Source organism: Centroberyx affinis, unplaced genomic scaffold, assembly GCF_046629955.1.
Source record: "Centroberyx affinis isolate AG114_WGS23_722 - 3 ecotype Tasmania unplaced genomic scaffold, CSIRO-AGI_Caff_v1 ptg001099l_1, whole genome shotgun sequence".
Classification (NCBI taxonomy): Eukaryota; Metazoa; Chordata; class Actinopteri; order Beryciformes; family Berycidae; genus Centroberyx; species Centroberyx affinis.
In genome coordinates this window covers 1-245,449 of record NW_027279643.1, presented here as the reverse complement: position 1 = coordinate 245,449, position 245,449 = coordinate 1, and the positions used below count along the sequence as shown (strand labels likewise).

Here is a 245,449-nt window from a genome sequence, read left to right as displayed (position 1 = left end):
TCGCCGCACAATCACCACTGTGAGCCACAGGGCCATAAGTAAATTTATTGTGGGTAGCGCTTCTCTTGCTGACCTCTGTGCCCCAATCTGCATGAATTTCACCTCTGGTGCATCACCATGGTGACGTTGCAGTAAACCGCTCAGGTTACAGCGCCAACCTCCCACAGTGGAGAACAGCGTAACTGTCGGTTGTAGTTCATTGTAAGCCCACCTCTGTGGCAAAATTGTGAGTGCAGTGCACTTCACCTAAACTGACTAATCAGACGATTAGGTACCATTAGCATACTATTGTGTGAGTGTCTTGGATCAGAGAGGCCTACTAACCAGGCCTGCACCCAAGCATTGTGGCTAAGCTAATCGCTTTAGCCTTTACCACAGAGTAAGGTGTGCTAGCACCCTCCTAGCCTAGCCTAGCCTAGCAACCTAGCCTAGCCTAGCATGTGCTCATTTCAGTTAAGCTAATAGCCTTAGCATAGCATAGGCCGTGCTCTCCTAAACAAATAGGGATTTCTAGCACCCTCCTAGCCTTTATGCATGCTCACATAAGCTAAGCTACTAGCCTTTAGCATAGCGCTAGTTCACTGAGCAATAGTGTCTCTAGCATCCTAATTAGCCTAGCCTAAGCTAACTAGCCTAATGCTAGCTGCATCTGCTTGAACAGACTGGCTTGCTAACCCACTCATTAGCAGAGCTCAAGGCCTGCTTGCCTTAGCAGTGGTATTATATTAGCCAGTGTTTGCTTGAATAAACTGTGCTCACTAACAGCCTTAGCCTTTAGCACAGATAGCTGTAATATGAATGCCCTCTTCCACTAATTGCACTCATTCAATTGGAACATCCAATTTAATTTTGAAATCTACTTTAAGTTGGGATCGACGACCTCCCATCTCAACCTTTCAGTGCAGCCTTGCAACTAGAGCACACTATTCTAACAGTTTGGCTTGCTGCATTCCTTAGCCATCTGTTTAACTGCATGCTTGTTGCCTGTCGGCGTGTGCACACATTCACTATTATTTCTAATTAGTGTTGTGATAAGCAATCTGAGCAATTGTGATCCACTTAGTATAGAGTTGAATCAACCAATAAGTGAAGTACACAATGGCACCAAAATTTCCTATCATGGAACAACTTGTGAGTGTTCCACCTGACACACTCAACCATACGAACATGGAGAAAATTAAAGATGATACTGACCTGAAGTCAGAGCTATTAGAGAAGCAGAATAAAGCTCTAATGAAGGCCACCATGGCCATGACTGACCTCCTAGCCCAGGTTGAGATGAAAGACAAACAAATAGCAGAGCTAAGCACCCACCATAGCGACGAAATCGCAATGCTCAAAGACCAGGTCACTCAACTCACTCGATATCTTGACCAGTTTCACCAGCGAACCTGGGAAACCGAGACAGAACTGAGAGATGTGGAGTGCAAATATACTGCGGAGAAAGATTCATGCAATAAATACATGAATGAGCTTCAACAACAAAAGGAAGCCTTGCAAGAAGCACAAGGTAAGTATGAAGACCTCCTAAAGGAGCATGAGGCAACTCAACTGGAGTGTGCCACCACAAAAGGTAAGTATGAAGACCTCCTGAAGAAGCATGATGCAGCTCAACTGGAGCTTGCCGTCACTAAAAAGGAGAATGAGTTCATCTTATCTGAGAAGACGAAGCGGCAGGAGATCTTGAAAGATACCCTCCCTGCTACCATCTTGATGAATGAAGGTCATGAGAACGGAGCGCCTCCCCATGGCTTGAGTACAGTTGCAACGACGGCGGACCGAGTCACTTCCATCCCAGTGGTGGAAGGAGCCTTCTCTCCTCCTCAAACTCCCCGAGCAGATCTTGAAGATGCATATCAATGTCATCAGCCTCCAGCCCCACTGGGCATGTATACAAGAGACCTAGACAAAATTGCTAGGAATATCTTGAAATTTAACCCTGTCCTGGGTGGCTCAAACGACACAGCGACGTACCTCAGACAGTTGGAGTACTACCTTCGGAGACATTCAGAAGCACAATTGGATGACAAGGTGTACCTCTTGAAAGTCACCTCCAGTCGAGAGGTCAACAGCTTCATTGAACGTCAAGCCCCTGAAGTCCAAGCTAACAACGACTTGTTGGCTCAGGCCCTGACGCGGGAATTTTCAAATGTCAGTGACAATGAACCTGACTTAATAACCGCCATGACTGTTAAACAGTCCAAGAATGAATCACCTCATGCCTATTACCACCGCTTGCGAAAGGCATTCTTCGGTAATATGAATGAACCAGGAATGGAAGAAGAAAAGTCATTTAAGCAACTCTTCATTCGCAATCTGCATCCAGCGACCAGCCTCCACCTAGGCGTCGCTGCAGACGAAAGCATAATGACTAGTCTCCAATTGCGCAAACTTGCCACTAGGGCGTTCAATAAATTGAAAGTGCCTCAGAGTAAATCTGCTGAGCACCATGTTGTTAACAATGACAACTCAAAGGCCGCAGGCCTACAACTTGAAGATGTGCCAACCTCGCACACTCCGCCCATGGCCATTAAGTCATTGCGCTCATCATACAATAAAGATTCTAGGTTTCGCTCCAAGCAAACTGACTTCCAGTCAGGCAAGTCTAGAGCTGGAAACCATCCAACTGGCCAACACGAACGCCAGCCCGTACGTAACTGCCCGTCAATGCGAGACTACGGTAACCATAGGAATTATAAGAGACCAGATGATCACCATCATTGCTATGGATCCCAGAATGATAGATGGCACCAAAGGTCATTCCACCGCCACCATCGTTACCGATCCCAAAATGATGCACCGCATAGAGAAAGCCAAGATCATGGCAAGTCATTCAACATGTCAGCTGATGAATTGAGATCCATGTGTAAAGAATTCACCTGCAGAGCTTTTGAGAAAATGCTCAGAGGAAAGAAAGGTAAGCAGTTATGACTAACGGCGGTGGACTATGATCCACCAAAGAATGAGCATAAACGCTCCAAGACCGGCTTGCCTACGACAACTGAAACCAAACAGAACACATGTGTAACTCAGACAGTGATTCCTAACATTGGCAACAGCCAAACCCTGGATCCTGGAGAAACATGTGATGATTTGTATTTGAGGCCAGACAATGTGCCAATGCCTGCCAAAGCTGAAGTTGCAACACTGAAGAGAAGACCGCCTTTCCGCCGGTTCTTGTGCAACCTCACCAGAAAGGGTAGAAAGCGAAAGCCCTTTCTTTCAACCAAGCTTGAAAACTCCCTATTCTGTGATGCCCTTGTGGACACAGGAGCTGACTTGACAGTCATGTCAAGTTCCGTGTATGACCAGCTGCAAACAGCCTCGTTTTCAAATGGCAGATACCCCGACATAGACCATTGTGATTTCAGTATCAGAGGTTTCACGGAAAACCAAACCCACATCGATCGAGTGATGCTTGTTGAGCTGAAAATTGGACCCATGGTCCTCATGCATCCCGTCTACGTGTCAGAGATGGACACTTTTCCTCTGATCCTTGGTATGGACCTCCTTGATCGGTTTGAAGCCTTGATCGACCTCAAACGCTTGAAAATCTACGCTCAGGTCAGAGAGCCACTGCCCATTCCCAACAAGTGGTTCCACGAAGACCAGTACAATGCTCTGTGCATGGATATTCCAGCTCAGAAAAACATCCTTGACGATGCCCTTCTTGACTCAGCTCCAGATGAAACCAGCCAGGCTCGAGAGCCATGGCCACCTGCTGAGTTCTTCCACAACCAAGACACACTCTTGTGCTCTTTGGGCCCTTCACAGTCTGAAGGACAATGCCCCCTTGTGGTGAATGGCTTTGACTTGCAAAGCGCTCATGTTGAACATGTGACATTGAGTCTCGGGACAGAAAAGTCTTCCATCAGTCTTGAACGCCAAGTGGGGGACAAGGTCTGCGACACCTTCAGGCAACCAGTGGGGGTCTCCAAGACATTCCTGCCCCATTGGTCAGACCCACAGAAGATCACAGACAAACTCTTCCCAGTGACCAACCAAAGCAAGATCAGTAGGGGTCAGAAGGACCTCACCTTTGAAGTGGTTCAAAGAAACCAGAATGAACTGTTCAAAAACCCCATGGGACGCGTAGGGGATTCTCCTGTTGTCAAATAAACAACACATAGGATTTCTTTTAAAGCACCCTGTGTGCTCATTCCCTCTTCTAACTCTTTAATTTATTGTTGCATTAAATAGTTGTGACTATTAGTGCGTGATACATTTAACTGTCCAGTTCACTCGTGATCATTTTAGTAAGAATATTCTTCCCTGTCAGATATAACTGAGAGTAAATTGGTACTCTGTGTGCCAGAGCACACCTGCTTCATTGGTGGCGATAGACGCCACAGCATAGTCTAATTGCAGCCCTCAATAGTAACTGCTGTGATCTACAGTCTACTATCTTCAACTGCACTAATTCCAATTGATCAAAGCCTTGTTGTGTGCTGTGCTGTTTAACTACTGTGCCTCTTCTAACCATCGTGCATGCCCTCTGTGTCATCCTCACGATGAAGATTTTCTGGGTGCTCGTGTTCCTATTCAGCGCTTATGTTGCTGATCAGAGCCGGACCAAAGATCAGTTTAGTGATGCTGAGATTGACATAACTCACAGGTTACACCAGTTTGAGAAGTTCAAGTTCACACAAGCTAAGCTGCATGGCTCACAGCGCTCCAAACATTTTCTGGGTGTAGTTGTAACTGCCTCCGCTGGTGACTCCCTGTTTTCCACTGGGACCTCCACAGTGAACGCAGTCAGATTGTCCACTGTTAAACAACAGGTTCATGATTTACAGGTAGAACTGCCCGAAATCCATCAACAGACAACCGATCAACTTGCACAACCCAAACAATTGGTAGAAAATTCCAAGGCACTGTTGTAGTTCTCAACACTCACAGCACTGTTTTCAGCTAAACTTTTCACACTGTAAGTCACTTAATAGAAGTGATGCAGTATGATTTGGCCCATACTCAAAAGGTTAACATGCTAATGACAAACATGCTCAGAGAAGTCAGTTCCTCCATCGACAGCCTGACCATGAGACGCATCCTTTCACATTTGATGACTTTTAGCCTGGTGAATGACATCCTTTCAAGAACCATAGCTGGTAATGTCATTCCCTTGCAAATGCACCTAGTCTCCAACTTAGGTAATGCTCCTCATCTATGCATGAGCACAGAGGCTCAAGAAGTGGCCTTGCTGCTCAGCCTCCCAAGTGTAGACCATAAGAATATCTACAGGTTGAAGGATATGATGAATGTTGGCATGTGGAAAAGTGACATCCAGGTGAAAATGAACACTTCTTCTGTTATGGCAAACCATGACAGTAATTGCAAATTGTACGTAATACCTAACCTAATAATGTGCACATTAATGAAAGACAATCAATTTTTGTGTCCAAGCAGAACCTTTGTGAGGAATGACACCGACCAATCGTGGGGAATTCACCCATCGAGCAACAGCTCGCATTGCAGAGCCGAGGTTACCTCCCGCTCTGTCACAGACACCAAAGAAATGGTTGGGAAATGTTTGCTAATTACTTCCCTTGCGTCCATTGCCACTCTCAAGCATGGAAGACATGACACGGCTAACAGAATTACTCTACCCAACCACACTATGTGGATCCAATGTCCTAGCCTGCATCCTCTGCCGAAACAAGCCTATAACAGTGATAATTTTGATGGCCTTGGCACTGGCTCTGGAAAGCTCCTGAGCCTGCATGCCGTCCACTCCAGCACTGCCCCAGCTTGTCAATGATTCATGAAGTATGCCTTCAATGATGACCTTAATTTAGCAATGATATATATGCTCATTTAGCTACCACAACTTATGGTTAGGATATGAATGTAACTATTAGTTTACACTTAGACTTAGCGTGCATGTTGTTTGTCAAGTTTATTAGTGATTATTATAGGAGAGACCCTTAGAGTGCCCTATCACACTGAAGCCACTTCAGACAAACACACTTCTGTTAATTCCACTGTTACATATACACACCTCACTGCCCATGTGTCTGACAATGATCATACTGTGTGCCAGTGATGCTTGTTTGTGTCCTGCAATGATGCTCCAGTTCTTTCCAGGAGACGCACCATTACCGGACAAGTGGGGGAATGTAGTAACTGCACCCACACCGTCATTGTCATCACACATCTGGAAGGGCCTTACATCCTGTGTGTGAGCCTCTGCCCTGATAACGGATCAGGAAAGTGGATGGAAAGTGGTTGGATCGTAAAGGAGGCCACTGACCTCTTGGTAAATCACTCCATTTTCACCCTAAGAGCTGACATCAAGGACCAGACCTGGTAAATAACCATAAAACACCAACACTCAGCCCTGTCTTTGGTAATCCCCAAAGAGACAGAGAGTCTGAGATGACACCCATTGGAATGTTGCCAAAATCAAGAGAAATCTTTGATACAGACTCATGAAACTTTGGGTATCACATTGTGGTGGACTCTAATGTATATGACTAATTTTATGTGTAACTGTGATGTTTTATATAATAGTTATTTACGTTATTCAATTTCGTTATCTTTACATAGGGCTTCGATAGCCATGTGTGATATTAAAGTGTTCAGGAATTTGTGCTGAGTTTAATAATGTTAATGTTACGACGGTCAATTATAGTGTATAGATCTGGGAACCAAAATTAGGGTTTCATGCATATGTAATGAGCCGTAAAACTAGACATGCCAGCCCACGCACACACCCCTCAACTGATCACAACAAAACCAAACACTCACATTTCCAATGCGGATTTCATGCACTTTACGTGGTCGCGACACGTGTGCTAACGGAGTCTGACAACAACTTTGTTCCAAAGTTTGTCTCCAAAGACGGACTCAACTGCATCATCATCATCAAGCCAAGTAGAAGCCTGTTTCATCCGAAACAGTGAAGATTGCCTTGCTGCCTGCCTATCTGCCTGACAAATACACACACACACCAGCACGTGTGTCTGTGTGTCCTGCCTGCTACAACCTCACTATCAGCTATCCTGCTGAGTTTAACTCTGAAGAATCATCGAAACCTCCAGAGTGGGTCGGCGTTAGCCTTGAGAGACCCACAGCCCTGTCCAGCAGCCTGCGTGCACCAGCCTGCGTGCTTCACTCTGCTGCGGCCTGCTGAGATCAACTGAACAGACGTCGGAGCTTCATCCTCCAGCACCTCGTCGAGCCGAGACTCCTCACAGCCTCCCGGCCTCAGCGTGCTTTATCTCCCTCCGGACCTTCGCTGGTGTCGTATGTACTGATCATTGTCCACTGGGCATCATATCATACATCACACATAGCTATTCCATTACATTCACACTTCACACACATATCACACACCTTATTACGGCTCCCTATAGTTATAGTGACCATTCAGTTATTCAAAGATTCATTTGAGTTTTCCAGATAGTTATACTGTCGCCCTTTATTCCTATCTTGCCGACTCATGTCTTCCACTGCTCATCTTCCATGATTGTGTCTGCTGAAATGTTGGTTTAATTATCAGTATTGCATATTTACATGATCATCTATTCCTATTGCCATTGATTCATCAATTCATAGGTATACCTCTTGTATATACTGTACTATATTCACTTGTATATACCTGATTATTGAGTGTGCTTAGTTTAGTAATAAATATATTATTCTGCATAAAGTCACCTCCTGTGTTCAGTGTGTGGGTTTAAATTCAAACATGCCGAGAAGTCACTCCTTCAGATGAGACCTGTTGATGCTGTCTGTTATCTGGTGCCCCGTTCTTAATTCTCATTGAAGCTAACTCTAAATTATATTGATATCAGACACCATTAATAGCTATCACCACTACAAATGTCTGTGTGCCATATTTCAACACATCTGCATGAGTTTAGTTTACAAAACATTCTGGGTTAAATCTTTTTAAAGATAGCAAGTGAAACCTTTGTAAAACAAGAAGTCAGCAAATAAATAAGGGACATAGTCTGATTAAACAGCACAATAATAATAATAATAATATGACACACATTCTTTTAAAAACAACCTCTAAAATATAGAAGAATTTAAAACAGACAATTTCTGATCATGCCAGAACAGCATGCTCTATAAGCCATAATCAAGTGAAGAATAAACAGCAGTTACATCAGTTATGCAGTTAAAAAGTTACCTATGAAAAATATGAAAATCTTCATCTCCTGCAGCTCCATGGTCCATCACAGAGTTTGGTCTTGTCAGGTATTCAGGCTGCTGGAGATCGACAAAGAGGAAGTGTTGTAGTTACAGCAGATAACAGGAAGCTCTCGTCTCATCACTGATACCAGGCTCCATGTAGAGAGGAAGTCCTCCAGTGTGTTTTACCCTCAGTTCTGACTCTTATGAAGAAGAAAAGTCCTCATTTTATCCTCACAATGAATTCCAGCAAGATCAGAAAAAGTTCCTCTCATGTACAGTTTTGGGAAATAGTGCAGAGTTGAAAAACTGGGAAAGTTTTCATTCATAGAATCATTTTAAGTAGAGATGTTTCTGAATCAGAACAGCATGCATCATTCTGCCTTCTCAATCTGTATCTTTCCCCACTGGAATATTTTGATATGTTGGTGTTGCAGCGAACCAGATAAGGGAGGAGACTGAAGAATCCATTATTAGTAATCATAATATTACTGATAATAATAATAATAATAATAATAATGATAATAATAATGATAATAATAATGATAATAATAATAATAATAATAAGTATAGACGGTCAAAAGATGGGTGCCCAAGCAAATAGCGCTGCCTATTGATCAAATGCTGTTACATTCTGCATGGTACATGCTGACAGATCTTGTTGGACCATTCTGCAAAGATGATGTGGGCAAACAGACAAATGTTGATCCCTTGTGCAGTTTCTCTGTTTGGCTGTTTGTCATGCTATATGCTTCCTGTCCCACTTTAGCATAATCGGACAGATTGCTATTCTAGCCATCTCTCCGACCACAACACGAGTCAAAGCTTAGAGACTGCATCCACCCCCTAAAACCACTTTGTTCACTTGTGTTTCTATGGAAACAGATACCTGGACCACAGAGAAGGGTTTGACCTCATGTTCACACACATCCTGCATCAGAAAGTTGTCAAAATAGTTTTAACATACTTTAGTTTAGTAATAGTTTTAACAATAGCATATCGTTGTTTAACTTTGCAACAATAATGACCATTTTGGAATAAAAAACCTGCTGAAGTCTGAGTATTTGTCAACATTCACAGTAAAGAAGAAAGTTGTCATGAGGTCAATATTTGCCTAAATCTGTGTTGCTGAAAAACTACAGGGAACAGTTACAATGTTCTGAATGTATCTACTAAAAATAACTGCTATGAAGTATGAATCATGATAAATTAATATCAACCATTGATATTAATTTCTTCAGTTGAAAGTGATCCTACTATCAAAACAAGTGCAGACTTGAGCTGTTGTGAGTGCACAGGTAGACATGTTTGGACAGGTTTGGAGTGTTGAAGCAGATTGATGAGAGCTTTGTTAACTGATTCATCTATAGTAGACTTCAGCAGCCTCTGCTTCTGATAACTGACACTTGCATGTACAAGTTCCTTTGAAGAGGAAGATACAAAACAAGCAAGAAGTCCATGAAAAGTATATCTTTGAGTCAGCCAAATGTAGGAAGCAACCAGAGCCAGTATAGGTGGAGCATGACACCATTCAGAAAAACCTTTACAGACCAATAACTGGCCTAAAGCTTGACTGTTGCTTGCTGAAGTGTCTTTGAGCAAGACACTAAAGTTCTACCTGCTCCAGTGGAGCTCCACTTGGCTGCCTGTGCACTCTGACCCCTCTGGTGAAAGATTCAATTATAAATGCCACAGACTGGCACTATTTCTGTATTTATTTATTCTCACATAGTTGAGGAAGGACATCAAAGAAAGATGAATCTGTGCCACAAAGAAGCAAACATCTTTTTTTCTCCTCTTCTGTAAAAGCTGCCTATCATGGCTCTGACTGAATAAAGGTGTAATCCATAAAAGAGGACACAAGGGGGAGCTGCTGCCAACTGACTTACAGATCAATAAGGTGTTGGGGAGCCACCAGCCATCAAAACAGCTTCAGTGTAGAAGCTGAAAACAAACCACCACCTTAACTAGGGCAGGAGTAACACTGAAAACAAGCTCCGACTCCTCATTTCTTTATTCTGCTGGTTCCTTTCAATTCTTTTTTGTATTCTGACCATCATTCTTTTCATAGGAGCCATACTGACATGTTTCTGCCTCATTTTGGTGGCCTTCCTCAGAACTTGTCCTCAAGAACAATGTTTTGTGGAACACAAGCAGTGACACACACTACCTTCTGTGTAGGAGGTGTCAGTACAGTAAAGCCTCTAGAGGGCAGTAAAGTTGACCAGAATCACATGCAGGGTAATAGCTAATATATGCAGGGTGATGTTTTTATAACTTGTACTTAACTGATTCAATTTAATGACACAATCACAAACAATAATGAAATGTTTCATTTCATAGGGTTGAGGTTTGACTTCAAAAACAGAGAACTAGGAAAATGTTAAAATGTTGCAAATGTTTTTTCTATTGAACTGTTGAAATCGATATCTTCATTATTATTCATTTTTGACTATGACTTTGTTAAAAGTTACAGTAATGGGGGTCTCACTCAATCAAAATCAAATCAAATTTTATTTTGTAACATTTCATACAACAATGTAACCAAAAGTGCTTTACCAACATGATTACAAACAGTTCAGGGCCATGAAAAAGAAAGACAGTGACAGAAAGAGGATACAGAACCTCATAAATATAATTTAAAAAAAAGTATAATGTATACATTAAAAAAAGTATTTAAAGTTTCTCACTGGACAGCGAGGATATTTTTAAGTAACTTTTTATTTTATGACAGACAAAATGTCCTCAGCTCTCCAGCCTTCATCAGTGTCTGTGGATAAGAAGTCCACTTCTGTCTTACAGCTGTATGCTCAGTTCAGTCAATTCATATTCATATCAGTACATGTTGACAGTGTAGCAGATCCCAGGCCAGTATACAGTATGCTGTAAACAACTAAACCTCTGATCAGAAAACAAAGCTTCCTTATGCAGACACATTTTGGACCATAAGGTTTTTATTTCAGGTTGTTATCAACGATTCATTAAAACATTGTGTTAGCACTGTGTTATTTTCATGTGATGATAAATACCTGTCTTACAACTGTCTGTCGCTCTCTCTCTTTCTCTCAAAATATATTCCAGTGATGAAAATGATACTTAGAAACACAACCATGGGAAATAGGAATAGCCAGGATTCACTGTTATTCTCACCTGTCAGAAAGATTTACAATGATCAGCAAAATACAAAACATTATGTGCCATAAGCCTTTGGAAACATAAGAGTTTAGTTAAAAACAGTGATGTGATTTGCCTTACTTGTCTCATCTGTATTGTTTTCCTCACTGCAGAATGTCTTAATGTTGACTGGAAGTGTCTCTTCATCATCAGCAGGGTTGGCAGCCACACATCTATAAGAGGAGTTGAAGTCTTGCTTGTCTACAGTGAGAGGCAGAGAGGGACCAGTGCTGGTCTGGTTCAGTATCTCCTCTCCTTTGATCCAGTACAGTGTGGTCTCATGAGCCTTCTCCACAAAACACACCAAGGTGCAGCTGTCAGCGCTCACTCTGGATCTGTTCACACCAGGCCTTGGTGCAGCTTCTGGGAGGAATTTGATGCAGATTCAAAAGAAAGAATTAGAGAGAACCATTAGCAAATATACATTATATCATAAAACATACATATACAAACATATACAAACATATACAAATTGTCAGCTCATACTTAACAGAAGACGTTCATTCATGAGTGTCTAAATTTTATAATGCAATACTAAAATTGTTTTATAATATGATCTCTATTCTTTGTGTGTGTGTGTGTGTGTGTGTGTGTGTGTGTGTGTGTGTGCGTATGTATGTATATGTGTATCTATATGTATCTGTATGAATGTATGTACTTAACTGTGTGTATATTTGTGTGTATGTATGTATCATATATTTATTCTCTGTAGTATCTTTTCATGTGTATTTATTTTTAGTCTGTGTCTCATAACTTGAAGTGAGTGGTCCTCAACCTTTTTTTATTGTGGTAATGTGTTTGTTGCTCTGTTTGATCTGTACGTTGAGGAGTGACGCATAAATAAAATTATATCTACGGTATCTATCTATCTATCTATCTATCTATCTATCTATCTATCTATCTATCTATCTATCTATCTATCTATCTATTTATCTAGATATCTCTCTACATACATAGAATCACTGCTTATATGACAATGAGATTTTGTTGTCTTATGATAATAAAAATATTAAATTATATATCACTGTATGACAGCAGTCCATGTTCTCTCGTCATGTGACATCATCAACACTCATTTGTATATGAAAAAGATTATGGTATGATAAAATTTGCAGGAAACGTGTGAAGATGCAGAGTCTCAATAAAGTTCAATTTTCACAATATTACTTTTACTTTTCATAGTGTAGTATAGAGGAATGAAATGTCTTTCTCTTTTTTGATGTTGAAAATCATGGTACAGTTACCACAGAATAAATATTTAGAAACAAATGTGACTTACTGTACACTGTGAATAAAATATTTAGAAATGAACGTGACTTACCATACACAGAGAGTTGATATGATGTAGGAACTAGTTCTAGTTATTCATTAGATATTGCTCAATAAAAAACAGAGTTGATCTGATAAAATGACAAAGTTCCATAGCATAGAGGCAAGAAATGTCTTTCTTTTATTTGCTCTGGCTCTTGGCTTGTGAAGACCAAGGTGCCATTGCCACAGAAAACAAAATCTTCCAAAAAATGTAGGAACTTGTATTATAAGTTATTACCAGCAGAAGCAAATGTAACTTACCATACACAGAGAGTTGATATGATGTAACAACACCTTCTTTAGGATCAATTGTATAAATCCCTGAGTCATCTCTCTGTAGTCCTGTGATTGTAAAGAGCCCAGTGTTGTTGTCCCAGAGAACTCTGTCTCTGAAACTTTCCTTCCATATCTGGCTTCTCCTGTCAGTCACAAAAGCAATAAACTTTCCTCCATATAAAAGAAATCCAGACTCCACAACAGGGTCAGGTAGAGTGATGGATCCTCCCTCAGTGCATGTCAGGTTCCTCTTTACGTCCTCAGTAGCAGCTGAGCTCATTACTGTAAAATAATGAGTGATACAACAGTCAATACAAGGTCAAAACCATTGATGAGAACATGTGAAATCCAGAAGAGATCAGCATGACACCATTTAAGACAGATACTCCTCAATTTGATCATTTTCATGATATTCCTCTGCATTAGAGCAGTTCAGCCAAAGCCAGAAGCCACATAACCAAGAAAGACTACTGTGATGTTATTGAGATGTACAACCTGGAGCTGGTCCATTGACAATGAATGGTAAACAACAGACTCTCATAGAAAGAAGAAAATATACCCATATCTGCAGAAAATCCCCTGTGGTGTGTTAACTGTCTTGTTTTCTTGCTTCTTCACTATATTTTCAGTTGAGTTGTGCAGTTATTCATTGTTGGTGCTTCACAGTTTTGGGGGCGTGGCTAAATCTTCTCACTCATTTCTATAGGAACCAGCAGTGACTGTTCACTAATGGCAGCTATTGGCAGCTATTGGATATTGATTATCAGCACAAACTATCAGCTATCTGCATCTTTAATCCAAGAATATTGGTATCAGTATCAGCCTTAAAAAATACATATTGTCTGAACCCTATTAGATCAAGATTTAAGTCTTAATGTCAAGTTTGTTCTAATTAATATTAGATTGTTAGGCATTAAGTGTTGAATATATATACTGTACTGTATGTATATGTATATTGTTGGATGGGACTGTAAACTTTAGAGGCAGCTGGAGCTGGTTCCAGGGGGCTGAAATGGCTGAACAAATTTTTTGGGACATTTTTGAATCTGCTCTTATTTATGAGAATGAGGTTCAAAGGTTTCTTCAGTCTTGTCTTTATCAGTGGAGAAATCTTTGACATTTTCTGCCAGCAGGTACATAAAACAACATTGTGTTTATACACAGCTATACTTATACACATATCAATGACAAATATGGTAACATTTTTCAATACACAGGATATGATATCAATATCCCCTTCCATTCATACAGAGGCCCAATTAACAGGAGGATATTCTACCACAGTGATTCTCAACCTTTTTCATATCAAGGACCCTATAGTCCACATTAGGGCCACAGACCCCCATTTGATGAGATTTTGTCTCTTGAATCCAAATCTGAGAATATATTTATTGTTAGATATGATTTTGTCCAGAATTCCATGACTATCTGTATTGTAGGTAGAGAGATAACAGTGAAACTATGATCAAAACAGTCATTCCTCTACATTCTCTAATTGTGTTCACTTCTTGTAAATGAAATAATGTTTAACAATTCATCAATTTGCTGGGGACCTCTGGAACCCCCTCAAGGACCCCTGGTGGTCCCCGGACACCACATTGAGAACCACTGTACTACCATGAAAAATGAGTACCATAGAAAGCAGGCTATACCGTCATGAATCTTCATCACCATCAGACAGGATGTTTTTTTTTTCTATTTTTTTTCCCTGCTGAATTGTAGAGCTTTTGCTGCTGTGACGACCTCATTTTCCCACAGGGATCAATCAAGTTTCATCTCATCTTAAAACTCTCCTCAGTCTCTTGTCTTCACTTGGTCAGACTTCTCTGTTGACTTTAATAAAGATGTTAAGTCTGCTTTGAATGGTTCATGCCACTAAATTTCAGAGCTTCAGTAAGTTTGTTGTTCAAAGACACTTTGATCTATACTGAACCTTCTCTGCTGTTCTCTACAGTCAGAAATTAGACAGAAGAGTTTGTCCCACTTGTAAATCTGTGATGTCAGACAGCGTACAAACCACTGAGAAAGAGTTTGGTAAAAAAAAAAAGAAAAAAAAAGGTGAGTATGAGAACAGCAATAGTGCTCTGTTGTTCCACTCATATTTAAATATGACAGTCCCAGTCTTTATCTACCTGCCACAGCAGTTCCTTGAAATTCATATTATATGTAGATGAAACATTTTCCTTATTAATCCTTTAGAGAACAAGGGCTCTCTTCGAAACATATGAAAATGTGCATTAATGCCCAATATATGAAACATTGATTGTTATAAGTTCTATTAAAATATCTGATTATTACTTACTACTTGCAATTTCAGCATGAGATGGTTTTGTGCTTTGTTTTTTCAGTCAGTTCTATCAAAATTAATTTTCTTACCTTTACTACCACAAGTTTTTGTGCCTTTTTTCCTCTTTTGTAATCTTTCAAACTTTTTGTTAGTCAGTCAAATTTAATAATAAGCTGAAATAACCCTAACTATACATGCAGATGTGTTTAAAAATGGCATCTGATATTATGTGAAATTATCAGTACAATGACTGTGTGCCATATTTCAACACATCTGTATGAGTTTAGTTTACAAAACATTCTGGGTTAAATCGTTTTAAAGATAGCAAGTGAAACCTTTGTAAGACAAGAAGTCAGCAAATAAATAAGGGACATAGTATAATTAAACAGCACAATAATACAACACATTCATTGAAAAACAGCCTCTAAAATATAGAATAATTTAAAACAGACAATTTCTGATCATGCCAGAACAGCATGCTCTATAAGCCACAATCAAGTGAAGAATAAACAGCAGTTACATCAGTTATGCAGTTAAAAAGTTACCTATGAAAAAGATGAAAATCTTCATCTCCTGCAGCTCCATGGTCCATCACAGAGTTTGGTCTTGTCAGGTATTCAGGCTGCTGGAGATCGACAAAGAGGAAGTGTTGTAGTTACAGCAGATAACAGGAAGCTCTCGTCTCATCACTGATACCAGGCTCCATGCAGAGAGGAAGTCCTCCAGTGTGTTTTACCCTCAGTTCTGACTCCTATGAAGAAGAAAAGTCCTCATTTTATCCTCACAATGAATTCCATCAAGATCAGAAAAAGTTCCTCTCATGTACAGTTTTGGGAAATAGTGCAGAGTTGAGAAAATTGAGAATTCTTCATTGTTTTGAGTAGAGATGTTTCTGAATCAGAACAGCATGCATCATTCTGCCTTCTCAATCTGTATCGTTCCCCACTGGAATATTTTGATATCTTGGTGTTGCAACGAACCAGATAAGGAAGGAGATTGAAGAATCCATTATTAGTAATCATAATATTAATGATAATAATAATAATAGACAGGCAATAGACAGGGTTCAAGCGAATAGCGCTGCCTATTGATCAAATGCCGTTACATTCTGCATGGTACATGCTGACAGATCTTGTTGGACCATTCTGCAAAGATGATGTGGGCAAACAGACAAATGTTGATCCCTTGTGCAGTTTCTCTGTTTGGCTGCTTGTCATGCTATATGCTTCCTGTCCCACTTTAGCATAATCGGACAGATTGCTATTCTAGCCATCTCTCCGACCACAACACGAGTCAAAGCTTAGAGACTGCATCCACCCCCTAAAACCACTCTTTGCTCACTTGCGTTTCTATGGAAACAGATAACTGGACCACAGAGAAGGGTTTGACTTCAGTTTTACACACATCCTGCATCAGAAAGTTGTCAAAATAGTTTTAACATACTTTAGTGTAGTAATAGTTTGCATATCAATGTTTAACTTTGCAACGATAATGACCATTTTGGAATAAAAAACCTGCTAAAGTCTGAATATTCGTCAACATTCACATTAAAGAAGAAAGTTGTCATGAGGTCAATATTTGCCTAAATCTGTGTTGCTGAAAAACTACAGGGAACAGTTACAATGTTCTGTATGTATCTACTAAAAATAACTGCTATGAAGTATGAATCATGATAAATTAATATCAACCATTGATATGAATTTCTTCAGTTGAAAGTTAACCTACTATCAAAACAAGTGCAGACTTGAGCTGTTGTGAGTGCACAGGTAGACATGTTTGGACAGGTTTGGAGTGTTGAAGCAGATTGATGAGAGCTTTGTTAACTGATTCATCTATAGTAGACTTAAGCAGCTTCTACTTCTGATAACTGACACTTGCATGAACAAATTCTTTTGAAGAAGAAGGTACAAAACAAGCAAGAAGTCCATGAAAAGTATATCTTTGAGTCAGCCAAATGTAGGAAGCAACCAGAGCCAGTATAGGTGGAGCATGACACCATTCAGAAAAACCTTTACAGACCAATAACAGGCCTAAAGCTTGACTGTTGCTTGCTGAAGTGTCTTTGAGCAAGACACTAAAGTTCTACCTGCTCCAGTGGAGTTCCACTTGGCTGCCTGTGCACTCTGACCCCTCTGGTGAAAGATTCAATTATAAATGCCACAGACTGGCAGTATTTCTGTATTTATTTATTCTCACATAGTTGAGGAAGGACATCAGAGAAAGATGAATCTGTGCCACAAAGAAGCAAAAATCTTTTTTCTCCTCTTGTGTAAAAGCTGCCTATCATGGCTCTGACTGAATAAAGGTGTGATCCATGAAAGAGGACACAAGGGGGAGCTGCTGCCAACTGACTTACAGATCAATAAGGTGTTGGGGAGCCACCAGCCATCAAAACAGCTTCAGTGTAGAAGCTGAAAACAAACCACCACCTTAACTAGGGCAGAAGTAACAATGAAAACAAGCTCTGACTCCTCATTTCTTTATTCTGCTGGTTCCTTTCAATTATTTTTTGTACTGACCATCATTCTTTTCATAGGAGCCATACTGACATGTTTCTACCTCATACACACACTACCTCCTGTGTAGGAGGTGTCAGTACAGTAAAGCCTCTAGAGGGCAGTAAAATTGACCAGAATCACATGCAGGGTAATATCTAATATATGCAGGGTGATGTTTTTATAACTTGTACTTAACTGATTAAATTTAATGACACAATCACAAACAATAATGAAATGTTTCATTTCATAGGGTTGAGGGTTTACTTCAAAAACAGAGAACTAGGAAAATGTTAAAATGTTGCAAATGTTTTTTCTATTGAACTGTTGAAATCGATATCTTCATTATTATTCATTTTTGACTATGACTTTGTGAAAAGTGACAGTAATGGGGGTCTCACTCAATCAAAATCAAATCAAATTTTATTTTGTAACATTTCATACAACAATGGAACCAAAAGTGCTTTACCAACATGATTACAAACAGTTCAGGGCCATGAAAAAGAAAGACAGTGACAGAAAGAGGATACAGAACCTCATAAATATAATTTAAAAAAAGTATAATGTATACATTAAAAAAAAGTATTTAAAGTTTCTCACTGGACAGCGAGGATATTTTTAAGTAACTTTTTATTTTATGACAGACAAAATGTCCTCAGCTCTCCAGCCTTCATCAGTGTCTGTGGATAAGAAGTCCACTTCTGTCTTACAGCTGTATGCTCAGTTCAGTCAATTCATATTCATATCAGTACATGTTGACAGTGTAGCAGATCCCAGGCCAGTATACAGTATGCTGTCAGAAGTAGCTGTAAACAACTAAACCTCTGATCAGAAAACAAAGCTTCCTTATGCAGACACATTTTGGACCATAAGGTTTTTATTTCAGGTTGTTATCAACGATTCATTAAAACATTTTTTTGTGTAAACAGGATATGTATAAAAGCTATGTGTGAAGTAAAGCACTGTGTTATATTCATGTGATAATAAATACCTGTCTTGCAACTGTCTGTCGCTCTTTCTCTTTCTCTCAAAATATATTCCAGTGATGAAAATGACACTTAGAAACACAACCATGGGAAATAGGAATAGCCAGGATTCACTGTTATTCTCACCTGTCAGAAAGATTTACAATGATCAGCAAAATACAAAACATTATGTGTCATAAGCCTTTGGAAACATAAGAGTTTAGTTAAAAACAATGATGTGATTTGCCTTACTTGTCTTGTCTGTATTGTTTTCCTCACTGCAGAATGTCTTAACGTTGACTGGAAGTGTCTTTTCATCAGCAGCAGGGTTGGCAGCCACACATCTATAAGAGGAGTTGAAGTCTTGCTTGTCTACAGTGAGAGGCAGAGAGGGACCAGTGCTGGTCTGGTTCAGTATCTCCTCTCCTTTGATCCAGTACAGTGTGGTCTCATGAGCCTTCTCCACAAAACACACCAAGGTGCAGCTGTCAGCGCTCACTCTGGATCTGTTCACACCAGGTGTTGGTACAGGTTCTGGGAGGAATTTGGTGCAGATTCAAAAGAAAGAATAGACAGAGAGAACCATTAGCAAACATACATCATATCAAAAAACATACATATACAAACATATACAAACAGAAGACGTTCATTCATGAGTGTCTACATTTTATAATGCAATGCTAAGATTGTTTTATAATATGACCACTATTCTTTGTGTGTGTGTGTGTGTGTGTGTGTGTGTGTGTGTGTGTGTGTGTTACATAACAAGTAGGCACACGAGGAGGCACAGTAGGAGTCTTGTTATGTTTTCCGCCTGGCCACACACATTGCAGAAAACATCTTGCCAGAAACCCAATGCGGATTCCGGAAGGACCGTAGTACCACAGACATGATCTTTGTCGCCAGACAAATTCAGGAGAAGTCCAGAGAGCACAAGCAAGACCTGTACATGGCTTTCATTGATCTGTCAAAGGCATTCAACACAGTCGAAAGCTACTCTGGGACGTACTCAGTCGATTTGGGGTCCCATCCAAATTCCTCTCCATTCTCCAGCAATTTCATGATGGCATGCAAGCCCGGATTCAAATAAGTGGACAACAGTCTGACCCCTTCAACGTCAAAGTAGGAGTGAAACAAGGATGTGTCTTAGCCCCTATTATCTTCAACATCTTCCTCACAGCAGTCACCCTCATCTCCCACAAACACCTACAAAGCACAGATGGAGTCAGCATTAAATTCCGTCTGGATGGAAACCTGTTCAACATCCGCCGCCTCCAGGCATCCACCAAGACTACTGCCCTCCAAATCTGTGAGCTTCAGTATGCCGATGACTGCCCACTCCCCTGAGTCCCTCCAGCGTGCCCTCAGCGTGATAGCTGCCACTGACAGAGCTGTCGGCCTACAGGTCAACATAAAAAAGACACAAATAATCAACCAACAAAGCTCTTCCCAGATCACCACACCTGTCTTCTACATCGACAACATCCCCCTGGAAGCTGCAACATTGATGAAGACATCCAAACCCGCATCAGCCATGCCTCTGCCGCGTTTGGTCGCCTAAGGTCAAGGGTTTTTATCAACAAAAACCTGAAAGCAACAACCAAGGCAGCAGTGTACCAGGCAGTATGTGTGTCCACACTGCTGTATGGCTCTGAAGCCTGGACACCATACAGACGGCAAATTAGATCCCTGGAGGCATTTCACATCCGCTGTCTGCGAAGGATTCTGGGCATCACATGGGAGCACCGCATCCCCTATGCTGAGATATATGAACGCACCAACTTATCCAGCATAGAGGTGATTCTGGCATGCAGACAGGTCATGTGATCCGCATTGCCTGCAGCTCGTCTGCCACGGCAGAACCTCTACAGCCAACTACAATCTGGCCAGAGGTCTGCCGGTGGTCAGCAAAAGCGCTACAAGGACCACATGAAGGAGCTCCTGAAGCAGTGCAACATATCACCTTCAGACCTGGAAAGGACAGCAGCAGACCGAACTACCTGGGTAGTATCTCTCACCTGGAGGAGAATACATCCCTGAGACGTGCAGAGAAGCGCAGACAACGACATGCACGCACCACAAGGACTGTCCAGCCAGATCCGACACACACCTGCCCCACATGTGGAAAAGTGTGTGGATCGCGACTAGGTCTACACAGCCACACGAAGTGGCATGAGCGCACCAAGCACTGAAAACCCCTGGGAGCTATGAAGTCATCATCGATAACAATGGACTGCCATAAGCAAGCAAGCAAGTAAATGTGTGTGTGCGTGTGTGTGTGTGTGTGTGTGTGTGTGTTTATGTATATATATGTGTATCTACATGTATCTGTATGAATGTATGTACTTAAGTGTGTGTATATTTATGTGTATGTATGTATCGTATATTTATTCTCTAGTATTTTTTTATGTGTATTTATTTTTAGTCTGTGTCTCATAACTCGAAGTGAGTGGTCCTCAACCTCTTTTTTATTGTGGTAATGTGTTGCTCTGTTTCATCTGTACGTTGAGGAGTGACACATAAATAAAATTATATCTATCTATCTATCTCTCTATCTATCTATCTATCTATCTATCTACATACATAGAAGCACTGCTTATATGACAATGTGATATTGTTGTCTTATGATAATAAAAATATTAAATTATATATCACTGTATGACAGCATTCCATGTTCTTTCGTCATGAGACATCATCAACACTCATTTGCATATGAAAATAATAATGGTATGATAAAATATGTGAAGATGCAGAGTCTCAATAAGGTTCAATTTTCACAATATTACTTTTACTTTTCTAATTAATTAGGCATCGTCCAATATAAAAGCAGACTTGATCTGTGCAAAATCATTTTTGCCAAACCGTGACAAAGTTTCATAGTGTAGTATAGAGGAATGAAATGTCTTTCTCTTTTTTTGCTGTTGAAAATCATGGTACAGTTTCCACAGAATAAATACTTTGAAACAAATGAAAAATATTTAGAAATGAACGTGACTTACCATACAGAGAGAGTTGATATGATGTAGGAACTAGTTCTAGTTATTCATTAGATATTGCTCAATAAAAAACAGAGTTGATCTGATAAAATGACAAAGTTCCATAGCATAGAGGCAAGAAATGTTTTTCTTTTGTTTGCTCTGGCTCTTGGCTTGTGAAGACCAAGGTGCCATTGCCACAGAAAACAAAATCCGCCAAAAAATGTAGGAACTTGTATTATAAGTTATTACCAGTAGAAGCAAATGTAACTTACCATACACAGAGAGTCGATACGATGTAACAACACCTTCTTTAGGATCAATTGTATAAATCCCTGAGTCATCTCTCTGTAGTCCTGTGATTGTAAAGAGTCCAGTGTCGTTGTCCCAGAGAACTCTGTCTCTGAAACTTTCCTTCCATATCTGGCTTCTCCTGTCAGTCACAAAAGCAATATTCTTTCCTCCATATAAAAGAAATCCAGACTCCACAACAGGGTCAGGTAGAGTGATGGATCCTCCCTCAGTGCATGTCAGGTTCTTCTTTACGTCCTCAGTAGCAGCTGAGCTCATTACTGTAAAATAATGAGTGATACAACAGTCAGTACAAGGTCAAAACCACTGATGAGAACATGTGAAATCCAGAAGAGATCAGCATGACACCATTTAAGACAGATAGTCCTCAATATGATCATTTTCATGATATTCCTCTGCATTAGAGCAGTTCAGCCAAAGCTAGAAGCCACATAACCAAGAAAGACTACTGTGATGTTATTGAGATGCACAACCTGGAGCTGATCCATTGACAATGAATGGTAAACAACAGACTCTCATAGAAAGAAGAAAATATACCCATATCTGCAGAAAATCCCCTGTGGTGTGTTAACTGTCTTGTTTTCTTGCTTCTTCACTATATTTTCAGTTGAGTTGTGCAGTTATTCATTGGTGGTGCATCACAGATTTGGGGGTGTGGCTAAACCTTCTCACTCATTTCTATAGGAACCAGCAGTGACTGTTCATTAATGGAAGCTATTGGGTATTGATTATCAGCACAAAATATTAGCTATCAGCAGCTTTAATCCAAAAATATTGTCATTGTATTGCCTTCAAAAATATATATTGGCTGAACCCTAATTTAGATCAAGATTTAACTCAATGTCAAGTTTGTTCTTCTTAATATTGTTAGACAGTAAATATTATATATGTATTGATTTCACTTATTTTAGTTGATTTAGTTTCATTAAGGTCACAGACACATAATGTACCAACAACGCTGAAAATGGAGGACTGACTCAATCCCACAATTGAGATTTATTTATCAGCACAACATTGTGTTTATACATAGCTATATTTAATCACATATAAATGACAAATATGTTTAGACATGCCTATATTAATATATACTTATTCTTGCTGCAAAAATTGATATCTATTTGCTGCTCTGCTTTTCTCCTGGACATACTTCTGCATATTTCTGCACATTCTCCCTCTACATCAGTTTTGAAATTGATTAGTATACATTTACAGTACCCCTAAATTGTTTATAGTCTGTTGTATCACTTTTTGCTTGAATTGTTATTATATTTACTGTTTGTATTATTTCTAGTTCTTTATTACCTACTTTATATTCTTTTGCATGCTTATATTTTAGTTTTATTTTTCCCTTAACCCTAACTCTATGTACAGATGGGTTTAAAAATGACGTAAACATGTGATAATATCAATACAGTGCATGTTGTGTCATTTATAGTTAGGAACAAAACATTCTGGGTAACATCCTTTTCAAGGGAGTGAAACCTTTGTAAGACAAGAAGTCAGCAAAAAAACTAAGGCACATACTATTATTTAACAGCACAATAATGTGACACACATTCATTTAAAAACAGCCTTTAAAATATAGACAAATTTAAAATGGGCCAATTTCTGATCAGAACAGCACCCACTATAAATCACAATCAAGTGAAGAATAAACAGCAGTTACATCAGTTATGCAGTTAAAAAGTTACCTATGAAAAAGATGAAAATCTTCATCTCCTGCAGCTCCATGGTCCATCACAGAGTTTGGTCTTGTCAGGTATTCAGGCTGCTGGAGATCGACAAAGAGGAAGTGTTGTAGTTACAGCAGATAACAGGAAGCTCTCGTCTCATCACTGATACCAGGCTCCATGTAGAGAGGAACTCCTCCAGTGTGTTTTACCCTCAGTTCTGACTCCTATGAAGAAGAAAAGTCCTCATTTTATCCTCACAATGAATTCCAGCAAGATCAGAAAAAGTTCCTCTCATGTACAGTTTTGGGAAATAGTGCAGAGTTGAAAAACTGGGAAAGTTTCCATCATTTTAAGTAGAGATGTTTCTGAATCCGAACAGCATGCATCATTCTGCCTTCTCAATCTGTATCGTTCCCCACTGGAATATTTTTGATATCTTGGTGTTGCAGTGAAGCAGATAAGGGAGGAGACTGGAGAATCCATTATTATCTGCATGGTACATGCTGACAGATCTTGTTGGACCATTCTGCAAAGATGATGTGGGCAAACAGACAAATGTTGATCTCTTGTGCAGTTTCTCTGTTTGACTGTTTGTCATGCTACATGCTTCCTGTCCCACTTTAGCATAATCGGACAGATTGCTATTCTAGCCATCTCTCCGACCACAACACGAGTCAAAGCTTAGAGACTGCATCCACCCCCTAAAACCACTTTGTTCACTTGTGTTTCTATGGAAACAGATACCTGGACCACAGAGAAGGGTTTGACCTCATGTTCACACACATCCTGTATCAGAAAGTTGTCAAAATAGTTTTAACATAATTTAGTGTAGTAATAGTTTGCATATCAATGTTTAACTTTGCAACAATAATGACCATTTTGGAATAAAAAACCTGCTAAAGTCTGAATATTCGTCAACATTCACAGTAAAGAAGAAAGTTGTCATGAGGTCAATATTTGCCTAAATCTGTGTTGCTGAAAAACTACAGGGAACAGTTACAATGTTCTGTATGTATCTACTAAAAATAACTGCTATGAAATATGAATCATGATAAATTAATATCAACCATTGATATTAATTTCTTCAGTTGAAAGTGATCCTACTATCAAAACAAGTGCAGACTTGAGCTGTTGTGAGTGCACAGGTAGACATGTTTGGACAGGTTTGGAGTGTTGAAGCAGATTGATGAGAGCTTTGCTAACTGATTCATCTATAGAAGACTTAAGCAGCTTCTACTTCTGATAACTGACACTTGCATGAACAAATTCTTTTGAAGAAGAAGGTACAAAACAAGCAAGAAGTCCATGAAAAATATGTCTTTGAGTCAGCCAAATGTAGGAAGCAACCAGAGCCAGTATAGGTGGAGCATGACACCATTCAGAAAAACCTTTACAGACCAATAACTGGCCTAAAGCTTGACTGTTGCTTGCTGAAGTGTCTTTGAGCAAGACACTAAAGCCCTACCTGCTCCAGTGGAGTTCCACTTGGCTGCCTGTGCACTCTGACCCCTCTGGTGAAAGATTCAATTATAAATGCCACAGACTGGCACTATTTCTGTATTTATTTATTCTCACATAGTTGAGGAAGGACATCAGAGAAAGATGAATCTGTGCCACAAAGAAGCAAAAATATTTTTTCTCCTCTTGTGTAAAAGCTGCCTATCATGGCTCTGACTGAATAAAGGTGTAATCCATAAAAGAGGACACAAGGGGGAGCTGCTGCCAACTGACTTACAGATCAATAAGGTGTTGGGGAGCCACCAGCCATCAAAACAGCTTCAGTGTAGAAGCTGAAAACAAACCACCACCTTAACTAGGGCAGGAGTAACACTGAAAACAAGCTCCGACTCCTCATTTCTTTATTCTGCTGGTTCCTTTCAATTATTTTTTGTACTGACCATCATTCTTTTCATAGGAGCCATACTGACATGTTTCTGCCTCATTTTGGTGGCCTTCCTCAGAACTTGTCCCCAAGAACAATGTTTTGTGGAACATAAACAGTGACACACACTACCTTCTGTGTAGGAGGTGTCAGTACAGTAAAGCCTCTAGAGGGCAGTAAAATTGACCAGAATCACATGCAGGGTAATATCACCTGGCAGTATAAATACACATCACAATAGATTCACTATAATTAGGCCCACAATCCTTCATTACAACTAACAACATTAACTGACAGTTGGTGAAGGTTGTACCTTTATTTAGATCTACAGTCACATGATGTTTTTATAACTTGTACTTAACTGATTAAATTTAATGACATTATAATCACAAACAATAATGAAATGTTTCATTTCATAGGGTTGAGGTTTGACTTCAAAAACAGAGAACTAGGAAAATGTTAAAATGTTGCAAATGTTTTTTCTATTGAACTGTTGAAATCGATATCTTCATTATTATTCATTTTTGACTATGACTTTGTGAAAAGTGACAGTAATGGGGGTCTCACTCCAATCAAAATCAAATCAAATTTTATTTTGTAACATTTCATACAACAATGTAACCAAAAGTGCTTTACCAACATGATTACAAACAGTTCAGGGCCATGAAAAAGAAAGACAGCGACAGAAAGAGGATACAGAACCTCATAAATATAATCAAAAAAAAGTATAATGTACACATTAAAAAAAAGTATTTAAAGTTTCTCACTGGACAGCGAGGATATTTTTAAGTAACTTTTTATTTTATGACAGACAAAATGTCCTCAGCTCTCCAGCCTTCATCAGTGTCTGTGGATAAGAAGTCCACTTCTGTCTTACAGCTGTATGCTCAGTTCAGTCAATTCATATTCATATCAGTACATGTTGACAGTGTGGCAGATCCCAGGCCAGTATACAGTATGCTGTCAGAAGTAGCTGTAAACAACTAAACCTCTGATCAGAAAACAAAGCTTCCTTATGCAGACACATTTTGTACCATAAGGTTTTTATTTCAGGTTGTTATCAACGATTCATTCAAACATTTTTTGGTGTTAACAGGATATGTATAAAAGCTATGTGTGAAGTAAAGTACTGTGTTATATTCATGTGATGATAAATACCTGCCTTGCAACTGTCTGTCGCTCTTTCTCTTTCTCTCAAAATATATTCCAGTGATGAAAATGACACTTAGAAACACAACCATGGGAAATAGGAATAGCCAGGATTCACTGTTATTCTCACCTGTCAGAAAGATTTACAATGATCAGCAAAATACAAAACATTATGTGCCATAAGCCTTTGGAAACATAAGAGTTTAGTTAAAAACAGTGATGTGATTTGCCTTACTTGTCTCGTCTGTATTGTTTTCCTCACTGCAGAATGTCTTAACGTTGACTGGAAGTGTCTCTTCATCAGCAGGGTTGGCAGCCACACATCTATAAGAGGAGTTGAAGTCTTGCTTGTCTACAGTGAGAGGCAGAGAGGGACCAGTGCTGGTCTGGTTCAGTACCTCCTCTCCTTTGATCCAGTACAGTGTGGTCTCATGAGCCTTCTCCACAAAACACACCAAGGTGCAGCTGTCAGCGCTCACTCTGGATCTGTTCACACCAGGCCTTGGTGCAGCTTCTGGGAGGAATTTGGTGCAGATTCAAAAGAAAGAATAGACAGAGAGAACCGTTAGCAAACATACATTATATCATAAAACAAACATATACAAACATATACAAACATATACAAACTGCCAGCTCATCCTTAACAAAAGACGTCCATTCATGAGTGTCTAAATTTTATAATGCAATACTAAGATTGTTTTATAATATGATCTCTATTCTTTGAGTGTGTGTGTGTGTGTGTGTGTGTGTGTGTGTGTGTGTGTGTGTGCGCGTATGTATGTATATGTGTATCTATATGTATCTGTATGAATGTATGTACTTAAGTGTGTGTATATTTGTGTGTATGTATGTATCGTATATTTATTCTCTGTAGTATCTTTTTATTTGTGTATTTATTTTTAGTCTGTGTCTCATAACTTGAAGTGAGTGGTCCTCAACCTTTTTTTATTGTGGTAATGTGTTTGTTGCTCTGTTTCATCTGTACGTTGAGGAGTGATGCATAAATAAAATTATATCTATCTATCTATCTATCTATCTATCTATCTATCTATCTATCTATCTATCTATCTATCTATCTATCTCTCTACATACATAGAATCACTGCTAATATGACAATTACAATTTTGTTGTCTTATGATAATAAAAAGATTAAATTATATATCACTGTATGACAGCAGTCCATGTTCTCTTGTCATATGACATCATCAACGCTCATTTGCATATGAAAATAATTATGGTATGATCAAATTTGCAGCTAACGTGTGAAGATGCAGAGTCTCAATAAAGTTCAGATTTCACAATATTACTTTTACTTTTTTAATTAATTAGTGATTGTTCAATATAAAAACAGACTTGATCTGTGCAAAATCATTTTTGCCAAACCGTGACAAAGTTTCATAGTGTAGTATAGAGGAATGAAATGTCTTTCTCTTTTTTGCTGTTGAAAATCATGGTACAGTTTCCACAGAATAAATACTTAGAAACAAATGTGACTTACAGTACGCTATGAAAAAAATATTTAGAAATGAATGTGACTTACCATACAGAGAGAGTTGATGTGATGTAGGAACTAGTTCTAGTTATTCATTAGATATTGATCAATAAAAAACAGAGTTGATCTGATAAAATAACAAAGTTCCATAGCATAGAGGCAAGAAATGTCTTTCTTTTATTTGCTCTGGCTCTTGGCTTGCGAAGACCAAGGTGCCATTGCCACAGAAAACAAAATCCGCCAAAAAATGTAGGAACTTGTATTATAAGTTATTACCAGCAGAAGCAAATGTGACTTACCATACACAGAGAGTTGGTATGATGTAACACCTCCTTTATGATTAATTGTATAAATCCCTGAGTCACCTGTTTGCAGTCTGGTGAATCTAAAGTGTCCAGTGTTGTTGTCCCAGAGAAGTCTGTCTCTGAAACTATCCTTCAATATCTGGCTTCTCCTGTCAGCCACCGAAGCAATAATCTCTCTTCCATATAAAAGAAATCCAGACTCCACAACAGGGTCAGGTAGAGTGATGGATCCTCCCTCAGTGCATGTCAGGTTCTTCTTTATTTCCTCAGTAGCAGCTGAGGTCATTACTGTAAAAATAATGAGTGATACAACAGTCAGTACAAGGTCAAAACCATTGATGAGAACATGTGAAATCCAGAAGAGATCAGCATGACACCATTTAAGACAGATACTCCTCAATTTGATCATTTTCATGATATTCCTCTGCATTAGAGCAGTTCAGCCAAAGCCAGAAGCCACATAACCAAGAAAGACTACTGTGATGTTATTGAGATGCACAACCTGGAGCTGGTCCATTGACAATGAATGGTAAACAACAGAATCTCATAGAAAGAAGAAAATATACCCATATCTGCAGAAAATCCCCTGTGGTGTGTTAACTGTCTTGTTTTCTTGCTTCTTCACTATATTTTCAGTTGAGTTGTGCAGTTATTCATTGGTGGTGCATCACAGATTTGGGGGCGTGGCTAAATCTTCTCACTCATTTCTATAGGAACCAGCAGTGACTGTTCATTAATGGAAGCTATTGGGTATTGATTATCAGCACAAACTATCAGCTATCTGCAGCTTTAATCCAACAAACTTGGTATCAGTATCAGCCTTAAAAAATACATATTGTCTGAACCCTATTAGATCAAGAGAAAAATATATATTTATAAGTATGTTAGAGGCAGCTGGAGCTGGTTCCATGGGGGTTGAACTGGCTGAACAAAATTTGAGAGTCATTTTTGAATCTGCTCTGAATTATGAGAATTAGGTTCAAAGGTTTCTTCAGTCTTGACTTTACAAGTTGAGAAATCTTTGAGATTTTTTGCCAGCGGGCACATAAAACAGCATTGTGTTTATACACAGCTATACTTATACACATATAAATAACAAATATGGTAAGATTTTTCAATACGCAGGATATGATGTCAATATCCCTTCCCATCATAAATCTTCATCCCCATTAGACAGGATGTTTTTTTTTAATGTTTTTTTTCCTGCTGAATTGTAGAGCTTTTGCTGCTGTGACAACCTCATTTCCCCACAGGGATCAATGAAGTTTCATCTCATCTTAAAACTCTCCTCAGTCTCTTGTCTTCACTTGGTCAGACTTCTCTGTTGACTTTTATAAAGATGTTAAGTCTGCTTTGAATGGTTAATGCCACTAAATTTCAGAGCTTCAGTAAGTTTGTTGTTCAAAGACACTTTGATCTATACTGAACCTTCTCTGCTGTTCTCTATAGTCAGAAATTAGACAGAAGAGTTTGTCCCACTTGTAAATGTGTAATGTCTGGCAGCATACAAGACATTTGGTAAAGGTGGAAAAGGTAAGTATGAGAACAGCAATAATGCTCTGTTGTTCCACTCATATTTAAATATGACAGTCCCAGTCTTTATCTACCTGCCACAGCAGTTCCTTGAAATTCATATTATATGTAGATGAAACATTTTCCTTATTAATCCTTTAGAGAACAAGGGCTCTCTTCGAAACATATGAAAATGTGCATTAATGCCCAATATATGAAACATTGATTGTTATAAGTTCTATTAAAATATCTGATTATTACTTACTACTTGCAATTTCAGCATGAGATGGTTTTGTGCTTTGTTTTTTCAGTCAGTTCTATCAAAATTTATTTTCTTACCTTTACTACCAAAAGTTTTTGTGCCTTTTTTCCTCCTTTGTAATCTTTCAAACTTTTTGTTAGTCAGTCAAATTTAATAATAAGCTGAAATGACCCTAACTATACATGCAGATGTGATTAAAAATGACATCTGAAATGATGTGATATTATCAGTACAGTGTCTGTGTGCCATATTTCAACACATCTGTATGAGTTTAGTTTACAAAAGATTCTGGGTTAAATCTTTTTAAAGAGAGCAAGTGAAACCTTTGTAAGACAAGAAGTGAGCAAATAAATAAGGGACATAATTAATAATTAAACAGCACAATAACACAACACATTCATTTAAAAACAGCCTCTAAAATATAGAAGAATTTAAAACAGACAATTTCTGATCACGCCAGAACAGCATGCTCTATAAGCCACAATCAAGTGAAGAATAAACAGCAGTTACATCAGTTATGCAGTTAAAAAGTTACCTATGAAAAAGATGAAAATCTTCATCTCCTGCAGCTCCATGGTCCATCACAGAGTTTGGTCTTGTCAGGTATTCAGGCTGCTGGAGATCGACAAAGAGGAAGTGTTGTAGTTACAGCAAATAACAGGAAGCTCTCGTCTCATCACTGATACCAGGCCCCATGTAGAGAGGAAGTCCTCCAGTGTGTTTTACCCTCAGTTCTGACTCCTATGAAGAAGAAAAGTCTTCATTTTATCCTCACAATGAATTCCATCAAGATCAGAAAAAGTTCCTCTCATGTACAGTTTTGAGAAATAGTGCAGAGTTGAGAAACTAGTGAATTCTTCATTGTTTTAAGTAGAGATGTTTCTGAATCCAAACAGCATGCATCATTCTGCCTTCTCAATCTGTATCGTTCCCCACTGGAATATTTTGATATCTTGGTGTTGCAACGAACCAGATAAGGGAGGAGACTGGAGAATCCATTATTAGTAATCATAATATTAATGATAATAATAATAATAGACGGGCAATAGACAGGGTTCAAGCGAATAGCGCTGCCTATTGATCAAATGCCGTTACATTCTGCATGGTACATGCTGACAGATCTTGTTGGACCATTCTGCAAAGATGATGTGGGCAAACAGACAAATGTTGATCTCTTGTGCAGTTTCTCTGTTTGACTGTTTGTCATGCTATATGCTTCCTGTCCCACTTTAGCATAATCGGACAGATTGCTATTCTAGCCATCTCTCCGACCACAACACGAGTCAAAGCTTAGAGACTGCATCCACCCCCTAAAACCACTTTGTTCACTTGTGTTTCTATGGAAACAGATACCTGGACCACAGAGAAGGGTTTGACCTCAGTTTCACACACATCCTGCATCAGAAAGTTGTCGAAATAGTTTTATCATACTTCAGTTTAGTAATAGTTTTAACAATAGCATATCAATGTTTAACTTTGCAATGATAATGACCATTTTGGAATAAAAAACCTGCTAAAGTCTGAATATTCGTCAACATTCACAGTAAAGAAGAAAGTTGTCATGAGGTCAATATTTGCCTAAATCTGTGTTGCTGAAAAACTACAGGGAACAGTTACAATGTTCTGTATGTATCTACTAAAAATAACTGCTATGAAGTATGAATCATGATAAATTAATATCAACCATTGATATTAATTTCTTCAGTTGAAAGTTAACCTACTATCAAAACAAGTGCAGACTTGAGCTGTTGTGAGTGCACAGGTAGACATGTTTGGACAGGTTTGGAGTGTTGAAGCAGATTGATGAGAGCTTTGTTAACTGATTCATCTATAGTAGACTTAAGCAGCTTCTACTTCTGATAACTGACACTTGCATGAACAAATTCTTTTGAAGAAGAAGGTACAAAACAAGCAAGAAGTCCATGAAAAGTATGTCTTTGAGTCAGCCAAATGTAGGAAGCAACCAGAGCCAGTATAGGTGGAGCATGACACCATTCAGAAAAACCTTTACAGACCAATAACTGGCCTAAAGCTTGACTGTTGCTTGCTGAAGTGTCTTTGAGCAAGACACTAAAGTTCTACCTGCTCCAGTGGAGTTCCACTTGGCTGCCTGTGCACTCTGACCCCTCTGGTGAAAGATTCAATTATAAATGCCACAGACTGGCAGTATTTCTGTATTTATTTATTCTCACATAGTTGAGGAAGGACATCAGAGAAAGATGAATCTGTGCCACAAAGAAGCAAAAATCTTTTTTCTCCTCTTGTGTAAAAGCTGCCTATCATGGCTCTGACTGAATAAAGGTGTAATCCATAAAAGAGGACACAAGGGGGAGCTGCTGCCAACTGACTTACAGATCAATAAGGTGTTGGGGAGCCACCAGCCATCAAAACAGCTTCAGTGTAGAAGCTGAAAACAAACCACCACCTTAACTAGGGCAGGAGTAACACTGAAAACAAGCTCCGACTCCTCATTTCTTTATTCTGCTGGTTCCTTTCAATTATTTTTTGTATTCTGACCATAGTTTTTTTCATAGGAGCCATACTGACATGTTTCTGCCTCATTTTGGTGGCCTTCCTCAGAACTTGTCCTCAAGAACAATGTTTTGTGGAACACAAGCAGTGACACACACTACCTTCTGTGTAGGAGGTGTCAGTACAGTAAAGCCTCTAGAGGGCAGTAAAGTTGACCAGAATCACATGCAGGGTAATATATAATATATGCAGGGTGATGTTTTTATAACTTGTACTTAACTGATTAAAGTTAATGACACAATCACAAACAATAATGAAATGTTTCATTTCATAGGGTTGAGGGTTGACTTCAAAAACAGAGAACTAGGAAAATATTAAAATGTTGCAAATGTTTTTTCTATTGAACTGTTGAAATCGATATCTTCATTATTATTCATTTTTGACTATGCCTTTGTTAAAAGTTACAGTAATGGGGGTCTCACTCAATCAAAATCAAATCAAATTTTATTTTGTAACATTTCATACAACAATGTAACCAAAAGTGCTTTACCAACATGATTACAAACAGTTCAGGGCCATGAAAAAGAAAGACAGTGACAGAAAGAGGATACAGAACCTCATAAATATAATAAAAAAAAAGTATAATGTATACATTAAAAAAAGTATTTAAAGTTTCTCACTGGACAGCGAGGATATTTTTAAGTAACTTTTTATTTTATGACAGACAAAATGTCCTCAGCTCTCCAGCCTTCATCAGTGTCTGTGGATAAGAAGTCCACTTCTGTCTTACAGCTGTATGCTCAGTTCAGTCAATTCATATTCATATCAGTACATGTTGACAGTGTAGCAGATCCCAGGCCAGTATACAGTATGCTGTCAGAAGTAGCTGTAAACAACTAAACCTCTGATCAGAAAACAAAGCTTCCTTATGCAGACACATTTCGTACCATAAGGTTTTTATTTCAGGTTGTTATCAACGATTCATTAAAACATTTTTTTTTGTAAACAGGATATGTATAAAAGCTATGTGTGAAGTAAAGTACTGTGTTATATTCATGTGATGATAAATACCTGCCTTGCAACTGTCTGTCGCTCTTTCTCTTTCTCTCAAAATATATTCCAGTGATGAAAATGATACTTAGAAACACAACCATGGGAAATAGGAATAGCCAGGATTCACTGTTATTCTCACCTGTCAGAAAGATTTACAATGATCAGCAAAATACAAAACATTATGTGTCATAAGCCTTTGGAAACATAAGAGTTTAGTTAAAAACAGTGATGTGATTTGCCTTACTTGTCTCGTCTGTATTGTTTTCCTCACTGCAGAATGTCTTAATGTTGACTGGAAGTGTCTTTTCATCAGCAGCAGGGTTGGCAGCCACACATCTATAAGAGGAGTTGAAGTCTTGCTTGTCTACAGTGAGAGGCAGAGAGGGACCAGTGCTGGTCTGGTTCAGTATCTCCTCTCCTTTGATCCAGTACAGTGTGGTCTCATGAGCCTTCTCCACAGAACACACCAAGGTGCAGCTGTCAGCGCTCACTCTGGATCTGTTCACACCAGGTGTTGGTGCAGCTTCTGGGAGGAATTTGATGCAGATTCAAAAGAAAGAATTAGAGAGAACCATTAGCAAATACACATTATATCATAAAACATACATATACAAACATATACAAACATATACAAATTGCCAGCTCATCCTTAACAGAAGACGTTCATTCATGAGTGTCTAAATTTTATAATGCAATACTAAGATTGTTTTATAATATGACCTCTATTCTTTGTGTGTGTGTGTGTGTGTGTGTGTGTGTGTGCGTATGTATGTATATGTGTATCTATATGTATCTGTATGAATGTTTGTACTTAAGTGTTTGTATATTTGTGTGTATGTATGTATCGTATATTTATTCTCTGTAGTATCTTTTCATGTGTATTTATTTTTAGTCTGTGTCTCATAACTCGAAGTGAGTGGTCCTCAACCTTTTTTTATTGTGGTAATGTGTTTGTTGCTCTGTTTGATCTGTACGCTGAGGAGTGACGCATAAATAAAATTATATCTCTCTATCTATCTATCTATCTATCTATCTATCTCTCTACATACATAGAAGCACTGCTTATATGACAATGAGATTTTGTTCATTTGCATATGAAAATAATTATGGTATGATCAAATTTGCAGCTAACGTGTGAAGATGCAGAGTCTCAATAAGGTTCAATTTTCACAATATTACTTTTACTTTTCATAGTGTAATATAGAGGAATGAAGTGTCTTTCTCTTTTTTGATGTTGAAAATCATGGTACAGTTACCACAGAATAAATATTTAGAAACAAATGTGACTTACTGTACGCTATGAAAAAAATATTTAGAAATGAATGTGACTTACCATACACAGAGAGTCGATATGATGTAGGAACACTTCCTCCTTTAGGATCAATTATATAAATCCCTGAGTCATCTCTCTGTAGCCCTGTGATTGTAAAGAGTCCAGCGTTGTTGTTCCAGAGAAGTCTGTCTCTGAAACTTTCCTCCCATATCTGGCTTTCTCTTTTATTCACCATAGCAATAACTACTGCTCCATGTGAAAGAAATCCAGACTCTACAACAGGGTCAGGTAGAGTGATGGATCCTCCCTCAGTGCATGTCAGGTTCTTCTTTACTTTCTGTGTAGCAGCTGAGCTCATTACTGTAAAATAATGAGTGATACAACAGTCAGTACAAGGTCAAAACCATTGATGAGAACATGTGAAATCCAGAAGAGATCAGCATGACACCATTTAAGACAGATACTCCTCAATTTGATCATTTTCATGATATTCCTCTGCATTAGAGCAGTTCAGCCAAAGTCAGAAGCCACATAACCAAGAAAGACTACTGTGATGTTATTGAGATGTACAACCTGGAGCTGATCCATTGACAATGAATGGTAAACAACAAACTCTCATAGAAAGAAGAAAATATACCCATATCTGCAGAAAATCCCCTGTGGTGTGTTAACTGTCTTGTTTTCTTGCTTCTTCACTATATTTTCAGTTGAGTTGTGCAGTTATTCATTGGTGGTGCATCACAGATTTGGGGGTGTGGCTAAATCTTCTCACTCATTTCTATAGGAACCAGCAGTGACTGTTCATTAATGGAAGCTATTGGGTATTGATTATCAGCACAAACTATCAGCTATCTGCAGCTTTAATCCAACAAAATTGGTATCAGTATCAGCCTTAAAAAATAAATATTGTCTGAACCCTATTAGATCAAGAGAAAAATATATATTTATAAGTATGTTAGAGGCAGCTGGAGCTGGTTCCATGGGGGTTGAACTGGCTGAACAAAATTTGAGAGTCATTTTTGAATCTGCTCTGAATTATGAGAATTAGGTTCAAAGGTTTCTTCAGTCTTGTCTTTACCGGTTGAGAAATCTTTGAGATTTTTTGCCAGCAGGCACATAAAACAGCATTGTGTTTATACACAGCTATACTTATACACATATAAATGACAAATATGGTAAACTTTTTCAATACACAGGATATGATATCAATATCCCCTTCCATTCATATAGAGGCCCAATTAACAGAATGATATTCTACCACAGTGATTCTCAACCTTTTTCATATCAAGGACCCTATAGTCCACATTAGGGCCACAGACCCCCATTTGATGAGATTTTGTCTCTTGAATCCAAATCTGAGAATATATTTATTGTTAGATATGATTTTGTCCAGAATTCCATGACTATCTGTATTGTAGGTAGAGAGATAACAGTGAAACTATGATCAAAACAGTCATTCCTCTACATTCTCTAATTGTGTTCACTTCTTGTAAATGAAATAATGTTTAACAATTCATCAATTTGCTGGGGACCTCTGGAACCCCCTCAAGGACCCCTGGTGGTCCCCGGACACCACATTGAGAACCACTGTACTACCATGAAAAATGAGTACCATAGAAAGCAGGCTATACCGTCATGAATCTTCATCACCATCAGACAGGATGTTTTTTTTTTCTATTTTTTTTCCTGCTGAATTGTAGAGCTTTTGCTGCTGTGACGACCTAATTTTCCCACAGGGATCAATGAAGTTTCATCTCATCTTAAAACTCTCCTCAGTCTCTTGTCTTCACTTGGTCAGACTTCTCTGTTGACTTTAATAAAGATGTTAAGTCTGCTTTGAATGGTTCATGCCACTAAATTTCAGAGCTTCAGTAAGTTTGTTGTTCAAAGACACTTTGATCTATACTGAACCTTCTCTGCTCTTCTCTACAGTCAGAAATTAGACAGAAGAGTTTGTCCCACTTGTAAATCTGTGATGTCAGACAGCGTACAAACCACTGAGAAAGAGTTTGGTAAAAAAAAAAAAGAAAAAAGGTGAGTATGAGAACAGCAATAGTGCTCTGTTGTTCCACTCATATTTAAATATGACAGTCCCAGTCTTTATCTACCTGCCACAGCAGTTCATTCAAATTCATATTATATGTAGATGAAACATTTTCCTTATTAATCCTTTAGAGAACAAGGGCTCTCTTCGAAACATATGAAAATGTGCATTAATGCCCAATATATGAAACATTGATTGTTATAAGTTCTATTAAAATATCTGATTATTACTTACTACTTGCAATTTCAGCATGAGATGGTTTTGTGCTTTGTTTTTTCAGTCAGTTCTATCAAAATTAATTTTCTTACCTTTACTACCACAAGTTTTTGTGCCTTTTTTCCTCTTTTGTAATCTTTCAAACTTTTTGTTAGTCAGTCAAATTTAATAATAAGCTGAAATAACCCTAACTATACATGCAGATGTGTTTAAAAATGACATCTGATATTATGTGATATTATCAGTACAATGTCTGTGTGCCATTTTTCAACACATCTGTATGAGTTTAGTTTACAAAACAATCTGGGTTAAATATTTTTAAAGAGAGCAAGTGAAACCTTTGTAAGACAAGAAGTCAGCAAATAAATAAGGGACATAGTATGATTAAACAGCACAATAATACAACACATTCATTTAAAAACAGCCTCTAAAATATATAAGAATTTAAAACAGACTATTTCTGATCATGCCAGAACAGCATGCTCTATAAGCCACAATCAAGTGAAGAATAAACAGCAGTTACATCAGTTATGCAGTTAAAAAAGTTACCTATGAAAAAGATGAAAATCTTCATCTCCTGCAGCTCCATGGTCCATCACAGAGTTTGGTCTTGTCAGGTATTCAGGCTGCTGGAGATCGACAAAGAGGAAGTGTTGTAGTTACAGCAAATAACAGGAAGCTCTCGTCTCATCACTGATACCAGGCTCTATGTAGAGAGGAAGTCCTCCAGTGTGTTTTACCCTCAGTTCTGACTCCTATGAAGAAGAAAAGTCCTCATTTTATCCTCACAATGAATTCCGAAAAGATCAGAAAAAGTTCGTCTCATGTACAGTTTGGGAAATAGTGCAGAGTTGAGAAAATTGAGAATTCTTCATTGTTTAAGTAGAGATGTTTCTAAATCAGAACAGCATGCATCATTCTGCCTTCTCAATCTGTATCGTTCCCCACTGGAATATTTTGATATGTTGGTGTTGCAACGAACTAGATAAGGGAGGAGACTGGAGAATCCATTATTAGCAATCATAATATTAATGATAATAATAATAATAATAATAATAAGTATAGACGGTCAAAAGATGGGTGCCCAAGCAAATAGCGCTGCCTATTGATCAAATGCCGTTACATTCTGCATGGTACATGCTGCCAGATCTTGTTGGACCATTCTGCAAAGATGATGTGGGCAAACAGACAAATGTTGATCTCTTGTGCAGTTTCTCTGTTTGACTGTTTATCATGCTATATGCTTCCTGTCCCACTTTAGCATAATCGGACAGATTGCTATTCTAGCCATCTCTCCGACCACAACATGCGTCAAAGCTTAGAGACTGCATCCACCCCCTAAAACCACTTTGTTCACTTGTGTTTCTATGGAAACAGATACCTGGACCACAGAGAAGGGTTTGACTTCAGTTTTACACACATCCTGCATCAGAAAGTTGTCAAAATAGTTTTAACACACTTTAGTGTATTAATAGTTTTAACAATAGCATATCAATGTTTAACTTTGCAATGATAATGACCATTTTGGAATAAAAAACCTTCTAAAGTCTGAATATTCGTCAACATTCACAATACAGAAGAAAGTTGTCATGAGGTCAATATTTGCCTAAATCTGTGTTGCTGAAAAACTACAGGGAACAGTTACAATGTTCTGAATGTATCTACTAAAAATAACTGCTATGAAGTATGAATCATGATAAATTAATATCAACCATTGATATTAATTTCTTCAGTTGAAAGTTGACCTACTAGTGCAAACTTGAGCTGTTGTGAGTGCACAGGTAGACATGTTTGGACAGGTTTGGAGTGTTGAAGCAGATTGATGAGAGCTTTGTTAACTGATTCATCTATAGTAGACTTAAGCAGCTTCTACTTCTGATAACTGACACTTGCATGAACAAATTCTTTTGAAGAAGAAGGTACAAAACAAGCAAGAAGTCCATGAAAAGTATGTCTTTGAGTCAGCCAAATGTAGGAAGCAACCAGAGCCAGTATAGGTGGAGCATGACACCATTCAGAAAAACCTTTACAGACCAATAACTGGCCTAAAGCTTGACTGTTGCGTGCTGAAGTGTCTTTGAGCAAGACACTAAAGTTCTACCTGCTCCAGTGGAGTTCCACTTGGCTGCCTGTGCACTCTGACCCCTCTGGTGAAAGATTCAATTATAAATGCCACAGACTGGCACTATTTCTGTATTTATTTATTCTCACATAGTTGAGGAAGGACATCAGAGAAAGATGAATCTGTGCCACAAAGAAGCAAAAATCTTTTTTCTCCTCTTGTGTAAAAGCTGCCTGTCATGGCTCTGACTGAATAAAGGTGTGATCCATAAAAGAGGACACAAGGGGGAGCTGCTGCCAACTGACTTACAGATCAATAAGGTGTTGGGGAGCCACCAGCCATCAAAACAGCTTCAGTGTAGAAGCTGAAAACAAACCACCACCTTAACTAGGGCAGGAGTAACACTGAAAACAAGCTCCGACTCCTCATTTCTTTATTCTGCTGATTCCTTTCAATTATTTTTTGTATTCTGACCATAATTTTTTTCATAGGAGCCATACTGACATGTTTCTGCCTCATTTTGGTGGCCTTCCTCAGAACTTGTCCTCAAGAACAATGTTTTGTGGAACACAAGCAGTGACACACACTACCTTCTGTGTAGGAGGTGTCAGTACAGTAAAGCCTCTAGAGGGCAGTAAAATTGACCAGAATCACATGCAGGGTAATATCTAATATATGCAGGGTGATGTTTTTATAACTTGTACTTAACTGATTAAATTTAATGACACAATCACAAACAATAATGAAATGTTTCATTTCATAGGGTTGAGGGTTGACTTCAAAAACAGAGAACTAGGAAAATGTTAAAATGTTGCAAATGTTTTTTCTATTGAACTGTTGAAATCGATATCTTCATTATTATTCATTTTTGACTATGACTTTGTGAAAAGTGACAGTAATGGGGGTCTCACTCAATCAAAATCAAATCAAATTTTATTTTGTAACATTTCATACAACAATGTAACCAAAAGTGCTTTACCAACATGATTACAAACAGTTCAGGGCCATGAAAAAGAAAGACAGCGACAGAAAGAGGATACAGAACCTCATAAATATAATTTAAAAAAAGTATAATGTATACATAAAAAAAAGTATTTAAAGTTTCTCACTGGACAGCGAGGATATTTTTAAGTAACTTTTTATTTTATGACAGACAAAATGTCCTCAGCTCTCCAGCCTTCATCAGTGTCTGTGGATAAGAAGTCCACTTCTGTCTTACAGCTGTATGCTCAGTTCAGTCAATTCATATTCATATCAGTACATGTTGACAGTGTAGCAGATCCCAGGCCAGTATACAGTATGCTGTCAGAAGTAGCTGTAAACAACTAAACCTCTGATCAGAAAACAAAGCTTCCTTATGCAGACACATTTCGTACCATAAGGTTTTTATTTCAGGTTGTTATCAACGATTCATTAAAACATTTTTTTGTGTAAACAGGATATGTATAAAAGCTATGTGTGAAGTAAAGCACTGTGTTATATTCATGTGATGATAAATACCTGCCTTGCAACTGTCTGTCGCTCTTTCTCTTTCTCTCAAAATATATTCCAGTGATGAAAATGACACTTAGAAACACAACCATGGGAAATAGGAATAGCCAGGATTCACTGTTATTCTCACCTGTCAGAAAGATTTACAATGATCAGCAAAATACAAAACATTATGTGTCATAAGCCTTTGGAAACATAAGAGTTTAGTTAAAAACAGTGATGTGATTTGCCTTACTTGTCTCGTCTGTATTGTTTTCCTCACTGCAGAATGTCTTAACGTTGACTGGAAGTGTCTTTTCATCAGCAGCAGGGTTGGCAGCCACACATCTATAAGAGGAGTTGAAGTCTTGCTTGTCTACAGTGAGAGGCAGAGAGGGACCAGTGCTGGTCTGGTTCAGTATCTCCTCTCCTTTGATCCAGTACAGTGTGGTCTCATGAGCCTTCTCCACAGAACACACCAAGGTGCAGCTGTCAGCGCTCACTCTGGATCTGTTCACACCAGGCCTTGGTGCAGCTTCTGGGAGGAATTTGATGCAGATTCAAAAGAAAGAATAGACAGGGAGAACCATTAGCAAATATACATTATATCATAAAACATACATATACAAACATATACAAACATATACAAATTGCCAGCTCATCCTTAACAGAAGACGTTCATTCATGAGTGTCTAAATTTTATAATGCAATACTAAGATTGTTTTATAATATGACCACTATTCGTTGTGTGTGTGTGTGTGTGTGTGTGTGTGTGTGTGTGTGTGTGTGTGTGCATATGTATGTATATGTGTATCTATATGTATCTGTATGAATGTATGTACTTAACTGTGTGTATATTTGTGTGTATGTATGTATCGTATATTTATTCTCTGTAGTATCTTTTTATGTGTATTTATTTTTAGTCTGTGTCTCATAACTCGAAGTGAGTGGTCCTCAACCTTTTTTTATTGTGGTAACGTGTTTGTTGCTCTGTTTGATCTGTACGCTGAGGAGTGACACATAAATAAAAGTATATCTACGGTATCTATCTATCTATCTATCTATCTATCTATCTATCTATCTATTTATCTAGATATCTCTCTACATACATAGAATCACTGCTTATATGACAATGAGATTTTGTTGTCTTACGATAAGAAAAAGATTAAATTATATATCACTGTATGACAGCAGTCCATGTTCTCTCGTCATGTGACATCATCAACACTCATTTGTATATGAAAAAGATTATGGTATGATAAAATTTGCAGGAAACGTGTGAAGATGCAGAGTCTCAATAAAGTTCAATTTTCACAATATTACTTTTACTTTTCATAGTGTAGTATAGAGGAATGAAATGTCTTTCTCTTTTTTGATGTTGAAAATCATGGTACAGTTACCACAGAATAAATATTTAGAAACAAATGTGACTTACTGTACACTGTGAATAAAATATTTAGAAATGAACGTGACTTACCATACACAGAGAGTTGATATGATGTAGGAACTAGTTCTAGTTATTCATTAGATATCGCTCAATAAAAAACAGAGTTGATCTGATAAAATGACAAAGTTCCATAGCATAGAGGCAAGAAATGTCTTTCTTTTATTTGCTCTGGCTCTTGGCTTGTGAAGACCAAGGTGCCATTGCCACAGAAAACAAAATCCTCCAAAAAATGTAGGAACTTGTATTATAAGTTATTACCAGCAGAAGCAAATGTAACTTACCATACACAGAGAGTTGATATGATGTAACAACACCTTCTTTAGGATCAATTGTATAAATCCCTGAGTCATCTCTCTGTAGTCCTGTGATTGTAAAGAGCCCAGTGTTGTTGTCCCAGAGAACTCTGTCTCTGAAACTTTCCTTCCATATCTGGCTTCTCCTGTCAGTCACAAAAGCAATAAACTTTCCTCCATATAAAAGAAATCCAAACTCCACAACAGGGTCAGGTAGAGTGATGGATCCTCCCTCAGTGCATGTCAGGTTCTTCTTTACGTCCTCAGTAGCAGCTGAGCTCATTACTGTAAAACAATGAGTGATACAACAGTCAATACAAGGTCAAAACCATTGATGAGAACATGTGAAATCCAGAAGAGATCAGCATGACACCATTTAAGACAGATACTCCTCAATTTGATCATTTTCATGATATTCCTCTGCATTAGAGCAGTTCAGCCAAAGCCAGAAGCCACATAACCAAGAAAGACTACTGTGATGTTATTGAGATGTACAAGCTGGAGCTGGTCCATTGACAATGAATGGTAAACAACAGACTCTCATAGAAAGAAGAAAATATACCCATATCTGCAGAAAATCCCCTGTGGTGTGTTAACTGTCTTGTTTTCTTGCTTCTTCACTATATTTTCAGTTGAGTTGTGCAGTTATTCATTGGTGGTGCATCACAGTTTTGGGGGCGTGGCTAAACCTTCTCACTCATTTCTATAGGAACCAGCAGTGACTGTTCACTAATGGCAGCTATTGGCAGCTATTGGATATTGATTATCAGCACAAACTATCAGCTATCTGCATCTTTAATCCAAGGATATTGGTATCAGTATCAGCCTTAAAAAATACATATTGTCTGAACCCTATTAGATCAAGATTTAAGTCTTAATGTCAAGTTTGTTCTAATTAATATTAGATTGTTAGACATTAAGTGTTGAATATATATACTGTACTGTATGTATATGTATATTGTTGGATGGGACTGTAAACTTTAGAGGCAGCTGGAGCTGGTTCCAGGGGGTTGAAATGGCTGAACAAATTTTTTGGGACATTTTTGAATCTGCTCTTATTTATGAGAATGAGGTTCAAAGGTTTCTTCAGTCTTGTCTTTATCAGTGGAGAAATCTTTGACATTTTCTGCCAGCAGGTACATAAAACAACATTGTGTTTATACACAGCTATACTTATACACATATCAATGACAAATATGGTAACATTTTTCAATACACAGGATATGATATCAATATCCCCTTCCATTCATATAGAGGCCCAATTAACAGGAGGATATTCTACCACAGTGATTCTCAACCTTTTTCATATCAAGGACCCTATAGCCTATAGTCCACATTAGGGCCACAGACCCCCATTTGATGAGATTTTGTCTCTTGAATCCAAATCTGAGAATATATTTATTGTTAGATATAATTTTGTCCAGAATTCCATGACTATCTGTATTGTAGGTAGAGAGATAACAGTGAAACTATGATCAAAACAGTCATTCCTCTACATTCTCTAATTGTGTTCACTTCTTGTAAATGAAATAATGTTTAACAATTCATCAATTTGCTGGGGACCTCTGGAACCCCCTCAAGGACCCCTGGTGGTCCCCGGACACCACATTGAGAACCACTGTACTACCATGAAAAATGAGTACCATAGAAAGCAGGCTATACCGTCATGAATCTTCATCACCATCAGACAGGATGTTTTTTTTTCTATTTTTTTTTCCTGCTGAATTGTAGAGCTTTTGCTGCTGTGACGACCTCATTTTCCCACAGGGATCAATCAAGTTTCATCTCATCTTAAAACTCTCCTCAGTCTCTTGTCTTCACTTGGTCAGACTTCTCTGTTGACTTTAATAAAGATGTTAAGTCTGCTTTGAATGGTTGATGCCACTAAATTTCAGAGCTTCAGTAAGTTTGTTGTTCAAAGACACTTTGATCTATACTGAACCTTCTCTGCTGTTCTCTACAGTCAGAAATTAGACAGAAGAGTTTGTCTCACTTGTAAATGTGTAATGTCTGGCAGCGTACAACACATTTGGTAAAGGTGGAAAAGGTAAGTATGAGAACAACAATAATGCTCTGTTGTTCCACTCATATTTAAATATGACAGTCCCAGTCTTTATCTACCTGCCACAGCAGTTCCTTGAAATTCATATTATATGTAGATGAAACATTTTCCTTATTAATCCTTTAGAGAACAAGGGCTCTCTTCGAAACATATGAAAATGTGCATTAATGCCCAATATATGAAACATTGATTGTTATAAGTTCTATTAAAATATCTGATTATTACTTACTACTTGCAATTTCAGCATGAGATGGTTTTGTGCTTTGTTTTTTCAGTCAGTTCTATCAAAATTATTTTCTTACCTTTACTACCAAAGTTTTTGTGCCTTTTTTCCTCTTTTGTAATCTTTCAAACTTTTTGTTAGTCAGTCAAATTAATAATAAGCTGAAATAACCCTAACTATACATGCAGATGTGTTTAAAAATGGCATCTGATATTATGTGAAATTATCAGTACAATGACTGTGTGCCATATTTCAACACATCTGTATGAGTTTAGTTTACAAAAGATTCTGGGTTAAATCTTTTTAAAGAGAGCAAGTGAAACCTTTGTAAGACAAGAAGTGAGCAAATAATAAGGGACATAATTAATAATTAAACAGCACAATAACACAACACATTCATTTAAAAACAGCCTCTAAAATATAGAAGAATTTTAAAACAGACAATTTCTGATCACGCCAGACAGCATGCGCTATAAGCCACAATCAAGTGAAGAAATAAACAGCAGTTACATCCGTTATGCAGTTAAAAAGTTACCTATGAAAAAGATGAAAATCTTCATCTCCTGCAGCTCCATGGTCCATCACAGAGTTTGGTCTTGTCAGGTATTCAGGCTGCTGGAGATCGACAAAGAGGAAGTGTTGTAGTTACAGCAAATAACAGGAAGCTCTCGTCTCATCACTGATACCAGGCTCCATGCAGAGAGGAAGTCCTCCAGTGTGTTTTACCCTCAGTTCTGACTCCTATGAAGAAGAAAAGTCTTCATTTTATCCTCACAATGAATTCCATCAAGATCAGAAAAAGTTCTCTCATGTACAGTTTTGAGAAATAGTGCAGAGTTGAGAAACTAGTGAATTCTTCATTGTTTTGAGTAGAGATGTTTCTGAATCAAACAGCATGCATCATTCTGCCGTCTCAATCTGTATCATTCCCCACTGGAATATTTTGATATCTTGGTGTTGCAACGAACCAGATAAGGGAGGAGACTGGAGAATCCATTATTAGTAATCATAATATTAATGATAATAATAATCATAGACGGGCAATAGACAGGGTTCAAGCGAATAGCGCTGCCTATTTATCAAATGCCGTTACATTCTGCATGGTACATGCTGACAGATCTTGTTGGACCATTCTGCAAAGATGATGTGGGCAAACAGACAAATGTTGATCTCTTGTGCAGTTTCTCTGTTTGGCTGTTTGTCATGCTATATGCTTCCTGTCCCACTTTAGCATAATCGGACAGATTGCTATTCTAGCCATCTCTCCGACCACAACACGAGTCAAAGCTTAGAGACTGCATCCACCCCTAAAACCACTTTGTTCACTTGTGTTTCTATGGAAACAGATACCTGGACCACAGAGAAGGGTTTGACCTCATGTTCACACACATCCTGCATCAGAAAGTTGTCAAAATAGTTTTAACATACTTTAGTTTAGTAATAGTTTTAACAATAGCATATCGTTGTTTAACTTTGCAACAATAATGACCATTTTGGAATAAAAAACCTGCTAAAGTCTGAGTATTTGTCAACATTCACAGTAAAAAAGAAAGTTGTCATGAGGTCAATATTTGCCTAAATTTATGTTGCTGAAAAACTACAGGGAACAGTTACAATGTTCTGTATGTATCTACTAAAAATAACTGCGATCAACCAATGATATTAATTTCTTCAGTTGAAAGTTGACCTACTATCAAAACAAGTGCAGACTTGAGCTGTTGTGAGTGCACAGGTAGACATGTTTGGACAGGTTTGGAGTGTTGAAGCAGATTGATGAGAGCTTTGTTAACTGATTCATCTATAGTAGACTTAAGCAGCTTCTACTTCTGATAACTGACACTTGCATGAACAAGTTCCTTTGAAGAGGAAGGTACAAAACAAGCAAGAAGTCCATGAAAAGTATGTCTTTGAGTCAGCCAAATGTAGGAAGCAACCAGAGCCAGTATAGGTGGAGCATGACACCATTCAGAAAAACCTTTACAGACCAATAACCGAATCTTCCCACATCTTAGAATATGAGATCCTGACATATACACACTAATACTTTTAACACTTCAATATTCTCAACAATATTCTCCACTGAGAACATCAGTGACTTGAAATCTTTCAACGGTATTCTATCAGAGTAAGTATTTGTATTCTTTTCCCACTATCAGATCCTTAACATATGTGTTCTCAGTAATGAGTGTTAGCAGCAGCACTTCAGTGATGCTTACGGACCGTCCTGACCGCATCACTGTCGTGCCAATAATGACGGTAAAGCACACCCTCTCGTGTAATATTGCTTAACTCTGATAGAATACTGTTGAAAGTATACGATTTCAAGTCAATGTTGTTCTCAGTTGAGAATATTGTTGAGAATAATGAAGTATTAAAAGTATATGTCAGGATCTCATATTTCAGGACGTGGGAGGATTCAGTCATTGGTCTCTAAAGGTTTTTCTGAACGGTGTCATGCTCCACTGGCTCTGGTTGCTTCCTACATTTGGCCAAGTGCCAGGTATGAGCTTCATGACTTATAATCATGAGTTCCCATCTTGTGACTTAAAATTACGAGTTGAAACAACCCCTTATAAAGCATATAGCTATACTTTATTAGGAAACACTGTTAGCTTATCAGCAGACTTCCCAGTATGCATTGCATTTGGTTTAACTCTCCAGAAACTCTTCTTCTTCTGATTTGAATGAAGTTAGAGGAGGAGACTTGGTATGTGAATCATAGTCGTAGTCTTTCTTGGTTATGTGGCTTCTGGCTTTGGCTGAACTGCTCTAATGCAGAGGAATATCATGAAAATGATCAAATTGAGGAGTATCTGTCTTAAATGGTGTCATGCTGATCTCTTCTGGATTTCACATGTTCTCATCAATGGTTTTGACCTTGTACTGACTGTGTATCACTTATTATTTTACAGTAATGAGCTCAGCTGCTACTGAGGACGTAAAGAAGAACCTGACATGCACTGAGGGAGGATCCATCACTCTACCTGACCCTGGTGTGGAGTCTGGATTTCTTTTACATGGAGTATTGAATATTGCTATGGTGAATAAAAGAGAAAGCCAGATATGGGAGGAAAGTTTCAGAGACAGACTTCTTTGGGACAACGACACTGGACTCTTTACCATCACAGGACTACAGAGAGATGACTGGGATTTATACAATTGATCGTAAAGGAGGAGGTGTTGCTACATCATATCAACTGGAAATCAATACGGACGAGACAGGTAAGGCAAATGACATCACTGTTTTTAACTAAACTCTTATGTTTCCAAAGGCTTATGACACATAATGTTTTGTATTTTGCTGATGTTTGTTGTAAATCTTTTTGACAGGTGAGAATAACAGTGAATCCTGGCTTCCCATGGTTGTGTTTCTAAGTGTCATTTTCATCACTGGAATATATTTTGAGAGAAAGAGAAAGAGCGACAGACAGTTGCAAGGCAGGTATTTATTATCACATGAAATAAAAACCTTATGGTACAAAATGTGTCTGCATAAGGAAGCTTTTTTTTCTGATCAGAGGTTTAGTTGTTTACAGCTACTTCTGACAGCATACTGAATACTGGCCTGGGATCTGCTACACTGTTAACATGTAGCCTACTGATATCGATAGGATTTGACTGAACTGAGCATACAGCTGTAAGACAGCAGTGGACTTCTTATCCACAGACACTGAAGGCTAGAGAGCTAAGGACATTTTGTCATAAAATAAGTGAGAAAGTTTGAATAAATGTTTTTGTATATACATTATACTTTTTTGTTTATTTTTTAGAATTTTCATACTTTTAAAACAGTACTTCTATTCTTGTGTCCCTTTATGAGGTTGTTTATCGTCTTTATGTCACCATCTTTCTTTTTCATGGCCCTGAACTGTTTGTAACCATGTTTGAAAAGCACTTTTGGTTACATTGTTGTATGAAATGTTAAACAAGACTAGGTCAAAACCTAGTATATGGCTGGACCGTGTATGACTGTACCACGTGCCACGGCCGACCAATGGTGTAACTAACTCCGCTGTAGACTGGTAATACAGAATAATGCCGCTTTTCCACCACATAATAGTCCATACATCCATACTGATCTCTGTTCCAGCGCGTCCCGTCTCCTCTCTCCGCCGCTGTCGTCTCCACCGCGGCAACGGCCCGCATCGATCTTCCCGCTCCAAGCGCCAGGCGTTCTAGTACCCATCTGCGCCGAAAACGTTGTTTTCGGGTCCCGATGGGTCCGTCGGGACCCCCGCCGAAATCTCGGCCGGATCACCGGGAACAAATCGGCGCCCAGCTATCGGCACCGGCCGGAACCGTGGCCCCGGGAAACTTTGGGAAGGTCGGAAATATGCCCTCGGCCTGATGAAACCTCGTGCATATGCATCGAAATAGATGGTGATATGATATAATTGTATAGATTCTACTTTAGATTCAGCTTACATGCATGATATTGGTCAGCCTGCTTACTGTGTGGGAGAAACGGGCTCCTGATCTCAGCGGAGATACAATAATAATGAAGATGTCGATTTCAGCATAAAAACATAGCACCAATTTTTGTGTGTGCATTACATTTCCAACATTTTCCTAGTTCGCTGTTTTTCAAACATTTCATTATTTTTTGTGATATATAATTATAATATAATAAATTTAATCAGTTAAATACAGGATTTAAAAATACCATGTGACTGTAGATTTAAATGGGGGGGGGGGTTGGGGGGGTGTCCCCCTTGTGTCCTCTTTCATGGATTACACCTTTATTCAGTCAGAGCCATGATAGGCTGCATTTACACAAGAGCAGAAAAAAATAAAAAGATTTTTGTTTTTTTGTGGCACAGATTCATCTTTCTCTGATGTCCTTCCTCAACTATGTGAGAATATAAAAATAAAGAAATAGTGCCAGTCTGTGGCATTTATAATTGAATCTTTCACCAGAGGGGTCAGACTGCTCAGGCAGCCAAGTGGAACTCCACTGGAGCAGGTAGAGCTTTAGTGTCTTGCTCAGAGACACTTCAGCAGGCAACAGTCAAACCTGTCACACTCCAGATACAGGACAGTCTCTCAGCTTTAGGACACCAAGCTGCCTTCAGCATGTTTGCTCAAACAAAGCTTGAAGCCCGGAGCCCAGTTAAGCCACCAGGACTCTATTAATGTTAATGAGAAACGGTGTTGCCAATTTCAGAGATACTAATACAGACTGCTTGCATTCATTTGGCACTGAGTCATTTTTGGTGAAGCTAATTCTATTCATAATAACACTGCTGCTAATACTCATTCCTGAGAGCACAGGTATTAATGATCTGACAGAAGGGAAATAACACAAATGCTTACTGTGATAGAATACTGTTGAAAGTATAAGATTTAAAGTCAATGATGTTCTCAGTTGAGAATATTGTTAAGAATACTGAAGTATTAAAAGTATATGTCAGGATATCATATTTCAGGATGTGGGAGGATTCAGTCATTGGTCTCTAAAGGTTTTTCTTAATGGTGTCATGCTCCACCTACTGGCTCTGGTTGCTTCCTACATTTGACTGACTCAAAGGCATTTCTTTTTATGAGCTTTATGACTTACAATCATGAGTTCATGTTTTGTGACTTAAAATTACGAGTTGAAACAACACCTTATAATGCATTCACTAAACTGATCATTATATAGTTTATTAAGAAACACTGTTAGCTTATCAGCAGACTTCCCAGTATACATTGCACTTGGTTTGACTCTCCAGAAACTCTTCTTCTTCTGGTTTGAATGAAGTTACAGGATGGAAACTTGTTATGTATGTATCTTAGGTGAATCGTAGGTCAATTTCTGATTAAGAAAAGCAGACATTCTCTATTACACATTGCAAGTACTATCCACTTCAAGCACGTTATCAGCATGACTAGACATTTGTTGATTGAACTTATTGTTTTTATTTCACTCAGTTTTCCTACATTAGAACTAATGATCTTTGACCTAACCATTCAGTACTATTACAGTCAACAATTTTGATGCAGCAAGGAAACTTATGTTTTTTAGTTGAAGTGCCTTAATATTTTTTTGCAGTGTACAAGGTACAAAACAAGGAAAAAGTTCATGAAAATGATGCCTTTTAGTCAGTCAAATGTAGGAAGCAACCAGAGCCAGTATAGGTGGAGCATGACACCATTAAGAAAAACCTTTAGAGATCAATGACTGAATCCTCCCACGTCCTGAAATATGAGATCTTGACATATACACACTAATACTTTTAATACTGCAGTATTCTAAACAATATTGTCAACTGAGAACAACACTGACTTGAAATCTTATACTTTCAACAGTATTCTATCAGATTCTATCTATCTTTCTGGAGAGTTAAACCAAGTGCAACGCATAAGGCTGCTGATAAGCTAACAGTGTTTCCTAATAAACTATATATAATGATCAGTTTAGTGAATTCTTTATAAGGTGTTGTTTCAAATCGTAATTTTAAGTCACAAGATGGGAACTCATGATTATAAGTCATGAAGCTCATACCTGGCACTTGGCCAAATGTAGGAAGCAACCAGAGCCAGTGGAGCATGACACCGTTCAGAAAAACCTTTAGAGATCAACTAGGATGCTGTCGGGGGCCGACAGCAAGGGTATATCCCCGAAATTCCCCGATCCTCGAAGGCCCCATTAAGTCAAATGTAATAAAAAGCCATTCAATAATCAAACAATAAGACTCTAGGGTTAATCTTCCCACTTAAATTGGTTGTATGTCCCAACTATTTTTATTTCGCCAAATAATTTTTTTTTTCCTTTTGGGCTAATCTAAAGTTAATTATATTATTATTACTCATAAACACTTCAAAATGAATGCATATAATGCTCTAGAGATAATAAAGGGTATGTACCTTAACTATTTTTTTTAACACTTAATAATAAATTGAACTAATTAAATATAGGCTAGCTGCTAGCGGCGATGGCTGGGTTCATGCCAGTATACCAGCCAGAGCTGAAACATGGAAGTTACTGTCATATTAGGCTGCCAAGCTATCAAGATCTGAGTGATACTGAACAATTTATTAGCAAGTTAAAAGGTGGCAATATCCAACTTCGTATTCTAGCTGTACACTCAAAATGCTGCTGTTGGGCAAAATCTGGTTGAAATCAAATGTCAAATTAAAGGCCCTATATGTAACAATGACACCCAGCGTTTAAAATGGGTACTGCAGTCCAAAATCAAAACATTGGAGAGAGTTGTCTCCCCCCCGCCCCCTCCTCCCCAGACTCGAAGCTCACGCGGGTTGCCAGGTGAAAACAGAAAGAAAACAGACGCAGTTTCCATTTTCATAGATTGAAGAGCGTGAAGCTAATCAGTATGGTAGATAGTGGTAACATGGAAGACAGGACTCTGACTGCTGAAACTTCTGCACCAAAACAAAACAAGAAGCCTATAACAGATGAGGCTAAAAGAGCTAAGCGGGAGAGGGAGGGGAGCGTGACACTCGGAGCTCCCAGGAGCCCCGCGGATCGTTCGGCTTGAAGTTCCCGTTTCCCGGCCCCCTGCAACACGGCAGACCGGAGACTCCGGTCAGGCTCCGGTACAGCTACTGGTATGTAACCTAGCCTAGCAAATTAGCTTCACTTTGTCGGTGCATAGCCAGCCACCGACAGACAGGTGGTACAGAAGGGAATGAAAGTACGGTATCATAGCGACTTACATTTGTCAGCAGACCATGGTGTTCCTCATATCCAGTGTGTGTGCAGGTTGCAATCGTGTCGTTTAGTCCGCATTTGGCATCTGGTGGACCGGACTGGGTCCATGTGTCCTGCCTTCTGCCAGCTTGATCGGCCGTAATCGCCACGTTTAATACAACTCCATACTCCGAATATGTTACTTGATTTGTGTTTAGTCAAGTTTGTTAGCGGTAGCATTTTCCATTAGCTGCAGCTCGTAGCATCAGAATAGTAAATGTTGGATAAGATATGTTCACAGTCTCCATCTTTCAAATGCATCTCCGATATTTACCCGTATTTTACCACAGCTCTGGTCATGGAGCTTTTTCGAAAGAGGACGAGGTTTTTTCGGTCGGGTAGAATCCATCTCACTTGATCCAGTTAGTTTGCTTGCTTCCATGGCTGCAGTACGCTGTGTTTGCATACCAATTTGTTTCATATCTGGCAACCCGGGGTGTCGAAATGGGCAGTAGGGGGAGTCACACAGACCAAAACAAAAACAGACGTTCCGCTCCGGAATGGAAATTTCAAAGGAGAACATACTGGCCTTAGCATTGTTGTCGGAGAAGCCAGTATTCAACTTAGCATGTTTCCTTAATATCTGATGACATATCATGGTCATTTTATGATTTAGTACAGTAAATATATTACATATTGGTCCTTTAAAATAACTATCTCTATTGCTACTACTATTCAGCTTTGTAGTGTAGTATTTTTGGCTGGTGCACAGTCTTGAAAATTTGGGTGAAATTCTGTTTGAGTTATAAGCCAAAATGTCATAGGCCACGCCCGCTTTCACTAATGACAACCAAACTTCAGATTTTGACTAGGACATGGTCCTAGAGCATGTGTAGCAAATTTTGTGTTATTTAACCAACTAGTGCAGTGCCCGTTCAAAACATGCCTGTTCGGAACGGGCCGATTGCTTGGCCTTCGGTATTGCTGCTTGCAGCTTTCTCGAGATCCGCTCATCCAAGAAACTTCACACTCGACACTGCACTTCCAGTCACTTGCTTTGAGCCCCGTTGCTGCACAGAGCACTGTTCACTTGTTTATTCAAAGTTTATTAATATTGAACGTATCACCTGTCCAATCCAACACTGCATGTCCTTGGGTCCCCACCAATACACCCGCCAAGTGTGAAGTAGATCGGATGAACGGTTCTCGAGATATGCAAAGGACACACATACAGACAGAGATTCTTTGCTTTATAGTATGCTGATTAGATTAGGAGATACAGTTTTCTGGCCTTTGTGGCGCCCCACAAAGGCCAGGTCAATATTTGAATGGCTTTGCACACATTCATTATATGTGAACCTCTGTCCAAGTTTCATGATGATTGGACCATCTATCACAAACTTATCACAATTTAGCTTATAGGCCATGCCGCCACAACTTTAAGAGTTAATATCTTCAAAACTACAGTAGATATCAACAATCTATGACCAAAATCTAAAGAGCGTAGGACCATAGATGCTACTGACCGATTTTGGTGGTAATCAGTCAAATGATGTAGGAGGAGATGTTTTTTTTTTTTATAATTCAAAATATGTCAAATATGTAGGTGGACACATGGACAATGTAAATCGGATATTTTTTACCTTTAATTGTAGCGCCACCATCAGGCTGATGGGGGTCATATTTCTTGTGTGTCTAATTGAAGCCATGCTAGACCATGGTGCAAAGTTTTATGGCTCTAGCATGTATCATCTAACGGGAAATTGAGCCCAAAGAGAAAAACAATAATAATTTTTTAATAAAGTACCAGTTCAAAAATTAATTAATCAACTTATTAATAATAATCACAGAAAGTGCAAATTTCCATTGGACCTAGTTCCCAGGCCTGACGGGGCATCATTAAGGAGTGCCCCTCTGGGACTTTACTGGGTTTTTGTCCACCGTCCCCTTGCCATCGCACCACTGCCACAGGTGTAAAGCGCACCACACAGTAGCCTGGGAACTAGGGATCCCATTGTAGTGGGGTCTTGGAGTTGACTGCTTTTACATACCCCACTCTGGCCAGGTTTGCCTGTTGCAGACACCTCCCTAATTGGTGGGGACTGCCGGGGCCCCTCACCAGGGTTATATAGCCTGCTTGGTTAGCCATGTGCAATAAATCAGGTAGCTTCGCTGCCATCTAAGCTATTTAGGTCTTATCTGAGATATATGAACAGAGCCAAATTTATCAGTTTCAACTGTTCTATCCCCCATTATAGCATTCACTATGGCCTCCCCTTCAACCTTGGTTTTCACAGGTCCCTCCTTGCTGCGGGTCTTCCTCCTTTGAACCCAGACCAGATCCCCGACCTGAAAAGGGTTAGGAGAAGACACGTCAGCAGAGGCCCTATGTGCCCTAGCGGGGTTTCGGTTAAGGTCGTGGTGCATCCTCACCAACGTACCTGATTTGTCCCATCCTTTATCTGGTTGGTTTTTAAGGATCCAATCTTTGACTGCTCTGACCGCCCTTTCAGCCATACCTTGAATACCCCCCTCCATGAGCAACCTGGACAGTGGCATTCTTAAAATGCGTACCATTGTCCATCCGTAAGGATTTCATGTCAGGGTGTGATAACAGGAAGCTACCCAGACAGTTAGCGACTGCTTTCCCTGTAGCACGCCCTAATGGATATACAACTATTTCAAAGTTTCCATTATCCACTACTACTAGAAAATATTTACTCCCCCTGGAACTCCTATGATCTAGAGGTCCAGCAATATCTGCGCTAAAGTCCACACCCACCTTATCACTCTTGATTCTCCCTGGGGTGTATTCTGTCTTTTTAAATCCTCCTGCCCTAGCACAATCAGCACAGGATTTCCTGACTTTGGACGCAATTTCGCTTGCCTTGCCTATGTGAATGTTATTGCTCCGTAGCCAAAAACACAGGGGTCTAACCCCCACGTGGCCCAGCCCTTCATGCACCCGGAGCACCACCTTGTCCGCTTCATCTTGGGGTACAATGGTGATGCCATCTTTAAGCTATGAAGCTGGTGTCATGGTTCTGCCATGGCCTGCCCTTGTGTTTTCCTTGTGTTTCTCTGTGTTCCCTGCCTCCCTTGTGTCTCCGCCTCCTGGTCTGTCTGTCAGTGTGTAGTGTGGGCATGGCTCCCTCTCTCCCCCAGCTCCTACTTCACCTACACACCTGAACCTCATCACCCATCACCACAGTATATTTACCCCAGTTCTTCATACACTCTTTGTCAGTTTGTCTGTTTTGCTATCTGTTTTGCTACCTGTTCTGTTACCTGTTCAGTTCCTGCTCTGTTCCTGCTCTGTTCCCCTGTGCTACCTGTCCTTGTGTTCCCTGCCTCGTCACCAGTTTGGACTTCCTTCTGCCTAGTTACCGACCAGGTTTGGTTTTTGTTTTGTCTTTTGCCTATTGGCCTGTTTTGTTTTTTTCCCTTGTTGGATATTCTTGATTTGTACTCCGCCTCAGTTGTTTGTTTGTTTATTAAAACTCGGTAACATCAGTAAAGCCCTCTGCCTGCCTGTCTGTATTTGGGTCCTCACCACACCTCCCCCCTAACAGTACGAACTGACCAGTATGGACCCAGCAGACAGACCCCCTCCCCCCGCAACTGGGTTAGAGACCATTTCCCTTGCTTATTTTGCCCGTCAAGCGGCCTTGTCAGCTAGCTCCCAGCCTGCCTCCCAGTTTGGGGGTTTTGGGCCAGCTAGCCACCAGCCTAAGCCTAGGCCGCAGCAGCAGCCGAGGTACCAGCCCAAGCCTAGGCCGCAGCAGCAGCCGAGCTACCAGCCCAAGCCTAGGCCACAGCAGCAGCTTAGCTACCAACCCAAGCTCCAGCAGCAGCCTAGTTACCAGCCCAAGCCCCAGCAACAGCCTAGCTACCAACCCAAGCTCCAGCAGCAGCCTAGTTACCAGCCCAAGCCCCAGCAGCAGCCTAGCTACCAGCCCAAGCCCCAGCAGCAGCCGAGCTACCAGCCCAAGTCCCAGTCTGCTAGCTTTGGGCCTGCTAGCCACCAGCCTGACTCCCAGTTAGCTAGCCTCCAGCCTGCTAGCCACCAGCCTGCACTCCAGTCGGTTAGGCTTGGGTTTTTGAGCCTACGACCTGCCTGTCCTGGCCTGGCATTTCCGGAACCCCTGGTGTCTACCACGGATCATCTGGGGAGCCGCCCTGACGGCCAGTGGTCGCCCTTTGAGGGGACTCGCCTTGCCTTTTTCACGGGGAACCGTGGAGGCACCAAGAAGCGGCGAGGTCCCCTTGGCTCCCGACGCCATTGGCTCTCTCGGCTGCCCAGCGCCACAGAGCCTCCACTGCCCAGCGCCACTATTGAGGTCCAGTCTGTTCCTGATGAGCTGTACCTGCGCCGCGGCGGTCTCCTGTTCCTGCGCCACGGCGGTCTCCTGTTCCTGCTGGGCCGCAGCAATCTCCCGTTCCTGCTGGGCCGCAGCAATCTCCTGTTCCTGCACTGCGGCGGATTCCTGTTCCTGCGCCGCAAAAGCTCCCCATTCCTGCTAGGCCGCAGCAATCTCCTGTTCCTGCTGGGCCACAGCAATCTCCTGTTCCCGAGCTGCGGTGGTTTCCTGTTCTTGCCGGGCCGCGGCAATCTCCTGTTTCTGCCGGGCCGCGGCAATCTCCTGTTTCTGCCGGGCCGCAGCAATCTCCTGTTCCTGCCGGGCCGCGGCAATCTCCTGTTCCTGTGCCGCTGCGGTCTCTTGTTCGTGCTGGGCCACAGCAATCTCAGCTTCCTGCGCCAGGGAAGCTCCCTGTTGCCGAGCTGCGGCAGTCACCTGTTCCTGCGCCACGGAAGCTCCCTGTCGCCGAGCTGCGGCAGTCACCTGTTCCTGTGCTGCAAAAGCCTTCTGTTCTTGTGCTATTAAAGCCTTCTGTTCCTGGGCTGCAGCTGTCTTCTGTTCCTGTGCTGCAAAAGCCTTCTGTTCCTGGGCTGCAGCTGTCTTCTGTTCCTGAGCTGCAAAAGCCTTCTGTTCCTGGGCTGTTAAAGCCTTCTGTTCCTGGGCTGTTAAAGCCTTCTGTTCCTGGGCTGCAGCTGTCTCCTGTTCCCGTGTTGCAGCAATCCGCTGAGCTGAGTTGCAGCGAGCTTCAGTTCCTGTTCTGCTGCAGTCTCCTGTGGCTGTGTTTCAGCAACCCCCTGTTACCCTGGCTTCCCCGGCTCACCAGCCAGGCTTCCAGCTGACACAGTCTGCTCTGCAGCCAGATCCCCAGTTGTCGGCCGCGTCTGCTGATGCCCTGCCATTCCCCGTCGGCCGTCTCCGACAGCCGTTGCAGGACTCCGGTCCGGTATTCCAGTATCCGGTCAACTCCAGTGTTCCCAGTGACTCCTGTAACACCAGTGCCAGTCCTGCACTCCAGCTGCCGGACTCCGGTCCTGCACTCCAGCTGCCGGACTCCGGTCCTGCACTCCAGCCTCCTGCACTCCAGCCTCCAGTTTCCGGTCCCATGCTCCATGCTCCAGTCTCCAGCCTCCGATTCTTCAGAGCCGCTCCGCCACTCTGGTCGTCTGCTCTGGTTGTCCGTCTCAGGTGGTCTGCTTCTGCATTTCCCAGCTCCAGATAGCTCCCCCGGTGTGGGATTCTGCCTTTTCCGACCCGAGCGTCATCCCCATCTGGATTTCTTTTATTACCCTCCACAGATCTGCATGGCCTTTGGCATTTTCATAGCCTTTCTCAGCCCATACATCTAAGTCCTCCGTACCGGCTTTGTAACAGTAATCACTATCTGTTACTACGGTCAAAACCCTTTGTTTGTTCTTTTTGCACCACCTTAGCCCTTCCATTATGGCACAGACTTCAGCTGTTTGTGCTGAGCCTCCACACCAACCTGTATCCTGTTTGACTTGTCTCTCTCCTCTTTTTAGGACGTAGGCCCACTTTGCCTTTTTGTCTGCATTAGTCTTGCTACCATCAGTGAACAGATGCCATTCTGTATCTACTGTTTTGGGTTTAGCTATTCTGGGTTTAAGACTTTTTCCTTGGTTATGGACTATCCTCCAGCTAGGATCCATTAAGACTATGTTCCATTTATCTCATCTACAGGCCAATGATTTAGCATCTACTAGGCTTTGTGTTGATGCTGTCACCAGGCCTGCTAGTGGTTGTTGAACTATCACCTCCTTTCCTACGGCGGGGTCAATCAGAGGTGGATAGTATTTGTACAGCCCTGTCAGGATTTTTTGGCTTGGATTGTATTCAGTTCCGCTCCTTTAAGGATCATGGAAAGTAACGCTATCGCTATATATTTCTGCTCTGAACTCGTTCCCTGTCTCGTCTAGTTCCTCTTTCACAATGAGTCTTGAGTCACAACTTTGCTTTCCAGCTCAACTGCCTGTAGGCAAGCACTTTTCAGCTTTTCCAATTCGCTGAGTCAGTCACTGTCCAGACTTCTCCTTTTCTCATCCTCCCTTTCTTTGCATGTAGGGGTGCTGCTAGGAGAGAATAATCCTTTACATGCTGGGCTATGTAGCCTGTTATCCCCATTACTTGTTTCATTGTTTTACATTGGATGGGGTTGTCAGGTTTTTGATCTTTTGTCTGAAGTTCGGAGTCAATTCTCGCCTTTCTTCCAAAATTTCAAATCCCAGGTACTCCACTGACTCCTGTCCAATTTGGCATTTCTTTAGCCCAATTTTAACGTTTTCATTTGAAAGTCTCCGTATTACATCCTCTAATACCTTTAGGTCCTCATCGTCATGAGAAAAGTATATATCATCGATGTATACTACGACTGGGAGATCCTTAGCACTTGGAAGACATTTGGGCTGTTTTTGTATCCATTCACCAGATCAATACATGTCTTGTACTTTTTGTTGGGTAGTGTTTACACTGTTCTGGACACATTGATAAGGCTTCTGGCATCAGACATTGTTCTGTTGTTTAGCTCTATCAGATTATGAACCATTCTCCACGTCCCGTCAGGTTTCTTTACACCCTGAATAGGACTGTTGGTTGGTGTATTTTCGACCGGCACTGGGACCCCCAAGTCCAAGAGTTCCTGAATTGTTTTTTCCAATTCTTCCACACTCTCTGGTTTAAGTGGGTACTGTGGCTTTCTCTGAGGTATCGCCCCTTTTATTGAGTGAGCCAATTTTTTGTCCAATTTTCCAGTCATTTTTAAATTGAGATAATTTTGCTTGTGACAAAATTGTTTTAACACGATCTTTGTCTGTTAGGTCTGATTCGGCTATTTTTTGATCTATTAGTGCCTTGTCTATTTCTTTCATCCACCTCACTCTCTCACAGTGAGTCACAATAAACACACACCTACACCCAAAGGACCACAATAGAAATAAGCTCGTGGGCTTTATTGTGTTTTATCCTTTTGACAAATATTGTACAAAGATATGATGCTTCCTGGTGAGGCTGTGCTTATATTATTTGTCAATAAAAAATTTCAATTCAACATTCTATGGCGGGTTTGCCTTTCCAGGGGCCCTTTTTCATCAAAGCTGCTTGTCCATTTGCCAATGTTACAGGGGTTAGATTAGTTACATTATCCAATTTATTAACCACCAGCCCATCAGTGCCTGAATCAAATTCTTCGCCTTCTATTCTTGCCCACAATTTTTCTTCCTTTTCATATACGTTTGGTTGCGGACGAAAGGATCCAGCAAGAGGCGACTGTTGGCCGCACACGGCTACAAAAGGACATTCCAACAGTGTAGGGAAAGTTAGAAAAACTTAAAAGTGACTGCCAAGCTATCAGGGACCACAACGGCCGGAGTGGTTCGAACAGAAAAAGTTGGAAGTGGTTCGACCAGATGGACGCTATTTACGGCCATAGACCATCGAGCAATGGGAGGGAGGACGGCCTCGACTCGGCCATGGCTTTGTTGGAGTCTCTGATGGAGGATGGTAAGTTGTTTTTTTTTTTTTTTTTTTTTTTTTTTAGCATTAACTCTGTAATGTTACTTGAAAGCTTTGTTTTCTTTAGCTGTCTGGCTATTGGAAAGCTCTCTTCTAACATCAACATTTCGTCGACACCTGCTCTATTCCAACACAAAAGCAGCTAACATTAGCTAGTGCTATTGTTGTGCTATGTGCTATTGTTTACGTTCAATTTCCTAGAGATGCTGTTGCAATTTCGTATTGTGTTGCAGTAGTTCGTGTAATTAACAAGTCATTTGTATAATCTTTCTGTTCAAGATTCCTTTTCGAGAAGCGAGGAGGGTTCAGTGTCCCCCGATGACGCCCTGTGGGTACCAGCAGCTGCAGCGACACTGGCAGCAGCGTCGTCACAGGCACCAGCAGCACCGACACCGGCAACCTCCAGTGCCAACATGACACCGGAGCATGTATACACAGGTAGGCATGGCAAAACACCTGGAAGTGTACCTTTTTACTTTTACGATTATGTACATATACTTAGAGTTGTCTGTATTGATATCGACACATACATCATCATTTCTCAATGGTACATTGGTGGTTCTCAGACCAAACTCCAATGCAGTTAATATATCAGGAGAAAACGCTTCAACTCTTCTAGCCTGTAGTCTGTGAATCAAACCAAATTGAGGTATTTACCAAAAAAGAATTGATAAACATGCTTTGGTTAACCACCTCTGTTTTTTCCTCTTTATTGTCCAGGCAAGAGGAAACGGCATCGGGAACAGGAGCATCTGACTGTCCTGAAGGAGATGCAGGCGGCAGATGTGGAGCAGCAGGAGCTGAACAGCGTAAGTGGCATTTACAAATGGCCCTCGATGATGCAGTTGCAGCAAGGGAGCTGGAAGCGGCCTTGAGGAGGGAGGAGAATGCTGCAACTTCAATCAAGCCTTTCTTGGCACGCTGAGCCAGCTTGTGCAGGCCTTGAGTGGCTGGTGTGACTCAGTTCCTCCGCCCCTGGACTAGATCCATTTCCTCTGTCCCTGGACTAGACCCCTAATGCCTTATGTATATAGTTTGTACTTTGCACACATTTGTATTTGTGTTTTTTATATAACATTACATAGTTTGCTGTGTTGCACAGATTTTTTTGCATCTGAACATTTGCATTGTTCTATTTATGTATATAGTTTGCTTTTTTATTTGCACATTTGTTTGTTTAATAAACTGTTTTGTAACATCTTACACATGCATTTTCATCATGGTTTCCTATTTCAAGGGCTTTAGCATTTAATTTACCAAATAGTAAATCTTGATAACCTTTAAAAAAAAAAAACAGTTTGACAAAAACAAAGGGGGTACATTTGTACGTGGAAAGATAGAAAAAAAAGATTCATTTTTGTTCAATACAATTAACAATATGTGTTCAATACACATGACAGGAAAGACAAAATTAATATTTAGCTATTCAAGTAGCGCATCAGATTGAGGGGGTACTATCTGCAGTGGAAAACCAAGTGGTACTACCAGTGAGGTGAGGCGAGTTGAGCCGGTACCATGCGGTGGAAAAGCAGCATATCACCCCTGAAAAAGTGTCAGACTTACCTCTTATGGTCCCAGGCTCAGAGAAAAGGAAAAATGGAAAAAATAAAAAGAACAGTGCAGTCTTGGCTTTGTCTTTCTGAGTATTTATTAAAGCTAAGTCCACTACACAACAATCCCTTTCAGAGGGTTCAGCTGTCTAACAAAAAAGGAAGTAGAAGTGCTGTAGAAATGTGTTTTGCAGCAAGCAGGCTGGATATAGCAAGCGTCTGTGGGGTGTCTCCCCTCTAAACACGTTTTTATTATCATACATCAGCCACATAACTACAGTCATAGGCGGTTCTTCATTCCTTATTGTCACTTGTTCTTGAGTTATAGTAAGCTTTTTTAATCTCTGCCATATGGTTTTAATTCCAGGCGGTACATATCTTAATAATTTCTCCATACATTTTAGTTTCTGCAAGTGAAGCAAAAGGCATAATACAAAGCTTTATATTGTTATACATATATCACTTGTGTACAGAGCACAGCAACATACAACTCACAGACACTTTAATAGTTATATACATGTCCTCAGTTGAATATAATTCACAGGCCCTTCAGTGTACCAAGTTCACAAAACCTCTATGGTGGCATATATCATGAGATCCCTAGGTTACATACTGTTCATGAACTATTTTTTGACACTTCTTCTCGCATGTGACTTCCTGAACCCTACTAGCTGCCTCTCTCTGTCTCCTTTCCCTTATCTGTGTCTTGCTGACCCCTGGTCCTGCCCTTTCCAAGGCCCGTTGCGTCCTAGTGGATGGGCCTACAACCCCTCGCACCATTCCAGCAGCAGGCTTAACAAAAGACTATATGACAAATAAATATTCTGATCTATAATGACATTTGACATCTTTTTATTTCATTCTAGTATTGACAGAAATATAATGAAACATTACAGCAGATCTTCCACATTTCTGAAAGTTGATCATATCAGGAAACAGAAACATTTTTCTCAGTGTCTGAAAGTTTACTGATAAAAGTTCCTGGCTATTTAGATCTAAGGTATAGTACAGTCACATGATGTTTTTATAACCTGTATTTTGTCAAGTGCTGAATAAACCACGTTAAAACTAAGTGTAATATTACTTTGAAAACACAGCTCTGTGAACCTGTTAGGCAACTCTCGTGAGTTCCATGAATGATTTGACTACAGACAAATTAAAATTATGGAAAGTTTGAAATTTCAACAAGACCTGTGTACAAAATGTCATTTGCACAGTTGGAATATAACAGAGTGGAACATCCCCCTGCTTTCAGGGTCCAGTTGGTGACTGTTAGTATTAAAGAAAAGAGCGAGCATTAACTTCATGGCTAGCTTCAGTTACATACTCATGTAGCTCAATAATAAGGGGAACATAAGGGCAGTTATTTCCTTGGCTACAACTAATGGCGTCAATAAATCCTCCCAGCCTGACATGGAAAAACATTACAGTCATATGACACAGTGATAAATGATACAGTGAACTGTCTGCAAACAAACGCCTTGAGACAAACGAGCAAAGATTCAATCCAACAGCAAGGCCCAGTCCCCCAGAGCTTGGTACAGACAGTCATTTGACCTGAGGTTGGCCTTTCCTATCAGCAGGCCTTGGTAAAGGGAGACTGGGCTTGGCTGAGGCCATAGAGAGGAGGGGATTTCCTCTGGATCACTATTGTTCACTGTAACTCTGACACCCTCCACCTGTCTCTGATTCATTCATTCCACAAGCTAATATTCATCTACCCAACTTCCCTCTGGCATCCCTCACTGTCTCATTTCTCTAGCATTAGTCTACTTTTACATACTAGCCTGCTCTAAAATGACTACATTTCTCACACTAACATACTTGAATCTAATGGTGGCTTATAGTTACAATTCTCTTGACTAGCCACTACTGTACTTTCTACTGCCAAAGTATTCTCTTCTCTATCACTTACTATTTCAGCATGGACGCCCTCCTAAAACTGTGAATAAACATGTTTGATACTGCACCTGTGTTGACTTTGGGTAGGCTCAAAAGCATAATTCAAAACATCAAAAGGGACAATGGAGCCTGTACACCAGTCAAAAATAACACACTACAAAGCTGAATATTAGTAGCAGTAGTAGCATCGGTAGAATGAAAGATAATTTGACATTTGATACCAAAAGTGCTGGAAAAGTGCATCAGGCTCTCGCCATATTATCTCAGCTTCTATCTCCTACACTGATGTTTAAACTATTTCACTGATTACCAGTGGAGTATTTAATATAGCTGGTGTATATTCAAATTATTAGAATATATACAGTATTAGTGTCAATATTGCAAACACTGATTTCAAGCCTTTATTCAACCCCTCCTCACATGTTATCAGCAGTGTTGTGGTGGTATTTGTAGAAGTGGGGGAGGGATTGAAACTTAATTAAAAAAAAAAAAAAAGATAATAAATGAATCACAATTTATTGTTCATAATTTTACTGTAGTAATACTTACTTTCTCTTTAAGAAACTCACTGGTCAGTGTTCTGGTCCTCCTGGATTTGTTTACTTTTCGACTATAATGGTAATTTTGTGTTTTAACGTTATGTTTTGCTTATTAAATCTTTACTCCTGTATTGGATAGTAAGTACTGCCTTGTGGATTCACCTATGGGATTGTGGATAAATTGTTTTGTAGGCTACTTGGGAGTGTCCGTGGATGAATAACTGTAGGCTTTCCACACTGTAACGTAACATTAATGAGTGAGTATAAATACAGTATTTGTTTGATAAACATCAGAACAGATACATGCGGTATATGAATGCATGATTGGAGTGGAATCATAAGTAAGATTCATGTCCTATTCAGCCGAGCTGCATGGGATAATGAGTACAGTTGATAAGGAGAACTTTTTTTCCCAGTACAGTCAATAAAGTCAACTGAAAAGTGAGGAAGCCCCCCCCAACTGTCAACTGCCATTAACTGTGTAAACACAGCTAATCTGTCAGGCAGTGGATGGTGGGGGTGGGGTTTAACAAAATCAACACCAGTATCAAATTGTGGAGGCAGCTACTGCATGTAAAGTCCAATCTGGAAAATTAATGTATTGTTTTGTATTGTTTTGCATCTGGAATCCAAGTAGAATCCAGAGAAGTGGTGTCAAGTATCAAAATTATTATTTTGAAATGTGTACATTCACACATACACACACACACACACATACACACAGTTTCTGACATGCCCTCACATGTCAGTCGCTCATCCAGATGTTTTTGAGGGAACCACCCGACAGTTGAATCTGATTCATCTCCAACGAATCATTGGAGATGATGCAGAAACCCCCCCCCCCGAAGAATCACTACTAAAATTACAGAGTGAATGCTTTCTCAGCCATCTTTGTTCTCTGGGGAACATTAAGGGTAATTTATACTTCAGCATTGAAGTACTGCCGTTGCTATACTGTAGCATAGGAAGACTGCAAGAACTGTGATTGGCTGGCTTTGTATCTCCTCCCACCTGGCTTGTGGTTGATGTCCACTGACAGTGAAGACAATGGAGCAGATAGAATAGAGACGAGCTGAGGAGGTTCACAGATATAGGACACCTCATCTGTCACTGAATTTGTGGTGAGAAATCCCAGAAGGACCCCACACACTCACCTTTGCCACATCTTGGTCTGTTTTATGATCAGTTCTCGGAATTTTTTAAGCTCCCCTCCCCATGCAGTTTCTTATGCAAGCATAAACCACAAGACCCAGGCCTGACTCAGAATCTCACAGCACAGACCACGTGTGAAGATTAAATTCTCATCCTTGTCACGTCTGTTTCACCACAAATGATCTTGTGAAAATCTTGTGGGCCACAAAGCAGAAGGCATTGCTTCACTTCTGCTATTTTTCATCAACACATATAAAGTCAGTGCCATATCATTTTTTTATTTCATTCATTATTTACATATATATTTTTTTGTACTTGTAGCTTTTGGTAGATACATTAAGAATATTGCACTCTGTAGTTTTTCTGACTATTTTTTTTGGCTAATATTGAGCTTATGACAATGTTCTCACACCAATTGTGTCTAAATGCTGACAATCATTATGGCTTATTCTATTATTAATGACTTTATTCAAGACATTATTGTTGCAAAGTTAAACAATGGTTTACTCATGTGAAAAACATAGGCAACTTCCTTCTGCAGGATGTGGAAAAAAAACTGAGGTCAAACCGTTCTCTGTGGTCCAGTTAACTTCTTCTATAGAAGCACAAGTGAACAGCGAGTGGTTTTAGGGGATGGATGCAGTCTCTAACTAGCTTTGACTCATAGACGCAATGATGCGGTTGGACAGATGGCTAGAATAGCAGTGATGTTTTAGCTTCTCTCTCATCTAACGTATGCTAAAGCGGGACAGGAAGAGGGTTTCAACCTTTCCTATAGCATGACAAGAAACAGAGAACAGAGAAACTGTGGACAAGTAATGACCACACTCTGCAGCACTCTGCACATGACGCCCGGGCCGCACCGCCTACCTCTACCTGTGCATGACAGCTACCTCGCTGAACTGCTGCGGCTCGCAGGCCTGTGGTGTCCACAGCGCTGCCTTCCAGCCCTATCTTTCTACATTGAGTTTGCCTTTGATAATGGCCATAGAGAGAGAGAGAGAGCACACTGGAAAAATACTGCCCTTCACCTGATGTTCTTTTAACTTTTTAACATAATATAATTATAGCCTACGTGGGGTTTCTGCTGTGACTACCGTATTTCCACAATTACTCCACTAATTTAGCCGTGCAAGTCACTGAATTTTCTACAACACGGTCCTGCAAATATTTAACAATAGAAGCCTTGTGTTAACAAATGAAGGGATTCTGTCCACAGAAACGCCAGAGGGCTTTTAATTTGAAACGGAAACAGAAAGTGTTGAGTAAAAAAAAGAATTCTATTTTTTCATGTCTGTCACATATTAGGCAGTGTATACTACAATACTGAAAAGTAATACTGAAAAAAGAAAACAAAGTGTGTGTCTACTGTGTGTGTAGCCCATTTGATCCGCAACCGCCTGACCCGTTCTCAATATCATCTTCAGTTGACCCTAACCTGCCCCACCCACGGATAGACACGTGGGACCCACGGATTGACCCGCGCATCTCTAGTAGCAGGTGATTTCTATACATATCTGAAATGCAGTGGATATTTACCATCTACAGCTGCAACCTACCATCTCTTTGGCTCCATGGGAAGGTCAGCAACTGCCTAGTCCTTCAAATGATAATAAACATGCTGTATGTTTACAGCAAATACAACTATCACAATAATAATGTGGAGGAATCCAAATGCTGCAAGGTAAATATAAATGAGAATACATCCACCTCCTTTCACAACTGCACAGTTTAATCTACATGCAAGGGAGCTCACAGTCACCTTTAACATAGCAGATCCCAAACCTCACTACTCAACCCGACCCAGCTATCCCACACAGCTGTAAAGGAAAGTGGGAATAAGACCCACTCCATGATGACCAGAAACCTCCCACCCTCACATATTATTGCTTCGACTCTGGTAGGAAAAGAAAAGACCACTCAGGGAACTAAAATGATAACATTTACACAACATTACCGAGAGGTAATTACATAACATTACCTCTAGGCCGTGTCATTCGAAAGCACGATGTCATGTTTTCCTTCGTATGCTGATGACATAACACACACATGAACTAGACCTCTCTTTCGACGCAGATGATACACAACAGGTTAACACTCTCCACGACTGCTGCCTTGACATTAAAAACTGGACTACTGTAAATCTTCACCGATTACAGCTTATTCAAAATGCTGCTGCCAGACTCCTCACGAGGTCCAGAAAAAGAGAACATATCACGCCTATCTTATCCTCTCTCCATTGGCTTCCTATGCATTTCAGAATTGATTTAAAAATTTTACTGATTACCTTTAAGGCAATCAGGGGCTTGCACCTAGCTACATAAGTGACCTTTTAACACCTTATGAACCTGAACGCACTTTAAGATCCACAGATACGGCCTTTTGACCATCCCTCCGGCTAGACAAAAAATTAAGGGTGACACACTCCTGAAAAAACACCTTTTAAGACTTGCTTTTATTGATTTTATGTGTGACAGGTAGAGAGCACAGGTAGATGACACGCCCCTTTACATAAAGGGTAATCAGGGAAGTCAATGGGCTAAGTATCAGCCAATGGGTAGCATCAGACACACCTGAGTTTCATTCCTCCTTATCATAGGGAGTATATAAGGCTGGAGATGCGTGTGGAGCACGCTGGTCTGTGGTTGTGTTCTTGTGCTGTGTTCTCCTGTGCTTGTAGCCAAAAGTAAGCCTAGCATGCTAGATGAGTGATATTAATGATAGCAAATTAATCATAGCAGGTTCCAAACTATTTCACTGACTGCTTTACCTTATTATAGGTTTGATCAGCCTGGACCCTTATGGCTCCCCATTAGATTGGGACTGAATGGGGACTAAGGTAACATGTGTTCTCTTCTTTCTTCTTGGTTTTAATGGTTTTATGTTGGTTGACTAACGGCTATCCTCGAATAGGGATGATCCAGCAAAGCCAAGCCCCAACATAGCACTCCAGAGGAGTGTAGGAATTCCCCTGGCTCTGATTCTGACTCCTGTTACAAGGTGGTGTTTTGATGTGCCAGAGGTGTTTTCCTTTTTTTTTTGTGTAATGTTTTAATGGTCTGGATTTCAGACTACTATTATACTATTATATTTTGTTTCTTTTTGTAGGTTACCGCCCCTGCTGTTCTGCCTTAATTATATGGTTTTGTTTTTCCATTTGCCTTAAGCGCCTGACGTGGTCCGGCATTGCCACTTGTGTGGTGTGGAGCTACCTCCTGTCTGGTCAGGGAATACCTTTTGAATTTGTTGTTTTGTGTACTTTTTCATTTTGTTTAGATGACAAACGAGCTGTAGGTAACTGTCCTCTGTGGAGCCTGAGGAGAGTGTGGCGGTGATGAGTAAGCCTGGTCACGTGGGTTGGATTATTTGCCTTTATATTGTATTTCTTTTATACACATTTCATGGTTTTATTATCTTTGCTTCTTTTTTTCTTAATATCTGCATTCTGTCAGGAACGTTTTATTTTTGTAAAGCACTTTGTAACCATGTTTAAATAAGTGATATATATACAGTAAATGAATGAACATTTATCATATGCCTCAACCAAATTTCTTTTTTTTGTAAATAATCATAAAGTAATCAGGAAATAATCATTTAACAGGCTGGGAAAGAAAGCATCTCAAAGATCAATCAAACATCAGAATGATGGAGACAGAACAGTGATGTCACTACAAGTCATGAGCAGGTTAAGGCATAGTGAAGCTAGCTTCAGATATTTAGATGTAGATTTTTCAATCCCTTATTGTTTTTGTACACATTCTTTTTTTTCTTTCTTCAAATGTGAAAGAATTTGCATATCATGCCAAAACATAAAGGCTCATGAAAGGCTCAACAGATTTACTTATCTACACCAATATGTGATCTTCAAGGGCTTTTCTATCAATTCATTGTTCATGTTGTTTTTGGACCAATTTGACTTTGATATAGATCCCTCGAGCGGGAAAAAATAAGATACAGCGCTTATAACACTCAATACGTACACGTCGTGGTTTGACGCGTCATGACGCAGGGAGAGGGGATTGTGGAGGAGGGGACTTCAGGGACTTCCCAAGCGGTCCGTGCTGTTCGCTGCTGTGTCTGTTTGTTCTACAACTGAGGCAAAAAAGAAATCACTAAACTGTTTATTACACTGGGAAAAGGCTCTTCTATGACCAGAGCAACACGGTGACCAATTGCTGTCAGAGCGCACTGGATTTAAAGTGAAGATAAATAACCCGTAGAACTAACCGATTCCATCTGCGCCGCTGCCTCGCGCTTCTCAAGCCTTGAATTCACAAAAACACGCACGTCATCGAATAATGACCTTATATTTCTTAAAGTAATATTGGAGTTCTGATCTTGAGAGACTGAAGAGATTCATTTTGATGGGAAAAAAAATGAGGACTTCTCTTCTTCATAGGCGCCTGCCCTATCAGTGATGAGAACTTCCTGGTATTTGCTGTACGAACATTTCCCTCTTTGTCGATCTCACGCCGCACAAATACCTGCCAAGTGCCCAACCCTGGACCATGGAGATACAGGAGATGATGTTTGTTATCTTTTTCATAGGTAACATTTTCACTACATAGCTGATTTCATTGCTTCTTCACTTGATTGTGGCTTACAGAGGGTGCTGCTGTTGCATGCTTAGAAAGTGTTCCATTTTCAATTCTTCTATAGTTTTAGAGGCTGTTTTCAAACGAATGTGTGTTGTATTATTATAGTATTTAATAGCAATATGGCACTTACTTGTTGACTGACTTCTTGTCTTGGCTAGGTTTGCTTGCACTCTTAGAAAATATGTATTGAAATAACCCAGAATGTTTTGCCCCCAACTAAACACAGATGTGTTGAACAAATGCCATGTTTAGTTTATGAGATATCATTTTTAAAGCCATCTGTACAGTCAGGGTCATTTCAGCAAATCCTTTTTAAGGCTACACTCTCATTTTGACTAACTTGCTAAGAAAAGGTTTGATGGATTAAGAGAAGACAATGAAAACGTTTTAGACAGATTTCACGCTAATCTTGCAAGTATTATAATCCAATATTTTAATAGAACCCCTTAGAAGAAGAAATGTTTAATATATTGAGCATTCATTTTCAGATATTTCAAAAAAGAGCCTCTGTTCTTTACAAGGGAAATGTTTATCTATATGAATATTCAAAAACCTGCTGTAAAACGGCAGGTAGATAATGACTGGAACTGTGGTGCCTTTTTCTTATATTCAAATGAGTGGAACAACACAGCGCTATTGCTGTTCTCATAGTAACCTTATCCATCTTTGCCAAACTCTTTTAACAGGTTGGTCTGACATCACAGATTTACAAGGCAAAAGTAAACATGTAACAAGAAGTAACAATCAAATATGTCACCTTGTTTTGAGCTGTAATTATAGTTTCCCCTTTGGTATGCAGCGATGACATGCATTATTTCCACAAGTTTTGTCAAAATCTAATTTCTAAAAGTAAGTGGTCTGTGCAGAATATTAATATAACTGTGAGGATGTGAATTTACAGCAGTGTAGTTGATGTGCACATGTACAACATACACAGAAAGTGTTGTGGAGTGTCGAACAGTATGATGGCCGACACACTACAAGGGCCCAAAGCAATTGCATTAAAGGAGAAGGCCGGTGTTTTTTAATGCATTTCATACCGTCAACAAATCCTATGACAATAACAAAATCAGCAATGATTTTGTTTTGCCAACAAGTCTCGTCCATGTAGCCGCTGCCCAGTGCAGCCATGTCCCAGCAGCCATAGAACTCCATTGTATTAAAAAAAACGATTAAAAACCCGTCACAGAGCCATGCTGCTGCTCTGTAGCATATTTCATCATCACCATGCACCGGGCCGGCCGACTTTTTCCTCAAACAACTTAATAAGCCGGCCGTAAACACGTTTTCCATCTCAGGAAAGTAGTTCTGTAGCACCGAAAATAGTCCCCGATGTAATGAAGAATTTGTTCCTATTTGATTTGGTAATAACTACAACAGCCTGACTTTGCGTGGTAACAGTTAGCGAGTTTTTAAATTGAAATTACGTCTTTGTTAGCTGGATTTCAAGGTTTTTAGGTTACAATTGGAGCCAATGACATCTAAAAATGGAACGTGGGAAGTTGGGAAGTAATGGAAGTAGCGGAAACGCATTGTTGATTTTTTTTTATTTTCATAGGATTTGTTGACGATAAGAAATATATTTATAAACACCAGCCGTATCCTTAAAGCAAAACACACTGCAACTTCAGAAACGATGCAGATTAAAAAACACATACTAAAATCCAAAGCAAAGGAAGAAACATGCTGCAGAATCCCAGAGCAAACACATTACTGTAACATGACATGCGCTGCAGATCAGAAACGATGCAAATTCAAAAACATGAAAAACCACAAAAATAAATGCAACAGAAAAGCGGTGCTCCAGGCCTCCAGGGGAGTGCAAAGTAGAATAGGTTGATTTTCATCTAGATGTTGTTATGCTCTCAAGGGCTCCTGGTGCAGTCTTGGTCATCATGCCCATCATCCTGCCTCTCTGCCCATTATGAGTGATTGTGCAGCAGTATCAATATTTATAACAAATAGAGAGACAAAGGAGATGACTGGAAGCTTTCTACTTCCTGCTGCCAAACCAAACAGACTGTGTGTCTCTCTCTCTCTCTCTCTCGTGTCAAATATCAACCTATTCCACTTAGCACTTCCCTAGAGACCTGGAGCGTTTCCCTTGTATTGACTGAACACTTTTCTCTTGTATTTGTTTTTGTGTTTGTGTGTTTCCTGTTAATGTATTTGCTTTGACATTCTACAGTGCATTTGCTCTTTTGCAGCATGTTTTCGTTGTTGTATTTGCTTTGGATTTTCATATGCGTTTTTCAATTTGCATCATTTCTGAAGTTGCAGTGCGTTTCTCTTAATCCAGTTGGTTTGGGCCCATGTAGTACGTTTTCGTCCGTTGGCCACCGTATAATATAAAACTATATACCGTATTGAATATATTCCATAATGTACCATAGGGATCTGTGAATTACTAGCTGTTTCCTTTTTAAAAAGCTCCAGGATGAAGCCACCGAATATAAGGCTAACTAACTCAGGTCAACATAAACACACCCTAATGTCAAACCTTTTAAATGACATATAGGCCTACTCACTGTTTAGTTCATGCAGGCTGCTACTCTGCAGCTGTTGTCTGCTGTAATCGGCCTTGCTGCTTTTGTTCACCTTGCTTTTGTTCATACCACCTGCTTAGATCTGCTTTCATGTACTACTACTACTGCATGTGCAGAAAGATAGAAGAAAGATCTATCCTGCCAACAACAAACTTATCGCGATGTCATAACCATTGATAAACTTATTAATATCAATACGTGAGTTGTCCTGACTGACCTACAGAAAAATGGCAGTGTGCAAAACATGTGCGTTATTATCTGTTCACTATTACCTGAACATGCAACAGGGAAAGGCCTATTCAATGTTCAAGTAAGAGGGTGTGGCCTAAATTCAGAAAATGGTTTTGGCTTTGAGCTGTTACATAACACAGAAAAGTTGCTATAGTAAACTAAAAGTTACTTTTTGTTTTTGTGCAGGGTAAAGAAATAGAATGAATTTGGGGTTTTCACTACACCACTAGATGGTGCTATCCTGTGGACCAATTTGTTATGTATGAACCCCTCCTGCCAGTGTTGCCGACTCCATCACCATTTGCACAAAATAACTGGGTAAAACACCGGAGTCCCGTTTGGGATTATTTTGAGCAAAATGGTCTGAATTCAGACTGGTTAAGTCTGCTAGTGCATTTCATTCGTGCAGCATAAAACCGAGTGGGCTTTAATAATTGAGAAACAAGACTAGGTCAAAACCTAGTATGTGGCTGGACCGTGTATGAGTGTGCCACGTGCCACGGCCGATCAATGGTGTAACTAACTCCGCTGTTGACAGGGGTTAAAGGTGGTGGGGGGGTCAGAAAAAAATAGTCATTTAAAACAAATTTCCTGCATTTCTACACCACCTAACCTCTTGGATTAAGTCAAGAAACAGCAACCCTGTATAATGGTAAACAAAAATGTAAAATTATGTTATATTACTAGATTTCAGCATTGAGGTGCTTACATTCATGATCTTGCATAGGCATACTAACCTAAAAAAACCTATTATTGGGAATCATGAGAAAGTTTCAGAGCGACAGACACAGAGCGTCCCCGTAACCATAGCAACTCACTCTCACTCCTGCCTGCGTGCGCACGGTGCGAGAGGAGAGGGAGAGACGCAGAAGAGCTGCTGACTGAGATTACTCTGAGCAGCATGCATGGGAATAATTTACAATATAATAATTATATAATAATAATATAATATATATAATATAATTTGTGTATATTTCTCACTATTCAGATGGTCTGAATAACTCTGCTGCTCTGTGCTGCTCTGTCTCGTCTGTCCTGCTGTCAGTTTCCTTTTTTCACGCTGCGACGTTATCAGTTATGAATTTGTTTTTCACTGCGTGAGAAAATAGACTTGTGGCGTGAGAGCGTGTGATAAATGTAAATTGCGTGAGTCTCTCGGTCAATGCGTGAGAGTCGGCAGCCCTGTGAACTCGCTTGTCATTATTATGTATGAAACTGCCAATCAGATTTATTTACTTATTAATCGAAGGTGCCGGAACGCCGTTCCGGATCGTTCCGGATCGTTCCGGCCCACTTTAACCCCTGGCTGTAGACTGCTAATACAGAATAATAGTCCATACATCCATACTGATCGTTCCAGCGCGTCCCGTCTCTCTCTCCACCGCGCCCACGGCCCGCATCGATCCTGCCGATCCAAGCGCCAGGCGCTCTGTTACCCGTCGGTGCCGAAAACGCTGTTCGCCGGACACCGGGGGCGCATCGTCGTCGGGACCCCGGCCGAAATCTCGGCCGGATCATCAGGAACAAATCGGCGGCCAGCTAGCAGCACCGGCCGGAACCGTGGCCCTGGGAAACTTCGGGAAGGTCGGCAGTAAGCCCTCGGGCGTGATGAAACATCCATGCTTGTTTGTGTCTCTCTCTCCCCCGACAGAACAGAGGATTTCAGGTGGACTGAGCTCGCGCATATGCATCGACATAAACGGTGATATGATATAATTGTATAGATTCTACTTTAGCTTCAGCTTACATGCATGATATTGGTCAGCCTGCTTACTGTGTGGGAGAAACGGGCTCCTGATCTCAGCGGAGAAACTAGACGGTGGAGAAAACGAAACTTACATTTCTGGCTCTGTGATCCTATGATGTGCCACGGCCGACCAATGTTGTAACTTGATCACTCAGTCAGTCAGTCAGTCAGTCAGTGACAGACATTCGCGTTTGTAGGGCTGGCCCCGCTGTTGCGGTCCAGCCAAAAATTTCAGTAATTCATTAAATGTAAAAACATTTATGAGTTATTGTTTGTATTGCACAATACCTGCTGCAAACTTATACAAAGTACCTGTTCTGAACTTCAATCATTGTATTGTTATGATAAAATCCACCCCTACCAAAAATAATCAAAGTAGCACTAAATAAAAACTAAACTAAAACTATCAAACTCACGTTGGACACAAAAAACAAAACTGAAATTGAAATAGAAAAATGAAAAAACTACATATAAACGACTGAGAAATCCCAAACTATAATAGCCTTTCACAGGCAAGTGCATGTCTGTAAACAGGAAATGATCTGCGTTGAGGTCATCATAGCTGTCTACACCGCTGTGAAACAAATGGTGGTTTTCTGAGTAACATAGGAAACAGATGTACTGTGGCCTTGGTTTGTCACATGTCCTCCATAAAAAATTTAACAACTCAAAGGACATGAAAGACTGTAATACAAGGGCACACAGCAGTGGAAACTTGTGGAGTAAATGGGGAAGAAGCTAACTGTTTGAAATGAATTAACGATTAAAATAGAGCTCTTGTTGTGGTTGTCCTATAACAGAGTAGCAGCAGCAAGACTTTGAAAAAGGGGAAGATTTTTCCATCCAATTGTGTTGATGGAAATATTTCTGTTTATATTGAAAATACAAGAACTGCTTACAGTAAACAGTCTGTGCTAAGCAAACCGTCCAACACCCCTCCTCTGAATGACCAAATGGAGAAAGGCCAAAAACCTCCAAATATGCCCATGTGAACAGATAATAGGCTAAAGTGTTTACATTAAAAACTGTACTAGTATACAGTATACAGAAGATTAGACTCATCTTGTACCCCCTTCAAAATCCCTTACAAACTCCTAACCCCCCTTGAGCTTCTTGGACTTCACTTCATCTAGTGAAGATTCAGTAGATGGACCAGTACTGTATGTTTACTCTCTGTCTTGTGTAGCCAATCTAAAGCTCCAGATGAAAGCATGGGAAAGTGCACTCTGAGGACAAATGACCTTAGCCTTTAGATATAAATGATGCAGAGCTGGTGGGTTTTGGTTGATACAGCCCTGATCTAGTCACAATAACCCAAAAGTTGATTTGGTGAAAGTAATTTTTTTATTTACAAATTTTTATAAATTAATCAAAAATGCAAAGCTGAAATGATTTGCCTGATCATTAATCACTGATCATCATAAAGTCCCAGTGCTTGTCAGAGCAGAAACTCTACCGTGAAGTCCAAGGAACTATCTGTAGGATTCAGAGACAGAAGTGAGAGAGAGATCTGGGGAAGGGTATATAAGGGTAACAATTTCTGAAGTGTTTAGAGTTCACAAGAGCAGATGGGCTCCATGTTTAGCAAATGAACAAAATATGGAACTAGCCAGACTCTTCTTTGGTTGTCCAACCAAACTGAGCAACTGGGCAAGAAGGACCTTGGTCAGGGAGGAAACTGAGCAACTAAGTATCACTCTGAAAGAAATTTCTTGGCTGTGATGGGACATCTTGTTAGAAGGACAACAGTCAGTGCAGCACTTCACAAATCTCGGCTGTATGACAGAGTGACCAGAAGGAACTCATATCTGGCAAAAACAGGGCCTGGGGGACTTGTAAAGATGGAGAAAATAAATGAAGCCAAATACAGGCAAATTCCTACAGAGAACCTGCTGACCACCGTATAAGACCTTACTTCTTTATATCAGAGAGTGAGGCATCATTCTTGCAAACATACATACCTTTTGGTTGAATGTAGGCCTCAGACATTTCTGTAAATTGTACAGTAATATTGAATGTAATAATTCTTTGCCATTTTCCAATTCATTGTGTTTCATATTTACACTGTTTACTACCATTAATACGCTTCACCTCTGTTGCAGGAAAAAAAAGTGTTTTTTTATGTTATTTCACAAGACAGGTTTGCTAATGAAGAATGATAGCTAGCTGTGGGTCAAGGGATTATAAGCATGTAGTGTCATGTTAATTCAAAGATTTTTTTATTGTTACTTGAATCTTGAAACTCTGAAGCAATAGAGACAGGACAGATTGAACATTGAATGATAACAAAATTATTCAGGTGCCACATATTTTAATGAAACGTTTCTGCAAGCAAAATACAATATTCTTTTATATGACCATGCACAGGCTGCTGCTACAGTGCTTACTGTGCTTAATGCAAGGCTATGCAAGCCTTACAGCACATGTGAATCACTTCCATGAATCCCAACAATATTATTTTGATTATTAAGTTTGTTAGTCCATACAACAGTGAGCTTCCCAGCTGAAGTACATTGCAGCGTTCTCCAAAAGAACTGAGGTTGCTGTGGACCTGTCTTCAGACTTCGGTAGAAATACTGTTTTAAACCAATTACTTTGTATTTAATCGTCAAATTCAATAAGTGAGCACCAATATTGTTTGATGTCATAATAATAATGATGATGAAAAATGCCATAAAATGTGCCATTTTTAACTATAAATGCTGCATGTATTACACTGTGCAGAGTACATAAAGAACAGAGACTAAAGTGGAGATCAAACATTAATATGGGTGCTCACTTATTGAATTTGATGATTAAATACAAAGTAATTGGTAAGAATCAGCCCTTAATCTATCCCAGTACAGACTTTGCCTTGCTCGCATTATTGTCTTGTATTGTATTTTTGATGTACATGACTACTGATTGAAAAATTTATATCAAAGTGAAACAGAGGTGGCATGTTTTTGGACACCAAAATTGCACTGCGCCTCCCAACTGGTGAGCCACAAAATTACCAGGTGGGAAAAATTCGATTCACGCCCAAAGTAATTACCACTTGGCCTGAGCAAGTCACTGTGCTTGATCTGTGCCGGGCACAAAAATAGAGCCCCATGAGTTCAATCTTGCTGATAGCTGATACTTATGCAGCCAATCTATCCTTAAATTTGACCATTTTCATGGCAAAACTATCCAAAAAAACCACAAGTGTTTAGTGTTTTACTACATTAACTACTGACCCCCATAGCTACCATTAGTGAACAGCCACCACTAGTTTCTAGAAATAAGTGAGAAGAGTTAGCCACACCCTCAAACAAGACAGTAAAAGCACCACAGCCGATTTTCTGCGATATGGGTATATTTTCTCAAGCTCAAATAAACTTCCTATGAAGTTCTATCGTTTCTACCATTCATTGTCAATGGATCAGCTCCAGGTTGTACATCTCAATAACATCACAGTAGTCTTTCTTGGTTATGTGGCGTCTGGCTTTGGCTGAACTGCTCTAATGCAGAGGAATATCATGAAAATGATCAACCTGAGGAGTATCTGTCTTAAATGGTGTCATGCTGATCTCTTCTGGATTTCACATGTTCTCATCAATGGCTTTGACCTTGTATTGACTGTTGTATCACTCATTATTTTACAGTAATGAGCTCAGCTGCTACTGAGGACGTAAAGAAGAACCTGACATGCACTGAGGGAGGATCCATCACTCTACCTGACCCTGTTGTGGAGTCTGGATTTCTTTCATATGGAAGAACGGTTATTGCTACGGTGACTGACAGGATAAGCCGGATATGGGAGGAAAGTTTCAGAGACAGACTTCTCTGGAACAACAACACTGGACTCTTTACAATCACAGGGCTACAGAGAGATGACTCAGGGATTTATATAATTGATCCTAAAGGAGGAGGTGTTCCTACATCATATCAACTCTCTGTGTATGGTAAGTTACACTTGCTTCTGCTGGTAATAACTTATAATACAAGTTCCTACATTTTTTGGCGGATTTGTTTTTGCTGTGGCAATGGCTTCACAAGCCAAGAGCCAGAGCAAATAAAAGAAAGACATTTCTTGTCTCTATGCTATGGAACTTTGTCATTTTATCAGATCAACTCAGTTTTTTATTGATCAATATCTAATGAGTAACTAGAACTGGAAGAAAAAGCTTGAGCATAGAGTTGGTCAGCTTAATGTGCTGGCCAACTGCTGCTCTCCACAAAGAACTCACAATGTTCAAATATAAACTTAATGCTATAAAAAAAACAACAACAACAACATACAAGCACAGTACTTGGCACATCTACTCAAAAAACAATGAAAAACTATTATACCAGACATTAAAAACACTGAAGGGAATACCATGTAAAGGACATTCCATTCTTTTTCCAGTAACTTTTATAAATCAGACAGCATACCAGACCCTCTGCAAAAAGCACAAAATATAAGGCTGTGAAGGGCTAAATAGACACAGCCTTATATTTTGTGCTTTTTTAAATAGTGAGTAAGGTACCCAAATAATCTCTTTTATTTTTATCAATTTTTTTTTCAAATTTCCAAATCTCTGGGTCACAGCATTACACTATTCCCCTCTCTCTGCCTTCTAGGAGATCTCGCACCTGTCGACCTCCCCACAAAATGTCACAAACTCTGACCATAGCCACGAAAACAATACTACTTAACTGGAAATACAGACACAAAATCTCTGGCTTAACTTGTTGATTGATTATCTCTTGATGGAACAAATTACAATCTCAACAATCAATCAGAAGATTTTAATAATAACTAGGAACCAATACACTCAGTACTCAATTTGTCAGCCTGTCAATGAGTTAACCCTCCACCCATCCACTTATATACTCACAAAAAAAAAAAAAAAAACGCTCACACACACGCACACTCACACAGACACACGCCTTCCTATCTGCTTGTTTAATCTAATCCCACTTCCTCTCTATTTCTTTAATTAACTACTTAGTTTATATTTATTTCAATGTTTAGCACAACCATGCAGATGATGAAGGTGATGGTAATAATAATAATAATAATTAAGGTGTGTATATTCTACCTCAGGCTCAGGCTACGGTATCTACCCAACTCCATCCAGACTCTGTTTCTCTGAGATTTTTAACCATGTCAATCTTCAGAAGGTGCTCCCTGGATACAGACCACAGATCAATATAGAAGACTAGGGAAGGTAGAGCACTAAATCAATGTTACTGCAACATCCCTAATTCCCATCATACCATTGTATGCATGCCACTTAGTCACACTGGACCACAATTTAATCCTCCTGGTTCCCAAGTACAGACAGAGGCTGAAATTTGTCAAACCATGTGTGACAGCTATTAAAACATGGTCGCCCATATCTGCTGATCTGGATTGGATTCCACCATTTGGGATGTTTTTAAGGACTCTTGTTGCACTCTGGATGAACTGGCCGTCTCTGTAACAAGGAGTATAGGAAAGGAGAAAGGCAGCAGCCTTGAGGAGCACCAACGACAGTTTAGGTTCATAACTTAACGGTTCAAGAGGAGCATGCTCCCTGAAGCTGTTCAGGCTCTGAATAGTTGAATGGTCTGAATTTATAGGACCCTAGCTAGGGAACACCAATGTCTAGGCTCTTTTTAAGCTATTTATGTTTTTAGGCCCTTTTTATACTATTAATGTTTTTATGCTGTTTTTATTCTATTCATGTTTTTAGGCTCTTTCTATGCTATTTATTATGTTTCAAGTAATTCAGTTCAAGTATGTATGTGTGTGCTGTGAATGTGTGAAATGTTTTGCACAACTATGTCTATGTCTTTATGAGCTCACCAAGAAAAATTGACTTTGACTTTATTATTACTACAGTTTATTTTGAAATATAATTATAGTATTACATTCTTATATCTATGTGATTATTTACTCAAAAACTTTCAACAGACACCAGACCACACTGTCAGTAACTGTCATGTCTATCTGTCAGTCTGTGTCTTGTCTGTCCCTGTCCTCTGTCTTACTGTGTCTGCTGTACTCTGCCCAATCCTGCCCTACCTCTTTGTGGAGTTTTTTTTTGTTTGTTTTTTTGGTGCAGCTGAGGGCATCAGGAGCCAAATTCAGGTCAGGCAGTCAGTCATACATCTGTCACTTTGTGAGATGATGCACTTCATCAAATGGTCTCTAGAGGGCGTCTTTGACTGCAAGATGCAGTGTTTCCCATACAGAGGCACAAACTCAAAAGTTGATCAGTGTATAAAAATTGATCTAAATCGATGTGCCTGATGTGCACATCACGTCATGTTTGTCATGTGGAGAAGCACAGACAGCAGACCAGTAGCATGGAATGCAATCAAACAGTCTCCAGTTTGAAAACAAAAGTGAAACTTGACATTCCACAATCTGCTCCAAACTCGCCTGGGATTTATAGACTAACACGTCTTTTGCTGCCCTAAAAGGTAATGTTATTAGCTTGTGGTATTTAAGTAACGTTAGAGGAATTAGGTCATTTACAGTAACCATGCTGCAGTGTTTCAGTTGAACACACACGATGTGGACCAGGATCTGTGCTTGTTCTTTTTCTTTCTTCTGCCTTTTTTTTTGGTCTTTCTTTTCCTTCCTATTTATTTTGTTTCATTAATTTATTTACCGCTTCACAGAAAATGTAAATGCTTGGAAATGTAAATATAATACCAAAACATGTAGCCACGACATCCTGGGTTTTGAATTTAGCCTGGGACCTTTATCACGAAGAAGCGAAGACAGCTGATCAACTAGGGAGCCAGAGAGCTGAGATTCCAAAAATAAAGTGATAATGTATCAAGTCTACAAGTCGTCAGCACAATGCACCATGGGACACTACCTGATAAATGTAGGTATTGACTACCGAATTTGAGTGCAGTTTCGGTTAGTCTGAGTAGTGTGAACCAGAACCGGACTGGACCCGCCAACATTGGAAAATATTTTTGAGTACCACAGTCATGCAAACCTGGATTGCACCGCATGGCACATAGCAAGTATTTGGACAATGACATACTTGATATTTTGACTAAATACCAAGTTATTACAATAGTCTTGAAGATTAGATTTTTTTTTCTGGCATATCTGAAGTACAATTAACAGTATTCTTTTTCATATATAGTCAAAAATCCTTTCTGTTTGACTTAAAGCCTGCAACCCATGAACATCACTTGAATCATATCTTGTCAGGGATTCTTTCTAGTCTTGTAGCTTTTCAGTTTATTTTTGAGGATTCAGTTGTGATTCTGCTTGATTCTACGCGATTACACAGAAGACAATCTGTTGTGTTCATTCCAAATAACCTTACTCATCAGTGCCTCTACTTGCGGTGGCATTTGCTCTAACAACATTGGCTTCATAGCTAGCTGACTTAGCCTTTCTTAGCAGGGCATCAATAAAGACTTGCATGTGACAGACACTCTCCTTTGCAGCTATTGCTATCTTCCTTGTCACCAAGGCAACATGTCAGTGCTGCTTCTGTGCTGTGTCTTGTTTTTTGTAACCAGACTAAAAATTCTCTCACAGTCAGCACTGCTATGGAAAATCACCAAGATCCCCATCATGACAGCTGACAGGTTAGCAAAAACAGTCATGCCTCCCTTCTTCAGCAGGCCTATGTCTTTCCAGGCTTCATCAGCTCGCTTGCTGTGGATGCTGTCCTCAAAGCAGGTGGCTTGATACAATCAGAACGCATCCTCTACTTTATCCACAGTGACCTCTTGAGGTAGAATGACAGGAACGCGTCTGATAAAATACAGAAGAGAACTGAATTTGGCTGTTTCCCTCTTCCCTCTCCCTCAGTGGCATGAATAAGCAACTCATCCCCAAATTGAAATTTGGCAATCATGTAGTCTCCTGCAGAAGAGTAAAACTTGCTTCCATCCTGGTAGAACTGCCTGGTAGAACTGCTTCAGGTCTACAACACACTGGCTTTGGATGAATGTTTGGGTGTCGTGGCCAACTGAAAGCTCCTCCTCAGGCAGCTGACTTACCCTTGAGTTGTAAATTGATAGACTTGATGCTTCTTTGGACCTCGTTCATCATAGTGATCAGCTCAGGCTTACACAGAGAGTGATATTTTCTGTAGCTGCAGTCCAACGTTGGTAGGAGAATGTGTATACATGGCTCTTCCTTTAGGATAATTTTGTTACCAATGTCAAAAGTCAGTATAGCTTTATTTAAAAAGAGTGCATACACTCTTGATATGGAGTCACTGAGAAACTTCAGCACCTTTTCTGGTTTTGAGAGATCTTTTTTTTCTTTTTCAGTTCTTATCTTGGCAGCATGTTTTTCAATGTAATTTTGTTTGAAGAGGAATGCAGGCAAAAAGGAATGCAAGCCAAACTACTGCTTCAAAGTAGCCAGCACTGAAGGGGCAGATGGAGGCTTGGATAGTGCAGGGGAGGTGATGGCCTTGGTCTGCACCAGTGCTTAATTTGCATCGCGGTTTTGGATTACCTGCGTTCCGGTGCCTATTTGCATGGACCCGGCACCTCTGGTGGCATGAAACTTTTTTTTTTGTTTGTTTGTTTTGTCTGCCATGTAATAATCACAATAGTTGACTCTTTCCTTTCCCCTCCCTTCCAAAAACCTAATTGGCTCATTTCCATATGAAGACAGGTACCATATTTATTTACTCTAATTAGGTCTCTTCTGGGACAATAACATCTAAATTCATATTTGTATAGATGACTGTGAAACAGAAATTATTTGTAGTGCGGACCTGTAAGTCCCACAGTTAAATATGTGGGCAATTGCGCATGCTATGTTGAGTGTCCATAAATAATTGGCAATAACATGAAAATTGGTTGAGTGGAGGGCTGTAAGCCCCATATCAATGTGGGCATTTCAAAACCAGCGTGGTCCAGCTGAGTGTCGCATTTAGGCCGGCGTCTAGCTGCATGGCATGACCATGACACATTTTATTGCTGTCATTTCATTATTCGCTGACATTGTTTCCTACATTCAAAATCGATATCTTATGAAAGTGTTTTTTATTGAATATTGATGCGTAACTACTCGAGGCAGAATATGTCTGGTAAATGGATAAAAAGCCATTGCAGTTTCCTTGATGTGTTTATGTATGATTAGGATGTCTCATAGTAGCCTCTGTGGGCATTTTTATGTTGTGCACAGCACAGTTATATCTTTAGTCTACTACTTGAAGGGCAGGTTTATAAAAATTAGGATTATGTAGCCTATGCAATAATCAAACATTGTTATAGGTCCCCAGTAGTTGGAGCTCTAAGGTCATATAGTCAGTCATTTGGTAATGTTTAGGCTGTTAGGTCTACAGTAAGCTATATGGCTATACTGAGCACCACCGTGCATCCAATGCGCTTGTTGTCTTGATATGTTCCGTAACCTTTTCCCTTCACACCGACTTGCGGGAACGCCGACCACTTGGTGTTCCGGGACCTCATCGTTTACAAATTAAGCACTGGTCTGCACTTGAAGTAACCTATATCATTGGGCAGCTGAGAGGAGGAGGTGGTGGTGGTGTTGGGCCACTCTGTACAGTGTGGGGAACCTGAACCATTGGGCAGCTGAGAGGAGGAGGAGGTGGTGGTCTTGGGCTAAACTCTGCTCTGGGAGGAACCTGAAGCCTTGGACAGCTGAGAGGAGGAGATGGCGGTGGTGGTGGTCTTGGTCTGCAGAGGAACCAGAAGCCTTGGGTAGCTGAGAGGAAGAGGAGGTGGTTTTGTTCTGCATTTAAGATGTGGTAGAACTTGGGGGCACAGTACTCCTCTTCTTGACTGCATCCTCTTCCTTTGCAAAGGAAATAGTGAGAGGTTCCCACTGCATGGACACCCTTCCCCAATGCAAGCCATCTTGTAGAGGCTACTTTGAGGATCTTCCTGACGTCTACATCACGCATGATCTGTATGTCATGCAGAACTGTTTTCCGCTCACTGCTTTTATCCAGGTAGTAATAAATGATAAGGAAGTCTTCAATATTGACACTAAGCTGCCTAGATGCCTGCTCTGCAGCCAGATGGATAAGATGACAAGCACAACCAAGCAGGTAAACTTCAGCATGCTGTTTCTTTAAGAAAGCTGCCACACCTTTCCCCAAGCCTTGCATCACAGCTGCATTGTCAGCAGCAGAGCGGACACAGTTTGACCATGGTATTTCCCTCTTCTTCCATTGATCACTGGCCAACTCATAAATGGCTGTGCCAGTAGATTCTCTGGACCTAAAAATTTTGAGCAACAACACCACTATTCTCCCAACACTAGCATCAAAGATCCTAACCACAATACAGTTTTACATCGTCCATATCTATGCTACCATCTGTGGCAAGGCTGTAAGGATACCGCTTCATCAGATCTGTATTTGCCTGTGCATCATTTGTGGCTAGTGTTTTCAAGTGGGGACTCGAGTCACATGACTTGGACTCGAGTCACAGTTTTAATTGCTTGAGACTTGACTTGATGCATGAAGAGAAGACTTGAGACTTGACTTGACTTGGGTTCTGCTGACTTGGGACTTGACTTGGACTTCTGCGTTGATGACTTCAAAAGATTTCTAAACTCTTGACAAAAGATCTTGGCCGGGATCTACTAAATGTTTGCGCCAGTGCAAATCGCATTGCGGGTGCTAAAACCTTGTTCTCTGCACAGCACATTTTGCGCCTGAAATCATGGGTTGGTCTGGGTGCGCCTTTTTTTGCGGTTTGATATAATTGCATATGTATTAGTGGGTGTTCCAAGGATGAAGCGCAAAATTAAGGGAGGGTTTTATGGAAATTGGCAGAGGACGTGATTTATCAAGAGGCGGAGGCACGGAATTTAAGACCTAGGAAAAGCATGTCTTTATCAATTTGCGCACAGAATGGCTCCAACAAGACTGGCTCTGGAACCGGCTCTAAGATCAAGGTGACACAGTCGTCTACACATCATAACATGTAAACATTAGATCGCATCCCTATTATAATCAGGTTCAAACGGGTGTGCTGATTTGAAAATACACCATTTACACGTCATTGGCAGAGTAGCAGAATACACACTCAATATGCTGACTTTTTAGGCACAGGTAAAACATCTCTTCTTTGCAGCTCTTTGTGGTTTTCTCTGCCACCAACACTTCCAGCTCCACTGGAGAGAAATTTGTGCTTCTTTTGTCCATTATTACGTTGTCGCAAATAGGCTATTGTGCGCATTGTTTGGCCCTTATATTTGCACAGTCGCAATTATAATTAATTATCTGCGCCTCCGCTCATTTGCGTGCGCTACTTTAGTAAATACCATGCACTGGCGGTACAAATTACACCCACAATTGCTTTTGTGCTGCGCCTGGAATTACGACATGTTAGTAGATCCGGGCCCTTGTGGTTGTGTAAATTACTTAGATTGAAAGTGATGAGATTTGTTCTGTTCTGTTTTCTGAATTTGTATGGAATGACTGAATTTATTGAAGTTGAAACTGATTATAGAAATCAAACTTCTGACTTGACTTGCTGTTCTACATTTAGACTTGAGACTTGACTTGAGACTTGACAAATGACTTGGACTTGACTTGGTAATCTACATATAGACTTGAGACTTGACAAATGACTTCAAAACTTGAGACTGATTTGGGACTCGAGTAAAGTTGACTTGGTCACACCTCTGGTTTTCACTGTATTGGCTGTCTTGGTCTTGGCGCAGCCATACTGCTTCCTGATCTGACTGTTTGGAAACATCTTGCATTCATCCTTTGTTGCACATACTTAAATTTCAAATTAATGTCTAGATAGCTGGCTACAAGACTAGACACATAAAATGTTCTTACTTTGCATTTAATGTTTTAAAATGTAATTGTTCATTGTTAATGATGCTAATATTTGGGAGAAATTTTCTAGCCATTTGAAACATCAAGGATAGCAAAAAGTGAGATAAATAGGGGATAGCAAAATTATTGTTGCCATTTACATACATTTGAATTCAGTACTTAACTATGTAGATTTTCGTCCGTGCTTGTAAACGTAGTTTTGCAAGTTTGTAAATTCAGATCCGTGGTTGCAAGCTTAATTGCTGTACCTGTATATTTAGGTTTGTGGTTGTGAACTCGATGTACAAGTACAGCTTCACGACATATTTAATATTCTTAAAATACTTAACCAATAATGTGCTTGTGGTTTATGTAACATTAGCCTATTATCTGAAGCTCCTTGGTGGCTTATGTCGACATCATACTTGCACAATGTGCAAAAAGCATGATATGGTAATTTTGAAGTATGGAGACATGGCCATTTCTTTTGGTAACTCTTTGTGGCGCACGTACTCTTATTTTCTCTTTATCTTTATTACTCTTAATTATTCTCCCAATTTCCTTAACGGCACTGGCGGTCTGCTGACTGGCTGCAGTAATGAGAATGATTTTCAAAATGTTAGCTAGACACACACCCCACACCCTGCACAAGGACTTGGACCTGGACCCTAGCCCCTCAGAGCCCCCCCTCCCTTTCCCTCACTGGCACTAATAACTGCACTCCTCACCATTGATTATGTATACAGTATACAGTATATACACACATTTATTATTATTATCATTATTATTATTTGCATTTATTTGCATTTATTTTATTTTATTTTTTTATCTAAGTACGTCTTCTCTTTTATTATCTTCTTGTACTTGTTTTTCCTTGGTACTGGCCGCCAGTTGCTGCTGTGGCACCTGAATTTCCCCAAGGGGATTAATAAAGTGCTATCTTATCTTATCTTATCTCTCTGGATTAGACAAGCGAGCAAACCAGCACCAGTTTTACCAATTTATTGTCAAATGCTTTGGGATTCAACACATTAACACTGTTTCCCATGGTCAGAAAAATTTGCCAGATTTGTCGCTAGCATAAATGCCTTATTTTATTTTCATTAATTTATCAGGGTATCCACGCTATTGCAAAATCCATATCATGGCAGAACATCGGACCAGTGTTGAATACAACACTGGTATGACGGTATACATACCGCCCACCCCTAATTGGGGGGTGTGGAAGTGTGTTCAATTAGACAGATGAAAAGTTTCAGATCACATTTCGTACCTGCAGTCTTAATTGCTAAGTCTTAATTGCATAAATGGTACACAAAATGCATGCATGTTGGCAGGTCTGCGTAAGGCACAACACTTATGTTACGTAACATTATCACCATTAATTTGAAAAGACGGAGGTTAGGTGCTGTGAGACACCTAAGCCCGCATCTGTGTGTTTGTGCAAATCCGTGGCCAACTTTTTGAGATATCCTGCTGACAAATGGACAAACTTGGTATGAAGGTTGGTTATGGGCCAAGTCAGAACTGATTCACTTTTCATGTCGATTGGCCAAAAGGGGGCATGGTGGTGGGCGTGGCATATCACCAAAAGGTGCATAACTTTCTTGTGGGGTTGTCAGTGCACTACTGAGCACATTTTCTAGTTATTGATGTCACTGGGGTCAAGTGAACTGAACACACAGGTGACAGAAGCCACAATATTGGTCTGAAGTAAACGTGAGTATGATGTGAGTATGTTACAGACATTATTTACAGCCATCATGAGATCAGAGGAGTGGAATGACCGTTGTCCGTACATACAGAGCCTAGTCATTTTACTCCGGTCTGCTCCAATTTGTACCATACGTATGCGCTTTCACCCTCATTCAGTTCAGTTGTCCCTACCAAATCCTGGCAGTGTGTATTTAGCCAATCTGAAGGGTAAAGTAAGTGCCAGGAAGCAGCTCTGCTCTGTTGAAAGTGTACTTTAGCGCTGGTAAAGTCAATCCCTCTGTCTAATTCTTTGTTTTGAATCTGCACCAAATTCTTCCCCAGAACCTGTACCAACACCTAGTGTGAACACATCCAGAGTGAGCGCTGACAGCTGCACCGTGGTGTGTTTTGTGGAGAAGGCTCATGAGACGACACTGTACTGGATCAAAGGAGAGGAGATACTGAACCAGACCAGCACTGGTCCCTCTCTGCCTCTCACTGTAGACAAGCAAGACTTCAGCTCCTCTTATAGATGTGTGGCTGCCAACCCTGCTGCTGATGAAAAGACACTTCCAGTCAACATTAAGACATTCTGCAGTGAGGAAAACAATACAGATGAGAAAAGTAAGGCAAAGTCCACCATTGTTTTTTATAAAATTATAAAATTTCTAAAGGCTTTTCTCAAAGTTAATGTTTCAGTGTATTTTGCTGATCATTGTTAATCTTTCTGACAGGTGAGAATAAGAGACAGGTCGGGACAGTCCTAATTGCCATAGTTGTGTTTCTAATTGTCATTGCCATTATCATCATCATTGGAATATATTTTGAGAGACAAAGAAGAAAATGGGGCAGCCAATCGCAAGGCAGGTATTCATTATTTACTTGTATAATTTTTCTCATTTCACTGGTTGAGATGGTGGTAGAGATCTTCACCTCTAATATACAGTATTTAGAGTACAACATTTGTCTGTGTGTAATAGTATTGCTTTTCAAGGACCAATCCTTAATTTAAACTGATAGAAAAGGTAGTTACAGACAAGTGTTTTGATTGGCCATCAGTGCTGATCATTAACACTGAATTAAATACAGCTAGTAATACTTTATGAAAAAATAAATTGATGTCTTTCTTGCTATGACTTCTATTTTCATGTATGCATTCTACTTTGGAGAAAACTTCAGACAGTACAAATATGCTGGTAACTGTTATAGACACATGATGTCAAACAGCTTACAAAAAGCTGCTGTAAACACAGGCTTTCCTGTTTAGCAGGACAGAGGAAATGAGACACTTATGGTGGAAAGCACCGAACACATTTTTTCCCCCCCGATAGTTCTCTGTAGCAGTAATGACTGGGGGTCATTGTCATTTTGGTTTCACATTTGTCCATGTTTTCATCCCAATTTTGGATGCTGTGTACCTTGTGCACTCTGCACTACTCTGATCTGATACATTATGGTGAGAAAAGCACTAATTCTGACCATTAACCAAATATGTCATTGAGATATATTTGAATATTTGATAACTTTTTGGTAGCACTATAAGCATATGTGATTCTAAAGGGCAAGTGTTACTGATCTTTTTTTTTATTTCACAATTTCTCCAACAGTCTCCAAACTTGTTGAATAAAGTCATGGGTATAGAAAGAGAGACTTTACTTTTTTCAAAGTGACTTTTTTAGGGATTACAATTTCATTTCACAATAGCTTGTGAAAACTGAAATATGTGTGTGGCGTTCACTCTTTACAATAATAAGTTGTATTTGCACCTTTCAAGCATAGAGCACAAAGTGCTTTCCAGAAGAAAGAAGGATAAAATACAAAGACATAAACAGATATAAAAACAGAAATATATAATGCAAGAACAAAAATAAATGCAGAAACTTAATGAGAAAATTAAAAAAATGCACACAAAAAAAAAAAAACGGAATAAAATACAAAAACACAATGGTAAAAACATAAATATAAAATGCAAAACATAATGGTAAAAACAAATGGACTCAACTAACATGTAAAGAGCACTACTGTGATTAGGGAAAGCAATTTTATAAAAATGAGTTTGAAGGCGAGATTTAAAAGCAGAGACTGAATCAGTAGACCTAACCTTCCACACAGTATTAGGTCTTATGAGATAATGACGAAAGAGGAACAGCCTCTTTCACGTGAAAGAGGCTGTTCCTCTTTCATCATTATCTCATAATTCTACACTGGTGAATCAGTCAGTCATGTAGACATGCTGCATCAGACAGAAAACCACACAGAGCCTAAATAACAGGGTGACTAGTCAGGTCGTGAACACTCTAGTCTCTGATCTGCTTTCAGCTGCATTGAAAGCTGTAAAGGTCGGCTTTGAACTGTTTATGGTCTACATTGTCTCACACTTCAGTTATTTCCTTAATTAAAAGGAAGTTGCATTGTTGTGTTTGTATTGGCTGGAAAAAGCAGAAGGTATAAAACACACACTCACACACAAATGCAAATACATGCATATACTGTATACTGTACATGCATACATACATCTTATGCACCCAATCTCTCTTTCTCTCTCGCCTCTAAATATAAACGGCTAGGAGCTGACAAGTCACCTCATGTTTGTGTATGTTTGCTTCTCAGGTAAAACCCAGATTGTATCTAAGCAACACAAAGTTTTTATATGAGGTGATCTCAGCGTGACACTAAACTATGCTGGTAGACATGAGCTGTGCAGTCAACCTTAGTCGCGCTGGAAAGTGTGATCATTTAACCAGATCCAATTTCAGGCTTCTGTACCCCTTTGAAGGCCCAAACTCTTTGTTTGGAATATTATTACCAGTGGACCCTTTTCTTATCCAAGGAGCACATGAGCCCCCAAAATATTTAACATTAGAGGCTCAGAAGCATTCCAGCCTCCTATCTGTTTTCTGATTGCAGAAACTGTAAATTGAACTTCCATCATTTGGAGTTCATTATACATGTCTGTGTTAATCTATTTCTTCAGTTAACTATAAGACTGCACTGTAAAACTGCTGGTTAAAGGATTACATGAAAAGTTTGAATGTATGGCATGTAATTAGCATTGTGCTAACAGGAGTGGTGTGTGAGTGTAACTTGCTACACCAACATTTACTGCTTTTCATCTTCTATCTTTCTAGATTCAATCAAAAGAGAGGGAGAAGTTGTCTATACTGACGTACTTATTACTGATGAGAGAAACAGACAGGTTGGTATTCTGCACACAAACACACCTTAAGCAATAGTTAATTATTATGATGATGTTCGTCTCCCTAACCACAGCTGTCATTAACAATGTTTGCTGGGTTTATCCTATCTTAAAGTAAATAGATTACACCTACCAGCCTGTATGTTGCTGAGGCTTTACAGTTGCGTCAGAAGTCATTTAGCAAACATCTCTGGCTCCATCATGGAGGTTCACTGAAGAATTGGTTCCATGCAAACAATGTCTAACTTAATGCCTAACTATACAGCAACCGAGCTAGAAAAAGAGAGATACTTGAAGATTGTTGTGGTGTGGCTGTAGATCCATTCATTAATGTTAGAAATAAAAATGAATCGTGTGATAAGGCAGATGTGTTTCCAAATGTAAGTCACTGTGACACAGTAAACTGTCTTCTCTTTAGCCCTAGTCTCTACTCCAAAACTAGACAGCAGGCTCATTTAGCAAAGCAACTAATGTTAATTGGGAGCAAACCTGAGGAAGCAACTGGCGAAACGTGTTGTTCACTTCTCAAGCCTTCTAAAGAAAATAAAGATGTGAGTAAGTTAACAACGAAGTCTGACAATGTGCAGTTGGATAATTCCTCTATATGGACTTGTATTCTTGTATTCTTGTATTCCTGTGACCAACCTGCACCTGATCATAAGCGGCTGTGCACGGGCGTCTTGACAACTAATTTCAACTAATGTTAATATTAACTTGCAGCTACTAACGTTAGGCTTGTTAGCTAGCTAACAGGCTGACACTGTGAACGCAAAAGCAATCAAATTTATTTGGCAATATGAACAGTTTCTACCAAATTCAGTTGAGACGGCTAAGTTGTACATTTAGGAATGCAGTCAGCTGTTGACAGCTATTGTAGCCAAGAGCACTAGACCTCCACCATGGCCATAAGCTAGGGTTGCCAGATTTACATCTTGGTTAAAACCGGACTGTGACCGGATTGTGTGCGCTGTGTACATTCGTGCATGCACGTGCATGTGTGTGCTTCTCTTATGCGACTTGCGTCTCTTACCTTTTTATTGCCATCATGTAGGCCTGATGATAATGTAATCTATTCAAACTTGGACGCCATGTACTTACATAGCCCACACAGTAAAACACTCATCCATGTGGGGTGAAACGGTCACTCGTGACCCCTGCTGTAGTCATTAGCCTATCAAAACACTTTTAGCTTGTTAAAGCAACAGACGCCCACCAATGAATCAGAATTACCCAGACAATGCTTCTGAAAACCAGACCATCTGGCAGCCCTACCGGCAGTGGGTGTGTTACCTCACCTAAAAGACATCTCATATTCCCCCCCTCTGGCTGAGTCTCTCTTCTCTTCTCCTACCTATTATTGACTCATGCCTTTCCTCCCTCCCTGCTTCTATGTTTCCTCCAGGGAGGAAATTTATCAGACCCTTCTCCGGCTGTAGAAGGCTCCAATCTAACGACAGTCTATGACAAACTGGAGGTTCATCGCATGGCGCTGACTGATACAGACACTGTTGAGAATGTTTGAGAGCAAACATGGTAACCCTTTCAAATGACATTCTAAATGCATTTTGTATGCATGCATGTTGTATTTATTGGCATTTCTGCTTTATTGGACAATCACAGTTGTTTTGACCGCCTCCAATATCATAACAAAAACGGGAGAAACACACAGATACCAGCAAGGTGAAGCAGTGGAGTCAGTAGTGTAGTGAGTGAATGAATGAAATGTATGTTTGAGGGTATGGATAATGCAGAAAAGAACAGACGGTCAGAGAGTCTCCTCCGCTTCTGAGTTGGAGCAGGTGTTAAAAATGCAGGATATTGTTAACTGAGCTCGGCATATCTTCATTCACACCATCACTCGTGACCAGGCTATGTGCATTCCCATGCTCAAACTTAAACAGCACACAATTTAGTTTGAGTCATTGTTTGTTCAGCATTCATTTGCAGCCTTGTAAATACAAGCTCACCTGTACATATCCTGCACTGGGAAAATAAAATCCTCACTTTGTGCACTGATCTGTGGCTCGTCCCGGCTATTCTGCCTCCGCCTGCCATCCACAATAATATTGAATATCCCTTGAAATAGCCTAAATGTGGTCTAAAATGAACGTTTACTTGCAACATAGTATTACAAACTATTACATGATCGAAAACAAATTAATTTTAGCAAAACATTGTCTGTGTTTTGAATGTCTGGGGTCACTAGAGTTTTTTGAGTGAAATGTTACAGGATTTCATACCCTGCGCTGTACATATTTTATGGTTTCTCCTGTGCTTAAATTTCGCCATCTGCTGTGTAAGTGAATAACCCTGTTAATAGGGCTATTCACTTACAGGTGTAGCAGATGGCTTGACTGTAAAATAACAGGTTTTTATTTGCTAAAGGGAGGAGGAACTGACACACCAGGTGCATGTTGGCCTTTTGTTAACCCTTTCATGCATGAAATGGGATGGGAGAGACCGTTGTATCCATTCAAGTTCCATCAGCTCTCCTACCGGCACAGGAGTTTCCCATCTATCAACTGTTCATTGTTCTGCCAATACCTTATCTACGAGGCGCGTCCAATGGCATTCCGACATTTACAGGAGGCGGAAGTATTGTAGGCACCACATTTGAAGAATGGAGGAAAAGTAAATTATCTGTGTGTCGGAGCACGAACCTGGCCAAAAAATCACAGGCATGGCAGGCAATATCCCAAAGGATGGGGATATCGGGTTAGAAAAATGATATTGCGTTATTTACATTCCATACATTCCACATTCTGATTCAAAATAAGCCAGACAGCAGCATTTTTTAATTATTTAAGCTGTACAATGTTAAGACCTGAAACATTAATTTAGCACATTATTCATGTCATTAGTAATGTCATTTGACTTATTTTAGTTTTTATTTTTATCAACCAAGAATGTATTCCAATTAGAAGAGTCAGGTCCTGATCCAAACTGAAAATAATCCATGGTCATTTTGTATTTATTTCAGTTGGTCTTACCATGGTGCATTACACTTTTAGTTTAGTTTTTTTCAGTAACTTTATTTTTTATTTGTATTTCCGTTAACTATAGTAAGCTTGCTGTGAATTAGGTGTGAAGATTGCTGATTGTGTTCATCTGGTTTTAGATGATGAGTGTAAAAAACGATGGAAGAATTTGAGGGACAGACCCGTCAAGGAGAGAAAGTTAGAAAAGGAAAAGAAGAGTGGTTCAGCAGGAGGAGAGAGGAAGCGGTGGGAGATTTAGCTCCATCATGAGTTTCATTGAGCGCTGTGAGGGAAAGACCAACATCCAGCAACATGGCAGGTGATGAGGAATATGTTGTGCTGCAAATGGTACCTGTTCCTGAAACACATCTCACTCAATTACCAGAACCCTCAGAACCTGCCCTGACGAGATGGGAATCCCAGCCCCCCCCTGGTGGTTCAAGGGCATGCAGCTCCCCAGCCATCAGCCATTTTGGCTGGTACTCTGTTGTTTTTGTTGTTTGATGTTTCAAGGTTAAACATGATGTGTCGTTAAAAAGGTAGGCATTATAAGCTGTAGCTTCAGCCTACAGACGCTGAGGATGTTTGAGAGAAAACAATGACATTTCTTTCCATAGTCTAGACTGAAAAGTGAGGGGGATTGGGCCTTTGCCATTAGGGCTCCAAGACCTTGGAACAGGTCAGAGGAGGAGCTATCAGAGGAGCTCATTTTAGCTCCCTCATTAGCCTCTTTTATATCACTTCTTAAATTGTATTTTTTTAAACTGGTGATGAGGGAGGGTAGGGGGTGGTTTATGACCACATCCCTGTTTTATACTAAAATGTCAAAAAATGTATTACCAAAAAAAAAGTTGTCTTTAAGGCCACTTGATATAGTCTATCATTTCATTTCAAACTCATCATTGTCTTATGTAAGGCCATGGGGTGGCCATCGCTGGCCCTACGGAGGAAGAAGCATAGTATTTTAACCTATCAGCTTATTGGTATTGTACCTTTTGTTATATGTTTTATTTATATGTTCTTTCTGTCGTTCTTTTTGTTTGATTCCATTACGTTGCAGTTCTTTTATCTGTTAAGCAGCTTTGTAAACTTTGTTTTTGAAAAGCGCTATAAAAATAAAGGTTTTTATTATAGATCATTATTATAATATTGTCTTATACACACTATAACATTGTAAAATTAATTAATTTTGTACTTAAACCAGAAAAGATTATTTTTCTTTTTTCAGTGAAATGTTACAGGATTTTATACCCCGTGCTGTATGTATGTCTCCTGTGCTTACATTTTGTCATCTGCTGTGTAAGTGAATAGCTCTGTTATCAGCTGCTGTTAATGATCCGGTACCTGCAGACAGGTGCAGCAGCTGGCTTCACTGTAAATAAAGGCATCTGTCCACTAGTAAAACCACGGTAACACCATGGTTAAGAAAGGTTTCTGTGCACTGTGCACACAAGAGTGTTGTGAAAGGAACTCGTCACCCTTGTGAATATGGTGTGTAAAATGGAGCCAACCAGACGCCCATGAAATAAACAAGGAGACCAGAACTGGTCTGCTGCACTGTGTCCATTTCCAATAGTGCCTTATGCCACCTAGTGATACACCAGAGCTCTTGCTCTGATTTACAGTGAGGTTGCTTTGTATTTTATGCTGCCTTCAAGTCCTTCTCATAGGCTCCTGCTTCCATGTTTGGAAGTGGTAAATATGACTTGTAGCCTATTCAAGTGCTTTTTATATATATATTCATTAACATACCAAATCCTTAACATACATCTGCAATACCTAAAAGGTTCCTTTTAAGTTGCATTTTTTCCTAAACTACACAGTTTAACGAAATCGAGGGAACGAATTGTATCTCGTGCGCACGTTACAGTAAATTGTGGACTCAATATAACTTTTTTCCTCTCCCAATGGCCACTCCCGGGCTCCGTAGAAAGTAAAAACATAGAACAGTGCTAATTTTTTTGCATAGAATGCCAATCCAAACATGTACAGCAAAAACACATGAAGACAACTTAGAATGAGTCATTGTCTAGCTGGGATTAAACCTGGGACCGTCTCTATTCACATGTTTTTTTAAGCAAGCAATTATGAGTGCTAGTAACATCTGTAAGAAACTTAACCCATACATTTAAGTAATCCACACTCTTCCCTGTATCTCCCCCATTGTTTGTATTCTATTTTATTGCTTCACTGTTTTATTGTTTATTTCTACTGTTTTAAAGGCTTTTTTTTATATTCTGTTTTTGTGCTCAAATTGTATTTGTCTTTTTCTCTATGGTGCAGGGAAAGGGTCAAAATTAAGACTACTGAGAAGCCGGCGGAGGCTATATCCTTGCTGAAGCCAGCTACTGATCTCCCAAAGATAAGCCGGCGGTGGTAACTGAGAGGCTGGCAGTGGTAAATGAGAAGCCGACTACTGACTCGACGAAGGTGGTAACTCATGCATCTAACCCATAGACTGTAAAAAAGAAGGATGTAGTGAGTGTGACGTCAGCCATAGGTTTCTGAAGGGCCGTTTTGAAGCCAAAAGTTGGGGTTCACAAGCACCGCCATGTTCACATTTTTTGGAGCCGGAGCAGCCAGAGCGAAGCCGGGGGTTTCCCGCAGCGCCGCCGTGCCGCCTGCTATTGGTCCAAATCGGCGACCTTCGCGATCACTGGACAGGCGACATGTCAGTCACTCGGAAAACTACCCCATTTTATAACCGTTATATCCCGTTAATGATGCAATTATTGTGAAAATCACAATACGTATACATATTAGAAGAAGTGAAATTAGCTACTGAGACCATAATCTTTTGTCGAAAAAAAATTATTGACTTTATATTTTGAGTGAGAAGTTGAGCTGTGGTCCCATAGACATGAATGGAGTTGGGCGGGATTTAGAGTCTTTTTGGAGCCGACCCTAGTGGACATTAGAGAAACTGCAGCTTTCAGACACGTCCTTATTGGCTTCAAAATTCACCCGTGGTTTTGGTAGTTTGGTCTAACCTAGCAACCCACTGGATTAACTGGCTTGGCTGGTCATTCTGCGGCTCGTCACTTTCTTCTTCTATTTTATTGGCAGATAGCAGCCAAATGCGGAGCATTACAGCCACCAACTGAAAACAAATGGGATTGATCTAGTTTCTGGCAGCGTAGTCATCACCGACTTTACTTTGCTGACAATTTATGTGTGATACCGTACTGCTGCTCAGAACGTGCATGTGCACAAAAGTATATTGACTTTTCAAAATATGTCTAATTTTGTTCTTTACATTTCAGAGGGAAATTATAAATGCATACCATACAACTCCCAAGAAGATGTTATGTTTAAATAGTTAATAATAAAGACCATTAGCCATTACATTTAAACCTACCATTACAGCAATTACCCATTACATTTAAACCTACACCAGTTAGTGTACCCAGTCAAGCCAAACTGTCAAGATGCCTTTTTTTTTCCTTTTCTGTGGGTTATGAATATGAATGTGTCGTCCAACTGATTATGTCTGAGAAAGATCTGGTACAACAGGGTTCGCTTGGATGGATAGTGTAATAGATTCATCTAGACAGGCCATTAGATTAGTTTAGTTTATTGAGTTTATTTATATCAGGGACCACGTACAAAATACATTAATCTCAAACAAAGAGAGAAGATGCTTTGTACCAGATTTAGCTGCTGGCTAATTTCCATCTGTAGTCCCTGGGTAGGTGAACAGAAACAATAAAACACAGAGCAAAACCTATCATCTCCACTACAAATGGACCAACAACCTATTGACATCCACGCAGGCATATGCGCGCGCATACATATACACACACACACACACACACACACACAATAGCACATATAGGAAAATTGCATTGGACTATATGTAACCTGCAGTTTTGTATAGTTGCCAATAGATTTCACAAAAAACACAGTAAGTCTATCAAGCTGTTCAACAACCGGCACAGCTGCTGGGACATCTCAGACAAAACTGAACTTATGAAGACATTTGTTTCACTTATTTAATGCACACACATACTGTAATATGACAGGGGAGTTCAATGGGCTCAATTCTTGCATGCCATCTGCCTTTGTAACCTCATCCTATCAGTGTCATGCATCATGTCCAAACCAAATACCCTAAATTAAATTTTGGAATTATTTTAGAACTTTGATTTAAAATTTGTTTGATATTGTATGTCCAACTACGATGCAATCCAACATAACCATTTAACGTGATTTTCCATATAGCATATTTTTGATAATCTTAAAAATTCCCACGTTAAAATATTTTTCAGTTTTGCCAAGCTGTACCATACCACTAAGTGGCGATGGAGTAAAAGATGGATTGATATGACAGAGTGTGAAAAGGTCAAAGGCTCACTGTATTTTTTTTTTTTTTTACATAAATGCATGGAGGAATGCCAAGAACAAATAAAACAAGTTTTTATGGTTGCTTAAACCCCTAAAAATCACAATTTAAGGGAAACAAATCATTGAAACTGACTCAATTGCCATTTTGAATTGGAGCACAAAACCTAAAATACAAAGAACCAATCCTTTGTAAAAATAAATAAATGAATAAAAATGCAATATTTTTCATTTTGAAATGAAAATAGGTGCACCAAGACAGGCCAATATGAACAGCACGATCAGGGTCTAAGAGCATTAGCCAGTCTGAATACTTCCAGGTAGATGTCTGCCCCAAAACAGGAGCTTGCTGCCAAGGGGGCTAAATTGTCTCTCAACAGTCCATTGACAGAATGTGCTAGTGGGATTGGAAAAAAAATTCATTTTTTTAAAGTGAATGAAATTAAACAAAACATAGGTGCATTAAGAGGGGCCATGCAGGTATGGGTGCATCACACCACACGTTTGGACCGGTTCAATTGAATTCTGGTGCATTTCCTCCTTTAGTGTGGTTCATTTGAGCAGGTGAGAACAATGCCATTTGTGCTGGTGGCACCAACACCACCTGAAAATGCGGGTCTCAGTCAGCTTCCAAGGATAGATGTTGACATCTGGTAGTCAGCAGTTCCTCATGCTTGGAAAGCCTAGACATAATAAAATGAACTGGGGGCATACTGCAGTCTGGACTTATGCTCATATTCAACTTTTCATCAATGTGTCCTTGCCTGGTAGGCCAGAGAGACTAGAGAACAGATTTTCAGCACTCTACCCACCACCGCTTTCAAAGGGATGTCCCGGATTAACTGAGAAACAGCAATTCTTACATTTTACTGCTTCCTACTGGCTATGTATTTGTTATGCCATGTTTTTCCCATACCCATTGCTTCCAAGATGAAATTCTCCCACAAGTGCAAGTTCTCTGTGGAGCGTTTGTTGGAGCCAAGGGGGTAGAGTTCTGGTTGGAATACTTATTTTGTTTTCTGCAGTTATTGAGTTGTCATGATGACACATAACATCAAGGAAGGGCTCCTTGTTCTCCACCATGGCACGGTAAATTCCCAGTGTTTTGAGGCCATCTTTGAACCTTGTGTAAAAGACACAGAAACAAATGTACTTGAATGTGTTTCTTGCATCATTTGTTTTAACATACCAATTGTTCTGCCCTATAATAGTAACAATCTAATCAAGTGTTTCTAATCTGGGAGCTAAAAAAAAAAAACAGTGGCCACTGCTACTACTTCATGTAGTTTTAAAAGATATATGCTGGGACAACACTTCTACTACTTCTACTTTTACAAGTATAGCGTATATAAAGTTTGTCATGCTGATAATACTCACATTCATCACATTACAGAATTAAATACATTTTCTATCATATTACCAAAATAATTATTTTCTTTATTCTCTCCTTAGTCCTCTTATTCCTTCCTACCTACCTACCCCCCCCCCCCCACACACACACACACACATGGAGCAAGTCATAAATTCATACATTCCTTATATTATTGTGTTGCTTCTGTTTTCTAATGTCTTCAATGAGTTTCTAAATTCATGTGCATTATAAACCAAATTGGTTGATCATATATGCTTCAGTTGTTTTAATGAAGAGGCAGTTGCCTAAACTGAACTGCTGGGTGGTGCTCTTGTCTTATGTTTTTCTTTTGTTCTGTGCAGTACGCTGTGATTCTCAATTAAGTTCCTTGCAGGACACCGTAGTTCTCAAATCCGTTTTCTTTACTATCCTGCAAGGTAAGCAGTGTTAAATGGCAGAATAAAATATTAAATATCAGAACTAAAATAACCCACCCCCTTTATCTGTTCATACCATTTTGTTGTTGAATGTGTTTGGTTAGATATGGATGCCGGTACGAGCAGCAGATTGATTTATCAATGCCGGAAAAATAGTAATTGTTGTTGCCATCATTTTGGCTAGTGTGTAGCACTTGTCAATGTAAACGATGCAGGGTGCTGCAGTAGCTTAATTTCTACTTAGCTATTTCTTTGTGTATTATTATATCTAGAAGGCTATATGATTTTATTTTAATGGAAGAACTACTGAAAGAACCATCTGAGGAGATCGGGCTGGAAGACATGGCTTCGTTTCTCTGAATCCTCTGCAGTATGTTTATTTAAATTGTCTCAGCATGTGCATGAAACAGTTCTCTCTTTATACTAATTTTATGTTCAATGTCTTTCTTTCTGGGTAGAAAAATACAATACTTGCATAAGCCTATTAACACAAAACTATAAGGAAATAAAGATACATTCACATGTCAAATCATTTTCCATATCTCACATTTTCAACTATTTCATGTCTAAAGCTAAATAACAAAATCATTGCTGATTTTGTTATTTTCATAGGATTTGTTGACGGTAAGCAATGCATTAAAAAACACCGGCCTTATCCTTTAAACGGAGAGTGTAATTCAGTTGGCCACCAGAGGGAGAGCCACAGCAAAAATGAGCTCCTGAATTATTTCAACTTTTGATGGAAAAGACAGGACAGAATACAGCAATAATTTGAATACAAGTGACTGAAAAGACAAAGAAGGAAAAAATAAATAAGAAAGAAAAAAGAAAAGTATAAAGAAGTGAAGAAAACAAGTTGCATCGGTTATCAAGAAGTCATAGGCTGACTGGTTACCGTGAGACAGTTTGAATCAAATTAACTGAACTAAAACCAAAGGAGGGAACGGGAAGCTTTGGTAAGCTAAATCTCTACAAGGAGAAGATATTTACCCACTAAAGTAAATTTTTTGAAAAGAACAACATTTTAAGTCCAGATATTTGATTATTTGTTAGCAAAACAAGCTAGTAGCATCATTTGTCAGTTGAAGCTACCTGTGTTGCCATGGAGACCAAGCTCAGCCTAGAGTGCAGGCAGATAGAATGCCTTACTAACTGCTGAAGTGAAACAGCCAAAAAGAAACACAGAGACAAGGTAATGGCAACAAATCCTGAACAGCTTTATGTGGACTTTAAAACAGAGGAAGGCAGGAAGAAAATGTGTGACCTCATCTTCTACACCGCAGACGTAAAGGCATGGAGAGAAGCTGTCTGCTGACACTACAGCCATGTCTCAAAAGAAGGTATTGGGAAAGGGTGTCGGTTGAAAGTGTGTCATGATGAGAATTTAGACACCGATAACCCTGTTCTCACCATCAGTTACTACCCCAGCACAGGAAAGGTGATGGTCCAGGCTAATGAGGAAAACCTCACTTCTTTTGAGAGACTCTTCCCCCTTTTAAAAGCGGAGGTTGAGAGTGAAAGGGTTTCCAGGACCCCTGACACCCGTGCAGACTCTCAGGACTCAGAAGAAGAAGGAACTAAAGTCCCAGAGGCCCTAACAAAGCACAAGCCACCCTCCACCTCTCCATCATCACCCGACTATGTCCACCAACTGAGGGAGAGCCTGTCCCTACTAGAGGTGGACTTCATCGAGTTCAGAGAAACCACACAGGTCAAGCTCACAGAACTCAACTACATCCAGCAGCTAAGAGAAGAGCTTCAGCTGTTAAAGAGGGACAATCAGCAGGCCATCAGCAAGCTGACAGATACAATAACCAGCCTGAAAGAGGAGAACCACGCCCTCAAAGCCCAGATGGCCAAACTGAAGGAGACAGCAAGCAAAATTACGAATCTCACCAGCCAAACACAGCTGGAGAGAGAAGAGCTGCAGGACACAAGAGGAGTCTCTATAGCTCCACTCACCTGACTCTGACCTACTGTCTCAGCCTTCTACATCCTCCCAGACAACGAGCCCACCCAAACCAACCGACCCAACCAGTCTGGACACCGACCTCGCCCCTGTGACACAACCACCCAGCACACAGGCTACCCCAGACAGGCAGCCCCCCCTCCTCCAGTACGACTGCTCCAGATGCCCAGATAGTCCTACTAATGGACTCGAATGGAAAATACATCGATACCCAGCGTCTGTTTCCCACTCAGCGAGTCAGCTACAGGCGCTGTAGAAATACAAGCCACGCCATCAGTCAACTAAAGGAGGAGACACTCGGGAACCCAGAGTGCATCGTCATACACACGGGAACCAACGACCTCCATATGCTCCGCCGGGACACAGCAAAGGCCAAGGTAGCTGAAAAGTCCAGCAGGGAGTTTCCTGACTCAAGAGTGGTTATCTCTACCCTTCTCCCTCGGACCGACACCCCACCCCATGTCATCCATGACATAGCCTAAACATGGAGGTAACCAGAAACTGCTCTGCCCTGCTGAACGTTCACTTGGCCCATCATACAGCCATAGGTCCCTGGGATCTATATGATGGGCTGCACCTGGATAGGAATGGGGTCCGAACATTTGCAAAGATCCTTAAAGACGTGGCTCTCGGACGAAACCCCCCCCCCCCCGTGCCCACCCCCCTCCTCCTGCTCCACGCATCCAGAGGCTCCCATCCAGCGGACCCCTCCAACACCAGCAACAGCTCAGCTATGCAGCGGCCCTGACCAGAGATCTGCCCAGACCTCCACCACCACCTCCCACCTCAGAGCTGGGAGAGATCAAGCAGATGCTCTACACACCGTGCACCAAACTTCTACTTTAGAAGACAGCGGCCGAACACACACACACACACACGCACACACGCACATACTGTATACATATGCACACATACACACAGACACATCCCACACCATTTTTTTTGACACAAAGATATATTTTAAAACATTATCATTTTATTGTCGGACATAATAGGTCACCTGTGGAATTTTTGCTGTGTATCTGTTCTTGCTTTGTCCATCTTAAGTCAAGTTTCTTAATGAGTTCATTTCAGATCAGTTCTTGGAATATACAGGGTCTTTGCTCTTCTACATTCAGTGCGAAGAGTAAACACCCAGATCTTGTAAATAGTGTATTCAGGTCAGATATAATAATTTTAACAGAAACATGGTGCAGATCAGATGTGGCAACTCACTCTCCACCTAACTATAGAGAAATTATTTTACTGTTGGAGCCATTTTATTTAATGAGCCTATTTTTGGCTGTAGTTGACTGGCTGAGATTAATACCAGCCAATGACGTAATATACGTGCGGCAAGAGGTTAATTAACCAGGTGTGCGACAAGGGAAAGAGACGCCGCAGAGAAAGAGTTTTTCAACTTTTGTTCTGGCTTGAATGAATATATGTGCAAAGCCATTCAAATGTTGACCAATAGGGGGCGCCACAAAGGCCAGAAAACTGTATGTCCTAATCCAATTGGTCAAATTACACAAAATTCGGTACACATACCTATGACATTTTGGCATATAACTCAAACAGAATTTCACCAATCGCTAAACACAGTAAAGCTAATACGAAGTTGGATATTGACACATTTTAACATGCTGTTACATTCTTCAGTATCAGAACTTGATAGCCTTGGGCCTGATGGCTCAACAGCCTAATATGATAAACCTGACAGTAATCTTAATGCAAACTTCCACGTTTCAGCTCTGGCTGCTGTATTGGCATGAACCCAGCCATCGCCGCTAGCAGCAATATTTAATTAGTTAAATTTATTATTGATTGATTGAAATGTATTATTTAATATTTAAGGTACATACCATTTATTATTGGGGAGACAATCCCTAGAGGATTGTATCCATTCATTTTGGAGTGTTTAGGAGTAATAATAATATAATTAACTTTAGATTAGCCCAGAAGGAAAAATGTTATTATTTGGCGAAATAAAAATAGTTGGGACATACAACCAATATAATTGGGAAGATTAACCGTAGAGTCTCATTGTGTGATTATTGAATGGCTTTTTATTACATTTGACTTAATAGGCCTTCAAGGATTGGGGAATTTCGGGGATATGGCTGTCGGCCCCAACAGCATCCTAGTTACATGTTTAACTTCGCTACACCATAGTTTATTCAGAACTTGTGTTGTGATTTCCTGAGATGTGTGCCAAGGATTTCCATTATCTCCCAATAATGCACTGGCAACCTAAAATTTCCTCATCATTCTGTTTCATTTACGCTCTGTTGATACCTCACAGCAATCACAGTGACATAAATGAATTTGTAACCCACCTACAGAGGTGGTTTGAGCAATTACATTTCAATGTGTCTTGAGGTGCGTTTACACTTGGAATTTCAAGTCAAGTTTCAAGTCTCTGCAAATGGATTTTCAAACTGTAATCTACTGATAAGAAGTGAAGCTAATGGCTGCCTGAATGGTAAAAAAAAAAAAAAAGAAAAACTAACAAACTTAGTATTGGTAAATAGTTGGCAGCAATGTAAACAGTAAATGATTTGTAATAAATAAAACATGTAAAAACACCAGTATGGTCCTTAAAGTTGTATCTTACCTGAACTGGAGTAATTCAACAATTTGCTGCCTTCTGGTCCCACAAAAAGGGCACTACCATGTAGGTAGTCCAGGACAACAGTGAAAAACTCCCGCTTTGGCCCTCCTTGATCATCAACTCCTTCTGCTACTCCAATGTCATCCATAAACTTGACACTTATGCACCAGTAAGGACGAAAAAACGTCCGGCTATGCCCACTGCCCATGTGTGCCAAAGTGTCAACATTTTTATATCTCCGGAACGGAAGGTCGTAGCCGTTTGGGACCAAGACCAGCGTGTGCGGGGTACATGACCCCCCCCCCCCCCCCCCCCAAGGAGTTTCAAGTCGCTATCACTTACTGTTCAGGAGTTATACATTTTTACCTATTTTTTGAACAGATATGTAATTTTTTAACAGAGACACTTTCTCATAGCTCCCAGACCGTAAGTGGTACAGCCACCAGATTTGGTGTGTGTGATCGTCTCTTCCCACTGCCCATGTGTGCCAAGTTTGGCGCCCCTAGTGTCTTCCTTTGATATAGCTGCCATAGACTCCCATTCAAAAAAGTTTCGAAGATTGTAAAAAGTTACAATTTTTTTATATCTCGGGAACGGAAGGTGGTACAGCCACCAAATTTGGTGTGCCTGATCGTCTCTTCCCACTGCCCACGTGTGCCAAGTTTGGCGCCCCTAGTGTCTTCCTTTGATATAGCTGCCATAGACTCCCATTAAAAAAAAAGTTTCGAATATTTCACGAAGTTTCAACATTTTTTATATCTCGGGAAAGGAAGGTCATAGCGACACGGGACAATGACCAGCGTGTTCAGCGCATAGGAAAACCCCACCCTAGGAGTTGGTTTCAAGTCTGTATCACTTACTGTTCAGGAGTTATAAAATTAAGTCCCTGAGAAATGTCATGTAGGTTGGGAGGAGCCTAAAGCCCAAGCAGGACACTATAAAAAGCAAAGCACAGCTGCAGTTCATTTGAGCTCTGACTGTGGCCAGTGATCTCTCTGTCTCTCAAGTTGGAAATTGAAGTATATTGTTGAAGTTGTGAAGTATGAATTTTATATATATATATATATATATGTATACTGTATATATATAGTTATAATGAAGTTTGAGTATAGGCTTGAGTTACTTGATTTAGTTGTTTTCTTTGTCACATTGACTTAAACAGAGATGCTCTTGTTGAAGTTAATGGAGCTGTCTGTCCAAAACAGGGAGTGTCCATAAGTGTGAAGAAGAGGCCAAAAGATCCATGCTTTTGTATTTACCAGGCTTACAAGAGAATAGAGTGGGTTTTGTGTGTGTGTGTGTGTGTCCATCCATCTATCCCGTTCCTTTCCTTTCTTTTTTCTCTTTCTCCCTGAAGGATAGTAGTTTAGAAAGTAGAGCACACAGACCTCAGGGAGTATATCTGTGTGTGTTCATGTGTGTCTCGGTACATATGTGCTATTTAGACTCCTATTGACCTCCAGCTAGAAATCAGTCCGGGAGTCCATACAGCTGGGGGCTGTATGTGCGTGTGTGTGTTAAGCCTGGGCCTGGCCTTTCTGTCAGGTCTCATTGTCTGCCGAACTAAAGGTCCACAACACAGGAGGAAGATACCCAGAGGTCTTTAAAGGTCCTTAAAGTCATTTTGTTTTTGTCACCAGTCACTTAAGAAAAGTTTCTATCTTTGCTTTGTTTTTCAGCTCCCTTGACGTTGTCATTGTTAGCATGGTTAGCATTTCAAAATGAAAAAAATCCACCCTAAAACTCACAGCTATTGGCAATGTCCCTTGCATTTCTAGGGCCATTTTGTTGTTTGGTGGTGTATTTTTCTTATTTCCAAGGATACCTGGTCAAACGTAGACAACGTCACGTCCCGTCCAGATGTTTCCAGCACAGCTATAATGGAGTTTGATAGCAGAAAACTTTCTTATACATCAGCGGTAAACGTGCGGTTTTGGTGTCAGTCCCTCAGAATCAAAGAGCGAGGGCTTCTTTCTAGAGCCGCCATTTTGCACCAAGAGACGTTCAACAGTCATACAGGGATACTGGGCATTAAGATATAGGTAAGGTAATATTACATTTATTCACGTCCATGTGCAGGTGCGCGGAGATGCATGTAGCGCTCAAACCCAAGTAACCTATTTGGTTTCATCAGTATTCAGTTTTGTCAGCAGCCTATCATTTAGTAACAATATTATACTTTATATGCCTGTTAATTCATATATTCGATAGTGAATTCATTGATAACCTTTGGAAACAGTTGGCCAATACACTCATCCTTAGGCGGAATGCTTACAGTGAAAGTGAGCCAGTAAACCAACTAAATACAGTGAGAATAAAAAAAACAATACAGAAAAGAAGAAAAAAGTGTAATCAAATATGTGATTCTTCTCATGCTGATCTTACTGAGCTGTAAGTGTCTTCTACAAAGCTTTAATGCACAGCTGACATTTTTCTAAATGACTTATTGATTTGTGGAAAGGTAAAATATGTATATTCCCTCAAAACACTGCAGGTGCCTGATGTTACTATTAGGTGTGCATGTGACCCAAGCGCATATTTTGACCATATTTGATTACAGAGTTTAACGCAGATTATAATGAAACAATGTCAAACAATGCATTTTGAATAAGAACTGTCAATCGCCATCTTGATTAATTATTTGCTCATTTTTATTGAGGGGAGTGAGCTTATGCTTTCTCTAAGCGTGTTAAACATCATATTGCATCCTGGTTTCTGGAAGTAGGTTACTAAGCAAACAAAAACACAGACACAGAGACCCAAACTAATTGTTTAATATCCAACGTGTGGAGAAATCCCGGTGCAAATGAGAGAGGGAGGGAGGGGAGGACAGACAGACAGTCAGACGGACGCTTGCCTCTCTTACCTTTTTATCTCCATCATATAGGTCCGCTGATAACGTAGCCCATTCAAACCTTTGCGCTATGCGGCCCACACAATAAAACACCCACCCACGTGTGGTGATATGGTCACTTGTGATTGGTGGAATTACCGCTGCTCTAGTCATGAGCCTATCAAAGCGATTTTAGCTTGTTAAAGCAACAGACAGCCACCTGTGACAGGAAATATAGTCAGGGCTAGAATTATTATTTACAGAATGATTTTGACCGGACATTTAAATGTCCGGTCGAGCCTTCTGACCGGACCGGACAATGCATCTGAAAACCGGACACGGTGGAAAATCGGGCATCTGGCAACCCTAGGCATGAGTGACAATGTAATTCAGTTTCCATTCATTCAATTCCTGTGGTGTAACCAAGATACAGATCATTTCTTTTAGCCCTGGTATAGGACTGATATCCAGTACCAGCATGTGTCCGCCACCACTGTTGTCTCATTCACAGACCACTGATGGTGTCAATGCTGTTTGTTTTCTTACCAAAGCTGTGGGGCTTTTTGTTCACTTCAATTTATAGCCCGGGCTTTTATTTGCTTGAAACACTGAACTCAACCGGCCTATATTTGGGACAGGCGTCTATATGGGACAGGCCATTAATTCCTTTCGCACAAAACTCTTCCTCAGCAAAGATGGTGAAATACTATCAAATTGTTTATTTAAACCAGTATGAATATTACTTGTATAAAAATTAGGCTATCGAATAACATATCAATTACAAATCATTCATTTGATCTCGCTCCGAGAGACAGCGCATCTAGGCCAACCTCATGCACAGAGAGAGAGAGAGAGAGCGAGCGAGCGAGCGAGCCCCGTATCAAAATACCGGTAGCCTACCTTAGAAAGGATGAAAGCCTTACCGTCTTCCTCGGACAGACGTTGAAGTTCAACTTTATTTTTTTGCCATTCTCTCACTCTTTTGGGATCAACGGAGAAATCTCTTGCTGCTGCTTCTCCTGAGTTTTGTTAAGTAAATTTGACAACTGACAGCTTGAATTTCAGGTTGCACTTTTTTCTCTGTGCCACCATGGCAATCAACAAATGTGACTGACGTTTGAATGCATGTAAAAAAAAATTTAAATTGCTTCGCAGCATCAATGGCAACCAGCTTCTAATTAGGACTGGCCTTTATTTGTCAAAACGTGTAGCCACACCCGGCCAGTAAAAGGGACGTGGCGTTTAATTGGGACTCGGCTTTTGATTGAAGTTTTATGGTAATCAGTGAACTTAACAGTAGGAGTTGACAGACGTATCAAAGAGTGGTAAACTGGTGGAAAAGCGTCGCACAGCGGGGATCTGACAGATGGAAGGGGGGTGGAAGACACAGCAAACAAGTCAGACAAAACAGAGATGAGATCTGATCAGATCACCATGCTTTCATCTGGTGAGAGTGTGTGTGATGTGCCTGATGTTTCCTCTTTATTTATCTATGCATGTATGTATCATGTGGGGAGGGTGTGCGTGGTCGTACATGTCTGTGTCTGTGTGGAAGTGTTTTTTCTATATGTGAGTGTGTGTGTGTGGCGTGAGGTGAGTTTATGCTATGGGAATGAGTGTATGTGCGCATCTGGTCATACATGTATCGAAGCTGTAGTGTGTATGTGCATTTTCCACTTGGCTAGTCGGGCCAGTAGGTCAGAGCTCTACTTGCCCCTAGTCTGTTTTCACTGCCACAGTAGACAAACATGAAAATAACCACGTTTTTGTTGTAAGCGGTGAATTGTTTCATAACTTATTCATTCCTATAAAATGAACTAGGAGAAACTGAGGCAGTCTGCACTGTCTATACCAACTATCATGCACCACATCTGCTTTATATTGATACAGTACTGCTTGCATTGTTCATACGACTTAAGTATAAATGTACAAAATATGTTCTGATCATGAGCGTGTGTGAGCGTCCATACTTTTTGCACATTTTTATTCATACATTTCTACTTGTGGTCTGAGTGTTGAAATTGTCCATTGCATACGTATACATAGACCCCACTTGCTCTATTGTTCTTTATATCCTATTTTTCTTTGATGTATCCTATTACTACTTACTGCTGCAGGTCTAAAAATATGAATGATCTGTTTGATTTGAACTGAGATCCTTGCAAAACTGAAATGCATAGATTGGTGATCATTTGGCTTCTGATCATCGATTTATGCTTCTAAGTGTTGCTGCGTAGCTGTAGGCTGAAGCACTCAATTGATAAATCACCTAAAACTATGGTGTGTGTGTGTGTGTGTTGCACTCTATAAGTAAACCTAGCAGTGTAGAAGTTAATATATTCTCCTGTGAAAACATGTAATACTGACAACAGGACAACTCCGAATTTGTTTTTTGAATGAATGGGTTTATTTTTGAAGGGGAGAACTTTCATTCATTCATTTTCTTTTATATATATTTTCTTTTTATATATTTCTTTTATATTTATTCCGTCTCAGGGTTAAAGGTCTATACTGACTTTTTAGGAGTTTGGCCCATTGGTCACCTTAAGCTGGGGACGCATTAAAAGATGTTTCCAATCATAAATGACAATGAAAGGATTGAGCTGCGCACATTCAACAACTGAAATTTGCAGGTGTCCAGTCTCTGGTGATGCAAATCAAAAGACCATAGGCCGTATACAAAAGACTGAGAATAAGCGGCCGCGGCTCTTACACAAGAATTTTATTTTTCGTGGTACACCTGCACTGGTGAGAATGTATTTTCAGCCCAGTGACAGCAGAGGCTGTATGGATCGCACTGTCGGTCGCTCTGTTCACCACTTTATGGTCACGTGGATGAAAGTGTGCCGCAGTGAGTTACACTGCAGACTCTCAATCGGGAGACCCGAGTTCGATTCCCGACGGGAACGAGAATTCAACGTCGCTGGGCTGTAAACCAAACAAACATGCAGCCCATATGGCTCGCAGCAGTTATGGTTTGTGCTGCAATTTGCATGGAAAAAAGACTGAGAACACGTTCAGGTTTCTTTTTCTTTCCCAGCTCAGCCATCGTGCATGTGGGATCTTGTTTACACGTACATATTTTTTCCCTCTTGCTTTGTCTGTCGCAATCTCCATTTTAATTGGCTATTGAAAATTGCCGTTAACATGCGAGTCTTTGACGAGCGCAAACCACGTGATCATGCAAAGATGAGCCCCGATAAAATCAAACATGTTTGATCTAATTGCGACATTGCCGATTGGGATCATATAGGAGAGATTTGACACGACGATTACAGGTGCAACTAAACAACGCGTCTACCCTAGATGACCACTGACTCCGCCTGATCTCAAATTGTTGCCAAATCGGGCTTCAAAAGTGTGTAGTGTGTCCCAGCCTTTAACATGTGACAAGAGGGGGGTCCTGGAGGCTATTTTAGCATTCAGATCTATGGGCAATTTAGAGTTTCCAATCAACCTGACCTGCATGTCTTTGGACTGTGGGAGAAACCGGAGTACCTGGAGGAAACCCACGCAAACATGGGGAGAACATGCAAACTCCACACAGAGAGGAACTTGTGTCCTTGCTGTGCGGCGACAGTGCTAATCACTGAGCCTCCATGTTGCCCGCACAAACAACTATGAAGGTTTTTAGCAAAACTCCTGAGAACTTGCATGATGGATTTTACACTCAGAAAATCTGCAGCCACCTGTGTTCTTAATCTTAAGTCACAGAAAAGATATATTTTTTGTCCAGTTTTGAATCACAAATTTCCAATGAAGACCGCCGTCATTCATTGGAAATGTGGAATGTGCTTAATATGCAAGTTAGGCTTGTTGTCCATTTTTCTGCTGTCTGTGTGGCACCAGTGGTAAGTTCCCTTATTAGTCTTTAGCTCAGTTGATGTTTATTCTCCCAACATTAGCAGTTACAAATTCATCATGCAAGTTCTCAGGTGTGTAGCTAAAAAACCTTCAAAGCAAACCTCACTCAACATCTTTGTCCTTGGGCACAAAGCAGTGGCGAAGTGCCTTCATCATCCTAGAGAAGAAGCGGCGGATTCCCTTCTTCTTCATGGGCTCACTGACCTCTGAAAATCAAAAGAGCACAGTCAATGCCTCAACTGACTTTAATTCAGTTAACTTCAGTGTGGAAGGACTGGACAATTCAGACACAAGTTGAGATGAATGTCTCCTACCAGAGTACATGGATTCTTTGTTGTTCAGGTGGTCCATCTGGTTCAGAGCAGCAGCACTGCTCAGGGGAACTGATGTGGTGTCCACAGGGGCAGAGTCCACAGATGGAACAGCTGGAAATCCAACCTGAGAGGAAGTTGTTATTATTAACAATAATCACATTCATTATTGGTTGAGTCCATTTTTCTACAGTACAATATTGCTAATATATGAATCATGCTCAGCAAGTGGTAATTCCTACCTCTGTGGCGTTCAGTGAGGGAGTCTCCTCAGTTGTGGCAGCGGCCGTGGCAGGTTCACTGAGCGACTCCAACCTGAGAGACATGGCAGCAGCCATGGCAGGTTCACTGACAGACACGGCAGCAGCCATGTCAGTATCAGTGACAGACTCCAACTTGAGAGACATGGTGTTCACAATCGCCGCACAGCTGGAAGTCTTGTTCAGAACAGCCTGGGGGCTAAACACACACACACACAGTCACTGTTGGTCCATAGAAGTTTTAAAGAGCAGTACTTTACCAGAGTAGAGGGAAATTATCTCATCTTGTTAGGAGTAACTTGGTGTTAGTCGACATGCTTGCCCTGATAGTGGCGGACAAATTTTGTAAATTTGTATATTTGTCACAACACCTTATAACAATTGTGCAAATTTCCTACTCCTACATAAGTGCACATACTCCCTGCTCACTCATCTGCTCACATTAGGGTCTACCTTGACCATTTCCCTCCTCATCCACCCTAATCTGAGGGATGAGTGGAGTGATCAGAGGAAATAATATTACTTAATTTGGTGGTTATCACTCTGCTCTTCAGTAGCCCCATCCTCCTGCATGTTGGAAACACACTTACTGAGAGCTGTAGCTGGAGCCGTTGATGAGGTGGCCCATCGTGATGAAAGGATGGGCGAGGATTTGACTGGGGGTAATCCTCTTCCTGGCGTCAATTTGAAGCATTTCCTTCAGCAAATCAACAAACTCCCTTCTATCATCATCCGTGTTCTCTTCATCCAGGCTCTCCTAAATGTGGAAACAATAAGCAAATTCCAACCAAACATCAGACAAATCATCATCCTGACTGATGAAAAGGGAGTCAGTGAAAGTCATGAATTCAGCCAATGCTATGTCTTCACTTTTCAGCAGCTTTTCAGCACCTACTTGACCACCTACCTCCTTCAGTTCATCCAGAGAGTGGAATTTGTGGCACCTGGCGTCTTCAAACAGTATGCCAAACTCCTCTGGAGTCTGAAAGAACATAAAGTCTATTTGAGATACCTCTTAATCACTTTAGTGTATTTACTGTTTTATACTTCAAACAAATAATCTTAAACAGAGGAGAAAATGTTCAAGAGAAAATGATAGCCAAAGAAGGGGTGTTGTGGTACCAGGAGCCTCCAGTGTTGGCGCAGAACGTAGAAAGGAGTTTTTTGGAAAAACTTCTTTGTATACAGCCCAGCGTCCAGGAAATGGTCTGCAGGCTGACCCAGCGTGTCGACGAACAATTGCATCTGGAAACAAAACATAGCATCATCTTTCTAGACTATCAAGACTCCATACGCTTTTGGGGATTTGTCTGCTGTGATCATCATCTGCTGCTCTTATAATAGCTACTGTAATCAGTCATCCTTTACATAGTGAACTGAGCCGGGCCTTTCAGGAAGAGTATATGTGGATGCAGCAGTACTAGATGTATTAGGAATAGTGTCCATAGTAAGGTACTGACCATGCCATATTCACTCATCCCAGGGAAGAGTGGATTGGCGAGGTACAAGTCGAACATCACGCAGCCCAGCGACCATATATCAATGGCCTCAGAAATTGGCGGGCCCAAAATGACTTCTGGAGACCTGAGTGTGGAAGAACAGCAACACACAACATGAGAAACATTGTCATGTTCTGAGGAAAAAGAATACAACATGGGACATGGCAGAAATCCCTCACAAACAAGAATGCACAGCATCACTACAAGGTTGTCACAGCAGCTGAGGATTATGGAGCCCTGAATTCATCATTTGTCCTAACAAGTATAGAGAGGAAACACACTCTGCTACTTATTTATAGTAGAACTGAGAAACTGCAAGCACACTCCATGTTTCTATAGACCTCACCTCCAGAAATTGGTCTGAAGATGAAAGCCAGCCTTTGCTTCACTCTTCTGATTTGCCAAGCCAAAGTCAATCAGCTTGACCTTGAAGGGCTTCGTCAGATGATCCAAAAGCATGATGTTGTCTGGTTTCAGATCAGTGTGGATCACTCCGATGCTCTTCAGGGCGTCGAATGCTATGGCCAGCTGCAAGTACAAAGTTGGTCATAAAATATACAGCGTGTGCTACAACTGAACATCTGAATTTGGCTTTCTATTTGATAGTATCTGTACCTGTTGGACGATGGCTCTTATGTCGGTTAAAGGCAGAGGGAGAAATTCTCTGAGGATCAAGTAATCATACAGGCTGATGTCCATGATCTCGAACACCAGACTAGTGGCACAGTTCGTATGGAAGAACTTGTGAATCTCACGATGTGACACTTGTCTGGGTCCAAACCTCTGAGCTTCTGCAGCATTGCCACCTGGGAAAACGTGACAAGAAGTCTAACATGCTTATGTTATCAAAAGATTGTGCAAGTGTTACACAGAAAATAAATGGTTAAGGCAAAATCTGACCAGCTAAGCAAATGCAACAAAGTCTTTTGCAAGTGTAAACATTAAAATCAATAAAGTGGCCCACCTCTTTTAGGGCCCTGATTTGTCCGTCTGCGCATTCTATGGTCTTTACAGCCACAGTCTCGCTGGTGTCCTGTTTCAAACATCGGGCCACTCTTCCAAAGCCCCCCACTCCCAGCACGTTCAGTTCCAAATAGTTGCTGGACCTGCAGCAGCCGCTGGAGTCCCGGAGGGGAGGAGGGGCCAGGAGGTGACCCAGACTGACTGACAGTTATATGACATTACCGACACAAATTCTCACTCTCAACATTGTAATACAATGAGTAATTACCCTACTTCTTAACAAGTTACATTACTACATACATTTTAGTAAATGTATTTAGGCCTACTATAGGCCTACATGACAAGAGAACAAAAACATAACGCCATTGCATGAAATGTGTTGCATAAATTAGAAACCTTGAACAAAATCATATCAGCTGAAATCTTAACTGGACACACCAGGTAGGCTATTTCTGGACAGCCATCAAGTGCTGTTTACTGTCCATCCTGTCCTCCTAATTTTCCCCTGTTTACAACTCTGTCTTGCCGTGACATGCGTCCTTTCCCACTGTAGAAAGTGCAAAACAGCTCCTGCACATTGTAGGCTGCCCTTGCTGCTCTGTTGGCCCCAGTTTGTCTGATGGCCTGTAGCTCTTGCCCAGATTCCTCAGCTTCTCTCTGCAGGATCCTGGCATCTCGAGGGGTCAACAAGTAGTTCTGCAAGATAACCATTGCCAGTACCACACTGTCTACATGTTCTGGAAGCATGTTCAGTCTGGTGTAAAGTGCCCTCCACCTAGCAGCTAGCATACCAAATGCACATTCGACAACCATCCTTGCCCTTGACAGTCGATAGCTGAATATTTCCCTCTCCTTGGGCAGAGCTTTGCCTGGATAAGGCCTCATAAGGTAGGTTCTGAGTGGAAAGGCAGCGTCCCCCACCATGACATACGGCATCTCACCCAGTTCACCTGAGCCTGGCAGGGGGGTATTCCTTGGAACATCTAGCGTTCCAGCTTCCATTCCCTTTCCCAGCTTTGACTCTGCATATATCCCTGCATCACTGGATCTGCCATAGTCTCCAACTTGGACAACACGGAACCTGTAGTCCACATCGACTAGCCCTTGTAGAACGATGGAGAAGGTTTTTTTTATAATTAAAACAGGCTTCCTGATTTTCTAGGTGTCTATGAGGACATGTTTCCTGTCTATGGCTCCTAAGCAGTTTGGGAAGTTCCATTTGACCCGAAGCCTTCAGAGATGTGAAAGAAGGCCAGTGCTCTCCTGCGGTTATAGGCAGCTGCCAGAGATGGAAAGAAGAGAAATAGACTGTTTTCAATCATGTTGTTGTAATTTGTGCATTTCATTTTGGAGGACAATTGAGCATATTACAAAAAAACGAACACATCAGTGACTAAGTGAGTTAATTCAAGTTTGAGACAGATGAATGATTGTTGGAAAAAGTTTGGGATATGATTGGCATGTTTGGTGATTGATGACATAGCTATGTGGCTTCGATAGTAAATGTCCCGTATCACAAACAAACTGAATGAATGAAGACGTGCCGTATGAATTTGGCTGAGCGGCCGTATAGGATTTAGCAGACATTGATCTGACTGTATTTCCTATTGCAAATGAATGTAATGACTCACCTTACATTGACAAGAACACAAACTAAACTGAAGACCTAGATTCAGTCGAGGCTGTGAGACACGACAACCTCTTCCTCCATTCACAGTGATCTCTTCATTGTGTTTACGCACCCCCAGCGCATCCAAAGGGTTTATAAGGATTGTGCAATTGGGAAGGACAAGGGACTAAATACAAATATTGCAATTATTTCCTATGAGACATTGTTGGACAAGTTTTTCTCATAATTGCAGGTACAATATACAGACAAAAAGGCATCCGTGATAATATTTAATATTTATAAAAACAAAAAACATCTCTATAACGAAAACCAGAAATTGGCGAAATTTAATTTGCATTCTGGCGGCTGCGTGCTTAACATAAAGAAGAAATCAAAGTCATAGAAATAGGCCTAAATGTAAGCTACTCATTTTATTTAACTCTATTCATATAGCCTACATTTATTATTTTTATTTATTTTCTGAACTCAGCCACACAATTTCTCTAATTTCTCTTTCTCCTGCTGCCAGCTGAGGAGCCAGCTGGAGGGCTGCGGGTGTTTATACTTTAAGGCTGGTTAGACATCATGTTGGCCTATATGGAAACATTTACACCAAAGTGATTTATTATTTTTTTTCATTCGTTATCACCATCGTTAGGTTGGCTCATCAGTAGGCCCATCCAACCAGTTTGGCAGCCCAGCCAGTTATCAAGGTTAGGCTACTCCAAAACAAAAGCTAAAGGCAGTAAAGGGAGGCATTTAAAAACCTGTTTTTGAATAAGAAATTGCTCCAGAGTATCCAATTTAAATCTGATCAAGTCTTTGCTTTCAAGTCTCGAGTCCAAGTCTCAAGTCTACAGGTCTGGCATACATGACTAGTCAATCCTAGACTGGCTAGCTTTACAATATGCAGAAAGATAAACGTAAACAATATCAAGATTAAGATTAAGATGTACTTTATTGACTCTGGGGGAAATTCAGCTTATTCAATTTATGTAAATTACAAAGTTTATAAGAAAGTTATGAACAACCAGTAGTACTTATTAAATTACTTGGAAAATATCAAAAATACTACGCATCTCGATGAATATAGATGTTTAAATCGTAAGTGGTGTAAACATCAACAGTGCATCCCAACATTCCAAGTCCAAACCCAGCACTTGCAGTGAGGGCAGAAACCATGTGGCTTTTGAATTTGTCAGACGTTTTATGGACCGTTGGCAGGTACAGTGTGTTAGTGTGTGTTGGCTTTTGGATAGTTTGACAGCTCCCCATTGTCCTCAGCATCATGTAGGAAGCAAAGACATGGAGTGGGCCTCAAACCAAGCGGGGGGATGGATCATACAGCAGTGGAGAAGAACAGGATGTTTTCCAATTAGACATCTGATTCATCATCTACAAGACAAAGAAACAAGTTTACAAAGAAACAAGTTTACAAGATACAGTGACATGTTGCATGACACGTGGACTGTAGCAGAGAGGGATGGAGGCATGTTGATACGTTTCTTTGTCCCACACACTAAAGATATGCATGTGGAAATACTCTTGTCTCTGCCCTTGACCAAGATGATGGATTTACATCTGGAGGTAATTAGGTTTTGTTAAAGGCAGAGAACAAATTCTGGTTATTTGTAAAAGTGTACTTGGCCAATAAAGTGATTCTATTTGCATTGTTCTACTTATACTAGAGAACAGATTTTCAGTACTCTGCCCACCACTGCTTTCAAAGGGATGTCCCGGATTAACTGAGAAACAGCCATCGTACATTTTACTGCTTCCTACTGGCTATGTATTTGTTATGCCATGTTTTTCCCATACCCATTGCTTCCAAGATGAAATTCTCCCACAGACAGAGGAGCAAGTTCTCTGTGGAGCGTTTGTTGGAGCCAGGTAGGTGGAGTTCTGGTTGGAATACTTCCTTTATGTTTTCTGCAGTTATTGGGTTGTCATGATGACACATAACATCAAGGAAGGGCTCCTTGTTCTCCACCATGGCACAGTAAATTCCCAGTGTTTTGAGGCCATCTTTGAACCTTGTGTAAAAGACACAGAAAAAAATTTACTTAAATGTGTTTTTTGCATCATTTGTTTTAACATACCGTGTGGTTACATTGTAATCTTGGTTTTCTGAGTGAAGAGACTATCTCTCCACTCCGTTACATATTCCATATGTACGGGGAATGACCCCCCTGCTGTCAGGGTACGTGGATATTTCTTTAAGACACACCGGCTTGCCTGGTCACGCCCCACGGTTTACCTATAAAGCACCTGTGCTGGCATGGAATCACTGATAGTTTGATCGAAACGTGTCTCCAAGCGGCCTAAAAGCTGGCACATTCTCTATCATATCGAGACTATCTCTCCACTCCGATACATATTCCATATGTGCGGGGTATAACACCTTAAGATTAGGGGTGGGACAAAATATCGATACTGGAATATATCGTCATACTTCCTCTTGCGATACGTTATCGATACACTGGCGCCAAATATCGATATTTTTATTAAAACATGCAGGCGCTCTGAACGGATTCCCCCGCATTAAGCCTGTTACCATTTTGAATTACCAGAGTCACTACTTAATGACTCCTCGTGGTGGCACTTATCAAATGAATGAGGGTAAAGTGAACTGAAGTTAACTAACTTGCGGTGAAGAAGACGAATAACTCACTCAAGGGGAAAACGGCGGACAGCGGGGGAAAGCAAATCAGAGAGGCACACAGGGGGTTCCCCAAGCGCCGGCTGCCGGCTATTTAGCCGTCTACTCACCTCTGTCTGGCCGGCTACTTTTATAACTAAATGTCACTAAACGTACACACTATCAGAATTTGGTAGTGACAACCGAATTTATGAATGAGAGTGACTGCGCATATGTATGGTATGGCGCAGGGAAAAGGTCAAAATTAAGACTACTGAGAAGCCGGCGGAGGCTATATCCCTGCCGAAGCCAGCTACTGATCTGGCCAATGATAAGCCGGCGCTGGTAACTGAGAGGCCAGCGGTGGGAAATGAGAAGCCGACTACTCATTCGACCAAGGTGTAGCTCCATGCGTCTTACCTAGCAACCCACTGGATCGGCTACTGGCTTGGCTGGTCATTAGCTTCCGAGGCTGGTAACTAGCACGCCGGGGCTAGCAACCCACTGGATCGACTACTGGCTTGGCTGGTCATTAGCTTCCGAGGCTGGGAACTAGCACGCCGAGGCTAGCAACCCGCTGGATCGGCTACTGGCTTGGCTGGTCATTAGCTTCCGAGGCTGGTCATTAGCTTATCTAGGCGAACCCTGCTGTACCAGATCGTTCTCAGACATAATCAGTTGGACTATACATTCATATTCATAACCCACAGAAAAGGCAACTTGACAGCTGGGCTTCACTGGGTAAACTAACTAGTATAGGTTTAAATATAATGGGTGATTACTGTAATGGTAGGTTTAAATGTAATGGCCAATGGTCTTTATTAACTATTAAACATAACATTTTCTTGTCAGTTGTATGGTCTGAAATGTAGAGTAGCCTACAATTCAACATATTTTGAAGTCAAGATATTTTTGTGCACATGCACGTTCTAAGCAGCAATGCTGCACATTTATTTATTTATTTTTTTTTATTAGCAAAAGGATAATATACAAACATTCAGGTAAACAATCGCAGCACGTTATATCAAATTTAAGGACACAAATGTATATGAGGAACATAGAGGGAAAACTTTAAAACACAATTACATAAAAATAAGAAACAGGAGTACACATATACACAAATATATGCCGCACATAAACTGTCAGCAAAGGAAAGTCGGTGACTACGCTGCCGGAAACGGAGGAGAAAGAATACTTTTTTTAATTAACAAAAAACAGACCAATTGAAAGAATCTAGATAAATCCCATTTGTCTACAGTTGGTGGCGGTAACGCGCCGCATTTGGCTCCAATCCGCCAATAAAATACAAAAGAACAAAGTGACCGGCCAAATCTGTAGCTAATCTAGCTAGCCTCGGCATGCTAGTAGCCAGCCTCGGAAGCTAATGACCAGCCAAGCCAGTAGCTGATCCAGCCGGTTGCTAGCCTCGGAAGCTGATGACCAGCCAAGCCAGTAGCTGATCCAGCCGGTTGCTAGCCTCGGAAGCTAATGACCAGCCTCGGAAGCTAATGACCAGCCAAGCCAGTAGCCGATCCAGCGGGTTGCTAGCCTCGGCGTGCTAGTTCCCAGCCTCGGAAGCTAATGACCAGCCAAGCCAGTAGTCGATCCAGTGGGTTGCTAGCCCCGGCGTGCTAGTTACCAGCCTCGGAAGCTAATGACCAGCCAAGCCAGTAGCCGATCCAGTGGGTTGCTAGGTAAGACGCATGGAGCTACACCTTGGTCGAATGAGTAGTCGGCTTCTCATTTCCCACCGCTGGCCTCTCAGTTACCAGCGCCGGCTTATCATTGGCCAGATCAGTAGCTGGCTTCGGCAGGGATATAGCCTCCGCCGGCTTCTCAGTAGTCTTAATTTTGACCTTTTCCCTGCGCCATAGTATGGTACATACTGGAGCAGACTGAAGTAAAATGACTAGACTGTGTCTGTACGGGTAACAGGAGTCACTCCATTCCTCCGATCTCGTGATGGCTCTGGCTATGGAAATAATGTCTGTAACCATAGTAACGTTTACCACTGCCTGTATTTTAAGTTTGTTTGACACCAGTAACACCAGTAACCAGAGGCGTCAATTTATCCATAAGATCTTAATAAACCGCCACTGACAGCGGTGTCACTTTCTCTTTTTCCACCGCAAGAACTTGATACTTTTAACCGCAACATCTGGGCCGAGACCGCAGAACTGGTAGGAGCAACTGCAATGTTGAGGAATATAAAATTTGAGAATGTCCCACAACACTTACCTCCGTCTCTTTCAAATTAAGGATGATAATGTTACGTAACATAACGAGTGTCGTGCCACATAACAACCAGTTGTCCAGTCCCGTTCTGGTTCACACTACTAACCGCAACCGCTGTCAAATTGGGTAGTCAGTACCTGATTTTTTCAGGAAGTGAGTTTGGTTATAGAATGCGGTTGTCACTCTCCTTAATAACCGAACTGCGTGTGAAATTGCAAGGAGAGTTGTGAGTTTCATAGAGGTTTCAAAATAATAGCGATTGCTGCTGAACCTCTGATCGCGCAGCGAACGGTTGCCATGGTAACGACGGACTCAACTGAAGCGTTACAGCTGAAACTACTGTATAATGCTAAATACAAGGCATTAGCTGAGGAGATCATTTTAGGGGCTTCATGTAACGCTCCTAAAGAAATTCCTGGCCTTTGATGTTACCACCCAAGTTTAACCAAGTCCCACTGACTCCATTTTGCCAATGTTCAAAATATAAATGGGAGAAGTAAAGGGAGGAAAAGGGAAAGATTAGAGGGACTTCTGTTTTAGGAGGTTTGTTAAAGCCAGTATGCAGGTGTTATGACCATGTAAAATTGGGGGCATTTTGCCACTGCAAACATCCCTTAGCCGGCTACTTTTCCCATCTGGCTGGCTACTCAAAAAATTGGGGAACCCCCTGGGCACCACAGTTCCTGCTTTTTGCCTTTTTAGGGGTATTTTTTCTTCTTCAGTTACACAGATATCGTGATGTATCGTAGATGAATTGTCTTGCAATATATCGAGTATCGCAGAATCGCTGTATCGTGATACCATCGTTATCGTGGGCAACGTATCGTGATAGTATCGTATCGTGAGTTACTCTGTGATTCCCACCGCTACTTAAGATACCCCATGAGGAGACGGTGCAGCCCACAAGCCCAATACACAAATATGTAATAAACAAACTATTTACACTATTAAATGTACACTATTTACATACCAATCAGGTCAAGGCCCCGCAAGACGCAAAGGCCAAGCCTGAGAGGCAGAAGGGCTGCTTAGGTCAGTCCGCAAGACACAAGACTGACCCTAGGAAAACAGATAAAGGCCCTGCAAGACGCAAAGGCCAAACTTGTGAACAGAGTGGCCACTCAGATCAGCCTGCAAGTCGCTAAGCTGACCAAGGGACACGACAAATGGTGGAAAATAGGCATGGCCTAGTCGTCTACCGATGAGTCACACCCAGCACCCGCTCCCCGAAGGAGGAGCTGACTGCCACATTTAGACGGTAGAATCTTGAAAATGTGGACTGAGATGACCATGTGGCTGCTGTCCATATGGTAGCGAGAGAGGCTCGCCGCCACAAGGCCCATGAGGTAGCCACACCACGAGTTGAGTGCGCCTGACCCTGGATGGGACAGGCACACCCGAGAACACATACGCCTGAATTTTGTCCACAACCCAGTGGGACAGCCTAGACTTCGACAAGGGCCTGCCCAAATGGCTGGAGTTGAGGCAGATGAAGAGCTGATCAGTCTTCCTGACAGCCTGTGTGCTTCGGATGTACTCTGCCAAGGCCCTGACAGGGCACAGCATGGACTCCTGGTCTCCTTCAGAAGAGGAGAGTGACTGCAGCTCGACTGACTGGGACAGGTAGAACTCAGATAGAACCTTAGGCAGGAATGCCGGGTTGGGGTGGAGGACTACACTCGACCCATCCGGCAAGAACCTGCAACAGTCACTGTGAACTGACAGTGCTTGGAGCTCACTTATCCTCCTGGCAGAGGTTATAGCTAGCAGAAACGCAGTTTTAAGGGAAAGCCATTTCAAATCAGCAAGGGGCTCGAAGGGGGGATGCTGAAGTGCACCAAGGACTAAATCCAAGTCCCATGGAGGGACTGACGGTCTAGTCCTGCGAACTGTAAGCCTCTGGGCACCTCTAAGGAACTGGGAAATCAAGGAGCAGCCATCCTCATTCAGTGCGTATTCACCGACATGAACTGCTTTGATTGCCACCACCATCCCTAGCAGGGTAACGGCAGACTTCCCTGCCTCCAACTGGGACTGCAAGAACAACAGGATGTCCTGCCCTCGTGGATGGTGCCCGGGCCTCCTGTATAGTCCTCAGAAATTACTGCCATAGCCCGTGCAAAACAAAACAAAAGCAGCAAAAATCGAGGTGAGTGCAAAATTCAAGCCTCCGTCAACCCGGAAGTCACTGGCTCCAATTGTAAGCTAAAAACCTTGAAATACAGCTCACAAAGACATAGTTTCAGTTTTAAAAATCGCTAACTGTTACCATGAAAGGTTGTAGGCTGTTGTAGTTATTACCAAATCAAATTCAAATGGGAACAAATTCTTCATTACGCCGGGGACTATTTTCGGTGCTACAGAACTACTTTCCTGAGATCGCAAAGTGTTTACAGCCGGCTTATTAAGTTGAGGAAAATGTCAGCTGGCCCGGTGCATCGCGATGATGAAATATGCTGCCCAGAGCAACAGCATGGCTCTTTGACATGTTTTTAATCGTTTTTTTAATACAATGGAGTTCTATGGCTGCTGGGAAATGGCTTCAATGGGCACCGGCTACATGGACGAGATTTGCTGGAAAAACAAAATCATTGCTGATTTTGTTATTTTCATAGGATTTGTTGACGGTAAGAAATGCATTAAAAAACACCGGCCTTATCCTTTAAACGGATAGTGGGAGAGAATAGGGGGAGGCTGTGTCTGTGTGTGTGTGTGTCTGTGTGTGAGTGAGTGAGTGAGTGTGAGAGAGAGAGAGAAAAAAAACACATTGCAATTTTTCCCAATTCCCGCAAGTTTACTAGAAAAAGAGCACATAAAACCTTGCAAATTGTATCAAACATCTCCTCCTACACTGTTTGACCGATTACCACCCAAATCGGCCAGTAGCATCTATGGTCCTACACTCTTTAAATTTTGTTCATAGATTGATGATATCTACTGTAGTTCTGAAGATATTAACTCTTAAAGTTGTTAAGTATGTGTGGCCTATAAGCTAAATTGTTAATAATAATAACTTTGTGATAGATGTTCCAATCACCATGAAACTTCATGTTCACATATAATGAATGAATATCTGTGCAAAGCCATTCAAATATTGACCAATAGGGGGTGCCACCAATTGGTGAAATTTCACAAAATTCAGTACACATGCTTTAGGACCATGTCCTAGTCAAAATCTTAATTTAGTTTAGTCGTCATTGCTTAGTTTAGAGTCATGGCTTATAACTCAAACAGAATTTCACCAATCACTAAACACAGTAAAGCCAATACGAAGTTGGATATTGACACATTTTAACTTGCTATTACATTCTTCAGTATCAGAACTTGATAGCCTTGGGCCTGATGGCTCAACAGCCTAATATGATAAAACTGACAGTAATCTTAATGCAAACGTCCACGTTTTAGCTCTGGCTGCTGTGCTGGCATGAATCCAGCCATCGACGCTAGCAGCTATATTTAATTAGTTAAAATTATGTGTGTTAAAAAAAATAGTTAAGGTACATACCCTTTATTATTGGGGAGACAATCCCTAGAGGATTGTATCCATTCATTTTGGAGTGTTTAGGAGTAATAATATAATTAACTTTAGATTAGCCCAGAAGGAAAAAAAATATTATTTGTTGAAATAAAAATAGTTGGGACATACAACCAATATAATTGGGAAGATTAACCCTGGAGTCTAATTGTGTGATTATTGAATGGCTTTTTATTACATTTGACTTAATGGGGCCTTCGAGGATTGGGGAGGCACACCTGTGCAGTAATCATGCTCTTTAATCAGCATCTTGATATGCCACACCTGTCAGGTGGATGGATTACCCTGGCAAAGGAGAAGTGCTCACTAACACGGATTTAAACAAATTTGTGAACAAAATTTGAGAGAAATAAGCCTTTTGTGTGCATAGAAAAAGTCTTAGATCTTTTATTTCAACTCATGAAAAATGGGAGCAAAAACAAAAGTGTTGCGTTTATATTTTTGTTCAGTGTAGTTCTTGAAGTTGAAAATCTTGCCGTTCCATTTTATGTAGGGTAATAGGCTACCATAGGCAGAAAAGTCTTATTTTACACCTTATACTATGATGAATTGTTGCTTGTGCGCATGTAATAACATATGGGATGCGTATAATAATGGCTCTGGTCTGTCCTATGCTGAATGGTTTTGATTGACCATTATCAAACGTGTTTGTCATGTGTGTGACCAAATAGGTCACAATTTATCACAAATTTTGGGTTTGTTTAACTTGTCTATATGCATAATTGAATCTTACAATTCCACCACGATTTGATTCAATTTGATGTGATTAAATTAATCAGTTTCAAAAATGTGATTGGTATACAAAGGCAGCAAATTCAGGTGAAGGTATATATTCTGTCAGAAAAAAACACATAAGATGCCTACTAATGTAGTGTATGCAGAGATGCCAACCGCTACGCTTTCTGTGGAGTTTGTATGATTTTCATGATCAGCTACACTACTATGATACACATTAGGACTATTAAACACACTAAACACTAACAAAAATTCCACTGATATTAAAGTGATTGACATGTGCCTATTTACAGTCTATGGGAGAGGGTCATGATGGGCTACGTTTCTGTTATGTAGCTTGACCAATCAGTGGCAGATGTGACAAGTGGGGAGCGCCATAGTAGGGGAGAGCAGGGCATGTTGTCACACTTTTTACTCATTGGTGTATTTCTCAGTAGTGTCTTGAGATACGATGTATACTTTTCTAGCTAGATTAAGGTCTTCTCTAAAAAATGGCATTTTTACATTTTGAATAATTTACTGGAAGGAAAGGTTATTACTGATGAAATACCACTTGACAAATTGTGACAACTTACCCCATGTCAAGGCATGTTGTCATACATGATGGGGCATGTTGTCACATAGACAAGTGTGTTGTATTTGTGCGCACAATTCCTTTTCCTCTGAAGTATATATACTATAACAACATGAAAAACGTGCTCTTGTATTGAAAACAAGGGGGGATGGGCTTCCGGTAATGGAGTAGTTGGACGTGTCGGCTGCTGGCTCCTGCGACATATTTTTCAGTTTTACTTGCTAATCCCTACTTCGCAATTTAACATTTAGGTCTTCGGACTTCTAATAAGTGTAGCGACAGTTTAGTGTTTGAAACATGTCTAGAGCAAAAAAACAGACCGTAAAAGACTCTGCAGCCGAAAGTTGCGCTAGTGCTAGCTTAGCTGTTGATACTAGCATCAGTCTCAACCCGGCACTTATTGCTTTGCTTGAAGAGCACAGAGCGGCTATAGCTGCTGACTTTAAGGCCTCGTCAGATGTGATTAACGGCAAACTAGACAAGATTCAAGCTGAGGTTGTGAACCAGGAACAACGCATCGGTGACCTTGAATGCAACGCGGAGGATGTTAGCCAGCGTTTGGCGGCCCTCGAAGCTACGTGCGAAGCATTACAAGGGGAGAATAAACTTTTGAAAACTAACGTCACTGTGTCCTGAGTCGGACACCCTCCGCTGCTATTGTCCTAAGTCGGACACATCCGGATTGACGCACTCTGACGCATTTTCCGGTCTTTTCGCGGGGATTTGAAGACACCGATCGCCACCTAGTGTAAGTGGAGTGAATTTACACATATCTAAGAATCTATATGTCAAATTTCATATGAATACATGGACATTTAAATGTCCAATTACTTTAGGAAAGTGATTTTGATGAGAGAAAGCCGAGAAAGCCGTAAGAACGCGCTTGGGCGACGATTTTTACTCCTACAAGTAGTGTCTGTTTTTTCACTGTAATGGCTAAACCCTGCACTCATATGAATGAATTTGGTAGCTAGCTTTACACTGCTTTGTCTAACCAATGAAAATGTAGGACATTGAATGACATAATCTGTAGTCCAGTTGGAGGGGGGCAGAAAAGTGGGCTGTCTAGAAAAAAAAGTTGTCGCCGCGGGAAAGATTTCAACAAAGAACAAAGAATCACATCTCAAATGCAGTTATTTATCTGATATCTACAACATGACAGTAGACATGAGAGATATTTTAACAGAGGATTTTAAAAAGTTGTTTTAGTTGTTCTAAAGTTTGTCTAGATCACGTATATTTTATGCACCATGATTTAAAATGAATAACGTGTGTGTGTGTGTGTGTGCGGGAGAGTGTGTGTGTGTATGTGTTGAAGCCAGCCAGCTCTTGTGATCAGAAAGGTTGATTATATAGATAAACCTTCAATGTAATGTTAATTAATAATAATAATACAAATAAATAATTTATATATATATATATGAGTTGACCACATGTAAAACCAAAATTGAATAGATTTGACATACTTTGTGCTCTTGTGTGGGTTAGGGTTAGGCAAAAGAAGACAGAGCAGAAAGAAAGAAAGGCAAGAGGACAGAGAAGAGAGAAAGAAAGAAAGGCAAAAGGACAGAAGAAAGAAAGGCAAGAGGACAGGAGACAGAAAGAAACAAAGAAAGAAAGGCAAGAGGACAGAAAAGAAAGAAAGAAAGAAAGGCAAGAGGACAGAAAAGAAAGAAAGAAAGAAAGGCAAGAGGACAGAAAAGAAAGAAAGAAAGAAAGGCAAGAGGACAGAAAAGAAAGAAAGAAAGGCAAGAGGACAGGAGACAGAAAGAAACAAAGAAAGAAAGGCAAGAGGACAGAGAAGAAAGAAAGGCAAGAGGACAGGAGACAGAAAGAAACAAAGAAAGAAAGGCAAGAGGACAGAGAAGAAAGAAAGGCAAGAGGACAGGAGACAGAAAGAAACAAAGAAAGAAAGGCAAGAGGACAGAGAAGAAAGAAAGAAAGAAAGGCAAGAAAGAAAGAAAGGCAAGAGGACAGAAAAGAAAGAAAGAAAGGCAAGAGGACAGAAAAGAAAGAAAGAAAGAAAGGCAAGAGGACAGAGAAGAAAGAAAGGCAAGAGGACAGGAGACAGAAAGAAACAAAGAAAGAAAGGCAAGAGGACAGAAAAGAAAGAAAGAAAGGCAAGAGGACAGAAAAGAAAGAAAGAAAGGCAAGAGGACAGAAAAGAAAGAAAGAAAGAAAGGCAAGAGGACAGAAAAGAAAGAAAGAAAGGCAAGAGGACAGGAGACAGAAAGAAACAAAGAAAGAAAGGCAAGAGGACAGAGAAGAAAGAAAGGCAAGAGGACAGGAGACAGAAAGAAACAAAGAAAGAAAGGCAAGAGGACAGAAAAGAAAGAAAGAAAGAAAGGCAAGAGGACAGAAAAGAAAGAAAGAAAGGCAAGAGGACAGAAAAGAAAGAAAGAAAGAAAGGCAAGAGGACAGAAAAGAAAGAAAGAAAGGCAAGAGGACAGGAGAAAGAAAGAAAGGCAAGAGGACAGGAGACAGAAAGAAACAAAGAAAGAAAGGCAAGAGGACAGGAGAAAGAAAGAAAGAGAAGAAGACAAGGAGCAAAAGGAAGGAGAAAAGAGACTAACAGTGAGGACCACAGAAAGAGAAAGTAAGTTAGATAAGGTGTGTGTGTGTGTGTGTGTGTGTGTGTGAGTGAGAGAGAGAGAGAGGGATTTTTTTTTACAGGAGCATCAAGATGTTAAAAGTAAAGGTGGATATAGAAATTTAAATGCTGTTTAAGGTAAATATACATGTCTATGAATGGTGATATGGCAATTTATAGAATTTATAAAATTTTTCAACCTTATTCAAGGCATGCAATGTGCCTGTAGACGTAATTTTGAGTTTATTTCTGACATGGCATCTGAAAAATTTATATCAATTTACAGATGCCAAACATCCGGCAAATTAAGAAGAGGGAGAGGAAGACGAGGAAGTGGACCCCGGAGGCCATGGAACAGGCCAAGCAGGAGGTGGAAGCAGGCAGGCTCACTTGCAGGCAGGCAGCCAAGCGGTTTGGGGTCCCGAAGTCCAGCCTGAGCGACCGAGTCAGTGGAAGGGTGGCCTCTGGCTGTGTCCATGGTCAGAGGCCACTTCTCGCCCCTGAAGATGAGAATTCCCTGGTGGAGTACTGTTTGTATTCTGCCAGTCATGGGTTTCCACTGACGAAGCCTCAGATCCTGGCCCACGCTCTGGCCATTCACAACTACCGCCACCCAAACAACAGGAAGACTGCGGTTGGCCAGACGTGGTGGATCAACTTCCGTGAACGGCACCACCATCGCCTCACTGCCCGGACCCCAGACATAATTGACCGTGGGAGGGCATCCTGTGCCAAGAGGGGGCCCATAAATGAATATTTCAGGCTCCTCACTGCCACCCTGGAGGAGCACGGGTTGAGGGAGAAACCCCGTCAGATCTACAACTGCGACGAGACGGGGTTTCGGCTGGACTCAATGAGGAGAAAGGTCATCGAGCCCCGAGGGACGAAACATGCATACAGACAGGCCCAGGGAACCAGGGACCACATCACCGTCCTGGCCTGTTTCAATGCGGCTGGGGAGGATGTCCCCCCTTTTGTCATCTACAAGGGGGGATATCCAGGGGGCCCCTATAACAAGGAAGGGGTCCCTGATGCCCTCTACGGGAAGTCGCAGGCAGGGTACATGGACAGTGAGCTGTTTAGGAAGTGGTTTGTCGGGCACTTCCTGAAGTTCGCCGCCCAGGAGCGCCCGCTGCTGCTGATCATGGACGGACACCAGTCCCACCTGGATCCAGAGCTGGTCCGGGCGGCACAGAGGGAGGGGGTCATTCTCCTGTGCCTGCCGCCACACACATCTCACATCCTGCAGCCACTGGATGTGAGTTTCTTTGGACCCTTGAAGGCAGATTTCTCTGGTCTTACAGGAGATCTGTCGGCTGTGAGCCACTCTTTCTTGGTTTCCAAGAAAGAGTTTTCAAGGGTCCTTAGGGACTCATACCAGAGGCTGAAGGATCGGAGAGTGGTGGTGGCTGGGTTCAGGAGGTGTGGCCTCTACCCTCTGGACCCGACGGCCATTGACTGGTCTCGGGTCATGCCGTCCGGGCCGCGGCGTGGGACCTCCTCACCACCTCCGCCAACCCCATCGGCATCTTCCTGGGCCACGCCTGATGCTACCCACCCCATCCAACCTCCCCTATCCCCAGTTGCCCCACCCCCAAGCCCACCTGCCACAACAACCCCGGCCCAGACTCATCCTACCCCTGCCCCCCATCCCCTGAGCCCACCCCCTGTCCCCAATACCCAGAATCCACCTCCCCCTCCACCTGCCAATCCTTACCTCACCCATCCCCTGGTAGCATCAGGCCAGATAACAGCAGACCTGGCCCACCTCCTGGCCGAAATCAACTACGCCCGCAACACCGGCAAGGTCAGGAGGAACACCACCAAGGCCAGGATCCTAACGGCTCAGGAGATGTCCGACGCCATCGAGGAGGCGGAGGACCGCGCTGCAAGGCGGGAGGCCCAAGCTCTGGCCAGACGAGACCGAGAGCAGCAGCGGGCCGAAGACACCAGCCCGGCAGCCACTTCCTCTACCCTGCCTGGCGGCTCCCGCCCCAGCCGCAGAACGTCCCTCGGGGCTGCTCCAGCCACCAGCTCCGGCCTTCCCATCGCCGGTCCCTCAACCCCCTTGGCCCCCTCTTGTGCCTCCCACGGTCCCCGGCTGCCTGCCCCCAGCGGCACACCATCCCCAACGAGCCTGCCTGCTCAGGAACATCAACACCATCCCCCATCTCCTGCTGGACAAGCGGACGGTAAATCATATCTATTTTACATTTGACTGTGCATTTAATTGAATTTAAATATCGAAATGTAAGAACTACTGTGATGCACAGACGTTATTGGGAGTATGTATTTTCATGTTTTAATATAAAATATTATTATTCTTTTAGAGCCTTCAGCATCAGGATGTGGCCTCCGGGGGTCCCAAATTTCTTCCTCTCCCTCCCAAAGTAAATCCTTTATATAATTTGTAAAAACAAACAACATTTAAACATGTTGGTGACAGTAGCCTTGATGAAGAATAAACAAGACATGTCTAAGCTTTGTCTCTTATTTTTACAGCCTCCAACCAGGCTTTGGTGTCCTTGTCGTCCAGCTCCTCCTCGTCTGCTGGACCCACGACATCCACCGGTAGTGTACTTCATGTTGACTGTCTTTGCATGCCAACACATGATAATCAGGCAATTTTCTTACAATTTTTTTGTGTGTGAATAGGTCACACCGCTGGGAAAACAAGGCAGGAGCCGACTGTTTGGCGGTGTGGCCGGTGCAGGAAACCTGACCCTCCGCAGAATTCGGAGGGATTGGTGTCGTGGGTCCAGTGTGACAACTGTCACAAATGGTTCCATGCCATTTGTGTAGGCTGGGAGGAGGAGCTGGACGACGACGACGAGGACTTTTGGTGTTTTTGGTGTCTTGACGTTTGATTTTGTTTGTCTTATTTATTTATTTATTTTTATTTGAATTTTTTGTCCTGTCTATTTTATGTTTATCAATAAATGTTTTATGTTTATCAAAAAATTGCTTTAATCTTTTCCATCATTTGTTATAGTCATTTGTCTTTGATTCAGACATTACCATTTTAGTCATTAACACTTATGTTTATAGTCCTGCCATAAATACTCTTGTGTGTGTTACTGGCAATTGTTATACTGTATGTACATATGTATGAGTGTATAATTGCTCAATGTAATGCATCAGCTGGTATTTTGTAAGTGATCAAACTTAGAAGAGAGTTTAACAAAACATCCAGCAGGTGGCGGCAACGCAGCAAAATCGAAATTAAGGAGCCTTAACTGTATTATTTTGAGTTGTTGAAGCATGTTATCTTATTGTGAAGGACGGAAGTACGGTGCCGGATGTTTTTTCATAATTGATGTAGACTTGGTTGACTCAGGAACAACCTAAAGGCCGTGCAAAATCAGCAGCGCATAGTGTTTACAGCGTGAAGAGAGGGGTGTCCGACTCAGGACAAGCCTAGCGCGCAGCTAAATGACCGGCGATAGCGTCCTTTTTCCGACTCTGGTAAAGACAAATCTAAAGTAAATGATTAAAACGATATATGGTTAGAAAGGTAATAGGTTATACTTGACTTTTACACCATTAAACTAGTTGGAAACATTACATGATCGTTTATAACAGTAGTTAAAGCAAAATTTTAATAGAATGTTAGCAAAAAAGTGTCCGACTCAGGACACACTTCCGTTAAAGTTTCTGACCTGGAAGGACGAAGCAGAAGGCAAAACGTTCGTCTGGTGGGTCTACCGGAATCGTTGGATGTGGGTCCACGGCCAACTGAGTTTTTCTCACAGCTGCTTGTTGAGGTTTTCGGGGCACAAACTTTACCGTCTCCCCCCGAGCTGGATAGAGCCCACCGTAGCCTGATGGCCAAACCGGGTCCAAACGAGAAGCCACGCTCGGTCATCATCCGCTTTCACCGTTTTCAGATCAAGGATTTGGTGATGAGAGAGTCGCGAAGGCGTCGTGGGACTTTGGAGTACCGCGGGTACAAGCTTCATTTTTATGAGGATTACAATGCCGATGTCCAGAAGCAGCGGGTCGAGTACAGAGATGTTATGGCCGAACTATACAGGAGAGGTTTCCGTCCTTCTCTTCTCTACCCCGCTAGGCTCCGGATTACTCTTCCAGATGGCAAAAACCGGTGGCTGTCGTCCGTCTCTTCGTTCAAGGCACGGAGGGTAACCAACGGTCTCCAGCTTAAAGCGGACGGTAATGCGGCTCACTATGGATCCGCCACAACTACGGGACTGATTATGCCAGATAGCACACTCGATCTTCGGTTACGGTAAAGCTGTGTCGTCCTATGTTCATTCTTTCCGCTGTTTAATATAAAGTTGTTGTTTTTTTTTGCTAGATTGTTGTTATTATGTTTATCTGTCGATCAATCTAGGGTATAATTTTAACATCTGCAGGATTGAAGCCAATAGATTGGGAGCACTGGATGGGTAACAGAGTAGAGCAGAAGATGCGGTTGCTGTTCCTTGCAACCTGTTGGGAGGATAATGTTTCAGATAACATCTTTGATCATTGTTCCATTTTGACTTGTGTTTTTGTTTGTTTGTTTTTTGTTTGTTTGTTTTTTAGCTTGGTTCTGTCGTCCCCCCCCCCCTTTTTTCCCCCCCCTCGTTGGGCTACACAGTATATGCATATTTTTGGATTTCATAAATGAATAGTAACCTCACCCTGGTTAGCTGGAATGTGAAGGGGCTGAACCATCCAATTAAACGCAAGAGAGTCTTGTCACGTCTAAAGCAATTTAAGCCTGGGGTAGTATTTTTGCAAGAAACTCATTTGAAGGAACCAGACCACTCACGATTGGCGAAATGTTGGTCAGGTCAATTCTTTCATTCCAAATTTAAAGCAAAGGCCCGGGGTACAGCCATTCTTATCGATAAAAATATTCCATTTACTCCTTCTACTGTTATATCAGACAAAAATGGTCGGTTTGTAATAGTGTCTGGTAAGCTTCACAATAAACTTGTTACCTTGGCGAATGTTTATGCGCCTAACTTTGATGATGTGCAATTCCTTCGGAATCTGTTTTCACAGCTGCCGGACTTAAATACTCATTCTTTAATTCTGGGAGGTGACTTTAATTTGTTTATGGATGCAGTACTAGATCGTTCATCCTCCAAATCTGCCACACTTAACAAATCTGCAAGGTATGTTAAGTCTTTCCTTGAGGATTATAGCCTCTCGGATCCTTGGCGGTTTCTACATCCTACTGGCAGAGATTATTCTTTCTTTTCACATGTACATCATACCTATACCAGAATAGATTATTTTTTTATTGACAATTTATTACTTAATAGTATAGTCTCTTGCAGCTATGAAAGTATTTCCATTTCTGACCACGCCCCCCTTGTGCTGAAAATGCTTTTCCAGGGCAGTGTCTCGGTGAGAAAGTATTGGAGACTGGACCCACTACTGCTCACAGATGAACAATTTGTTACTAACATTTCCTCCAAAATTAAAACCTTTTTGAATGAGAACAGAACGCCGGGTATGCCTGACAACACTGTATGGGAGGCTATGAAGGCAGTTCTTAGAGGTGAAATTATCTCATTTGCAGCCTTTAAAAGACGGTCCGCAACGCAGGGGCAGAGAGCTTTATCCGACGAAATTTTGAGCATTGATAGGCAGTACGCTCAATCACCATCACCGGCTCTGTACAAAGAACGTTTGAGCTTACAAACCAAACTCAATCTACTTTCGACTCGTCAAGTTGAGGGCTGTTTGATTAGGAATAAAAGCGAGTTCTATGAGCATGGTGAAAAGAGCAGTAAAATTGTGGCTAATCAGTTACGTGGTATTAGGGCTAAGCAAATAATAACTGGGATTAGGACAGACAACGGTGATGTGACATCAGATCAGAAGGTAATTAACAATTCATTTAGGTCATTCTACTCTAAATTATACACATCAGAATCTACAGTAAACGTAAAGGATTTGCAGGATTTCTTTGATTCCATTAATGTGCCAAGGCTTTCTTCAGAACTTAGACAAACTCTTGAAGTTCCCATCACAAAAGAGGAAATTCAGTCAGCAATATCATCCATGCAATCGGGAAAATCTCCAGGCCCGGATGGATTTTCCGTTGATTTTTTCAAAAAATTTTCTGATGACCTTGCCCCTTTTCTTTGTCAGGTTTTCAAAGAGTCTCTTGACTCTGGCGCACTCCCTCCGTCGTGTTACCAGGCATGCATCTCTGTGTTGCTTAAAAAGGATAAGGATCCCGCTGATTGCGCCTCTTACAGGCCAATATCGCTGTTGAATACTGATTTTAAAATCCTGGCTAAGCTACTGGCATGTAGGCTGGAAAAAATTCTTCCTTCCATAATATCACCTGACCAAACAGGCTTTATTAAGAATCGGCATTCTTTCTTTAACATAAGACGGCTTTTTAATATCATTTACACCCCTAACCACAATATACCGGAAGGTGTTATTGCCATGGACGCTGAAAAAGCATTCGATAGGGTCGAATGGGATTATATGTTTTTCACGTTAGATAGGTTCGGTTTCGGGCCTTTATTTTGTTCCTGGATAAAGCTTCTTTATGTCAGTCCGTTGGCCTCAGTTCTAACGAACTGTCAATATTCTGACTATTTTGAGCTCCACCGTGGAACAAGACAGGGCTGTCCTTTAAGCCCACTGCTTTTTGCCCTAGTGATCGAACCACTCGCAATTGCAGTCCGGGACAGTGGGGGCATACAAGGTATTTGGAGGGGGGGCATTGAGCATAGAGTCTCACTCTATGCTGATGACCTTTTGTTATTTCTTTCCAACTTGCCCACTTCTCTACATGCCGTACTTAACGTACTGGATGGTTTCAGCAAGATTTCTGGGTATAAAATTAATATGAAGAAGAGTGAATTGTTTGTGATTAATGATAGGGTCCCAGACAACGACCTTACAAATGTTCCTTTTAAGGTAGTCACTGATCACTTCAAATACCTTGGAATATGTGTCACTAAACACTTAAATCACTTATTTAAACACAATTTTACTCCTTTACTCGATCAGTGCAAGCAAATTCTGTCTAAATGGTCCCCGTTATCTCTGTCTTTGATTGGCAGAATTAATTCTGTGAAAATGACGCTGCTTCCAAAATTCCTATACTTGTTTCAGTGTATTCCCATTCTGATTCCTAAATCCTTTTTTAGCTCTTTGGACTCCTTAATTACTTCATTTATTTGGAATGGTAAGCATCCACGACTGAGCAAGGCTCTTCTTCAGAGACCAAAGATGATGGGAGGTATGGCTCTACCCAACTTTCAATATTACTATTGGGCTGCAAATATCAGGTGTATGTTGTATTGGAAACACTTTTATTTGGAATCAACATCGCCTGTCTGGGTCACCATGGAATCCCATGTGGACAATAAGACTTCCTTACCAGCACTTTTAGGTTCAGCACTTCCTCTTGCCTCATCTTCACCCGATATTAATAAAGTAGTTCGCCAATCTCTCAGAATTTGGTCCCAGTTTAGAAAAAGTTTTGGTCTCCAGTCTTTCTCACTTCAGAGTCCAGTTGCTGCAAATCATTTATTTGTTCCATCAACAACAGATAACGCATTTCATGTTTGGCACAGGAGGGGTTTAAAATGCTTTGCTGATTTATATATAGATGGACAATTTGCAAGTTATTCTCAACTGTCCAACAAATTTGGTTTTGCAGCGGCTCAATTTTTTCGGTTTCTACAGGTCAGACACTATATGCAGACTACGACGGCACAATTCCCTCATAAACCTCCAGATAATCCTGTGGATAATTTTCTAACGGTCAAACTAACCTCTAGGGGTGTAATCTCAGCTCTGTACAATCTTATTTCAGATCTTCGGTGCCCTTCTACAGCTGCCATTAAATCCAATTGGGAACAGGATCTTTTAACATTACAGATGAGCTGTGGGATTCTATCCTTGGCCAAGTGCATACCTCATCAATGTGTGCACGACACGCACTCATTCAATTCAAGATTGTCCATCGTGTGCACTTATCAAAGGTTAAGCTGGCACGTATATATCCAGATGTTGACCCAACTTGTGGTAGATGTGGAGGTGCACCTGGTACTTTGTCTCATATGTATTGGTCCTGTCCATCACTGCTAAACTTTTGGAATTCCATTTTTTATACAATCTCTGAAGTCCTACAGCATCAAATTAAACCAGATCCACTCTGTGCTATTTTTGGAGTAGCCCCAGACCTTAACTTACCAAACTCCAAGCTAAAAGTCTTGAAATTTTCATTTTTACTGGCCAGACGAGCTATTCTGCTGAAGTGGAGGGACTCCTCATCCCCTTCACATTCCCAATGGTTAAAAGATGTAATGTCATGTATGAACTTGGAAAAAATCAGGTATACAGTTCGAGGTTCAGAAAACAATTTTTACAAAGTGTGGCGTCCTTTTCTGGATTTCTTTGAGAGACCCTCAACTAATGCCGCTGAGTAGCCCCCCTACCCCCACCTTCCCCTCCCCCGTCCTTTTTTTTGTTTTGTTTTGTTTTGTTTTGTTTTTGTTGCTGTGTTTTTTGTTTTGTTTTTTTTTGTTTTTTTTTGTCTGCTTGTTTGTTTGTTTTTACTTATTTATTTGATTCATTACTGCTATTCTTGCTTCTTATGTTTCGGTTTTATTTTTGCATTTTGTATTATTATCATCAATATCATTTATTTATTATTTGTTGTCGTTGTTATTGGCAGCAGGCCACCTGATTAACGTTCATAGGGGATAAAATGGAAAAATTTGGAAATACCTTGCACAATTTGTATTGCACAGTGTTACTTTGATTAATAAAAAGACCTTGGAAAGAAAGAAAGAAAACAACATCTCAGAAATCAACACACACCAGGTAAAATAACCCCTCCCTCACCTATCCTGGGATGCTCAGACAAACCTAAATTCTCATACAATTTCTAACAGTATGATATATTAATGTACATGTAATATACACATTTAATTTGATGTTTTATAATGAAAATGGTTCTTACTACCCTCTGTGACTGTATGTGAGGCTTGACCAGCAGTGAGATCACTTGCTATACAAGCCAAAGGTTTGTGGCTGTACCAAGTACCAACATCTTATTTATTCAGAAAAGAATGAATGTAAAGATATTTCTAATCATAAAAAGGATTTGCATAGTTATGACAACATGCCCCGAAATCAATGTGACAACATGCCCCACCCGGGCATTCCTGACAAGGGTCCCTTCCCGGAGCACAGAGCTTCACTAAACCATTCAAATTGATGATCAGGTTATAGCTGACCCTTGCTTATATGTGTCACAATGTATAATTATTTGGATTACTTTATAAGAAAAAAATGAGAAGAAAAACACTAAGATTTTCATTATTTACTTTCAGGTATACAAATTGCTTGATTGAGTGTTTTGACTTAGACTGTTGTATTCAACATAGGTAACCTCTTATTAAGAAAGTAAAAAAAATTTGTAATTGGACTTTTGGCTCTAAAATATTTAGGAAATAAAGCTACTGAGACAACTTACCCACGTGACAACTTGCCCTACTCTCCCCTACTGTCTGGAATCTGTATTAGTGTCTCTGAAATTGGCAACATCCTTTCTCATCAACATTAATAGAGTCCTGATGGCTTAACTGGGGCTCTGGGCTTCAAGCTTTGTTTGAGCTTGGTGGCCTAAAGCTGAGAGACTGTCCTGTATCTGGAGTGTGACAGGTTTGACTGTTTACTACTATTTATTTATTTATTTATTCTCACATAGTTGAGAACGGACATCAGAGAAAGATAAATCTGTCCACAAAGAGGTAAAAATCAGATTTTTTCTGCTCTTGTGTAAATGCAGCCTATCATGGCTCTGACTGAATAAAGGTGTAATCCATAAAAGAGGACACAAGGGGGAGCTGCTGAACCGCCAACTGACTTCCACCATCAATAAGGTGTTGGGGAACCACCAGCCATCAAAACAGGTTCAGTGCACAAGCTGAAAACAAACCATCACCTTAACTAGGGCAAGAGCAACACTGAACAATCTGAAAACAAGCTCCAACACCTCAATGCTTTATTCTGCTGGTTCCTTTTAATTCTTTTCATGTATTCTGACCATCTTTCTTTTCATAGGAGCCATACTGAGCAATACGTCCTCCAGAACAATGTCAGTCTGTTTTATGCAACGCAAGCAGTGACAAATACCAACATTTGTTAGGAGGTGTCAGTGCAGTAACAGCCACTAGAGGGCAATAAAATTGACCAGCATCACATGCAGAGAAATATATAAAAGCTGTGTAACAAAATGGACTGAATGCAATTCAATTTCATGAATAATGAGTGCTAATTTTATTTTAAATGATTACACTTGACAGTTAATATAAAATTAGTAATAAATTACATTTATTCAATGAAATATTGAAATGCAGTTTGATGACTGAATTGTATATTGATGCAATAACAAAACAACATGACCATGATAGCTTGAGATTGTAAGATAGTGGCCTACAGATACTTACAAACTACACTCGTCAAAATACACTTGTCAAACAAAAGTCAACGGGGGTGAAACAGTCACCGTCTTTAAACCTCTAAACAGTCTTTGTCATCATTTTCCAGTTGATGGAGCATCTGTCTCAGACTCTGCCCCAGAATCAGACTTAATCACAGTCACATGATCTTTTTATAATCTGTATTTTGTCAAGTGCCGAATAAACCCCATGTTAAAACTAAGTGTAATATTGCTTTGAAAACACAGCTCTGTGAACCTGTTAGGCAACTCTCGTGAGTTCCATGAATGATTTGATAAAATAATGGAACGTTTGAAATTTCAACAAGACCTGTGTATAAAATGCCATTTGCACAGTTGGAATATAACAGAGTGGAACATCCCTCTGCTTTCAAGGTCCAGTTGGTGACTCTTTAACAAATATTAAAGAAAAGAGCGAGCATTAAACTTTATGGCTAGCTTCAGTTACATACTCATGTAGCTCAATAATAATGGGAACATAAGGGCAGTTATTTCCTTGGCTGCAATAAATGGCGTCAATAAATCCTCCCAGCCTGACATGGAAAAACATTACAGTCATATGACACAGTGATAAATGATGCAGTGAACTGTCTGCAAACAAAGAAGTTTAGCCCTCAGACTAGTGTTCATTGTTACAGACAATCAGGTACGAATAGACTTTATGTTAGTGAGTATTGTAGAACTGGTTTTGACCAGTCTGAAGCGTGCATAGCGTGAAGTGAAACTGACATTTCTACCCTTTGTCAGAGAATATCCTATGTATGTGCTTAAGGTTTTCTCTCCAGACATGTCTGAATAAAGAATCCATGGAAGACTCTTGAACCTTTGCTCATTCATTTGACCCACAAGGGTGAGACTCATTTTTCCCCTACAACATGCATCTTCAAAAAAGCCCCAGTCACGTTCATCAGACATATTAATATGCCATTATTTCAGACAGGTGATTCATTTGGTTTTACTTATGCACTCACAAAAGCTCAAGTTTGCTATATTTTTGACTAATACTGAGGTTATGAACTTTCTCACACACAAGTCGTGTTACTCTAAATGCTGACAAACATCCTTCTTTAGGCAACTTCCTTCTGCAGGATGTAGAAAAAAAACTGAGGTCAAACAGTTATCTGTGGTCCAGTTGACTGTTTCTATAGAAACACAAGTGAACAGCGAGTGGTTTTAGGGGGTGGATGCAGTCTCTAACTAGCTTTGACTCATACACGCGATGATGCGGTTGGACAGATGGCTAGAATAGCAGTGATGCTTTAGCTTCTCTCTCATCTAATGTATGCTAAAGTGGGACAGGAAGAGGGTTTCAACCTTTCCTATAGCACAGCATGACAAACAGCTAAACAAAGAAACTGGACAATAATTACCACACTCTGCAGCACCCATAATACTACAGTATAAAGAAAACAAAGAGCAGCAGGTTTGTCGGTTTTCATAGAGGATGGTACTTTAAATACTCTCATGGATATGAACAAATTTGGTACAACTTATTGAAAAACCATTATGAGACTCACAGTGAAGGGTTTTACTGTCTATATTGATATCAGGTGTATTTCCTGCCATGGTTTGGTGTGAGGGATCTGCATGCAGCCCCTCACTAAACAGGTGTACGGTTCCTATGCACACACATACATTTCCATACACTGTACATGCATACACTCAGACACTAAATTTTCATTCTTTTGTTCATTCTTTTGGTGGTGTGTTGATTTACTAAAGATGGTTCATATTTAGTTGATTAATGCATTAGCTGGATTATTTTCAAGAGATGTTTCTGTTTGTGCTTTGGGTTTGTTTCTGATCATCCACTCTCTCTCTGAGGTTTACTTCCTGCTTCAGCATTGTCGTGGAGGCGCGCCCATGAGAGCGTTGCTGACTTCAATCAGCATTATTGGGGGAAGACCAAGTGGACTGAGGAGAGGGGGGGGGGAGGTTGTAAGGGAGTGAAGTTGTGTGTCTGATTGTTTAGGAGTTAAATGTATAGTTGGGTAAAATGTAAATGTTTATATGGTGTTTTGGGAAAGATTGTGTAAAGATAATGTTAAGTACTTAACATATGTATATATTTTTGCAGCTTTTCTTGTAAATGTCACCCCTATTGTATTTGCAGTGGTTAGACTCAGGGCATTTATATACTGGGGGGGGGTATTCAGTTGTCGGGTTGGCTGGTTGTGGGTAGAGGGGAACCCCTGTCCCTCTGTATTGCGGTTTTGTTTTTGTAAATATGGCCATGTAAAAAGTGCAGTAAACGACAGAGTTTTGATGAACTTGACGTCTGAGTGGATGCTGTGCTTCTTCCTCCTCGTTGTACATCTCAGCAGCCGCTGCTATCCTGCAGTATGTAAGGGGTACTCCACCACCGAAACCTCACACTTGGTGGGTTCAGCTGTAGCAGGTGATTTCTATACATATCTGAAATGCAGTGGATATTTAACATGTACAGCTGCAACGTGCCATGGGAAGGTCAGCAACTGCCTAGTCCCTCAAATGATAATAAACATGCTCTATGTTTACAGCAAATGCAACTATCACAATAATAATTTAGAGAAATCCAAAATGCTGCAAGCCTCCACTGCAGCCTACGGTGGAAGGTAAATGTAAATGCGAATACATCCACCTCCTTTCACAACTGCACAGTTTAATCTACATGCAAGGGAGCTCACAGTCACCTTTAACATAGCAGATCCCAAACCTCACTATACTACTATGGTCCAAACCGGCCCAACTATCCCACACAGCTGTAAAGGAAAGGGAATAAGACCCACTCCATGATGGCCAAAAACCTCCCACCCTCACATTTTATTGCTTCGACTCTGGTAGGAAAAGAAAAGACCACTCAGGGAACTAAAATGATAACATTTACGCAACATGAAAAGGCTGAAAAGGATTACTGGCTACAGACAATCAGGTCCATCCGTGGAGGGGAGCCAGGAACATGCAAATGAGCTAAACCTGTTTTTCAATAGGTTTGACTCAGGAAGTCAGTCTCGCCCCCCAACCACCACCACCTCTGCCCCCATCCACACCGCTGCTGCTGCCCCCCCCCCCACCCTTCGTGCTCCCTTGACGACCCTGAGGATGACGCTAAAGACACTATGCCCCCCCCCCCACTCCCACAGACAAGAGCATGGTCACCCATCCCCACCTGATCCACACTGGATGACAGCTTAATGATTTGGGAAACTCTAAAATGAGTTCATTTTTGTCTCACTAAAAGTGGTTCATTTTTGTCTCATAAGAACCTTTAAGTATTTAGATATAGATTTTGTAATCCTTATTGTTTTTTTATTTACACATTCATTCTTTCTTTCTTTCTTTCTTTCTTTCTTTCTTTCTTTCTTTCTTTCTTTCTTTCTTTCCTGACAAAAACTGCCCTCCCATAATCTGCAGACCCTCAACTTTCAAAGTTCTATAGGGTTTTTACATTGTTTTAAAAATGAAGCCCACTGTGACAGTAACTGTCTTACAGTAAATTGTATTGCACACAGCCATTTTAACTGTCCAATATTTGACCAGTCTCAATGGAAAGAAATGACAAAACTGTTCTCACCACCAGGATGGTGTGCGCATTTTTTCAGAATTGGGGCTAGTAGGTAACTAACTGTTGTTCACTTGTGACAAGTGGTAACTTGCTCAAAAGGGTGGGAACTTGCCCCGTTTCTCAGCTCTGCACAATTTCCCCAAAGTGAACATGAGAGGAACTATTTCTGATGTTGAGAGATTGATGGGATTTATTTTGATGAAAAAGTGAGGTTCACTGCATCATTTATCACTGTGTCATATAGCAGCCAGCCTGCCCTGTCAGCGATAAGACAAGAGCTTCCTGATATTTGCTGTACGAACACTTCCTCTTTGTCGATCTCAAGCCGCACAAATACCTGACAAGTCCCAAACCCTGGACCATGGAGATACAGGAGATGAAGACTGTAATCTTTTTCATAGGTAACATTTTCACTACATAGCTGATGTCATTGCTTCTTCACTTGATTGTGGCTTACAGAGGGTGCTGCTGTTGCATGCTTAGAAAGTGTTACATTGTAAATTCTTCTATAGTTTTAGAGGCTGTTTTCAAACGAATGTGTGTTGAATTATTATAGTATTTAATAACAGTATGGCACTTAATTGTTGACTGACTTCTTGTCTTGGCTAGGTTTTGCTTGCACTCTTGCAAGCAAAACCTAATGCATTGAAATAACCCAGAATGTTTTGCCCCCAACTAAACACAGATGTGTTGAAAAATGCCATGTTTAGTTTATGAGATGTCATTTCTAAACCCATCTGTACAATTAGGGTCATTTCAGCAAATCCTTTTTTAGGACTACAATCTCATACTGACTAACTTGCTAAGAAAAGGTTTGATGGATTAAGAGAAGACAATGAAAACGTTTTAGACAGATTTCACGCTAATATTGCAAGTATTATAATCCAATATTTTAATAGAAGCTCTTAGAAGAAGAAGAAATGTTTAATATATTGAGCATTAATACTAATTTTTATATATTTCAAAAAAGAGCCTCTGTTCTTTACACGAGAAATGTTTTATCTAATATGAATATTATATGAATATAACAACTGCTGTGGCAGGTAGATAATGACTGGGACTGTGGTGCCTGGCGCTGGTCTGACATCACAGATTTACAAGGGAAACAGTAAACATGTTGTTCCCTCTTGGGCCAATCAGTAACAAATATGGCACCTTGTTTTGAGCTGTAATTGCAGTTTCCCTTGGGTATGCAGTGATGCATGCATTTTTGTCAAAATCAGATTAGTCGTGTGTGCAGCATACATTAGCAAATATAAGCAGATACATATGTGTAAACATGCCTGCCGTCTATATGTGTATAAGTATAGGTATGTATAAACACAATGTTGTTAAATATATAAATATATCAATATGAATACAATATGTATTAGTGTAAGCCTTCTAAAAGTAAAATGTGTGCCAAACGTTGGGTGAGTAGTACGTGCATTATTAGATTTACCACTGTAAACCTGCCACTCGTAAAGTGCCCCCCCCCCCCCCCCCCCCCCCCCCCCCCCCCGTACTACTCACCCAACGTTTGGCACAGAGGACTGTAACATCTGCGTATTGGCAAATGACATGAATAACACGTGGAAATATATGATACTCTACCTACGTATCTTTTTTATTTCGTTGATTTTTATTTACACTCCCTTCTTTTATGGTTTTCTACCCCGCCCCCCCCCCCCCCCCCCACACACACACACACACACACACACACACACACACACACACACACACACGCACGCACACACACACACACACATGCACACAAAAAAAAGGAACAAAGAGGAAACGAAAGGAGCCAAAAGATCACAAGATCCAGTTCCCTTCAAAGACCCATAATTCCCATCGCTAGTGTCCATACAGAAAGTGTTGTGGAGTGTGAAATAGTATAGTATGGACGGGTGAAAACCCACTACAAGGGCCCAAAGCAGGTGCATTAAGCAAAACGCACTGCTCCAGGCCTCCAGGAGAGTGCAAAGTAGAATAGGTTGATTTTCATCTAGATGTTGTTATGCTCTCAGGGCTCCTGGTGCAGTCTTGGTCATCATGCCCATCATCATGCCTCTCTGCCCATTGTGAGTGATTGTGCAGCAGCATCAATATTTATAACAAATAGAGAGACAAAGGAGATGACGGGAAGCTTTCTGCTGCCAAACCAAACAGACTGTCTCTCTCTCTCTCTCTCTCTCTCTCTCTCTCTCTCTCTCTCTCTCTCTCTCTCTCTCTCCAAATATCAACCTATTCCACTTAGCGCTTCCCTAGAGACCTGGAGCGTTTCTGTTGTATTGACTCACTTTTCGGTATTTGCTTTGGCATTGTGCAGCGCATCTCTTCTTTTGTCAGCATGTTTTTGTTGTACAGTATATGCTTTGGACTTTCGTATGTGTTTTGAATTTGCATCGTTTCTGAAGTTGCAGTTCAAATTCAAATTCAAATAAGCTTTATTGGCATGAATGGTAATCAACCGTTATTGCCAAAGCAGAACAATACACAATTATATATATAGTATATACATACATATACGCATACATACACGTATATACATACATACATACATACACACACATACATAAAATATGTTACATTTGTAAAAGAGGGTACAATTAGGCAATTAGATTCAAAGCAATTAAATGTCTTGTATTAACCAGAGAGATATGATAATATAAAAAATACAATAAAATAAATAAATAAATAAAAAAATAAAATAAAATTACAAATTACAGAGTAAATAATCAGATTCTACTAACAATGGTCATAAATGTGAAATGTAACTACATAGTGTTACAATATTCAAGAAGTTCTAAATAACAGTCGTTTTTCTCTAATATCATGGCAGAGTGTTACATATTGTGCAGCTAAGTGTGTAAATTGTGGTTCTTCTCCTAAACAAAGTTTCATCAGTTCATCACATGTTTTTCCCTGATATGATGAGTCTGCTGCTTTAACCTTCTGCAGGAAGGTCTCTCTGACAGTCTGGTTCAGGGGGCAGAAGAGGAGAAAATGCAGCTCAGTTTCTATTTCCCCTGATGAACAGTGTTGACAGACTCTCAGTTCTCTGGGCTTCCATTCCTTCTTATGACGACCTTTTTCAATCTCTAGCTGATGGTCGCTGAGTCTGTACATTGTTAATGTGCGTCTCTGTTTGGGGTTTTTATGCTTACCAGGTATTGTGCTAGAGAATATTCTCTATTCAATAAACGATAGCATTCTAATTTGTTGATGGATTTTGTTTCATTTTTCCAATTGTCAATATAAATACATTTGTTTTCCTTGTCTATTGTTTTCAGATGAGTTTTGGGAGAGATGATGGAGGTCTTGGATTTGAGGTGGCAGGTTTCTCTAATGTTTCTCAGAGGGTCTGTCTCTGGGCAGAGGCTGTTACTTATAAAGGCTCTGTGATGATATGAATCAGGATCAGCTTGTGCCAAGTGAACCTGGAATCTAATTGATCTTTTTATCATGTGGAGAGAGAGAGGGAAGTTTCCCAGCTCTGCTCTACATGCATGGTTTGGACAGTTTCTGTGGACCTTGAGGATTTCCTTAGAGAATTGGAGCTGAAATTTTTCTGTGGGTGTTGTGTCCCATGAGGTGTGCCTCTGGTTTATTAGAGGGCCCCACACTTCACTTCCATACATAAGAATGGGCTGAATTACACTGCTGAATAATTTTAGCCAAATTTTAATAGGAGGATTGAATTTATTTAGTGAACTTCTAATGCTATAGTAGGCTCTGCGTGCCTTATCTGTCAGGGAATTTATTGCTTTGTCAAAGCTGCCAGATGCACTGATGATTATGCCCAGATAATTGTATTCCATGGTATGCTGAAGTGTGGTCCCTCTCACAGTGAAACTGTGTTTGGATTCCTGTGATCTGGCCTTTTTTTGAAATACCATGATCTTAGTTTTGTCGAGGTTGATGTCCAACGCCCAGTTTTGACAGAAGGTCTCCAGCAGTGAGAGGTTCTGCTGTAAGCCATGTTCTGTTGGGGATAGTATAACCAGGTCATCTGCATACATGAGGAACTTGATTTCTTTGCCTTGTAGATCTAATCCAGGGCTTGGGGACTGTTCAAGAATTGTGGCCAATTTATTGATGTAAATGTTGAATAGAGTAGGAGATAGGTTGCACCCCTGATGCACCCCTCTTCCTTGTTTGAAGAACTCTGTTCTTTTGTTTCCAATTTTTACACAGCACTGGTTGTCCGAATATTTGGATTTGATTAGGTCATATATTTTACCACCAATTCCGCATTGCATGAGTTGGAAAAATAATCCATTATGCCAAATTGTATCAAAAGCCTTTTTTAGATCTACAAAACATGCAAATATCTTCCCTTTGTGTTTTTTGTGAACATGGTTTTGGATAAGTGTGTGTAGAGTGTAGATGTGGTCTGATGTTTGATGGTTGGGTAAGAAGCCAATCTGGCTTTTAGACAGGACATTGTGATCGGTTAGATATGTTATTAATCTGGAGTTTAGGATGCTACAGAAGAGTTTACTGAGGTTGCTGTTAACACAGATGCCTCTGTAGTTGCTGGGGTTGTACTTGTCTCCGTTTTTAAATATGGGAGAAATAAGACCTTTATTCCAAATAGTGGGGTAATATCCCGTTGTCAGCACCAGGTTAAAGTGCTTTAGCATGGCAAACTGAAGTTTGAGATTACTGTGTTTCAGCATCTCTGAGCTAATGCTGTCTATACCGCAGGCTTTGCCATTTTTAAGGGTTTTGAGTTTTTGCTGTAGTTCTTTAATAGTGATGGGGTAGTCAAGGGCACATTGATTATCTTTCACTGCCCTTTCTAGTTCTTTCAGTTTGTCTGTTGTTAAGACTTGACTGGGATTCAAACCATGACATTCTGGATTTTTATAAAGGTCATCAAAGTAATTTTTCCAGATATTGCCGTTTTGAATTGGGTTGGTTTCTGCACGTGGGTTTCTGTTAATGCTTTTCCATAAATTCCAAAAGGTATTATCATTGATAGCTTTTTCAATTTTGTTGAGTTCTCCTTCCATATAATGTAATTTTTTCATATGGAGGAGCTTTTTGTATTGTTTTAGGGCCTGGAGATATTCAAGCCGCACCACTGGGTCATTTGGGTTCCTGTGTTTTTCGTTTGACAGTTTTCTCAGGTTTTGTCTGGATAAAGCACATTCTCTGTCAAACCATCGGTCTTTTGGTTTTATGCTGGATTTTTTACTTTGCGATATTTTTAATTTAGATTCTTTTGCCAATTGGATAAATATATTGTTTAGGTGGTGTGTGGCCAAATTTATGTTTTCCCCGTCAGGCTGATACTGGGTGTTCAGAAAAGTATCCAGCATGTTGTGAGCTTGATCACAGTCTAGTGCAGCGGTATAGGCAGCAGTGCTCTCTTCTGTCCATTTATATTTCCTCGGCAGAGGAAACAGCCTTGGCTCTGGGTTTGGATTGACAGTGGGTGACAATGACTTTTTCAGAAATAAGGTTATTTGGCTATGGTCCGATAAGGGCAGTTGTGGTAATACTAGAAATGCATTTATATATTGTGGTTCAATATCAGTAATGGCATAATCTACAACACTACTACCTAGCACAGAGCAGTGTGTGAGTCTGCCCAGAGAGTCTCCTCTGATTCTGCCATTAACAATGTACAGACCCAGGCCTTTACACATTTGAAGTACCTGTTTGCCAGTTTTGTTTACCACACTGTCATAACTTTGTCTTTGTGTATTTATGTAAGTGTGGTACAAAGGGGAATGTCTGAATATATGTTTGTTTCCTTCAAAGTTAAGGAAGTCTGGCTCTCTACCAGTTCTTGCATTAAGATCACCACATATTAAGACTGATCCTAAACTTTGGAAAAAGGAAATTTCTTTTTGGAGTTCCTCAAAAACCTCTTCTGCATAGTAGGGGGAGTTTGAGGGTGGAATGTAGATTGCACATAGATAAACGTCTCTGTTGTTTTCCAGAATACTTGAATCAATTTTAATCCAAATGTGTTTTTTTCCTTTTTTAACTGGTGAAATGCGATCTTTATATTCTCCTTTGTACCATAGTAGTAGACCGCCTGAATCTCTGCCGTTCTTAATATGGTCGTGTTTTACAGAGGGTATAATAAGTTCTATATAATCGTTTGGGCAATTAGTTTGGATATGATTTTGATTCCAAGTTTCATTCAAAATTATTATATCAATATTTTTAATACTATTTACAAATTCGGGGTTTGCTGATTTCAAACCAAAAGTTGAAGAGGATAAGCCCTGAATGTTCCAGGTACTAATCGAGAAAGATTCTATTTTCTTTTCCTTAACAGAACAGTGTACCACTAGAAAATATCTGATTTACAAACCAAATAGACTAAATAAATAAATGCAACGCAATGAAAATTGTTGTTCAGTGATGATGAATAAGTGTCGGTTGTTCTACCTTCCATTAGCTCAGTAATTTAGTGCAAAGTAATGTGATAACATCTCTTATCTGGTTGGGGTTCAGTTCAGTAGGTGGAGATGTCCTGACTCTGGCGGCTACAGCAGCGTAGCTGTCTCTCTGGGCTGGAGACTGAGTCTGAGTCTGAGGTGGCTGCTGCTGCTGCTGCTGCCAACTGTATTGTTCCTGGAGAGCTTGGGGAGGTAAAACATGCAGTGAGGTGGGTCCGGGGCCCTGAGGAGGTGGAGCTGGGGTGTAGTGCAGTGAGGTGGGTCCGGGGCCCTGAGGAGGTGGAGCTGGGGTGTAGTGCAGTGAGGTGGGTCCGGGGCCCTGAGGAGGTGGAGCTGGGGTGTAGTGCAGTGAGGTGGGTCTGGGGCCCTGAGGAGGTGGAGCTGGGGTGTAGTGCAGTGAAGCTGGGGTGTAGTGCAGTGAGGTGGGTCTGGGGCCATGAGGAGGTGGAGCTGGGGTGTAGTGCAGTGAGGTGGGTCTGGGGCCCTGAGGAGGTGGAGCTGGGGTGTAGTGCAGTGAGGTGGGTCTGGGGCCCTGAGGAAAGCTCTGGCCGTTGTTAGTGGTTGCTCCAGTGTGCTGCGGGCTCCTGTGGAGGTTACGGTGGTTGGTTGTGCTCCTGTTCCTGGTGTGAGATGCTGATGTGTTGCGGTCTAAAGCTGTGTCTTTAATATTCTTGGCGAACAGTCGCACACCCTTCTGGTTGAGGTGTAGGCAGTCATACAGGTGCTGGTAGAGGATCTCTGCATGATGTGCCATGTGGACGTTTGGTATCTCTGTACAGGCTTTGGATATTTCAGCGTTGATGGTGTTTATCTCATGCTGAGGTACGTCTCTTCTGGGTAACAGGGTGGATATGGTTACCCTGGCTGTGGGGAAAGCTGAGGTTGCACTCTCTGCCGCCTGTCTCAGTGAGCGAGGTATGTCTTTGTTGTGTGAAGTCAGATCATTTGTCCCAGTGTGAATCAGGACGTGTTTAACACCCTGGAGGTTTGTATTGGTCAGCTTCTCTATGGCTTCGGAGGTGGTGGGGCTCCAAATCTTTTTGGATCTTTCGCCTGGGAAGAGACGTTTCATGTTGATGTGCTTTCCATTGGAATCACACAGAAATATAATATCTGTGTTGTTGTGTGTTGTAGTGGGTGGTGTGTGTGTGTTGAGTTTGGGTTTGTCAGTGCAGTTAAGGTCAGTGTGTGAGGGGATTTCAGTGGTATCTGTATGTGTTTGAGAGGGGTTTGGTTGGGCTGTGAGGTCAAGAGGGGAGGGGGTAAGGGTGGGGGGCGTGGGAGGGGTGGGGGGCGTAGAGGGGTGAGAGGGTGAAGAAGACGTCAGAGAAGCAGAGGGCTCTGGTTTCCTACTCTGGGTCTCCTGGTGTAGGGACTGTGTCGGGCTGGATTGGCTGGCCGATGCCAGGTCCTCTGTCAGTTTCCGAAGTGCTGCTCTCAGGGATCGGTTGTCTTCCTCAAGTTCTCGAATGGCCTGCTGGAGTTCGTTAATCTCGTATCTCTGTTGTCGTACCGTGGAGTATATCTCCTCCGCTGACTGTCTGCTGTCATCAGATCTCTGAAGGCTGCTCAGTGTTGTCTCTCTGAAATCTATGAACTCTCGCTCTAGGATGGAGAGTCCCTCCTTCAGCACCCTGAGGCTGCTGGAGAGTTTGGGTGTAGATTCAGTGGATGGTGTCGGTGGAGGTCTGCTGGGGACGGGCGACCTGGTCTGGAGCTCTTGCTGAGGAGGGGAGACTTTAATTTTTGATGTTGCCACAGTTTTCAGTGTTTGGAAGCCGTTCTCAAAGTTGTCCAAACTGTTCTCTGATCCCTGAATCATAACCGTTCCATTGTGGTATATATTTATGGTTAGAATGGGACAAGAGGAGTCTGCATCTTCATAAGCAGTAATCTGTCTGCCTTTACTTATCCCATTCTTCTTAATGTGAGTAAATGAGTCACATATTGTTGTGTGCCAGTCAGCAGGGTGGTGAGTGAAGAAGACCAGGTTGCATTTTACCTTACAGTTATTCTTCTTGGTGAAGTCTGCTACTAATGTCTCTGGGTTGTCCCTCAGGACTTTCATTTTGAAATCTTTCTTTTGTTTTGCTGACATGACTTCTTCAGGGTATTGAATTTCACAGCCATGAATGTGTCCTGGGAGTCGATGTGTTGCTGCAGTTGTTACATTTGTAGCTTCTGTCCTCAGGTGCTGCTGGTCAGCTGCTGCTCCACTGGGTTCTGTCATCATGCTGCTCACCAACTGACAGCTGGTGACAGTTGGTGACAGTTGGCTTACTGTTTGTAGTTGGTGAACAGTTATATTGATAGAAATACCTTTTTTCTTTAAGTCCTGGTCCTGATGATGTCCTTACAAAGTTGTTAGTCCAGTTGTGATTGGAAAATCTTTTCTTTCCGTAGTTTTACTTCAGTCCTTTGCTGTTGTTAGCCAACTGTCATTTGTAGCATTAGAATCCTCTTCTTTCTGTTAGCTAGCTTTGTATTTTGGTAAAAAACTATGTAGAAATGGTATGAAAGTCTCATTTTCTTGTCTTAAGTGGCTGGCTGCTCCTTCCAACCATCTAATGTTGTATATTTAAGTTGCAAATCAGATATCCTAGAGTGAAAACACTATAAAACACTAAAAAAGTTTAGGAGCTCATAATTTTTGCTGCCATTCTAGTTGGTATCCTAGCAACACTCTCAGTTAATGTCTCTTAATGCAATTGCATTAAGTTTAGTTCATTGGGCAGACTGCCACTCTGCTGCTGCTGTCTGCTGTCATGAGAGTCTTCCTACTTTTGTTCACCCTGTTTTTGTTCATACCACCTGCTTAGATCTGCTTTCATGTACTATATGGGGGGTTTGTACTCCCTGACTAAAGTCTATTGCATGTGCAGCAGCGACCTATAAAAGAAAATCTATCCTGTCAAAACTAAACTATGTCATAACCATTAATAAACCTACTAATATCAATACGCGAGGTGCCCTGACTGACATACAGAAAAATGGCAGTGTGCATAATTATCTGTTCACATTATCACTATATTAGCTGAACATATAACAGGAATAGGCCAATTCAATGTTCAGGTAAGAGGGTGTCGCCTAAATTCATTGGTAGAATGAAATATAATTCAAAATAGTTCAAAATCCACTGTGGGAACCTGAAAATGGTTTTGGCTTTGAGCTGTTGCCATAGTAAACTAAAACTTACTTTTTATATCTTTTTGTTTTTGTGCAGGGTAAAGAAAGAGAATACATTTGGGCGGAGTATTTTGGGCTTTTTTTTACCGAACACTACAACACTAGAGGCGCTATCCTGTGGACTAATTTGTTACGCATGAACCCCTCCTGCCAGTGTTGCCGACTCCATCACCATTTGCACAAAATAACTGGGGAAAACACCAGAGTCCCGTTTGGGATTATTCTGAGCAAAATGGTCTGAATTCAGACTGCTGTTGAGTCTGCTAGTGTATTTCATTTGTGCAGCATAAAACCAAGTGGGCTTTAATAATTGAGGATGTGTTGAAAAATTAGAAAAAAGTAATTAAAAGTAATTAAATAAATGTAAAAACAATTTATGATTTATTGTTTGTATTGCGCAATACATGCTGCAAACATTTACAGAATACCTGTTCTGAACTTCTATCATTGTATCGTTACGATAAAATCCACCCCTACCAAAAATAATAAAGCTAAAAACTGAACACCAAAACTGAATAAAAACTAATCTAAACTATCAAACTCACACTGAACACTAAAACAAAACTGAAATTGAAATAGAAAAATGAGAAAATTATATAAAAACGAATGAAAAATCCCAAACTATAATAGCCTTTCACAAGCAAGTGCATGTCTGTAACAGGAAATGATCTGCGTTGTGGTCACCATAGCTGTCTTCACGGCAAGTGAAGTCATTTTCTGAGTAATAGGAAACAGATGTACTGTGTGTGACCTTGGTTTGTCACATGTCCTCCAGAAATTTAACAACTCCAAGGACATGAAAGACTGTAATACAAGGGCACACAGCAGTGGAAACTTGTGAAGTAAATGGAGAAGAAGCTAACTATTTGAAATATTAATGAACAATTATAATAGACCTCTTGTTGTGGTTGTCCTATAACAGAGCAGCAGCAGCAACAGACTTTGAAAAAGGGAAGATTTTTCCATACAATTGTGTTGATGGAAATATTATTGTGTTATTACTGCAAATGCAATAACTGCTTACAATAAGTATTCTGTCCGAAGCAAACCGTCCAAACAAAACACTCCTCCTCTGAATGACCAAATTCAAAAGGCCATAAACTTTCAAATATACCCATTTGAACATCTACAAAGGGAAAAATGTGTCCATTAAAAACTGTACTGAGTATACAGAATATTAGACTCATCTTCTGAATCCTGACATTACCTTTACAAAATCCTAACCCTCTTTGACCTTTTGTTAACCTCCCCTTCATCTAGTGAAGCATATAGGTTTCAAATACATTCACCAGGCCAATTTAATGCAAGGGTATATTTTGTACATTTAATGTAAGTTTTAACTTTCAGACAACCTCAGGTGGCAGATTGTGAGAGGTAAGATCGGTGGTAGCAAATCCGTCTGTCATGAACTCCACTATTGGCCCTCTGAAATGCAACTTGCAACATGAATTCCTTCAGTTTTCATGAAGCCTGAAGGCCTATGAGTTCTGTTAAACTGGTACTGTATGTTTACTCTCTGTCTTGTCTAGCCAATCTAAAGCTCCAGATGAAAGCATGGGAAAGTGCACTCTAGGGACAAATGACCTTAGCCTTTAGATATAAATGATGCAGAGTTGGTGGGTTTTGGTTGGTACAGCCCTGATCTACACACATCTACACATAACCCAAAATTGATTTGATGAAAGTGATTTTTTAATTCAGAAATTTCTGGAAACATGTTTTCACATTGTCATTATGGGGTCTTTTTGTGCACATCGTCGACAACAAAATATCAATTTAGTCCATTTGGGATTGAGACTTGAGTTAAAAGCTCTACATTAAAAGCTGGGGTAAAGCCATATATTGCTTTAAATATAATCAGTAAAATCTTAAGATAAATTTGACTGGAACACCATGTAAGATAGTTCAAATATGATTTGTATGACCTTTATTAAAATAGTCAGTATGAGAAGAAATGAAGGGATGAAATAGTCAGACCAGGATGGAAATAATTTAATGTCTTAACTGGTGGAGACAAGACTGAGCAAATCTTCATTCTCATAATTCAGACCAGAATCAAAAACGGCTCTCAAATTTTTGGGAAGCCAGTTCATTATTAGTTGTAATGAAGATTTTCATAAATTTAAAAAAGCAAGGTATGAGGGTGTAGGACTGGACCATGGTGTGAACATCAGTTTGAGGTGGTGAACAGACAGTGAACAGCAGCTGTCAGTAAGTCAGGCAGAGATGCGTTAGTGGAGACGAGCCTGTGGATTCTAGCAGAAGTCAATCCATATCTCCTCCATCTTCAGTGTTGTTGGCACATTATATCTCTGTGACCATAATGAAACTAAATCAACTAAAATAAGTTAAATCACTACATATTCTGTCTAACAATCTAAGATTTTTTAAGATTTTTTAAAAGTTTTTAGGCTCTTACTACTACATTTACCACTGCCCCTATAGCTGCCATTAGTGAACAGTCTCTACTAGTTCCTATAGAAATGAGCGAGAAGACTTAGCCACACTCCCAAATCTGTGATGCACCACCAATGAATAACTGCACAACTCAACATGAGTTGCATGAAAACAAAACAGTAAAACCACCACAGGGGATTTTCTCAAGCTCAAACAAACTTTCTATGAGAGTCTGTTGTTTCTATCATTCATTGTCAATGGACCAGCTCCAGCTTGTACATCTCAATAACATCACAGTAGTCTTTCTTGGTTATGTGGCTTCTGGCTTTGGCTGAACTGCTCTAATGCAGAGGAATATCATGAAAATGATCAAATTGAGGAGTATCTGTCTTAAATGGTGTCATGCTGATCTCTTCTGGATTTCACATGTTCTCATCAATGGCTTTGACCTTGTATTGACTGTTGTATCACTCATTATTTTCCAGTAATGACCTCAGCTGCTACTGAGGACATAAAGGAGCTGACATGCACTGAGGGAGGATCCATCACTCTACCTGACCCTGTTGTGGAGTCTGGATTTCTTTTATATAAACGAATGAATATTGCTATGGTGAATAAAACAGAAAGCCAGATATTTGAGGAACGTTTCAGGTACAGACTTCACTGGGACAGCAACACTGGACTCTTTACATTCACCAGACTGCAAACAGGTGACTCAGGGATTTATACAATTGATTCTAAAGGAGGAGAAGGAGGTATTACATCATATCGACTCACAGTGTATGGTAGGTCACATTTATCTCTGCTGATTATGACAGACTACACAGTTTCTTTAAATATTTGTTTTTCTGTGGCAGCATCATAAGCTTCAACTCAGCCAGGGTGAATGGAAAATGGACATTTCACTCTTCTATACTTGGGCACTATGAAACTTTGCCATGGTTTGGTAAAAAATAATTTTGCATTGATCAACTGTTTTTTTATTGAGCAGTACCTAATTAATTAAAAAAGCAAAAATAATATTGTGACAAATTAACTAACTCAACACCTTTTTCAAGCTATACATCTTTACACCTTATCTGCATTTTTAATGTCCCACAATCCTTTTCATATGTAAATAAGTGTCAATGATGTCACACAACAAGAGAACTTAATTCTGACTGGGTTCCTCATCTGTTAGTTTACATGGACAGCTATCATACAGTAATGCATGGTGGTATAGCTAAATCTCTATTTTTGAACATGTACTCTAGCATTTTACAATAACTCATGTGGTATAAGCACTGCTTCTTTGTATGTATATTGTATGTTATAAGCTGTGTTTGCTAACGGTTCAGTTGCTGATAACAGCTAGTTAGTCAAGTAGTGTAATATTACTATATTCTTTAGAAAAGACAGCTGATCAATTATGGAGCCAAAGAACTGAGATCTCGTTCAAATAAACTCATAGTTTATCAGGTCTACTGCATATGTCGTCACCACAATGCACCATGGGACACAACCTGTACTTCTTCTAACAGTGTGAAGGGTAAAGAAAGTGCCACAAAGTAGGCTAACTCTGCTCTTTGTACTCCCCAGAAGCTGCACCAAGGGCTGGTGTGAACAGATCAAGAATGAGCGCTGACAGCTGCATCTTGGTGTGTTTTGTGGAGATTTACCTTGCCTTATTTACCTTATTTTGATTACCTTCCTGTACTTTGTTCTGCCATTGTACTGTACATGGGGTCAATAAAGTGCAATCTCAATCTTAAAGGGACTATTTTAGTCAAGTTCCTGGTTATCTTGCCTATTTCAAAACATAAATCAATCATAAATCATAAATTCATGACTGGCTTCATAGTCTATACAGTCATAAATTCATTAATGTATCCATGCATTTTGGAAGAAAAGAAAAAAGAGAAGAAAGAAAAACTAACATGTTTGTGACATGTTCCTGTAATATGCCACAGGAATGACAAAAGTAGCACAAGAATACCACAGAGTAGTACCACAGGGGAAAAAAATAATACCACAGGAATGTCCCACATAACCTGTTGGATGATGGTCTGCCAGCTTGTAGTTGGCCAAGCTGGTGCCAAGCTGGTCTGCCAACTTGATGTATCTGTCCCAGCTGATGACCATGTGATTAAGCTGGCTGACCAGTTTAGCACCAACTGAACCTCTTTTTGAACTTTCTTGGTTGCAACTATAGTACATTCATTTCATTCCCAATGACAATAGATAGTGAGGTTAAAAAGCATCAGCATAAGTCTGAGGCCCCATGGGCTGGGCCCCAGCAAAAACCATCTTAAGCTGGGCAACCAGCTAAACCATCAAAACACTTGCAAAAACATACCATAAGCTGGTCAAGTAAGTGACCATCATAAACTGGTCATCATAAACTGGTCACCATCTTGACCAGCTTATGATGGTAAACTGGTTTTTCAGGGACTTGCCAAGCTGTCCTAGCGGATGATACCGCAAGGACAGCTTACCGTTTCAGTTTAGCTCTTCGCCTACTACCATTGAGGCAGAAAAGAAATCACTGAACTGTTTCCTACACTGGGCAACGGCTCTCCTAGGACCAGATCAACATGGTAAACAATTGTTGTCAGAGCGCCGTCACCGTGGCCACGGATGGATTACTGAACGGGTCAACCCAAATCACTCTTCCTAGTATGACTCTTGGGAGTGCAAATCCCTACAGGATTTGGGGGCGGCTGTAGAATAGAGCCATACTTTTCAGCAAACCTCCGCCTACTTCCATGGCGTGGATCCGCCCATTCTCACCTGACCTCACTCACTCCTGATCAATGGCCTACTCTATATATCCCGCCCATTTCCTTTGCTCTGGCTGGCAGCAACATTAATCACATGTGAGGGCCCTCTGTCCCTGTGATTCAGATACACACCTATGGTTGTGTGTGATAAAGTGACTTTATTACTTTCTTCATATGCTGTTGTACTTTAATGGTTATTTGTAGATTGAATGTGATTGATTGCTTGACCAGTATATATTGGTAAATGCTATAATAGTCACCTTACCTGTTTGCCTTGAGACTACAGATATAATATTGTTTGTAAGTGCGCAGTGCACATGATTTATTAGTTGTAGCTCTTAATTAAGGAAATGCAAGAATCCTTATAACCTAATTTAGAATGTTGAATTTCTTATGTTGTGTAATTGTTAAATGAATGTTTCTCTGTTATGTAGTACTCTATCATTTCAGCAGTGGTAGGCCTACCCCTCACCCCCTTGGTTACAGTACTAATACTCATTGTTTGTTGGGTACCTAATTGTTAAGTGTGTGATGTTATACATTGGTTAACTGTATTGTAATTCTTGTGTGTTTTTCTGTTTATCATTCATAAAAAACCATAATTGTCACAAGACTCATCATCTCATATTGCTCTACATGTGTGCATGGTGGCAATAAATGGCTTAAACGGAAACATCAGTTGTCCCTCCTACATTCTTATCCATGTACCATGGTGATGCTCAATCTCCTGTGAACCAATCCTAGAGATAGATTCTACACCTTGTAATTCCTTTGTAATTGATTATTTAGTTTTCTCTCCCATAAGTGCAATAACAAGAAAGCTAATAGGCATAGTAATATTATACACGCAATGAGGGCATTCAGTTGTTAGAGGTGACTTAAACGGATTCCAAAATTATATTTAGATAGGTGTTTTTCTAACATGCTGTTGGCTTTGACTGTAAATTCTGAGCTGTAAATCCTGAGTTGAGATTCAGGTGATATTGTGCGATTGCCTCTGCATATACGTGCCTTTACTTGTTGCAATAATTTCCTGTTGTGGTAGCAGGGGTGGGAGGGGGGGGGCTTAGTAGGTAACTGTCCAGGGGCGGTCCGCTGTGCTGCTGCGTCGCCGCCTTGAAATTACAAAAGCACAGACGCCACATCATCAAATAACGAGAAGCAACCTCTAAAATAAGTTATGTGGATCAGACAGTAACCTACAACATATCATATGCTGCAAAAATATGCAGTATTTTGCTTGAGCAGAAGTCTAGATGGTTTGGAAAATTATTAGTCCAGTTGCTTTTTTCTTCCTCCTCTGTTGTTCACTTGTGACAAGTGGCAACTTGCTCAAAAGGGTGGATAATTCCCCAGTTTCTCAGCTCTGCACGATTTCCCCATAGTGAACACGAGAGGAAATATTTCTGATATTGAGAGATTGATGGGATTTATTTTGATGAAAACATGAGGTTCACTGCATCATTTATCATTGTGTCATAGCAGCCAGCCTGCCCTGTCAGCGATAAGACAAGAGCTTCCTGATATTTGCTGTACGAACATTTCCTCTTTGTCGATCTCAAGCTGCACAAATACCTGACAAGTCCCAAACTCTGGATCATGGAGATACAGGAGATGAAGACTGTAATCTTTTTCATAGGTAACATTTTCACTACATAGCTGATGTCATTGCTTCTTCACTTGATTGTGGCTTACAGAGGGTGCTGCTGTTGCATGCTTAGAAAGTGTTCCATTTTAAATTCTTCTATAGTTTTAGAGGCTGTTTTCAAACGAATGTGTGTTGTATTATTATAGTATTTAATAACAGTATGGCACTTACTTGTTGACTGACTTCTTGTCTTGGCTAGGTTTGCTTGTAGCCTACTATATTTAGTTTATGAGATGTAATTTTTAAAGCCATCTGTACAGTTAGGGTCATTTCACCAAATCCTTTTTAGGACTACAATCTCATTTTGACTAACTTGCTAAGAGGTTTGATAGATTAAGAGAAGACAATGAAAATGATTTAGACACATTTCACGTTGATATTGCAAGTATTATAATCTATTTCAATAGAAGCTCTTAGAAGAAGAAATTTTTAATATATTGAGCATTAATACTAATTTTCAGATATTTCAAAAAAAGAGCCTCTGTTATTTACAAGGAAAATATTTTATCTATAATATGAATATTCAAACAACTGCTGTGGCAGGTAGATAATGACTGGGACTGTGGTGCCTTATTTTCTTATATTTAAATGAGTGGAACAAAGCACTATTGCTGTTCTCATTCTCACTTTGTCCATCTTTACCAAACTCCTTCTCGGTGCTGTACGCTGGTCTGACATCACAGATTTACAAGGCAAAAGTAAACATGTAACAAACAACATGTAACAATCAAATATGTCACCTTGTTTTGAGCTGTAATTGTAGTTTCCCCTTTGGTATGCAGCGATGACATGCATTATTTCCCCAAGTTGTCAAAACCGTGTGAAACACTGAGTGAACAAATGATGTACAATGCAGCAAATATTAACTTTGTGCAGCATACTTAGGTAAATATAAGAAGATAGATAAGTATAAATATAGGTATGTCTTAACATTTCTGCCGTTTATATGTATATAAGTATAGGTATGTATAAACACAATGTTGTAAAATATGAAAATATCTATATGAATATAGTATGTAATAGCGTAAGGGGAAGATTTTTCCATCCAATTGTGTTGATGGAAATATTTCTATTTATATTGAAAATGCAAGAACTGCTTACAGTAAACAGTCTGTGCTAAGCAAACCGTCCAACACTCCTCCTCTGAATGACCAAATGGAGAAAGGCCAAAAACCTTCAAATATGCCCATTTGAACAGATAATAGGCTAAAGTGTTTACATGAAAAAATTCTGCTGAGTATATTAGACTCATCTTGTACCCCCTTCAAAATCCCTTACAAAATCCTAACCCTGTTTGAGCTTCTTTGACTTCACTTCATCTAGTGAAGACTCAGTAGATGGTAAAAAGTTAATGGGAAATCAAAAAGCAGCATAATTTTTCACATGCATTCACCTGGCCAGTTTAATGCATGGGTATATTTTGTACATTTAATGTAAGTTTTAACTTTCAGACAACCTCAAGTGGCAGATTGTGAGAGGTAAGATCTGTGGTGGCAAATCCGTCTGTCATGAACTCCACTATTGTCTCTCTGAAATGCAACTTAGTCTGCCATGAATTCCTTCAGTACCAAACTGTATGTTTACTCTCTGTCTTGTCTAGCCAATCTAAAGCTACAGGGGAAAGCATGGGAAAGTGCGCTCTGAGGACAAATGACCTTAGCCTTTACTTATAAATGATAGAGTTGGTGGGTTTTGGTTGATACAGCCCTGATCTACACACAATAACCCAAAAGTTGAAAGATTTTTTTTACTTAGAATTTTGCATAAATTAATCAAAAATTCAAAGCTGGAATGATTTGATTGATCATTAATCATTGATCATTAAGTATTCAATCCCTTCCTAGTCACACCCCAAGTCAACCTGTGGACACCTGGGTTGATTGGACATGATTTCCGAAGGAAACACATCTGTCTATATAAAGTCCCATAAATGCCAGTGCATGTCAGAGCAGAAACTCTACCATGAAGTCCAAGGAACTATCTGTAGGATTCAGAGACAGAAGTGTGGGGAAGCAGAGATCTGGAGAAGGTAAACAATTTCTAAAGTGTTTAGAGTTGACAAAAGCACAGTAGGCATCTTTAGGAAATGAACAAAATATGGAACTAGCCAGACTCTTCCTAGAGCTTGAATCATGGTCTGGAGGTAGGGAATGCTGTGCCCTTGGCTGCCTTGTAGGCTAACAACAGTGTTTTGAATTGGATGCGAGCAGCCACTGGGAGCCAGTGGAGTGAGGATAGGATTTTGGATGAGTTTTAATGGTCTAAGAGTGGATATAGGAGGCCAGCAAGGAGGGAGTTACAGGGGATGACAAGGCTCCCTGGTGAAAAAGGGTCTGATCGGACGGATGTTACAGAGTGCAAATCTGTAGGATCGAGTAGCGGCTGCAATGTGGCCTCGTGGGACAGTTGGTTGTCAAAGATAACACCAAGGCTTTTGGCAGATTGGGTCGGTGTTACTTGATGGAGAGATCTTGTAGAAGGCAGGATTTTGCAGGGAAAAAGAGCAGCTCTGTTTTGACCTTGAGGTGGTGGGATGATATCCACCTGGAGGTGGATGATGGAACTTGAGCAAATCTGCAATGAAGAATGAGAGAAAAACCCAAAATCCAGATGTGTCAAGCTGATTCAGACAGATGACCCAAAACTTAATAAGAAGAACAAACTTGACATGAAGACTAGGGTTCGGCCAATATGTATTTTTGAAGGCAACACAATACCAGTATTTTTGGATTAAAGCTGCTGATAGCTAATATTTTGTGCCAATGATCAGTATCTTTAAATTTAATAAGTTTCATTCCAATTTTTTTTTAAAGACAAGTTTTTAGTGTCTTACTACTACATTTACTACTGCCCCTATAGCTGCCATTAGTGAACAGTCTCTACTAGTTCCTATAGAAATGAACGAGAAGACTTAGCCACACTCCCAAATCTGTGATGCACCACCAATGAACAACTGCACAACTCAACATGAGTTGCATGAAAACAAAACAGTAAAACCACCACAGGGGATTTTCTCAAGCTCAAACAAACTTTCTATGAGAGTTTGTTGTGTACCATTCATTGTCAATGGATCAGCTCCAGGTTGTACATCTCAATAACATCACAGTAGTCATGCTGATCTCGTCTGGATTTCACATGTTCTCATCAATGGTTTTGACCTTGTATTGACTGTTGTATCACTTATTATTTTACAGTAATGACCTCAGCTGCTACTGAGGACGTAAAGAAGAACCTGACATGCACTGACGGAGGATCCATCACTCTACCTGACCCTGTTGTGGAGTCTGGATTTCTTTTACATGGAGTATTGAATATTGCTATGGTGAATAAAAGAGAAAGCCAGATATTGGAGGAACGTTTCAGGTACAGACTTCACTGGGACAGCAACACTGGACTCTTTACATTCACCAGACTGCAAACAGGTGACTCAGGGATTTATACAATTGATTCTAAAAGAAGAGGAGATAGTACATCATATCGACTCACAGTGTATGGTAGGTCACATTTAACTCTGCTGATTATGACAGACTACACAGTTTCTTTAAATATTTGTTTTTCTATGGCTGCATCATAAGCTTCAACTCAGCCAGGCTATGAAAAATGGACATTTCACTCTTCTATACTTGGGCACTATGAAACTTTGTCGTGGTTTGGTAAAAAATTATTTTGCATTGATCAACTGTTTTTTTATTGAGCAGTACCTAATTAATTAAAAAAGTTAAAGTAATATTGTGACAAATTAACCTCAACAATTTTTTCAAGCTATACATCTTTACACCTTATCTGCATTTTTAATGTCCTATGTAAATAAGTGTCAATGATGTCACACAACAAGAGAACTTACTTCTGACTGGGTTCCTCATCTATTAGTTTACATGGACAGCTATCATACAGTAATGCATGGTGGTATAGCTAAATCTCTATTTTTGAACATGTACTCTAGCATTTTACAATAACACATGTGGTATAAGCAGTGCTTCTTTGTATGTATATTGTATGCTATAAGCTGTGTTTGCTAACGGTTCAGTTGCTGATAACAGCTAGTTAGTCAAGTAGTGTAATAATATTCTTTAGAAAAGACATCAGCTGATCAATTATGGAGCCAAATTCAAATAAACTCATAGTTTATCAGGTCTACTGCATATGTCATCACCGCAATGCACCATGGGACACAATCTGTACTTCTTCCAAACAATGTTAAGGGTAAAGAAAGTGCCACAAAGTAGGCTAACTGCTCTTTGTACTCCCCAGAAGCTGCACCAAGGCCTGGTGTGAACAGATCAAGAGTGAGCGCTGACAGCTGCACCTTGGTGTGTTTTGTGGAGAAGGCTCATGAGACCACACTGTACTGGATCAAAGGAGAGGAGATACTGAACCAGACCAGCACTGGTCCCTCTCTGCCTCTCACTGTAGACAAGCAAGACTTCAGCTCCTCTTATAGATGTGTGGCTGCCAACCCTGCTGCTGATGAAAAGACACTTCCAGTCAACGCCAAGACATTCTGCAGTGAAGAAAACAATACAGACAAGCCAAGTAAGGCAAAGTCCACCATTGTTTTTTATAAAATTATTATATTTCTAAAGGCTTCTCTCAAAGTTAATGTTTCAGTGTATTTTGCTGATCATTGTTAATCTTTCTGACAGGTGAGAATAACAGACAGTTCGGGACACTCCTAATTGCCATAGTTGTGATTCTAATTGTCATTGCCATTATCATCATCATTGGAATATATTTTGAGAGACAGAAGAGAAAGCGGGACAGACGATCGCAAGGCAGGTTTTCATTATTTACTTGTATAATTGTTCTTATTTCACTGGTTTTTCATTTGTTTCTTAGGTGTGTAATGGTATTTCTCTCTGTAGTTTTCAAGGACCAATCCTTAATTTAAGTTGATAGAAAAGGTAGTTACAGATAAGTGTTTTGATTGGCCCTCTGATCATTAACATTGAATTAATACAGCTAGTCATACTTTATAATTGTGTATGATTTCATAGTGTTTGAACAGAATGAACTTGACACTGCTTGATTGGGCGAAAGATGGTACTTCCCACATTTTACTATGGTTTTGAATACCCAAATGCGCCCAAATACTCCCCTACCACTATCCTAATTTACTGGTAACTCAGAAATGTCAGCATGTACATGCACATGTTTTGGTTTCCATTTAAGTAATACCGATGCAAAGGGACTGACAGATAAGTTGGTTTCACATTGTTGAGGAAATCACTTAGAATCATTTTAGGGGTTTGCTGGAGTAGAGTGGTTTAATAGTATACTAGTATACGTTTAGCTTACAGACACAGTGTGGGTCTGAGATAGTAATCTACAGACAGAACAGTGGAACAGGGAAGTCATTTATACAGTGGATCAAATGGTTGTAGCCAACTGGTATGCAAACTAAATTGTAGTAACAAAAGAGAGTTCCAGACTACTCTGCAATCAAGCAACAGTTTACAATGACAAAGAGTGATAGACAGAGGTGATAGAATCAGAGGGTGGTAGGATGTTGCTCCCACACAGTGCTTAATAATCTGCAGTTTTGAACACACACACACGGATGACGTGGCTCACGGAAGGGCTGTTGTGATGGACTTTTGATTAAGATTTAGGACAGGACATATCGATGCAAAGGACAGTGTGCTTATTTCCAAGGTGTCTCTGAAGGTGCCCCATTGTTGCTTGCTTCTCTATAGGGCTCAATCAATTTTTCATCTTCAACAACATGATCTCAATCAGCTTACAAAAAGCTGCTATAAACACAGGCTTTCCTGTTTTGCAGGACAGAGGAAATGACACTTATCATGGTGGAAACCACCGAACACATTTCTTCCCCCTGATAGGTCTCTGTAGCAGTAATGACTGTGAGGGTCATTGTCATTTTGGTTTCACATCTGTCCATGTTTTCATCCCAGTTTTGGATGTTGTGTACCTTGTGCACACTGCACTACTCTGATCTGATACGTTATGAGAAAAGCACTAATTGTAAACATTACCTCATGATGTTTGAGATATATTTGATACCCTTTTGGTAACACTTGAAGTGGTGCCAATAAGGCATTGTGTGTTACAGACCTTTTATTATTTCTTATTCTCTCCATCTGTCTCCAACCTTGTTGAATAAAGTTATGGGTATTGAAATAAAGGGGATTTGAAAGGTATTATGTAATCCTATTGTGATCCTATTTTCAAAGTTACTTTTTTATGGATTACAATTACATTTCATGATTGCTTGTGAAGCATTGACAATTTTCATTAAGTAGAACTGTGGAGATAAAAGAATATAACTTGAAACAGCAGAATAACTGAAATACATGTGTGGCTTTCACTCTTTCATCGTTATCTCGTAATCCTACAGTGGTGAAGAATCAGTCAGTCATGTAGACATGCTGCATCGGACAGAAAGCCACACACAGACTAAATAACTAGTCAGGTCATGAACACACGTCTAGTTTCTGATCTGCTTTCAGCTGCATTTAAAGCTGTAAAGGTCAGCTTTAAACTTTTATTTGGTCTACATTGTCTCACACTCACTCACACACCGCACACACAAAAGCAAATACACGCACATATACATGCATACATACGCACACACTCTCTCGCTTTCTTTCTCACCTCTAAATATAAATGGCTAGAAGCTGACACGTCAACTCATGTTTGCTTCTCGGGTAATACTCAGGTTGTATCTAAGCAACTATCAGAAAGTGGTTATATGAGGTGATCACAGCTTGGGTTTCATGACGCTAAACTGTACTGGTAGACATGAGTTGTGCAGTCACCCTTAGTCGCTCTGGAAAGTGTGAACATTTAACCAGATCTAATTTCAGGCTTCTATCCTCTGAAGCCATGAGGTCCAAATTCTTTGTTTTCCATTTTATTAACAGTGGACCCTTTTTTATCCAAGGATTACCCAAATACCCAAATTACGTCAATAATTCTGTCTGTTTTCCGATGGATCAGTGTGGCCGCAGCTAGTGGAATTCGACACACTCGCTGTGGGCCTGTACAGGATCTGTACTTGTTTCAGTTAACTACACACAAGACTGCATTGTAAAACTCTGCTAGTTAAAGGATAACGTGAAAAGTTTCAGTTATGGCCTGTTATGTGTGTGTATAGTCCCATAAATGCCTATACAAACAACCCTCCTTGAGATATATTTTATTTTTTATAGTTTATTTGATAGGGACAATGCAATTTAACATAGTGCCACTTCAACTGGTTACAAACAGGTTGATGCAACTGATGTTCTGCGTACAGAGATTATAGCTATTGCTAGTTTCCAACTCCTGTTAGGCTTTTATTAAGGGAAAAAAGAAGAAAGTACCAAGGTTACATACAACTATAGAACATTATTTAAAGAAAGAAAAGAAAAAGAGGGGAAAAAATCAAGTCATAAGATAATTAAAAAAAATGCATACAGCTCTGATTTTGCTTCAGCCAGCCTTTAACATTTTTATTAAAAACCTTAATATCTTGGGCTAATCCCTTCATAGAAAAAGCTGACTGCCCAAAGGAAGTCTTACACCATGCGATTTTACAATTGCCACTTGCCCCCGGTGATCCTTCTATTATTTTGCCTGCTGATAAACTTGCATAGAATATCTGGTGCTTAGTTAGTTAGTTAGTAAATATTCAAAAACCAGTTGGAGGTATGAAAAACTGAGCAAATTATACCGCTTCAGTATGTGACAGTAATGCCATCTCGTGGCTTTTTTATCCATTATTTTTAAGGCTTGGTTATACAAAGATGCATATGGGGTCTAATTAGTTTGAAGCAATTTAGATTGTAAGTCTTTGAAATCTTTTTGACACGTTTGTCAAATTTTAGTTTGAGTTTTCTTCTTGTTACTCTAAGATTTACTGATTGTAGTGTTTTTTTGATGGAAAAGCACATGGAGTCTTTTTCAGGTTCAAGGTGAGCTTATTTTGGTAAAGCCACTTACATACTCCGACTCCGTTCATATATGATGAGTATATCTCAGCTGCGTATATGTCTGTATCGTCTGCATAGAGCTGACAACCAGCCCCTGGACATCTTTCAGGCAGATCATTAATATAAAGGCTGAAGATCAACGGGCCCAGGATTGAGCCTTGAGGAATGCCCATTAGAAGCCCACAAGAGCTAAAGACAAGACAGCTTACTGTGTCACAAATCTACAACAAATCTACATATAACATAACATTAGCCATGTGCTAACAGGAGTGGTGTGTGAATGTAACTTGGTCCACCAACATTTACATGCTTTTCATCTTGTATCTTTCTAGATTCAGTCGCAGGAAAGAGGGAAGTGGTCTATACTGACAGTATTGCTGATGAGAGAAACGGACAGGTTGGTATTCTGCACACAAACACACCTTAGGTAATAGTTAATTATTATGATTATGATAATTATGATTGTGATGATGATGTCTCCAATCACAGCTTTTTTTTAACAATGTTTGCTGGGTTTATCTACCTTGGTAGGCTAATAGATTATTCCTACTGGCCTGTACGATGTTGAGCCTTTGCAGTTGTGTCAGAAGTGTCTCAGCAAACATGTCTGGCTCCACCATGGAGGTTTCCTGGAGAATTTGCTACATGCAAATAATATGTAATTTAATGTCTAACTATACAACAACCAGGCTAGAAAAAGAGAGGTACTTGAATATTTTTGTAGAGTGGCTGCATATCCACTCAGTAATGTTATATGTAAAACTGAATAGCCTGATAATGTAGATTTGTCGTAGATTTGTGACACAGTAAACTGTCTTCTCTTTAGCCCGAGTGTCTACTCCAAAACAGACTGAGTTGTAGCTTGAGAAGAGTCAGCTCAGTTAATCTGAACAAACTGTTAGCTAGTTAATTAGCCATCAGGTTCACTGAGCAATTCAACTGATGTCAATATCTACAACTACTAACACTAGCCAAGTTGTACATTTAGGAACACAGTCAGCTGTTGACAGCTAATGTTGCCAAGAGCTCAGACCTCCACCATGGCTGCCAGACAGTGTGTTACGTCACCTAAAAGCCCTCTATCGTAGCAACCCGGTCTCATGGCAGTTCGTGAAATAGTCACGTAATTTAATCTATCAATTTGTGTTCATGGACACGATTTTTCCATTTTTTTTGTGTCACTCAGCATGACTTTCAAACTGATGTATTTCAACTGGAAGTATCTTTCGCGCCTGCACCACGTTTTTTTTCTGTCAGTCGGGACTCGGGAGCACCCATGAGCCTCAGCGGCCGTTACTATGGTGAAGCAAGACGCCAGCTAAAGCCGTAACAAAACCTATGATATCTTTAACATTTCTCAACACAAAAACACTAAAGTGTCCTTGATAACTCAACAATACGATAGGTTATTGTTATGGCCATCCGTTTTAATTATTTCACCTTCGATTCTGAGAAATCAAGTTTTTTGTCAGTTTTGGATGATAGCGGAAGCTACATTAGCCTACCCATGATCCTCAGCGACTGTTACGATGAAAAAGATATAAAATATATATCTACTGAATATATCAAATATGTAGTCGAACTAGTAATTACACTGCATCTAGATGATCTATGTTAAAAAAAAGTAAAGATGTTGATGTATTTCAGATGTTTTAGCCAAAACAGGAGTTGAACACACACACACGGATGACGTGGCTCACGGAAGGGCTGTTGTGGACGGACTTGGCGCGTTCGACTCCTGTTGAAATTAAAACTTTGTCGTAGAGCTAAACCAAATACATTGTTGGAAAGGTCTCGACCTGGAGAGTAACATATGTCAGTATGAAGATTCTACATGGCTCCTGCTTTGAAATACTGTCCTTTGAACCTTGACCTCGGTGTATGTTTGAAGGCTTATAATTCAGCAACAAAAGGGGTTACAGACATGGGACCAACTGTTATAGAGAGCTTTTGACCTCAGCTATCATGTGAGTATAGTCAGTAACTGGGGGCGCTGTCAAATATGGGTAAAATATGGTTAAAAATAAATTTTCACCCATTTAACAATTAGATATTTAAAATCTGATTACACAAATGTGTTTACCATCCCCTTAAACTCCTCAGTGGACTCTCAATTCAGTATTTACAACTTCCAATTCTAGGAAAAACACTAATAAACACTAAAAAAAACTACAATTCCCTAGAGCCGCGCCATGCAGCTTGATACAAATCGCCATCAAAGTTGTAGTTCTTCCGGTTTGCAAAGCAGGGTGGTAAGTAGGTTCGTAAAAAGATATATCTACTGAATATATCAAATATGTAGTATAGCCGAACTAGTAATTACACTGCATCTAGAGGATCCATGTTAAGAAAAAGTAAAGATGTTGGTTTATTTCAGATATTTTAGCCAAAACAGGAGTCGAACGCGCCAAGTCCACCCACAACAGCCCTTCCGTGAGCCACGTCATCCGTGTGTGTGTGTTCAACTCCTCTTTTGGCTAAAACATCTGAAATCTTTACTTTTTTTTTTAACATAGATCATCTAGATGCAGTGTAATTACTAGTTCAGCTGTACTACATATTTGATATATTCAGTAGATATATATTTTATATTTTTTTTCATCGTAACAGTCGCTGAGGATCATGGGTAGGCTAATGTATCTTCCGCTATCGTCCAAAACTCACAAAAAAACTTGATTTCTCAGAATTGAGAAATCAAATATTGTTGATATTGTTGAGTTATCAAGGACACTTTCGTGTTTTTGTGTTGAGAAATGTTAAAGATATCATAGGTTATGTTATGGCTTTAGCTGGCATCTTGCTTCACCATAGTAACGGCCGCTGAGACTCATGGGTGCTCCCGAGTCCCGACTGACAGAAACAAAACGTGGTGCAGGCACGAAAGATACTTCCAATTGAAATACATTAGTTTGAAAGTCGTGCTGAGTGACACGAAAAAATGGAAAAATCGTGTCCATGAACACGAATCAATAGATTAAATTACGTGACTATTTCACGAACTGCCGTGAGACCGGGTTGATCGTAGCTAGCTAACTAGTTTGAGTTCTTTTCATTGAGCCACAATAGCAGGCAGACATCTCATATTCACGCCTCTGGCTGAGTTTCCTGTAAGAATAACTCTCTTCTCTTTTTTTATATATTGACTCATGCCTTTCCTCCCTCCCCTTCCTGTTTTTATCTTTCCTTCAGGGAAGAAAGCTAACGACAGTCTATGACAAACTGGAGGTTCATTGAATGGCACTGACTGATACAGACGCTGATTGAGAAAAAACAATGACATTTCTGTCCATAGTCTAGGCTGAGAAGTGAGGGTGATCAGGCCTTTGCCATTAGGGCTCCAAGGCCTTGGAACAGCTCATTGAGGAGATCATTTTAGCCCCCTCATTAGCCTATTTTATATCACTTCTTAATTGTATTTTTTTAAACTGGTGATGAGAGAGGGTAGGGGGTGTCAAATTAATTTATGACCACATCCCTGTTTTATACCAAAATGTCAATAAAAAATGTATTACCAAAAAAAAGTTGTCTTTAAGGCCACTTGATATAGGCTATTATTTCATTTCAAACTCATCATTGTCTTATGTAAGGCCATGGTGTGGCCATCGCTGGCCCTATGGAGGAAGAAGCATAGTATTTTAACCTATCAGCCTATTGGTATTGTACCTTTTGTTATATGTTTTATTTATATGTTCTTTCTGTCGTTCTTTTTGTTTTATTTCATTACGTTGCAGTTCTTCTATCTGTTAAGCAGCTTTGTAAACTTTGTTTTTGAAAAGCGCTATAAAAATAAAGGTTTTTATTATAGATCATTATTACAATTTTGCCTTATACATACTGTGACATTGTAAAATTAATTAATTTTGTACTTAAACCAGAAAGGATTATTTTTCTTTTTTCAGTGAAATGTTACAGGATTTTATACCCCGTGCTGTATGTATGTCTCCTGTGCTTACATTTTGTCATCTGCTGTGTAAGTGAATAGCTCTGTTATCAGCTGCTGTTAATGATCCGGTACCTGCAGACAGGTGCAGCAGCTGGCTTCACTGTAAATAAAGGCATCTGCCCACTAGTAAAACCATGGTAACACCATGGTTAAGAAAGGTTTCTGTGCACTGTACACACAAGAGTGTTGTGAAAGGAACTCTTCACCCTTGTGAATATGGTGTGTAAAATGGAGCCAACCAGACGCCCATGAAATAAACAAGGAGACCAGAACTGCCAAACTGGTCTGCTGCACTGTGTCCATTTCAATAGTGCCTTATGCCACCTAGTGATACACCAGAGCTCTTGCTCTGATTTACAGTGAGGTTGCTTTGTATTTTATGCTGCCTTCAAGTCCTTCTCATAGGCTCCTACTTCCATGTTTGGAAGTGGTAAATATGACTTGTTGCCTGTTTACATGCTTTCCTTTGAAAATTAGAACACAATGTACCCTGTGACAAAAGCAGTTTTTTTGTGTTTTATTTTAGCTTTGGGATCAAATACACCTATTTATGGTGCACTCAAGATACAAGTATTTCATATGATTGCACAATTTTGAATGACTTTGAAAGCTGCAAGGCCGATGTTTTCATTCATTAGATATGCAATTTCTGTAAATATTTTTGTAAATAGACATAAGTATGTGACGTGGTGTCTCACTTGTTCCTGTTTTTCTTTTCTTTTTCTTATGTGTGGACTATAATGCGACAGATTGTACACATGTCACTGTCAATTATTGAGAGACACTCCCACAGGAGAATAATTGTCCCACACCTGTGCACACAGAATGGGCGGAGCATTATCTATTTAAGATCATTGTTGTAAGAATTATTTAAAATATTCTTGACAAAGGTCCAGAGGGACCGAAACGTTAGTATGATCAATAAATTGTGATGCTGAGCAAGAACAGTGTGTGGGATCTTCTTTTCTCAAGACTGAAGTGATACTTTCCAACGCACCTGCATCGGAGATAGTTGGATGTGCAAATATCTCCATGGAAAAAATTGTGTTTTATTTTAGAAATGAAGCAGAACAGAGCACTTTTGTGCTGTGCTGGCAGAATGAAGAGGATAACATGTGTGCCAGGCATGAAACTGAAAACAAATTTAAAACAAAAAATGCAACAATTAAAAGTTAAACAAAAAGGGAAAGTAAAAACATAGAACAAATCCAAATTTTTTGCATAGAAAGCCAAACACGTGACACGATTTCCATGCTCTCTGCCCCCTAATCGTCACATCTCGGCAATTCAGGTATCAAAGAAAATTCCCACTTTCCCCACTTTACCATTTTGTTGAATTGTTGATGTGCACTCAAACTCATAATTACAACATTTCTGACACTTTAAGGCACTTTAAGGCAGCATCATACCTGTGCTCGTTGTCCATGAGTATATTAAATTAGTTGGAATGGCTTATAGATGATTACAAAGGAAATTCTTTGTTTTCTAAAGAATTATCTTTATATTACTATTATTATGTACTAAGAGATATTGTAAATGCAGCAGGATTAAGGTAATTTATATCTTCTGTAATACTTGATAATTTTCTGTAAAATGATCGAATGACAGTAGATGTCATAAGGACATAATGGTATGGTGTCAAGGATCCCATAAGGTATAATTGTCTGTGGTCCTTAGCTGAGTTATTAGCCGTTCAACAGCCTTATTAGACGGATGTCCATGTCAGTGGAAGTTGTGGTTGATTGTATTAGTGTGAGTATAGCTGATAATTGAGTTTTCAATTTGGGGTTCAGTGTCTTGCCCAAGGACACTTCGACATGCGGACTGGAGGAGCCGGGGATCGAACCACCAACCTTCTGATTAGTGGACGACCCGCTCTACCTCCCGCCCCTATGCTAGTTCTAATTACCACTAGAATGTGATGATTTTTCAAGTTTGTATTTACAGAACATCTGATCAACGGTCTACTTGTCAAATACGTCATTGTAAACAGTGTAGTCATGTGTTTTGTTGTCATATGAACTATCCGGACTAGAAATATAATTCAAGGAGAAGAGCGATGCTGAAGGTGAGGAAGAAACCCAAAATGGGATTTGATACATAAATCACTGAAGTGCTCTAGACTAAATCCAAAAAACATCCTTACAACTGTGGCATGTGGAGAAATAATTACAGTTAATCAAATCTCAACTGCTGAGTTGCTGAGTGACATTTTTTTTTTTATTTCAACTGGCAGATCAAGGAAGAGTAAAATCCTCCTTACAAAGGGGAATTCACCTCTTGATGGGGAAGGATGAAACGGATCATACAGACAAAACAGTTCGCTTATGGAGAATACCAGACAGTGACTGAATGGACACTAAAAATAACAACAGGCAGCAAAAACACATGAAGAAAGACAGGCAATTTAGACTGAGTCATATAGCTGGGATTAAACCTGGGACCTTCTGGTTACACAACAGTCTCTATTCACATGTTTATACATATTTAAATACCATAGATTTCACATGTGCTCTTCTTTATTTAAGTAAGCAATTATGAGTGCTAGTGACATCTGTAAGTACCATAATCCATACATGTAAGTAATCCACACTCTTCCCTGTATCTCCCACCCATACAGTCTACTTGATGTGTTGAAATTGTCACCAGCATACATTTATATATCCCCACAATTGTTTGTATTCTATTTTATTGAATAACTGTTTTATTGTTTGTATTATTTCTACTGTTTTAAATGCTTTTTTTATATTCTATTTCTGTGCTTGTAGTTTATTTGCATTTTACCCAACTGAAACCTACTTTTGCTACTGCAATGACCCAATTTCCCCATTCATCATCATCATCATCATCATCATCATCATCATCATCATATACCCCATATGATCACAGTCTATTTGTAGGAGCCGCATTTAAGTTTTCTATTTATGAATTTACTGATTTTGTTTTTTACTATACTTATGTTTACTTATGTTTGCAAGTAAGGTGTGCGCCCTCCACAGGTGGTGAGGGCGCTCCTATAAGTTGGTGGGCATGACGCATGGCGGGGGAGAAAGCGGGTTACAGCAGATACCGTCTTTGACCTCAGCCTCAGCCTCAGCTCTGAACGCGTGTGCTGGTGAATGGCATCTGCAACGCTACAGTTAAAATGAAGGACACTGAAACATCTGCATCTTGTTTTTGTATTAAGTTTATTTCTGCAATAAATTCTAAGCAACAGTGAACAATGAACTCTCCCTGGATATCTTTTTGGAAACAAGGCTGCGAGTCTGACATACTGCACCCGCACTCTCTATGTGGTAAAACAATAGGAAAGTGGAATAGGGGTTAAAGGAAATACCCAACTCAAAGATGATGTTTGCCACTACACTATTATAAGGTATGTAAAATGTCCCTTCTCTGGAATATATATATTAAAAAAATCACATTTTAGCTTCACCTTCACATAGGCTACCCATTGAATGTAGTCATCGCAGAACTCGCTACTCCATGACTCAAAGTTCAACTCAAATATTCCAGCATGAAAACTGTTAAAAGCTGCACAATTCTGAGATCCCACTTAGAAATTAATAAACACACTAAAGATACGCATGTGGAAATACTCTTGTCTCTGCCCTTGGCCAAGACGATGGATTTACATCTGGAGATAATTAGGTTTTGTTAAAGGCAGAGAACAAATTCTGGTTATTTGTAAAAGTGTACTTGGACAATAAAGTGATTCTATTTGCACTGTTCTACTTATACTAGAGAACAGATTTTCAGTACTCTGCCCACCACTGCTTTCAAAGGGATGTCCCAGATTAACTGAGAAACAGCCATCGTACATTTTACTGCTTCCTACTGGCTATGTATTTGTTATGCCATGTTTTTCCCATACCCATTGCTTCCAAGATGAAATTCTCCCACAGACAGAGGAGCAAGTTCTCTGTGGAGCGTTTGTTGGAGCCAGGTGGGTGGAGTTCTGGTTGGAATACTTCCTTTATGTTTTCTGCAGTTATCGGGTTGTCATGATGACATATAACATAAAGGAAGGGCTCCTTGTTCTCCACCATGGCACAGTAAATTCCCAGTGTTTTGAACATCTTTGAACCTTGTGTAAAAGACACAGAAAAAAATGTACTTAAATGTGTTGCTTGCATCATTTGTTTTAACATACCGTGTGGTTACATTGTAATCTTGGTTCTCTGAGTGAAGAGACTATCTCTCCACTCCGTTACATATTCCATATGTACGGGGAATGACCCCCTGCTGTCAGGGTAAGTGGATATTTCTTTAAGACACACCGGCTTGCACGGTCACGCCCCACGGTTTACCTATAAAGCACCTGTGCTGGCATGGAATCACTGATAGTTTGATTGAAACGTGTCTCCGAGCGGCGTAAAAGCTGGCATGTTCTCTATCATATCGAGACTATCTCTCCACTCCGATACATATTCCATATGTACGGGGTAACTCTTTAAGACACCCCGTGAGGAGACGGTGCAGCCCACAAGCCCAATACACAAATATGTAATAAACAAACTATTTACAAATGTACACTATTTACATACCAATCAGGTCAAGGCCCCGCAAGACACAAAGGCCAAGCCTGAGAGGCAGAAGGGCTGCTTAGGTCAGTCCGCAAGACACAAGACTGACCCTAGGAAAACAGATAAAGGCCCCGCAAGACGCAAAGGCCAAACTTGTGAACAGAGTGGCCACTCAGATCAGCCTGCAAGTCGCTAAGCTGACCAAGGGAGACGACAAATGGTGGAAAATAGGCATGGCCTAGTCGTCTACCGATGAGTCACACCCAGCACCCGCTCCCCGAAGGAGGGACTGACTGCCACATTTAGACGGTAGAATCTTGAAAATGTGGACTGAGATGACCATGTGGCTGCTGCGCATATGGTAGCAAGAGAGGCTCCCCGCCACAAGGCGCATGAGGTAGCCACACCACGAGTCGAGTGCGCCCGAACCCTGGACGGGACAGGCACACCCGAGAACACATACGCCTGAATTTTGTCCACAACCCAGTGGGACAGCTTAGACTTTGACAAGGGCCTGCCCAAATGGCTGGAGTTGAGGCAGATGAAGAGCTGATCAGTCTTCCTGGACTCCTGGTCTCCTTCAGAAGAGGAGAGTGACCGCAGCTCGACTGACTGGGACAGGTGGAACTCAGATAGAACCTTAGGCAGGAATGCGGGGCGGAGGACTACACTCGACCCATCTGGCAAGAACCTGCAACAGTCACTGTGAACTGACAGTGCTTGGAGCTCACTTATCCTCCTGGCGGAGGTTATAGCTAGCAGAAACGCAGTTTTAAGGGAAAGCCATTTCAAATCAGCAACCCCAAGGGGCTTGAAGGGGGGATGCTGAAGTGCACCAAGGACTAAATCCAAGTCCCATGGAGGGACTGAAGGTCTAGTCCTGCGAACTGTAAGGTTCTGGGCACCTCTAAGGAACCGGGAAATCAAGGAGCAGCCATCCTCATTCAGTGCGTATTCACCGACATGAACTGCTTTGATTGCCACCACCATCCCTCGCAGGGTAACGGCAGACTTCCCTGCCTCCAACTGGGACTGCAAGAACAACAGGATGTCCTGGGCTGTGGCTGAGTAGGGATTCACCTGGTGAGCCCCACACCAAGTGGTAAATACCCCCCAACGGTACGAGTAGGCAGCCCTAGTGGATGGTGCCCGGGCCTCCTGCAAATTACTGCCATAGACCGTGCAAAACAAAACAAAAGCAGCAAGAATCGAGGTGAGTGCAAAATTCAAGCCTCCGTCAACCCGGAAGTCATTGGCTCCAATTGTAAGATAAAAACCTTGAAATACAGCTCACAAAGACATAGTTTCAGTTTTAAAAATCACTAACTGTTACCACGAAATGTCAGGCTGTTGTAGTTATTACCAAATCAAATTCAAATGGGAACAAATTCTTCATTACTATTTTCGGTGCTACAGAACTACTTTCCTGAGATCGCAAAGTGTTTACAGCCGGCTTATTAAGTTGAGGAAAATGTCAGCTGGCCCGGTGCATCGCAATGATGAAACATGCTGCCCAGAGCAACGGCATGGCTCTTTGACATGTTTTTAATCGTTTTTTTAATACAATGGAGTTCTATGGCTGCTGGGAAATGGCTTCAATGGACGAGATTTGCTGGAAAATTTTAGGATTTGTTGACGGTAAGCAATGCATTAAAAAACACCGGCCTTATCCTTTAAACGGAGAGTGGGAGAGAATAGGGGGAGGCTGTGTCTGTGTGTGTGTGTGTGTGTGTGTGTGTGTGTGCGTGTGTCTGTGTGTGAGTGAGTGAGTGAGTGTGAGAGAGAGAGAAAAAAACACATTGCAATTATTCCCAATTCCCGCAAGTTTACTACAAAAAGAGCACATAAAACCTTGCAAATTGTATCAAACATCTCCTCCTACACTGTTTGACCGATTACCACCCAAATCGGTCAGTAGTATCTATGGTCCTACCCTCTTTAAATTTTGTTCATAGATTGATGATATCTACTGTAGTTCTGAAGATATTAACTCTTAAAGTTGTGAAGTAGGCGTGGCCTATAAGCTAAATTGTTAATAATAATAACTTTGTGATAGATGTTCCAATCATCATGAAACTTCATGTTCACATATAATGAATGAATATCTGTGCAAAGCCATTCAAATATTGACCAATAGGGGGCGCCACCAATTGGTGAAATTTCACAAAATTCGGTACACATGCTTTAGGACCATGTCCTAGTCAAAATCTTAATTTAGTTTAGTCGTCATTAGTGAAAGTGGGCGTGGCCTATGACATTTTGCCATATAACTCAAACAGAATTTCACCAATCGCTAAACACAGTAAAGCCAATACGAAGTTGGATATTGACACATTTTAACTTGCTATTACATTCTTCAGTATCAGAACTTGAGAGCCTTGGGCCTGATGGCTCAACAGCCTAATATGATAAAACTGACAGTAATCTTAATGCAAACGTCCATGTTTTAGCTCTGGCTGCTGTGCTGGCATGAATCCAGCCATCGACGCTAGCAGCTATATTTAATTAGTTAAATTTATGTGTGTTAAAAAAATAGTTAAGGTACATACCCTTTATTATTGGGGAGACAATCCCTAGAGGATTGTATCCATTCATTCTGGAGTGTTTAGGAGTAATAATAATATAATTAACTTTAGATTAGCCCAGAAGGAAAAAAAATATTATTTGGTGAAATAAAAATAGTTGGGACATACAACCAATATAATTGGGAAGATTAACCCTGGAGTCTAATTGTGTGATTATTGAATGGCTTTTTATTACATTTGACTTAATGGGGCCTTCGAGGATTGGGGAAGGCACACCTGTGCAATAATCATGCTGTTTAAGTGCTCACTAACACGGATTTAAACAAATTTGTGAACAAAATTTGAGAGAAGTAAGCCTTTTGTGTGCATAGAAAAAGTTTTAGATCTTTTATTTCAACTCATGAAAAATGGGAGCAAAAACAAAAGTGTTGCGTTACACTAAACACAAACAAAAATTCCACTGATATGAAACTGATTGACATGTGCCTATTTACAGTCTATGGGAGAGGGTCATGATGGGCTATTGTTTCTGTCCTGTAGCTTGACCAATCAGTGGCAGATGTGACTTCACAAGTAGGGAGCACCATAGTAGGGGAGAGCAGGGCATGTTGTCACACTTTTTACTCATTGGTGTATTTCTCAGTAGTGCCTTGAGATATGATATATGCTTTTCTAGCTAGATTAAGGACTTCTCTAAAAATTGTCATTTTTACATTTTGAATAATTTACTGGAAGAAAAAGTTATTACTGATGAAATACCACTTGACAACTTGTCACAACTTACCCCATGTCAAGGCATGTTGTCATACATGATGGGGCATGTTGTCACATAGACAAGTGTGTTGTATTTGTGCGCACAATTCCTTTTCCTCTTAAGTATATATGCTATAATAACATGAAAAACATGCTCTTGTATTGAAAACAACATCTCAGAAATCAACACACACCAGGTAAAATAACCCCTCCCTCACCTATCCTGGGATGCTCAGACAAACATAAATTTTCATACAATTTCTAACAGTATGATATATTAATGTACATGTAATATACACATTTAATTTGATGTTTGATAATGAAAATGGTTTTTACTACCCTCTGTGACTGTATGTGAGGCTTGACCAGCAGTGAGATCACAAGCCAAAGGTTTGTGGGTGTACCAAGTACCAACATCTTTTTTATTCAGAAAAGAATGAATGTAAAGATATTTCTAATCATAAAAAGGATTTGCATAGTTATGACAACATGCCCTGAAATCAATGTGACAACATGCCCCACCCAGGCATTCCTGACAAAGGTCCCTTCCCGGAGCACAGAGCTTCACTAAACCATACAAATTGATGATCAGGTTATAGCTGACCCTTGCTTTTATGTGTCACAATGTATAATTATTTTGATTCCTTTATAAGAAAAAAATGAGAAGAAAAACACTAAGATTTTCATTATTCACTTTCAGTTATACAAATTGCTTGATTGAGTGTTTGAGTTGAGTGTTTTGACTTAGACTGTTGTATATAAAATAGGTAACCTCTTATTAAGAAAGTAAACTGGACTTTTGGCTCTAAAATATTTAGTTTCAGAAATAAAGCCACTGAGACAATTTACCCACGTGTCAACTCACCCCACTCTCCCCTACTTACCATGTGTAATAGAGAACGTCTGCTTTACCTTACTGAATTTATACAATCTGTAGATACCAAATTTTATCATGTTTTCTTTTTCTCTTTTTTTTTTATTAGAAATTGACCTATGATTCAGCTAATATACATACATAACAAGTCTCCATCCCGTAACTTCATTCAAACCAGAAGAAGAAGCAGAGTTTCTGGAGAGTTAAATGCAATGCATATTGGGAAGTCTGCTGATAAGCTAACAGTGTTTCTTAATCAACTATATATTGATCAGTTTAGTGAATGCTTTTAAAGGAACTTTATAAGGTATAAGGAACTCATGATTATAAGTCATCATGAAGCTCAACTTAAGAGTTGAAATTGGCAAACATATCTATAGGTACAAGGTACAAAACCAGCAAAAACTTCATGAAAATGATGCCTTTGAGTCAGTCAAATGTAGGAAGCAACCAGAGCCAGTAGGTGGAGCATGACACCATTCAGAAAAACCTTTAGAGATCAATGACTGAATCCTCCCACATCCTGAAATATGCTGACATATATACACTCATACTTTTAATACTTCAGTATTCTCAACAATATTTATATTATGTATGTTCGACTTATTTATGTTTATGTTATTTGTCAGATCATTAATATCTGTGTTCTCATGAATGAGTGTTAGCAGCAGCATTATTATGGATTATCATTATTGTTAGATTCACCAAAAATGACTCAATGCCCAATGAATGCAAGGAATGTGTATTAGTGTCTCTGAAATTGGCAACATCCTTTGTTGTTAACATTAATAGACTCCTGGTGGCTTAACTGGGCTCTGGGTTTCAAGCTTTGTTTGAGCAAACATGCTGAAGGCAGCTTGGTGGCCTAAAGCTGAGAGACTGTCCTGTATCTGGAGTGTGACAGGTTTGACTGTTGCCTGCTGAAGTGTCTTTGAGCAAGACACTAAAGCTCTACCTGCTCCAGTGGAGCTCCACTTGGCTGCCTGAGCAGTCTGACCCCTCTGGTGAAAGATTAAATTATAAATACCACAGACTGGCACTATGTCTTTATTTATTTATTCTCACATAGTTGAGAACGGACATCAGAGAAATATAAATCTGTGCACAAAGAGGTAAATATCAGATTGTTCTGCTCTTGTGTAAATGCAGCTATCATGGCTCTGACTGAATAAAGGTGTAATCCATGAAAGAGGACACAAGGGGGAGCTGCTGAACCGCCAACTGACTTACCAGTTTTATGCAACGCAAGCAGTGACAAATACCAACATTTGTTAGGAGGTGTCAGTGCAGTAACAGCCACTAGAGGGCAATAAAATTGACCAGAAGCACATGCAGAGAAATATATAAAAGCTGTGTAACAAAATGGACTGAATGCAATTCAGTTTCATGAATAATGAGTGCTAATTTTACATGATTACTCTTGACAGTGAATATAAAATTAGCATTAAATTACATTTATTCAATGAAATATTGAAATGTAGTTTGATGACTGAACTGTATATTGATGCAATAACAAAACAACATGACCATGATAGCTTGAGATTGTAAGATAGTGGCCTACAGATGCTTTACAAACTACACTCGTCAAAATACACTTGTCAAACAAAAGTCAACGGGGGTGAAACAGTCACCGTCTTTAAACCTCTAAACAGTCTTTGTCATCATTTTCCAGTTAATGGAGCATCTGTCTCAGAATCTGTCCCAGAATCAGACTTAATTTTGTTATAAAATAAAAGAATAAAATGCTCGGTGATGAAGGTTTTTTGCAATTTCGTCAGCAAAGACTATATGACAAATAAATATTCTGATCTATAATGACATTTGACATCTTTTTATTTCATTCTAGTATTGACAGAAATATAATGAAACATTACAGCAGATCTTCCACATTTCTGAAAGTTGATCATATCAGGAAACAGAAACATTTTTCTCAGTGTCTGAAAGTTTACAAGTACAAGTTCCTGGCTATTTAGATCTAAGGTATTATAGTACAGTCACATGATGTTTTTATAACCTATTTTGTCAAGTGCCGAATAAACCACATGTTAAAACTAAGTGTAATACTGCTTTGAAAACACAGCTCTGTGAACCTGTTAGGCAACTCTCGTGAGTTCCATGAATGATTTGATAAAGTTATGAAAAATTTGAAAAGTCCTGTGTACAAAATGTCATTTGCACAGTTGGAATATAACAGAGTGGAACATCCCCCTGCTTTCAGGGTCCAGTTGGTGACTCTTAGTATTAAAGAAAAGAGCAAGCATTAACTTTATGGCTAGCTTCAGTTACATACTCATGTAGCTCAATAATAATGGGAACATAAGGGCAGTTATTTCCTTGGCTGCAATAAATGGCGTCAATAAATCCTCCCAGCCTGACATGGAAAAACATTACAGTCATATGACACAGTGATAAATGATGCAGTGAACTGTCTGCAAACAAACACCTTGAGACAAACGGTACAGACAGTCATTTGACCTGAGGTTGGTCTTTCCTATCAGCAGGCCTTGGTAAAGGGAGACTGGGCTTGGCTGAGGCCATAGAGGAGGGGATTTCCTCTGGATCAGTATAGTTCATTGTAACTCTGACACCCCCCACCTGTCTCTGATTCATTCATTCCACAAGCTAATATTCACCCACCCAACTTAACCTCTGGCATTCACTGCTGCATGGAACGCTGCAAAATTCCAACCGTTATGACGTCATTCTGCATAATAACTAGCCATGTGCTTGTGTTTGTTTGAGAAAGAGGGGAGAAAATTCGGAATAATGGGCCGTCGGAACAATGGCATGGCACCGTTCAGTCGGCGTTGAGTTTGAAAGAGAGACTGAAGTAAAAGATATTAAAAAAAAAAGTAACCACCGTAACATTGTCACTGGCCTCCATGCTTTCTATTGTTTGCTAAACCTGTTTTCCGGCGCGTTCGTGACGTCGAACGTCACACACCAGAAAAAAAAACAGAAAGGCAAATTCGTCTACTGGCAATGTGAAAGGAGTCAATCGCCTGTTTTTAGCGGGTTTACCCGCGTTTAAAAAAACCCACATATACGCGCTAATTTAGGTGTTCAAAGGGTATAATATTCACCTACCCAACTTCCCTCTGGCATTCCTCACTGTCTCATTTCTCTAGCATTAGTCTACTTTTACATACTAGCCTGCTCTAAAATGACTACATTTCTCACACTAACATACTTGAATCTAATGGTGGCTTATAGTTACAATTCTCTTGACTTGGTCACTACTGTACTTTCTACTGCCAAAGTATTCTCTTCTCTTTCACTTACTATTTCAGCATGGACGCCCTCCTAAAACTGTGAATAAACATGTTTGATACTGCACCTGTGTTGACTTTGGGTAGGCTCAAAAGCATAATTCAAAACATCAAAAGGGACAATGGAGCCTGTACACCACTCAAAAATAACACACTACAAAGCTGAATATTAGTAGTAGTAGTAGCAGCGGTAGAATGAAAGATAATTTGACATTTGATACCAAAAGTGCTGGAAAAGTGCATCAGGCTCTCGCCATTTTATCTCAGCTTCTATCTCCTACACTGATGTTTAAACTATTTCACTGATTACCAGTGGAGTATTTAATATAGCTGGTGTATATTCAAATTATTCAAATATATAGCCTACAGTATTAGTGTCAATATTGCAAACACTTATTTCAAGCCTTTATTCACCCCCTCCTCACATCAGCAGTGTTGTGGTGGTATTTGTAGAAGTGGGGGAGGGATTGAAACTTAATAAAAGAAAATGATAATAATTGAATCACAATTTATTGTTCATAATTTTACTGTAGTAATAGTTACTTTCTCTTTAAGAAACTCGCTGGTCAGTGTTCTGTTCCTCCTGGATTTGTTTACTTTTCGGCTATAATGGGAATTTTGTGTTTTAACGTGATGTTTTGCTTATTAAATCTTTACTCCTGTATTGGATAGTAAGTACTGCCTTGTGGATTCACCTATGGGATTGTGAATAAATTGTTTTGTAGGCTACTTGGGAGTGTCCGTGGATGAATAACTGTAGGCTATCCACACTGTAACGTAACATTAATGAGTGAGTATAAATACAGTGAGGGAGCACCACTACACCCGCCACTAAACCCCTGGTTATAAGCTACAGTTATCAATGTCATCATGTTATACTGGCTTTTATCATTGTTTTGCAGCAGGTGTTCAGATGTTTGTGAGGGAACCACCCCACAGTTGAAGGAATTCAAGGAATGAATCATTGGAAATGATTCAGAACCGCAAGACCCAGGCCTGACTCAGAATCTCACAGCACAGACCACGTGTGAAGATTAAATTCTCATCCTTGTCACGCCTGTTTCGCCACCAATGATCTTGTGAAAATCTCGTGGGCCACAAAGCAGAAGGCATTGCTTCACTTTTGCTATTTTTCTTCAACACATATAAAGTCAGTACCATATCATTTTTTAATTTATTAATTATTTACAAATATATTTTTTGTGCTTGTAGCTTTTAGTAGATACATTAAGAAGATACATTAAGAATACTGCACATTTTTTTGGCTAATATTGAGCTTATGACAACGTTCTCACACCAAGTGTGTTACTCTAAATGCTGACAATCATTATGACTTATTCTATTATTAATGACTTTATTCAAGACATTATTGTTGCAAAGTTAAACAATGATTTACTGATAACTTTTTATCTCTAACTAGCTGCATACACACGATGATGCGGTTGGACAGATGGCTAGAATAGCAGTGATGCTTTAGCTTCTCTCTCATCTAACGTATGCTAAAGCGGGACAGGAAGAGGGTTTCAACCTTTCCTATAGCATGACAAGCAGCCAAACAGAGAAACTGTGGACAAGTAATGACCACACTCTGCAGCACTCTGCACATGACGCCCGGGCCACACCGCCTACCTCTACCTGTGCGTGACAGCTACCTCGCTGAACTGCTGCCAGCGCTGCCTTCCAGCCCTGTCTTTCTACATTGAGTGTGCCTTTGATAATGGCCATAGAATGTTTCATTTCATGTCATTTATATTTATTTTAGACAGAAAAAGATTAAGAAGCGCATGCTCAATTGTAAAAAATAAATAATAATAATAAAAATAAATAAATAAAAAATATACATGGTTTTTGTTTACCCTCGTTGAGGGAGAGAGAGAGTGACAGTAGTGCTCTTTACATGTTAGTTGTGTCCATTTGTTTTTACCTTTATGTTTTGCATTTTATATTTCTGTTTTTACCATTGTGTTTTTGTATTTCATTCCCTTTTTTTTTTTTTTTTGCATTTTTTTAATTCCAGTTTCATCATTGAGTTTCTGCATTTATTCTTGTTCTTGCATTTTATGTTTATGTCTTTGTATTTTATCCTTCTTTCTTCTGGAAAGCAATTTGTGCTCTATAGAGCAAGAGCTCTGGTGTATCACTAGGTGGCATAAGGCACTATTGGAAATGGACAGCAGACCGGTTTGGCAGCTCTGGCCTCCTTGTTTATTTCATGGGCGTCTGGTTGACTATTTTACACGCCACATTCACAAGGGTGAAGAGTTCCTTTCACAACACTCTTGTGTGTACAGTGCACAGAAACCTTTCTTAACCATGGTGTTACCATGGTTTTACTAGTGGGCCCTACAACATGCTGCTTGAGCAGAAGTCTGGATAGTTTGGAAAATTATTAGTCCAGTTGCTTTTTTCTTCCTCCGTTGTCCATGTATGGCATAATTGTGCTCAAAACGGTGGGACAGCTCTGCACGATTTCTCCAAAGTGAACATGTGATGATTCCTGATCTTGAGAGACTGAAGAGATTAATTTTGATGAAAAAATGAGGACTTCTCTTCCTCTTCTTCATACCCAGTGAGCACCAACCGGGATGTAAACGTTGATTTCCAGTTGAAAACTGGATATTCGGTCTGAACGTCTAAGACCTTTTTCTCCCTCTTTTCAACCAGCTAAAATGCGGTTACAACATCAACGTGTCACAAAACACACGTGTCTAATCATTTGATAATTTGTTCAGTTGTAGCTTAAAAGAGAGACGATATTGATTAGCGTGAAGGTATTTCTCCAAAGTCATATTGCACTGGTAGGTGAAATGTGGTCTACACCTAATTTCAACGCATTTAATGTTTCATTTAAAATGACATAAATATGGAACTATACAGGCTGTGTGCTGCCAACAAGAAGCTTCCAGGACATCGTAATGGGAGCACTTCTATATATTAATGTAAATAAGAAATTGCGCTTACTGCTGTAACGCGCATAGCAAATTGGGTGGTTCAGCTTCGACTACAACTGACACTGAAGTGTTGTATAGGGTTGTAAACTAAAATATTTAAAGCAAAATGCAGCTCATTCCGCTAGCCTGCTGGTTACAACGCATAGGCTACCTCATAACCGCAACGTCTGCAGTTCAAATCCGACTATGAATTTTTTGTTGCATGTCGTCTCCCATCTCTCTCTCTCCCTTTATTTTTCCTGTCTTTGAAAGTTGAACGTTCACATTTAGACCATATTTCACCGGTGTAATATCCCAGTGAAATATGGTGTAAATGTGAACGTTCAATCAACGTCTTAAATAGTCGGTGAAAAAACGTTCACTTTTGAACCTGTTTTGAACGTCTTCATACCTGCCAACATTAGGCTGTGAAAAAGAGGGAGATTGTCTTACGAATGGATAGGCTATACATTGTCTATTGTCGGGGGGGGATCAAAATCTGCCTTTAATAACTATTTTCTGGTGCGTTTTGTACATTTATTGTACATTATACTTGCATTTGTGACCTCTCACAGAGATTAATAGCCTATGCAATCCAATCTAGAAATAACAGAATGAAATGCAGTATGAAATGTAAAAAAAAAAAAAAAACACTTAAAATATCAAATATGAACCTACCAAAGTTGTTTGTTTGTTTACCATGGTAGTTTCCATTTCCATTTTCCAGTAGGCTAACTAAGAAAAAATCTGTTTCTATTTCGAGATTATGTCACTTGGTTTATACAAAATAGCTAGTACATCTACAAGTTTGCCGATGTGCCTCGCGGTTAGAAAGGGGAAGGTCTCGCACCGAGTGGACTGAAATTTGGAAGCGCATTTCTTCTTCTTGGGACCTGTTTCAGCGGCAAACTGAGCGGAGGAGGGCTTGAGCGAGGGCAGTGACGAGTGACGCACGTCAGGCAGGGCATACTCACCTCTGCCTCGGGTTGCCAGGTACCAAGGCGCATAGCCCCCACAGAAACTGAGAAACACTCATTTGATTTCTGTCACTATGAAATCGGGTGTTGGCAGGTATGCGTCTTTTCACTGGTGACCATAATCATTTTTTAAACGTCTTTTCAACGGAAAACTGCTCACTGGATATAGGAGCCTGCCCTATCAGTGATAACGGCTTCCTGGTATTTGCTGTACGAACACTTCCTCTTTGTCGATCTCAAGCCGGACAAATACCTGACAAGTCCCAAACTCTGGACCATGGAGATACAGGAGATGAAGACTGTAATCTTTTTCATAGGTAACATTTTCACTACATAGCTGATTTCATTGCTTCTTCACTTGATTGTGGCTTACAGAGGGTGCTGCTGTTGCATGCTTAGAAAGTGTTCCATTTTAAATTCTTCTATAGTTTTAGAGGCTGTTTTCAAACGAATGTGTGTTGTATTATTATAGTATTTAATAACAATATGGCACTTACTTGTTGACTGACTTCTTGTCTTGGCTAGGTTTTGCTTGCACTCTTAGAAAATATGTATTGAAATAACCCAGAATGTTTTGCCCCCAACTAAACACATAATGTGTTGAAAATGCCATGTTTAGTTTATGAGATGTCATTTTTTAATTTTCCATTTCCTTTTCCATCTTTACCAGCTCTTTTAACAGGTTGGTCTGACATCACAGATTTACAAGGCAAAAGTAAACATGTAACAAACAACAAGTAACAATCAAATGTGTCACCTTGTTTTGAGCTATAATTGTAGTTTCCCCTTTGGTATGCAGCGATGACATGCATTATTTCCACAAGTTGTCAAAATCAGATCAGTGGTGTCTGAGATTTTGCATGTGAAACATTGAGTGAACAAATGATGTACAATGCAGCAAATATTTGTGCAGCATACATAAGTAAATATAAGAAGATAGATAAGTATAAATATAGGTACTGTATGTCTAAACATTTCTGCTGTTTATATGTCTATAAGTATAGGTATGTTTAAACACAATGTTGCTAAATATATAAATATCTACAGTATATGAATACAGTATAGCGTAACCCTTCTAAAAGTAAAAGGTAGTCTGTGCAGAATATTAATATAACTGTGAGGATGTGAATTTACAGCAGTGTAGTTGATGTGCACATGTACAACGTACACAGAAAGTGTTGTGGAGTGTGGACCAGTATGATGGCCGACACACTACAAGGGCCCAAAGCAATTGCATTAAAGGAGAAGGCCGGTGTAATTTAATGCATTTCATACCGTCAACAAATCCTATGACAATAACAAAATCAGCAATGATTTTGTTTTGCCAACAAGTCTCGTCCATGTAGCCGGTGCCCAGTGCAGCCATGTCCCAGCAGCCATAGAACTCCATTGTATTAAAAAACGATTAAAAACCCGTCACAGAGCCATGCTGCTGCTCTGTAGCATATTTCATCATCACCATGCACCGGGCATGAACACATTTTCCATCTCAGGAAAGTAGTTCCGTAGCACTGAAAATAGTCCCCGACGTAATGAAGAATTTGTTCCTATTTGATTTGGTAATAACTACAACAGCCTGAATTTGTGTGGTAACAGTTAGAGATTTTTAAAATTGACATTATGTCTTTGTGAGCTGTATTTAAAGGTTTTTAGCTTACAATTGGAGTCAATGACTTCCAGTTTGAAGGGTAAAAATGGAACGTGGGAAGTTGGGAAGTAATGGAAGTAGCGGAAACGCATTGTTGATTTTTTTATTTTCATAGATTTGTTGACGATAAGAAATGTATTTATAAACACCAGCCGTATCCTTAAAGCAAAATGCACTGCAACTTCAGAAACGATGCAGATTAAAAAACACATACTAAAATCCAAAGCAAAGGAAGAAACATGCTGCAGAATCCCAGAGCAAACACATTACTGTAACATGACATGCGCTGCAGATCAGAAACGATGCAAATTCAAAAACATGAAAAACCACAAAATAAATGCAACAGAAAAGTGCTGCTCCAGGCCTCCAGGGGAGCACTAAGTAGAATAGGTTGATTTTCATCTAGATGTTGTCATACCTGCCAACACTCCAGATTTTTGCGGGAGTCGCCCTATTTTTAACCCTTTCTCCCGCTGAGCTCCCGATTGGTAATTTCTCCCGTTAATCTCCCGATTTCATAGTGACAGAAATCAAATGAGTGTTTCTCAGTTTCTGTGGGGGCTATGCGCCTTGGTACCTGGCAACCCGAGGCAGAGGTGAGTATGCCCTGCCTGACGTGCGTCACTCGTCACTGCCCTCGCTCAAGCCCTCCTCCGCTCAGTTTGCCGCTGAAACAGGTCCCAAGAAGAAGAAATGCGCTTCCAAATTTCAGTCCACTCGGTGCGAGACCTTCCCCTTTCTAACCGCGAGGCACATCGGCAAACTTGTAGATGTACTAGCTATTTTGTATAAACCAAGTGACATAATCTCGAAATAGAAACAGATTTTTTCTTAGTTAGCCTACTGGAAAATGGAAATGGAAACTACCATGGTAAACAAACAAACAACTTTGGTAAGTTCATATTTGATATTTTAAGTGGGGTTTTTTTTACATTTCATACTGCATTTCATTCTGTTATTTCTAGATTGGATTGCATAGGCTATTAATCTCTGTGAGAGGTCACAAATGCAAGTATAATGTACAATAAATGTACAAAACGCACCAGAAAATAGTTATTAAAGGCAGATTTTGATCCCCCCCCGACAATAGACAATGTATAGCCTATCCATTCGTAAGACAATCTCCCTCTTTTTCACAGCCTAATGTTGGCAGGTATGTGTTGTCATGCTCTCAGGGCTCCTGGTGCAGTCTTGGTCATCATGCCCATCATCATGCCTCTCTGCCCATTATGTGTGATTGTGCAGCAGCATCAATATTTATAACAAATAGAGAGACAAAGGAGATGACGGGAAGCTTTCTACTTCCTGCTGCCAAACCAAACAGACTGTCTCTCTCTCTCTCTCTCTCTCTCTCTCTCTCTCTCTCTCTCTCGTGTTGAATATCAACCTATTCCACTTAGCACTTTCCTAGAGACCTGGAGCGTTTCCCTTGTATTGACTGAACACTTTTCTCTTGTATTTGTTTTTGTGGTATGAATGTGCTTTTGATTTTCCAGCGTGTTTCCTGGTAATGTATTTGCTTTGACATTCTACAGTGCATTTGCTCTTTTGCAGCATGTTTTCGTTGTTGTATTTGCTTTGGATTTTCATATGCGTTTTTCAATTTGCATCGTTTCTGAAGTTGCAGTGCGTTTCTCTTAATTCAATTGGTTTGTGCCCATGTAGTACATCTTCCCCCTTTGGCCACCGTATAATATAAAACTATATACCATATTAAATATATTCCAGAATGTGCCAGAAGGATCTGTGAATTACTAGCTGTTCCCTTTTACAAAAGCGAATCAGCTGATCAAACTAACTCAGGTGAACAGGTCAACATAACACACCCTAATGTAAAATCTTTTAAATGACAGGTATTCACTCACTGTTTAGTTCATCAGGGTCTTGCTGCTTTTGTTCACCCTTCTTTTGTTCATACCACTTGCTTAGATCTGCTATTATGTACTACTGCATGTGCAGAAGCAAGCTATAAAAGAAGACCTATCCTGCCAAAACCAAACTTATCCGATGTCATAACCATTGATAAACGTATTAATACCAATACGAGAGAGTTGTCCTGACTGACCTACAGAAAAATGGCAGTGTGCAAAATGCATGTGCATTATTATCTGTTCACATTATCACTATTACCTGAACATGCAACAGGAAAAGGCCTATTCAATGTTCAGGTAAGAGGGTGTGGCCTAAATACATTGGTAGAATGAAATATAATTCTGTTCAAAATCAAAAATGGTTTTGGCTTTGAGCTGTTACATTACATAGAAAAGTTGCTCTAGTAAACTAAAAGTTACTTTTTGTCTTTTTGTTTTTGTGCAGGGCAAAGAAAGAGAATGCATTTTTGGCTTTTTTTTACCGAACACTACACCACTAGATGGATATATATCCTTTAGACCAATTTGTTATGCATGAACCCCTCCTTCCAGTGTTGCCGACTCCATCATCATTTGCACAAAATAACTGGGGAAAACTCCAGAGTCTCGGTAGGGATTATTTTGAGCAAAATGTTCTGAATTCAGACTGCTGTTAAGTCTGCTAATGCATTTCATTTATGCAGCATAAAACCAAGTGGGCTTTAATAGCTGAGGATGTGTTGAAAAATTAAAGTAATTAATTAAATGTAAAAACAATTTATGATTTATTGTTTGTATTGAACAATACCTGCTCCAAACATATACAACATACCTGTTCTGAACTTCTATCATTGTATCGTTACAATAAAATCCACCCCTACCAAAAATAATAAAACACCACCATAGCTGTCTACACCGCAAGTGAAGTGGTTTTCTGAGTAGCGTAGGAAAAAGATGTACTGTGTGTGAAAATAAACCTTGGTTTGTCACATGTCCTCCGGAAATTTAACAACTCAAAGGACATGAAAGACTGTAATACAAGGGCACACAGCAGTGGAAACTTGTGGAGTAAATGGGGAAGAAGCTAATTGTTTGAAATGAATTAACGATTAAAATAGAGCTCTTGTTGTGGTTGTCCTATAACAGAATAGCAGCAGCAAGACTTTGAAAAAGGGGAAGATTTTTCCATCCAATTGTGTTGATGGAAATATTTCTTAGAAGAAAAATATTAGACTCATCTTGTACCCCCTTCAAAATCCCTTACAAAATCCTAACCCTGTTTGAGCTTCTTTGACTTCACTTAGGTAATGGGAAATCAAAAAGCAGCATAAGGTTTCACATGCATTCACCTGGCCAGTTTAATGCATGGGTATATTTTCTACATTTAATGTAAGTTTTAACTTTCAGACAACCTCAGGTGGCAGATTGTGAGAGGTAAGATTGGTGGTGGCAAATCCGTCTGTCATGAACTCCACTATTGGCCCTCTGAAATGCAACTTAGTCTGCCATGAATTCCTTCAGTTTCCATGAAGCCTGAAGGCCTATGAGCCCAGTTAAACTGGTACTGTATGTTCTCTGTCTTGTCTAGCCAATCTAAAGCTACAGGGGAAAGCATGGGAAAGTGCACTCTGAGGACAAATGACCTTAGCCATGTCAGCCTGACTCAGTCTGACTCTCAATCTGTAACATGAACACGTTTAAGCAGAGTGCTTCTGATGTGAGTTATAAGCGATAGAGTGTCTCTGAGATGCCAGTGCTTGTCAGAGCAGATGGGCTCCATATTTTGTTCATTAGCAATGAACAAAATATGGAACTAGCCAGACTCTTCCTTGGTTGTCCAACCAAACTGAGCAACTGGGCAAGAAGGACCTTGGTCAGGGAGGAAACCGAGCAACTAAGTATCACTCTGAAATACATTTCTTGGCTGTGATTGGACATCTTGTTAGAAGGACAACAGTCAGTGCAGCACTTCACAAATCTCGGCTGTATGACAGAGTGACCAGAAGGAACTCACATCTGACAAAAACAGGGACTGGGGGACTTAATAAATAAAATGAAGAAATAAATGAATGAAAAAATAAATGAAGCCAAATACAGGCAAATTCCTACAGAGAACCTGCTGACCAGACCTTACTTCTTTATATCAGAGAGTGAGGCATCATTCTTGCAAACATACATACCTTTTGGTTCAATTTAGGCCTCATTGATTTCTGTAAATTGTATTGTAATATTGAATGTAATAATTCTTTGCCATTTTTTCCAAATCATTGTTTTTCATATTTACATTGTTTACTACCATTAATATTCTTCACCTCTGTTGCAGGAAAAAAAAGTGTTTTTTATGTTATTTCACAAGATAGAAGGTTTGCATGCTAATGAAGAATGATAGCTAGCTGTGGGTCAAGGGATTATAAACATGTCGTGTCATGTTAATTAAAAGATTTTTAGGGCCCAAGCACAACTTTGTGCGAAGCCCTATTGTATTTCGTTTATGGAATTAAAAATCACATTTTTGAGGGGCTAAACGTGCTCGAAAATTTGCGAAACTTTGCACACGCGGTAGAAGTGGTGAAAAATTATACATTTTATGGGTTTTGCGCATGGGCGTGGCAAAATGGCTTGATGCTGCACTAGTATTGTGAAAATGATCAAATTGAGGAGTATCTGTCTTAAATGGTGTCACGCTGATCTCTTCTGGATTTCACATGTTCTCATCAATGGTTTTGACCTTGTACTGACTGTTGTATCACTCATTATTTTACAGTAATGAGCTCAGCTGGTACACAGGAAGTAAAGAAGAACCTGACATGCACTGAGGGAGGATCCATCACTCTACCAGACCCTCTTGTAGAGTCTGGATTTCTTTTATATGGAGGAAAGAATATTGCTTTTGTGACTGACAGGAGAAGCCAGATATGGAAGGATAGTTTCAGAGACAGACTTCTCTGGAACAACAACACTGGACTCTTTACAATCACAGGACTACAGAGAGATGACTCAGGGATTTATACAATTGAACGTAAAGGAGGAGGTGTTGCATCATATCAACTCTCTGTGTATGGTAAGTTACATTTGCTTCTGCTGGTAATAACGTATAATACAAGTTCCTACATGTTTTGGCACTTTTTTTTTTCTGTGGCAATGGCACCTTGGTCTTCACAAGCCAAGAGCCAGAGCAAATAAAAGAAAGACATTTTGTGCCTCTATGCTATGAAACTTTGTCATTTTATCAGATCAACTCTGTTTTTTATTGAGTAATATCTAATGAATAACTAGAACTGGGGGAAAAAAGCTTGAGCAGAGAGTTGTTCAGCTGTGCTGGTCAACTCTGCTCTCCACAAAGAACTCACAATGTTCTAATATAAACAGAATACTATCAAAATACTATTAAAAAAACCCCAAAACAACAAGCATACAAGCACAGTACTTGGCACATCTACTCAAAAAACAAGATAAAACTATTATACCAGCCCTTAAAAACACATTCCATTCTTTTTCCAGTAAATTTTATAAATCAGACATCATACCAAACCCTCTGCAAAAAGCTCAAAATATAAAGCTGTGAAGGGCTAAATAGACACAGCCTTATATTTTGTGCTTTTTTAAATAGGAACTGGGACTTTAAGTGTGTAAGGTACCCAAATAAATGTATGTTCCCATTATTGGCAGCTCCCTCCTTTTTTTTATCTATTTTTTTTTTCAAATTTCCAAATCTCTGGGTCACAGCATTACACTATTCCCCTCTCTCTGCCTTCTAGGAGATCTCACACCTGTCGACCTCCCCACAAAATGTCACAAACTCTGACCATAGCCACGAAAACAATACTACTTAACTGGAAATACAGACACAAAGTCTCTGGCTTTACTTGTTGATTGATTATCTCTCGACGGAACAAATTACAGTCTCAACAATCAATCAGAATATTTTAATAATAACTGGGATCCAATACACTCAGTACTCAATTTGTCAGTCTGTCAATGAATTGACCACCCACACACACACACGCCTCCCTATCTGCTTGTTTAATCTAATCCCACTTCCTCTCTATTGCTTTGGTTTATATTTATATTTCAATGTTTAGCACAACCATGACGATGATGATGGTAATAATAATTGAAGTGACTTTCAACAATAATAATATAGCCACCGAGGGGCGAAAGGGGTGAACTTGTTTCGGACACGTGTTCTAAAAATAAACCAATGTCCAGTGCGCTGTATATCTTTGGATTCTTTGATCCATTTATTCACAGTTCGGCATACACATGCTCACCTTAGCATAGGTAGATAACAGCATTGTCCATAGTCAGACACAATAATCTTTCCATTCAGCAATATCAGACTCAAGCACTGACACACTGATATGCTGCCATACTGACACGGTCGGAAACTGTTTGCCTCCCCTTCCGCACACCTGATTCTCATCACTTGGAGCTAATGCTCCACCCCGTATTCAATATCAGAACTGCATGTGTATATATATAGTCACATAATGTTTTAGATAAAAATAAGGATAAAAATAAAACAACCAAAAAACCTACATTATGGCTCCAACAATAATAATTAAGGTGTGTATATTCTACCATAGGCTCAGGCTATGGGAGACTTGACTTGAGACTTGACAAATGACTTGGACTTGACTTGGACTTGACTTGGTAATCTACATGTAGACTTGAGACTTGACTTGAGACTTGTGCCTCAAAACTTGAGACTGACTTGGGACTCGAGTAAAGTTGACTTGGTCACAGCTCTGGTTTTCACTGTATTGGCTGTCTTGGTCTTGGCACAGCTATACTGCTTCCTGATCTGACTGTTTGGAAACATCTTCTGGAAGAGAGGCCCTGCATGGTCTGCAACAGCTAAAGCCAAATTATGTTCAACAATGTAATTAGTGTACAGTATTTCTGCCCGGATTGTTTTTAAATCTTGCTCTTTTAGGTAGATTGCATTGATGCGTGGGACTGATGCTATGGAGGCCTCAACTTTTTTTATGTTTTTTCCCCTCCACATGGCGTCGACAATCTGCAGAGAGAGATAGAGAGAGAGAGAGAGAGAGAGAGAGAGAGAGAAGCTCCTTGGTGGCTTATGTCGACATCATACTTGCACAATGTGCAAAAAGCATGATATGGTGGAAGTATGGATTTCTTTTGGTAACTGGGGAGAAACGTTTGTGGTGCATGTACTCTTATTTTCCTTCTCCCAATTTCCTTAACGGCACTGGTGGTCTGCTGACTGGCTGCAGTAATAAGAATGATTTTCAAAATGCTAGCTAGACACACACCCCACACCCTGCACAAGGACTTGGACCTGGACCCGAGCCCCTCAGAGCCCCCCCTCCCTTTCCCTCACCGGCACTAATAACTGCGCTCCTCACCATTGATTATGTATATATACAGCATACAGTATATACACACATTTATTATTATTATCATTATTATTATTGTTATCATTATTATTATTTGCATTTATTTGCATTTTTGCACTGTCCATAGTTTTTATATTATGTATATTCCCTCTTTTTTTTTTGGTAATGTTAGTACCTCTTCTCTTATATTATCTTCTTGTACTTGTTTTTCCTTGGTACTGGCCACCAGTTGCTGCTGTGGCACCTGAATTTCCCCAAGGGGATTAATAAAGTGCTATTTTATCTTATCATATCTCTCTGGATTAGACAAGCGAGCAAACCGGCACCAGTTTTACCAATTTATTGTCAAATGCTTTGGGATTCAACACATTAACACTGTCCCCCATGGTCAGAAAAATTTGCCAGATTTGTCGCTAGCATAAATGCCTTATTTTATTTTCATTAATTTATCACGGTATCCACGCTATTGCAAAATCCATATCATGGCAGAACATCGTACCGTTGTTGACTACAACACTGGTATGACGCTATACATACTGCCCACCCCTAATTGGGGGGTGTGGAAGTGTGTTCAATTAGACAGATGAAAAGTTTCAGATCACATTTCGTACCTGCAGTCTTAATTGCTAAGTCTTAATTGCGTAAATGGTACACAAAATGCATGCATGTTGGCAGGTCTGCGTAAGGCACAACACTTATGTTACGTAACATTATCACCGTTAATTTGAAAAGACATCTGTTAGCAGGATATCTCAAAAAGTTGGCCACGGGTTTGCACAAACTTGGTTTGAAGGTTGGTTATGGGCCAAGTCAGAACTGATTCACTTTTCATGTTGATTGGCCAAAAGGGGGCGTGGTGTTGGGCGTGGCATATCACCAAAAGGTGCATAACTTTCTTGTGGGGTTGTCAGTGCTCTACTGAGCACATTTTCTAGTTATTGTTGTTACTGGGGTCAAGTGAACCGAACACACAGGTGACAGAAGCCACAATATTGGTCTGAAGTTAGTCTGTTAATATGATGTTAGTATGTTACAGACATTATTCACAGCCATCGTGGAGGAGTGGAATGACCGTTGTCCATACATACAGAGCCTAGTCATTTTACTCCGGTCTGCTCCAATACGTATGCGCTTTCACCCTCATTCAGTTCAGTTGTCCCTACCAAATCCTGGCAGTGTGTATTTAGCCAATCTGAAGGGTAAAGTAAGTGCCAGGAAGCAGCTCTGCTCTGTTGAAAATATACTTTAGCGCTGGTAAAGTCAATCCCTCTGTCTCATTCTTTCTTTTGAATCTGCACCAAATTCTTCCCCAGAAGCTGCACCAACACCTGGTGTGAACAGATCCAGAGTGAGCGCTGACAGCTGCACCTTGGTGTGTTCTGTGGAGAAGGCTCATGAGACCACACTGTGCTGGATCAAAGGAGAGGAGATACTGAACCAGACCAGCACTGGTCCCTCTCTGCCTCTCACTGTAGACAAGCAAGACTTCAACTCCTCTTATAGATGTGTGGCTGCCAACCCTGCTGCTGATGAAAAGACACTTCCAGTCAACGTTAAGACATTCTGCAGTGAAGAAAACAATACAGACGAGACAAGTAAGGCAAAGTCCACCATTGTTTTTTATAAAATATTATATTTCTAAAGGCTTTTCTCAAAGTTAATGTTTCAGTGTATTTTGCTGATCATTGTTAATCTTTCTGACAGGTGAGAATAACAGACAGTTCGGGACACTCCTAATTGCTATAGTTGTGTTTCTAATTGTCATTTCCGTCATCATCATTGGAATATATTTTGAGAGACAGAAGAGAAAGCGGGACAGACGATCGCAAGGCAGGTATTCATTATTTACTTGTATAATTTTTCTTATTTCACTGGTTGAGATGGTGGTAGAGATCTTCACCTCTAATGTACAGTATTTAGGGTACAACGTTTGTCTGTGTGTAATGGTATTTCAATCAGGAGAGACAAGTGAATGAAGTAAAGATAATAGTTTATTATAACAGATGATTTGGTGAGAATTAGGACTTAACAAGAGTCTTTGGCGCTTAGACTCTACAAGGAGATTTTGAAATCGAGGGGCACCAGCCCTGAGCAGCAGCAAGATAAATCCCCCCGTGGAGTCCAGACACTGGTGGTGGTGGCTGATGACTTCTGCTGAAACTGATAGCTAGTGAGGTTGATGAGTGAAGAAGCTGATGAAGCTGATGAATCTGCGAAGACTGGGCGGAGACGGGGAGGTGGAGGGGTGAGCGCATGACAGCAGCATGAATGGACTACAGCGGAGAGAGAGACATATTTAAAAAGACAGCAGAAAAATGATTGGCTAACAATAGAGATGTGTCGCTGTGCTATTGGATAGATGTGACCAGCTGATGTGAACAGCTGATATCTCAATTGACAGCCCGGGAAAAGACAGCAAGGAAATAATGAGTGAGCATGCGTGAGAGAAGTGAAATGGCAGTATGGAATGAGAAGTGAAACTACAGCATAAGCATGCAAAAGATAGTCTTCCTGACTGAACCTTCGCTAAAGCTCCATTACTTTTCAAGGACCAATCCTTAATTTAAATTGATAGAAAAAGTAGTTACAGACAAGTGTTTTGATTGGCCATCTGATCATTAACATTGAATTACATACAGCAAAATAATTTTATATCTTTCTTGCTGTGACTTCTTTTTTCATGTATGCATTCTTTGGAGAAAACTTCAGACAGTACAAATATGCTGGTAACTGTTGTAGACACATGATGTCAAACAGCTTACAAAAAGCTGCTGTAAACACAGGCTTTCCTGTTTTGCAGGACAGAGGAAACGAGACACTTATGGTGGAAAGCACCAAACACATTTTTTTCCCCCCTGATTGTTCTCTGTAGCAGTAATGACTGAGGGTCATTGTCATTCTGTACATGCATGCATACATCTAATGCACACAATCTCTCTTTCTCTCTCGCCTCTAAATATAAACGGCTAGGAGCTGACAAGTCACCTCATGTTTGTGTATGTTTGCTTCTCAGGTAAAACCCAGATTGTATCTAAGCAACACAAAGTTTTTATATGAGGTGATCTCAGCGTGACAGTAAACTGTGCTGGTAGACATGAGCTGTGCAGTCAACCTTAGACTGGAATGTGTGATCATTTAACCAGATCCAATTTCAGGCTTCTGTACCCCTTTGAAGGCCCAAACTCTTTGTTTGCCATATTATTACCAGTGGACCCTTTTCTTATCCAAGGAGCACATGAGCCCCAAAAATATTTAACATTAGAGGCTCAGAAGCATTCCAGCCTCCTATCTGTTCTCCAATTGCAGAAATAAATTGAACTTCCATCATTTGGAGTTCATTATACATGTCTGTGTTAATCTATTTCTTCAGTTAACTATAAGACTGCACTGTAAAACTGCTGGTTAAAGGATTACATGAAAAGTTTGAATGTATGGCATGTAATTAGCATTGTGCTAACAGGAGTGGTGTGTGAGTGTAACTTGCTACACCAACATTTACTGCTTTTCATCTTCTATCTTTCTAGATTCAATCAAAAGAGAGGGAGAAGTTGTCTATACTGACGTATTCACTACTGATGAGAGAAACAGACAGGTTGGTATTCTGCACACAAACACACCTTAGGCAATAGTTAATTATTATGATGATGTTCGTCTCCCTAACCACAGCTGTCATTAACAATGTTTGCTGGGTTTATCCTATCTTAAAGTAAATAGATTACACCTACCAGCCTGTATGTTGTTGAGGCTTTACAGTTTACTAACTATACAGCAACCGAGCTAGAAAAAGAGAGATACTTAAAGATTGTTGTGGTGTGGCTGTAGATCCATTCATTAATGTTAGAAATAAAAATGAATCATGTGATAAGGCAGATGTGTTTCCAAATGTAAGTCACTGTGACACAATAAACTGTCTTCTCTTTAGCCCTAGTCTCTACTCCAATACTAGACAGCAGGCTCATTTAGCAAAGCAACTACAACACGTTGTTCACTTCTCAAGCCTTCTAAAGAAAATAAAGATGTGAGTAAGTTAACAACGAAGTCTAACTGTGCAGTTGGATAATTCCTCTATATGGACTTGTATTCTTGTATTCTTGTATTCCTGTGACCAACCTGCACCTGATCATAAGCGGCTGTGCACAGGCGTCTTGACAACTAATTTCAACTAATGTTAATATTAACTTGCAGCTACTAACGTTAGGCTTGTTAGTTAGCTAACAGGCTGACACTGTGAACACAAAAGCAATCAAATTTATTTGGCAATATGAACAGTTTCTACCAAATTGAGTTGAGACGCAGTCAGCTGTTGACAGCTATTGTAGCCAAGAACACTAGACCTCCACCATGGCCACAGATTTACATCTTGGTTAAAACCGGACATTGTGTGCGCTTTGTACATTCGTGCATGCGCGTTGCTTTCTTGTATGATTTCACTTAAACAGTAGGCCTCCTCAGGTGGAGTTGCCTGGGTCCAGACCTTTGAATCCGCCCACTCCACTGAGTTGACTGATTCTGGTCCAGTGTTGCCAACTAATTTTCAGGGGAAGTTGCTACAGGCAAGTCGATTTGTTGCTAAAAGTTGCTAAATTACGTTGTGATGTCATTGCGTGATGACGTCATTACGTAATGATGTAAAACTGCGTCATTACATAGAATACACAATGACATTACTCAAATTGACTGTCCATCTCGGCGAAAAATATGATGTGAAATTTGTTAGTTTAGATTTGTTTGTTTATCACATATTTTATTTGTAAAAGTAATATAAACACAAAACATATTTTATGATCAGATATTTTTGTTTTTTACCTTTTTCAAGACTAGCTTAATTTTCATCTGCAGTGAGTGCGCTAGCATGTAGTAATGTTACTGAAGGCTTAGCCCTTTTCAGATTGTTAATGTTACTTTGTGGAGGAAATTCTAAATTTGTCTGTTCTTTTAAATTGTGACTTCCTAACCAAACAATTGTACTCTGAACTGAATGTGTTTAAATGATTTAACCAAAAAAATTAAGTTTGTCTCGTCGAATGCATGCTACTGCTGCTGCAGTCAGCCAACGATTGCTGCTGCTGCTGCTGCCTGTGCCTGGCTACTGAGCTGAGCCGTCACTTCTGCTGACGTCACAATGCACTCTTAAAAGTAAAAAAATAAATTTTAAAAGTAGCTAAATTTGTTGCTAGGTGCTTTTTGAAAAAAAAGTTGCCAGGGTAGTCTGAAAAGTTGCTAAATCTAGCAACAAAATTGCTAAGTTGGCAACACTGTTCTGGTCTGGCATCGTGACATGAAACAGCGGTTTCTCGATTGAAAAATGATCGGCCCAGTGAGTGCCGGGGGGGGGACTAGCGATTAGCCAATCAGCGCCTCGGGCGGGACTAACGCCGTTGTCAAGCTGTTGTCAAGCTGTGCGCCGGAACCAAGGAGGAGTAATAACAACAATGGAGACGCTATAGACAAGATAGACGCTGCTATCCAGGCTGTTCTGAATCCATTAAAAGTCGTCGTGCTTTGTTTTCACTTGGCTCTGTGTTGTCAAAGATGCTCTATACTTTCTGAACCATCTCTGGTGTTGTCATGGCTACGCATCAGAGTCGACTTAAAATGACATTGGATTCAGGTGGATACGTTGGTCTCTAGTGATCGGTTAGGGAAAATCAAATCACAGCCCCCACGGAAATCGGTTAGAGTGGAGGCAATGTCAGACTGGCGGAGCCCTTACAGTCATATCAATGCCGTGTGTAGCACAGTAAGCACTGTCAATAAACTGAGATGAACAAATGTTACATAGCCAACTAAATATAATGAGAATAAAAAAATCACAAAAAATATCAAATATGCAGTTCTTCTTTGATGATCTTATTGAGCAGCAAGCGTCTTTCACAAAACTTAATCCCGAGCTGACATTTTTCTAAATGACATATTGCATCACCACTATACCATGATCATAGCATAACTACAACTACAGTCGCTTCTGACAACTTTCAGAAAAATCCCAGGAGAGAGAGAGAGAGAGAGAGACTTGAAATACTTTGTTACAAGTAAAAGTCCTGCATTCAAAATCTTACTTAAGTAAAAGTACAAAAGTATTAGCATCAAAATATACTTAAAGTAGCAAAAGTAAAAGTAGTCATTATGCAGAATGGCCCATTTCAGAATCATATATATCATGTTATTGGACTATAATTATTGATGCAATTAATGTGTTCATCACTTTAATGTTGCAGCTGGTAAAGGTGGAGCTAATTACTCAATATACTACTGGGTAGCTTAACTTATAAAATATATCATAATTTATTAGGTAAATCTACAAAGTAACTAGTAACTAAAGCTGTCAAATAAATGTAGTGGAGTAAAAAGTACAATATTTCCCTCTGAGTAGAAGTATAAAGTAGCATGAAATGGAAATACTCAAGTAAAGTACAAGTCAATCAAAACACTTTTACCTTGTTAAAGCAACAGACGCCCAACAAATGATAGGGAAATAATATAAGTAATAAAATAATTATTTACAGAATTACCCGGACAATGCTTCTGAAAACCAGACAGTCCGGTTGAAAACCAGACCATCTGGCAGCCCTACCGGCAGCTGGTGTGTTACCTCACCTAAAAGACATCTCATATTCCCCCCCTCTGGCTGAGTCTCTCTTTTCTTCTCCTACCTATTATTGACTCATGCCTTTCCTCCCTCCCTGCTTCTATGTTTCCTCCAGGGAGGAAATTTATCAGACCCTTCTCCGGCTGTAGAAGGCTCCAATCTAACGACAGTCTATGACAAACTGGAGGTTCATCGCATGGCGCTGACTGATACAGACACTGTTGAGAATGTTTGAGAGCAAACATGGTAACCCTTTCAAATGACATTCTAAATGCATTTTGTATGCATGCATGTTGTATTTATTGGCATTTCTGCTTTATTGGACAATCACAGTTGTTTTGACCGCCTCCAAGATCATAACAAAAACGGGAGACACACACAGATACCAGCAAGGTGAAGCAGTGGAGTCAGTAGTGTAGTGAGTTGAATGAAATGTATGTTTGAGGGTATGGATAATGCAGAAAAGAACAGACGGTCATCAGCACCTGCACAGACACACAAGCCCTGGCAGAGGGAGTTGGGGCCATCACACAGTAGAGAGAGACAGGAACAACAGGACAGAGACAGGGGATGACATAGAGCAAAGGGCATGGGCCGGATTCAAACCTATGCTGTTGCGATTAGGATTTTGCCTTAATTGTACACACTCTACCAGTTATGATTATTTTTCTTTTTTGAGTGAAATGTTACAGGGTTTCATATCCTGCACTGTACATATTTTATGGTTTATGTTATGTTTCTCCTGTGCTTAAGGGAATAACCCTGTTAACAGGGCTATTCACTTACAGGTGTAGCAGATGGCTTGATTGTAAATAACAGGTTTTTATTTGCTAAAGGGAGGAGGAACAGACACACCAGGTGCATGTTGACCTTTTGTTAACCCTTTCATGCATGAAATGGGATGGGAGAGACCGTTCTATCCATTCAAGTTCCATCAGCTCTCCTACCGGCACATGAGTTTCCCATCTATCAACTGTTCATTGTTCTGCCAATTACCTTATCTACGAGGCGCGTCCAATGGCATTCCGACATTTACAGGAGGCGGAAGTATTGTAGGCACCACATTTGAAGAATGGAGGAAAAGTAAATTATCTGTGTGTCAGAGCACCCAGAGTTATATAAATCCACATTGAAAACATACAGGAACCTGGCCAAAAAATCATAGGCATGGCAGGCAATATCCCAAAGGATGGGGATATCAGGTTAGAAAAATTATATTGCGTTATTTACATATTCCACATTCTGATTCAAAATAAGCCAGACAGCAGCATTTTTTAATTATTTAAGCTGAAACATTAATTTAGCACATAATTCATGTCATTAGTAATGTCATTTGACTTATTTTAGTTTTTATTTTTATCAACCAAGAATGTATTCCAAGTTTCAGTTTGGATCAGGTCCTGATCCAAACTGAAAATAATCCATGGTCATTTTGTATTTATTTCAGTTGGTTTTACCATGGTGCATTACACTTTTAGTTTAGTTTTTTTCAGTAACTTTATTTTTTGGCGTGAATTAGGCGTGAAGATTGCTGATTGTGTTCATCTGGTTTTAGATGATGAGTGTAAAAAACGATGGAAGAATTTGAGGGACAGACCCGTCAAGGAGAGAAAGTTAGAAAAGGAAAAGAAGAGTGGTTCAGCAGGAGGAGAGAGGAAGCGGTGGGAGATTTAGCTCCATCATGAGTTTCATTGAGCGCTATGAGGGAAAGACCAACATCCAGCAACATGGCAGGTGATGAGGAATATGTTGTGCTGCAAATGGTACCTGTTCCTGAAACACATCTCACTCAATTACCAGAACCCTCAGAACCTGCCCTGACGAGATGGGAATCCCAGCCCCCCCCTGGTGGTTCAAGGGCATGCAGCTCCCCAGCCATCAGCCATTTTGGCTGGTACTCTGTTGTTTTTGTTGTTTTTGTTGTTTGATGTTTCAAGGTTAAACATGATGTGTCGTTAAAAAGGTAGGCATTATAAGCTGTAGCTTCACCCTACAGACGCTGAGGATGTTTGAGAGAAAACAATGACATTTCTTTCCATAGTCTAGACTGAAAAGTGAGGGTGATTGGGCCTTTGCTATTAGGGCTCCAAGACCTTGGAACAGGTCAGAGGAGGAGCTATCAGAGGAGCTCATTTTATCCCCCTCATTAGCCTCTTTTATATCACTTATTAAATTGTATTTTTTTAAACTGGTGATGAGAGAGGGTAGGGGGTGGCAAATTAATTTATGACCAAATCCCCAATTATACCAAAATGTCAATAAAAAATGTATTACCAAAAAAAAGTTGTCTTTAAGGCCACTTGATATAGTCTATCATTTCATTTCAAACTCATCATTGTCTTATGTAAGGCCATGGGGTGGCCATCGCTGGCCCTACGGAGGAAGAAGCATAGTATTTTAACAAGCCTATTGGTATTGTACCTTTTGTTATATGTTTTATTTATATGTTCTTTCTGTTGTTCTTTTTGTTTGATTCCATTACGTTGTAGTTCTTCTATCTGTTAAGCAGCGTTGTAAACTTTGTTTTTGAAAAGCGCTATAAAAATAAAGGTTTTTATTATATATCATTATTATAATATTGTGTTATACACACTATAACATTGTAAAAATTAATTTATGTTGTACTTAAACCAGAAAAGATTATTTTTCTTTTTTCAGTGAAATGTTACAGGATTTTATACCTCGTGCTGTATGTATTTCTCCTGTGCTTACATTTTGTCATCTGCTGTGTAAGTGAATAGCTCTGTTATCAGCTGCTGTTAATGATCCGGTACCTGCAGACAGGTGCAGCAGATGGTTTAACTGTAAATAAAGCCATCTGTCCACTAGTAAAACCATGGTAACACCATGGTTAAGAAAGGTTTCTGTGCACTGTGCACACAAGAGTGTTGTGAAAGGAACTCTTCACCCTTGTGAATATGGTGTGTAAAATGGAGCCAACCAGACGCCCATGAAATAAACAAGGAGACCAGAGCTGCCAAACTGGTCTGCTGCACTGTGTCCATTTCAATAGTGCCTTATGCCACCTAGTGATACACCAGAGCTCTTGCTCTGATTTACAGTGAGGTTGCTTTGTATTTTATGCTGCCTTCAAGTCCTTCTCATAGGCTCCTGCTTCCATGTTTGGAAGTGGTAAATATGACTTGTAGCCTATTCAAGTGCTTTTTATATATATATTAATTAACATACCAAATCCTTAACATACATCTGCAATACCTAAAAGGTTCCTTTTAAGTTGCATTTTTTCCTAAACTACACAGTTTAACGAAATCAAGGGAACGAATTGTATCGCGTGCGCACGTTACAGTAAATTGTGGACTCAATATAACTTTTTTCCTCTCCCAATGGCCACTCCCGGGCTCCGGAGAAAGTAAAAACATAGAACAGTGCTAATTTTTTGCATAGAATGCCAATCCAAACATGTACATATAATACCACCCATCATTTTTAATATCACTTGCTGACATGCTCTCTGCCCCCTAATTGTCACATCTCAGCAATTCAGGTATCAAAGAAAATTTCCACTTTCCCAGTTGTATTAACCATTTTGTTGAATTGTTGATGTGCACTCAAACTCATAATTACAATATTTCTGACAGCACTTAAAGGCCAACAAACCAACATACCTACTGTGCTCATTGTCCATGAGTATATTAAATTAGTTGGAATGGCTTATAGATGATTACAAAGCAAATGTATTGTTTTCTAAAGAATTATCTTTACTTCTTTTACTATTATGTACTAAGAGATATTGTAAATGCAGCAGGATTATGGTCATTTACTGTATACCTTCTGTAATACTTGATCATTTTCTGTAAAATGATCGGATGACAGTAGATGTCATAAGGACATAATGGTATGGTGTCAAGGATCACATAAGGAACGAGTAATTGTCTGTGGACTTCAAAAAGAGTTATTAGGCGTTCAACAGTCTTATTAGACGGATGTCCATGTCAGTGGAAGTTGTGGGTTCCAGTGCCTCTCTGTTAACTATTCCCATTTTTTTTTTTTTTTTTTAGCTGGCAGATCATGGAAGAGTAAAATCCTCCTTACAAAGGGGAATTCACCTCTTGATGGGGAAGGATGAAACCAATTATACAGACAAAACAATTCGCTTACAGAGAAAACCAGACAGTGACTGAATGAACACTAAAAATAACAACAGGCAGCAAACACATGAAGACAACTTAGAATGAGTCATTGTCTAGCTGGGATTAAACCTGGGACCGTCTCTATTCACATGTTTTTTTAAGCAAGCAATTATGAGTGCTAGTAACATCTGTAAGAAACTTAATCCATACATTTAAGTAATCCACACTCTTCCCTGTATCTCCCCCATTGTTTGTATTCCATTTTATTGCTTCACTGTTTTATTGTTTATTTCTACTGTTTTAAAGGCTTTTTTTTTATATTCTGTTTTTGTGCTCAAATTTTATTTGTCTTTTTCTCTATGGTGCAGGGAAAGGGTCAAAATTAAGACTACTGAGAAGCCGGCGGAGGCTATATCCTTGCTGAAGCCAGCTACTGATCTCCCAAAGATAAGCCGGCGGTGGTAACTGAGAGGCTGGCAGTGGTAAATGAGAAGCCGACTACTGACTCGACGAAGGTGGTAACTCATGAATCTAACCCATAGACTGTAAAAAAGAAGGATGTAGTGAGTGTGACGTCAGCCATAGGTTTCTGAAGGGCCGTTTTGAAGCCAAAAGTTGGGGTTCACAAGCACCGCCATGTTCACACTTTTTGGAGCCGGAGCAGCCGGAGCGAAGCTGAGGGTTTCCCGCAGCGCCGCCGTGCCGCCTGCTATTGGTCCAAATCGGCGACCTTTGCGATCACTGGACAGGCGACATGTCAGTCACTCGGAAAACTACCCCGTTTTATAACCGTTATATCCCGTTAATGACGCAATTATTGTGAAAATCGCAATACGTACACATATTAGAAGAAGTGAAATTAGCTACTGAGACCATAATCTTTTGTCGAAAAAAATTATTGACTTTATATTTTGAGTGAGAAGTTGAGCTGTGGTCCCATAGACATGAATGGAGTTGGGCGGGATTTAGAGTCTTTTTGGAGCCAACCCTAGTGGACATTAGAGAAACTGCAGCTTTCAGACACTTCCTTATTGGCTTCAAAATTCACCCGTGGTTTTGGTAGCTTGGTCTAACCTAGCAACCCACTGGATTAACTACTGGCTTGGCTGGTCATTCTGCGGCGCGTCACTTTCTTCTTCTTCTATTTTATTGGCGGATAGCAGCCAAGTGCGGAGCATTACCGCCACCAACTGAAGACAAATGGGATTGATCTAGTTTCTGGCAGCGTAGTCGTCACTGACTTCCCTTAGCTGACAATTTATGTGCGATACCGTACTGCTGCTCAGAACGTGCATGTGCACAAAAGTATCTTGACTTAAAATATGTCTAATTTTAGTTTTAATTTTTTTCTTTACATTTCAGAGGGAAATTATAAATGCATACCATACAACTCCCAAGAAGATGTTATGTTTAAATAGTTAATAATAAAGACCATTAGCCATTACATTTAAACCTACCATTACAGCAATTACCCATCACATTTAAACCTACACCAGTTAGTGTACCCAGTCAAGCCAAACTGTCAAGATGCCTTTTTTTTCCTTTTCTGTGGGTTATGAATATGAATGTGTCGTCCAGCTGATTATGTCTGAGAAAGATCTGGTACAACAGGGTTCGCTTAGATGGATAGTGTAATAGATTCATCTAGACAGGCCATTAGATTAGTTTAGTTTATTGAGTTTATTTATATCAGGGACCATGTACAAAATACATTAATCTCAAACAAAGAGAGAAGATGCTTTGTACCAGATTTAGCTGCTGGTTAATTTCCATCTGTAGTCCCTGGGCAGGTGAACAGAAACAATAAAACACAGAGCAAAACCTATCATCTCCACTACAAATGGACCAACAACCTATTGACATCCACGCAAAACCTAACCTAACCTGCAGTTTTGTATAGTTGCCAATAGATTTCACAAAAACCCTGGTAAGTCTATCAAGCTGTTCAACAACCGGCACAGCTGCGGGGACATCTCAGACAAAACTTAACTTATGAAGACATTTGTTTCGCTTATTTAATGCACACACATACTGTAATATGACAGGGGAGTTGCATTCAATTCTTGCATGCCATCCGCCTTTGTAACCTCATCCTATCAGAGTCATGCATCCTGTCCAAACCAAATACCCTAAATTACATTTTGGAATTATTTTAGAACTTTGATTTAAAATTTGTTTGATACTGTATGTCCAACTACGATGCAATCCAACATAACCATTTAACGTGATTTTCCATATAGCATATTTGTAGATAATCTCAAAAATCACCACGTTAAAATATTTTTCAGTTTTGCCAAGCTGCACCATAAGTCACCACTAAGAATGTTAAAAGGTCAAAGGCTCATTGTATTTATTTTTATTTTTTTTACATAAATGCATGGAGGAATGCCAAGAACAAATAAAACAACAAACAACAAAAATCACAATTTAAGGGAAACAAATCATTGAAACTGACTCAATTCCCATTTTGAATTGGAGCACAAAACCTAAAATACAAAGAAACAATCCTTTGTAAAAAATAAATAAGTAAATAAAAATGCATTTTTTTTTTCATTTTGAAATGAACATAGGTGCACCAAGACGGGCCAATATGAACAGCACGATCAGGGTCTAAGAGCAATAGCCAGTCTCAATACTTCCAGGTAGATGTCTGCCCCAAAACAGGAGCTTGCTGCCAAGGGGTCTAAATTGTCTCTCAACAGTCCATTGACAGAATGTGCTAGTGGAATTGGGAAAAAAAATGCATTTTTTGAAAGTGAATGAAATTAAACAAAACATAGGTGCATTAAGAGGGTCCATGCAGGTATGGGTGCGTCACACCACACGTTTGGGCCAGAGAGACTAGAGAACAGATTTTCAGCACTCTACCCACCACTGCTTTCAAAGGGATTTCCCGGATTAACTGAGAAACAGCCATCTTACATTTTACTGCTTCCTACTGGCTATGTATTTGTTATGCCATGTTTTTCCCATACCCATTGCTTCCAAGATGAAATTCTCCCACAAGTGCAAGTTCTCTCTGGAGCGTTTGTTGGAGCCAGGGGGGTAGAGTTCTTGGAATACTTATTTTGTTTTCTGCAGTTATTGAGTTGTCATGATGACACATAACATCAAGGAAGGGCTCCTTGTTCTCCACCATGGCACGGTAAATTCCCAGTGTTGTGAGGCTAATGTACTTGAATGTGTTTCTTGCATCATTTGTTTTAACATACCAATTTTTCTGCCCTATAATAGTAACAATCTAATCAAGTGTTTCTAATCTGGGAGCTAAAAAAAAAAAAAAAACAGTTTCCACTGCTACTACTTAATGTAGTTTTAAAAGATATATGTGTAAGTGTAGCGGAACCAGGACTCCACAACATAAAGTTTGTCATGCTGATAATACTCTTTCCCAGGCAAAAAAATGGCCCTTCACCTCTCAGGTTGTAAAAAGTGTGATACTTGATAGCTTGATACCATCCAAGCCTAAGCAGAGGATTCCTCCACCGGTCAGAGACAGCAGAACAGACGGACCCCTCAAGAACACACACAGACTCATACAAATGAAAATAGAGATTCTTTTTCACTGGACCGTAGAACTGAGTTTATTGAGCTAAAGTTTGAAATTCATCACATTACAGAATTAAATACATTTTGTGTCATATTACCAAAATAATCAAGAATTGTTTTCTTTATTTCTCTCCTTAGTCCTCTTACCCCCCCCCCCCCCCCCCCCCCCCCTACATGGAGCAAGTCATAAATTCATGCATTCCTTACATTCTAAATTCATGTGCATTATAAACCAAATTGGTTGATCATATATGCTTCAGTTGTTTTAATAAAGAGGCAGTTTGCCTAAACTGAACTGCTAGGTGGTGCTCTTGTCTTATGTTTTTCTTTTGTTCTGTGCAGTACGCTGTGATTCTCAATTAACTTCCTTGCAGGACACCGTAGTTCTCAAATCCGTTTTCTTTACTATCCTGCAAGGTAAGCAGTGTTAAATGGCAGAATAAAATATTAAATATCAGAACTGAAATAACCCACCCCCTTTATCTGTTCATACCATTTTGTTGTTGAATGTGTTTGGTTAGATATGGATGCCGGTACGAGCAGCAGATTGATTTATCAATGCCGGAAAAATAGTAATTGTTGTTGCCATCATTTTGGCTAGTGTGTAGCACTTGTCAATGTAAACGATGCAGGGTGCTGCAGTAGCTTAATTTCTACTTAGCTATTTCTTTGTGTATTATTATATCTAGAAGGCTATATGATTTTATTTTAATGGAAGAACTACTGAAAGAACCATCTGAGGAGACCATCTGAGGAGATCGGGCAGGGAGACGTGGCTTCGTTTCTCTGAATCCTCTGCAAGTATGTTTATTTAAATTGTCTCAGCATGTGCATGAAACAGTTCTCTCTTTATACTAATTTTATGTTCAATGTCTTTCTTTCTGGGTAGAAAAATACAATACTTGCATAAGCCTATTAACACAAAACTATAAGGAAATAAAGATACATTCACATGTCAAATCATTTTCCATATCTCACATTTTCAGCTATTTCATGTCTAAAGCTAAATAACAAAATCATTGCTGATTTTGTTATTTTCATAGGATTTGTTGACGGTAAGCAATGCATTAAAAAACACGGAGAGTGTAATTCCGTTGGCCACCAGAGGGAGAGCCACAGCAAAAATGAGCTCCTTAATTATTTCAACTTTTGATGGAAAAGACAGGACAGAATACAGCAATAATTTGAATACAAGTGACTGAAAAGACAAAGAAGGAAAAAATAAATAAGAAAGAAAAAAGAAAGAAGTATAAAGAAGTGAAGAAAACAAGTTGCATCGGTTATCAAGAAGTCATAGGCTGACTGGTTACCGCGAGACAGTTTGAATCAAATTAACTGAACTAAAACCAAAGGAGGGAACGGGAAGCTTTGGTAAGCTAAATCTCTACAAGGAGAAGATATTTACCCACTAAAGTACATTTTTTGAAAAGAACAACATTTTAAGTCCAGATATTTGATTATTTGTTAGCAAAACAAGCTAGTAGCATCATTTGTCAGTTGAAGCTACCTGTGTTGCCATGGAGACCAAGCTCAGCCTAGAGTGCAGGCAGATAGAATGCCTTACTAACTGCTGAAGTGAAACAGCCAAAAAGAAACACAGAGACAAGGTAATGGCAACAAATCCTGAACAGCTTTATGTGGACTTTAAAACAGAGGAAGGCAGGAAGAAAATGTGTGACCTCATCTTCTACACCGCAGACGTAAAGGCATGGAGAGAAGCTGTCTGCTGACACTACAGCCATGTCTCAAAAGAAGGTATTGGGAAAGGGTGTCGGTTGAAAGTGTGTCATGATGAGAATTTAGACACCGATAACCCTGTTCTCACCATCAGTTACTACCCCAGCACAGGAAAGGTGATGGTCCAGGCTAATGAGGAAAACCTCACTTCTTTTGAGAGACTCTTCCCCCTTTTAAAAGCCGAGGTTGAGAGTGAAAGGGTTTCCAGGACCCCTGACACCCGTGCAGACTCTCAGGACTCAGAAGAAGAAGGAACTAAAGTCCCAGAGGCCCTAACAAAGCACAAGCCACCCTCCACCTCTCCATCATCACCCGACTATGTCCACCAACTGAGGGAGAGCCTGTCCCTACTAGAGGTGGTACTTCATCGAGTTCAGAGAAACCACACAGGTCACAGAACTCAACTACATCCAGCAGCTAAGAGAAGAGCTTCAGCTGTTAAAGAGGGACAATCAGCAGGCCATCAGCAAGCTGACAGATACAATAACCAGCCTGAAAGAGGAGAACCACGCCCTCAAAGCCCAGATGGCCAAACTGAAGGAGACAGCAAGCAAAATGACGAATCTCACCAGCCAAACACAGCTGGAGAGAGAAGAGCTGCAGGACACAAGAGGAGTCTCTATAGCTCCACTCACCTGACTCTGACCTACTGTCTCAGCCTTCTACATCCTCCCAGACAACGAGCCCACCCAAACCAACCGACCCAACCAGTCTGGACACCGACCTCGCCCCTGTGACACAACCACCCAGCACACAGGCTACCCCAGACAGGCAGCCCCCCCTCCTCCAGTACGACTGCTCCAGATGCCCAGATAGTCCTACTAATGGACTCGAATGGAAAATACATCGATACCCAGCGTCTGTTTCCCACTCAGCGAGTCAGCTACAGGCGCTGTAGAAATACAAGCCACGCCATCAGTCAACTAAAGGAGGAGACACTCGGGAACCCAGAGTGCATCGTCATACACACGGGAACCAACGACCTCCATATACTCCGCCGGGACACAGCAAAGGCCAAGGTAGCTGAAAAGTCCAGCAGGGAGTTTCCTGACTCAAGAGTGGTTATCTCTACCCTTCTCCCTCGGACCGACACCCCACCCCATGTCATCCATGACATAGCCTAAACATGGAGGTAACCAGAAACTGCTCTGCCCTGCTGAATGTTCACTTGGCCCATCATACAGCCATAGGTCCCTGGGATCGATATGATGGGCTGCACCTGGATAGGAATGGGGTCCGAACATTTGCAAAGATCCTTAAAGACATGGCTCTCGGGCGAAACCCCCCCTCGTGCCCACCCCCCTCCTCCTGCTCCACGCATCCAGAGGCTCCCATCCAGCGGACCCCTCCAACACCAGCAACAGCTCAGCTATGCAGCGGCCCTGACCAGAGATCTGCCCAGACCTCCACCACCACCACCCACCTCAGAGCTGGGAGAGATCAAGCAGATGCTCTACACACCGTGCACCAAACTTCTACTTTAGAAGACAGCAGCCAAAACACACACACACACACACACACACACACACACACACACACACACACGCACATACTGTATACATATGCACACATACACACAAACACATCCCACACCATTTTTTTTGACACAAAGATATATTTTAAAACATTATCATTTTATTGTCGGACATAATAGGTCACCTGTGGAATTTTTGCTGTGTATCTGTTCTTGCTTTGTCCATCTTAAGTCAAGTTTCTTAATGAGTTCATTTCAGATCAGTTCTTGGAATATACAGGGTCTTTGCTCTTCTACATTCGGTGCGAAGAGTAAACACCCAGATCTTGTAAATAGTGTATTCAGGTCAGATATAATAATTTTAACAGAAACATGGTGCAGATCAGATGTGGCAACTCACCCTCCACCTAACTATAGAGAAATTATTTTACTGTTGGAGCCATTTTATTTAATGAGCCTATTTTTGGCTGTAGTTGACTGGCTGAGATTAATACCAGCCAATGACGTAATATACGTGCGGCAAGAGGTTAATTAACCTGGTGTGCGACAAGGGAAAGAGACGCCGCAGAGAAAGAGTTTTTCAACTTTTGTTCTGGCTTGAATGAATATATGTGCAAAGCCATTCAAATATTGACCAATAGGGGGCGCCACAAAGGCCAGAAAACTGTATCTCCTAATCCAATTGGTCAAATTACACAAAATTCGGTACACATACCTATGACATTTTGGCATATAACTCAAACAGAATTTCACCAATCGCTAAACACAGTAAAGCTAATACGAAGTTGGATATTGACACATTTTAACATGCTGTTACATTCTTCAGTATCAGAACTTGATAGCCTTGGACCTGATGGCTCAACAGCCTAATATGATAAACCTGACAGTAATCTTAATGCAAACTTCCACGTTTCAGCTCTGGCTGCTGTATTGGCATGAACCCAGCCATCGCCGCTAGCAGCAATATTTAATTAGTTAAATTTATTATTGATTGATTGAAATGTATTATTTAATATTTAAGGTACATACCATTTATTATTGGGGAGACAATCCCTAGAGGATTGTATCCATTCATTTTGGAGTGTTTAGGAGTAATAATAATATAATTAACTTTAGATTAGCCCAGAAGGAAAAATGTTATTATTTGGCGAAATAAAAATAGTTGGGACATACAACCAATATAATTGGGAAGATTAACCGTAGAGTCTCATTGTGTGATTATTGAATGGCTTTTTATTACATTTGACTTAATAGGCCTTCAAGGATTGGGGAATTTCGGGGATATGGCTGTCGGCCCCAACAGCATCCTAGTTACATGTTTAACTTCGCTACACCATAGTTTATTCAGAACTTGTGTTGTGATTTCCTGAGATGTGTGCCAAGGATTTCCATTATCTCCCAATAATGCACTGGCAACCTAAAATTTCCTCATCATTCTGTTTCATTTACGCTCTGTTGATACCTCACAGCAATCACAGTGACATAAATGAATTTGTAACCCACCTACAGAGGTGGTTTGAGCAATTACATTTCAATGTGTCTTGAGGTGCGTTTACACTTGGAATTTCAAGTCAAGTTTCAAGTCTCTGCAAATGGATTTTCAAACTGTAATCTACTGATAAGAAGTGAAGCTAATGGCTGCCTGAATGGTAAAAAAAAAAAAAAAGAAAAACTAACAAACTTAGTATTGGTAAATAGTTGGCAGCAATGTAAACAGTAAATGATTTGTAATAAATAAAACATGTAAAAACACCAGTATGGTCCTTAAAGTTGTATCTTACCTGAACTGGAGTAATTCAACAATTTGCTGCCTTCTGGTCCCACAAAAAGGGCACTACCATGTAGGTAGTCCAGGACAACAGTGAAAAACTCCCGCTTTGGCCCTCCTTGATCATCAACTCCTTCTGCTACTCCAATGTCATCCATAAACTTGACACTTATGCACCAGTAAGGACGAAAAAACGTCCGGCTATGCCCACTGCCCATGTGTGCCAAAGTGTCAACATTTTTATATCTCCGGAACGGAAGGTCGTAGCCGTTTGGGACCAAGACCAGCGTGTGCGGGGTACATGACCCCCCCCCCAAGGAGTTTCAAGTCGCTATCACTTACTGTTCAGGAGTTATACATTTTTACCTATTTTTTGAACAGATATGTAATTTTTTAACAGAGACACTTTCTCATAGCTCCCAGACCGTAAGTGGTACAGCCACCAGATTTGGTGTGTGTGATCGTCTCTTCCCACTGCCCATGTGTGCCAAGTTTGGCGCCCCTAGTGTCTTCCTTTGATATAGCTGCCATAGACTCCCATTCAAAAAAGTTTCGAAGATTGTAAAAAGTTACAATTTTTTTATATCTCGGGAACGGAAGGTGGTACAGCCACCAAATTTGGTGTGCCTGATCGTCTCTTCCCACTGCCCACGTGTGCCAAGTTTGGCGCCCCTAGTGTCTTCCTTTGATATAGCTGCCATAGACTCCCATTAAAAAAAAAGTTTCGAATATTTCACGAAGTTTCAACATTTTTTATATCTCGGGAAAGGAAGGTCATAGCGACACGGGACAATGACCAGCGTGTTCAGCGCATAGGAAAACCCCACCCTAGGAGTTGGTTTCAAGTCTGTATCACTTACTGTTCAGGAGTTATAAAATTAAGTCCCTGAGAAATGTCATATAGGTTGGGAGGAGCCTAAAGCCCAAGCAGGACACTATAAAAAGCAAAGCACAGCTGCAGTTCATTTGAGCTCTGACTGTGGCCAGTGATCTCTCTGTCTCTCAAGTTGGAAATTGAAGTATATTGTTGAAGTTGTGAAGTATGAATTTTATATATATATATATATAGATATATATATATATATATATATATATATATATATATATATATATATATGTATACTGTATATATATAGTTATAATGAAGTTTGAGTATAGGCTTGAGTTACTTGATTTAGTTGTTTTCTTTGTCACATTGACTTAAACAGAGATGCTCTTGTTGAAGTTAATGGAGCTGTCTGTCCAAAACAGGGAGTGTCCATAAGTGTGAAGAAGAGGCCAAAAGATCCATGCTTTTGTATTTACCAGGCTTACAAGAGAATAGAGTGGGTTTTGTGTGTGTGTGTGTGTGTCCATCCATCTATCCCGTTCCTTTCCTTTCTTTTTTCTCTTTCTCCCTGAAGGATAGTAGTTTAGAAAGTAGAGCACACAGACCTCAGGGAGTATATCTGTGTGTGTTCATGTGTGTCTCGGTACATATGTGCTATTTAGACTCCTATTGACCTCCAGCTAGAAATCAGTCCGGGAGTCCATACAGCTGGGGGCTGTATGTGCGTGTGTGTGTTAAGCCTGGGCCTGGCCTTTCTGTCAGGTCTCATTGTCTGCCGAACTAAAGGTCCACAACACAGGAGGAAGATACCCAGAGGTCTTTAAAGGTCCTTAAAGTCATTTTGTTTTTGTCACCAGTCACTTAAGAAAAGTTTCTATCTTTGCTTTGTTTTTCAGCTCCCTTGACGTTGTCATTGTTAGCATGGTTAGCATTTCAAAATGAAAAAAATCCACCCTAAAACTCACAGCTATTGGCAATGTCCCTTGCATTTCTAGGGCCATTTTGTTGTTTGGTGGTGTATTTTTCTTATTTCCAAGGATACCTGGTCAAACGTAGACAACGTCACGTCCCGTCCAGATGTTTCCAGCACAGCTATAATGGAGTTTGATAGCAGAAAACTTTCTTATACATCAGCGGTAAACGTGCGGTTTTGGTGTCAGTCCCTCAGAATCAAAGAGCGAGGGCTTCTTTCTAGAGCCGCCATTTTGCACCAAGAGACGTTCAACAGTCATACAGGGATACTGGGCATTAAGATATAGGTAAGGTAATATTACATTTATTCACGTCCATGTGCAGGTGCGCGGAGATGCATGTAGCGCTCAAACCCAAGTAACCTATTTGGTTTCATCAGTATTCAGTTTTGTCAGCAGCCTATCATTTAGTAACAATATTATACTTTATATGCCTGTTAATTCATATATTCGATAGTGAATTCATTGATAACCTTTGGAAACAGTTGGCCAATACACTCATCCTTAGGCGGAATGCTTACAGTGAAAGTGAGCCAGTAAACCAACTAAATACAGTGAGAATAAAAAAAACAATACAGAAAAGAAGAAAAAAGTGTAATCAAATATGTGATTCTTCTCATGCTGATCTTACTGAGCTGTAAGTGTCTTCTACAAAGCTTTAATGCACAGCTGACATTTTTCTAAATGACTTATTGATTTGTGGAAAGGTAAAATATGTATATTCCCTCAAAACACTGCAGGTGCCTGATGTTACTATTAGGTGTGCATGTGACCCAAGCGCATATTTTGACCATATTTGATTACAGAGTTTAACGCAGATTATAATGAAACAATGTCAAACAATGCATTTTGAATGAGAACTGTCAATCGCCATCTTGATTAATTATTTGCTCATTTTTATTGAGGGGAGTGAGCTTATGCTTTCTCTAAGCGTGTTAAACATCATATTGCATCCTGGTTTCTGGAAGTAGGTTACTAAGCAAACAAAAACACAGACACAGAGACCCAAACTAATTGCTTAATATCCAACGTGTGGAGAAATCCCGGTGCAAATGAGAGAGAGAGAGAGAGAAAGAGAGAGGGAGGGAGGGGAGGACAGACAGTCAGACGGACACTTGCCTCTCTTACCTTTTTATCTCCATCATATAGGTCCGCTGATAACGTAGCCCATTCAAACCTTTGCGCTATGCGGCCCACACAATAAAACACCCACCCACGTGTGGTGATATGGTCACTTGTGATTGGTGGAATTACCGCTGCTCTAGTCATGAGCCTATCAAAGCGATTTTAGCTTGTTAAAGCAACAGACAGCCACCCGTGACAGGAAATATAGTCAGGGCTAGAATTATTATTTACAGAATGATTTTGACCAGACATTTAAATGTCCGGTCAAAGAGCCTTCTGACCGGACCGGACAATGCATCTGAAAACCGGACACGGTGGAAAATCGGGCATCTGGCAACCCTAGGCATGAGTGACAATGTAATTCAGTTTCCATTCATTCAATTCCTGTGGTGTAACCAAGATACAGATCATTTCTTTTAGCCCTGGTATAGGACTGATATCCAGTACCAGCATGTGTCCGCCACCACTGTTGTCTCATTCACAGACCACTGATGGTGTCAATGCTGTTTGTTTTCTTACCAAAGCTGTGGGGCTTTTTGTTCACTTCAATTTATAGCCCGGGCTTTTATTTGCTTGAAACACTGAACTCAACCGGCCTATATTTGGGACAGGCGTCTATATGGGACAGGCCATTAATTCCTTTCGCACAAAACTCTTCCTCAGCAAAGATGGTGAAATAGTATCAAATTGTTTATTTAAACCAGTATGAATATTACTTGTATAAAAATTAGGCTATCGAATAACATATCAATTACAAATCATTCATTTGATCTCGCTCCGAGAGACAGCGCATCTAGGCCAACCTCATGCACTGAGAGAGAGAGAGAGAGAGAGAGAGCGAGCGAGCCCCGTATCAAAATACCGGTAGCCTACCTTAGAAAGGATGAAAGCCTTACCGTCTTCCTTGGACAGACGTTGAAGTTCAACTTTATTTTTTCGTCATTCTCTCACTCTTTTGGGATCAGCGGAGAAATCTCTTGCTGCTGCTTCTCCTGAGTTTTGTTCAGCAAATTTGACAACTGACAGCTTGAATTTCAGGTTGTACTTTTTTCTCTGTGCCGCCATGGCAATCAACAAATGTGACTGACGTTTGAATGCAAGTAAAAAAAAAATTAAATTGCTTCGCAGCATCAATGGCAACCAGCTTCTAATTGAGACCGGCCTTTATTTGTCAAAACGTGTAGCCACACCCGGCCAGTAAAAGGGACTTGGCGTTTAATTGAGACTCGGCTTTTAATTGAAGTTTTATGGTAATCAGTGAACTTAACAGTAGGAGTTGACAGACGTATCAAAGAGTGGTAAACTGGTGGAAAAGCGTCGCACAGCGGGGATCTGACAGATGGAAGGGGGGTGGAAGACACAGCAAACAAGTCAGACACAACAGAGATGAGATCTGATCAGATCACCGTGCTTTCATCTGGTGAGAGTGTGTGTGATGTGCCTGATGTTTCCTCTTTATTTATCTATGCATGTATGTATCATGTGGGGAGGGTGTGCGTGGTCGTACATGTCTGTGTCTGTGTGGAAGTGTTTTTTCTATATGTGAGTGTGTGTGTGTGTGTGGCGTGAGGTGAGTTTATGCTATGGGAATGAGTGTATGTGCGCATCTGGTCATACATGTATGACCAGAAGCTGTAGTGTGTGTGTGTATGTGCATTTTCCACTTGGCTAGTCGGGCCAGTAGGTCAGAGCTCTACTTGCCCCTAGTCTGTTTTCACTGCCACAGTAGACAAACATGAAAATAACCACGTTTTTGTTGTAAGCGGTAAGTTGTTTCATAACTAATTCAATTCAAAATATGTTCTGATCATGAGCGTGTGTGAGCGTCCATACTTTTTGCACATTTTTATTCATACATTTCTACTTGTGGTCTGAGTGTTGAAATTGTCCATTACATACGTATACATAGACCCCACTTGCTCTATTGTTCTTTATATCCTATTTTTCTTTGATGTATCCTATTACTACTTACTGCTGCAGGTCTAAAAATATGAATGATCTGTTTGATTTGAACTGAGATCCTTGCAAAACTGAAATGCATAGATTGGTGATCATTTGGCTTCTGATCATCGATTTATGCTTCTAAGTGTTGCCCTGCTGCATAGCTGTAGGCTGAAGCACTCAATTGATAAATCACCTAAAACTATGGTGTGTGTGTGTGTGTGTGTGTTGCACTCTATAAGTAAACCTAGCAGTGTAGAAGTTAATATATTCTCCTGTGAAAACATGTAATACTGACAACAGGACAACTCTGAATTTGTTTTTTGAATGAATGGGTTTATTTTTGAAGGGGAGAACTCTTTCATTCATTCATTTTCTTTTACATTTATTCCAGGGTCTCAGGGTTAAAGGTCTATACTGACTTTTTAGGAGGTTGGCCCATTGGTCACCTTAAGCTGGGGACGCATTAAAAGATATTTCCAATCATAAATGACAATGAAAGGATTGAGCTGCGCACATTCAACAACTGAAATTTGCAGGTGTCCAGTCTCTAGTGATGCAAATCAAAAGACCATAGGCCGTATACAAAAGACTGAGAATAACCGGCCGCAGCTCTTACACGAGAATTTTATTTTTCGTGGTACACCTGCACTGGTGAGAATGTATTTTCAGCCCAGTGACAGCAGGGGCTGTATGGATCGCACTGGCGGTCGCTCTGTTCACCACTTTATGGTCACGTGGGTGAAAGTGTGCCGCAGTGAGTTACACTGCAGACTCTCAATCGGGAGACCCGAGTTCGATTCCCGACGGGAACGAGAATTCAACGTCGCTGGGCTGTAAACCAAACAAACATGCAGCCCATATGGCTCGCAGCAGTTATGGTTTGTGCTGCAATTTGCATGGAAAAAAGACTGAGAACACGTTCAGGTTTCTTTTTCTTTCCCAGCTCAGCCATCGTGCATGTGGGATCTTGTTTACACGTACATATTTTTTCCCTCTTGCTTCGTCTGTCGCAATCTCCATTTTAATTGGCTATTGAGAATTGCCGTTAAGATGCAAGTCTTTGACGAGCGCAAACCACGTGATCATGCAAAGATGAGCCCCGATAAAATCAAACATGTTTGATCTAATTGCGACATTGCCGATTGGGATCATATAGGAGAGATTTGACACACACATAACGATTACAGGTGCAACTAAACAACGCGTCTACCCTAGACGACCACTGACTCCGCCTGATCTCAAATTATTGCCAAATCGGGCTTCAAAAGTGTGTAGTGTGTCCCAGCCTTTAACATGTGACAAGAGGGGGGGTCCTGGAGGCTATTTTAGCGTTCAGATCTATGGGTAGTTTAGAGTTTCCAATCAGCCTGACCTGCATGTCTTTGGACTGTGGGAGGAAACCGGAGTACCCGGAGGAAACCCATGCAAACATGGGGAGAACATGCAAACTCCACACAGAGAGGAAGTTGTGTCCTTGCTGTGCGGTGACAGTGCTAACCACTGAGCCTCCATGTTGCCCGCACAAACAACTATGAAGGTTTTTAGCAAAACTCCTGAGAACTTGCATGATGGATTTTACACTCAGAAAATATGCAGCCACCTGTGTTCTTAATCTGAAGTCACAGAAAAGATAGATTTTTTGTCCCGTTTTGAATCACAAATTTCCAATGAAGACCGCCATCATTCATTGGAAATGTGGAATGTGCTTAATATGCAAGTTAGGCTTGTTGTCCATTTTTCTGCTGTCTGTGTGGCACCAGTGGTAAGTTCCCTTATTAGTCTTTAGCTCAGTTGATGTAACAACATTTATTCTCCCAACATTAGCAGTTACAAATTCATCATGCAAGTTCTCAGGTGTGTAGCTAAAAAAACCTTCAAAGCAAACCTCACTCAACATCTTTGTCCTTGGGCACAAAGCAGCGGCGAAGTGCCTTCATCATCCTAGAGAAGAAGCGGCGGATTCCCTTCTTCTTCATGGGCTCACTGACCTCTGAAAATCAAAAGAGCACAGTCAATGCCTCAACTGACTTTAATTCAGTTAACTTCAGTGTGGAAGGACTGGACAATTCAGACACAAGTTGAGGTGAATGTCTCCTACCAGAGTACATGGACTCTTTGTTGTTCAGGTGGTCCATCTGGTCCATCTGGTTCAGAGCAGCAGCACTGCTCAGGGGAACCGATGTGGTGTCCACAGGGGCAGAGTCCACAGATGGAACAGCTGGAAATCCAACCTGAGAGGAAGTTGTTATTATTAACAATAATCACATTCATTATTGGTTGAGTCCATTTTTCTACAGTACAATATTGCTAATATATGAATCATGCTCAGCAAGTGGTAATTCCTACCTCTGTGGCGTTCAGTGAGGGAGTCTCCTCAGTTGTGGCAGCGGCCGTGGCAGGTTCACTGAGCGACTCCAACCTGAGAGACATGGCAGCAGCCATGGCAGGTTCACTGACAGACACGGCAGCAGCCATGTCAGTATCAGTGACAGACTCCAACTTGAGAGACATGGTGTTCACAATCGCCGCACAGCTGGAAGTCTTGTTCAGAACAGCCTGGGGGCTAAACACACACACACAGTCACTGTTCGTCCATACAAGTTTTAAAGAGCAGTGCTTTACCAGAGTAGAGGGAAATTATCTCATCTTGTTAGGAGTAACTTGGTGTTAGTCGACATGCTTGCCCTGATAGTGGCGGACAAATTTTGTAAATTTGTATATTTGTCACAACACCTTATAACAATTGTGCAAATTTCCTACTCCTACATAAGTGCACATACTCCCTGCTCACTCATCTGCTCACATTAGGGTCTACCTTGACCATTTCCCTCCTCATCCACCCTAATCTGAGGGATGAGTGGAGTGATCAGAGGAAATAATATTACTTAATTTGGTGGTTATCACTCTGCTCTTCAGTAGCCCCATCCTCCTGCATGTTCGAAACACACTTACTGAGAGCTGTAGCTGGAGCCGTTGATGAGGTGGCCCATCGTGATGAAAGGATGGGCGAGGATTTGACTGGGGGTAATCCTCTTCCTGGCGTCAATTTGAAGCATTTCCTTCAGCAAATCAACAAACTCCCTTCTATCATCATCCGTGTTCTCTTCATCCAGGCTCTCCTAAATGTGGAAACAATAAGCAAATTCCAACCAAAAATCAGACAAATCATCATCCTGACTGATGAAAAGGGAGTCAGTGAAAGTCATGAATTCAGCCAATGCTATGTCTTCACTTTTCAGCAGCTTTTCAGCACCTACTTGACCACCTACCTCCTTCAGTTCATCCAGAGAGTGGAATTTGTGGCACCTGGCGTCTTCAAACAGTATGCCAAACTCCTCTGGAGTCTGAAAGAACATAAAGTCTATTTGAGATACCTCGTAATCACTTCAGTGTATTTACTGTTTTATACTTCAAACAAATAATCTTAAACAGAGGAGAAAATGTTCAAGAGAAAATGATAGCCAAAGAAGGGGTGTTGTGGTACCAGGAGCCTCCAGTGTTGGCGCAGAACGTAGAAAGGAGTTTTTTGGAAAAACTTCTTTGTATACAGCCCAGCGTCCAGGAGATGGTCTGCAGGCTGACCCAGCCTGTCAACGAACAATTGCATCTGGAAACAAAACATAGCATCATCTTTCTAGACTATCAAGACTCCATACGCTTTTGGGGATTTGTCTGCTGTGATCATCATCTGCTGCTCTTATAATAGCTACTGTAATCAGTCATCCTTTACATAGTGAACTGAGCCGGGCCTTTCAGGAAGAGTATATGTGGATGCAGCAGTACTAGATGTATTAGGAATAGTGTCCATAGTAAGGTACTGACCATGCCATATTCACTCATCCCAGGGAAGAGTGGATTGGCGAGGTACAAGTCGAACATCACGCAGCCCAGCGACCATATATCAATGGCCTCAGAAATTGGCAGGCCCAAAATGACTTCTGGAGACCTGAGTGTGGAAGAACAGCAACACACAACATGAGAAACATTGTCATGTTCTGAGGAAAAAGAATACAACATGGAACATGGCAGAAATCCCTCACAAACAAGAATGCACAGCATCACTACAAGGTTGTCAAAGCAGCTGAGGATTATGGAGCCCTGAATTCATCATTTGTCCTAACAAGTATAGAGAGGAAACACACTCTGCTACTTATTTATAGTAGAACTGAGAAACTGCAAGCACACTCCATGTTTCTATAGACCTCACCTCCAGAAATTGGTCTGAAGATGAAAGCCAGCCTTTGCTTCACTCTTCTGATTTGCCAAGCCGAAGTCAATCAGCTTGACCTTGAAGGGCTTTGTCAGATGATCCAAAAGCATGATGTTGTCTGGTTTCAGATCAGTGTGGATCACTCCGATGCTCTTCAGGGCGTCGAATGCTATGGCCAGCTGCAAGTACAAAGTTGGTCATAAAATATACAGCGTGTGCTACAACTGAACATTTGAATTTGGCTTTCTATCTGATAGTATCTGTACCTGTTGGACGATGGCTCTTATGTCGGTTAAAGGCAGAGGGAGAAATTCTCTGAGGATCAAGTAATCATACAGGCTGATGTCCATGATCTCGAACACCAGACTAGTGGCACAGTTCGTATGGAAGAACTCATGAATCTCACGATGTGACACTTGTCTGGGTCCAAACCTCTGAGCTTCTGCAGCATTGCCACCTGGGAAAACGTGACAAGAAGTCTAACATGCTTATGTTATCAAAAGATTGTGCAAGTGTTACACAGCAAATAAATGGTTAAGGCAAAATCTGACCAGCTAAGCAAATGCAACAAAGTCTTTTGCAAGTGTAAACATTAAAATCAATAAAGTGGCCCACCTCTTTTAGGGCCCTGATTTGTCCGTCTGCGCATTCTATGGTCTTTACAGCCACAGTCTCGCTGGTGTCCTGTTTCAAACATCGGGCCACTCTTCCAAAGCCCCCTACTCCCAGCACGTTCAGTTCCAAATAGTTGCTGGACCTGCAGCAGCCGCTGGAGTCCCGGAGGGGAGGAGGGGCCAGGAGGTGACCCAGACTGACTGACAGTTATATGACATTACCGACACAAATTCTCACTCTCAACATTGTAATACAATGAGTAATTACCCTACTTCTTAACAAGTTACATTACTACATACATTTTAGTAAATGTATTTAGGCCTACTATAGGCCTACATGACAAGAGAACAAAAACATAACGCCATTGCATGAAATGTGTTGCATAAATTAGAAACCTTGAACAAAATCATATCAGCTGAAATCTTAACTGGACACACCAGGTAGGCTATTTCTGGACAGCCATCAAGTGCTGTTTACTGTCCATCCTGTCCTCCTAATTTTCCCCTGTTTACAACTCTGTCTTGCCGTGACATGCGTCCTTTCCCACTGTAGAAAGTGCAAAACAGCTCCTGCACATTGTAGGCTGCCCTTGCTGCTCTGTTGGCCCCAGTTTGTCTGATGGCCTGTAGCTCTTGCCCAGATTCCTCAGCTTCTCTCTGCAGGATCCTGGCATCTCGAGGGGTCAACAAGTAGTTCTGCAAGATAACCATTGCCAGTACCACACTGTCTACATGTTCTGGAAGCATGTTCAGTCTGGTGTAAAGTGCCCTCCACCTAGCAGCTAGCATACCAAATGCACATTCGACAACCATCCTTGCCCTTGACAATCGATAGCTGAATATTTCCCTCTCCTTGGGCAGAGCTTTGCCTGGATAAGGCCTCATAAGGTAGGTTCTGAGTGGAAAGGCAGCGTCCCCCACCATGACATACGGCATCTCACCCAGTTCACCTGAGCCTGGCAGGGGGGTATTCCTTGGAACATCTAGCGTTCCAGCTTCCATTCCCTTTCCCAGCTTTGACTCTGCATATATCCCTGCATCACTGGATCTGCCATAGTCTCCAACTTGGACAACACGGAACCTGTAGTCCACATCGACTAGCCCTTGTAGAACGATGGAGAATTTTATAATTAAAACAGGCTTCCTGATTTTCTAGGTGTCTATGAGGACATGTTTCCTGTCTATGGCTCCTAAGCAGTTTGGGAAGTTCCATTTGACCCGAAGCCTTCAGAGATGTGAAAGAAGGCCAGTGCTCTCCTGCGGTTATAGGCAGCTGCCAGAGATGGAAAGAAGAGAAATAGACTGTTTTCAATCATGTTGTTGTAATTTGTGCATTTCATTTTGGAGGACAATTGAGCATATTACAAAAAAACGAACACATCAGTGACTAAGTGAGTTAATTCAAGTTTGAGACAGATGAATGATTGTTGGAAAAAGTTTGGGATATGATTGGCATGTTTGGTGATTGATGACATAGCTATGTGGCTTCGATAGTAAATGTCCCGTATCACAAACAAACTGAATGAATGAAGACGTGCCGTATGAATTTGGCTGAGCGGCCGTATAGGATTTAGCAGACATTGATCTGACTGTATTTCCTATTGCAAATGAATGTAATGACTCACCTTACATTGACAAGAACACAAAAAGAAAATCAATTGTTAAACTGAAGACCTAGATTCAGTCGAGGCTGTGAGACACGACAGCCTCTTCCTCCATTCACAGTGATCTCTTCGGTGTGTTTACGCACCCCCAGCGCATCCAAGGGGTTTATAAGGATTGTGCAATTGGGAAGGACAAGGGACTAAATACAAATATTGCAATTATTTCCTATGAGACATTGTTGGACAAGTTTTTCTCATAATTGCAGGTACAATATACAGACAAAAAGGCATCCGTAATAATATTTAATATTTATAAAAACAAAAAACATCTCTATAACGAAAACCAGAAATTGGCAAAATTTAATTTGCATTCTGGCGGCTGCGTGCTTAACATAAAGAAGAAATCAAAGTCATAGAAATAGGCCTAAATGTAAGCTACTCATTTTATTTAACTCTATTCATATAGCCTACATTTATTATTTTTATTTATTTTCTGAACTCAGCCACACAATTTCTCTAATTTCTCTTTCTCCTGCTGCCAGCTGAGGAGCCAGCTGGAGGGCTGCGGGTGTTTATACTTTAAGGCTGGTTAGACATCATGTTGGCCTATATGGAAACATTTACACCAAAGTGATTTATTATTTTTTTTCATTCGTTATCACCATCGTTAGGTTGGCTCATCAGTAGGCCCATCCAACCAGTTTGGCAGCCCAGCCAGTTATCAAGGTTAGGCTACTCCAAAACAAAAGCTAAAGGCAGTAAAGGGAGGCATTTAAAAACCTGTTTTTGAATAAGAAATTGCTCCAGAGTGTCCAATTTAAATCTGATCAAGTCTTTGCTTTCAAGTCTCGAGTCCAAGTCTCAAGTCTACAGGTCTGGCATACATGACTAGTCAATCCTAGACTGGCTAGCTTTACAATATGCAGAAAGATAAACGTAAACAATATCAAGATTAAGATTAAGATGTACTTTATTGACTCTGGGGGAAATTCAGCTTATTCAATTTATGTAAATTACAAAGTTTATAAGAAAGTTATGAACAACCAGTAGTACTTATTAAATTACTTGGAAAATATCAAAAATACTACGCATCTCGATGAATATAGATGTTTAAATTGTAAGTGGTGTAAACATCAACAGTGCATCCCAACATTCCAAGTCCAAACCCAGCACTTGCAGTGAGGGCAAAAACCATGTGGCTTTTGAATTTGTCAGACGTTTTATGGACCGTTGGCAGGTACCGCGTGTTAGTGTGTGTTGGCTTTTGGATAGTTTGACAGCTCCCCATTGTCCTCAGCATCATGTAGGAAGCAAAGACATGGAGTGGGCCTCAAACCAAGCGGGGGGATGGATCATACAGCAGTGGAGAAGAACAGGATGTTTTCCAATTAGACATCTGATTCATCATCTACAAGACAAAGAAACAAGTTTACAAGATACAGTGACATGTTGCATGACACGTGGACTGTAGCAGAGAGGGATGGAGGCATGTTGATACGTTTCTTTGTCCCACACAGTAAAGATATGCATGTGGAAATACTCTTGTCTCTGCCCTTGACCAAGATGATGGATTTACATCTGGAGGTAATTAGGTTTTGTTAAAGGCAGAGAACAAATTCTGGTTATTTGTAAAAGTGTACTTGGCCAATAAAGTGATTCTATTTGCATTGTTCTACTTATACTAGAGAACAGATTTTCAGTACTCTGCCCACCACTGCTTTCAAAGGGATGTCCCGGATTAACTGAGAAACAGCCATCGTACATTTTACTGCTTCCTACTGGCTATGTATTTGTTATGCCATGTTTTTCCCATACCCATTGCTTCCAAGATGAAATTCTCCCACAGACAGAGGAGCAAGTTCTCTGTGGAGCGTTTGTTGGAGCCAGGTAGGTGGAGTTCTGGTTGGAATACTTCCTTTATGTTTTCTGCAGTTATTGGGTTGTCATGATGACACATAACATCAAGGAAGGGCTCCTTGTTCTCCACCATGGCACAGTAAATTCCCAGTGTTTTGAGGCCATCTTTGAACCTTGTGTAAAAGACACAGAAAAAAATTTACTTAAATGTGTTTTTTGCATCATTTGTTTTAACATACCGTGTGGTTACATTGTAATCTTGGTTTTCTGAGTGAAGAGACTATCTCTCCACTCCGTTACATATTCCATATGTACGGGGAATGACCCCCCTGCTGTCAGGGTACGTGGATATTTCTTTTAAGACACACCGGCTTGCCTGGTCACGCCCCACGGTTTACCTATAAAGCACCTGTGCTGGCATGGAATCACTGATAGTTTGATCGAAACGTGTCTCCAAGCGGCCTAAAAGCTGGCACATTCTCTATCATATCGAGACTATCTCTCCACTCCAATACATATTCCATATGTGCGGGGTATAACACCTTAAGATTAGGGGTGGGACAAAATATCGATACTGGAATATATCGTCATACTTCCTCTTGCGATACGTTATCGATACACTGGCGCCAAATATCGATATTTTTATTAAAACATGCAGGCGCTCTGAACGGATTCCCCCGCATTAAGCCTGTTACCATTTTGAATTACCAGAGTCACTACTTAATGACTCCTCGTGGTGGCGCTTATCAAATGAATGAGGGTAAAGTGAACGGAAGTTAACTAACTTGCGGTGAAGAAGACGAATAACTCACTGAAGGGGAAAACGGCGGACAGCGGGGGAAAGCAAATCAGAGAGGCACCCAGGGGGTTCCCCAAGCGCCGGCTGCCGGCTATTTAGCCGTCTACTCACCTCTGTCTGGCCGGCTACTTTTATAACTAAATGTCACTAAACGTACACACTATCAGAATTTGGTAGTGACAACCGAATTTATGAATGAGAGTGACTGCGCATATGTATGGTACATACTGGAGCAGACTGAAGTAAAATGACTAGACTGTGTCTGTACGGGTAACAGGAGTCACTCCATTCCTCCGATCTCGTGATGGCTCTGGCTATGGAAATAATGTCTGTAACCATAGTAACGTTTACCACTGCCTGTATTTTAAGTTTGTTTGACACCAGTAACACCAGTAACCAGAGGCGTCAATTTATCCATAAGATCTTAATAAACCGCCACTGACAGCGGCGTCACTTTCTCTTTTTCCACCGCAGGAACTTGATACTTTTAACCGCAACATCTGGGCCGAGACCGCAGAACTGGTAGGAGCAACTGCAATGTTGAGGAATATAAAATTTGAGAATGTCCCACAACACTTACCTCCGTCTCTTTCAAATTAAGGATGATAATGTTACGTAACATAACGAGTGTCGCGCCACGTAACAACCAGTTGTCCAGTCCCGTTCTGGTTCACACTACTAACCGAAACCGCTGTCAAACTGGGTAGTCAGTACCTGATTTTTTCAGGAAGTGAGTTTGGTTATAGAATGCGGTTGTCACTCTCCTTAATAACCGAACTGCGTGTGAAATTGCAAGGAGAGTTGTGAGTTTCATAGAGGTTTCAAAATAATAGCGATTGCTGCTGAACCTCTGATCGCGCAGCGAACGGTTGCCATGGTAACGACGGACTCAACTGAAGCGTTACAGCTGAAACTACTGTATAACGCTAAATACAAGGCATTAGCTGAGGAGATCATTTTAGGGGCTTCATGTAACGCTCCTAAAGAAATTCCTGGCCTTTGATGTTACCACCCAAGTTTAACCAAGTCCCACTGACTCCATTTTGCCAATGTTCAAAATATAAATGGGAGAAGTAAAGGGAGGAAAAGGGAGAGATCAGAGGGACTTCTCTTTTAGGAGGTTTGTTAAAGCCAGTATGCAGGTGTTATGACCATGTAAAATTGGGGGCATTTTGCCACTGCAAACATCCCTTAGCCGGCTACTTTTCCCATCTGGCTGGCTACTCAAAAATTTGGGGAACCCCCTGGGCACCACAGTTCCTGCTTTTTGCCTTTTTAGGGGTATTTTTTCTTCTTCAGTTACACAGATATCGTGATGTATCATAGATGAATTGTCTTGCAATATATCGAGTATCGCAGAATCGCTGTATCGTGATACCATCGTTATCGTGGGCAACGTATCGTGGTAGTATCGTATCGTGAGTTACTCTGTGATTCCCACCCCTACTTAAGATACCCCATGAGGAGACGGTGCAGCCCACAAGCCCAATACACAAATATGTAATAAACAAACTATTTACACTATTAAATGTACACTATTTACATACCAATCAGGTCAAGGCCCCGCAAGACGCAAAGGCCAAGCCTGAGAGGCAGAAGGGCTGCTTAGGTCAGTCCGCAAGACACAAGACTGACCCTAGGAAAACAGATAAAGGCCCTGCAAGACGCAAAGGCCAAACTTGTGAACAGAGTGGCCACTCAGATCAGCCTGCAAGTCGCTAAGCTGACCAAGGGAGATGACAAATGGTGGAAAATAGGCATGGCCTAGTCGTCTACCGATGAGTCACACCCAGCACCCGCTCCCCGAAGGAGGAGCTGACTGCCACATTTAGACGGTAGAATCTTGAAAATGTGGACTGAGATGACCATGTGGCTGCTGTCCATATGGTAGCGAGAGAGGCTCGCCGCCACAAGGCCCATGAGGTAGCCACACCACGAGTTGAGTGCGCCTGACCCTGGATGGGACAGGCACACCCGAGAACACATACGCCTGAATTTTGTCCACAACCCAGTGGGACAGCCTAGACTTCGACAAGGGCCTGCCCAAATGGCTGGAGTTGAGGCAGATGAAGAGCTGATCAGTCTTCCTGACAGCCTGTGTGCTTCGGATGTACTCTGCCAAGGCCCTGACAGGGCACAGCATGGACTCCTGGTCTCCTTCAGAAGAGGAGAGTGACCGCAGCTCGACTGACTGGGACAGGTAGAACTCAGATAGAACCTTAGGCAGGAATGCCGGGTTGGAGTGGAGGACTACACTCGACCCATCCGGCAAGAACCTGCAACAGTCACTGTGAACTGACAGTGCTTGGAGCTCACTTATCCTCCTGGCAGAGGTTATAGCTAGCAGAAACGCAGTTTTAAGGGAAAGCCATTTCAAATCAGCAACCCCAAGGGGCTTGAAGGGGGGATGCTGAAGTGCACCAAGGACTAAATCCAAGTCCCATGGAGGGACTGAAGGTCTAGCAAGAACAACAGGATGTCCTGCCCTCGTGGATGGTGCCCAGGCCTCCTGCATAGTCCTCAGAAATTACTGCCATAGCCCGTGCAAAACAAAACAAAAGCAGCAAAAATCGAGGTGAGTGCAAAATTCAAGCCTCCGTCAACCCGGAAGTCACTGGCTCCAATTGTAAGCTAAAAACCTTGAAATACAGCTCACAAAGACATAGTTTCAGTTTTAAAAATCGCTAACTGTTACCATGAAAGGTCAGGCTGTTGTAGTTATTACCAAATCAAATTCAAATGGGAACAAATTCTTCATTACGCCGGGGACTATTTTCGGTGCTACAGAACTACTTTCCTGAGATCGCAAAGTGTTTACAGCCGGCTTATTAAGTTGAGGAAAATGTCAGCTGGCCCGGTGCATCGCGATGATGAAATATGCTGCCCAGAGCAACAGCATGGCTCTTTGACATGTTTTTAATCGTTTTTTTAATACAATGGAGTTCTATGGCTGCTGGGAAATGGCTTCAATGGGCACCGGCTACATGGACGAGATTTGCTGGAAAAACAAAATCATTGCTGATTTTGTTATTTTCATAGGATTTGTTGACGGTAAGAAATGCATTAAAAAACACCGGCCTTATCCTTTAAACGGAGAGTGGGAGAGAATAGGGGGAGGCTGTGTCTGTGTGTGTGTTTGTCTGTGTGTGAGTGAGTGAGTGAGTGTGAGAGAGAGAGAGAGAAAAAAAACACATTGCAATTTTTCCCAATTCCTGCAAGTTTACTAGAAAAAGAGCACATAAAACCTTGCAAATTGTATCAAACATCTCCTCCTACACTGTTTGACCGATTACCACCCAAATCGGCCAGTAGCATCTATGGTCCTACACTCTTTAAATTTTGTTCATAGATTGATGATATCTACTGTAGTTCTGAAGATATTAACTCTTAAAGTTGTGAAGTATGTGTGGCCTATAAGCTAAATTGTTAATAATAATAACTTTGTGATAGATGTTCCAATCACCATGAAACTTCATGTTCACATATAATGAATGAATATCTGTGCAAAGCCATTCAAATATTGACCAATAGGGGGCGCCACCAATTGGTGAAATTTCACAAAATTCAGTACACATGCTTTAGGACCATGTCCTAGTCAAAATCTTAATTTAGTTTAGTCATCATTGCTTAGTTTAGAGTCATGGCTTATAACTCAAACAGAATTTCACCAATCACTAAACACAGTAAAGCCAATACGAAGTTGGATATTGACACATTTTAACTTGCTATTACATTCTTCAGTATCAGAACTTGATAGCCTTGGGCCTGATGGCTCAACAGCCTAATATGATAAAACTGACAGTAATCTTAATGCAAACGTCCACGTTTTAGCTCTGGCTGCTGTGCTGGCATGAATCCAGCCATCGACGCTAGCAGCTATATTTAATTAGTTAAAATTATGTGTGTTCAAAAAATAGTTAAGGTACATACCCTTTATTATTGGGGAGACAATCCCTAGAGGATTGTATCCATTCATTTTGGAGTGTTTAGGAGTAATAATATAATTAACTTTAGATTAGCCCAGAAGGAAAAAAATTATTATTTGTTGAAATAAAAATAGTTGGGACATACAACCAATATAATTGGGAAGATTAACCCTGGAGTCTAATTGTGTGATTATTGAATGGCTTTTTATTACATTTGACTTAATGGGGCCTTCGAGGATTGGGGAGGCACACCTGTGCAATAATCATGCTCTTTAATCAGCATCTTGATATGCCACACCTGTCAGGTGGATGGATTACCTTGGCAAAGGAGAAGTGCTCACTAACACAGATTTAAACAAATTTGTGAACAAAATTTGAGAGAAATAAGCCTTTTGTGTGCATAGAAAAAGTCTTAGATCTTTTATTTCAACTCATGAAAAATGGGAGCAAAAACAAAAGTGTTGCGTTTATATTTTTGTTCAGTGTAGTTCTTGAAGTTGAAAATCTTGCCGTTCCATTTTATGTAGGGTAATAGGCTACCATAGGCAGAAAAGTCTTATTTTACACCTTATACTATGATGAATTGTTGCTTGTGCGCATGTAATAACATATGGGATGCGTATAATAATGGCTCTGGTCTGTCCTATGCTGAATGGTTTTGATTGACCATTATCAAACGTGTTTGTCATGTGTGTGACCAAATAGGTCACAATTTATCACAAATTTTGGGTTTGTTTAACTTGTCTATATGCATAATTGAATCTTACAATTCCACCACGATTTGATCCAATTTGATGTGATTAAATTCATCAGTTTCAAAAATGTGATTGGTATACAAAGGCAGCAAATTCAGGTGAAGGTATATATTCTGTCAGAAAAAAACACATAAGATGCCTACTAATGTAGTGTATGCAGAGATGCCAACCGCTACGCTTTCTGTGGAGTTTGTATGATTTTCATGATCAGCTACACTACTATGATACACATTAGGACTATTAAACACACTAAACACTAACAAAAATTCCACTGATATTAAAGTGATTGACATGTGCCTATTTACAGTCTATGGGAGAGGGTCATGATGGGCTACGTTTCTGTTATGTAGCTTGACCAATCAGTGGCAGATGTGACAAGTGGGGAGCGCCATAGTAGGGGAGAGCAGGGCATGTTGTCACACTTTTTACTCATTGGTGTATTTCTCAGTAGTGTCTTGAGATACGATGTATACTTTTCTAGCTAGATTAAGGTCTTCTCTAAAAAATGGCATTTTTACATTTTGAATAATTTACTGGAAGGAAAAGTTATTACTGATGAAATACCACTTGACAAATTGTGACAACTTACCCCATGTCAAGGCATGTTGTCATACATGATGGGGCATGTTGTCACATAGACAAGTGTGTTGTATTTGTGCGCACAATTCCTTTTCCTCTGAAGTATATATACTATAACAACATGAAAAATGTGCTCTTGTATTGAAAACAACATCTCAGAAATCAACACACACCAGGTAAAATAACCCCTCCCTCACCTATCCTGGGATGCTCAGACAAACCTAAATTCTCATACAATTTCTAACAGTATGATATATTAATGTACATGTAATATACACATTTAATTTGATGTTTTATAATGAAAATGGTTCTTACTACCCTCTGTGACTGTATGTGAGGCTTGACCAGCAGTGAGATCACTTGCTATACAAGCCAAAGGTTTGTGGCTGTACCAAGTACCAACATCTTATTTATTCAGAAAAGAATGAATGTAAAGATATTTCTAATCATAAAAAGGATTTGCATAGTTATGACAACATGCCCCGAAATCAATGTGACAACATGCCCCACCCGGGCATTCCTGACAAGGGTCCCTTCCCGGAGCACAGAGCTTCACTAAACCATTCAAATTGATGATCAGGTTATAGCTGACCCTTGCTTATATGTGTCACAATGTATAATTATTTGGATTACTTTATAAGAAAAAAATGAGAAGAAAAACACTAAGATTTTCATTATTTACTTTCAGGTATACAAATTGCTTGATTGAGTGTTTTGACTTAGACTGTTGTATTCAACATAGGTAACCTCTTATTAAGAAAGTTAAAAAATTTTGTAATTGGACTTTTGGCTCTAAAATATTTAGGAAATAAAGCTACTGAGACAACTTACCCACGTGACAACTTGCCCTACTCTCCCCTACTGTCTGGAATCTGTATTAGTGTCTCTGAAATTGGCAACATCCTTTCTCATCAACATTAATAGAGTCCTGATGGCTTAACTGGGGCTCTGGGCTTCAAGCTTTGTTTGAGCTTGGTGGCCTAAAGCTGAGAGACTGTCCTGTATCTGGAGTGTGACAGGTTTGACTGTTTACTACTATTTATTTATTTATTTATTCTCACATAGTTGAGAACGGACATCAGAGAAAGATAAATCTGTCCACAAAGAGGTAAAAATCAGATTTTTCTGCTCTTGTGTAAATGCAGCCTATCATGGCTCTGACTGAATAAAGGTGTAATCCATAAAAGAGGACACAAGGGGGAGCTGCTGAACCGCCAACTGACTTCCACCATCAATAAGGTGTTGGGGAACCACCAGCCATCAAAACAGGTTCAGTGCACAAGCTGAAAACAAACCATCACCTTAACTAGGGCAAGAGCAACACTGAACAATCTGAAAACAAGCTCCAACACCTCAATGCTTTATTCTGCTGGTTCCTTTTAATTCTTTTCATGTATTCTGACCATCTTTCTTTTCATAGGAGCCATACTGAGCAATACGTCCTCCAGAACAATGTCAGTCTGTTTTATGCAACGCAAGCAGTGACAAATACCAACATTTGTTAGGAGGTGTCAGTGCAGTAACAGCCACTAGAGGGCAATAAAATTGACCAGCATCACATGCAGAGAAATATATAAAAGCTGTGTAACAAAATGGACTGAATGCAATTCAATTTCATGAATAATGAGTGCTAATTTTATTTTAAATGATTACACTTGACAGTTAATATAAAATTAGTAATAAATTACATTTATTCAATGAAATATTGAAATGCAGTTTGATGACTGAATTGTATATTGATGCAATAACAAAACAACATGACCATGATAGCTTGAGATTGTAAGATAGTGGCCTACAGATACTTACAAACTACACTCGTCAAAATACACTTGTCAAACAAAAGTCAACGGGGGTGAAACAGTCACCGTCTTTAAACCTCTAAACAGTCTTTGTCATCATTTTCCAGTTGATGGAGCATCTGTCTCAGACTCTGCCCCAGAATCAGACTTAATCACAGTCACATGATGTTTTTATAATCTGTATTTTGTCAAGTACCGAATAAACCCCATGTTAAAACTAAGTGTAATATTGCTTTGAAAACACAGCTCTGTGAACCTGTTAGGCAACTCTCGTGAGTTCCATGAATGATTTGATAAATAATGGAAAGTTTGAAATTTGAACAAGACCTGTGTATAAAATGCCATTTGCACAGTTGGAATATAACAGAGTGGAACATCCCCCTGCTTTCAGGGTCCAGTTGGTGACTCTTTAACAAATATTCAAGAAAAGAGCGAGCATTAAACTTTATGGCTAGCTTCAGTTACATACTCATGTAGCTCAATAATAATGGGAACATAAGGGCAGTTATTTCCTTGGCTGCAATAAATGGCGTCAATAAATCCTCCCAGCCTGACATGGAAAAACATTACAGTCATATGACACAGTGATAAATGATGCAGTGAACTGTCTGCAAACAAAGAAGTTTAGCCCTCAGACTAGTGTTCATTGTTACAGACAATCAGGTACGAATAGACTTTATGTTAGTGAGGTATTGTAGAACTGGTTTTGACCAGTCTGAAGCGTGCATAGCGTGAAGTGAAACTGACATTTCTACCCTTTGTCAGAGAATATCCTATGTATGTGCTTAAGGTTTTCTCTCCAGACATGTCTGAATAAAGAATCCACGGAAGACTCTTGAACCTTTGCTCATTCATTTGACCCACAAGGGTGAGACTCATTTTTCCCCTACAACATGCATCTTCAAAAAAGCCCCAGTCACGTTCATCAGACATATTAATATGCCATTATTTCAGACAGGTGATTCATTTGGTTTTACTTATGCACTCACAAAAGCTGAAGTTTGCTATATTTTTGACTAATACTGAGGTTATGAACTTTCTCACACACAAGTCGTGTTACTCTAAATGCTGACAAACATGACTTAAGCAAGCTTCCTTCTTTAGGCAACTTCCTTCTGCAGGATGTAGAAAAAAAAACTGAGGTCAAACAGTTATCTGTGGTCCAGTTGACTGTTTCTATAGAAACACAAGTGAACAGCGAGTGGTTTTAGGGGGTGGATGCAGTCTCTAACTAGCTTTGACTCATACACGCGATGATGCGGTTGGACAGATGGCTAGAATAGCAGCGATGCTTTAGCTTCTCTCTCATCTAATGTATGCTAAAGTGGGACAGGAAGAGGGTTTCAACCTTTCCTATAGCACAGCATGACAAACAGCTAAACAAAGAAACTGGACAATAATTACCACACTCTGCAGCACCCATAATACTACAGTATAAAGAAAACAAAGAGCAGCAGGTTTGTCGGTTTTCATAGAGGATGGTACTTTAAATACTCTCATGGATATGAACAAATTTGGTACAACTTATTGAAACACCATTATGAGACTCACAGTGAAGGGTTTTACTGTCTATATTGATATCATGTGTATTTCCTGCCATGGTTTGGTGTGAGGGATCTGCATGCAGCCCCTCACTAAACAGGTGTACGGTTCCTATGCACACACATACATTTCCATACACTGTACATGCATACACTCAGACACTAAATTTTCATTCTTTTGTTCATTCTTTTGGTGGTGTGTTGATTTACTAAAGATGGATCATATTTAGTTGATTAATGCATTAGCTGGATTATTTTCAAGAGATGTTTCTGATCATCCACTCTCTCTCTGAGGTTTACTTCCTGCTTCAGCATTGTCGTGGAGGCGCGCCCATGAGAGCGTTGCTGACTTCAATCAGCATTATTGGGGGAAGACCAAGTGGACTGAGGAGAGGGGGGGAGGGAGGTTGTAAGGGAGTTAAGTTGTGTGTCTGATTGTTTAGGAGTTAAATGTATAGTTGGGTAAAATGTAAATGTTTATATGGTGTTTTGGGAAAGATTGTGTAAAGATAATGTTAAGTACTTAACATGTGTATATATTTTTGCAGCTTTTCTTGTAAATGTCACCCCTATTGTATTTGCAGTGGTTAGACTCAGGGCATTTATATACTGGGGGGGGGTATTCAGTTGTCGGGTTGGCTGGTTGTGGGTAGAGGGGAACCCCTGTCCCTCTGTATTGCGGTTTTGTTTTTGTAAATATGGCCATGTAAAAAGTGCAGTAAACGACAGAGTTTTGATGAACTTGACGTCTGAGTGGATGCTGTGCTTCTTCCTCTTCGTACATCTCAGCAGCCGCTGCTATCCTGCAGTATGTAAGGGGTACTCCACCACCGAAACCTCACACTTGGTGGGTTCAACTGTAGCAGGTGATTTCTATACATATCTGAAATGCAGTGGATATTTAACATGTACAGCTGCAACGTACCATGGGAAGGTCAGCAACTGCCTAGTCCCTCAAATGATAACAAACATGCTCTATGTTTACAGCAAATGCAGCTATCACAATAATAATTTAGAGAAATCCAAAATGCTGCAAGCCTCCACTGCAGCCTACGGTGGAAGGTAAATGTAAATGCGAATACATCCACCTCCTTTCACAACTGCACAGTTTAATCTACATGCAAGGGAGCTCACAGTCACCTTTAACATAGCAGATCCCAAACCTCACTATACTGCTATGGTCCAAACCGCCCAACTATCCCACACAGCTGTAAAGGAAAGTGGGAATAAGACCCACTCCATGATGGCCAAAAACCTCCCACCCTCACATTTTATTGCTTCGACTCTGGTAGGAAAAGAAAAGACCACTCAGGGAACTAAAATGATAACATTTACGCAACATGAAAAGGCTGAAAAGGATTATTGGCTACAAACAATCAGGTCCATCCGTGGAGGGGAGCCAGGAACATGCAAATGAGCTAAACCTGTTTTTCAATAGGTTTGACTCAGGAAGTCAGTCTCGCCCCCCAACCACCACCACCTCTGCCCCCATCCACACCGCTGCTGCTGCCCCCCCCCCACCCTTCGTGCTCCCTTGACGACCCTGAGGATGACGCTAAAGACACTATGCCCCCCCCCCCCACTCCCACAGACAAGAGCATGGTCACCCATCCCCACCTGATCCACACTGGATGACAGCTTAATGATTTGGGAAACTCTAAAATGAGTTCATTTTTGTCTCACTAAAAGTGGTTAATTTTTGTCTCATAAGAACCTTTAAGTATTTAGATATAGATTTTGTAATCCTTATTGTTTTTTTATTTACACATTCATTCTTTCTTTCTTTCTTTCTTTCTTTCTTTCTTTCTTTCCTGACAAAAACTGCCCTCCCATAATCTGCAGACCCTCAACTTTCAAAGTTCTATAGGGTTTTTACATTGTTTTAAAAATGAAGCCCACTGTGACAGTAACTGTCTTACAGTAAATTGTATTGCACACAGCCATTTTAACTGTTTGCCCAATATTTGACCAGTCTCAATGGAAAGAAATGACAAAACTGTTCTCACCACCAGGATGGTGTGCGCATTTTTTCAGAATTGGGGCTAGTAGGTAACTAACTGTTGTTCACTTGTGACAAGTGGCAACTTGCTCAAAAGGGTGGGAACTTGCCCCGTTTCTCAGCTCTGCACAATTTCCCCAAAGTGAACATGAGAGGAACTATTTCTGATGTTGAGAGATTGATGGGATTTATTTTGATGAAAACATGAGGTTCACTGCATCATTTATCACTGTGTCATATAGCAGCCAGCCTGCCCTGTCAGCGATAAGACAAGAGCTTCCTGATATTTGCTGTACGAACACTTCCTCTTTGTCGATCTCAAGCCGCACAAATACCTGACAAGTCCCAAACTCTGGACCATGGAGATACAGGAGATGAAGACTGTAATCTTTTTCATAGGTAACATTTTCACTACATAGCTGATGTCATTGCTTCTTCACTTGATTGTGGCTTACAGAGGGTGCTGCTGTTGCATGATTAGAAAGTGTTCCATTTTAAAGTCTTCTATAGTTTTAGAGGCTGTTTTCAAACGAATGTGTGTTGTATTATTATAGTATTTAATAACAGTATGGCACTTAATTGTTGACTGACTTCTTGTCTTGGCTAGGTTTTGCTTGCACTCTTGCAAGCAAAACCTAATGCATTGAAATAACCCAGAATGTTTTGCCCCCAACTAAACACAGATGTGTTGAAAAATGCTATGTTTAGTTTATGAGATGTAATTTTTAAACCCATCTGTACAATTAGGGTCATTTCAGCAAATCCTTTTTTAGGACTACAATCTCATTTTGACTAACTTGCTAAGAAAAGGTTTGATGGATTAAGAGAAGACAATGAAAACGTTTTAGACGGATTTCACGCTAATATTGCAAGTATTATAATCCGATATTTTAATAGAAGCTCTTAGAAGAAGAAGAAATGTTTAATATATTGAGCATTAATACTAATTTTTATATATTTCAAAAAAGAGCCTCTGTTCTTTACAAGAGAAATGTTTTATCTAATATGAATATTCAAACAACTGCTGTGGCAGGTAGATAATGACTGGGACTGTGGTGCCTGGCACTGGTCTGACATCACAGATTTACAAGGGAAACAGTAAACATGTTGTTCCCTCTTGGGCCAATCAGTAACAAATATGGCACCTTGTTTTGAGCTGTAATTGTAGTTTCCCCTTGGGTATGCAGTGATGCATGCATTTTTGTCAAAATCAGATAAGTCGTGTGTGCAGCAGACATAAGTAAATATAAGCAGATACATATAAACATGTCTGCTGTCTATATGTGTATAAGTATAGGTATGTATAAACACAATGTTGTTAAATATAAAAATATATCAATATGAATACAATATGTATTAGTGTAAGCCTTCTAAAAGTAAAATGTGAGTAGTCCCTCTATTTAAGAGATAGACTGTGTGTGTGCGTGTGTGTTTGTGATGGAGGGGTGGGGGGTAGAAAACCATAAAAGAAGGGAGTGTAAATAAAAATCAACGAAATAAAAAAGATACGTAGGTAGAGTATCATATATTTCCACGTGTTATTCATGTCATTTGCCAATACGCAGATGTTACAGTCCTCTGTGCCAAACGTTGGGTGAGTAGTACGTGCATTATTAGATTTACCACTGTAAACCTGCCACTCGTAAAGTGCCCCCCCCCACACACACACACACACGCACACACACACACACGCACGCACACAAAAAAAAGGAACGAAGAGGAAACGAAAGGAGCCACAAGATCACAAGATCACAAGATCCAGTTCCCTTCAAAGAGCCATAATTCCCATCGCTAGTCTCCATACAGAAAGTGGTGTGGAGTGTGAAATAGTATAGTATGGACGGGTGAAAACGCACTACAAGGGCCCAAAGCAGGTGCATTAAGCAAAACGCACTGCTCCAGGCCTCCAGGAGAGTGCAAAGTAGAATAGGTTGATTTTCATCTAGATGTTGTCATGCTCTCAGGGCTCCTGGTGCAGTCTTGGTCATCATGCCCATCATCATGCCTCTCTGCCCATTATGTGTGATTGTGCAGCAGCATCAATATTTATAACAAATAGAGAGACAAAGGAGATGACTGGAAGCTTTCTACTTCCTGCTGCCAAACCAAACAGACTGTCTCTCTCTCTCTCTCTCTCTCTCTCTCTCTCTCTCTCTCTCTCCAAATATCAACCTATTCCACTTAGCGCTTCCCTAGAGACCTGGAGCGTTTCTGTTGTATTGACTCACTTTTCGGTATTTGCTTTGGCATTGTGCAGCGCATCTCTTCTTTTGTCAGCATGTTTTTGTTGTACAGTATATGCTTTGGACTTTCGTATGCGTTTTGAATTTGCATCGTTTCTGAAGTTGCAGTTAAAGTCTCTTAATGCAATTGCATTAAGTTTAGTTCATTGGGCAGACTGCCACTCTGCTGCTGCTGTCTGCTGTCATGAGAGTCTTCCTACTTTTGTTCACCCTGTTTTTGTTCATACCACCTGCTTAGATCTGCTTTCATGTACTATATGGGGGGTTTGTACTCCCTGACTAAAGTCTATTCCATGTGCAGCAGCGACCTATAAAAGAAAATCTATCCTGTCAAAACTAAACTATGTCATAACCATTAATAAACCTACTAATATCAATACGCGAGGTGCCCTGACTGACATACAGAAAAATGGCAGTGTGCATAATTATCTGTTCACATTATCACTATATTAGCTGAACATATAACAGGAATAGGCCAATTCAATGTTCAGGTAAGAGGGTGTCGCCTAAATTCATTGGTAGAATGAAATATAATTCAAAATAGTTCAAAATCCACTGTGGGAACCTGAAAATGGTTTTGGCTTTGAGCTGTTGCCATAGTAAACTAAAACTTACTTTTTATATCTTTTTGTTTTTGTGCAGGGTAAAGAAAGAGAATACATTTGGGCGGAGTATTTTGGGCTTTTTTTTACCGAACACTACAACACTAGAGGTGCTATCCTGTGGACTAATTTGTTACACATGAACCCCTCCTGCCAGTGTTGCCGACTCCATCACCATTTGCACAAAATAACTGGGGAAAACACCAGAGTCCCGTTTGGGATTATTCTGAGCAAAATGGTCTGAATTCAGACTGCTGTTGAGTCTGCTAGTGTATTTCATTTGTGCAGCATAAAACCAAGTGGGCTTTAATAATTGAGGATGTGTTGAAAAATTAGAAAAAAGTCATTAAAAGTAATTAAATAAATGTAAAAACAATTTATGATTTATTGTTTGTATTGCGCAATACATGCTGCAAACATTTACAAAATACCTGTTCTGAACTTCTATCATTGTATCGTTACGATAAAATCCACCCCTACCAAAAATAATAAAGCTAAAAACTGAACACAAAAACTGAATAAAAACTAATCTAAACTATCAAACTCACACTGAACACTAAAACAAAACTGAAATTGAAATAGAAAAATGAGAAAATTATATAAAAATGAATGACAAATCCCAAACTATAATAGCCTTTCACAAGCAAGTGCATGTCTGTAACAGGAAATGATCTGCGTTGTGGTCACCATAGCTGTCTTCACGGCAAGTGAAGTCATTTTCTGAGTAATAGGAAACAGATGTACTGTGTGTGACCTTGGTTTGTCACATGTCCTCCAGAAATGTAACAACTCCAAGGACATGAAAGACTGTAATACAAGGGCACACAGCAGTGGAAACTTGTGAAGTAAATGAAGAAGCTAACTATTTGAAATATTAATGAACAATTATAATAGACCTCTTGTTGTGGTTGTGCTATAACAGAGCAGCAGCAGCAACAGACTTTGAAAAAGGGAAGATTTTTCCATACAATTGTGTTGATGGAAATATTATTGTGTTATTACTGCAAATGCATTAACTGCTTACACTAAGTATTCTGTCCGAAGCAAACCGTCCAAACAAAACACTCCTCCTCTGAATGACCAAACAAGCGAGAAGACTTAGCCACACTCCCAAATCTGTGATGCACCACCAATGAATAACTGCACAACTCAACATGAGTTGCATGAAAACAAAACAGTAAAACCACCACAGGGGATTTTCTCAAGCTCAAACAAACTTTCTATGAGAGTCTGTTGTTTCTACCATTCATTGTCAATGGACCAGCTCCAGGTTGTACATCTCAATAACATCACAGTAGTCTTTCTTGGTTATGTGGCTTCTGGCTTTGGCTGAACTGCTCTAATGCAGAGGAATATCATGAAAATGATCAAATTGAGGAGTATCTGTCTTAAATGGTGTCATGCTGATCTCTTCTGGATTTCACATGTTCTCATCAATGGCTTTGACGTTGTATTGACTGTGTATCACTCATTATTTTCCAGTAATGACCTCAGCTGCTACTGAGGACATAAAGGAGCTGACATGCACTGAGGGAGGATCCATCACTCTACCTGACCCTGTTGTGGAGTCTGGATTTCTTTTATATAAACGAATGAATATTGCTATGGTGAATAAAACAGAAAGCCAGATATTTGAGGAACGTTTCAGGTACAGACTTCACTGGGACAGCAACACTGGACTCTTTACATTCACCAGACTGCAAACAGGTGACTCAGGGATTTATACAATTGATTCTAAAGGAGGAGAAGGAAGTATTACATCATATCGACTCACAGTGTATGGTAGGTCACATTTATCTCTGCTGATTATGACAGACTACACAGTTTCTTTAAATATTTGTTTTTCTGTGGCAGCATCATAAGCTTCAACTCAGCCAGGGTGAATGGAAAATGGACATTTCACTCTTCTATACTTGGGCACTATGAAACTTTGCCATGGTTTGGTAAAAAATAATTTTGCATCGATCAACTGTTTTTTTTATTGAGCAGTACCTAATTAATTAAAAAAGCAAAAATAATATTGTGACAAATTAACTAACTCAACACCTTTTTCAAGCTATACATCTTTACACCTTATCTGCATTTTTAATGTCCCACAATCCTTTTCATATGTAAATAAGTGTCAATGATGTCACACAACAAAACTTAATTCTGACTGGGTTCCTCATCTGTTAGTTTACATGGACAGCTATCATACAGTAATGTATGGTGGTATAGCTAAATCTCTATTTTTGAACATGTACTCTAGCATTTTACAATAACTCATGTGGTATAAGCAGTGCTTCTTTGTATGTATATTGTATGTTATAAGCTGTGTTTGCTAACAGTTCAGTTGCTGATATCAGCTAGTTAGTCAAGTAGTGTAATATTACTATATTCTTTAGAAAAGACAGCTGATCAATTATGGAGCCAGAGAACTGAGATCTCGTTCAAATAAACTCATAGTTTATCAGGTCTACTGCATATGTCGTCACCACAATGCACCATGGGACACAACCTCTACTTCTTCTAACAGTGTGAAGGGTAAAGAAAGTGCCACAAAGTAGGCTAACTCTGCTCTTTGTACTCCCCAGAAGCTGCACCAAGGGCTGGTGTGAACAGATCAAGAATGAGCGCTGACAGCTGCATCTTGGTGTGTTTTGTGGAGATTTACCTTGCCTTATTTACCTTATTTTGATTACCTTCCTGTACTTTGTTCTGCCATCTTAATCTTAAAGGGACTATTTTAGTCAAGTTCCTGGTTATCTCTCTATTTCAAAACATAAATCAATTATAAATCATAAATTCATGACTGGCTTCATAGTCTATACAGTCATAAATTCATTAATGTATCCATGCATTTTGGAAGAAAAGAAAAAAGAGAAGAAAGAAAAACTAACATGTTTGTGACATTTTCCTGTAATATACCACAGGAATGACAAAAGTACCACAAGAATACCACAGAGTAGTACCACAGGGGAAAAAAATAATACCACAGGAATGTCCCACATAACCTGTTGGATGATGGTCTGCCAGCTTGTAGTTGGCCAAGCTGGTGCCAAGCTGGTCTGCCAACTTGATGTATCTGTCCCAGCTGATGACCATGTGATTAAGCTGGCTGACCAGTTTAGCACCAACTGAACCTCTTTTTGAACTTTCTTGGTTGCAACTATAGTACATTCATTTCATTCCTAATGACAATAGATAGTGAGGTTAAAAAGCATCAGCATAAGTCTGAGGCCCCATGGGCTGGGCCCCAGCAAAAACCATCTTAAGCTGGGCAACCAGCTAAACCATCAAAACACTTGCAAAAACATACCATAAGCTGGTCAAGTAAGTGAC

The 245,449-nt window shown here is 40.3% G+C and overlaps 6 protein-coding genes and 1 long non-coding RNA gene across 12 annotated transcripts; 4 read left to right on the top strand and 3 right to left on the bottom strand.

Moving 5' to 3' along the window:
• Window positions 1-10,697: 10,697 nt before the first annotated feature.
• On the bottom strand, window positions 10,698-15,815 carry LOC139647698 (SLAM family member 7-like). Its single transcript, XM_071523648.1, has 4 exons — window positions 15,733-15,815; window positions 12,886-13,182; window positions 11,395-11,676; window positions 10,698-11,289 (listed from the first exon to the last, which is right to left on the bottom strand). The coding sequence occupies exons 1-4, from the start codon at window positions 15,770-15,772 to the stop codon at window positions 11,174-11,176; spliced, it is 735 nt and encodes a 244-aa protein (XP_071379749.1). The 5' UTR covers window positions 15,773-15,815; the 3' UTR covers window positions 10,698-11,173.
• A 51-nt stretch (window positions 15,816-15,866) lies between these two features.
• LOC139647694 (SLAM family member 7-like) lies at window positions 15,867-31,034 on the bottom strand. The gene is made up of 6 exons (XM_071523641.1): window positions 30,936-31,034; window positions 30,745-30,824; window positions 28,430-28,723; window positions 18,900-19,181; window positions 18,674-18,794; window positions 15,867-15,938 (listed from the first exon to the last, which is right to left on the bottom strand). The coding sequence occupies exons 2-6, from the start codon at window positions 30,782-30,784 to the stop codon at window positions 15,926-15,928; spliced, it is 750 nt and encodes a 249-aa protein (XP_071379742.1). The 5' UTR covers window positions 30,785-30,824; window positions 30,936-31,034; the 3' UTR covers window positions 15,867-15,925.
• A 2,203-nt stretch (window positions 31,035-33,237) lies between these two features.
• LOC139647696 (CD48 antigen-like) lies at window positions 33,238-37,923 on the bottom strand. Of its 2 annotated transcripts, XM_071523646.1 has the most exons (4): window positions 37,817-37,923; window positions 35,068-35,367; window positions 33,979-34,260; window positions 33,238-33,873 (listed from the first exon to the last, which is right to left on the bottom strand). In XM_071523646.1, the coding sequence occupies exons 1-4, from the start codon at window positions 37,854-37,856 to the stop codon at window positions 33,644-33,646; spliced, it is 852 nt and encodes a 283-aa protein (XP_071379747.1). In that variant the 5' UTR covers window positions 37,857-37,923; the 3' UTR covers window positions 33,238-33,643. The 2 variants fall into 2 exon arrangements, with proteins under 2 accessions (XP_071379747.1, XP_071379748.1); XM_071523647.1 differs by having other exon boundaries at window positions 33,761-34,260.
• A 31,624-nt stretch (window positions 37,924-69,547) lies between these two features.
• Window positions 69,548-203,402, top strand: LOC139647692 (SLAM family member 7-like). Of its 3 annotated transcripts, none has more exons than XR_011695535.1 (7): window positions 69,548-70,031; window positions 78,232-78,531; window positions 88,375-88,656; window positions 88,767-88,895; window positions 91,161-91,228; window positions 92,631-93,943; window positions 203,315-203,402. XR_011695535.1 is itself a non-coding variant. In XM_071523638.1 (7 exons), the coding sequence occupies exons 1-6, from the start codon at window positions 69,992-69,994 to the stop codon at window positions 92,748-92,750; spliced, it is 939 nt and encodes a 312-aa protein (XP_071379739.1). In that variant the 5' UTR covers window positions 69,548-69,991; the 3' UTR covers window positions 92,751-92,761; window positions 94,592-95,339. The 3 variants fall into 3 exon arrangements, 2 of the variants coding, with proteins under 2 accessions (XP_071379739.1, XP_071379740.1); XM_071523638.1 differs by lacking the exon at window positions 203,315-203,402 and adding an exon at window positions 94,592-95,339 and having other exon boundaries at window positions 92,631-92,761; XM_071523639.1 differs by lacking the exon at window positions 203,315-203,402 and having other exon boundaries at window positions 88,767-88,899; window positions 92,631-92,761.
• On the top strand, window positions 158,502-171,744 carry LOC139647695 (SLAM family member 7-like). Of its 3 annotated transcripts, none has more exons than XM_071523644.1 (6): window positions 158,503-158,925; window positions 162,129-162,428; window positions 163,189-163,467; window positions 163,578-163,706; window positions 167,198-167,262; window positions 170,055-171,744. In XM_071523644.1, exons 1-6 carry the CDS (start codon window positions 158,886-158,888, stop codon window positions 170,097-170,099), a joined length of 858 nt encoding a protein of 285 aa, XP_071379745.1. In that variant the 5' UTR covers window positions 158,503-158,885; the 3' UTR covers window positions 170,100-171,744. The 3 variants fall into 3 exon arrangements, with proteins under 3 accessions (XP_071379746.1, XP_071379745.1, XP_071379744.1); XM_071523643.1 differs by having other exon boundaries at window positions 158,507-158,925; window positions 163,186-163,467; XM_071523645.1 differs by lacking the exon at window positions 163,578-163,706 and having other exon boundaries at window positions 158,502-158,925; window positions 163,186-163,467.
• Window positions 192,927-204,050, top strand: LOC139647693 (CD48 antigen-like). Its single transcript, XM_071523640.1, has 6 exons — window positions 192,927-193,221; window positions 196,837-197,118; window positions 197,228-197,353; window positions 199,048-199,115; window positions 202,228-202,358; window positions 203,913-204,050. Exons 1-5 carry the CDS (start codon window positions 192,927-192,929, stop codon window positions 202,345-202,347), a joined length of 891 nt encoding a protein of 296 aa, XP_071379741.1. The 3' UTR covers window positions 202,348-202,358; window positions 203,913-204,050.
• A 35,429-nt stretch (window positions 204,051-239,479) lies between these two features.
• LOC139647697 (uncharacterized) lies at window positions 239,480-244,830 on the top strand. Its single transcript, XR_011695536.1, has 3 exons — window positions 239,480-239,682; window positions 243,611-243,910; window positions 244,702-244,830. It is a non-coding gene; the product is annotated as an uncharacterized lncRNA (long non-coding RNA).
• Window positions 244,831-245,449: the final 619 nt, after the last annotated feature.

Bases quoted from the DNA above. Each gene is read 5' to 3' on its own strand.
- LOC139647698 (XM_071523648.1), bottom strand. From the start codon at position 15,772: ATGGAGCTGCAGGAGATGAAGATTTTCATCTTTTTCATAG. The intron at 13,183-15,732 runs GTAACTTTTTAA...ATTATTTTACAG, and splicing joins GATTTTCATCTTTTTCATAG to TAATGAGCTCAGCTGCTACT. The intron at 11,677-12,885 runs GTAAGTTACATT...AATTCCTCCCAG, and splicing joins ATATCAACTCTCTGTGTATG to AAGCTGCACCAAGGCCTGGT.
- LOC139647694 (XM_071523641.1), bottom strand. From the start codon at position 30,784: ATGGAGCTGCAGGAGATGAAGATTTTCATCTTTTTCATAG. The intron at 19,182-28,429 runs GTAAGTCACATT...AATTCCTCCCAG, and splicing joins ATACCAACTCTCTGTGTATG to AACCTGTACCAACACCTGGT. The intron at 18,795-18,899 runs GTAAGGCAAATC...TCTTTCTGACAG, and splicing joins AAACAATACAGACAAGACAA to GTGAGAATAACAGTGAATCC.
- LOC139647696 (XM_071523646.1), bottom strand. From the start codon at position 37,856: ATGGAGCTGCAGGAGATGAAGATTTTCATCTTTTTCATAG. The intron at 35,368-37,816 runs GTAACTTTTTTA...ATTATTTTACAG, and splicing joins GATTTTCATCTTTTTCATAG to TAATGAGCTCAGCTGCTACA. The intron at 33,874-33,978 runs GTAAGGCAAATC...TCTTTCTGACAG, and splicing joins AAACAATACAGACGAGACAA to GTGAGAATAACAGTGAATCC.
- LOC139647692 (XM_071523638.1), top strand. From the start codon at position 69,992: ATGGAGATACAGGAGATGATGTTTGTTATCTTTTTCATAG. The intron at 88,657-88,766 runs GTAAGGCAAAGT...TCTTTCTGACAG, and splicing joins AAACAATACAGATGAGAAAA to GTGAGAATAAGAGACAGGTC. The intron at 91,229-92,630 runs GTTGGTATTCTG...TGTTTCCTCCAG, and splicing joins CTGATGAGAGAAACAGACAG to GGAGGAAATTTATCAGACCC.
- LOC139647695 (XM_071523643.1), top strand. From the start codon at position 158,886: ATGGAGATACAGGAGATGAAGACTGTAATCTTTTTCATAG. The intron at 163,707-167,197 runs GCAGGTTTTCAT...GTATCTTTCTAG, and splicing joins GCGGGACAGACGATCGCAAG to ATTCAGTCGCAGGAAAGAGG. The intron at 167,263-170,054 runs GTTGGTATTCTG...TCTTTCCTTCAG, and splicing joins CTGATGAGAGAAACGGACAG to GGAAGAAAGCTAACGACAGT.
- LOC139647693 (XM_071523640.1), top strand. From the start codon at position 192,927: ATGAGCTCAGCTGGTACACAGGAAGTAAAGAAGAACCTGACATGCACT. The intron at 193,222-196,836 runs GTAAGTTACATT...ATTCTTCCCCAG, and splicing joins ATATCAACTCTCTGTGTATG to AAGCTGCACCAACACCTGGT. The intron at 197,119-197,227 runs GTAAGGCAAAGT...TCTTTCTGACAG, and splicing joins AAACAATACAGACGAGACAA to GTGAGAATAACAGACAGTTC.